We start from the raw sequence: 209517 nt of genomic DNA, 5'->3' as shown, positions 1-209517 counted from the left end.
ACTGCTTTCTCAGCCTCGAGGGGTGCACAGCTCCTAGCCCTGGGCAGAGTAGCTACGGGCAAGTTAAAATAAGAGAGAAACAGATCTATGTTGTTACCTACCATCGAACTGGTAATGCTTTTCAATACAGACGTATTTTGGGGATTAGGGAAAGTTTCTGTGGGAAACTTTTGTGTGGTGTGTGTGTGTGTGTGTGTGTGTGTGTGTGTGATATTTAGTTTTGATGCGCTATGGAGTTCCCATTCCTCCATCTCTCTGGCTGATGGGGCTGAGTGCTGGGCAAGATTCTCCTCTGAGCAACAGAAAGAACAATGTATGCCCACTTCTTTCTGCATACATATGAGATCCCAATCTATAATCTCTAATTGTGCAATATGTAGTTTTTATGTAGTAAAATGGTAATACTAGCATTTTCCAGCCTTCAGTCAATAGAACCCTATTGTTACTACAGACCCCTTCTGAGGAAGAGATCCAACTGTTTTCCTCCAGAGACAATTCCTGAGCTTTTCCAGAATGTCTTCAACCAGTGAGAGAGCAATCCTTCATGCTCTCTGTTGCAAGCCAAAGCATCTTGTGGTTTGTTATATTGATCCCAATCCCTTTGAATTAAAACTTGGAACAGAGTCAAAGTGTTGAGTGAGCAAGAGTGTGCCTTAATTTATTAAAACATGGGAGAGGACATGAGGAATAAAAGAAGAGAAAAGAAGAGAAGAGAAATAGTAGAGAGCAAGAGGGGCTGGGGGAAAAAAAAAAAAAGACAGAAAAGCAAGTCACCACTTGATCTCTTGATGTCCTGAGGGTCAGTCCACCCCCTCATTCTTCTGGGTTGGTCAAGGATGTGGTGGGGCCATGAGCCACCAGCTGTGGGTTTAGCAGTGCCTTCTGATGCCATATGATGATTCCTTCTAATTGGGCCAAAAGCTGTTGCCAGGTGGAGTGCCCGGTATTACGTGTCATGCACATACCATACTGGCTGTTCTTCTCCTCTTGCATGGTGGTTGTGGTTGGCAGGGGGAACACCAGAGGCCACGTTAAGCAAGAGGACTAAATCTTGACTTCCTCTGAGCTTGAGCACAACATGTGTTTGTTTTGCACTACTCCACAAGAATGTTACAGTACAGTTTTTGTTCTGAGGCCTTCACAAGATTGTTACAGTTTGGTTTCACTAGTCACTAACTAGCTGCAAGTCTATCTCTTAACCAGACTGAGAATTCACAATTTTACAGTTCTGTACAGTGTTGGGACAGTGTCTGAGCCATAAAGAAACACATTACTTCATTCCCACACTCTCCCTCCAGGGAGCTGCTAGTTGCCCTACAGGACAGTGTCTAGGGCATATCCATGTTTCAGAGGATACTGAAAAGAAACCTGCTGGTATTTTAATGTTCTTTTGTGAGGAAAAAGAAGAACCTGAACTTGTTCTCTCACTCCTCAGTCCATAGGATGAAACTGGAAAAATCCTTTTGAGCCCTATTGCCTGTTCAGATTCTGATCTACTCTTTAAAAACGTACATGGATTACACAGATCTTATGAAACTGAAGAAATATGAAGTTTAATTTCTTTCTTCATGTATGGCAGACCTTTAAGTATAAAAGCCAATTTTCCAAGTTTAGTTGCATTGACCAGCTGGAGTTCTCACAGATCTTTGGTTATTCCTCTCTGTTTGAAACATTTATCTCCAACAAAATCAAGCAGAATGTTTCAAAACATTAATATCCAACTGTATGCACAGCACCACTGTGGTACTTGTCAATGCAATGAAAGATGAAAGAGACAGAACGATCATATGGTTTTTAATGTGTTTGCATTTTAAATTACTTAATATTATGTTAGAGATATTTTTTTTTAAAGCATGTCCACAGGTAATACGAGCCAGAACACTCAAAACATTTCAGATAATACTGCAGGACAAAAATAATTACAGTTTACTATAAGCTGGAAACTAGTGCATAATACAAACAGTATGGTTGCACCTTGCCCTTCCAGCAGTGTCCAGTAAATTTGTAGCATGACTTCATCAGTTATCAACCAGAAAACATAATGCTAAGTTACAGTACAACTTTTATTGAAAACCTTGTCACTGATTTATTACCATCATGAAGGCCTGTTATGCATCTTGACATAACTGGGTATTAATAAAAAGAGAGCAGTATTAGTTCTGCCTTTATAGATATTTCTGGAATGCATTGGTATTATTTTGGCTTGTTCTTTTAAATTAAAAGCATGCTCTGATGTAGCACAGCTGAATTTTTCTCCATATAAATGACTTGCACTTAAGAGAGCTCACAATAAAGACAGGATGAAGTGGCTTGAGAAGCAGCTGTCAGATACTACAGTTCAAAGTTAGACTCTTTTCTATTCCAGATAAACAGATGAGGATTCAGGTCAGGTTCAGGTTTGATACCAAGAAAAACCTCTTCTTCATAAGAGTGATAAGACATTGGAACAGGCTGCCCAGGAAGGTGGTGAAGTCATTGTCCCTGGAGGTGCTCAAGAAACTTGTGGACATGGCACTCAGGGACTTGGTTCAATGAGTGTGGTGGTGATCTGCTGATGACTGGACCGGATGATCTTAGTGGTCTTTTTCAATCTTAATGATTCTATGACAGTTGTAGTGACCCCTAGTTTTCAGTGGTGTGGTAACTATTAACACTTAACATCATTTGGAAGCTAAAGGCTGTGGATTAAGGCATGGATCACTCTGCTACCTTAAGATGTTCTCAATAGCCACAGCTAGAAAAAATATGGTATGTTCACTGCTGTCTGAGGTGCACAGTAGTTAAGGACTGATTACTTGCACAAGCTGCTAGCTACAAGTGATTAAGAGCAGAGTATTTCGGTTTGTAAAGAAAACAAGCTTTTAAGACACACATGACTAGACACAAGGTATTTATGGTTCAGCAAAGGTACATACGATGCTCCAGTGCCTCAAGATCTCCCATTTATTAAGTTCTGTCTCATCAGTGCTGAGCTTTGCACCTAAGTCCCCAGCCTAACCAGCCATTAGAAAAAATAAGAATCTGCAACCCTGAGCAGAAGCACTTCCAAATCACATGATGCAATTGTTCTAGAGAAATCACTAGTGTCAACTCCCAGAAGCATGCTTTAAGTAAAAACAAGCTGTTAGCAGCAGACTGAACTGGGGACTACAGATTTGATGCTGGTCCCCTGGGAAGCACTATGGGAGTAGAGCTCTTTCATTTATAAGCATTCTCTACAGATTGTCTGTAATTTCTTGAGATATTTCTGTGTAACCGCAAGCTGTAAAGTTTTTATTGACCATTTGTGATTTGTGCAATAAAGTTTCTGTTATTTTTATAAGCCCTGGGGCCTGTGACAGAATAGAAAGTCCATTTGATGTTCCCCCTTGCCAAAAGTTGTTCTTCATGCTTGTTATTATCAGACAAATACACAATACAGTAACTTTGCCACCTGTGTTCTCAGAAGTAGTTGTATTTCACGTTTTTTGCTTATTTTTGTTTTGGTCAGATATATTGAAAGTGAATTCACAACATCAACCTAGTGATAGAAAAATTTACTTTCCTTTGGATTTGATTTTTTTTTCTTACAAAACATACTTTTTCCAAAACCACATTTGCATTGTGGCCATGGAACACAATTCGGATCCTCAACTTATTTTCTGTTTGTAAAAGCACACCTTAAGGCACTATTACTACGTGTGCAAATCTAATACTATGATTCTAATTCTGGGATTCTACGCTGGAATTTGCACAAAGGCTTTGACAACAGACAATTCCCCTTTAGAAAAGAAGCATCATCTTGTTTTCTTATTTCAGGAAAATGGACTTTTGACATCTGTGAATAGGAAAAAGGCTGTGAGATAGATAAATATGTTTTCTGGCTACTTCTTCAATAATTCACATAATGGAATGGTTCTTATTCCTCCAGGATGTTGTTTCTGGTCACCCACAGGTGCATGGCTACATCACTGAGGCAGTTTAAGTGTTATTTACTTGGCTAAAATTTCCTCCAGGCTCCAGGTGGTAGCATACAGACAATGCAGGCTATTGGTGGAAAGAAGTGGGGTTGTGGGAGGCTGCTATCAAACTATAGCAGATGGAACACAAAGAAATGAGGAGAACAGATTCTAGAAAGGCAGAATCTCAGAACTCCCTGGGCTCTCTGTGCAGTACAGCTTTTCACTTCTTCAGTAATTTCCTGAAAATTGTCCAATATGCTTGAGGGTCAATTGTTCATTATCTTGTTCACAAAATATCTCCACTGGAATCATAAAACAACCATCAAAACATACTAGCAAATTGCTTTTGCACTTGAGAGGGGACAGTATCAACAGCTTATATTTAGAAAATTTGTTTGTGCATAACATTGTTTTCTGTAGTTTTACATGGCAACAACCAACAAAATCCAAGTCCCTCAACCTAATACAGTTATCTCATAAGTATGTTAATCTGAAGGACAAGAAAATGAGCTCAACACTTGTCTAAATTCATATATAATATCCCAACACACCAAGAGATGTACTACCCTTGAGAGCTGTTCATCTTAGAGAAGTACCAAATATTTGTCAAATACCTACATAGTTCCATACCTGAGCATGTTTACACATTCAGAAATATAAGCTAGATAGTCAGGACAGAAGACAACAAGGCCCTACTGTTGTAACAGGACAGGACCTCTATCATAGGGTATTCCTGCTGGTGCATCCTCTCCTCCCTGGTTCCAGCATCACTCTGGTCACATTACTCCTAACCATCCCACTGGCCAGCAAAGCACCAATACTGGACTGCCAAGTTCAAAACCTTGTTACAGGCAAAGCCAAACATCGTTCATGAGCTGTACAATACAGAATATATTGGTTTTCTTAAAATTATTTTCTTATTTTACAAAAAATTACAGGCAAACCATTTATAAAAAATAGCATAACGGTGACATACAAAGTGGGCTTCATGGGACAAAGTGACCATAATATTGTTATTGGCCATTAAGGAGGAAGAAATGGTAAACTGTAACACAGAAAACAGGGGAAAAAAAGACTTCAAGCAAAGAAAAACCTTCTCATTCTTTCATGTTCTTCAGAGTAAATAGCAAAACAAGTTAACCTTTTTGCCAATATGTAACATTTAAGGGCAGTTTGTCCAGCAGGAAGAAAAGTAGGCTGGGTGTTTTTCCCAAGTGGGTTTATTTACTGTTTAAGGACAAGGAAGGTAAGGGAAAATACAGGTAAACTTTGTAGGACAGGGATTTTTTTCAATTGTAATGATAAGATATTGGTTTCCTTTCGTAATGTGTGCAATCTGCAGAATCAGAAAGCCTTAGAAGTGACAGCACATTTTGAGACTAAAACCTAAGCTATAATTCTAGGTAGCCAGAAGATGGAGATGGAATTCAATGTTTCCACTAGGCTGTCACATACAAAGGGTTTTTTGTTCTTCTTATGGTCAAGACAGTTGAAGGTTTCATAAATAACAGGCAGAAAATACATGACAAAAAAAACCCTGCTAGATACTATCTTTAATTCTCTTACCTGAATATATATATATAATGGCTACGAGTGGAATTCTTAATTGAATTCTTAGGGGTATATCCTTGTTGATTTTGATAGTTTTCAGGTACATAAAGTCCTTTCAGGATGCAGGTCTTAATCTCAGTCACTCTTTTCTTTCCAAGGATGCCAAGGAAGTTCAGAAATAACTGAAAACTTTTATCTCATCTTCCTCGTATATACACCAGATGGAGCAAAGACTCAAAATAAGATTCTAAGTGGTAACTTTTCATGCATCTAGAATGTATAATCTACAAAAAGAACTAACTTACTTTTAGAAGTCCCTAAACATTGGTAAATGATGGATGAAGATTAGAAAAAAAGTGCCTATGAGATAAAGGGCCAGGAAGCATTAGTAATAGAGACAGCAGTAATGTAACATCCTTGATTTGACCAGAAATTGTTTGAGAAAGGCAGTAGTTTGGCAGTACAGCAAGAATCTCAAGTTCATAAAAACTTCGCTCAGCGCCAGGTGGTGCTATTCTGCTTTAAAAAAGATCTTATGAACTACTAAAATATTAATTAAGCTCTGATTAAATGTAAAGTGGAGAGAAAAGTACCTATTTTCTCAAGCTCTAAGGCATTTCTGGGACTGCTCTTTGCCTTCTGTGTTCATATGTTTAAGAAGTAGATGTTTGTCAGTACACCTCATAAGAAAATTTTAAGTTTTTAGCTTTAAAAATAATTCTACTCAGGTCATGATTGATCCAACTATATACATTGTTTAGTCCAAAATAAAATAAAATAAAATAATAAAATAAAATAAAAAATGCTGCCTATGTCTCTTCAAGCAAGAAAAATCATCTGAATCCAAAAGAACTGGCTGTGAAATAGCACATAAAACATACAAGCAAATTTTGGAATTATGGACTGGGTATTGAACTTGTTTTCTATAATTTTCCTTGTTATATTTTATCAGCCTTTGCGACACATTAATTTTATTTATATTGATTTGATTTATATTAATGTTTAGGTCTTTGCTGAGAGTAAATGATACACTGATGTGAGCTGAGTGATGCCATCCTACACTCCACAGATTATCTGTTATGCTGATTCTGGAATGAAGGCAGCAGAATGCAAAGCTACTTTTTACATGGTCTTGGAGAGTGACTTTTTACACAGACTGATAGCAATAGGACTAGGTGATGTAATCAGACAGTGGTTCAGGATAGGTGTTAGAAGGAAATCTTTTACTCAGAGGGTGGTGAGGCACTGGCACAGCTGCCCAGAGAAGTTGTGGTGCCTCACCCTTGGAGGTGCTCAAGTCCAGATTGGATGGGGCCCTGGGCAGCCTGAGCTGGTGAGTGGCAGCCCTGCCCATGGCAGGGATTGTAATGGGGCAAGCCTTAAGGTACCTTCCAACCCAAGCCATTCTATGAATCTATGATTCATTCTATGATTCAATGAAAACCTACATGTGCCACAGTTCGGTCTTTTAAACACAGTGACAGGCAGTAACAGTCTAAGTACATATCCTGCAAGTGATAACCTATCCTGCCAATCAAAAACAAATATCCACCCAACAAAATTGCCGTCATTATCCAGTAGTAATCAGCAGAAGACCAAACAATACTGGAAATAAGCCAACGTAGGCTTGGAGAAAGTTGCTACACAGAATTGTAGAATTTATGCATATTCGTCTGTTACAGGTCACAGTTCTGAAAAACTACACTTGGAATTATCTGTGGTTTTAATACAATAGAAGAACATCTGGTAAAGAAGCCACTTACCAGAAAAGGCAATAGAACACAACACTGAATTACACAGTGTTAACTGATCGGTTTTTTTATTGGTTTTCATCCTTTGTGGTAATGTGTAGTCCCTGCTTGCCCACTGTATCCAAATATGAGCAATTTTCAATTTATAAGTAAAAGGAAAAATACATATAACCCTGTCAGATGAAAAAAATATGATCTATAGGCTGTCAAATCTCTGTATTTTCAGATGAGCAGAAAATGTGGTCTCTGGTTCATTATTCCTGGATCCCTTCATTTACCATAGCTTAATGAAATAAGAGATGTGAACTTGATACTGAGCTGCCCCATTTAATAGCTTGGCATAACAAAATAAATGGAAATAGACAGGGGCTTAAGTTAATATGCTGGACTATGAATTGCAGCTGGTAGGACACATTCACAGCGCCTGCTCTGCTGTCTGTTACAGGAGTAGTTTCATAAGGAAAAACATGAGGAAGGATGCAATAGCCAGGATGGTAACCTTGTGCTCAATCAGCAATTTGCCACAGCCCTTAGTTTCTGAGCTGAGTACAGTAAAGCACAACACTCATCACTAGGAAGTATGATTGAACTGAAATAATGGTTTTTCCTATGTACGTATGTACCAAGACAAAAAACTCAAAAGGAAAATATAAACCTGGAGAGAGCAATCCTACTTGCTTAGCATTCCTAATTTCAATCAGATCCCTTACAGTCTTGTCACAACTTTTGTTTTAACCAAATGGAGTTACAGCTGACTCACCTTCATGCAAGATTCATACTTATCCCATCCTGGGTCTGCAGCCAACAGCAGCTCTGAAGTATATTGGGCTAAAGAAGTATGTGCTGACTCACAAGGAGTGGAAAAGTAAAATATATGTAGAACTGATTCATAATTATCTAATATTTCATTCTCCAAATTCAGTGGAGTGATTGGATACTTTTCCAAAAGACTTCAGCTATCCACACAGAGCTAACAATTCTTGGCTAACGATATAAGTGTCAAATGATAAGCACAAAGTAATGATAAGCTGATTTTCATCTCACATAGCTAATGAAAGCAGATCAGTGTTTGAACCCTAGGCACACTAAAACTTTACTAGCCAACACAAGGAGGGTGTTGCAATATTGCAAAAGTAGCTTTTTTGTCTTTTCCAAAGAAATGTGATGATCCAAGGACTACTGAGACAGGAAACTGTTTTATAAGCAAGAGACCAACAACTACTTATTTAAGAAAAAAAAAACACATGAAAACACTACAATGTCAGAAAGAGATCTCTGTCATAAGCAAAGCATCACAATACTTTGCTATTTCTTTTACATAAGAAGCACCAGAATAGCTCTTCAACACAGTCAAAGGGCCTTCATAAGGCAGCTCAACTGGCAGTAAAAGTGCACAGACAGAAGGGGAGCACAGGAGTGCCACAATTATTTTGCATGCCACAATGTCTGCTAAAATTCATTTCTTTTGTCACTGCTGTTTTTAAGAGGCTTAATATCCCTAACTCATTTGTTTCTTTGCATTGCAGAACTTTTCAATCTTTCTCCAGTTGCATGAGTTTCACTTGATTCAAAAAAACACCGTAACACCATGTTCTTAATACATAGTTAAATACCACAACTGGCAAACCTCCAATGTAATGATGACCTTACTTTTCTGTGGCATATTGTACACGTGCTAAAATCTTGCTGAAAATACAATAAAACAATACTTTATATTCCAGGGAACCTTCAATCTCTACTAAAATAATTCTTGTAAATGTCAAAGGCTGGGGGATTTGTAGAAGTTGCTTTGAGAATTAACCCTTCCAGCACTGATCTCTTTTAATCTTAGAAGCTGGTGTGCAGCAAAGGTAACATAAACTTATGCAGGGAAGAAAAACATCCAGCTCTGAATGTATTCATTGTATCACTGTTGAATTTCTGCTCCCTTTTCCTTTTTCCAGTTGTTATCTGCAAATATTGAGCTTAGCCACACTAAATGTGATAAAGTTGTAATTAATATCTAGAAAAACACTCTATTTTTCCTGTTTCAGCAACAAGATACTGATGTATCTGTCATTTCATAATCTACGTGACCCCCCCCCACACACACACACTTATTTTTTTCCATTTCAGCTCTCTTTTTTAATGCTTAAATGCTTTTTGGTGAGTTGTAAGCAACTCTACTGCAGGTTTTCACAATCAGTTTTAGGCTTGGGTAAAAATATTAGTACCAGATGATATTATCATGAAGGTCAGCATTAGGTGATTGTAAGTAACACCAGAAAAAAAAATCGGTATCCTGAGAGAAGGATCACAAGGACAAAGGAAAAATGACAAATATCCTGGAAAGGCCTTCTGGCAATGCCATGGGGTTTTGATAGTAATGTTTGGTTTTCTTGTTTTCTACAAGCAAACTCTACATACAAACAAAATGAATATTGCGTTGCCCTAAGCAAACTGGAAAACACAACACTACTGTGTACCAAATCAAACATCACTGCTACTTCAGGCATAAAGACAGTACTAAGAGCAAAATATATATATATACAAAAGAAAATCTCTGCTGCTTACTGCTCTGCTGCAGTTACACAATGCTGTGCTCATAACCACGTATAAAGGACTGATGGAAATCCAGTGCTTCAGATAAGCTGTTCAAGTCCCAGGTCTATGTTAAATTCTAGACTAACCTTTATAAACTCAGTGTGCGCATGCAGGGATTTTTGCTTCCCATTTGCCTGAGACTAATATACACTGCTAGCAGCTCTGGCTCTTAATCATGCTGCTGTTGGATGTTAAGCTGCAGAAGGCTGATTATTTCAAGTTATAAAATATTTTTTTATTAACTGATGCTCCTGTCAGCAGCACCAATTTTGTTTTTCATTTTTCCAGTACAGCCTAAAACAATCTCCATTTTCTCTTTCCTACTTCCACAAGTCTCATTTACCATAGCAGACACACTGTGAGGACACAAAAGTAGCTCTGTCTGTGAACAGAAGGAAAATTTCTAACCCCACCATCTGATCCATACTTCCAAGAACATTTGCAGGTGAAACACTCCACGTTTCACATCACTGGTCCATTCAATGATTTTAATCAACAGGAAAGCAAGTAGGGACAAAAGGTTTTATCACCCCGCGCGGAGGCTCTGGGACAGAGTCCAACGTCTGCCAGTTTGGAAGGATCCCACCGAATCTACGACACGTCCCCGTTTTCTGGGAGCCGCTCCCCGCAGGTGAGGGCACGAGACGGGGCAGGCGTCAGGACGCGCCGGCGTCCCGGCAGCGTCCCGGCCCGACAGCCCCCGCCTCTCGGCCCGGGCCGCGCTTCCCCCGCCCCGCGGCGGGCTCGGGGGCCGGACGGGCGGGGCGGCGGAGGCGGGCGGCTTGAAGGGTTCCCACCTGCCCGCAGCCGCCCGCCCGCAGTCCCCGGTGTCGCGAGGCGGGCGATGAGGGGGCCGCGGGCGGGCGCGATGTTCGGGGCGGGCAGGTACAGCATCCCGCGGCCCGTCACCAGGAACCTGGAGGACCTGGACTCGGTGCAGAGCGTTCTGCTGCACAGGTCAGCGGCGGGACGGGGGCGGGAGGCTGAGGCGGGGAGCGGGCCCCTCGGCGCAGCCCGGATCGGAGCGAGAGGGGCAGGCAGCGGTGGGGCCCGAGCCCCCGGCTCTGCGGCGGGGCTCTTCGCGGCGGCCTTTTGTTGCCGAGGCAGGAAATGAAACGGGCCGATCCCGTGTCTGCCTTCGCCTTCTCCGGGTGCTCGGACTCCCGCGGCCCCTCGGCAGGCAGGTGGGGCAGCGCGCCCAGCGCCCGGCTCTGCCGGTGCTGTGGAAGAGAGCGCGGCGTCCGACGAGGGTTCAGAGATGGAGGTGACAGAAGCTGGGAGCGCTCCTTCAAGGAGAGGAGGAAAAACTGAACTCTTGAGCAGATCTGAGGTGGGCAGTCGTTAATGAATGTGCAGGAGAAGCGGTGCCTGCTTTATCCCTGCCTTCCTCATCCTTAACGTGCAGCGTCCCACGGTATTCCACCACAAAGAAATCGTACCGGTAATATCTAATCCGATCGGCCGTCTGTGGGGCTCTGAGAGCCGCCTCAGTGCCGCCTCCTTTGTACAAGGAAAGCACCATCCCGTTCAGTGGTACTCAACAGAAGCGCATCTGCTCTGTGAAGTGCCTGTTTTCTCAAGCATTTTCTCGGCTGTGTTGATTTATTTCCCACTGTAAAGAAAAAAACGTGCTCTCTCCCAGTGCTGGCTCCAAACTGATATTGCTATGGGAACTGACAACTGATTATTAGCTCAGCTTCCCTCCTGCTGAAAGCACCCAACTGAATGAACAGTTGCTTGGAATGCCTAAGGATGAAAGCAGTGCTTGCAGCAAGCAGGATGCTCTGGAATTGGCCTGTTCCTACACTGCTCTCTGCAGCAGCCCTGTAAGCAGAAAACTTAGCTGTATGCTACCAGGGATCCTCTGGTATCTGAAATGCCATAAATGCATTTGTTAGTGACTCGATAAAGACACATCTTGTTTTTAAGTTGGATTAAATACACTGCTGACTGGTATTGCTTACATCAGTGTAATTTCAGAGCTATCAGGTACTTATTCATACATGAAATATTTGCACGCTGGCAGTGCAAACAATTACTTTGTTGCAGGCACGATGTACCCACTATGTGCAGCAGGTGATGCTGAAAAAGCTTGTAGGTTTCAAGTGAAGTAAAAACAGTAGGAATTATTTGAAATGACAGCTGCTTTCCATGCTAATGGGAACCCTGGGCCATGTAAGGTTTTTCCTCAAAGGAATGAGACAAGGTTGGACTACTGCTCTTGAATTTTATGTCACCGTCCTCAGTTGCTTTTATGTCCTCCTTCTGAAATACTATTTGTGATCCATTTTAGCAACTGCATAGAAGGGGATGCAGGAGCTTTAACAAAGAGCAGTCAATTTCATTTACTCAGTGCTGATTTGTGTTCCTACAAAATTTCAGTTCTTTTGGTCACAAAGGTGGCTTTCATTCTCCATGTAGGCTGCTGAAATGTAAATTCCCCAGTTGAGTTCCAGTGTCCCTATCCAATTCATGCTACTTTGCTGTGGATGGCAGCCATGCAGTAATGTCAGAAAGCTGTGAGCAGCAGATTTTGTAATCACAGTCTTATTTGTGTGATCCTGTGTCAGCCTTGGTGTAATCGCAGAATCTTGTTTAGTAAGAAAAGCCTACGAAAAGTGCCTTTTGCCCCTCTTAAAGAAAGGAAGGACTTAGTGGTGTAGAGGACGGCTGTACTGTTGTCATTAAGCGTGAACAAAAAGGAATTCATTCCTTTCTCTTGTTTTTGCTGATGCTGTGCACAGGAGAAATAAACAAATGAATAGGACTTGATAGCTGAAAGAACTGGGACAGGCTCTGCTTAGCAGCCCACCACACCTTCTGTTTGTTTTCCTTCAGATGTTTGAGTAAAGAAGTGTTAACTTTAGGGAACACGGAGATGAAAATATTTTTTTCTAAGTAGTGATTACTTGTAATGTGTCATGTCTTATCTATAATGTATCATTTTGTGTCTGTCCAGTTTTCAATAGAGTCATGCTAAAAATATTAATGGGTTTGAAAACTAGTAGAAAGGAAAAAAGGAAACCATAATGAGTGAGTTAGGGTTTCTTATTTAGTTGTTGGTAACAAAGAGCTGTAACTTGAAGTAAAAGCAAAGGGATGCTTACAAATGATAACAATGGTGAGTAGATCAAGAACAGATTCAGCTGTAGGCCAGGTGCATCCAATAAGGTCTGTCTCACAGTGGTACTGTGGCCTGTTTATAGTGCCAGCACTGTGGGGAAATGGGGACGGGAAAAAAGAAAAGCCAGCAGGTTGTGAGGTGCAGTCACTAGACACTGCTCCCAGCTTGCAGCACCATTCAGGTAGTGCTGCAGTCAGTTCTACTCTTCACCCACACCAGCACTTAGCAGAAGAAATGACCCTGAAGAGACATGGGAGGTGGCTGAAGGCTCAGTGCCAAACGATCCAATTTAGTTTATGGAAAGTGTATTGGCACTTCATAGACAAAACTGGATGCTCCTAAGTTCCCTCGTGGTGAATGGAGCAGTAATTTGCTCCTGTATACCAACGATCTAACGCTGCCCATTTTCAGCTTTGCGCTGAACAGAGCACAGCCACATCCACCACTGAGGCCCAGCACACCTTCTTGAATGTGAGTCAGTGAAACCAATCTGCCATGCAGCCAGTGAATCACAGGTCCTGGTAAAAATGCTAAAGTTCGGAGTAACTGTGCAAAACCCAACAGGACAAATTAGAGTAGTTATAAACACAAATCCTAACTTTTCCTGTGCTCTTACAGCTAACTGCTAGAAAAGACAGCAACTCCAGCCTCGCTTCTTCATCAGGGCGGAAAAATCAGTTTGTTAATGTGTAACACTGAACAAACGCTAGTAGTTGAAATGTTCAAGTAGATGGATAGGGGTTGGAATAGGAGATAATAAGTGTCCCTTCAGCCAGACCAAAATAGTGCTGTATGCTTTTTTTCCTCCTTCATGAGAAAGGACTGGTATACCTCAGTAGTATGCACTATCCCCTTTTAACTACATCTACTCCTGAACACAAATGTGGATCAAGATAGACTTATTTTTAGAGCATGATATGTTTTGAAGCACGATGTTAAGCCAAAAAGGAACAAGGATCTCTTGTTCTGAAGTGAATTTCCAAACATAGGAGTTAGTTCTTCCAGAAATACCTTCAGGCAAAAGAGTGTTAAAAAGCACTCTTTAATTCTTTACTCCTTTAATTATTCCCTTTTAAACGTCCATTAGCCAGTTGTTCAGTAAGAGTGAGTAGTAGTGGTGTTGCCAGTGATGTCCTGTGGCAAATTTTGGCTGTCTGCTTGTCAATAAGAGCAACCAAGTGCAGAAGGGCTGGGGGTGCTGTAGTGAGAAGCATCAGCCCAACCAATTGGGCTAAGCGTAAAGGATGTACCAGAAGACAAATTGTTTCAAGTCTTTTCCTAATGTTTGTGCACAAGAAATGATGGGAAGGTTTCTTAAGCAGGATTGTGTGGGAAAAAGTTTCTTCACTCCAATAAAATCCTGCTGTGTGAGACGAATCCATTTTTAGTTGTTCCCACAGCACCAAAACCCCACATTCATTTCAGAAGATACTTAAGTGATTCCCAACTATCTCAGTGAACTTCCAGCATCTTTTCCTCCATCATAAGTTTATCTCTGTAAAATAGCAAGTGGTGTAAGACTGCCTCCACTTTTTGGAGAGCCCCTGTCTCTCACTTATTGAGCAAGCAACTGGAAACAATTAACCAACTCTTGAACTTAGTGAAATCTGACATAAGTAAAAAGACCATCTAGCTTAGGCTAGAACTTCTCTACAGAAACACTTCAATGTGCTATTCACTGTATTACAAGTGCTTGCAAATAGCAGTGGAATTAGGGTGGACAGGACTGTGTATCTCATCTAGCTCCTTTAAAATTGTAACTCCTGCAGCATTCCTTCTAGAAAATCAGAGCTCATCAGGCTCTTTGGGAAATGTTGTTTATGCAGATCGTGTTTTTATGCAGTAAATTGTTTGGGAAGTTGGGTATTTCTAAAACATTTTTTCCACCTGTTTTTCTGGAAGCAATAGAAAATACAAAGGTTGGTGCATAGCTTGCATTCTGGCTATTGGAAACAAAGATCTGATTTATTTTAAGAATTGTCTACCATGCATGAATTATATACTCTGCATAAAGTGGTTTTTGCCAGCTCAGTTAATTCTTTCCACTCTTTTTACCATGTTTTGTCCTAACACAAATAAAATCACACTGGAACAAACTTGCCTCTTATTTTTTTCTTTAGGTAGGGAGCGTTTGTCTCTTCCATTGAGCAGTTACATATTCAGAAAATCCACACAACAGTAACATTGCCTTGAAACACGCTTTTCTGCAGGCATTTCAGAATCACCACAACATTTGATGGAGGCATTTCTCACTGCTCTGTTTGAAGCTGAATCACTGGACACAAGTCCAAACCATTCCTGTCTGTTAATTCGCTTGAAATCACATTGATCAACAAATGTTTCCCTAAGTCAGTTTCAAACGCAGGGCTCTCATACCACAATTCTGCAACTCTCACAAAATACTCCAGCACTATAAAACCCGATTGCTGAGGCTGTGCAAGCATCCCACTGAGCAGAGATTAAATCCAAGCATTAAAAATGTTCCAACAATTATTCTCCATCCCTTTCCTTATTCACCATGTGTGTCTTGATAGGTTTACTGACACAACTACACAGCGAGTTGCCTGCAAGGCTGCCATGGATCTTGTTTTTCATGCATGTGAATAATTAAAGCCCTGCAAGCGGAGTCACTTTTTGTTTTTCTATCTCTCTACCGTGCAGTGACTGCTTTCAGGGGCCAAAACACGGAGCTGGTTTGGCTGTGCCTTGTGGCCCTGCCCTTTCTCCCTCACTTACCTGCTGTCCTAAGCTAAGAAGCTGTCTTCATTTCTTGTGCTTCTTTAAATGATGACGGGATGTATTCTGCTGCTAATGGTTTGATGGAGAAAATCAGTTTTTAATTGGAGTTTCTTTCTCCAGATAAGTTTTTGATTATAAGCAATGCTTTGGAGCTCAGCCCGGGACTGTGGTTCCATTGAGTCTCTTTTACGGGCCTGTTGCTGAGGCCTTGGTACCAGACAACCAAACGGTCTATTCTCCATTACGTTCTCAGTGCTGACCCACTAAAAGATGCTCAGAAATCCACTGAGACTCGGATGTTGGTGCTGAGGGAGTAACGGGGGAGGCTGGGCTCTTCCAAGCCTCTTTTACTGCGCGGAGCCCGGAGGAGAAGGGCCGCTCCAGCCTGAGGTGGCACCAACGCTTCCCTCCCGTTGGCGGGGCCCTCACAGGCGGGGCCGCGACCGTTAACTCTCGCGCGCGGCGCTGCCACGAGCTTCCCCCGTTTCCATGGCGCCGGAAGGGACGGCCAATCAGAGGGCGCGACGTCGATCACGTGCGGGCGGGTAGCGAGAGTCATGGCGTCCGAGGGGAACGGCGCGAGCGGAGCGGCAGCGGGTGGGGAACCGCTGCAGGGCGGCAGCGCGGGGTGCGCCGACACCGGCAGCGAGAGCGGCTCGGACGGCACCGCGCTGTCCGCCAGCTCCGAGTAAGGGCGGGACGGGGGGCAGCCCGCGGGGAGCGCGGATGGGATGAGCGTTGGAGGGCGTCGTTTGGAGCGAGAGTGAAGAAACGCGAAGTTCGTGACACATGTTCCTGCCTGCAGCATCCTTGCGCGCCCCTGAGGCCCTGCGGTTCCAGGCAGAGACAACATCTCTATCGGCCTTCTGTGTGCATTTGGTTTCCAGCCAGGCCTTCCTCTGAGCCCCTAAAAGTGTCTTTCGCTGTTCTTTGCTCAGCTGTGTCATTTTTCTGTCTTCTGATTAATGCTCTATCCAAGCTGTGTGCTCCTGATAGTTTTAAACAAAACTTTCTTCCTGTTTAGTCAAATGATCTAGTTCTAGGGGAAGGTTTATGAATGCATGCTAACTTTGCTCAATTATTGGTATGATTACGTATGTTGTTGTTCGTCCTTGTTTGATTGCTATCAGTGCAGTCTCAGGTTGGCAGGAGGAGAGATCTGGCTGCCCCCACGCTGTTCACAAGAATCTTTCATGTAGAATATCTTAGAAGTTCTTCACACAGCCTGCTGATACGGACTTCTATATGCATGAAATCAGAAGCTTTCTAATATTTACCTTAAATGTTTTGATAAATAAAATCACCAATGGCATTCCCTGCTTTTGTGGTTGCTGATCTGCATGCTCCCGAAATAGCACTCTGAGGTTCATCTTGGAGCTGTGGAGTGGACAATTAGGCCTGTTGCCTCCTCAGCTATCTTTTTCTCCAGCCAAAAGAGTGTGATTTCCTTCAGTCTCTTTCCATTTAAGAGATGTTTATAAACTACTTTGTATTTGTCTCTGTGCTCTGGACTTGTTCCAGTTATCACATCTCTTTTAGACTGTACGATCCAAAACTGGACGTGGTTGACACATCACCATTGCCAAACTAGGACAAAAACTTTCTGCCTTGCAGACAGCACTCCTGCTAATCCATCCTGCAGTTGCATTGCCTTTCCTTTGCAGCATCTCGATGCTAGTGACTTAGTGATCCACTTGAGCTGCTGGAACCCTTTCTGTAGCAGTGCTGCCTCTGTACTTTATTGTCTTGTATTTTTGCATGCAAATCTGAATGTGCTATTTTGACATGTGTTAAAAAGCGTTAGGTGAATTTCATTTTGTTTTCTCTTTTTGTTATTTTAAAGTGATTTAAAAATGGTACTCTTATCTTTCAGCGAGGTTGCAGTACAGTCCAACTTTTGAAGGGAAAAATAAGGGAGAGAACAAATAGGATGCCATTTTTTCTCCGAGACAAAGCCCCATCATATCCAGGAATGTAATCACTAATTAAAACTTGGTTATGAAAGAAACTCATTTCTTTGCTTGCTTCCTCACAAGTCAGTAACAGTGCTTTTTGAAATGGTTAGAAGGCATTTACAGAATCTGGTTTAGCGTTTGAAAGGGATGTCTTTCCTTCCCAAAGCTATAATTTGTTTTGGAAGAGTTCCTATTCCCATGACAAACTTAAGGCGTTAAGCTTTTAATATTCAGGAGATTATATACTTTTTTGCCTTGTACTCTCTGTATACCTTCCCTGCTTGAAATAAGTAGATGTCACTTGCAGAGCAGTCCTTCTTATCAGAGCTATCACTGATTGTTGTTCTTTGTTTCCCAGTGACCTTGAGCCTGAATGGTTGGATGGTGTGCAGAAAAATGGGGAGCTATTTTATTTAGAAATGAGTGAAAGTGAAGAAGAAACTTTACTTCAGAACGCCTGTCCGCAAATGCCGTCAGTGAACCATGTCAGATTTCGTGAAAACGAAGCAGAAGTCATTCAAGAGGGATCACGAAAAGAAAGAAAGTATGAACTGAAGAAACTGACCAAAATATTAAAGAAGAAGAATCTTTTACCAAAGCATTCTAGTAAGAAAGGAAGTGGAAGCTGCAATGTGCGCTCCAGTGGTCCAACTTCTATACTGAAACAGCACTCCACTCAGAAAATGGGTGAAATACAGCAGAAGTACAAAGATATCTGTGTTTATGTAAATCCCAGAAAGCTGCTGGACAATGCTGAAGAAGATGAGCAGCACAGACTGCTAGAGGCCTTGGTAGGAATTGTCCATCAGTCTTCATGGAGCAGCAGAAGAGCAGAAAAACGAGGCAAGAAGGATAAGGTCACCAGAGGAATCAGTGAAGAGAAGCTTGTAGTACATGGCTTGGTGCCAGGCAGTTCAGCAATGAAAACAGGCCAGATATTGATTGGTAAGTGAACCAAGTGAACACACTCTTCTTTTAAAATGAATAGTTCTATTTTATTTTATTGTTTGAGAGGCAGCTGCCATGAATATTCCCAAGATGTAAGTAATGCTTACAGCTACTAGTTTGTACATTTCTGAGGTGCTATTTTAAGTAGATGTCAGTGCGTTTGGTGTTTTGTCACCTATTCACAGAGTCAATGTTATTATATTAGTGGTTTTAAGAATATGTTACATAAACTGGAAGGCATTAAGAAGGTGATTGTCCCTTTAGCCTACAAGGAGCAAGCATCTTCAACTTAGGAAAAAGAAGTACTGCCTCACATCTTTAATGGAATGCGGGACTTACTCTGTAGATAACTGGGCCTGTGGAAAAACTTGAGTGTGCCAAATACTGTATTTTGTTTTTATTCCTTTCTACTACTCTTGTTAGAATATGCTTTACATGGATTTTAGGACACATAGACACACAAAAGAGAAAAAAACATGGAGTAAATATACATTTTTTTAGCTTTTGTCTGTGCACAGCCTTGTTTAGTTGTTCTTCTGTCTAGTAATAAGAAGAGCTTCTTCAGCAGTTGTGATCAGCAGACCTCTCAGCTGCAGAATGAGAGCCAGCAGAGCAGCTCTTTTGTGTTGGTTTGGCTCTTTCCAGACCTAAGGCAGTGCAGCTAAGTAACCTGGCAGGAAACAAACCCAGAAGAAAAACTGTTCATCTAGTTTTTTGCTGGTGTGCTGAGTTAAACAGGATCACAGAAGGCCTGACAGGCACCAGAGCTTGAATAACAGAAGAATGAACTTTCCTGGCCAGTAGTGAAGGAGCACGTGCTCTTATTTCCAGTATCAAGAGGCCACTGCAATAAGTGACTTAGTACTCATGAGCTCCCAGCCTTGGAGTCTGTAAATGTGAGACAGCTAGCTTGTGCCTGCAAGGGGTGGAAGACTGTTAAGATGGTTAATTGCCCTTGAAGTTGCTATCTAGTATGGAGCAAGCAAAGATATGATTTTGGTTAAAAGATCATGAAAATCTTAATGCTGTAGTAGCACAAATCCCACAGACTCAGCATGAGTGCTTTTAAAATTCCAGTGTTGTGTGTGTTAAAATGCAAGTCATGTTTTGACTAGCTCATTCTTCTAGAATAGGTTCTCAGTACATTGCTAAAGAATACTCCAGAGGAAAAAATGGATAACTTTCAAATGTTACCAGAAAGAATGGATTAGTCAAGAAGTGAAGGATGAAGAATGGGGGGGAAGAGGAAGAGAGTTTCAGCTTGCTCCACTGTGCTTAATGATATTTAATCTAAGTAGCGTAAAGCCGGTATTTATAACCTGTAAGTTTATTCTGGACACAAATTGGTACATAACTGCCTGTTTGTAAGAGCAGCTGTGAAGTCAGAACAGCACAGGCACATAACAGATCCAGGAGAAAATGCTAACTTTCCAGTGACAGTGGTACATTATCTGCAGCATTCAGTGTTTCCTTGAGCTAATGAACACAATTTTGGTTTTTGTTTTGTCTTGTCTTAAATAGAAAAATGTTTAAGTTAATCTAAAGATTCCAGCAATTTCATGTGTCGTAGGGCTGACAACCAATAGTGCTTTGGTTTGGGATGCTGGAAAGAAGTATTTTCAAGCATATTACAGTTATTCAGTTTTCAGTTGAGAAAATGAGCTGTATTCTGTGCCAACAGTATAAAATATATAATTTGAAAGTATTTTTATATGAAAATTACACATCTACAGTGAACACTGAGTACTCCAAAATTTGTATGTGGTGTCTAGAAGCAGAGCTTTGCATAAATTAGGCGTTTAGATTTCAATGCTGTCAGCATAAAGATATACTGTAAAAATAATTTTGATTCTGTCAGAAAAACTGCTTGGCTTACTGTCTGTGTTGTAATTTGGACAATAAGTGTTACATTATACACCCAGAGCCTGACTTAGAAACAACTGTAGTTCAGTAGAGGGCCTCTTCAGATCCTTACAGGAACTGAAGTTACACAGAAAGTTCAGGAAAAAAGCCAGTAGAACTTTGCTTGCAAGTTTTAGGAATTCTGTTCAGAATTATGGAAGCACACAGGAAAGCGTATTTCTGTGGTCAGTCTAAAATCTGATCAGTATAGCATGATGCCGGCTGACTGGCTTGGGTATGACTTTGTTCATCTCCACTGACCTTTGTGTGTGCAAATGTTAACCTGTTCCTGATTATGTTTTTCTAACATTACTATTTTAATGACCTGCAATAGGAGATGCAGGCCATTTCTGGATCAGTGTTTTTGTTTCTTTGCCCTTTGTTTTTAAGTGAATGCCAAGTATATTTTCCCTCTTAAAAGCCATGCTTTAAAGTGGTATAACGTGGGTTTCCTGGTGACCAGCTTGCAGTGGGTGTTGCAGGCAGTTTGGCTCAGCAGATTGTTACTGAATTTGATCTGTTGGCAATTAACATAAAATTTGAAGTCATTCCAGTATTGAGAAGACAGAAACAGGACAGAAAATTAATAACAATTTAGAAAGTGAGCTCTTGCCCACCTTCTTTGTGCACAAACACCTCTCCTCTTCCTCATCTCAGCTCCTCTGTTCTTACTGTATGGTAACTGCACATCTCCATTCCTTTAGAAATGTAATGTATGGGGAGGGAGGCTAGGACTGTATGTGTGGCATCTTCCTTCTGCCACCCCTTGCTTGTTTTCCTTTGCTGCATCGTAACTCTTCCACAGGCCATAAGCTTTCAAGGAATGAGTCCTCAGTGGGCTCTAGCCCTTCCTGTAGTGACTGCTGCACTCTTATATGCTTGGGCAGAAGTGCCAGTGGCTGCCCTAGCTGGGCCAGGTGTGCTGTGGGTTGCTGCACTGGCTTCAGAGAGCTGTGAGTGTCAGGAGGTGGTTCATGGCCTTCCTCACAGGTCAGTGCTGCAGCACCCAGCTCCCCACATCCTGGCAGGGGTGTCCAGTAGCACAGTCTGCTTCTCCAATCTTAAAATCTGAGCGCCGTAGGTTGTTCGTTTTTTTCCACCTCACCGTTTGTGTTCATGGTAAATAATAATGGAGTTACTGGTTACTTTGTATTTTCCTCAGCAACTCAGTAATTTGTCAGCACAAAGTATGGTCGCCACTGAAGTGGCTGCTAAGGCTGAATCCTGAGAGAGGCTGAAATTTCTTACTTTGAATGGCCAGTTAAAAAGCTGTTATTGCTTTAATATTTTTAATACAAATAACTTCTTTTTTTTTTTTCCAATAAATAATCACTTCTTAAATTGCTTCTGATACGTGTATCCCTTACTGCATCAAAGATTGAAAAGTGACACATCTGTTTACTATTTGTGGCGTGTACTGACATAAAAAAATCCTCATTGCTTTTAGAATTTGTGCTGTCATTTCCATTTGGGTTAAGAAATACAGTAGCCTTTATCTCTTGTACCTTAAGGGTCGTTTGTTGTTTTTGAATAATTTCTCTTACATGAACTTATTATTAACAATATGCAGAGCCCGTTCTACTGTGTAAAACTTTATAGTTAAATCTTTGAATTCATCTTCAAAGACGAAAAGCTCCACCGAATACTCGCTGTTAGATCCACGGAAATAAGGGTTATAATAGGAAATGCCATTATAATTTCATTTCCTCTCCCCTCCAAACTGAAACCTCTCCAATTCACAGCAGGGGATACTTTCTGTAAATGCTGATGATGACCATCTTTACTGTGGTATAAATGGAAAAGTAATTCCAGTGACACTAAAAATGCAGCAAAGTTCTTTGCCTTACCCTCTTTGAAATCATTTTTGATTATTATTGCACTTGTCACTGAGCATCTGAGTGTTGTGCATGAATTCTCACTTCTGATCAGCGGGTTCATTTGTCAGAAAGGTGTAGGAACTGCCAAGGAGGAGGGATTATTTCTGAAAAACATGGACTGTAATAATCAAGTTCTGAGCAACTGTGTAGAAGATGCAGGCTGCTGTTGCAGGCATCAGTCAAAGGGTGCAGATCCCAAACCCCCTTTACTGGCAAAAGGTTTTCTATGGGTTTTTATTAATTCTCTTGGTGTTACATGGGAGGGTCATCGATTCCCTGTGAATGAAGAAATGTCAAAGTAAGTAATCTTTTCTCCTTTCATCTGAATAGAAAAACACAGGTAATCATTGTTGGAGGTCCAAAGTTCAAGTCCTGTGCATAATATCATTATTCAGCAATTGATCTCAGATTGGTAAAACAGGCAGTTGTCACTGGAAAGTGGAGCATAGTATGAACCGATAGTTTTAAACAATAATCCATTTACATAAGCAGCTTGCAGTCATCTTCTGAGAGTTAAGGTAAATAATGTTGGTGGCGGTTGTTGCTTTTTGTCATTTGCTACGAGCTAAGAGTTCTGTCAGAAAAATGTTCTTGAAAGGACCACAATGCTGTAAGAGTTTGAGATTTTCCATGGGAAATTGCCATATATGGTGTATTGTTGAAAAGTCTTTCCAGCGTAGAGATGTTAAGCACACAAGATAGAAATACAGAGCTTGCGTAAGCTTTGCTGTGGAGTTTGGGATGTCGTTTATGTTCTTTTAATCTCCTCTTGAGGCATAACAGCATTGGTTTGGGTCAAAGCAGCCTGCTAACATATAAAACAAGTAATTGATCTGGCTTTCTTCAGTAAAATATGTTCCATGCTTTGCCTTTTTTGGAAGGGAGTATGTGAACGTTTATAAGTACTTTTACTGAGCCATTACTAAGAACAGAGGAAATTACATGAAATTACAAAAAAAAAAAAAAAAGTCTCATTCCTCTCCCATGTGAATGGCATGGCTCTGATTTTTTTTATTCAGATTACAATGTTCATTTGCCATCACAGCATGGGAGTGGCATTCACCCATCAGCCAATACCCCCCGGCCTAATGCAGTGTTCTGCTTTTAGAAATGGTGTGTGCAGGTTTAGCTGTATGGAACCAGTATTTAACAAAACCTGTGCCTTGTGGGACAAAGTGGCCGTCTGTCCTGAGAGAAATATTTTAGGGATGCCAGAAGTCCTGAGACTTTTCTAAACTTCATCTTTAGACGGGAAAAAATTTATCAGTCACTGAAGCGCCACACGTTTGAGATCAATACACGTTCTTAGGTAACAGTGGGTGAGAAGTTTTTTTCTACACTGAAGAAAATAGGAACAAATTCTTGACTGTCTTTTATGTCAGTTCCATCACTTTAGTAAAACTTGGTTCTGTTTGGCACTGTGTGGAGAACGTAGGTGGGTGTCTGTGGACTAGGAGTAAGTTTTTGTAATAGATAATAGAACTCAAAACTTGATTATTCATTCTTACTGAGCACACACGCACACGTGAATATCTTCCTGTATTCCTTTAAGAGAAGAATATGTGTTTTTCTGTATTTTTATTGACTCCAAGTTTGATATCCTGAAGCTGTCAGAAGAAGAAAAAATTATTTCAAGTGCAGTTGCTCAAAATCTCTAAAAATGGAAACGAGACCTTCTTGTAATGTTCTTCATCTTGTGCCTTTCAAACCAGACAGTAGTGAGCTATGGGACTTACAGAATGCAAGCCAATAAGAGCACGTCAAGTGCTATTCTACGTAGTATTTCATTATACAGTATAATTTGTATTTGCAACTGTATTAGCAAAAAAGCTAAAACAAGGTTTGTTTTTCTATAACAAGTTTGAAAAGAACATTTCATAAAATATATTGTATACGTCTACTTCAGCAAAAACAGAAACATTCAACTCGATCTGTGTACTTAAGGAAAGTCAATTGTGTTTTTTAGGTTTTTTGACCTACTTGGTAGAGCATAGAAATGATTGAGAAATGGACTTGCAGTGCCATCCGTACAACTTTTTTTCTCTTCTGGCAAAAAGTCTTTCTTCTTGTCATTCAGCTACATTTTAGTCTGTGGAAATTGACTTGACTCTGCAAACTACCAAGTTTAAGAAAAGCTGCTCTTTGGTTTTTTTAGTTTATTTCATGTAAATGGATAAAATATTTTGTATTTCACATACAGTCTTTTTGATAGATTTAATACCTAAGAACCTGAGTCACTCTCACTTTTAAGTTGTTCACACCTTTAAAGGGAAAGAAACGTTTCTCAAAGAAAATGTTGGAAGCACTATTAACAAAGGGGTATTTGCATACATAAACTTTACTTTTGTTAATTACCACACTGGGTAGACCTTGTGGCTGTGTTCTGCTTTAAGGTGCTCCATGTTCATAATTTTACATACTTGCTATTGTGCTAGTAGTGGATTTCATTCTTAATAGTCCCCGTTCTTTGAATTCTGTTTTGTTTGGTGAAAAGAAAAGGCCACGAGCCCCACCATCCCTGTTCTGGAAAGTTAGTACTGCTGGGTGTAGTTTTTCTTAGTCAGTGTCAATTTACAGTTCTTCCATAGCGATACTGCGTTTTCTGGCAAAATGAAGGTAGCCTTATGGGGCTGCTTTGGCAGTGTCTTCTGGAAAGCTGTTCCATTTATGGTACGTGATTACATTTTTACAAATTGAATGGAATAAATATTTATCTCTCCAATGAAAGTTTTATGGACGTACATTAGATGTCAAATAAATGGAACACTTTGAGTATAAAGCGGGTAAATACCGATGGGTTTTCTTTCAAAGAGTATTTTTGTATTCTACCCCATCAGATGTGGTCCAAAAGCATTCCTTTTAAGTGCTAAGGTGCATATACCTACGCTAAGTATGCACTTGAATGCTGTTAAGGAGCAGAAGATCAGATGCCCACACTTTGTCTGAAAAGAAGAATTAATTATTTCCCTGACAACGAGAAGAATACAAACAATTTTTTGTTTGAGCCATTCTCCAGATTAGTGCAGGAGCAACTTAGGTTTTCTCTTGTATTTGTGAGTGATGGTCTTAAATACGTGGTACTAGGGTGTTCTTCAGCAAAGAAGCTAATAGTTCTGATGATTAATATTGGCATATAATAATGATTATATTTATTGTGTTAGTGCTGCCTGCATGCTCCATTCTTGACTGCTAGCTGTCAAGTCCTAGAACTCTGGTTTGGGCTCCTCTACTTGCTTTTAATTGCTGCTCCAACTTTCAACTACCCTGTCTTTGAGTTGCTCTTGTGGTGACAGTTCACTAGATCAAAACTTTACTGTGCATCTAAAATCACAGATTAGGGAGAGAGCTGCTCATTCTTGAAAAAATAAGTCCTGCAAAGGAGCAATAATAATTTTTTTTTCATTGATTTCTCTCATCTTTCTTGCACAATCCATTGTTAAACCTTCTATCTGTTTGAGGGGGATAAGGCAGAAATTGTTATAAACCATTAATACCTCTCCAATATTTTCTCTTGCTTGAAATAGAAATTCTACTTTGATTTTTGTCCCTTATAGTTGAGTGTGGATTTTAAGTTTGTAAGCTTTAATTCAGTTCTATTTGCTTTTGTTCTGTGCCCTTAATTTTTCAAGCCCTTTCCACCTGCAGTTCAGGACTTTCTATGGGATCCTGGTTTTCAGCTATTTTTTTAGTAATGGGATAAGAGCTTGATTTTAGTAAATGCAAGATGTCATTAGGCAGAAAGAACTGGCAGATAAAAATATGAAGAAGGTTATAGTTAGTAGTTCATATAAAAATAGGAAGAGGGTTAAGAAGCCTCAGAATGGGGCAAGGTGTGGGAAAGAAGGGAGAGTACTAAATTGTGGTGTGGCTTGAGAGACCAAGGTGATGTGGGCGTGAAATGAAGTTGCTGTGATTCTGAAGGAGATCAGTGACTTTTTACAAGATGATCAGCCAAACTAACTGCTCACCAGCACAATGTGACAGTGGCCAAAGTATCCCATACTGCCTATGCAGCCCTTTTTTCCCTTTCTGCTAACTCAAGAGCTCATTTAGAGCATCTAGGATTCAGAAATTATCTACCTGAGGAGTGGATGATTTTCTGCCAGTTTACTGAACTAAGCTGAGTTACTGAGGCTCATGGGAAATGCCAGCAACATTTCAAAGAGAAAGGGGAAAGGGATAGTGAGGTTCTCTCCTTCAGCTGATGTTTGAAACCTCTTCTGTAAATAGTGGCCTGGAACTTGTCAAGTGCACTCAGGAAGAATGAAACAATAGGATGGACTGAAACCTGGATAAAGGGGAAAAGGTTTTGCCAGTTATTTTTGTAAAGCAATACAAGCATGGCAGTATGGACTTGAGAGCATTTGAGTAATAGACTGCTGTTTCTAAGTATAGCAAATGCTGCAAGTAGATGTCATCTACTTAAATGCAGTTAAGTCATTTATAATTGAATGCCGTGTTCATTTTTAAATCACCATTGTTTGGCTTTATACTGTAATAGCCTCTAATTTTTGCTTTTATCTCTTTTATCTCCAGGAGATGCTCTAGTTGCTGTAAATGATGTTGATGTGAATTCTGAAAACATAGAAAGAGTTCTGTCTTGCATTCCAGGTCCTATGCAGGTACAGTTGAACATTTATTCCTAATGTCCTTTGTAAAAAAATAAATAGTATGCGTAGTCATTTTTTTCCTTCAGAAAAGGAACTCAGGTGATCTTTCTCTTAGACGAGGACGTTGTACTTTTTGACTTAATTTGGTGAGATGTGCAATCTGACATGGTATGAAGAATGTATGAAGCAAGCATTGATGTGTAGCTTGCAAATAACTGTCAGCTGGAGTGGCAGTGAATGGGTACAGTGCTATTTTGTTCTCACTCAGGAATAAGTATGATAGAGTCAAAGAACGAAGTGTAAAAGAATGTATGCTTGGCATTTTAAATTTGATTACATTGTTCTTAAAGTAATAATTGCTGTATAAGTACTGAGATAAAATAATTCATCAGTCTAAAAGAATCACAAATCCTGATTTAACATGTACTGCTATTAGAAATACTTAAGAGGATTTAAATGGAGATATTGATAATTTTGGCATTGAAATAGAAAAATAGCATATAAAAGCCTTTAGCTTAAATGTTTTTAAGATCTTTCAGCATTCAGTAGTGATTAAAATGGATATTAAACGAACAAATAATATATTTTCTTACAAAATGTACTGCATATAGCTTGTCTTCCATCTGAACAGTAATTTTGGAACTATAATAAGGAATTAAATAATAAAGAATTACAACAGAGAGTGTAAATTACCTGCAATGTTAGTCCCATAAAATTGTGTTCCACATCGTGGTGGACAGGAGGACAAGGTAAAAGTTGTAACTTGGTACGAGACAGAAGAGGTTAAAATGGTAGTGTATCTTACACGATGTCTGTAGTTCCTGGCAGTTTTTCTTCAGGTAGAATATATGAGGTGAAAATACAAATGTTTTACTGTCCAGAGACAAAAAGAAGTTTTTGGTTTTGTCAAACATGCTTCTGTTCACGGCTTAGTGTAAGTGCCTGTAGAACTGCATCTGCACTTGCAATAAGATTGAGTACTACAATGTCAGTTTAGGAAACTTTCCAAGATACTCAACAGTATGAAGCTTGCCTAAGCTACCAGAGTTGTGGTCAGAGATTGGCAGTGCTCCACTGCAGAAAAACCTTGTCTTGCCTGTCTTGGACCAAATAAGGAGTTGATGTAACTATTATTAAATATAGAATGATTAGAAAAGCAGCGATGATATAGTTTGCATAATTGTATCTTTGCTAGATTAGAGTGTACTTAAATACTTGTTGCTTAAATGCAGTGCAACCCTTTGCATAGTAGTGATTTTTAATGCAACCTTTACGTTTAGATTGTCAGTAAATTTGTCCAGTAGACAGTGATTACTTCAACCATACAACTATTTGTCATGTTGGCTTTCCAAAACCTTTTATTAAAGTGCAATTATTTCTTCTTTACTGTGTAATTTTAGTCAAGCCAAAAGAGTGATTGCTGAAATAGACAAGTGGAGAATTTAAATACGTGGTTCTATTTTTTTGCAGTGTAGAACACTGCGTTCATCCTGCTGAAGAAACAGAGGGTTGTTGTTTCTAGGATGTGGTAATAAAGACAGCTGTAACACAAGCAAAACTGTTAATATCTTCTCATTCATCATACATTGCATAAAATGATTTCTCATTCATTGTACATTGCACGCATTTTTAAAAGGTGCATTTTAAAGCAGTCTTAACATCATTATGAGTTAATTAAATAAAAAGCTGAGTCACTGCTCTTCTGGGCAAAATCTTGCAGTAAAACTTAATGCAAGTAATATAAAAAATGACTTACCTAACTTCTCTCAGATGCAGCAGTTGGCTTAACATCTCTCATTATTGTGTTACCTTTCCCAAATTTTGTTTGTATTATCTGAATTTTGTCAAATTCACTTTTGAGCATGTAGGGGCTAGAACTGGGCACTTACAGAGCAAGAGCAAGCTGCAACAGCAGATTGCTATTTCCTTTTTCCATGCTTCTATGTCAGAACTCTTTCTGTTTGGGTGCTTGCATGTCTCTTAAGTAAGATAAAGCCTCACATCCACTTAACTCATTTCAGTGTTCTTCAGCACTCACTGCATGTGACTGCCCAAAGCATACTCCGCAACCAATGAACTTGATATTACTTCTCATTTTTTAAATGTGTTCAGAAAAGAGAATTAGAACCTGTATTGAGGCAGACTCAAATAAGCTTAGTGATTTATTTATTTTAACCTAGCTCAGTTGGTGGTATTTCTGTGCATCCCATGAAATTACTAAATACACGTAGATGACAATTTGCCTGAGTCACTGAGATAACACAACAACAAAACAAAACAACCCTCCCTTCCCTCCCCCCTTGTTTTGTTCTGTGATCTCTTTTAAGCAAGTAAATTGTAAACATCCAAAAGGTAACGTACCTGACATTTTTTGTGAGCTTTATAGACAAAATTCCTACAGAAGTTGGTAAACTTTAGAGAAGCTAAATGTTGCTCACAATAATGTGGTTATTTTTGTGATTTAAAGACCCTAAAAGGCACTTCTTCAACTTTGTTATTATTGCTCTTTAGTATGCAAGAATTAAAATGATATAGTGTGCTGTCTGTGACAGGTAGCAGTGATGTTAGAGCTCTGCAGCCACTTATTCTTTAAGGATATGCTTGGAAGCAGCAGGACCTCTGAGATGTTTAACAGTGCAAGGCGGAAGAGACTGGATAGGAAGGAGATACACATAGAAGAATACACTTTTCTTTAACCAGATACTTAGAAGTTGCAGTACTTTCTAAACTTTCTAAAAATATTCAGCCTGAGGCAGATAGTCAGAATCAGAAATCTCAGCCTAAATTTTTAAATTATGGTTTGGCAAATCGTAAGCACATGGAAAACAGTGTCTTAAACAGGAAATGGCAGGCAATCTTGAAAGGCAGGCAGTGCCACCAGTTCTGCCTGTAATAAAATCCATATTCTTGGTGTGCAGTGTTTTTACAGATAAACACAAAGCATGCCTTTCTGGGTAAGACCATCAGTGTAACAGGAATATTTTTCAATGAATTGACACTGAAAAATGTTTAGGGAAAAAGTGTTAACAAAAAAAGTCAAGTATAGGATTCTTGCATCATATTTTTCTGGGTTCCAGCAGTCCTAATGACAGCTTAGGGACTTACTGGATTACATATTAGTTTGTAGTTTATTTTAATCTAGTTCTTACGATTCCTTTGACTTCCAAAGCATCCTAGAGCAGTGATTTTACATAACTGGCATATATATCCTGTTCCTTTCTGTTGACTTTCAAACTGCTTCCTAGTAAGTACTTTTAATGCCTGCAAGTTCCAGTGTCAGGAGTAACAGCTGTCTGTATCTAATTCTTCTTATCGTTATGTGATTTTGGAGAGCTCTGTCATGTTTTGCTTCTGTCTCTTCTTTCCTAAGCTGAAAAATCCCCATCTGTGTACCTCATTATTATCACCTTCATCAGTACCTTCTTGCAGTTAGACCCTTTTTTTTTCTTTTTTTTTCTTTTTTGAGCACTCTTATAAGTGTTGAGAATGTGATACATGCTGTGCATTTATGGAGTGGAATATTAATATCTTCTGTGCTTTTTCCAGTTCTCCAATTTGAAATAGTTTTTTTTTCCTGTTTTCTGCTGTGTACTGACTTGATTTTATTTAAGAGAACTGGAGTCAAAGCTGTGAAAGACTTCATACGCAGCATTCACAAAAGAGTTCTTCGGTTGTCACGTATTTAATCAGATTTTGTGCACTGTTCAGGATAGAGCTTCCTTGTAGAAACGTAGTCTCTTGGGCACATTCTGTTACTGCATTTTCTAGCCTACACGATCTTTTTCACAGCAATTTTTAACAGGCTAAATGTAGAATAGAACTTGGATGAGAGTTGCTGTATAGAATGAAGTAAACTTGGAAGGGAACAAGAAGCCAAATTATTGTGAGACCTTTCTCAAAATGTAGTGACTCCTCATCTGAGTGGCGTGGCATTGCGTGCAACGATGTGGGAGCCAGCATGGAGGCTGCAGGAGGAAGGAGAGTTATGGTTTTGTTTGGCCCAATTTATTTGAGCTCTTGCTTGGAGAGCCAGATGGTTATGTCTGAAAGACAAGACAGACAGAGATTTTTTTAGTTTGAGGGGCTAAAAGATAGACTGCAGCAAGAGTTACATCTGTGCATCGTTAGTGTAGGAACTGTAGCCCAAGTGTTGTAAGTTTCCACAGACAAGATGTAGTAGAAGTTAAGAGAAAGAACTCTTGAGTCTTGAGGAAATCTGCAAGAAGTTAAGCAGGGTATGAAGAAAATCCTCTGAAATACATGCATATGGATTGACGTAGAAAGAGAACTGAGTCACAGAATGCTGCAGGAGGAAACACTCTACAACTGTGAACGATCGAGTTACTGGGTCATAAAAAGCTGCTGCTGCTTAGCTGGATGCCAGTACTCCTTGAGTCCTTTTAATACATAGTGCATTGAATTGAAACTGAAATGATGAGGAAAGAGTGCGGGAGGAGTTGCCGTCAGGAAAAAAAGAGGTAGCACATGACGGGAGAGCATGATGGAGTGTAGTGCCATTCCAAAGAATGGGAATAGAAATGAGGGAAAAAAACACAAACTGATAGCAGCCAAAATAGGCGAGGAAAAGATTAATGAGTAGTGTTGGGAGGGAATAGAGTGTGATGGGAAGAAGGCGGAATGTGACACAAGCGGTGTAGCTAGAAGAAATGATGATGGCGCATCTCTCGGATCTAGTTGGACAGGCAGTGAGTGTTTTAAAGCATCGCAGTTTCATGCTGGCACTCCTCTCAAGGCTCGTGTATGCACATACAGGCAATTATGAAAATATAAAAATATCTATATTGAAATGTATGAGTTGCCTCCACTTAGGCTTTTTGGATGTACTGCAACTGAAAAAAAAACAAACTTTAATTGCACTAATGATTATGCTGATCACCACTGACAGAAGTGGGATTTGGTGTGCTACACTGTGTTTCAGATCTGCCAAGTCAACAAACATTTTAAGGTTATTTTAATGCAGACAAACAATCTCATATGAAATGGAGAACTGAGAGTTTGCCTACTTAGTTTTGCTGTCCAGCAAAAACTTATTTTCCTGTTCAGTTGTACCTGTCAGCATGCTCAAAACAGCAATGAAATGTCCATGAAGGAGCCTTGAGGATATATACGTACAGAAGTACTAATATTTAGAAAGAGTCAAATGTAGTGTATGCTTAAAAACAGTGGTAATACATTTTGTGTTCAAAGAAACTCAGAACAGTAAGTGTATTTTTCCATTCTCAAAACCATGAAAATTGAGAATGAAAACACAGCAAACCACATGCTTACTGACATGGCTCACAGAGCATGTAATAGCTGGCTTTGTTGTTAATAATAAATGGTTATGTAACACTGAGTATATAATTGTTTTTCCTCAAACAGCAGTTCTTGAATGCTTTCATCTTGTACAGATGCTTACAAAAATTTTGCACAGTGCCACGTAAGTTTGCCTTTTAAAAAGCCCCGGAAACGTCTCTTAAATGTCTCAAACTGCATCCCTCTTATCTGATGTTAGAACGTAATTGTAAATGCATCATCATTTTCACAATAATTGTTTTAATAGGTAAAACTCACATTTGAGACATCAATATTTGAACCTGAAGGAGCCTCTCAGCAAAGGTGTAAACAGGAACAGTCAAGTATGAACAACCTGGTTCGGCTTTTGTGGGGGGAAGACAGCATGGGCCTTCAACAGGCTGTACAGAGCGTTCCTCATATTGTTATGTTCCTCTCATTGAAACTGGACTCTGAAACATCCAAGGATGAGGTATGTTGCTAAGAAAAGTGAAGAGGAAGGGTAAAAATTGACGGCAACAAATGCTACACCTTTTGATATTAAAAGAAATAAAATCTTGCTGATCGATTTGAGTAACAGGTAGTCTGCCAAATGTCTGTTTTGACAGAAGTTTTTGTTGGGGGGGGAAATGCCAGTATTACTGCAGACAAACTAATCGAGCTTAAAATCACTTCCGCACCACTGGATAGAGAGAACAGACCAGGTGTTAACAGAGAAAGCAGAAGCAAATTGAGAATTTCATTATTGTCTCTCAAATGCTCACTGTGACATTTTCAATACACGACTCAAACTGAATGTATGAAATCTGCCTAATCAAAAAAGCCTTTTCCTCAGCAGGAGCTGTTGGCAGTCCTCACACATAATCTTTCTAAACAGTCCCCTCCTGTTTAGAAATGCTAATAAGCCTTTCCTCGAAGAGTCTTGCATGTTGCTGTTTGCAGTGGACTGTTGATTCTTGCTTGGGCAATGTTGTTTCAGCTACCAAAGTACTCTTTCTTTGTCCCATAAAATTTCACATCTCTTTCCTTTTGTGTTCCTCAGAAAAAAAATTTGCCAGTCTTTGTCTAACCTTTTGTAAGTTTGCATAGATGTTCCTGATGTAGCCATAGCTACAAATGTTCTGCTCCACATGCTCGGCAGATACAGAACAGAGTGGAGGGCTGAGCTTGGCCTCTTGCCTGATCGGAATGACTGGTGGCTGAAGTGCGCTCTTCAGGAGCAGGCATTTGGAAAAAGACCCTTGTCCCCTTATGTAATTCTCCTCACATTTAGCACAGGGCCCTGTGACCTTTATTATCTGTGCTGTGGATATACTGAATGAAGCAGTTTTTTCCAGTCTCCAAGGTCTCATATGGTGAGACAGTGACAGAGTGTGGAGCAGAAAATAAGACAGTTTTGTTTCCCTTCTGGAATGAGGGAAGATCCAGGCAGTGCTCCATCCCTTCTCTGGAATGTCTTTATCTTTTTAATATTTTTTCAACTGATCTGAGCCTGCAATGCTCTGATAATCTACAACAGAGAAAAAAAGTATTGCAATTACACCTAATGGAATTTTGTTTTCCAGAGATGTGACTAGGGAGGAGAACCATAGAAAATTGCATATGATGATACCATTAAAAATGTGTGAAAGCTAGAAAATGACAGATTTGTGGAGACTTGTGCAACTTTAATTGAACCATTTTGTACATATGCAGCATGACATTGTCTTCTCTTTCGAAAGATGCTAGGCTGGCATAGAGCCCAAGATGGGTAGATGAGTGTGTATAATTATGACTTACTAGGCAACTGTAAATTCAGTACTTTGTGACACTGCAGAACTTGGCTTTGCAATATATAAATCACTCCTTTTTAACTGTAATACTATAAGGTACCATATGTTTCATTATGTTTTGTGGCTACATACTAGGCTACATACTAACATTGTAAGCATTGGTTTGCAGCTCTTTCCAATCTCGTTTAAGATACTACATGTTTTCAGAGTAGATACCTTCATTAGAAATTAGTTTATATCAATTTCACTAACAAATTTTTAGTAGCCTTCCGTGTTTTCATCCCCACCATGAGACTGCTTCCATTAAAATATACAGTCCCACATATTTATCTTCTTTGTTATTTCCCCATAATAAGAATTTAAAAAGCTCATTTAACAATTAAATAAATTTAAGATGCTTTATAAAAATTGACTTACAAATTACAAATACCTCTTCTACCTTAAGCACTAAGTTTGTCTTGTGTTGCATGTACTGGACATTCACAGGGCAATTGCTGTAGACTTAGACCAGTGTTTTCTTGGTCACTTACACAACCTCTATGAAATAAAACAAGCAAAGAAACAAAGTAATTCAAGGTCTCTAACTCTGGTGGCTAAATAGATATGCAAATGCCTAACGGCAATTCCTGCACTGCAGAGTAAATGAACAGTGTTTCTTGCCCCATTATTTCTCTACTTTCTCCCAGGAAATGGGATTAAGCCTGAATGTTGAGTGGAGGTAAAAGAAGGATTGTAACGCACTTGTCCTTCTTTCACACCATGGAACTATTGTTTCCTGGTAAGTCTTGGCAGTTATGCAGCCATAAATAGCCACAGATGTGGAGATATGCTTTGCTGGTATAACCAAGCCTTTTTTTAAACACATATTAAAAAAAGAATGCTGACTTTTTCAGAGAATTTTCTTCATTTTCATTTGGTAAACAGTAAGTGACACTTGTGATGTAGAGGTACTATTCCAAATTTAGTTTACATTAGTTCAAATTAGCATTGAATTAATCTTGCACAATGGAAAAATACAATGTTCCTTCACTAAGCTTCTCTACCCATATCCTAAATGAGAATGGTATGCGGAGCCTTTGGCACCCAGAAATAGCTTTAATGATCTCTAAGACTCGTAAGCTTTATCTAACAATCCTGCAGAAAAGCAGTGTTAGACAGTATTTGTAAGAGTGTGTGTGTCACGAGTCTCAGATGATGATGGTTTGATCTTTTATGGTTTTAACTCACAGTTTTGGTCATAGTGTACAGTATATATTCCAACATATGTTATTTGCATCACCAAATATTATATCATCATTATGCATTTGAATTATTTTTTTGATGATACCGTATTTTAAAATGAAGTTCTTATTCCTTCCACACGATAGTTTTACTGTTATAAACTGCTATGTAAGCAGGAAAAGTAGGAATTAAGGTAAGGTATTAAGATATCTTGATTCATACAGACACTTGTGTTTCCTGGGGCATTTCACTCAAGTTTTTATAATTTCTAAATGAATCTTTAGGAGTGCACAATGTTCTTTCCATCTACTGTTTCTCCTTCTTTTTAATATAAGAAGTAACGTAAAGCATCTACTGTCAGTGCACTGTAAAGACTGTAGATTTTTTGCTAGTCAGCATTATTTTGACACAATTCCTGTATCCATTTCATTTGTTGTCGAGGCTGCACTGAATGGAGGGAAAAAAAAGTCTATTAAGATTCACCTTGTGACATAAAATAGTAATTTAAGAGGAGAAAATGATAAGTTAAAGGCTAAGCCTTTAGTCTAGATGCTCTATCTGGGTTTAAGGTGTTTAGTTTGGTGTAGAGTTTACAGTTTTCTTCTAAATGAGCTGCTTCTCATTTAGTAATTCCGTTATCTTTGCCCTATGAATTTTGGGATAAAGTGGTACTTTTCATTTTGCTCTGAGGGCAGCTGATCCTGCGTGGTGATAAGCACTGAACCTTGCTAGTTCATTAATATATATATATGACTCAGCTAAGACCTTTTGTTACAGTTGTCTTTTATATCCCTGGGAAAATGTTCAGATAATTCTCAAATGACTTTTGTGTAAAGGACCCCATTCATACTGAGGAGAGAAAAAGGGAGAATGTTTTCTTTTTAGTCCTTTGTAGTGCTGTAATTAGAAAGTGGTGGTTTTTTTTTTTCCTGCTGAGGGATTGATTTAAGAAAAAAATCCATGTTACTAATGAGTATTTGAAAGTAAAGCTAATTAAATTGGATAAGAATGAGCAGTTTGCCAGGTCTGTCTACAATGAAACATTAATTTAATCGTGATGAAGGAAAATTTTCTAACGGGTATTGGCACCGAGCAATAAAATAGCAAAGTTAATCACATCAGGGTTTCTTTTGTTTGTGTAGAAAAATAATTTAGTGTTCTCATTGAGTTGGATGGGCTGAGGATTACACATCATGATTTGGCAGAAAGCAAAACTGTGGAGAATCACACGTCTGCTTATTAATGTTCTATTGTTATGGTTCCTGAAGTAATTAATATACAATTTTGGAACATCCTTACGTCATTTTTTTGTTTTTAAAGAACCAGTAAGAAAAATACCAATAACTGACACAGACATTCATCCTCACTGATCTTTGGTTTTGACCCGATCTTTCTAAGAGTGTGCCAATAAATACAGTCAGAGCTCTGATAGTTAAATCGTTAATGGTGTGCACGTGATTTGAACATATACCTCAGTTTTATGTTTTGCCCATGTAGAGTGAATAGGTGGGGATACAGGGAGAGATTTGAGTCGTCATGCTCTTCCTTGTTGGTTTTAAAGAGCTGTCTGCTTGATGGGCAGTTTGGCTCTTAAATCGCAGCTTAAATATTGAAACAAACAAATGTTAGCTATCTTTTGGAATTAGGTTTGTTAACAGTGTACATAGAGTTGTAAAATTCAGTGGACAAATTGTTTGTCATTTCTTGTTTCTCCATATGATACTGATTTACTTTTCCATAAAACAGAAGTTAAATTGTCAGAAACATTCAGTCGTGTTTTAGAACTTTCCATCGTGCCTGTGCAGATCACTGCTTCTTCTGATACTATGCAAAAGTATATGATAAAAGCTTCCATGTTTTAAAATAGAAATTGATGCCGTTAAAAATATGTCAGATTGTTTTCTGGTTTTGTTTTTGTTTCTTTGTTTTTTAATTCCCTTATCTAACAGTTAACTTTGTTCACAGCAAGAAATTCTTTATCAGTACCCCATATCAGAAGCATCCCAAAAACTCAAAAATGTGAGGGGAATATTTCTCACCCTGTCTGACATAATGGAAAGTGTTACTGGTGCCCAGATTCTCAGGTAAAAATAGTTGAGATCTTATGTGTTACCTTTTTTATTATTCTATATGCCTATGTACAGAAAAATGCACATGGGTCGTGCATCCAGATCTAGACAGAACAAGAACATGCCTCAAGTTGGACTGCTTGGTTTCACTGTACACTGATTTGGGGTGATGTTTTTGTCATAGCTCTCGGTGATTAGGACTTATAGTTCAGCATAACTGATTTTATTTAATTTTATCAGATCCCTTCTTAGATCTCTTAAAACATCCTTAAATAAACTTTAAACTTCAACTGGTTGGCACGTTGACATACTGGAAATTCATCAATAGCTTCAATCAAATTAATAAACCAGCACGTAAATGTGTAATTCAATTCATGAGCATCTGCACTTTAAAATTCATTTATTTCACGTTTAATTTGCAACACAGGAAATATTTTTGTATCCACAGTCAGGAACTCTAGTTCAAAGACTGATATAAATGGCTTTGAAGTTTTTGGAAGTGGGTGGTGGAGATATGTCAAGAGATGATTATATATTTGAAGACAGACAATTTTATGGTGGAATAATAGGAGTGAGGTGGCAGTTATCTTTTGGATTCACACTTCATTCACTGATAGTTTGTATGTCAGCTCACATTTCCTGGGTGCCTGGATCATGATTCTCTTCTGCACATCTTGCACGTCTTGCACATCACACACACAGCGTGAACAGTTTTGATGGTTTCTTGTTTTGTTCTGTTTTTTTAAAGAGCCAACTGTTAGTGGGTTTTCAAGCCCAAGGATTTTGGTTCAAGAAAGCAGAGGTGCTGTGCAAATAGTGAAAAATATTGCCAAGAATACAGAATTTCTTGAAAGGCAGAAAGCCTCTTTCGTGTGTTGAGGTTGAGTTTTCCACTTGAGATTTTTCTCTTGAAAAGGAGTTCTTAAATGCTTTTGTTTACCAGAAAATGAATACTCACTAATTTGCTATTGTTTACATTTGGTTGTTTGCATTTATTCTTTGTTAGACTTGCTAGTGTCTTGTTATTTTGACTGAGAAGTTTTAGCAACGTGTTCCAGCCATGCTTACAAACTTGTAGTTAGGAAAAGATCATAAAAGTGTGTTACCGATTTAGTGAGCACTACAAATAGAGAATGACTCTTTTAGCATCAGCTACCAAACACAGGCTTTAGACCTGCATGCTAATATTCCAAAGTAATGCTGCGTTAATTAACACAGGGCTGCATTTACCACTTTTCAATACTTGTGTGTTATGATGGAAATTCTCTCCAATAGAAGCATTTTTGACATGCCCATATTTTGTTTTTCACATGTGCTTGAAATCAATCTATTTGTTGATGGTCTATACACATTATCATTAGAAAGACAATACAGAAATACATGTTAGAATCATCTTTCCTGTTAAGATTTTCCATTTCCCACTTTTAGATGAGTTCTAAAATTATAAAAGGACCTCTGCTAGTCTCTTAAGGCTGTCTCTGATTTTCAACAAATATAACAGAAAGTCCACAGCCCTCCCTTGAAGCTCTGTCAGAAGAGAAGGTTATGATAACTGCTCAAGTCTTATGTATCATTTGAGATGCGTGTGTTTGTTGTTAATTGCATTATCAATTATTTGTTTTGCTTGGAAAAGTTACTTGAAAGATAAAAAAAATTTCTGGAGTCCTATAGAAATAGTTAGGATTTTCATAACTAATGAAATGACAGTGCTATGGTTTATATTCAGTTCCATCGACTTCTGCAGTGTGACTGAATCAGTGGAAAAACTTAATCATGGAGTCATTTCTTTAAGCTTAAATTAAAGTTACGTATCTTCTGCTTTACATCAGTGTTACGTTAGTTATTTAAAATTTCTTAGATCATACTAAGAAAAGTCAGGAGAAGAAGTCAGTGCTTTTTAATAACTTTTATGGATGGTCTGTAAAACAGTTAGCTCTAAGATGTAGCACTAAGATGTAAGCTCTAACAGTAAGTCTGTTATTTCAAACTCCCAACATAATAGCTACTAACTAGTACCAGTGCATTTCCTGTTCACTCACGGGAATCCTAGGTGTCAGAGAGAGTATTATAACTTAATTTATAAATGAAGAACTGAGCCACAGAATCTCTGTTCATAGTCAAACAACCCATCTGTAGCAGGGCTAAAAAATGAATTCTAGCTGTAGTCCCAGCTGAGTACATCAACAACTTTTTTTCCTCAGCTTTAGGGCTGCTATAAATTTAGCGTTGGAGATGTTTACAGACCCTGCTTTTAGCAGCAACCAATAAATTAAATTTTATAATCGAATGCATAATGTTTTATTTATTGCTGACTAGAACACCAGGTGTAATTCTGTTTGTGCTCCAATCCAATCCCCTCAGTAGCTCAAATGAGTTTGCTCTAACCTTCTGGGGTTGGTGAGCTTTGTAGGGCAATTTCCTTTATAGGGAGATAGAATGAGAGTTCAAACTTGTCACTCAGTTAATAGGTCCAAATAGCTCTTGGTCTTGCTTTCAAAACCGATGTGAGGGGTCTCTTAAAATGCTTTTGTGAGTAAGCATTAGGATCTCAGTGTGACCTGAAATGGCACTCACTTTCTAAATTAACTGTACTAAAAGCTGGGCAAGGGTATCATAGGATGACCTTAAGAAAGTATCTGAATCAATTCTCTGAGTGTGCTGCTTTGGTAATGGTTATTCCTCCATGCTTGTACTTGAAAATGTTGCTACTACTGGTGTGAACTCTTACTTGGAGTAGAAGTCAAACAGTCTTTTGAGTTTTCTAATAATTAATGCAATTATCTATTTCAGTTGCATTCGTGTCATTTTGCATGAGCATAAGACTTTGTATATACAGTACATATGTTCCAACTTGGAAGATGATTTTTGTTGATTTTATTTTTACAACTTCATAGTGCTAACAGAACTACTTCTGGCTTAATTTTTCTAGCTCCTCCCTTTTCTTATGTGAAAAACTAGTTCAAGTTGTTTACTGGAAAGAATGTGACAAGTTGCTCGTGATTGGCCTTCCTGAAGAAAAGTGAGTTTCAAATGCAATACTTCATTTTCTTTCTAACTTTGTTTTATATTTTTCTCAAATACCATCCTCGAATTGTACTGTTCTGCTATCAAAGAACAAGAAAGGGAGGGCTTGCAATGTACTCTTCTTACTTTAGTTAGATTTTATAGCTGGGTTCCCACTGTTTGGATTGACTTTGCACACATCTTTTAAATACCCCTCGTCACAATTTCTGCTTCAGTCCCTATGAAGGGCATGCAGTCTTAATGGACCTCCAGAAATACATATAAGCTGTCACAGTCACTTTCAGTGTTTTCTGAAGTTGTGTCTTGATTAGGGACTACAGAGTTAACATTAGTAATATTACAATTTTAGATGTTCTAGAAGTCAAGAACTTCTGAATATTTTCTTCCAGCTTTACTACTGTGTCTGTGTGATCATGGGCAAGTTACTGAAAGGAAACTTCTCATTCAGTCCTATGAAGTAATTTTTGTTTGCAAATATATCACTGGTTATGGAGACTCCTGAGAAGATGCCTATGAACATTCACAGGAGTTAAAGACATTATAAACATAAGCAAACATTTTATTTTTATTTGCAGTGTGTCACTTACTCAGCTGAGGAACATGATTGAAGATGTTGTCAAGACCTTAAAATTTATGTACGGCTCTTTGGACAGGTGAGTTATTTCAAAACAACTTTCAGTCACTGGTTTTTAGTTGATGCTTATGGAAAAAGAGCATTAATTGCTAAAATTTACATGGATGTTTTTGCCTGCTCTTTTACCTTTGCGCAAAATCAGGCTTCTGTACTTCTTACTTTTTGTTTTGTCCTTAACACCAGTAAGACTCTTCTGAAATAGTCTTTGTTATTTCAGAAAATGTCCTTGATTAGGTTAAATCATTCACATAACCAAAGTCACTCTGGATGTCAGCAGCACTCTGCAAATGTGTTAAACCACTCTCTGCAAAATGTATATATGAATCACAGTGTTACATTTGTAATAAAATAAACACTCTAGACTTCTCAACTTTATTTGGCAGAGTGAGTGTCTTTCTCTACATTTGGAAATTACCCAGAAAAATTTCAGTCTGACTGTAACCTAAATAAAGTTGCCAAGGTGGGATATTCATATGCTTGCATTCACTTCAGGATTGAAGTGTGTATGGCGTGGAGAAAATCCTAGCGTTTCTATTACTTCTGTGCTGTTCAGCACAGAAAAATGTGTATAGGAGAGCATTTGGAATAACAGGTTTTTTTGTGTCTTCTGAAGAAAATAGTTGTACAGCACAAAGATCTGTAACACATAAAAATAGTTAAATTATTAAAGAAAAAGAACAATCTGATCTTTTTAAAATATGAAGCTGATCATTGTCTCATCTTATGTTGCTCTAATAATACAACACTGCTTTCAGCAAGGCTGCTTCTTCTTTGTATGTATGGACTGTCTGAGTATTAGCATAGCGTTTGCTTAAAATGAATGTTAAAAAATCCAAATGTAGATATCATACTGCAAAGAGGCTTCGACAGCACAGAGGGTTATATAAACAAGCTACAAGTTTCTTGATGATATTTTAACTTGAAGTTCATGTTTGTTCAGTGCTTTTTGCCAGGTGGAACATGTTTCTCGTCTGGATCATTTTTTCAACCTGTTCTTCCAGCGAGCACTTCAGCCTGCAAGACTCAACTCAAATGTCAGCCCCAGCACTCAACACTACACTACCTGCAGTGCATTATTCTTAGACAGCCTCCCAGGCTTGCGCTGGCTAACTTTGCCTCAGGAAATCAAGGTGATTCTGTTTTCAGATCTCTTTAGGACTTGTGTAAGACAAGCCAGGAAACTGACACAGGTCTTGCATTTATCTTTTGCTGACATTATGTAATACAAATGTGGGCTGCCTATTTTCCTACAGGACCCTTCTCTTAAGTTTAGAGCTATGCAGTTGTTTACATTGGAAACAGAATGCTATTACATATGTAGTTCAGTGACTTCAGAGCTGCCTACGAAGAGAACACGATGATAAAGAAATTAAGATTACTTTAAAAACATACGTATCTAACCGTGTATGTCATAGGAAAAGCAGGTCATGGTAAGGAGCTTTATGTTTGATTCTCATCATTTATGTACTTTCAGAAATACATTTAAAAAATACTAGCAGTTAAAATTCTACTTCTAAAGATAAAATAATACTTCAGAAGCTCATGTGTAACTTGTGATTTAGGAGACAATCTTATCTTTTATCAACTTACTGAATTACGCAAAGGGAACTGTATGCAATCATCAAAGAATGTAAGGGAAAACTTGTGAGAAATGACATCTAGGACAAATGCTGATAATTGTGGCTTACGTGCAGAAAGTTCCTCTGAAATGTTCTTTTGCTTTTATGTTTGTTTTTTTTTCTTTTTTCTGTTATCTATCCAGATCATCTCTAACTCAGTCTTTTGTTCTCTATATTTTCTGTTAATTCTGACCTCAAATGCTTCAATAACGTAACTGTGCTTGTATTTGTTTGGAAATGAACCAGAAGACTTCTGGTATCTCCTTCAAAGGGCTTACAGTTTGCAATTTTTTTTTCCCTATTTCTTTGCTACGGTTTGCTATAATGTGATTTAGTATCACTACCTAAGGGTTATGCATTCTGTGAAGAGCATTGTTAGAACATGTTTTGATCTCACTGTAGATTCAGATGCAGATAACAAGGTCTTGTTGGGTGCAGTTGGCTGCCATATTGTCAGATATGCTGCAAGCCCAGAAGTTAATCTGTACTTTGAAAATGTGGAAATCAAGAAATGAGTGCTGCTGTGCTGTCATTTTCTGTTTAAGCAGTGTCTTGTTTTATGCTTCCCCAGACAAAAGCAGAGCCATAAATTACTTTCAGAATAGAGAACCGATAATGAAATCTAAAAGCAATTTTCTTTCTGAACCATGTAGTCAGTATATGAATGCATCTCAGTTTTACCTTTTCCAAGGCACATACAGCAAACCACTGATTAAAGGGGAAGAGACTTACATATTTTGACTGTAGATTAAAAAGCAAACCTATAGATGGTTTTTGGTGTATGCTACTTTTAAAGTGCAGCATATGACTTTCTCATTGTGATTTTATTAACTTTACAAGTGACTTTTGTTATTCTTTCTGTTATTTCAGTCTGTTTTATGCCTACTAGCTGTAAGCACAAAATCTAATGTGAAGAAGAAAAAACAGTTTCTACTTCAGGATATTCATTTCCCAAGACGGTGGTTAAAAGTAGTTTTGGAGATGTTTTATATGTAATCATGTAGAATAATACTAGCTCTGGATTGCTAAGACCTCTGGATTTCTGAATGTCCTACAAGTTGCATTTGTATTATGAAAATTAGGCCTATTAATACTTTGAGAGAGTATTTCAAGAAGTTGAGGATTTTATCTACATCATGTAGTAGCTTCAGTATAACCCCCCTTCTGCTGTTCCTCATGTGCTGTATTTCTTAACTGCTTCCAGAGTTTCTCAGAGTCAGGTTAAATGTTCATATGTCCCATGCAGCTGCTATTTGTTCCATTAGTGTGAAGGCCTGGGGTAACGCCCATCTCACCCTCTGTGAGACCTGTGATATCAGCTACTACAGTTGAAGTGCTAATCTTCAACTCTTCCTGTTATTAGCAGGGAAGAATCTGTCAGTTCAGCTGATCTACTCCAGCTTTTTGCTTTAGTATTAGATGAATAATGTCTTAGGACTCCAGTGTGATGCAGGACTCAGCTGCATCAATTATGAAGCTTGAATTGAAAAAATCTAGCTTAAAAAGGTACTTCTATACTGTAGGTATCATTCAAGGACCTAAACATACGAGTAGACAGCTAGTTACCGTGTAAATCTGTTGATCTTTAACAAGACAGATGCATTTTTTCCACTTTTTCTATTTAGAACAATCATGTTGTCATGTAAACACTCTAAAACCTAGTCAGGTTCCAGCTGAGAAAGTAACTTTCCATACAGTGCACATACTTTAATGGCCTGAAGTGAGTGAAAGAAAGATTCACTGTGTTTTCATTTTCTGTCCTTTAATGGACTGTAGTGAATCTAGGAATCATTTTTGCCTTCATGATTTTTATGTATTTTCAACTCTATAATTAGGAAACTACTTTCTATTTCATGTGAAGAGCAGTTTGCGTATCATATTTATGTGTGAGGGAGAATTTTAGTCTCTGCTTTTGTAGTATATGTTTTACCAACAGAAGTACATGCTTCTTGAGTGCCACAAAACAATTGCTTTCATCTCATTATCCCAGTTATCCCTGCTATCCAAGTCAAAAATCATGAGGTGAGCACATAGCCCTTGTAACACACACCCATCCACTCTTGCAAAATCCATGCTCATATCAAGAAAACAATACTTTTATTTTCTTGTACTTTCTTGTTGGTGGGGAATCTTTTTTTTCCTCTGTGCTTTTTTTCTTCTTTCTCACACTTCCGCTGAGAGAGACTGTAATGCTTCAGTCTCTGTTTTAGCTTGCAGGTTGTTTACCTTCTTATAGGGGATATACAAAGCAACTTATTTTAGTATGTATGATATGAACACAGATTTCCAAAATTCTCAGATCATCCACATCTGCAAGATCCTTCTTTCTAGACAAAGAGGAAATTTCTGGTAGATAAATTTAGTGAAGATGTTTTTTATTTGTGTATTCTTTGGAGAATACAAATGCCAGTTCTTTTGTTGGGCAGAAAGCCATTTACATCTTAAGTGAGGAAAAAGCTGAGATGTTGGTTACTTGTTGACTGCCAACAGCGTAGCTGACGTTTCTGTTTGTGAAACCGGCTGTATTTCAGTTAGAGTCATCTTGTTTAAACAGCCCAGGGAGCTTGTCATGGTGGGTTGTAGCTTCTTTTTATTACTAGCACATTTATGTCACGAACTTCACTGGCTACTAACGTTCTTTAAAGCAATGTAAAACTTGCATTAACCAACAGCTCCTACATTAAGAGAAATGCACCCACAGGAAGCGGTTTCAGTAGAACAAAGATCATGTGTTAGAAAGTTTGGGAAATTTCCTTAGAGGTAAAAACAAATCAATTGTGGAAAAAGATTTTTCTAAAGACTCATTTGGATATAGCAGCTTGGCAGATCTCAGTGTTGTCTCTTGCCTTCAAGGAGTAGTCCCTAGAGCTCATGTTTTAAAACACACTGAAACAAAGTGTGACATCTTTGTATACAGCAGGGTGGGTTCAGGAGGCAGATGAGAAGAGACAGTTTTGAAGAAGAGAGAAACACATAGCAATTGAATATTTTTCTTTGATCTGATGAATGGAGGTGTTCTTGATATTTGATATTGCTGTTAGAAAGTATGTGCATTTTTGTCCATTCAACTTTGTGCTTGTGAATTCTAATCCTCTAAGATTAGTAAGATAAAGTGAATTTTGCTTTTACTGTAAATCAGTGTGTTGAAAGCCTCTATTAAAATGTGCTGCTTAATATTTCAGATGGAAATTGACACAGCACTGAGTGATCTTGAAGCAGCTGATTTTGCTGAACTGGTAAATATTTGCTTTTGTTGTTTGCATTGCACAGTACCTCTTTGCCTTTCTCATATTTGGTAGCTTAAGAAAAGCACCACTTTCTCAGCCTTGCTTTGTAATCAAGTGGGATTCAAAGCAAAGGTACGCTGTGTTATTCCTGTTTTAAGATAGATTGATGTTATCCGTTTCTTTGTCCTGAATTTTTCTCAATGGTTAATGTTATAACCATATAATAATCCTCTAGGATTAGTCACTAGATGAACATGGTGCACTATAACTTAAGTCCATGGATTGCCTACAAGGACACTTCTAATCACAACAAATGTGTTGTTTTTCCTTTGAATAAAACAAAAAGTTTTAGTGGAGCACGAGGACTTTACTTACCAGTTTGAATAAAACAATTACAAGTTAAACATAATCTTAAAGGAGAAGGTAGTAATTTACTTGGGCAAATGCTTTCTACTTGGTGAGCAGGATAGCGAGATGTAAATGTACTGAAATCTTGTTCAGATATTGAATGATGCTTGAAGATAAAAATACAGGTTAGGCAGTCATATGGTCAGTCTTTCAAAACAAATTTTAAAATGGTACCAGACAGACTGGATGAATATTTTCAGAAGAGGATGGTTCTCAGTTGTACTTTACTGCAAATAAATTGATTGCACGCAATAATTTAAAATACTCTGTATCCATATTAAATTAGTCTTACTACTTTGAGAGCTATTGGCATCTAAACTGAAATATTAATGACTAGGCATATTTGGAGTTTAATTTCAAGAAACTATTAAGAGTGCTTTGACTTGGAAATTTTGCTCTATGAGGGCCTCTGGTGTCAGTAGTTATGCTTCAGTTTGCTGTAAGAATTAGCATACCTTGAAAGGTTTGTGGACAGATAAGCACTGGATGGGAAATCTGAGCATCTTGTTTAGAGCTGAAAACTATAGTGACACGAAAATTTATAATATAGGCTAAAACTTTGTATTTCACTTAACTGCTGAGAATATTCTTAATGCCGTTCTGATGCCCGATTGATATAAGTGGTCAAAAATGAAAAGATTAAATAATACTGATTGACTGGAATTAGTTTCTGTGTATTCGCTCTGTAAAATAAAAAGCCTGAACTAAAAATTCTTGCTTTTGTTCACAGTCTGAAGATTACTACAACATGAGAAGATTATATATGATTATGGGCTCTTGTCTCTTCTACAAGGTAGTATTACTGATTAAGGCCTACAGGTTAGGAAAATAAAACATTTAAAAATCCAGTCATGCAGTCACTCTTTTGAGAACCTCACAAATATGATAAATGGATGTTTGATTTAAATACGTAATTCTAGTAAGAGATCAAAAACACTGTAATAAAAACAGCAACAAAAAGATTATAAAGCGGTACATGTTATATGATCAATGAAACCAAAATATTTGTTTGAAGCTGTCATATAGAAATTCTGTTGCACGTGATGAAGAAAGACAGTAATATGAGATGGAAGACTCACTTGAACCGATTCAGTCTGATATTCTAACAGGATTTTTCTTTGCATTGCCGTTATTTGATATAAAGGTGACAACCAGTCATCTATCTTTGATCTGTCTTCAAATCAAAGATTTGACAAGTTGGACTGCCAGCTTTTTCATTTTGGCCTTATTTGTAAATTTACCTATCATATAAATGTAGGTAGTGTATTTGACAATGTAAAGACAGAGCTAGATGACACCCTTTGCTTTAAGGAAACTAACTTACATGCAACTGATCTTTGTACCAGTAGCATTATGAGAGTAAATTTTCAGCACAGTTTAGTTTGGGTTTTTTGTTTTGTTTTGTATTTGTCAACAAGTTTCTTACTGAATACACTTCCTTTTCTGTGTTCAATCAAGGGTTACTTGATTGGCAATCACTTGCCAAAGGAAGATCTCATTGATATAGGTTTATATAGCCAGCACTATTGTCTGTTACCCTTGGCAGCAGAGCAGAAGATTGGTCAGTTAGTGATATGGCGGGAAGTATTTCCACAACATCACATCCAACCCTGTGAAGTGTCAGATTTTACAGGATACACTGAACCCGAAGCAAGATACTTCTTACTGATAGTTGGCTTGGTAAGTAAGCATTTCCCTGTTATGTATACCCCTTTCTGTATGCTCCATTTTATTATTGGGTTTTGTCTGTTGTTCAGCAAGATCATAAATTCCATGTGTTAATTTAGTAATTTTAGAAAATATTCGTCTTTTATCTGTTTCATGGGACATTATTTCTTAGATAGGAAAATTATTTGTTTCTTGTTATTTTTATACATTTCCATTTCAGTTGGAAATGTTTTACTTTAATGATCCTTTATTTTCAGATAACTCACTGAAGAAATGTTTTCTAAAAGCATTGTTTTTTTGTCTATTATCTGATGAGTATGTAAACCATGGCTTTCATTTGCCTGATAACTTAGATAACGTGAAAGGAAAAAGAAAAAATGGCTCTGGGGAGGAAGAAGGGCTCCTGAGTATAGTACTGTTTTTTGTCCAAGCATCTGGTGAGATATAATACAGTGAATAGTATATTTTAAATCAAAGGCTAACGTTGCTACCTCCATGTTTACAGAGACACTTTATGCTGTGTGTTCTGCTAGAGGCAGGAGGCTGTGCATCAAAAGCCATTGGGAATCCAGGACCAGACTGTATATATGTAGACCAGGTCAAAGCTACCATACTTCAACTGGAAGGTATAGATGCCAGCATAGAGGAGAGGATAGATTCTCCTTCCATTCCACCTTTATCTTGTGCTGACTGGTTCCTTCCTACAACACGTGACAAACTGGAGAGCTTAACCACCTCACCTATCCTAAGTAAGATACAAAATGCTTCCAGAACAGAAACTACTCCAGCAAGCAAAAGGACTCTGTTTGGTGACTCTTCCTTAACAACACGTAAGCCAAGTCCTACAAGAAACAGTGGAGGACCTGACCACCATGGTAATGAAGGTCCTGCAGAAGATGAAAGCAATAATCTACAGTCTCAAGCAGATCAGGTCTGAACAGGGAAAAACATACTGCTTAAAGTTTTGGTGGGCTTGGGGAAAGTGGCAGTTCTTATTAAAATTCATGTACTTAAAATAAGCAAACAAGCAAAAATCCCACAGCAGAGCTGAATAAAATGTCAAGAACACCTGAATTCAGTAGGAGATACTTGAGTTGCTTTGGAAAACTTTGAGTCAGCCTCCCAGCTGTCACATTTTTATTTGGATTATTGTTGCTTCTAAATATTTGGTTTTCAGCTGACTAAACTTGGGACAGCTGTGTTGGAATCAGAGTAAATAATTGGAGAATATCTCCAAAATAATAATAGTGTAGACAAAAGCGATAGGGGCAACTTGCTGTACAGCTGTACAACTGCTTCTTATCAATTTTAGCCAAAAATAGACTAAAATACATTATACATTAATTGATGTGACTGGGGCTTCATTGAAAGCAATACATTATTTTTCTTTTAAATTTGTAATTTCTTTCTTTAATTCTGTTCTTTCCATGGCAATATTTTCTGTTAATTCACCCATCTACTTGCTTTTCAGGCTGCTAGAAAAAAACATACCCTACCAAATCCATCTCATTTAGGAAACCTTAAGAAGAACTTGTCAGAGAAGGACATGGAACTTTTTAACACTATCAAGTAAGAAATTGTTTTTTTTTTAAATAAGTGTTTCATACTAAAAGTCATACATTCATGTTTTTCTGAAGATGTACGTATCCTTGCATAATTTTATTGTAACCAAAACTTTGCTATACAAACTCTTAAATAGAAGTCTTTCTCAAGAATATTTCAGTGGAATGTATGTATGTCCAACATTTATGTGAACTTAGAAATTCAAGTAAATGAATTTTTTGCTCACGTACACCTCGTTCCTCCTTGCTTCTTCTAGGTAGGCAAACAAAGGACAATGAAGCTGTGACTCTTCCTAGTTTCCTTAGTCCTTTGGGCAGCACTGTCTGCCCTGGTATTTTGTTGGAGTGCAAAAGAAAGCTTTAGGTGTTGGGTTTTTTTCTCAAACCATTTTTTTTTCTTTTTTTGAGGGAATTTTTGAGAGCACAAGTTCAATAGCTAACTACACTTATGTGCTAAATTTTAATATAAGCAGTCCAAATTAGCAGATGTCCTTGATATAGAAATAAGTACCTTTCTAACATCTCCATTTTAGTACTCCATTGCAGCTACCAGAAAAATGATTATAAGAAAACTGTACATATTGTTTAACTGAAATTTCATTCAGATTTATTTGAATATTAAAATGATCACCCTGTTTTTGAAGGTTGACGTCTGGTCCTGAGAACACCCTGTTCCACTATCTGTCTTTGGAAACAATGCATGGAATCTTTATAACCCCAACTCACAAGGAAGTTGCACGGCTCGGGGGCTCCATCCACCCTCAGTTAATTGAGAATTTCCATCGCTGCTGTCTTTCAATTCGTTCAGTTTTTCAGCAGTGCATGATGAAAGATGTAAGCTTTGTCTTCGGTTTTTCTCTCTACTTACATTCTCAATTTATTATTTCAATATTGTTTTCACTTCTTTGTTTAAAAAGTTCACTAGCAGGCAGTTCTTTGTGTTGTTGTTTAAAAGCACTGGACTCTTTTACTGCTATAGGTAGGTTTTCTCTCTGAACATCCAACCATGTATGTGTATAACTGCAGTTTGACCTGCCATGCCCTCAGAATAAGTACTTGGTGAATTCAGTATGGGATTTTATTTTTCTGTTTGATTTTAGAGCTCTGTAACTCAACACAAAATTCTCACACATTGGGTTGAAGTATAGGAAGTAGCAAGAGAGGGCTGTTGGATTCTTTTAGTCAAATTAATCATATAAGGAAATTTCAGACTGTAGGAAAAAAGAAATGGATGCCCTCTCTTTGCACAGAAAATGGTTGATATGAGCAGTGCCAGTGCTGCCCTTGGTGCCCTGACAGTGTGTCTGAACACTGACCTGAAGAGAGCCTCTCTGAAGCTGAGGGAATGTTTGTTCTCAGTGCCTTTGTTCCCTGTGCTACCTGAGACTGCTTATACATTTGCCACCCACTGATGTCTCTGATAGTTTTCTCACACTGATATCTGTTTAGTACCTGGCTGGTTATAATGGTCAGTTTTTTTTAATTATGCTGCCAAATAATCTCTTGGATTTTAGATTATGTGGGATGGTGCAACAGGTGAGTTTTTTTCTCTTTACAAAAAGTTCAAGCCTTGCTTGAACTCAAGACTTTATACGAGTCGCATTTTCTTAGATCCTCAAGTGACAGTCCAAGTGCATTAAATGAGAAATGCGAAAGAACAGTATCCTGTTGATATTGAAGTAACAAAACTAAAGAAAAGAATCACGTAAGCAAAATAGTTATATCTTCTATCTGGCTTCTTGACAGCAATGTCATTCAGCAACTTCCTGAAGGAAGCATGCTAAAATTACATGTACTAATGTTTACATTAAAAAAAGGTATCTATCTGTACCATAGCTTCCTCAACTGTTTTACAGAAAAAGAAGAAAGCGGGCAGTAAGATCTCAGAATGTAGTAGTACGGATGAAGACTTAGGTCCTGTAAGAGAACATGGAGTTTTGTTTGAGTGCTCTCCCAAGAACTGGAATGATCAGAAGAAACCACCGCCGACACTGAGTTACTGGGTTGTGGGGTAAGTTTAAAGACAGACAAATCTATTTCTCCCCAAACCTTCCATTTTGAGTATGCCGCTATCATATTTAAGATTTATTTATTTATTTTTCAATTGCGAAGATCAAAACCACCTACTGGTCTATCTGAGATGTTCTGGGGAGGGAGCATTCTTTCTTGGATTTGCTTTCTGCTTCCAGCACAAATAATCTATTTACTATGATGTCACATAATTTTAATTTAAACTTATTTGCGTGACAGAATAGTGTGCTGCCCTGGGTATTAAATATTAAAAATCAGAACTCTTACTCTAAGTAATCAAGTGTAATGAGAAAATAGAATGCATCGTCAGTTGGCAATTCAGAACATTACAAATAATTTAATTGTTTAAGACCAGGCCAGCAAGCCACATTCTATAGCCATCACTTCTCACCAACCATGTTTTGTGATGCCTAATATTTAGCTGCAATTAGCAGACAGAATTTGCCAGTCAGCAGGATGACCAAGAACAGTCCATGAATTTTTACAGAGCCATGTGCTATGTTATAATGCTACCTACAGTTATGCAAAGGTATATTAACAGCTTTCCTATTTTAGTTCTTTCCCTCAAAGAGTTTGTTAGAGTGACACATAGGAATATACCTGACAAGTTGTATTAAGGTTGATAATGAGTAAATATGTAAATGCTGGAGTTTGCTTCCATGTAACCCAGTGCAAAAACAACAGTAACATCAAAATACATGCTAAAAACATAAAAAACTTTTTTAATAGGCTTGAGAAAACTGAAGAGATAACTGACCTTAGGAATCTAATATATGAAAACAGTAAAATCATGCAGGAGGACCACAGACATTTGCTAGCTGTATTACACAGCAATTGCAAAAAGCTAACACCTGTTATTTCTTATTTTTGTGGTTTTTTTGTGTGTGTTCTTTTTCTTCAGGAGACTCTTCTTGCACCCAAAACCACAGGAGTTTTACGTTTGTTTCCATGATTCAGTCGCAGAAGTTGCTGTGGAGCTGGCCTTTAAGCTGTCCTTTGGTTTAGCTACATAGATGAACTTCCTGAATATACAGCCTTCCTCATTCTCATCTCTCAAAGCATTTAAGGGTAGTGAGAGATCACCTCACTTGAGGTAACTGTCACTGGCATACCTTTGAGATGCTTTTTAAAAGGTAAATCTACCTTCTGATTTGACACATGTGAAACTTCAGAGATGATTCTAATGATCTAGTCAGTGGAATGCTTATAAAAAATTTCAGAGCACCAAAGTTTTGCATTTATCTATTGTCAAATTTTTTATCCTAATTGTAACTTCATTATGTGAAAACCTCACCTGATTAGTACATTCACTGCTCTTCACTGTCCAGTATTCAATGTAAAATAATACACTGATATCCTCAAAGTGCTCTGTGAATTTTTGGCAGTCACTGATAGGGAAAAGTAGATTTCCCAATGAACGAAAATGTTGTGCCTTGAGGTACGTGAAAAATACAGAAATATTTTCAGTAACATTGTGTTAATCACAACAAAAAGAGACCTTTTAAAAGAATAATGATGTTTAGCCACCCAAAACTGATGGTGTGACATTTTTGCTAGTGCACGCCGTTAGACATTTGAGACCTACAGTGGTGACTGATGTTTTACTTGACTTCTTGACTTTCATCATAAATAACGCTTGCATTTATGAAACAAACAGTTTTGAAGGCACAAGAGAGGTGTGCTGAGGGTGATATTTTTGTTTAAGACCAATGCATGGATAACTACTTTTGTATTATATTCATAATTTCATAATAAAAACAATATATTTTTAAAAGACCAGTACAGTGCTATCCTAATTTATTTTAAGGCTACATATTTTCTCTTTTTGTTCATTTAAGCAGTATTTGTTTAACTAGATCTTCTACAGTCTAATGCTGGATACGGAAAAAAAGTTAGGTTATGTCTGTATGAGGCAAGAGAAGGAATGCTTGCAAAATCAGAAGGCTTCTACAGAATTCAGCTTTCCTACTAATTGCTGAAAGGTTTGTAGTAGACAAATTAGCTGCTCTGATTGTATTTGTTAATTTCTTATACAGTATTACTGAAGATCTAGTTTAAAATGTTTGATTTTCTTGGGTTCTTTTTTTTATTACCCCCAGCCAGCACATTTAGATTTGGTCATTTGCATAGTGACTATCGCATCCTTCATCAATAGTGCAACTTTTCTTTCCTTTCACTGTCTCTACTTGCTAACAATGGGATCAAAAGAAAATATATATATATGTATTTAGGAAAGTAAATTCTGTTCTTTAGGTTCTCATGATCAAATCCTTAGCATGTTTCAACTAGCAAATTGCACTCAGAGTAATTCTAAACTGATCCTTTAAATGCCTTTGACTGCTCACGCTCACTGGGTCATTCACAGCTTGGTTTAAATCATTCTGGAGTTGCTTTCATTTCACGCAGTAGATGTCTTAAGCCTGAAGTTTAAGTGTACAATGGAAGGTTTTGTTAATCAGCCATTTCCAAAATTGATGGCTCGTTCATGACAGCGTATCAGTTTGAGATGTACAGAGCTGAGTTGCATCAGTAATGCTTTTACATTTCTATTCTTCATCTACAAATCAGGTTATCTGAGAGATTTCTGTGTTTGGAAAAAATAAAAAGACATTGAGAAGCAGCTGCAGGCAGAGCCAGTGGTGCAGGGTTACAGTCGACTGCACATCCAGAGAGAAAAAGGTACAGACCCAGCCATTCTGGTTCACCACTATGGTTAGGAAAACAAACATTTTCAAGAACATCTCTGCAGCCACAGTGATGGCAAGCCAATTGCAGGCTGCTGGCGTTCAGAGGAGTGCTGTAAGGTGGGCAGGAGGTAGGGAGAAGGTGCAGTTCCCTTCAGGATTCTCACTGATTTGAAAAACAAACCTGCAGCCCCAGTCAGCACACTTTCATGTGATGAAGCAGCAAAATTATGCTTATTGGTGGTTGTGGACATTTTCCTTCTGATGGTTTCTCAGAAGCAGAAGTTACTCGGCATACCCATGTTGATATGAATGAAAGAGTACTCGTAATAAGAAAGGAATACCTTGGTTTGATTTTTCTTTGCCCTTAAGTTGTCTTTGCGTTCACCCACAAGAGCACAACAGGATATTTAAGTGAAGTGCATGGCTGTGCATTACAAAGTTCAGTCTCACTGCTGCTCACCATTGCTGACCAGCATCAGTGGGAGCCAGGCATGGAGCAGGGGCAACAATGGCAAAAAGCATATGCATTTCTCATGGTTCACATAAGTGTTATGTCCTCAGCACCGTTTAACGTAGTGCATTTACATTAGCATCCAGAGGAATCCTGGTTTTGATCTAGAAAAAGAATATCATCACAAAAGCTCTGCACAGTTTCTGGTGTGTATGAACCATTTAGTCATTGATTTGGTATGGAGTTGGAGCACCCCCTATGGAAGCTAACCTGCATAGGCAGGCTCCTTCCAGAAAAGAACATGGGTTAAAGAGAGTCAGATGTTCTGTGGTTTCTCTTGACAGTTTTTTTTCTGTATCCAGACTGCAGTCGATGCAGGTATCTCTACTCCTAGAGAGGTACAGAAGTTGATGCAAATTTATGGAAGGAAGCTGAAAACGTGCCCCATTCCTCAGCATTTGCATTTATAGTTTCTTGTGCTAACAGTGAACACATACATCTGTTATTGGTACACATCAGAATAAATCCAGATTTCCAGCACCAAATGCCTGAAAAATAAAAGACCTGAAAAGGAATATTTCTAACCATTGTTATACCTCATGTAAGTAGAAACAGTAGAAGGAATGTTGTATAACAAGCTCCACGTAATGCAAACTGTGGATGTTTATTTTAAGAATCCATTTCTTTTTCTGTAGGATTTTTTTGAGTTCTGGCATGGCAATTTGGTAAATGTTATGCACTGTTTTCCAGCAGAGGCTTTAAACTATGCTTTCAAAGACAGGTACAAACAGATTTTAATGCCCAAAGTGGGTAAACTGGTAAATAAATAACCTCTTGGTTCTGCTTCATAAACTCACTACATCTGGCCAAGTACTGTGCAGTTCTTTCTCTCAGCACGATTGGTAATTCATGGTAGTGTGTTGATAACATTTTGTATTTAGCATCTTTAAAAGTGAGCGTGGTTTTCTGCGTAGCTGATTGTTGAAGGTAATGAAGTCTGACTTTTTCACTTCAGTGATTAATAATGTTGTGAGGTTCATGAAACTGCTCATCACTTCAGTCAGAATTTTCAGTTTTGTTCAGAACATGATGATTTTGGTGGTAACCGATGGAATTATTAAGATACATATTGAAAATCTTAGATTCAGGTACCAATGTTTCTATTCTGTATTTAAAAAATCCCAATTAATTACATTTTAGCAATTAAGATGGCACTAGTATGGGTTCTGATCTCAAAAATGTTTGTAGATGATCTCACCAGTGAAATTATGGCTGTTTTTAGTCTAATGCTTGAAGTTCTTGTTGTTATGTCCCTCAAGCAGAAGCCTGTCTTTATCTTGTTACTATTCTCTGCATTATTTGCTTGATAATTGATACTGTGCACTGCTTGGGAGAGCTTCTACATGTTAGAATATGTCTAATGCTATTAGAGTGTGTGCTGTTTGTGTAGCTAAGTAATCACCCCATAAACTTAATTCTTGCTATAAATGTTTCTAGCTTTACATATGAAATAGTTTAAACATTTTGAGGAGTCTAGTTTTGTACAAGCAGAATATGGAAAAGAAATAATTTTAAGTTATAGCTCAAAATGCAAATTATACTTTTGAGCAATGCTGTCTTACCTTGCAAATTTGTTTGCTTCAAGAGGAAAGTTGCTTAACTTGGATGGATTCTCACTGGCAGACAGAGCTCAGCACTCAGGGAATTAATTACGGGGAATCCTGATCCTGAAATATAAAATGTTGATAACGGAATTTGAAAAATTACATCGAATGCATTCGGATCTGAACAGAAAATAAGTGAATATTGTTTTCATGTAGAAATCTGCTTTATTTGTGGTTTTTTTTCTTAGGTTATCTGTTTTACAATTGCTTTGGTTATGTTTTCATAATTTAAACAAAAGTCTGGGTTCTGTACTTTCTCTTGTTGACAGTTTTTTTCTGTGATGCCAAAAAAAGCTGCCACAGGCAATGCTTGTGCCATGAGCTTTCCTGGTGCTGCTTTCCAGGAGGAATGTTGTCAGTCCTTAAGTTTGGACCAATCCCCTTGTATTGCATGCAAATTCCTCAGCTGTCCTTTTTCAGTTGCAATTCCTTCACATGTAAAGAGTTTGAAGTTGCTGTTTTCTTTTTCTTGTTAGAGTAGAAAAAGTAAAACATGCATGAGGTACATAAGTGTTTATAGTTCTTCAAATCTCCTTTCTGCCTTCTAGAAGTATTTCCAGATGGCCTACATGTGTATGTGCGTGTGACTCAGAATTCAGAAACATTCCACAAATAGCATTCAAGATTAATTTCTTCAGAAGGATATTTAACAAAGTAGCATTATGCGTTATTGAAGCTCAGGAACTTGGGATGCTTCCTTACATACCTGGTGCAGCATAGGAAATCCCAAGTATGGTGGTGTGCATGATTTTTGCTTGGCTGGATTATCTTCTGAAAAAGATTACTACAAACTTTAGCTTGTGGGGAAGTGCAAAGGAACTGAAGAAAGCAGGCTTTGTGGACTTGCCAGGCACTGTTGGTACTGACAGTAATACAGGTGCAGTTTGAGCATCTTCAAATTGCATCTGTCCTCTCCTGCTTGCTACACGGACTAGATAAAAAACCTGAATGCTACCCTTTTTCTTTTTCTTAGCATTCTCTTGTTGCTCAAAGACTTAACATTTGTTTTAAACTTATTGGAAAACAGCTGCTTGCTGGACTATTGATTTCTGATCTGAGCTGAAAATGTACACGCTGTAAAAACTGTTTCAGTATTACTAAAGGGAAAAAAATAGCTGTGAAGTTTTAATAGCATTGAAACGTTTCAGAGCTCCCTTGAGACTGGAGTGACCTCGTTTAATTCTTAAGCCTTCTATTTGCCCAGTAAAGAAGCATCAGAAGAAGGATCACAGCCTTTCTAAATTTAGCTGTTGGAAACAGCTAACAAGGCATTACATCAGATAAATATTTGTTGGTTAAAGATCCCTCTTTTGCTGTAGATGAAAGAAGAAGAAAATGTTCCTTAGTGCTCTTTAACAAAGAAGAACACTTTGCTAAGCATCTGAGCTTCCTTCTCAGTGCAATAATGATTTGTTCTGATTACTTGGATGCAGAGCAAGGAGAGGGAACCTATAAAGGTCCCATTGACTGTTGCATGACAATATATCACCAAGATAATGTTTTCTTTCATGGGGTGTTGGGTTCATGGGGGTTCTGATGGACAAAAAGCTGGACATGAGCCAGCAGTGTGCACTTGCAGCCCAGATTACTGACAGTATCCTGGGCTGCATCAGAAGAGGGGTGGCCAGCAGGGGGAGGGAGGTGATTGTCTTCCTCTACAGTACCCTCTACAGAGGTCCCATCTGGAGTACTGCGTCCAAGCCTGGAGCGCCCAGTACAGAAGGGATGCACAACTGTTGGAGCAGGTCCAGGGGAGGGCCACAGAGATCATCGGAGGGCTGGAGAAAGCTTGAGGGAGCTGGGCTTATGTAGCTTGGAGAAGAGAAGGTTCTGGTGAGACCTCATTGTGCCCTTCTGGTACATGAAGGGAGCTTACAAGCAAGAGGGAGACTGAGTTTTTATACAGTCTGATAGTGATAGGGTAAGGGGAATGGCTTTAAACTAAAACAGGAGATTTAGGTTAGACGTTAAGCAGAAATTGCTTACTCAGGGTGGTGAGGCTTTGGCACAGATTGCCCAGATAAACTGTGGTGTATCTTGTTTAATGCATATCTTGTTTGCATGATGTCTGTGGTCATTTGCATAGCATGCTTTTAGCTGAAATACTAGACAAGTAATACCCTTAAGTCATTTGATTGTTTTTATAAATAAACATGTACCAAGTTACATACTTTTAGGAATTAAAGAGCACTGTTTTGATATCATTCAAGTAACTGATCCAAGGAGAGACTTAACCTTTTACATGGAATTATCTGTGTTGCTATTTTTATTACACATCTTGAATTAAAAACCCCCCAAATGTAGCCAAAAACTGACCCAAGCATGTAGGGGCTTTGGGAAAACATCATGGATTCTTTCTCAAGAAAGATTTAAGTAATCCACAACTCTTGTCAGAAGGGAGGATGAATCTTAAGGTATATACGAATCTACCCGTCTTCATTTCATGAGGAGGCTTTCTGTTATTTCTGAGGTAGTCATTTTCACTAAGAGAAGGAAAAAAAATTGCTATGGAATACCGATAACTTACAGACATAAGAAAGCACTGGGGGGGCCTTCATGTGGTTTCTGAGAAATAAAGGCCAGCAGGTTCCGAACATCTCTTTGCAGACTATCTGGCTCCACACAAAGCCCTCAGCTCCTCCAGTTACAACTACAAATACTTCTTAGCCCCTGCAAAATAGATTTAGTGATGTACAGGCCGAGAAGTGGGGTGACTGACATCGCCAGCTCCCAGGACCACAGCAGCAATGGGAGATGACTATGGGGATAGGATCAGGTTGGTGGAGGGAGCAAAACATGGGTGTGACAGGACTCAGGGTTGTGGCTAATCTGATGTGAATGAATTTTGTTCATACTTGCAGATCGAGCACGTGGTGTAACACTAATGCATGCAAGAAAAACTTTTATGAACAAGTTCAGCTTATCCCACTTGCAATCTCATCTCTGACTCATACAGTCATACACCTGGCAAAGTGAATGTAACAGCCAATGGCACTTTCTTGTCACTGTCACTAATGTCTGCACTGTCTACTTTCCCCACTGCAGCAGTCTGTCCTGCTGCTGCAAGTCATGCAGCGCTCCTGCATGGAAGGCTCACCCCCACCGCCAGGCTGCACAGCAGCTTTGAGCCTTGCTTGATAAGGTTGCATTGCTACACAAGAGCATTTGCATGGAGTGGCCTCTCTCGGTTTCCCTCGGTGAGGAGTGAGCATGAGGTGGTGCTGCAGGAGCAGCTGCTGCAATGCCTTGAGTCACAGGGCTGGTTTTGTCCCCAGCAGGGACTGCGTGGGATTTGGTCTCACTGCTGCAGCAGGCGGAGCTGGATCCAGGTGCTGTGCCTACCACCAGCTGCTTGTCCTTAGTGCTCCACCTGTAACCCTGTTTAACAACCAGCTCTTCTCCTTCAGGGGTCCTGCGGGGAGGCACTTCACATCCTCACTGGGGGAACTGAGGAGTCCGCTGGAACGACATCAAACTGAGAAGAGTGGAGAAATAACCAAAGTTCCCAGCAGGGCTGCCGATCCAGTGAGAAGGTCAGCACTGATTTTCGGTCTCTCCAGTGAAACAAAAGGGTGCAATAGTGTCACCCGCTGTGTCAGACTGTGGTCATGGTGCTGTGTTAAATCAAGGTGTTGTTTTCAGAGGGGAGCCTTGTTTTGTAGGGTTTTGATGTTTACGCTGAATGGCACCCATAGAAACCAACATACCTGCAGTGGGGGTAACCATGTTTTAGGGACCTTTTTTCCGAGAAGGCAAAGCCAGGGCCAGCTGTGGTAAGCACGGATGAGCGCTGCTGAGGGCGCCTTTAAGGGGGCGGTGCGGTCTCCGCCGCAGTACTGACGCGCGGCGCGGGGCGGCGCTCTGGTGACACCGCCTCCCCTCGTTTCCAGATCTTTCTGGAATGCGCGTTGCCCGCCGTCTGCGCGGCCCGAGCCCTTCCGGAAAGTGCCGAAGCCGGAGCCGGCGCCCGGCGGACTGCCCGCCGGCCGGCACAGCGCGCCTGCGCAGAGGCGAGGAGTCGCCGGTTGGTGGCTGGTGCTCCGCAGTGGGAGAGAGGCGGCGGCGGCCGGTCCCAGCAGCGCAGCGCGGCGGTCGCAGGCCGGCGGGCGGCACCCAGCGCAGTCATGTCTGTGGTCGGCATCGACCTCGGCTTCCTGAACTGCTACATCGGCGTGGCGCGGAGCGGCGGCATCGAGACCATCGCTAACGAGTACAGCGACCGCTGCACCCCGTGAGTAGCGCCGCTCCCGCGCCGCCTTCTCTCGGGCCGCGGCTGCCGTTCTCCGCCGGCCCGGCGCTCCCCGAGGCGGCTGCGGCGCGGGCCGAGCTGTCCCGCGGGGCCTCTCCCCGGCGCGGCGCCGGCTGCTGCCCTGCCCTCCCCGCCGCGGGCTTCCGGGAGCGGCGCGGTGCCGGTTCCGTGCCGGCAGGAGGGGCTGCGTGCGGGTGGGAGGTTTTCTGAGGGGCGCCGTGCTCCCCATCTCTTGCCGTGACTTCTCCGTGTCCTTGGAGGACCGCGCCGTGCGGCCGTGCGATGCGGCACGGCGGGCACCGCGGGCTTCTGTTTCTTTCCGTTGCGATGGCTCCGCGCTCGCGTGCGTGTGCCCCACCGTTTCGTTCCGAAGCGGCCGTCGGGGCTCGATCGGCCGTGTGGCGGCGGCGGGGGGGCAGCGCGGAGCCGTGCGTGCCTCCCTGCGGGCGCAGCGTGCTGTGCGCGCCCCGCAATGTGTGTGTGCGGGCAGCGGAGATGCGGGGAGATCCCCCGACGGCTCCTACGGCGCCGAGACCGAGAGCCGGCTCTGAAAGTTGTGCCGCTGAACCCCCCGCTGCCCCGTCCTTCCCCTCCGGCTCAAGAGTGCCTCTGGCGCTTCGCTCTGCTTGGCGTGCGTTCTGCGCAAGCAGACCTGGTGTAGGTTTCTGCGTATTGAACGCCTTGTTACTAATTTATGAGTCACTGTACTTGCAAGGCTTGTGCGAGTGAAAGTGAGCTCAGGCACAGCTAGTGAGATAGCACCGAGTGCACACGGACAGACAGGTGGTGGTTGGACACGTCTGGATTTCTTCTCCTTTTTCTCTAAATTATCACACTGATGGGGAGGTGCGTATAGAAAAGAACTTCCTTTCTGATGCTCTTGTCTAAAAGCAAACTTGAAAATAGTGTCAGAATACTTCTATTACAGGAGTGTATTGAGGTAATTGGATCTTATTTCAAGCAGGATTTGAGTAGATATAACGCTTAAAACCATCCAAACTTTTCTGCTTTGCATCTCCTCGAACATAGTGCAGGAACTGAGAGCTTTATCCCTGTGTCCCTGCAGGAGAGCTTACATCACTTAGAGACCTGAGGTTAACCAATAGCTATCATGGGTGAGATGTGTCCCAAATACTTGGCACTTAATGCCAGATTTACCAAGCAACAGCGTTTGTTGTGTTGGTGTAATGCACAGTAAAAATACCTGAACCAGTGCTGGATGAGCTAGGATACTGCTGTTCACAGCGTGTCATTAAGCTCCCTAAAGAGAGGGCAGTCCTGAATGTGCTTGCTGGGGCTCCTTATGCTCTCTGGACAAGGCTAAGGAGCATGGCCGGCACCTGGCTTTGGAGCCCATTCAGGTACCTGTGCAGTGCTGGCTTGGACAATGCGGTGTCAGAGCATGCTTTGTACCTAGATGAAAGCAGTGTATATTTCTGGACTGAGTCCTGTGTCCCAAATTGTTAAAAGGTTCTGGTGATTCTTTACATCAAACCCATTTCCTGTCATCTAAGGCTTAGGGTTGTTGGCATTTATAAAATGTGCATCTTGGAAGCTTTGGGATAAGCACTACAGAAAGGAAAGGTTCTGTTGTGAAGCTATGTCAGAAGAATGTAGAATGCTCCTTGTGGCTCCCGCCCTTGGTGTCTGTTTGGTATTAACTGAGACCTGGCTTTTTCCAGCCAGAGAACTCCAGCAGGTCAGTTGCACACATTTCCAGTGAGCCTTGGCTGCTGAATGCAGGGCACGTGGCTGTATCTCACCGCTATGGTGCTGTGCAGAAAGTTGATTGTTGATAGCTCATAATTTTTAATAACTACTTTTTTCAGGCCACATGCAATTAGCGCAGCCATAAGCTGTCATTAAAACCATTCTTCAGAACAGAGCATGGAAAGGACTGCAGTCTCCCGTTGTGGAGAGCTGCTGCTATTAGAGCAGTCCCTGTCATGCTCAGATCCTTGCTTCGTAGGCAGCCAGTATGCTTCCTGAAGGGCTGTCTTGGACACAGCTGCTGCGTTTGGAGGTGAGGAGGGCACGTTTTGTTTTGGAGCATCTCTGTCTCCCAGCCAAATGGAAAACCATCTGTCTCCATGTGCTGGAGCTAAGGTGAGGGCACTGCAGCAAGGCTTTGGGGCTGAGCAGCTTCCAGCATGGCGCTTCACACTGCATAGAGGTGTCAGCAGGTAGTGCTGCCAGTCAGCACGGTCTCATGGCCACACCAAGATCGCATAATATCGTGGTAACGAGTTGTAATCTCTATCAATAAGCTAGGGTTATTGAAAACCATTTAGCACCACTGAAAAGATAGTATGTGATGTAAAATGTAGGGCAGCTTCCGTTAGCAGCAGTTACATCTGGTGGAGGTTCTGTGTTCAGTGTGGTGGGATATAGAGTAGAAAATTGGCTGATGATGTTATCCAAGTGCACGCAGTGCCCTCATTGTGGTGGAGGTGGGGAGGAGGCAGGAAGTAGTCTGCTGAGCTGACCTTTATGCATTCATCAAACAGTGAAATTTAAACCTTATGGGTCTGCGTTGTAGCTGTTAGTTACTGATGAATGGCCTCGGGCAGATCCATTCCCGAATGGGAATCAAGTCCTATTTCCAATCTATATGAGCAGAGCTGGTGATTGGGGGTGGGAAATAAAAGCAAGGATCATTGACAGTACTTGGAAATACACTGGGGCTCTGAGTGAAGTTATTGCCTTGTTATGTACATTTCTTGCAAGTTTTCTTGCTCTTGAAATTGGAGGGAAGGCAGCTGGGGAGATAGCCAGGTGCTATCTGTGCTCCTGGGGCAGCTCTGGCCAAGGCGTTGGGAGAGGAATGGAGCTCGGGGCTGCTGAGGACCTCCCAGACCCATGACGACTGACAGCTGTAGGGCATCTGCCTTCAGTTGGCAATCGCTGGGAGTGCCTGTGGGTTGTGGGGTTGGGCAGCTTGGCTATCTCAGACCTGGGTGTTATTTTTAATTACTGTCTCGCAATGATTGTTGGAAGTGACTCCTGTGGTGTGAATGTAGTACTGTCAGACTTGAGGGTTTTTGTTTCAAGATAACTTGCCTGGTGAAGTTCAAAGCTTCATTTTCAGTGTTCCAGACTACTTTGGTTCTGAGCTGTCACCCAGAATTAACTATTAATTCCTTGCCTTTATGGTGTAAGCCGTAGAACACATCTGCTTTTAAAGATTTCCCTTAATGCCCTGAAAGCAATTGTGGTTGCTGCACTAATTTGCAGAATGAAATAGCCAGAATTCCACAGCAAGTTCCGGTGTTTCATACAGTAATGCTGTTAATACCACAACCATGTTCTTCCACTGTAGTTTTTGGTGTTTTGTTTAGAGTAATATGAATATAGTTTATAACATTTTGTTATATTTCTTTATGTCTCTTTTTTTACTTAGAGCATGTATATCTCTAGGATCCAAGACACGGGCCATTGGGAATGCAGCGAAGAGCCAGGTAAATGGATGGAGGGGAGCAGGGGGGAGACAACAGCATATTACTTACCTGACTTGATTCCTGTTGAGCTACAGAAAGAGAAGTAGTAAATAAACTTGATACTGCAAATTGAGTTGTCTGTTACAAGCGTGCATTTTGCAATATCACTGCTTCAGTATTCTTTTAGTCTAGTATTTTTTTATCCTATTACAAATTGCCTTGTCATTAAGAGTAGAGAATGGGAAGAAATGGGACATCTTACCCAGTAGGGGCTTTTTTTCCTGACCATTTGTGACAGTGAGAGTACAGTTCCAAATGCAATCTCCATGTGGGGGGTGGGGGCATAACTGTGCTGACAGGTTTTGAGAAGTTGAAACAGCAGTTCAGCAGAAGTTTGATATTGATGCTAGCTCCTGCTGATAAATTAATACATCTGTGCAATTAACTGTTCTAATACAGAACTTAGAAAATAAATTCCTCTAATTGTCAGCAACTTCACTTGCAACTTAGGAGAACAAAGAATTGCTTTGGAAAGAAAATACTTAGAAAGCTTAAAATAGGCAGTGTGAATCTAGAAAGCCAAAGCAGATGAGGTTTGACCCTCATTCTTTATACTCAGACATAATGTTAACAAGCTGAAAGGAGGAGGCTTCCTTTCCCATAGTGGGGTGCAGGTAACTGGAAATGGAACAGCGGCTTTGCTGAGTGGCTGTGGAGGTGACCGAGTCCCTTGGTAGCATTCGGTGCATGGCAGATGCTGTGATACCTTTTGTTCCAAGAAACCTGATGCTGTTGATCTGAGCTTAGCCCCTGAACCTTGCTGGTGGGAAGGTGTCCTGCTGGTAATGTTTTCAGCTATTCAGCTCATTATTTAGGGCAGTAAACTAGACTGGCTGATGCTGAAATAGGTTACCATGGAGTAACTTCTTTTGATAGCTTAATTAAATATTACGTGTGTGTGTTTCTGACTAAAAATCCTTAAAATAATGCAGATGAAATGCTCATAAAACAATAGGTATAGGGAGGCTTTATCTTCTTCCCAAATGGAATCTGCATTAGAGCATAATTTTAAAAGAGGAGTGCGGTGTGTAGACTTATTGGAGCTTCATATGAAGTGAATGTAGGTAATAGATGTATTTGTTGCTTTAGACTGCAATTGCTTTGAGTTGTAATCTATCAAGTCTTGCACCCAGTATCAGAAAGCTTCTTTAAAATAAAGGGTACAGCAAGTTAATGGTTATTGAAAGGGAAAGTAAACTTGGGTTTTATAATGGAGACCATAGATCTAAAGAGAGTGCTTCTTCCTTTACACTCTGTGTTCCAATAAACGTGTAGAAATTGAAGAAGTGTCTTCAGTACATGCATTAAGCCCAACATAACAGGAGTTACCATCTGAATGTGTTTCTGTAGCGTGCGTGTAAGGCGTAACTGAGAATATCTTTCGCAGATCGTTACAAATGTAAAAAATACATTGCATGGCTTCAAAAAGCTGCATGGAAGAGCATTTGAAGATTCTTACATACAAGCTGAAAGGGCCAAACTTCCTTATGAACTTCAGAAGATGCCGAATGGCTCTGTAGGAGTAAAGGTAAGTTAGAACTTTGTGTGGAGCCTCTCTTGCATTAGAGACTGGCACTTCAAGCCTTTGCCACATGGTGCATACTATATAATTATGCCTCTTAGTGTACACAATATAAAGAGGTATTGCATTATCTCCCTTGCAGGTGTCCTATAAATCATTACAGTTGTTAACACCAGAAACATTAAGCTTGGTTTTCATTCATTTTGAATAAAGCTGTGCAATAAACCTGCTCTTTTCAAGAGATGTAGAGCGCCTTTTTCCCCTCAATAACATTTGCTGAAGTATGGTACTTTCTCTGTCTGAGATGTCTGTTACGGTTTCTCTTCATTAGCTTGCTGTAGTCTCATTAATAGTTTAGACCCTACTAGGTTTACCTTAGAACAGGTGTAATTACAGTGTGTGATTATTCATGGTATCTTGGTTTCTGTTATGGCTGTGTGGAGGCCACGTTGCAGAAAACCAGGGAAATTCTGTTTCAACATTTAATCTTGAACAAGTTATTTTTAAATTATTTCCAAAGTAAAAGCTGTTGGAATCAGCTGTTCAACATTCAGACTTTCTGGCTTCAGTCTCTGAATGTAGGTCTTATAGAAGAGGTCGTTATGTCTGAGAAGATACTTGATTTTTTCATAGGACTTCTTTATTTTTCTTGTATTTAAGTCAAATGTGGTTTTCTGACGCTAATTTTTTAGGTAACATTTCAGGCTTTTTCTCTTTTGCTTTGTTTTTAATCTTGGGCAAAGCTCTTTGCATACCTACTTGTCTGGAAAAAATACTTGTTGGTGAAAAATGTCCTCCATTGTTGCTGACAGCATTTAAAGTGGGATGGTTTGTAAGAGCATTGCAATTTTGTCTTTCAGGTGAGATACCTGGATGAAGAGAGGCTGTTTGCAGTGGAACAAATTACAGGAATGTTACTGGCTAAACTTAAAGAGACTTCAGAAAGTGCTCTAAAGAAACCAGTGGCAGACTGTGTTATTTCAGTAAGTTTTCATCCATTTACTGTAATTTTGCTCACGGATAACTTTAGGTAACCTTGTACCATAATGCCATAATGTGACAGTGAGGAGATGCAAGTGGTGAATAGAAATCACATTGTGTAATCACACTGACAAAAACTTGGGTCTTTATTATACGTTTTTCCAATTGATAATGCTCCTGCACACATACATGAGAACATGGAAAACTTGAGTGTGCTTTGAGAAAACATACTGTGTGAGCCGATTGGGGCTGGTTTGCTGGAATGTAACTTGCTTTCTCTAAACGAGAAATATTCTGATGTAAAGGCATTTCTTTCCCAAAGAACTTCTCCAGGCGTACAGTCAATTTCTTTGTTATATAGTTTAGTGCCCTTTGGTTGTGTTGCATTTGAAAGTTGCCTGGAACTTACTGCTTTGAAGATAATGTAGATTTAAGAGAGCTGAATTACCTATGTCTGTTTGAAAAGATCTTTTTTTATTTGGCTCTTCTGCTTGGTGGCTTTTTTTGCTAGGCTGCTCACCCACGGGGGCGAGCAGGGGCAGTGGAACTTAGGCAGGAGGATTTAGAGAGGATTTGTTCCTAATACAGAAATCCTAGATGTCTGCTTTTCACACTGTAAGGAAGTGGTAGCTAACAAAATGGGTTTTGCTTAAGTTGAAATAGTTCTGAACCTAAAAATACTGTAGTGCTTCAGCAGTAACTTCTGGGGCTGTGCATTTATTCAAACTTATTTTAGTAAATCTTGTGACTTTGCTGTATAAATGCTTTGGGCTCATAATGGTTTAAAGATCAGAGATTCATCAGAAGAATATAAACTTCATGGAGGTTTTTTGATGCTTAAATATACATGTTTAAAACAGGTTTGAATTTCACTTGCACTTTTTTGTCATGGTTTGAAATTTTAATTAAAACATGCAGTAAAGTGGATTACTTGGTTCTATTCAGACTGCCTTATTAATCTGAGGTTAGTTTATAACAGTTTCTTGTGGTATTGAAATTTATGGGCTTGTTTAGTGGGTAAATCAGACTTTTTTGACTTAGAAGTCTATATGTCACAGCCTGTGTAATTATTTCTTGGAAACAGGTACCAAGTTTTTTCACTGACACGGAGAGAAGGTCTGTAATGGCAGCTGCTCAGATTGCAGGATTAAATTGTCTGAAGCTAATGAATGAAACTACAGCAGGTAAAGTCCTTGTGTGCGCAGAAATAAAGCAGCAATGCATATAAATGTCTTCTTAACAAATTATTGAATCTGTGAGGGCTGTGGCACGCTACTGTTACTCAACTAAGAGCTTGGGAAAAAGCTATCGAGGCTTGTATTGCCCAATCCAGCTTGGGAGCTGGAAGCACAGTAATCACAGTAATGGTGAAGCTTAGAGGCCATGAGGAGAGTTTGGGTTTGGTAAGTGCAGTACGGTGCCGCTTAAATAGCTCCCCCACTTGTGAAGTGGGTATCTGTGCTTACCCTCTGCTGTACCGTTGTACCGTGGTGCTACAGCAGCTGGTAGATTGGGAAAGCCTGAGCCAGCTTCAGAATCAATCCAGCAGTGTTATGCACCTGACCTAAATCCTCAGCTGTTGTATTAAGTAGCACTGTAACGATGTATTATTGGATGTAACTGCATATTTTTTGTCTGAAAGATTATGATAAATCCATTATTTAACTGAGACGTGTTGTGGAGTCTTATGCTAAGGGTGATGTTTTCCATGGGTTTGCACTGCCGTGTGCATCCAAATGACCTCATCCATATCCCTTCCTAACTTGTGTTAGCTACAGATAAAGTTCTCCTTTCCAATTCTTGATCAAACAATAATGCAGCAGATTTTTCTTTCCAGTTTATTGTCTCTGCTGAAATAAAAGTTAATCTCACAGAAGCGTGAGGAGGAAGTTGGTCCATTTTTTTTCTCATAAGCTTTTTGGTTTTTTTAAAATATATTTAAGGGGGACCTTACAAGGGTGTAATAAAAGACCCTTCAAGTTTAACTTCTCACATGTGTTTTATAAAGGTGCCTCTACACAAACTGTATTTTTATGGAGCTTTATCTTAAGGCTCATTTGCTTGTATGATTTGATGATATTTAGAAACCTAGATTATGGCTTCTCAAAATATTCAAATTGAATAAAGTCTGTGGGAAAGTGACAGTTCAAGCTTGTTGCAAATCTGTCAGTTGTAGCATTGGCACAGCTGTTAATTCTATGAAGTAATTTCTTCACTGGCCTGGTTTTGATGAATTCAATGGCAGAGTATTATAACATGCCGCATGTCATGGGAACTAAAGTTGGAGCGGTTTAAACCAGTCGTGTAATTTTTATTGCTATAAGTTCTATGAAATCTCAACAAGCTTTTTGTATGAATGCTGGTTTTGAGGGCTTAGTTTTTTCCTAAACTAGTTTGAAAGCTTCTTGGTGAACATACCTGAGCTGTGCAGAACTGAGCTAAAATACTGAGAGTAATTTCAAAGGAGAGTTACAGGTGTGACCTTCTTTATATAAGAATAATAACTGCCAGACAAAAGCAAAAAATAACTTTCCTGATCATTTCCTGATCAAATCCTTAACATTTTAAGTCGTGTTGCTAATGTAGTGTTTTGGAAGTATGCAGCATACAGTTGCTGTTGGAAGAGGTGATACGGAGTGGTTGAATGGCAATTATGAATTAACATGAGCTAATAGTAAAACTATAAATCAAGCAAATGACAATACAGAATTAGGCAACTCATACAGCCTGAAAGTCATGTCTCTTTGTGCCCAAATATTCTATCATAGCAGAGTAATGGAAGTATTTAGTTTAAGTATAATTAGCACATTTCTACTTGTAGTGCTTTTAATGCATGCTGTACATTTGTATGCAGCTCTGCCTTGACATCCACGCGTTGTTGTTTTCCAGTTGCACTAGCCTACGGGATATACAAGCAAGATCTGCCAGCCTTGGAAGAGAAGCCGAGGAATGTGGTCTTTGTAGATATGGGGCATTCTGCCTATCAGGTTTCAATCTGTGCTTTTAACAAGGGAAAACTGAAGGTAATCTCTTTAAGTCTTTACAGTAAAATACCATATTCCCAAAGCATTTAATGAAAAATATTGTTCTGTGGAAGAATATTGTTCTTAAGCTTTTTTAACTTAAAAAAAGTCTGTAGCAAATAGTATTGAAATGCAGAATACTGGGATTGCCTCTCCTATTTGGCAGTACTGGCAAAGCAGTTGTCATTTAAATAAAAAGCAGAGATGAAGTAGCCCGAAGGTTGTTTTGGAAAGTGCTTGACAGTTAAGTCTAGGCTTGGCTTTTGTGCCTTGTTTCTCAATGAAGTAGTTGTGTATTCCTGGTATTCTCTGAGAAAGAGTTGTAATGGAGCGACTGACTTACCAATGGGGTATTGTTGAATTACTTTAGTTTTCCTACCATGTGTAATGATGTGAGATCTAAATTCAGTCAAATGTGAAACCAAACAGTATTCACTTTCCTATTCTGAGATTTAAATCTTGGAGGTTTGTTCTACTACTGGCTGAGTGTTTCAGTAAATTGGTCTTCGGTGGTCTTTGGTAGCCTTCATCTGAGGGCATGTGGAAGACAGTGGTGTGAGTTTTCTGTTTTTGGAGAGAGGGAGAGTAAATGACGAGGTCAGTAATAGCATAAGAAAAGAGCTAACCTGCTTTTTCTTTAGCGAGCTACTAAACTGAGTAAAGGCTGCAGCATAGTGAAAAATGGCATGATGAATGTGACTTTTATTTTTAAAATAATAATAGTTGTATTTTATTTGAGGAGGGCAGAGATAAAGTGAAGTGAGTCATTTGTTGTGTTTATTTTTTTAAGTTCAGTTGTTCTGTCAGGCAACTGACAGTAGCTGGTGAGGAATCCACAAAGGGTGTGAACTTTTAAAACTATATGAAACCGATCTTGTATCTATAGAAGTGTTATTAGATAACCTGTTTTCTGGTTTGTTTGTTTTTTCACTTCTATGCAGGTCTTAGCTACTACCTTTGACCCTTTCTTAGGTGGCAGGAATTTTGATGAGGCTTTGGTAGACTACTTCTCTGAGGAATTTAGGACAAAATACAAACTGAATGTAAAAGAGAATCCCCGAGCGCTGCTCAGATTGTATCAGGAATGTGAAAAACTCAAGAAGCTTATGAGTGCAAATGCTTCTGACCTTCCACTGAACATTGAGTGCTTCATGAATGACCTTGATGTCTCCAGTAAGATGAACAGGTACAGTCCATTATTTTCACAAAGTGTGGTCAGACGTGGTATCTCAGCTCTCTTGTAATACGAAACATTTTCCCTGTCCCTGGCAGAGCTCAGTTTGAGCAGTTGTGTGCTGCCCTTCTGTCCCGTGTGGAGCCTCCTCTAAGAGCAGCCATGGAACAAGCTAGTAAGTAGGAGCTGGGTGCTACCTTTGGTTCTAGAAAGTAATCAGTAATGTGGTTATTGTAGATCTCTTTAATGATTATCTTTTTAATGTATTTTTGTATTCATTAGAATTGCAAAGCTAAGTACTGAAAAGTTAAATGTAAGTTCCATTCATATGCTTGCCATGTATGCATGAATCCCCATTCCTGCCTCATTTAGCGCACAAATGCATATGCAACCCTGACTTATTGACCTTCATTCACCCTGTGTAATGGAAAAGGTTGGGCCGTGGAAATATATATGTATTTTTTTAAGGGAAAAAATAAAAAAGAGGGGAGTGATGGGGATGGGGGAAACAGCATTCTGTACTTGGAACACTTAGCAACTGTCTGGCCAGCCTGTTCCATATGTGATACATAAGTCTTCACTGACCTAAGAACTTGGCAGTCTGTTTTCAAAATATTTAAAGCATGTGCAAGTAACAGTTTCTTTTTATTTGTTTGTTTAGTGTGGTGTAAAGGAGAGAAATAGACTTTCTTAGAAAAAGGTTTTTCCCTATTTTTAGCATCTTCAACAAAAAGGAAAATATTCCGCTTCTTTTTTTAGTTGGCTTGATAACTAATGCTGGAAGTAGGAACTCGAATAACTGCTGAGCATAAACATACAAGGACTGACAGCTGTTTGAGATTAAGATCACTTCGTGCTTATATCTTGAATCCAGAATTAAAGTTAACTTGCAAGCGCAGTGAAATATTTATTTTATGGTTTTAGTCAAGGGTTTTGCTTTTCTCATTGGCAACTAAAATTAATCCAAACATATGATGAGGTACATTTGGGCTTTCTTTTATTGTCTGGGAGGGATGAGAAGTGTTGTGCAGTAGTACAGGGCTGCCAAGGGATTGCACAACTGGGGTTATGTCCACTGGAAAGGAGAGGGTGCACATAGACAAGGTGTTTTTGGAGAACAGCTGTCACCATGTGAGCTGTATTTGATGCTTTGCTTCTGCATTTTCCAGGACTGTGCAACCAGAAAACTTTTTAGCCTGCAGGAGGGATAAAGATTTTAAGGTGCTTCACTGCAAATCTGGTTTTAAAGGTTTTGTTGGCAATTTAATCAGTTAATCAGTGCTTGTTATTAATGTGTAGTTGATAAAGAGATCTCAGTCTAGCTTTTGTTGCAAAGACAGCTGTTTTTGGTATCTTGGTGACAAGTAAAGGCAACATGCACTCTTTCTTCTAGAACTTCAGCGTGAAGATATCTACGGTATAGAAATAGTCGGCGGGGCTACTAGAATTCCAGCAGTGAAGGAACAGATCTCTAACTTTTTCTGTAAAGAAATAAGCACCACACTAAATGCTGACGAAGCTGTTGCAAGAGGCTGTGCCTTGCAGGTATGGATATTGAAATTCAGTATTGCTTGCTTCATGTGATGTACTACTGCAATTTAACTAATCAAAATCAAATACCACTGTGGGGTGGAAGAAGATGAGCTCTTGCTTGCTTGTTTGATCAGCTGCTGACAGACCACATCAGAAAAGATTGTATTATATTTGGTAACTTGTCACTGTCATATTAAAGGGAATGACCTGTTGAATTTGATTGTCTAAATTTACTGGTTCACTTCTGTGTGAGTCATTTCTACGATTGAATTGTATCTTTACTGGCAATGACCAGGGAAGCAGTGTTCATTCAATTAATTAAAGTCAGTCCAATTATCTACCCAGTCAGTTCAATTGATTATCTACCAAGACTAAGAAGTATCTGTTTATAAAATGCTGTGGGAAGCTGGACCCTCCATGTGCCCTCTGTGTACTTAGATATTAATTAATTGCTGTATTGCTGTTTATTTTTCTGCATGGATATAATAAAATTCTGATCTTTGTTTTCTAGTGTGCAATTCTTTCCCCAGCTTTTAAAGTGCGGGAATTTTCCATCACTGATGTTGTTCCGTATTCCATAACTTTGAGATGGAAATCATCTTATGAAGAAGGAACAGGGTAAGTTGTATGATACCTACTGAGAAGTATGATGGTGTGTTTGTATAAGGAAAAACATTGAGTTGTGGAGAAGGCCTTTCAGACTTTGAAGTTGTCATCTGCCTCTTTTACTTTTTGATATCCAATTGCTGCTTAATAACTGAAAAAATAGCTAATTTGAGAAACATGTGTGATCTTGTTTAATTTTAGTGATATCATATGCTTAGTCCATCTCGAGACCTAGTGGCCTTTTATGAACAGTACTTGTCAAAAACTTTAAGTAAATGGATTATTTGGTGGCTTACTTAGCATGGCTGCTGAGCCATAACATAGCCTGATGATCCATTACTTTATGCTCAGTGGTTTAAATTTACATAATATTTTAATGCTGTAGGGAATGTGAAGTCTTCAGTAAGAACCATGCTGCTCCATTCTCAAAAGTAATTACCTTTCACAAGAAAGAGCCTTTTGACCTGGAAGCTTTCTACACCCATCCGCATGAAGTGCCTTATCCTGATTCCAGAATAGGTAAGAACATGTAAATAAGAAAAGCAACTTCTGTCGACAAGGAAGAAGAAGTTTTCTCTAAAGATCTTTTCTTCCATGTTTCCTATGTTATAGTAAAGTCTCAGTTCTGTAGAACAGCTCAGAAGAGTCTGCTTGCCTTTGATGCAGTGCTCAGACTGTATCGACGTCAGATGATAGCAGTTGCTAGAAGATTTACTTTCTTTGTTCTTCAGAAACATCACTACAGAGTTTAGTGCTGTGTTGTCTGGTTCTTCCAACTTGTGTAAAACGAGGCAGGATCCACCAGCACAGATTTTTTTGAAGTAACTACATCAAAGGAGCTGTTAGCGCTATTTATCTGTCCAGATACGTATTTGTGTCACTTTCTGCTCGTCTGTGAACGTACAGTGTAGATGTTTCCTGAATGGGTCCAAAGGATCAGAGGGTATGAATTTGTTTCCTGGTAGCTCATATTACTTCAATCATAATTAGTAATCGACTCCTCAGCATCTTTAAAACCAATTTATGCTTTTATTTGCTGACTTGCAAGTCAGGTATAAACTTGGTACTCCCTTTTTGGGTGTCTACAAGATACCCATCTTTAGGACAGAGCGTTGTCATTTGTATGTGCACAGTCTGCATCACTTTCGCTCAACTTGGAGCAATTTTCAAAATACGAATCAAACTTGTTTCCAGAAGTCTTGATGAATGGGCTGTTCAGCCTCCAAATGTCCACAGTATCAGGGTAGCTGAATCCAGAACCTTTCTCTGTTAACGTTTTTCAATGCTTAGTTTGAGTTAAGTGGATGAGATAAACAGTCTGAGGTGAGTTGCAGAATAGTTTCTCTGCTGTGATGGTTAGAAAAGGCAGCAGAGAGGTTTAATGCTTAATACAATGTTAGTGAAATCGTCCTGGGGCTGTACGACTTAATTGTAAGTGACAGACCAGTTGGTAATTTGTCCAGCTTCGGTTTCTGTCATAGAACTGAAAACTAAGTAAAAAGTTTTTAAATAAAATTTATTTAGATGACATTGTGATTTAAATTAACCTTCAAGTTGTGCTTTTGGTGGTCTTTTTTTTTTTTTTAATTTTCTGATGTTTTTTCTTAAGGGCGATTCACTATTCAAAATGTTGGTCCCCAGCATGATGGCGACAACTCCAAAGTGAAGGTTAAAGTGCGTGTCAATATTCATGGCCTTTTCAGCGTGGCTAATGCTTCCATAATAGAAAAGCAGAACGTTGAGGGAGATCACAGTGATGCACCCATGGATACTGAGTCATCAATTAAGAACCAAGGCAGAGAAGATGAGCTGGTATGTAAATGTGTAAATATCTGCAGTCCTTGTAATTTGGATGAGAGATGATAATTGGAGGTGAAATCAGAGCCATTTCCAAAAGCCATATGCTCTTTTTCACCCTTGCATTATTCCTTCAGTTATATAACGTTTGCTTGCTTGTTTGTTGACCAGGTGACCTTGCACTATGAAAACAAGACCATGAAAACAAGTAGATTCCAAGGGGAAATTTTCTTTCTTTTTTTTTTTTTTTTTTTTTTAGCATACCTACACTAGTCTTAGTATTACTATGTTGCTCTCAAATGGCAACACAATTAATGTGTTCTGACCAATGAATCCTAAAGGTGTGGTTTCTTGTTTTGTTTTTTTTTTTTTTTTTGTTTTTTTTTTTTTTTCCAAGTACTACATCTTTGTTGATTAAAGAACGGATGGTGTTTTTTTTTCATATGCCTTCTTTTTCTCAGGGCACTGAATGTACTTCTCTATATGTAGTTCTTATGAGCTGGCTTAAAAGCCTTGAGGGGAAGTTAATGGAAATGTGTGTGATAGTGTTGCCATTGATACTGAGAAATTTCTGTTTCAGTCGTCATTATGTCAGTGCTGCAGTGCTGTAGAAGTGCCTCTGCTCACAGAATTCTGCCTGTTAGTTCTCCCATCCCAGTGTAAGGGGGATTATTTTTCTTGCTGGTGTCTTGCACGCTTGAGGTAGATAGCTGAGAGTTGCAAGGTACAGCTCTTATACTGGTGAGGTAGGGCTGGGTGGCAGGGAGTGCTTTTGTGGCTGGGTATGGTGCACTGGCAGTGGGCTCTGGCAGTACCTAGTGGATAAGTGCTTCACATCTGGCATTTGCATAGAAGTGAATGCCTGGAAGTGACATAGCTGGCATTTTGTGTTAGCAGCATACTGCATGTCAAGGTTATTAATCTTAGTAAGTACACTGTGTTCAGTACGAGGCTAACCACTTCCATCCTCACACTTTGTCGGTTTGTATTACTTCCGTTTATCCTAATACATCTTCTGTTTTACAATGGTGCTTGTCAGCAATTACCTTTCATTATTGAGGATGGTACCCTCGACTCTGAGGATGAGGTTTGTAGTATATGTGTGTACTTCCCACATCCCCTCAACCCCAGCTGTTTTTGTAGGCAAGGTAGTTCCTTCTAGTTATTGCCTTTCCTGTGTGAACAGTAAGAACAGTAAAGAAGGATGTTCTGTTCTGAAATGAGAATGCTTAACTTTGGTAAAAGTAGCCTATTTACTTCTTACTTTCATCACTAAAACTTGGTCATGTTAACTAACACACCTAACCTGCAACACGTGCACCAGTGCTAGAGTCTGAAATGTTCAAATGTTTCTAATATTTCCCCAAACTAACAGTAAAGTGCTTTATGTGCATATGTGGTTTATGTGGTTTATGAATCCATGAGTTTAATTTCTTGTGAGAAGTCAAAGACAACTTCAGTTACATCTTGACTACTCCTCACCATCTCCTCACTATTTATTGATGCCTTGGATTTCCAGATATTTCCAAATAGTCATTCTGAAAATGAGAAGCTTTTTTTTATTAGGATATTATTAAAAGTCTTTGCAGTGACAGCAGGAAATCTGGAAACTTGAACTAAATCAAGTGGTCAGCTCTCATAATTACAGTGATGGCTTTTAAGACTCTCAAATCTAGAATGAGGCGTAGTGAACTAAATTCAAGTGAAACATGGTGTATCCGATAAATACAATTGGTCTCATGCTGTAAAAGGCTACTACAGAAATGAATTTCTGTGGTCCTGTGAGGCAGGTGCAGGCAACAATTACAATTATTAAATTACTTGTGCTTTAGATTATGAGGTTTAAGGGTTGGGGGAAATGTTACGTGTTCAACGTTCTGGCTGTTCCATACAGAGTCTGTAGTTACTTGCCTGTGTTGGTGTTGTGCTTGTAGAATTTTATTTGCATATATTTCATGTGTATTTATTTAGAAATTAAAATGGAGTATTCCTCAGGCTTAGTATAATTCTGTGGATAGCAACATCATAATTATTTAAAGAGGGACAGGCCAAATAGATACAGCTTTATTATCAAAATGGCTGTTTAAGTAATGCTTGATTAACTAAATCAAGAACTTGTTGAGACTGAACTGAGCACATGTGGTCTGTGATGTATTTTGATAGACATCAGTCTTAAATCATACCACAAATCTGCATTGTTATGCAACTCTTTCTCTAGGATAAAATGCAGGTTGACCAAGATGAAGGTGTTCAGAAAAGTCAGGCTGAACAGCAGAGCCAAGCAGATGAGGAAACCGAAAACGCAGGAATTGAAACAAAGGTTTGTACTCGGTATTGACAAGGAAATGCAATATTGCTTCCCTTAAAGGGTTTTTTATTTTTTTTTCTGCCTTGTATTCTCAAATTCCATTCATTAATCTCCTTAGTTGAGATTCGTAAGGACTGTATTTGAAAGAGCAAAGCTACACTGCAGTGGTTAAGATAGAAATTTACCTTAGCACTTGCCTTTTCAGTGTACTAAGCTAAGATTTTTGAAGTAAGTTTCCTTGATTTAACATAAGTTTGAAGTGAAGATGAAATTTAGGGAAGCTTGAGAATCTTGGAGAAGAATATGCAGTGTCTTTAGGTTTTTCCTATGTTTTCCAAACAGCTCTTCACGTTGTTTGAGGAAATTAAATTCCACCAGTTTGGTTCAAAAGTAAAGAAATAGTGATTATGAATAGCAGGTGTATAACTGGTGCTTCATTTGCATACAGTTAATTTGTAGCTCTTACTGTTTGTCTTTTTTGTGCTTAACTGTAGCAATATGTTAATTCTTGGAAGTTCCTTACAATTCCAAACTTTACAGGTTTCTTCTGGAGACAAGCAAGATCATCCAAGCCTGCCAAGGGCTAAAACAAAAGTTAAGAGTATTGACCTACCTATCCAAGCAAGCCTCTATAGGCAACTGGGACAAGATCTTATCAATTGTTATGTAGAAAATGAGGTAAGAAGCATGAACAGGTGATGATTCAAATTAACATTAGTAAGTAATTACTTTGTGTGCACAACCATAAACATTACCTTAAAACTTCTCAAGGCTTTGCCTTCAGTAAGGACTTGGATTTTGCCTACTTTTAGTTGGTGTCTTTTTCTTGGTGTAATAAATCAGTTTTACTCGTAGTGCTTAATTACCCACATCTGAGTGTGATCTATCAGACTGCCTTTACCATGAAGGGTCAATGCCTTTCTCATGCAGAAAATTCCGAGGATTTCCAGTAAAGGCTGCATGGTCTGTTATAGGAATGCTAATTATTAGTGACTAACCTGAATGGGTCAGGATTAGCATTTGCAGACTGTTTTTTGTGCTCTGTGGAGGCTGTGTGCCTGGCTAGATCAGGTTTTTGCCCTTAACTGTGCTTCATCACTAGGAAAGGTATTGGAAAGTATTGTTTCTAGAGCACTTGTTTTCCATAGAATCCTTTCTTTACTACATCTTGACAGGTGTTAGCTGCCATTGCAAGCATCACAGCAATTTTAGGTCCGCTCTGAAAGATGGTCATTGCAAAGACTAAAATGGGAAATAAGTTTTGTCGAGCAGAATGACTCTTAATGACTTCCAAACCAGTCAATACATCTGTTTTTTGTGATGGTCAGACTAATTTCTACCTGATCCGTTTATGTTGAAGCACTTGACAAACAGCTTCTGAATGTGAATAATTCTCACCCCCATCCCCACCCCATTTCAGTTCTTCCTGAAGTGAGAATAAGTTACACAGAGGTGAAAATTAAATAAGTATTGGTCCTTTTTGTGTTACAGTTTGGGAAGAGTAATGCTCAAGTTCGATACCTGAAATTCTTAGTTTTAACTAAGCTTTCATCTACCCTAGGGGAAAATGATGATGCAAGATAAGCTTGAGAAAGAAAGGAATGATGCTAAGAATGCTGTTGAAGAATATGTGTATGACTTCAGAGACAAACTGTGCGGAGTCTTTGAGAAATTCATCACTGAAGAAGTAAGACTCACCTGAGTGTTTCAGCTGTTGCAAAATAATTTCTCTAACAAGAGCTTTGAGTGATCTCTGTGGGGGCTGCAGGAGTCTGTGGAACTTGTCTCAGAGCATGAAATGAATTAACTTCAGAAATAAAGTGAACTATGCATCAGCCTGGTATTTGAATTGCAAATGCAATGAATTCTGTACTGTCTGAGAACTTTCTCAGTGTCAAGAAAGGATTCTGTATGTAGACAAAATGATGACAGATACCGATGAGCATGACTGGGTAGGAAGAAGAAAATAAGCAGAAAGATGAGTGCTTGTAGCCCTGTTTTATTACCTGCATTTTATTTATTGAAAAATATGGTTCCTTCCCCTCTTAAAAGCATAGTGAAGCTGGTGTGTTGCTGAAGCCCAAGTAAAAGAGAAAACCTTACGCTTGGCTTTTGCAAAAGCAGAATTGAAAGAATGCTTCTATAATAGATTCTAACAGCTGTATGTGGAAGTGTCTGGTACACAGGCAACAACTTGCTGAAACAGCCCTTCAGGAGCAGTGGTTTTAAATTCTACTCCATGAATTACCTGGTTGCCCAACAACACATTTTGTTCTTTGCTAATTGACAGCGTCTCTGACTTGTTTCATAGGATACAAACAAGCTGACCTTGATGTTGGAAGACACAGAAAACTGGCTTTATGAAGATGGAGAGGACCAGCCAAAGCAAGTGTACATGGATAAGCTTCAGGAACTAAGAGTAAGGCTTCAAGCTCTTCTTTAGAAAGAGGGGAAGGGTAGTAGTGTATGTGCATGTGACTGGCTTGTGTAAATAAATATCTGCTAATGAGGAATGTGTATGTACCTACCTATGTGTGAACTTGATAAATCCAGTAACTTAAAAGTACAGACATCCAGGTTGTATCTGGATGGTATTTAGTTGTGTGATTGTAATACGTAGAACTAGGAATGCTGTTAACTGTCAGTTGTCCTTCTAATATGAAAATGGTCAGTTGAAGTAGAGAGCGTCTAGTGGTGAACAGTAAAATTAATCACTGTGAGAATTTTTTGTAATTCTTGTTACACACTGAAAGAGGCTTTTAAGTATTCGACTGTTCTCCCAGGTATTAAAAACTCCACCTGAAAACAGATGGCTCTGGTTTGCCTGTTTATAGTGGTCTTCAATAGCTATGTCATGAAACAGAAGTTTTGGTCTAAAACCAAATGGTAAAGGTTAATGAATGCTTTAACAGTAGCTTCCACTGTATTGTTTGATTTGTAGTGACCAAAAAAAACACCTTAAGTACTTTCAAATTGTAATAATCTTGTGGGCAAGTGTAAATTGTGATGAATGGCTATTTGGTTGTTTGAGGCTATGTCTCTAGCTTTAGTTCCAACTGTTTCCTCTCAAGTGATGTTCTCTTTGTGGGAGGGGTGATAGGTAGAAACATTAATAAGGGCAACTGCCTTCATGCCTGGATACCATTATGCAAGAGAAGGGGAAAATCAGACAACATATAAAACAATTAAGAGAAGTTACAGTTTTAAAATTTAAACCATCTCTGCAGATTGTCTCGTTTTTTTTCCAAGTGCTCATTTTGCTAAAAATAACCGCAAAATCCTGAGCTGAGAATGGGCAGAGCACTAATCCTTGATTTAAACTTCTGGGTCATTTTGTTGATGGCGGCACTGTGCTACATCAAGTGCAAAGGTTGAGCTCTTGAATGGGTGTGAGAAGGAGGGAAGAGCCATGCTGCTTATGATTCCGTTTTTATTCCTTGACTAAAGTAAACCAAGCTTGTGTTATGTCAAGATCTTTATTTCTGGGAAAATGAATTAGTTGTGATATCTCACTTGGTTTTATGTTTCCAGAAATTTGGACAGCCTATTCAGGAAAGATACATGGAACATGAGGAGAGACCAAAAGTTTTAAACGAACTGGGGAAGAAGATTCAGCTCCTTATGAAAGCAGTAGAAGCGTACAAAAATAAGGTAGAAATGTATTATTTAGGGGATGATCTGTGGGTGTTTGAATTTGACTATAGGTTATATTTGTGTATATATAAAAGAAAAAAAAATCCCAGGATTTAAGTTTTAAGCCACTTTAAGATGACTCGTGCTTACAGTCCTGAGAACTTTTAAAACTGTTCTTGAAGTTTCTTTGTGTGAATTAAACAGTCGTGCTCTTTATGGTGACTTCTCTGAAATGCCTACCTTGGTGTTATCCTTGTTTCTATAACCCAAAAGGTTGTATGTTGGAGTTATTCAGGTGAGTCCGTTTGTTCTCTTGCAACTTCATTACTCATGTGTGCTTAAGCAGTGTGCATTTAAGAACAAAATTCCAAATACCTTAAAATTTCCTGTATTTTGTTCAATGGCTATTCTTCATACCGAACGCTTGTTTAAAAACACTGATTTCTAGTGGGTTGTAGTAATGTTAATCAGTTGCATCAGACTCATAATTGATCGAGGAGAATGTAGTAATTGATCAAAAACATCTTTCTCCCTAGGATGAAAAATATGATCACCTTGATCCTGCTGAGATGGAAAAAGTTGAAAAATACATTAGTGAGGCTATGAACTGGTTGAACACCAAAATGAATGCGCAGAACAAACTAAGTCTAACTCAAGACCCAGTTGTCAAAGTGGCAGAAATAATGTCAAAATCAAAGGTAAAAAATAAAAGTTGTCATATGTGTTGCAGTCTAGTAAGCTTTTCTTAATAAGATTCTGGCATCTATATTGAGCTAGAATACCATATCTGAAGAAGATGGTAAAGCTCTAAAGGTACCCTAAAGGTATAGGGGCAGCAGCAGCAGTTTTATCAGCATTCAGCCCTAGCTCTTCACTTTACAGGAGTACCTTTGAATAGCTCTTTAAAAGCATCTGGAATTACAGCTCTAGTTTTGCTCTGATTCCTGTAGGACTTCAACAAATCAGAAGCTTCTTTCTTTTAAGCTTCTAGATTTGATAGAAGTCTAGTCCTTGAAAACAGTAGTGTTGATCGTTACAAACCTGAAAGAAATTTGAGATGTTCTAGTTTAATGCAGTTACTGTGCCACCAAATAACTTGTTCTCTCACTTTTAACCAGGAGTTGGATAGCTTCTGTAATCCTATTATATACAAGCCCAAACCGAAGATAGAACCTCCCAATGATGGGCAGTCAAAAGCTAATGGTGAACACAATGGACCAGTGAATGGACAGAGCAGTACTGAAACAGGACCTGATCCAGCGAAGGACAATTCTCAGCAGACCAAACCATCTGGAGAAATGGAAGTGGACTAAATATTGCATTTCTGTTACTTAAATAGTGCACAGGGTCCATTCTTTTGGTACACACCTCAGATGTTCAGTTATTCTTAGCCAACCTTCTGTCATTTGTTGCTGAGTAGTTTTGGAAGTGTTTCCATATTAAGTACACCTCTGATGTTCGTTTCCACTGATGCTGCTTATGTGGAGCTTTAGCCAAATGTAGATTGTATAAGTCAGTTTAAGCTTTCCCAATATATTTTATATCAAAACATACAGAATTGATATATAAATGGCAACAATCTACCTTATTTAAAGCTTTTATTGTGGATAAACCTCAGCTCCTTTATTCAGGAAAGGATACTGTATTGCACTACTGATGCTCAAGTGTAGATCTAATTGCATCTTTATTTTGGAAAAATATTGGAATTGAAGTGGCAACACTTGTCACTTGAAGCACTGACCTTTTCTAGTTATTGTATTGTTATAATTTAAATATTAAAATAGAGGTTAGTTGGCATATACTAGTCCATCTTGTTGATGTACCATGACAATTGTATGGTCTCTTTCATATAAACTAATACAAGCATAAACATTTTTTTAGATTCCCATACCACTAACAATCTTAGTTAGAAAGTACCAGCATAATGGCTCTGCCTTTTGCTGAAATTTAGTGAATGGTCTCATTGCACATTGCTGTACATAATGGACTGTGCTTATAGGATGATGCTAATGATAATAGTATCAAGTGGTAGAATATACAAGGACCTGCATAGCTTTCCCTTGAAAATGTCTTGCTGCACATGTTACCGTTTCCACTTGGTTTGTTTTGAATGAAATCTACATCTTGATTGCATATCATGCTAGGGATGAGAAACAGCAGAAATTGTGCTGTGTGAGCTGGATATTGGCCTAATGTTGAGGTTGCTTAAATGCTGTCTGTTGCAAACTTGAAACAAATACTAAGCGCTTATTTAAGCCATGGTACTTGGCATTTTGATCCTTTTGATCAAGGATCTAAACAGAAGGGTATGCAAACTGGATATTACTACTCTAAGGATAAAAATCTACTTGATGAATTTGCATAGCTTATCAGTTATCCTTGCTCATTTACTTGATCTAATGGAAGTGTCTATTATGTATTATACAGCTGAGTCACTAGTTTCTTTGATCTATCTTGGACATCATCAAGATCCAGTGTACGTTCTTATATACTGAATGTTTCAAGCCAGTCACGGTGGTACTGTAGCACTTGTTAAAACAAGCCAGTTTTCCTTTGCTTGGAACAACTCTATTACCTGAATAGAAATGCGCTACTTTATGGAAAATGGTTTATTAGCCAAGTTAGCATAATTGACTGGGATGAGTTGCAGTGTAACACTTCAGTGACTTGAACTCTGTTGCAGAAACGGATGTAGTTGTTAAGGCATCACATATAAGCTCGCTGCTGCTGTAAGCAAGCAAAGGTAATGCTCTTGCTTGCAGTTTTGGCAGCCGTTTTATTTTCTGCCATGCCCTGATGTTTCACCACTGTTCCTGCTGTGGCCTCTGGTACAGTCTGTGGCTGGTAGAGGTGAACTGTACTTGGCACCATCTACACAGAAAAAGGAAGCATCATATACAGCTACTAAACTAACTCGAGTGCTAGAGTCGTACCTTCATGAGTGACACAAGTGACTGACACATAAGCAGCTCCCCTAACAGCTGTGCGTGGTCTGGCACCTTTTGTTTACGTATTTGAAGCCTCTGAACAAAATTGGAGTGGTGTTGAACTAGAGCTGCTCTGCAATCTCAGTCTTTCCTCAGATTAATTCACATGTGTTTGGCACCAGAGTGGTGACTGTACTTCAGTGCCAGTTGTCCCTAGTGTAAGTCAGTAGGTGACTGGGCAAACTTTGGTCCTGTAGGCTTTAATGTTACGAATATCTTAATGGCTTTTCCACAGTAATGACTAGCATTCTTAAGTACTGGCTTTCTAAAACCCATCTGAAGATTTTTTTTGTCAGTAGACTTACTGATACCTGGCAGGTGAAGAGCTTAGACAGGTGGAATCTTCAGTGCGAGCTCTCCAAGAACTGGAGAGGGAAATGTCATGTGCAAGAAAAAAAATCTTTATTATGCTCTTGATGGTTAGATGTTCAATATCATATTACAGGTGGTGGAAGCCTTCTTTAAACATGAAGGACAGAGTAATTCTACCGCTGCTTAGTGTGTTAGGCTTAAAAGCAGGCATAGTAAAGAGTCTTAGTAAGGTTTTATTAATAAAATAGTGAAGGTTCTTGCCATGTATCTGCTGTCTCTAGATCCCTGTGGGGAGCTGCCTGCACTCAGCAGGTAGTAACTGGTTGCTGGTCACAAAGTATGTGTTACAAATCCCATTTGCAAGGGCAAACTTGTTCTTACTACAGTGAAGGTAAAATTAGCATGTTAACATGTGACTTGTTAATCTGTAATCTGTTATGAAGAGAAAAACTTTTCCAGGACTCAAACATAGGGTTCTCTACTACTAGAACCATACACAACTTGAACAAGAGGTTTTGCATGCTGGACTCAAGTGAGTTACCTTGTGGCCACCCTGGCGGCTCCAGAATGAATATCTTCCAATATAACACAACTGTGGTGATTGACAATAGTGTGTTATCTTGTGTCTTGTAACAGCTATTTGTTGCTTACATCTTTTTTTCACACCCATTAGTCTTTTGAGGAGAAAACATATATCTGATGTTTGAAAATGTTCCCTCCATCTCATAACAAGACAAAAAAGAACCAGGAAGCAACACCATAATGGTAGTAGATTATTTTTTGAGTGGAGAAAAAAAAGTCTACAACTTATATAAAATTCAGTTACTAAAGAGCAGAACTATTTCTTTGTGTTTTTCTAGGATGATCTTTCCCCTTTAACATGCACCAGTTCTATCCCTGCTTGAGCATTAATGTCCTTGCTTAACCAATAGCTTTAACGTTGCTTTAACATGCAAACTTGCTAGTAACTATTTTAAAACTGCTTCATGGCTTTGTTTACATGTGTAGCAGTTTTTTTAACCATCCCTTAAGCTTTTATATCTTCTTTTTTATCTGACAAAGGAGTTTTAATATGGTACACCTGTCTTCCTTGTTTAGTTACTGATTTGGCTGTCGATGTCTGAATTTGAATGAAGAATCCTCTCCCTTAACATTTGGTGGTGCCCTCCTCTTACTATTTAAATGCTGCATTTGGAACACGCTTATCATCAGTAGGCAGTTGGGTCTGAAATCCTGTAAGCCCTTTGGGTGAAACATGTAATGCATGTTGGAGCTGGGGCTTCACAGGCTTGCCCCCTGTCTGGAGGGGCAGCACTGGGGGGCAGCTGCTGTTACTGACCTGTTCCTTCTGAGGTGAACAGGTCTACACTGACACCATGCAGTGTGCCTGGTGGCATTCAGACGGTACCTTTGCTGACCTTGCTTTCAGGGCATAGTACAAAGGTTTTGTTTGTTCTACTTAAAAGTGAAAGCTGTTAAATCTAAGCATACAAACTGTTAGTTGCCTTTATATCTGCAGTGTTTGAAATTATTTCATTTCTTGAAACATCTCAATATGTTGAGCTCCTATTTCTGCTATAGCTTCTTCCTGTTAATAAGTCTTCTCAAATATCCCATATTAACATGTTTATTTTCCTGTGAGAATTATGCTTAAGCATAGGGCACAGGCTAAGAAATAGAGACTTTTTCCCTAGGTCTTTGTTGACGTAGGTATTACCGAGACGTTAACAGCTTTAAAAAAAAAAAAAAAAAAAAGTCTTAAATCTTCTTAGTAGTCTGGTTGTCCATTGAGTGTGATTAACTGACACCAGTTCTCAAAAACACAAAACCATGTTACAGGTACGCTGCATTTTCTGGTTTGGAGTACCTTCCTTGTTACAGGAAGAGAAGCTCAGTGCAGTTCCTGTATAGAAGTTTCAGCATGATCCTCATCCCCCAACAGGGCTTTGATTGTTGCGTTACTACATGGCAATACTTCTGTGGGCTGATGCAGAGGCCCACCGAACTGAACTCTAGATGACCAAACTTGAGGGGTGAGTCAATATAGTAGCTAGAAATACTGAACATGTTTATGTTACTTGCTGCTATCTACAAGTTTTCTTGAAACTGGATGAAAGAATACTATTTTGCTACCATTCTCATTATTCCACGTTATTTTAGCCTTTGGAGCATCAGAAAACAGAGGTAGGAAAAAAATGCATTGCTTAACAAAAGCCATTGACAGCCTTGTAAATTTTCGTTTCAACTCCATTATAGTATTTGGAGTGGAAATAAAAATTACTGGCACACTAGAAATTGCGTGCTCCCTGACTCCTATGTGCACGCTTAGTTCACTGCAACTGACCTTGAGGATATCAACCACCTACCATACATGTAAGCAACAAGTGAACACAACTGAATAGGACTGTTGGTGCTACAGCAGGAATTGGCTCACGTGATTTACATGACAGTTGTTAAACCCCATTTTCTGTCTTCCTCATGAGAGGAAAACACGTGAAACAGTGAAAAGCAGGAATCACTGCAATGTGGTACATGAGGAGTAATTTAAAACGCAGTTCAGAGCTATGCCCACCAGCCACCCTCATCAAGTGCTCAAATGGTTTAATTAAGTTAGTTGAAAAGGAGTTAGTTACTGAATGTTGCATAGTGGGAAAAGTTTGTTTACATATTTGGAACATACTTCCACAGGATGGGGGGGGAGAGATGGGGATGTTAGAATTAAAGGCAGTGTTAAGTATGCAAAATGTTTACTATGTATGTAAATGGGATCCTGATTAGTGACAGATCATGTGCAAATCGACAATACTCAATTTATTTTTGAATGGCAATACAGATTGTCAAGGTTGTGTATAATGATAATAAATATATAAAACGCTACTTGAAACGTAAATGACCACTGAGACCTAATTTTTCCATCAGTGTTCTTAAAAGCAGCTTTGCCTGATTTACTGGATGCATTTAATGCATGTTTGTCCAAAAGACCACAGGTGAAACAACAGGCATTTTTGCCTTGCTCTGGCCAAATCTGCTCAGACAGGCAGGGTTTCTCTTGTGCTTCTCTCAATCCCAGCTGCAGCAGACTCGTGTCTGTGGACATAGTTCCCCAAGTTGGAGCCCAGAGGTACGACTGCTCTGCCTCTGGGAAAATGTGGTCATTTTCACATCTGAAGTCACATTTGTGCACTTGGAAAAGTACAAATTGCCAAATGTCAATTAATTCCTCTTTCACTGAATGACTTACCCTAGCTATTGAAAAAATCCTTTAAACTGCCTGGGAAAGTCAATGTCTTTCAGGCATTGGTGGTTCTCTGAGAAGATCCTGAAGCACAGCCATAAAGCAAGCAGTTAAGTTGTGCAGGAGCTACTTGCTGTATGCCTCAGTGGTGCAGTTCCTTCATGTTCTGCCAGAATGCTGTGACTGTAGGATACCTGCATACCTTGCGTCATTCTATGAAGACACACCGTGATTCAACATCTTTATCATCCTGAATGTGTTTTAATTAAAAACTTAGCCAACTCCCATTTCCTCTGGGTTTTACACACTTGGAGCAGAAGTCAAGAAATAAACTAATAAAATATTTCAATGGTATTGTTCATCTTACCAGCAAGGTTATGGACTTAGGAGTAGACAAATGTGCTTCTTTAGCAACAAATGAAATAAACATATACATTTATGAATGTCAACACACATGCAATAGATGTATAATGAGGGTTTATGAAGTTACAATCTAAAAATTAAATCCATGTGCTTAATGACAAGGGGAGAAAATGTTGTGTTATGTCAGCTGGTTTCTGATAAATCAGTATTTGCCAGAAATTGGTTTTCAATTTAAGAATGTAAAAATCGACCTTAGGACAATCAAGGGAGGACTAGGGTAGGTTTTTTTCTAAAAACTTCCTTACAATTCTAAATCACAGGAAAAAAAATGGTATTTGCATTTGGTTTTGCTTGTAGGGAAATAGAGCACAGTCTAATTTATTTAGTTGTCCTGATAGGTTAAGACAAGCTACCTTAGTTTATACAAGAGAAGATGATTCAGTAAATATGCATCATTGTGGTACTATAACAAACCCTCTGATACCTACTTTGTCTTGCTTTCCTTTGACATTGTGACAGGAAAAAAAAGCCACAGTAATCTGCTTGCCCACAAAAATGTGCTGATAAACGTCATTTGTCTTAATATGCCGACCTAAAGCCTTTGTCAATAACTGGACAAAAGCATAAATTACATCCTTATGCTCAGTGGCATTTTGTTTTTATGGATAATGTCAATAAGCCAATTTTAGAAGCCAAAAGGGCAGATGGTAATGTATGAACTGGGAAAAAAAAAAAAAAAAAAAAGGAAAAAGAACAGGAATTTTTCATACAAGCTAGTATGTTTCATACCACAAGAAGTATGGTAGACCTTATAACCAAGATGTCTGCTCTCTTGGCAAGTCTTAGTAATGGTCTAATTGTTTCCATAATGATACAGGCATGATGTCATCCTGGCTCCAGCATTCAATCAGTGGCTAATCTTGCAGGTGTTATCTACAGGGGCAGGATTTGACTGCACCAGACAAAGTTACTGATACAATAACATCACTGAGAGATGCAAAAGATAAGGAGGAAAAAAGTTTATGCTGGCACAAGTGGTGAAATTCCACTGACTAACATCTTTGTGGTGCCTAGCATAATTGTCCAGCACAATAGGCAGAAACAGAATACCTGCTCAGCTTTGATGGCATTTATATAAGCAACGTGGTAGTTCTGTAAGCTAGGCTGAGGCATGTTGCTCTAAAGCTGGAACTCCATGGAAGGGATCAAAGCTGGAATGCCCATAAGCATGTATTAGGCAGGGAAAAAAAAACAACAACCTTGTGACGTGCCAAGGTTTTATTCAAACCAGAATAGATCTAATAGCTAGTGCTTCAGAAACAATCATTCTCAGCACAAGCTATTTCTTTTAAATTCACATACATTGCAAAATTCCTCCACCCACACTCCTGAGCCAAGGAAAAAACATGTCAGTTTTACAGATGAGTAAACTGAATCATATGGCTGACAAGTTTGACCTGTTTCTTAAAGATAGAGATTTAAACAACACAAATACCTCTTTGAAATAAATGGATTTTCACTAGCATAGAAGTGAAGCTGGATCAGCATGGCTGTGGTGGAGACACAGTTAAGGCATGGAGCTCTCTTGGTTTGAAACAGATGCTGTCCCTGGAGAACTTGCTGTCAGGTGGACACAGGGGAGCTGCAGCCCACGCCTCTGCGAACAAGGCATCAATGCTGACACAGCTCTCAAGAGACCTGTCCAACTCCCAGCCTCACAGCTCATACAGTCTGACATCAGCTTGTGCACATTTCCTCTGAGCATGCTAAAGCAGAAAGCAAAAATTTCTCTAGAGAGAAATGTCATTCTCAGCAGCTGCATGAAATGAAACTGAAGTGATATATATATATATTATATATATAATGTTGTATATACAAATATATATATATATAATAAAATTACAATAAAAAAGCTCAGGCTACTGAAAGAAAAAAGAGAGACTGTACTGCAGCAACGCAATTGTTTCTCAGCCGTAAGAAATAAAATATCATGGGTATAAACATGCTGTGGAAAGTTCTCAAGGAAAACCAGTCTGGTCTCTTGTTGGCAGGACTGAGTATCAGGGAGGAGAACTAATTGCTCAGTAATTAAAGCTCAGCATAGGCATTTATTTAAGGATGGAGTTTCAAAGCAAAACCTGCTGCTCCATGTACCTCAGTCATACTATAAGGATACCCATGGCAATTTCAGCCCTGAAATACAGGCCTACTGTTAGGCCCTGCTAATGCTGGACAGGCACTGATGCACAAGCAGTGGTGCAAATATGAAACTTTTTGGACAAATTATTCCTGAGTCTGGAACGTGCAGAAAAATACAACCTGACAGGATGTGAATTTTACTGGGAAACAAACTCACCAAGATTATTCTTGTTCTCCTTGCTGTTCACTATGAGTAAGGCTGTGTACTGCCAAGCTGGTAATGTCACAGAAGAAATGTAACTGATTTTTGAGAATCTTGGTCCCCAGTGTAGGAATCAAATGTAACCTTTGCACAAAGCAATGCCCATTTTCTAATTTCAGTGGAATTACATTTGTTTATGTTTAGAGCTGAATGTAATCCATTACAGTTCGTGCCCTTGGAAAGGGATGTCTTATGTTTTACTTCTGAAGCTCCATGGTTTAAGCAGGGACATTCAACAAGTTCTCAGCCAAGATTGTGGACAAAACCTACATGCATTATGTTACTGACCTGCTCTATTGCTAAAACCCACAGAAATCTTACTCATTTTGCTGCTAAACTCTCTTACTGTAGAGGAAGCTGGGGAGGTTATAGCTGGGTACACCTATGCAGTTACACAGATGCTGATGGTTGTTTCATCGCCTGGGATTACAGATGGCCACTGCAGATCATTAACTCACTTGGGAATCTTCTGTGCTTCATGTGATGGTAGGTAACATTTGATGCCTCAGTGGAAAATGCTGATAGCACAAAAAAACGTGCTTCATAGTACTATCCTGTATGTACCAGGTACATAGGTTTCCTCCTAAAATTTAGGTAGCTTTACTGCTGAGAAGTGCAAACCTCAGAGTAAATCCATTTGTTCTCTTTTGATAAACCAAACCAATCAGAACATTCCATAAGGCAGTTTAATTCACTTTTCCCTTTCCTTTCCCTTCTCCTTCCCCTTTGTTCCCTTTCCCTTCTCCTCCATTCCCTTCTCTTTTCCCCTTCTTTTTTCCTTCCCTTCTTTTTCATCCAGGAAGTCTTAAAATAAAAGGTTATCTATACTCAATAGGTTGCATTTTTGCTAATTTGGAAAGACTGTTCAGATAGGAAAGATCCATTTGTCATCAAAAGCATTGCTTACAATGCTCATGTCTTCTCGCATGGAGGTATTACAGTGCAGTTGAAAATCCAGTTGTTTTCTATTCAGTGGTCTTACTGCATCCTATGAAACATGCAAAACCTGCTCACAGAAAGCTCAGTGCACAGGTAAAAGCAATGAGCTGACTTCTGAAAACATATACAAGGACACATGCTAATTAGAAAAAGAATTTAAAATGGCATAAGACAGTATTTACTCTCATGACTGTTGTGTAATTCTATATAGCTTGGAAACATCACTAACAAAGGAATTGTGCCTCAGGGAGCAGTCTACATTTGCAAACAGAACTAGCTGTCAACCCTGGAGCTTACATCCTCTGCTGGCAACTGAATATTCAAAAAGATAGACCAAAGAAACCTCGAGTGAGCATCTAAATAAACTAATATGTAAGGCAGCATATCTGGAGGGGGGGAAACACTGCATCATGCAAGGATAAAAAACAACAGACTAATGAATCCTCATGTACTAGACCACATTCAGCATGTGCTTCAGCCAATATATGTATCTGTGGACTCACACCTCCAGTGTAATGAGTTGCTCATCTGCCAAAAGAAAAGATCAAGAAACACAAGAGGAAAAGGTTTGCAGACCTGAAGCCAAGCAGCTGAAGTTCCACCTGTGTCTCAGCTGTAGGCTAGTGGGTATTGGTATGCTCAAGACAAAGAAACTGGAGACTGAAGTCTTAACGTGGAAAAAAACAAACATCTACAATGAAGTAATGCTGCAGTGTTCTTCTCAAGGCATTTTGGCATGCAGAATTAAACACAGATGAAGTCCAAGGTAGAATGAGGTGATGAGCATATTCTTGCATAAGCCAGCACTTAGAAAGTTGAGGTTCTAGTTTCTTTGTGTGGAGTTTTGGTTGGCTTTGCTTTTGTGTTTTTTTTTCATATTCTCTTCTGAGTCACCAGTGAAACTTTACATTTGTCCATTTACATGGACAGTTTATGTTATCATTTCTATGTTATCATAGAAAACAAATTTACATACACTGAAGGAATGGGTAATAATCATAAGTAATGGATCATATGCTCCAAATCACACAAAGCCAAAAGCAAAATTTTCTTTCTTGTACTGTGGACCCCAGATCTGAACGCAGTACTCCAGATGGGGCTTCACAAGGGCAGAGTAGAGAAGGACAATCACCTCCCTATCCCTGCTGGCCACCCCTCTTCCAATGGAGCCCAGGGATACCATTTGCTTTCCAAGCTGCAGGAGCACACTGCTGGCTCATGTTAAGCTTTTCATCCACCAGGACCCCAGGTTCTTCTTTGCAGGGCTAAGTGCCTCTAAATATGTCTCTAAATACCCTCTCTAAAAATGCCTCTAAATACCTTCAGTAAAGTTCTGTGATTGTATAATTACAAACTTCAGTTTTAAAAACTAAGTCCCTCTTCTTGCTTTGGTTCCCAGTGATGAAGACTCACAGAATTGTGTAGAATTTATCAGGCTGCTAATGCACACAGACAGAGTTGCAGCACAAGCCATGGTGCCTGCACTGCCTTGCCTGCCCTTCTTTGCCTCAACAGCTTGCTGCTGCTGAAATAGACTCCTGCACAAGCAGGCTGCTGACAAGCTCACACCCTAGCAGGCCACAGCAATCTCTTGTGCATATGCTGCAAAGCTAAGGTGTAATTCATTCTAACATTCAGAATATAAAGTTAACACATCAAAGCAGAACCTGATAGGGATGCTTTCAGCACCTTCCTGTGCCACACCTTCACAGTCTTGAGAAAGTGAACGATACATTATATGATTTATTTCCCTTCCTTTTTCCTTTCACCCAAGCTGAACATGTTATTTCTAGCATTCTCACACACTAAAGCAGTTCTATGCAAGAGAAGTTAAGCAAACTTAAAAAAAATAGACCTGAAGTTAACAAAGAACTTATCAAACCTTGTCATGTTTTCTAAAGCTTTCTTCAAAAGCACAGCCATCTCCCCTGTTCATGAAGAGGTGAGGGATGATGCACCTGAGTCATCCTCCGTGTGATGTGGCCATTTTTTGCTGAGTGTCATCGCTAGCGGAATACTGTGAAGAGCCAGCAGATGTCCTCTAAATGCAGTAGGTCAGCTTGACCGTGCCTGTATTACACAAGAAAAACTAAGCCTTTAAAAGCAATCTTATTCTGAACCACCACTAAATAAATACTGGAGTATCAGAAAGGAACAGTTTCAACAAAGAACTACTGTAGAGTACAAAGTTTATAGGGAAAAAAGCAGATCTTATGCAGTTTCTGATGAGATTCTGATGATTTTACTGATGAATTCTTCTCAGTCTGAGAAAACAACCTAAAACAAAAGCCAACTGTACATATTCATATAAAAAAGGACAGTTTTCAGGCTAACTAATCACAATCCCAACTGAAAAGAAGCGCCCTTTCTACAAATTTCAAGCAGTGTATGTGTCTGACTGGGGAAACATCTGTCTAGAAGGCCATACAGTTTTCATTTGTTACTGAAACTGAGCATCTATGCTGGCTCTAAACTTAAGGCAAAACAAAATAAAGAATAAAGGATGGCACTCTTCTGAGATAACAAAACGGAGGGGCAAAAAATCTGACACTACTATCTGCATTCAAGGCCAGACTGGATGTGGCTCTGAGCAGCCTGGTCCAGCGGTTGGCAACCCTACCCATGGCAGGGGGGTTGAAACTGGATGATCTTTGAGATCCTTTTCAACCCAGGTCTTTCTATGATTCTATGATAAATGACTCCATCTCTCCAGTCTTTCAAATACAGGTAACACTGGAGAAGTTATCTGAGCTGCTGAAATGTAGGGAAATTTCAGATAATAATAAAAAAATAATGTTGCAGTAGTATTTTTAAGAGACAGAGGAATGACCTGAGATACAGATGGATGAATAAGACATCAATGCAGACCCAAGGAGAAGAAGATGTAGGGTACCAGCACAACAAATAGCAGTCACACAGGGCCACAGAAACTGCCCCAGACACACCAGAAGTGCTCAATCAGAAGTTCTATTACAAAGCAAATATATCACCATATTCTTAAACTTCAGAAAGGCACTTAATTTTTTGTTAAAACGCAATCATGGTGGTGATTTTTATTGTAGCAGAAAAGAACTAAATGGCATGAAGCCAAAGCTAGGTATACTTGCTTCAGCATAAAAGTGAACACTCAAAGTGGGAGTAATTAACAACTAAGACAACCTAGCTAAAGGCAAGACACAGTCATTGTCACTTGACATGTTTAACATGGAAATGAGATCTCCAGAGACCGGATTGCAGTGCTGTGGGCCTTCCAGGCAAATACACTATCACTGCTCTTCCTTCTGTGTAGAAAACGATGTCATTTCAGTAGTTCTATACACAGCAACTGCAGCAAAGTACCATAGGGAGGTTTCCCCCTTAAGCAAATTGGTTCAGACGTATTTTGCCATAATATACATCTGGCATAGGCTGGTAAAAGATTTGGAATTCAAAGCACAAATACCATTTAATAATGAATCCAGAAATCCTAACCCAGTTTCTTGTTGTTGTTAAGTTTGTGTTGAGTTGCAGTATAATGATAATGTAAGAGACCATATAAACCAGAAAAAACAGAGATAATATAAGGTCAAATCAGTGAGGAAACTCAAAACTGAGATTTAGATATGTCATCGGTAGGACAAAATGTCCTCCAGAGAAGAACTGGATTTCTGTAAGATTCAGGAGTTCTTGTATGACTGGAAGGAGAAATATTACAGAGTGTCAGTGTGAAAGATTTCAGCAAATGAAAGGAAATTGAAGATGAACTGAAGTCTTTGCTGTATGTTGGCTGAGCCAGAGTGGGGTGTCTGGAACTAGTAGAACTGCCATAAAAAGCTGTTTACAGAGAATAATCGGAGAACTATTGCTCATGCCTTAGTTCTGCAAGAATACAGTTCTCTGATATGAAGATTTTGGAGCCTAAATATGGAGAGCAATTAGAATTACCTTTCATCAATGGTACAAAATACTGAAAATTGAAATGGCCATCAATGGCTCCGTCATGAAAACATGAAAAGTGCAATCAAGGTTTAGTGGGATACATTTGCTGAAGCACTGTGCTGTACAAAATGATGTACCAAATTCAATTTGAAAACAGCAAATTGGGCAAACTTCTGTCATAAAAGAAAAAATCCCTTAAAGAAACCATGTTTTGTGCTGATCGATTCTCAGTTTAATGTCACTGAAAAAGTGTAAAACAAAGGTGTTTTGTTTTGTTTTGTTTTTTACATAGTCCTGATTGGAAAATAAAAGCCACTGCTGATGGATCATTACATGCTTACAGTTTATCATTTACTCAGGATATACAATAATGTTGTTGAAAACACTGTTAGCTGCTACACTAGCAGATAGATCTGAAAACTCCTCCCTGCATCTGTCAAAAGCAGCAGTGTGAAATAAATATTTATGTATCAAATCTGTGAAACTATCAGTGTCATGAACCTGCTTGCCAAGACACAAGCAAAGCTGCAGAACAACTAACAATGACAGATGATCATTTGCAGACTATAACTTTATGCCTTCTGGTCAAGCACTCTGAGAGTATTCCCAGTGTGGATGAATAAACACATTCATTTAATTCTTACCTATATGGATTCCACAAGCATATCTGTATATCCTTTAACACACCTTTACAAATGCACTGTCTGCTTCCAGACTGGAAGTAATTACTTCCTATATAAATAGCTTGCTAAAATCAAACCAAAAATCAAATTTTAATCAAGAAAGTTAACATGAAAAAAGCCTGCTAAAAGGTTTGTTCATGGTCCAGTCCAGCAAAATCTTATATATTCCTAATGTCAGAAATAAACACAGAAATAGGCAGTTTCATCACCTTCACGCTCTGACTATGAAATTCACCACAGTAAAGTATCTAATTGTTGACTACTTACAATCTAAACTAGCACACAGAAATATGACTACATCATGTACACAGTATTAGTTATGGATCAGTACTGGAACCAGTGGTGAGAACAAGATAAATAGCCCTGAACAAAGTTGCCTTCAATCATGTCATGCTGTTTGCATGATGTATGACACTGCTTGAATACACCTGATTACAGTGTAAAACAGAAGAGGCCTGAGCCACAGAGCCCTTTGTCTTTTTTTTCATTCTTTTTTTCATGACAGCACATAGATAGCACATACTAACTCATCTAAATTACAAGACAGTACTGAGAATTAATTATTCAAACCACTGATGATGTTTAATGGTGCACAGCCACACAGTTTCCTTTTTACATGTAAGGCCTGTCAGCAGCCGGAACATAACACTTACCCACAGTTATCAGGGATGCATTTTACAGCCATCAAGCAGGGAACGGCTCCATACAGCTTGCAGTTCTCTCAGCAGGGTTATGTTTACCTCAGCGCCTCCTAACGGCCACAACGGAACGGGTGTACGGGGGTCTGCGCATGCGCAACACTCCTCTCCCCCCCACACCCCCAATCGAACGCTGGCGCCGCGGACGGTCCGTGGCGACGCGGTTGCGTCAGACGCAGGGTCGGCGCGGGGCGGGGCCGGGGCGGTAACGGCGCGAGTTTTCAAAATGGAGGCGCAGGGGGAGGGGGGCGGCCGCCGGGCCCGCGAGCGAGCAGGCCTGGCTCAAGGCGGGCGGCGGAGGGCGCCCTGATGGCGAGCCGCGGCCGAGGTCCCGAGGAGAACCCCTAGCGAGACCCGAGGAGAGCGGCCGGCGCTATGGCGACCTGCATCGGCGAGACAATAGAGGTGGGACGCGGGGGCCTGGCTCGGGCCGCCCCGCCATTTGCCGTGGGCGAGGTCGAGCGGGGCGCGATAGTCCCCTTCCCGGGCGGGAGGCGGTCGCCGGGGCCGGCGCGGCAGTTAGGGCGGCCGGGGGCTGCCCTGAGGCGGGGCGCGGTCCGAGCCCGGCCCCCGCGGGTCCCCGGGCGGCTCGAGGCGCTGTGTGTGGCGCTGCCATGGCAGCGGCGTCGCGGCGGGCTCCCCCGGGAGCGGCGGGCCGGGCGGCGGGAAGGCGGCTGCTCCGCAACGCCACGGGAAGCGACGGGCGCAGTGTGAAGCGTGCGAGGCGCGGGGAGGATGATGCCGGGTACGGCGCTGAGCGGCTCTGCCGCCGTCTGCTTGCGCGGCCCTGAGGGCTCCGTGCAGGTACTGACCGCGTCGCTCCGGCGGCTGTGGGCTGCCGGCCTCTTCGGGGGCGCGCTGTCCGTCGCGCTGGGGGCTGACGGCGGTTATGTGTTCGCGTTGCAGGACTTCAAGGTGGGGAACCTCCTGGGAAAGGGCTCCTTTGCCGGGGTCTACAGAGCGGTATCCCTGAAAACCGGCCTGGAAGTGGCTATCAAAATGGTAAGGCAGCCGGCTGGAGGAATCTGTAACTTCTGGGATGCCCCCAGCAGGGACAGCAGCAAGTCAGGGTGACTGTGCCCGGACCCCTTGTTTCTGGATAACGGATGCTGAGAGCACAATTTGGTCCTGGAATGTGCAGCACAATCAAAAAGCCTGTATTGGTAACTAGTGAAAGCGTTAGCGTTACTATTAAAGTGACTTGAGCTGAGATACTCGGTCGTGGTTGTACAGTCATCTCTGTAATTGTAGTTCAGAAAATGGAGCCTACAAAAACATTGTTTAGACTCTGTTCAGCTGGAGAGGTCCTTAGCACAGGAGGAGCTTGCAGCTCTTTAACTTGTGATAGCCTTTAAACATTTCCCTTGCTGTAAGGGCAGAACTCTATAAAAGGAACTCCATAGAAATAGCAAAGCATATTTTTTTTTCAAATGTGTTTTTCTAGTTTTAATTACAACTAATAATAATTGCATTTATCCACATTTTTAATATTAGCATGTGTGCTTTGCAAACTCAGCATTGGATTTCTCTCAACATTTTGCTACTGTTTATTCACTATTTGAACAATTGTGACTTCCTCTCTTTCCCTAAGGTATTTGCTCATGAGAAGCATCTAGTAGGCAAAGCTCAAGCCTTGCTTATATGTCAGGGTTTTCAGGCAAAACATGCACTGAACAGTTAAAATTTTGAGTTCAGTTAACTAAACATATGTAATGCAGGGGGGTTGGAACTACATGATCCTTGAGGTCCCTTCCAACCCGGGTCATTCTGTGATTCTGTGTGATTCTGTGTAATCAATGCTGTACTACTTGATAAATAATGTGATCTATTTTCAGATAGACAAAAAAGCCATGCACAAAGTGGGAATGGTACAGAGGGTTCAGAATGAGGTAAAAATACATTGTCAGCTAAAGCATCCATCTATTCTTGAGGTAAGATTCATGTATTTTTAGCTGTATCTGCAGCATATGTGATTTGCTGTGTAGTCTGCAGTATTCTTATTTCCTTGTTTTGTTTTGTTTTTTAGCTTTATAACTATTTTGAAGATAGCAACTATGTGTACTTGATACTTGAAATGTGTCACAATGGTGAAATGAGTAGATACATAAAGAATAGAAAGAAACCCTTTTCAGAAGATGAAGGTGAGAATTTTCTTTGAAGCTTTCTTTGTATTTACATCTTGACTTATTCAGGAAGTTTCTTTCTAGTGAAAGAACATTTAAAACAGCTATCAATCTGAAACTGTATAGCTTAAAAGCTTATGAGGAATGTTAACCTGGAGGTAAGGTATGATAAACATTTTCACTTGAATATTTCTGTGCGTTTATTTCTCTTTATATCCTTTGACAGTAGCTTGTGCTATTTGGGGTTTCAGAAAAGATGTCAGTGTCTACCAAAAGGTAGAGCTTACCTTTATACACCACATCTCTGTAATAGCCTTCCAGTTTCTAGCTCATCTTGTGTAGGTTCATTGGAAATCTTTAGTGTGTTCCACATGTGTGTGTAAATGAAGATAAAGCTGTTAACTCTGTACGAGTGATGTAAGGGCAAGTTAGGAAGAAGTCCAGTACAAGGAAGAAATATCCAATTTGATGCTTGGTCTAGGATTGTTTGAAAGACTGGCAGCTGAGGAGAAGTCCTGTCACAGTTTCACTTCTGTTTCTTATGAAAGTCAGCAGACTAAAACAAAAATCCTATCTTATATTTAGAGTTCACTGTCAGTAATTGTAAAACTTTGAATTGGCCATTACTTAGTGAACCATGTTTGCAGAAGAATATTAAAAAAGAGATTAACTGCACTTGCAAATTTACTACATTTTTTTGTACAATTGAGTGTGAGAATTTCAGGTGTAGCATGGATCCACTGAAAGGCAAGGCAAAACAATGCAGTTCCAGAAGAAATAACAGTTAAGTAAGCTGGTGTGAGCAGTGATTTCGGGCTCAAGCAGACACCCTGTTCTGGTTTCACCCTACTTGGATTCATTGTTTGTTGCCTCTGCCATTCCCAGAATTCCTGTGTTGGTCACTCTCTGCACAGCTGTTTTAGTTTACCTGCCTCTGTCAATTTCTAATCTTTTTCTGTCAAACTACTGTAATTAGAGACTTTTTTGGAAGCTATCATAGGTCTGGATTAAGAAAGCTATGATAGGGCTGGGTTATAGGGGGTACTGTTACACAAACATCTGTTTAATCCTAGTCTGCTCCAACAGAAGTAGTCCATCTAACCTTAGTTCTGAAAGCTGATAAAACTGCTGACTTACATTTAGAAGGAAAAAAAAGGCTTGTTTGTTGATAAGTGATTTCTGCAAATGTTTGTTCACCTGCAGTTGTTGCCATCTGCAAAGAGAGAAAGGGACTGTAAATTGTTTGCTTTAAGAAGAATGATTCTTAAAGTTGCTGTAATTGAAACATCACAACAAATGATGCTGTCTGAGCCTGGATGAGCTGTAAGCTACAGCTTGAATATTTCCTGAATTTCTAATGGAAGAGAACAGAAATATTCTGCCAATATTACAAACATAGAAGGTTATGAGAAGCTGGAATACTTCTAGCTTTGCCGGTTTGCTGATGATAAAACAAATATCCAAATTGTCTCCTGTATTTTATAACCTGCACATAGTGAAGATGTGTGGCTGCATGTATTTGTTTCTGACAAGAGCAATTTAAAAATTCAAGTTCTCAGAAGCCTAATTTAAGGAAGCTTCGGAAATGTTTTCTGTTGGCCTATGGTAATTATATGTTCCTGTTATCATGGAAACAAATTGGACTGCTGCATTACAGAATGTTATTTCATGGACTGTTGTAGAAGACAGTAATGCTGTGCTGCTTCAAGCAAAGAAAGTGGAAAGTGTTGTTCCTATCTCATTAGTGTGACACTTAAATGCCCTTTTAACATCCTCACTAGTTAAGAAAAGATAAAGGAGAGACAAGCAGCAGACTTCAAAGGGTTGTTATTTTTAGAGCTATGATTGCAGTTATTGCACTAAAGCATTTGTTCTTTTGCTTTTGACAGCCCGGCACTTCTTGCATCAAATTATCACGGGTATGCTGTATCTTCATTCTCATGGAATACTGCATCGGGACCTCACCCTTTCCAATCTCTTACTCACCAGTAATATGAACGTCAAGATTGCTGATTTCGGACTAGCAACTCAGTTGAAAATGCCTCATGAAAAGCATTATACCATGTGTGGAACTCCTAATTACATTTCGCCAGAGATAGCCACAAGGAGTCCACATGGACTTGAGTCTGATGTATGGTCTTTGGGCTGTATGTTTTACACTCTTCTTATTGGAAAGCCACCTTTTGACACTGACACGGTGAAGAACACACTGAATAAAGTAGTATTAGCAGATTACGAAATGCCAGCCTTTTTGTCCAGAGAGGCACAAGACCTTATACATAAATTACTTCGCAAAAATCCAGCAGATCGTTTGAGCCTTTCCTCTGTGTTGGATCATCCTTTTATGTCCAGGTGTAGCTCTGCACGGAGCAAAGATTCAGGAACTTCAGAAGATTCCATGGACAGTGGAAATGCTACCATTTCTACCACTTTTACAGGCTCTTCCAGCATCAGTACCAGTGGCTGCTTGAAGGAAAAGAAGAAGCTGTTAGTGGGACAGCCTCTCCCAAATAAAATTACTTTTTTTCCTAAAAACAAGAATCCCAGCAACGCTTCATCTGTAGATGGGAGCGGTTCTTTTCATCAGTGGGGAATTCAAGGAAAGGAAATTGGCACAAGTGGCAGGGGAAGAGTCATGCAGCTTGCCGAAGAGAGACCACATTCCCGCTACCTCCGAAGAGCCCACTCCTCAGATAGGTCTGGCACATCCCACAGTCAGACTCAAGGAATATCTAATATCATTGAGAGGTGTCACTCCCTGGAACTGCTTTCCAAGCCTAGAGGAGGAACAAGGGAAAACACAGAATGCTTTTCGCCTGCAAACAGCTATACTGATATGGGAGAAATATTTAAGGAAAAGACTTCTGGTAGTTCTGGCTCTTTTGAAGGGCAGATATCTCCACCTGTGAAAGATCAACCACAGTAAGAATATGCTCTTATTACGATGAAATTTAGAGTTATCTTATGCTAAAAGCATTTTTTTTTCTTCTTGGAACTAGACTGCATTAAGTACCAAAAGCCTTTATGCCTGTAGCTTCAATACAGCATGTAAAGGGTAATACTTCAGTGCTCTTGGTATGGAGAGGTTCACCTTCTCCCTGCCCCCTGTCTTACAGTTCTTAGATGTGGTAGGTATACCAACTGGATTGTAGCTTTTACTTATCCTAGTAGAGCTATATTGATTGTTTACTTCCTTGTATTAACAAGCTGAGTACTTCATTCTCCAGTGATTGTAGTAGAGACCCTTGCTGACTTCTCTTTGTAGAAGAGACACAGGTGAGGGGAGAAGTCATTTCATGTATGACTGCCAACATATGTACTTGCTGCTCTGGGGTATTTCAGCTCATCTTTAGCAGTGCCTTATACCAAGACAAGATTTAAAAAAAAAAAAAAGTACAAGTTAAGGATTATAAAATGAGCAACACTTTCTGTCCCAGAAAGGAGGAAACAAATAAACATCAAGATATTGACCTGAAACAGTTCTGTGTTTATATTTCCTGCATGAGAATTCTGGCTTCTTTCTCTCATTTGACAAATCTCTTCAGCATATACAAACCAGCCCGGCTGTCAAATGTGCGAGGGTTGCTAGGGTGTTTGGTGTTAGATGGAAGCCTGATCTTTGTTTTCTTTGCACTACTGTGCAGTACGAACCTTTCTTTCTGATAAATTTAATCCGTGAATTCTCAGAAGTAACCTTCCTATTGCAACGTAAGATGTATTTTGTGTTGTTGTTCTTCAACTGTAACATTGTAACATTTGTGCAAAGCGTTGATGAAATCTTGATTATACATGTAATTTCTATTTTGCAGCTCAAATTTTCTCTATCCAATGAAGCCCCCCCTTGGTTTGTTAGAGCAGAAGTCCCAGGCTGAAACCATGCAGCAATGGCTTGGAAGCATGCAGACAAATGGTGAGTTACTAATCCAGTTATGTATCTTTGTACTCAAAGTAGAATTGCAACCTGTAACTATTACTGTTGTTTTTCCAAATTTTGTTTGAACTTAGAATGAAAGGGATTGCCCATGTAACTGTGATGCTGAAGTGTAATACTAGCATCCTATATATTGGTGACTGGATTTTAGAAGGCATTTTAGATAGTACTCTTCCCAAGCTGTTGGACTGATATAATGAGCTATATGCAGCTGCCTTCAGAAGAGTGGAAAAAAACCTGATATCTGAATGTTTAGCTTCCCAAAATGTAGTTCTGGTTTTTGTTTTTTTTTTTGTTTGTTTTTGTTTTTTTTCATCATTTCAGCAAAAACAGACAAAGGCACAAAGAAGAAAACTATTTATTTAGAACCTACCCCAGTTATTCAGCTCTTACCTGAACTTGTAAATAAAATGACAAGATTGGCAGGTGATTCAAAAGCTCTGCTAGTTTAGATGGGCTGATAAATAAGCCTTGAAAGAAAATATGACCTCAGTGAAAGAGAGAAAGGTAATGAGGCTGCAGAAGGAGGGGTGGAGGAAGGGACAAAAGGCACAGAAGGGAAGGAGGTGTTCTTGACACATATTATGTTGCATCATTTTCCAATAATGAAATTTGATCATAAAACTAAATCATAAATCCATTCACACCTTTTTTGTTGTTCTGGTATTACTGGACTCCTTACCTTCCTATCTATAGGAAACTGGAATCATGTGACACATGGTCCAAATAATCCTATTTAATTTTTGGTCGCTTCTCAGCTGCTCTACAACAAGGCAGGAGTAGGTTGCTTATTTGAGTGAGGCACCTTTGTTATTTAAGCCCTTAATCACAGGCTTAAATATCAGCAGTAGAGAAGCAGTTATAGGAAGCTTAAGTATAAAAATATAGTCTGTTTGTTTTTTTCTTTTAAACAAGTAGCTGGAAGGCTTCTTGCATGCACATTTAATATTTGGAATACTAAAAACCCAGTTGATGTTAAATGCTATGTTTCAGATTAGCTAAGAATATGTGAATCTTATGGTTATCTGGATGGCAACTGATTAATTATCTTCCAACAGACTGATTATTGAAATCTTAACATTTTGTTTCACAGTGCTTTTGTGAGATGATTTGACATAGGTTAAGGTTGTCATAACAGATATGCTTATGACAGCCTTAATTTCAAATCAACTTTATTTAAAATAACCACTGAAATTTGGTGAGGACTAGTATCGTTTGGACTGAGTATTAAAGAAATCACATTGCCTGCTTAAATAAGCTCCCTAACATTTTTAAGAGTTTTTCAAAATATAGTTGCTTTTTTTTTTTCTTTGCTTACAAAGACTCTTTAAATCTCCAATGTTCTTCTATGATGCTTTCAGCTCAGCTGAGACCACCTGAAGACCTGACTGGTAATAGTAACGCACATGGAGGCTTTCGGTATCATCTGGATGTGCAGCAAGATGCATCGAGAAATGGATGGAACACCTTAAAAGATATACAGAATCGTGATGCTTCCCATGATTGCTCACATTCTTTAAATCAGAGAAACCCAAACAAATATATTTCTGAAGTTCTCTGCCAATCTGAAAAAGTTCAGTCATCTTCGTGTGGCCTTTGGCCAGCTTCAGAACAAAAACAAGCCTGGGGCAAAGAACCACCAGCACGTCAGAAACCTACACTGCGAAGTATAGTATCACCTCTCAGTGCTTACAGGCTAAAACCAATCAGGCAAAAAACAAAAAATGCAGTGGTATGTATCCATTTTTAAATGTGAAGTTGAAAATATGTGAATGTCTTTTCTGATTTCCCTGGTGATTTTTTTTAAACGTTTTTCCTAAAAATGTACAGGTAAAGTTAAATTATATGAATTTGTACTAATAATTCAAAACTATCAATAAAATTCATTGTAGTTTTTCTGAATATGGAATACCGCAACCTTGTGGCCACTCCTAGCAAATACTTTTGCTGCATTGCTTTTAGATTACAAAGAAACTACAAGAAGACATAAGAACTCCTGACCACATTTATATTCCCTACTGTCTCAAATATCTGTACTGCTTATCTTTGCAAGTTGCATTTAAACTTTTTGCTGTGGTTAAAGCACAAACACTTTTACAGATCAGGTAAATAAGTGGGTTAGGTATGAAAATAATCTTACTCTCCAGTACTTGAACATTTTTTAAGTGCTGCTTTTTTCCTTCCTTCTAAACGAGGGAGAAAACAAATCAAGTTCCATTAATCCCTGCTGATGGTGCAAGTGTTCTGGTTGGTTTGTTCTTCCTGCTATCACTTTTCTGCCATTTGTTCTGTTTCCTACAGTCTTGCTCATCTCTTCTCCCTCCTCCATTTCTTATTATTTTAAGAGCATAATAGAGCTGACCTGTCTTGGTTTGCTTTGTCAGTTAGTAAGTCACATCCTCCCTGAGCATGTGTGTGCCACCAGGAAGCATTCTGTATTAACAGCACTAAGAGTAGAAGTTAATGTGAGAAGCATGTATCAGTTTGCGGTATATTCTAGAAATACTCTATTGCTTATGTTTCTAGAATAAAGCTGTGTTTATAAGACGTCTGTGGAAAAAATGGTAACTCAGCCTGCTAGAAAGTAAATTTCTTTGAGTTTTACTGCTGGTTTTGTTTCAAATTTTCTAGGTGAGCATTCTGGATACTGGGGAGGTGTGTATGGAGTTTATAAAAGAACACCATTCACAAGAATTTGTGAAAGAAGTTCTCAGAATATCTTGTGATGGAAATACGGTGAGAATTTGTAGTTTATTTAATGTTACTCCAATTGTTTACTGCATCCTGTTTTTTTTTTAATTAATTTTCATTTAAGCAGTTATGTGCTTGGAAATGATTTGTCAGTGTATGTACAGACGTAAGTTCTCCCTTGCACCCATGCATTGCCATAGCGTAGCCATATGGATTTGGACTTAAAGAACAGTGAAGCATTGTTGAAAGCTGTTGCTGTTAAATAATCTCTTAGGGGAGTAGAGCAGTTAATTGTAAATTACATTAAACTGTTCCTTACTTCCATGGGAGTTGCAATTGTAAATACATTTTTTCCCTCTTTTGTAGATTGCAGTTTATCACCCGAATGAAGGAAGAGGCTTCCTTCTTGACGACAGGCCGCCCATTCCTCCTGAAGACAGCTGTATGTATAATTTTGACAACTTGCCAGGTAATGTGACATTTTTAAATGACGATGATTCATGCGATGCTTATATGAATCTGGAGATTAGCTTTTACCCTCTGCTTCTCAGATTAATCAGGAGGATGAAACTCCCTTCAGAATAAGAGTCAAAGTAGTTTCTCTGGAAACTTAAGAAATTTGCTGAGAATGTAAACAAATGTTTTCAGTGATTTTTATGGAAATGATGAGGGACTGCTTACCCGCTTTACAATGCAGTGTACTAAGCTTGAGATTCCTATATTTTTTATTATTCACATTGGAAACTGTTTAAATATGATTTGAAGAAATATGAAGTAAACTTCAAAAAGTTTTATCTCTAATTTGCACTTCCTAATACTTACGTAATGTCGGGTGAGAAGGGGAAAAAGAGATTTGAAAGTGTTTGGTCTGACAAACAATAAATACTTTAAAATAGTGTTCTTCTGTTTTAGAAAAGTACTGGAAAAAGTACCAGTATGCAGCCAAGTTTGTGCAGTTAGTGAGAACAAAAACCCCCAAAGTTACGTTCTACACAAGATATGCCAAGTGCATGTTGATGGAAAACTCACCTCCTGCAGATGTTGAAGTATGTTTTTATGATGGTATGTATTTGTTTTTGCAATTATGCAAAGTGATATTTAAACACTGAAATACTGTTAAACAGTGGATGCTTCTGGTTGAATAAATGGAAGATCTGTATTGTTCCGTCTTCATTCTAGCACTCAAAGATCAGTTTATTCATTAGTTTGCTTCTGGTATCTAATTCAGTGAGTGCATTACGAAGGTATTATTGACCTACATGTTTTCTTCTATGAGATCACCTTTGGGAGTTAACCTGCTTACTGAAAGGTGTGTCCCTGCTCCTCCAAGCTTGCCTTTGTTTTCCACTGTTAACTTCAGAAAGCAGATGGCCATCTCCAGCTTTACATTCGATAAACCAGACTGTGCTGACTGTTGTTTTCTTACCGTGGACTTTGATGAACTAGTTGGATTTGCCACATCTAGATAAACCTAAGTGAAAGTTACCATTAAAAAATTATTTAGTAACAGTTCTGTGACTCTAAGGAGCTGCCATTTGAAAGAATGGCATCAAATACTAATAGATCATGCTCAACCAATTTTTGGCAATGCTGTTAGGTACGCTCGTTTTATCTCAGATGACTGTTTCGAAAGGCAGTTCTTAAAACATAATAAATGCATGATTCAGGCTACTTAAGTACTGATCTCTGAGCATAGAAGGTATTCCACTAATGTCACAGTCCCAATTTAAGTAATGTTTGATTTCTTAGACCTCATCCAGAGGTGGTTTTATTTTTGAAGTAATTTCTAGGTCGATGAATTGTGTTTCAATTCAGTGGCATGTAATGGCAGGGATGTGTATTTCATAGATACTGGCATTGCGTGCAAATCATGCTAGAAAATACTTTTTGCAGGAGCAAAGATACACAAGACAGCTGGTATAACTCGTGTGATTGAGAAATCAGGGAAATCCTTCACTTTGAAAGGAGAAAATGAAACAGGTTTGAAGAAGGAAATGCAAGTATATATGGATCATGCAAATGAGGTAAATGGCTTGATGTTGCTTTTTCAAATGTTAAGCAGCCTTAAGAAATTAGATATTCTCTCAGAAATGTGCTTCTAATGTCACTTTGCTTATCTTGCATTGCAGTGATGGGAGGTGGGAAAGGGCTTGCTTGTGGTAGCTGTTGAATTTTGTTTGTTTTGTTAAAGAGCAAATATTGATGTAGGGATAACATCAATTACACTTGCCACACCATGAAGACTTGGAGGAAACTCTTACTGGAGTGTTTCTCTGCTTAATGAAGGGGTTAAACAGAACATGTAAAGCTGCTTTACATAGTTCTTAGGGAGACAACAGAACTGCTAGTGCTTAACTGGGTTGCCTGCTTTCCCTTCTTGTGTTTCATGTCACCCAATTAGCAGTCACAAATGTGGTTATTTTGTCTTTGAACTTGAGAAGTGGTAAAAATGTTAAAAAAAAAATTCCAATTCAGCCTGCCTTCTGTGCTGTGACTTTCTGAATGGAATGTTATTCTGTTATTCCTTTCTCTAGTCCTTCTGAAAGTGGAGGAGATGTGGATTAAGAGCATAATGCCAAATGTGCTGAAGTTACCAGAGAGTCTTGTGGTACTACTTCTATATGAAAGCATTTCTTTACATAGGCTCACCTGCCACAGTAAACGTGTGAAACAATTAGACTGTTCTCAGTTAAACTTGAACAATCTCTACCTCATTCCAGGGACATCGCATATGCCTTGCACTGGAATCTGCTATTTTGGAAGAAGAAAAAAGGAGCGAAAGTGTTCCATTTTTTCCAATAATTGTTGGAAGGTAACATCTTTACCATTACACGTTTATGCATTTGAGTATTTCTACTAAGCAGCGTTCTGCAGCTAACATAAGCAGAAGCCAGGGTTGTTTCACAAAGGTTCAGAGTCATTAGCAAGATAATCATTAACATTATGGCACATATAAAAATGCTGCTTTGGTCCTGCACACCTTTCTTTGAGACTAGGACTGAAAAACCTTCTAAATTTAGACTTAACCAAACTAACAACTAGACTAAAAAGTCTGGGGAAGACTGGTGCCATCAAGTGTAGTCTGTGCTCTATGGAATGAAAAGCTAGTTCTCCTCACTTGTTTCTTTAGTCCCTTTTGAAAAGGTAATTTTCATCCTTGTCTCATTATTTTTCCAGAAAACCTGGCAATGCTGAATCTCCAAGGGCTCTACTGCCTCTGCTGCTGGACAACACCAACTGTTCAAAAGAAGTTACGGCACTGGATAGAAATACAGCTGCCAGTTCTACTCCAGTTCAAACTGCAAACTGTACTCCTGTAAGTACATGAACATGTTCAGTAGGAACTGAAAAACTGCAAGTCTGTTTGAAGTAATGTAATTATTATGGATGCATGCCTTTACTAACCATCTGTGAGCACCTTGACTAGAGACTTTTGCTTTCAATTAACTTGTCATGTCTGGATTTGAAATGGACTTCTCAAATGATGTGAGAAAGCTTTGGAGGACAAGTGTTTCCTGGGAACGTAGTTTAAAAATTGCTTTCTCACACTACACAGAGCTGTCCTGAATTTGTTTTGGAGGACTCTGATTTGCTGTCAGGCCTGTGTAGCAAATAGCAGTCACCAAGGATGTTAGTAATTGAGGCTAACATTCCTAAAGGGTGCCACATTTTTAATTTTTTTTTTTTTTAAGTGTGAGTGTAAATATTTGTCTCTAACAGACTCTATTTTAGAGATTCAATATTCTAGTCCTCAAGTAACAGCAGTATCTTTATTTCTGTAAAAAATACTGCCCCAACTGGCCAGCTGAATGAAGGCATTTTTGTAGCCTAATGTGTGCTGAACAGTTTTCCTAAAGATGGATGAAACTTCCTGACAATCAAACGCTGGAAGAATGAATTTTATGTCAGAATTCTGCTTAGGGTGAAGTTTTTCCTCTGTGAAAATAGGGAATCAATGAAAAAACTGTTCTAATACTGAGCCTTAGTGTAGAAAAAGTCCTCTGAAATCTCATGGGCTTTTACAATGTAATGCTGTTAAATGAAGCATATAGGCTAAATCTCTCTGGACATAGGAAAAGATTAAAGAAACAAGGGTGGTATTTAGCCACTATAGTTGGTGTATAATCTATTGGTCTTAACAGTCAGACTGCTAATGCTGTTATTTCTGGATTTTAGGTGGTGTCATATGAAAAGTCTACATTTATGGCCAACGCTGCTGAAAGTCCATGCTCCTCTGTTCATCAGACAGAATGCAGCCCAAATTCAGCTCAGCTTTTAAAATCAGTCTTTGTGAAAAATGTTGGTTGGGCTTCGCAGGTGAGAAATAAGAGTCTATTCTGTGTTCTTTCTTTTGAAATAATGAACTTTTCAAACATGATTTGTGAAGTGGAGAGAGAGAAAGAGAGAGAGAGAGAGAGAGAGAGAGAGAGTTGTGCTCTGCTACAGAGACTGTAGAATTGTGGAAAGATCCTGTCAAGTAAGCATGTTAGATAAATACTCTGCTGAACTACATAAACTGAAAAACCAAAGTAATTACAGTTGAGTATTTCAGTAGCAGCTGTCACTGATTTCTTATGACTACTATTGCCTATTAGAGTGCCTTCTATCATTCATATTTCCCTCTAGGTAAAAGCTGAAGTTGTTAAAATTGTTTGCTTATGTAGAAGTAAAGGTGCAATGACAAAGCATTTCATCTTCATTTGACAGAGTAATTCTAAATGTGTGATCTTTGACTTTTATCTTTCCAAATGATACTGTGCTCTTATTAGCTGACCAGTGGAGCAGTATGGGTTCAGTTTAACGATGGATCCCAACTGGTAGCCCAAGCAGGTGTTTCTTCTATCACTTACACCTCTCCAGAAGGCCAGACTACTAGGTGAGTCTCACTACAGCTTGAAATAAGTAAACTTCATAACTGCTACTTTTTGTTGCTGTTAAAAAACAAAAGCTTAGAATTTAGGATAACACATTAAAAAAAAAGAAAAACAAACAAAAAACAATACCTGGCAATGAAGTCTACTGCTTGGTCTCAGGAAACAGCTGCTGTTTGTGTACAGTATTTAAAAGAGGAAGGGGAAAACAATCCTTTATCCTTAATCCTTTTCTTTGTTGTTGGTTTTTTCCCTCTTAAGATACTTCTAGTTTAGGGAAAATGTCCTATCAATGTTGATGCATAGACTAAAAGTGCTCAGATGAAGTTTTGGACATAGTTTGGATGCAGGGCACTTGTCTTACTCGTACAGCTATTCAGTAATATGTTTCCTCTGTGTGAAGTTCAAGATGGTAACATGTGATCAGGATATAATTGTAGCTTACCAGCATTTTTTAGATGAAATGTTCTTATCTGGAAATACTTTTTCAGTTAAATACATATAGGGATTGCAGGCAAACAGGACTTAAGCCATTAAGCTCCAGTTAATTTGTTTATCTATTTACATACACATATCTGATTTAGAGGTTTGCATTTCAAATTTGATGTTCTTATTTGCCTTTGCAGGTATGGAGAAAATGATAAGTTGCCAGAATACATCAAAGAGAAGTTGCACTGTCTGTCTTCTATTCTTGTGATGTTTACCAATCCAACCGGTCCCCACTGATAAAAGCAAAGCAGGTCTTCGGGCACAAGAGCTTAATAAACACACTCACTGACATGAAAGTGACTGATTTTACTAAGCTTATCCCGAAATTCTTCAAAATACTGGTTAAAAAAAAATAGGAAGGGAAGGGTTGTTCTACAATTTTTTTTGTAAGATACTTTTCAAGCACATTTTTCCTTAAAATGATGGATAAACTTGCTCAAGCAAAACATTGAGCAATTTCGTTCTAAATGACCTCACTTTTCTGAAGTAATCTCTTTTCTATTTTTTTTTCCCCACTGGTTACTCAGTGATGATGATCGAGGAAAACATACCTGTGCTGTTGAAGTGTTTGTGTTTGTATATAACTTGTATTTTTATCTCTTACAAGTAATATATGTAAATATGTACATGTTTTATACCTTTTTGTTTTTATTTTTGTAGCAGCAGCTTTTGAATTCCCTGCACAAGCATTTTATACCCCCAAAAAATAAATGCAGTGGTAAGCGTCCAGCTCTCTTTGTTTCATATTCAAGTTCAGAGACCCCTTCCCCATAAGTTGGAAAGTTCAACTGTACCAGAAGCGGGTGTGTTATTTTAGAACATCATATGTTGGTGTATGGATGGGTGAAGCTTGGGGTAAATAACTATAAAATGATTGTACAAAGCTTTCTCTCACTTGCTGAACTGAACATTTGCACAATGGTTTGTATATTTACTGCTCTAGCCTTGGGCTACAGGTAACTGAAATCCGTACAGATGAAATTTGATAGGAAAGCAAATTACACATGCTGCAGCTAATCGATTCAACTTGTTATAAAATCATCAGTTTTTATTAACTTCAGATACTTTTACCTATCTTACATTTTATGGATCACACATACATGAACAAGTAACAAACTGAACCAATGCTATGAGTAGCTGTTTGAAAGCATTTCCTTATGTGCCAGTATTCCCATTTATATTATTAACGCTCATGGATACACTGTGAGCATTCTTTCTTTGATAAACCAAGTAGGTTACAAGACAGGGCTTTTTAAACACTGCAATCTTTTAATTACAGTATGCCTGCTGTTTATAGTACCAATTCACCCTTGATGAGGTGTGGGCCATCACTGTGTGTTTAAAAGTTTGTAATACTTCTCACACTGAAAATCTTCAGGTATAATCCACTTTGGAAGTGCCAATGGTGTACATGCACAGTTGAGGAAAGCCTAAGAAGTCAATACCAGGAAGTGAAATGGCATAAATGCTTAGGAAATGGTTCAACTAATTTATAAAGAAATGTGACAGGGAGGTAAGTGCACTCAAATTACAGTATAGACCAGAAAACCTTTCAATAACAAGAATAGTTTACAAGATGCTAAGGCTGAGAACCTGTAACAATCCTGAAGAAGCTTAAACAACAGCAGAATTGGTGAAAATACAACTCTTGTGTCCAAAGGCATTAAAAATCTTGCAATCAACACATGGTTGAGGAACAGTTAATGAGGTAAGATTGCTTTATTATGTTTAATATATTCAGATATTCAGGAAACATCAAATAGTAGGTATGTTAAACAGCAGCTACAACTTGTATTTACTGGAGTTATTTCAGCTTTTTTCCCTCTGTAGGACTGAAACATCAACTGAACACATACAGGTTAACTTAGGCCCCATTATGAAGGAAAAATATTTTACTTTTTAAAGTAAAAATAAAAGATTCAAAGGTAAACCCGTTTCTTATCAGAAAGTAAGTGTATAGATAATAGTCAGCATGTAAGGAGCCATCAGTTTCTTCCTTTTTATTTAATTAGCATTAGTTAAGTCCAATCAGGCAGCACAGTGCATTCAGTTTCACTACTGACAATGGAAGTGTACACTATTATGCTTAGTAATTCCTTCTTATAGTAAGGTTATGAGAAGCTATACATACTTTGCTCTGTGCAGTTTAACCTTGCTATAAAGAGGCATTCAACACAACAGTACCAAAAAAGTGCTGTAATTACTGTAGTTCAAGTAAGTCACCAAGACTGATTTTCAATGGATCTTGACCAACTTAAGTAGCTAAATCCCACCTAAACTATTTTTAAGTAGGCACCTGCTTTCCTCTACAGTTCTGTCACACTTCAAGTCTTTGCATTGCTAACGTAGAGTTCCAAGTAAGACGTTCCGTATGAACCAGTGCTCAGAAGCTAGCAAACTAGCAGCCAGCGGTTCATTTTATGTAGTCATTTTTCTGTACAAAGTGCTTGCAGCTCAACTAATCTCGTAGTCAGAAGAGTCATTAATCCTGATTCATTCATAGAATCAAGATATACTTCTTCCTGAAAGGGACACTCTTAACCTGTGACCTTCACTGTTGCACTCAATGCACACGTGTATGTGAGCATTTCAAATGTGCCATTGTATTGATTCAACTCTCACATCCTGCCTCTGCTGCTAGAAAGGTGGAATACAAAAGCTCTATTGCAGCAGGTGTAACCATATATTAGGATATGATCAATTTATGTGTCCTGTCAACGTGTAAGTACACATCTACAGTTCCTATCACACATCCAACAAGGTCAGTGGTCAGGCACTCCGCATTTAAAAAGTAGCAATGAACTGTTATTTTTGAATTATTTTGATCTTCTCATTGCTTGTGTATTTAACAACTTTCTTCTTGCATCCTTCCATATCTGACAGAAAATGCAATAAGTCTCTTGTATACTATCTCCAGCACTAACAGAGACACTACAACCACTCCACATATTAAGCTAAATGCCCAGCGTGGTCCCAGGTGAGTGTATATTTGGCTCACAAATACCGGTCCAAGTATGCGCGCTCCACTTCCAGAAGCAGTTAACCATCCCATGTAGACACCCTAAAACAGAGTTACACAGGATTTAGCAAGCCAGGAATTGCCACCAATTGTCTGAATTAAAAAATAGAGAAGTGTTTAAGCCCTGGTTGACATGTGCTAATATTTTGCTAATGACATAAGAGAAGAATATTAGTTAAATCATAGAATGGCATAGGTTGAAAAAGACCATAATGATCACCTGCTTTCAACCCCCCTGCTATGTTCAGGGTCACCAACCACCAGACCAGGCTGCCCCGCGCCACATCCAGCCTGGCCTGATGATGGGGCATCCACAACCTCTCTGGGCAACCTGTTCCAGTGCGTCACCACCCTCTGTGTGGAAAACTTCCTCCTAATCTCTAACCTAAACCTCCCCTGTCTCAGTTTAAGACCATTCCCCATTATCCTATCACTATCCACCCTTGTAAGCAGCCACTCCCTCTCCTGTTTATACACCGATTAGGCTTACCTGAGGTTTTGGGCCTAGAATTTTCGAGTATAAAGTGTAAGACATAACATTACAAACTGGATAGCCTAATCCTATTAGTATGTCAGAGCTGATGTACTGAGCCAGATAGATCATGGGTGTATTCAGGCACCAAGACTGTGTGATGGGGCAGCCTGCAGGTTCTGAGTGATTGGATGGAAGCTGCATTGCTTGCAAACTCCAGAAAGGCACCACCATTTCACTGGGAGTTGTTTGGGGAATGGAACTATTCTTTATCTCTGTAAAAACAAGTAAAATGTACCATTAAGAAGAGATACATTAAAGAAGTTTCAATAAAACATTACGACTATAGTTTAGCATAACTTGGAACTATACCTTGCCACTGGATATTTGGTAGTTTTTTCCCCCAAGGCAGTAAGATAAAGAATCCAATTAAGACAATCAGTAAGCCTCCATGGAGTATGGCACGTTCACCTGTCCTATCAAACAACGACATTAGAATTACATGTATTATTTAAAGTACTACTTGGGAAGGTGTTCATGATACAGCCCACTCACTAACGTGTGGAAAAGATGCCCAACAAAACATCAGCAAGAACAGCAAAATCACAGTAACCTAAAACTTGTTTTTCCTGTGATTCTAGGGTAAGAGAGAGACAAGAGGGTTGTGTTACCAGAACAAGAAAATAACTCTAGTATCGTGGTTCTGTCCAAATCAGAAATATGTTGTCATATCATGCCCAAATTCACTGACAAGGAGGAGACTTCCAGAATACAGACTGGGACACGGTATAAAACCTTTCAGACTTCAGTAATGTAAGTAATAACATTCCAAGAAGATCTAAGAACTTACTTTTTAGACAGCGTTTTCACCACCATGAAAACAGTAACTGATTCAACGCCAATCGCACTAAGGATTATTCCATTATAAAAAACAGCTTTCTCCCTGGTCCAGGAATACATGTCCATCGTCAGTGGAGTAGCTATGCTAAATTGACAATGCAAAATGCCATTATTATTATTATTATTATTTATTAAACAACAAATAAACAAAAATCCAACTATCTTCTCCACAGGCTTTTCTGTATGTAGAGATAAACTGTCCTTAACATCAAACAGTGCTGTAGAAGCATTTTCTCCCAACAGGCACATCAGCGAACAAAGACTGATTATAAACTAAGTCTGCCATTTATAAAATAATAAATCCACTAAACCAAATTCAATACTGCAGTGCAACAGCCAGCTCTTGAGGCATAAACAATATATTTCAGGTAGCTTATGAAAAAATGATAGAGTTATTTTCTCACACAAAGAAAATATGAGAGAATAGATCACCACTTCAAACGTATTTAAAAACAGGCAGTGTATTTTAAAATATAATTGCATAAACAATATAACAACACTGCAAACATAACTACACTACCAATTGTTTCAGTCATTACTGAAATAAGCTTCACTGGAGCTTTTAGAGTTAAGAAGTTCAAGATATGTATGTGCATCCATTCCAAACCTTTGACACGAATGTACTATGTACCACACTATGCTACATATTCTCACCTATTACTGCACTTTAATTCATTACCATCTATCAGGACACAGCAATTTAATTGCACATAGTTTGGAACTTAGAAACATTTCTATTTACAATGAGTAAGATTAAGAAAATGAGTACAAGAGGAAAACTCTGACATGAATACTCTGCTAACCTACGGTACATGTCACAGTATTTTGAGAGAACATAGACACACTTACGTTTCAAAGACTGCAAACACAAACAAGATGACAAAGAAGAGAAAATTGACTGCTACAACAGCAACGTGGTCAATGTTTCCTTCTGCGTCCTGATCCAGAACACCATGTTCTGAAACAAAAGAATAATCAAACCGGCAAACTAAGCTGTTTTACATAATGATTACAGACAGCATTATTGTTTTTTTACTTCGCTAAGTATTTAACGTGCAGTTTGGTGGGCAGGTAGACAATTGCTTTAAATTGCTTTGACAGTTTAAGTAAAACCTTTTTCAGATCCAAATGGAATCGCTAGAACTCCAGTTCCTCTGAGAGAAAATGATTTCAAACAGTTTATGCCATCTGCCGTCCCACTGTCATGCTGAGACTGACAAGTCCTGAGCAGCAGCAAAATAAGCAAACTGCTCTACACATCTTTACAGGGGAAAGCAGAACACCCGCAGTTCCTCTGACAAGGTCAGAAGAACACAGCCAGGAAATTCCCTGCAGGGCAGCAGAGACTTTGTTTCTCTGACCCCTGCAAAGCATTTTCCTAGGCAAAACCTTGAGCTGCAAAGGAATTCTTCCAAATTACCGTCGTAGAGTAAACTTCAAAGAAAACACAGATACCTTCTCCTTCAAAATTGATACTGTTGCATTGCCGTCCCATGTCGTCCACTCGATGCTCTCTGGAAACGTAGAACTGTTTTCAATAATATACATATTCACTTGATCTATTACTAAGTATATTTCTAAATGGCATCATCTCTTATTCTAGTTACTCCCAGCTCCTTTTATTTAGTACCACCTGTGCAGCCTACATTTAACTGCAGTGACCAGCACTGCATTTGAAAACCAAAATACTCTGGTGGGAGAATATGAAACATCTGTGTACTGCCACTGCCACCAATGGGATAACTGCATAAAAATCCCCTCCCAACATGCTTAAAAGAAAGCCATAGAACCCTGTAAGTGAGCTACCTTTATTTCTCTTTAGAGAAAAAAAATACGTGCAGAAGCCAATGTAATATAAAAGATCTGTAGTACAGAAAATAGAAAGTCTGAAGTAATAAGAAATAAAGATTTATACTTTTAGCACTCCAGATTTCAGGCTCACTATTCCTTCTACGCAATGCAAGGTTCATTCTGATCCACTCACTAATGAAGAATATTTTGTTATTTTTCAATTTGATTACCTGAATATAGCAAAGATGAGAATAATATTAATAATTCCTAAAAGAGCCCCAAATAAAACTGGTGCTGTGTACATGTTCAGCTGAAGATGAATTGATTTCCATGTTATTCCTTCTTCTCCAATAAGTGTAAAACAAGTCTGAAAAACTAAAAACAATCACAGTGAGAAAACCTTGAGAATCATGAAGAACATATTACAACACATGGAATAAACATACAGCAACTTTGCTTACCTAGTTTTACAACTGCCAAATAAAACATTTCACCTGTCAATCTTCTGACGTTTTGAGAGTCCTGTTCTAAATAAACTCATGGATACCAGGGGAACCTCAACTAGCCAGAGAAGTTCTTTGTAACATTTAAGTAATGTGTATATAATATATATATTGTACGCCTAATTCGATTACATTTAAATGACTCAGTTTTCAACTCTGAAAGTATCAATGGTTAATCTTCTTTGCCACGTGCAGATGGCAGATTTACTCTTTTCACTATTCCTTCTATACGGAAACCCTCGGCCCTGGGAATGAAGTATTCCTAAAGGAGAGCTGGAGAGAATAATATTATTTTCAATGAAGTTTAGATCACTGCAGAGCAGAAGAGTGTAAGACTGTGTCATTTACAAAGAAGGAAACAAACTCCCTATCAAATTAGGAAAAGGAATTAGCTGAATTTATGCCCTGTGCTAATTGCAGGAAGAATGCAGATTGTCTGCTGCTTGTAGACCCTTTAATACTGTATCAACAGCACTTCACAGCAACTAGACAGCAGTTGTAACAGCAGTTATAACTAACTCAAGAAAACGCTCTGCCCTAAACTTCTCCTCGTTGTATCACCATACACAGAGAACTTCAGGCCTAATGACTGATAATCTTCATCTCCAACTGTAAGAGACAACTGAAGAGTAGAGGCTGCTTCGGATAACATTGCTGGTCACTCTTCACCACACGAGCCAAGTCTAACCCATTTCTCCCACTAAGTTGATAAAGGTATGTCAGGAGCTACATAATACCTGACCCAACAAACACCACTTGAGCTCTTAATTCCCTGAGCTCTCTGTAACATTTGTTACTTCTTTGTATTTTTTGTCAATATGAAGACTTCCTGATGCTCACTACAAGATCAGACAGATCTCTTGGGTGTTATTTTCTATGACATGTGAAGCAAAGTAGATTTTCAGTCATTTCTGAAAGGTGGTAGGGTAACCCTGAACTCCCTTCTCCATGAATAAGCAGCCAGTAGAACAGCATCTTGGGAATTGTTTTTCCCACAGTCAGTAGCACAGAAGTACTAGTTTTTAAACTACAATTAGGATTTCTTTGGAACAGAATATTTTGTTTATATTGACATATACAAGCGCATACAAGTGAATCCCATTTATTTATGACTTTATTTTGATACCACTGGCAAACTGTGCTTTGAAATCATCCCACAGACAGCTGCTAAAAATTCCTGCTTCATGTGCCCAACTTCATCCTACAGAACATCAGGGAAAAGCTGGCTCCAGAGATGTGAGAAAGTAAGAAATGCTCTACCTGGTCCTAATATGAAGCCCACTGCTTGGCAGGCACTGGTATTGGCCATGGCACTTGTTCTTTCTGTAAGAGAAGTGGCACCTGCAATATACGACCGAACTACAGCCACGTTTCCTTAAAAAAAAAAAGAAAGAAACAAATAACAAGGAAGTGTTCAGGTAAATTTTAAGTTGTATTCTTAAATCCTCCACCTGTATTTTCTTACTCGGCAAGGAAATAATACCCATATGAATATGTATACTCATTTACAACTGCACAATTACATAACATTATAATAAACTAGTTTGTGCTGACAAACTCATTACCTTGCTTATTTATAAATTATCATTCACATAATGATAAATTAGGTACTAAAATACCACGTTAACGATCTTACACTAGACACAATATCTATTAATTTTCAGAAATATAAGCTCAGCCGTGATTACCTGCTCCAAATCCCACAAGAGCACGTGCAGTAAGCATGTAGTATTTGTTGTGTGAAGGAGGTATGTGAACATAGGCATAAAGACAATTAGCAGCTACTGAAATTGCAGTTGAAATGACAAGAGGTTCTCTCCTCGGCCTGTAATTGGACCATAAACCAAACAGGGGAGAGGCAACCATTTGGCCAATGCTGTATGAAGCTATAATCCAGCCCAAGAAACTCGCATCTGCTGTCGGATCAATCTGCAAAAACAAATGAAGCAGCTGCATAGGTAAAGTATTAAAGCTTTTTATAACATCAGCAAAACCATTTTAGATTTAGTACTTGAAATACCTGACTGCACTGTAATTCTGAGTGTATATGCAGTATTACTGTGCAGTAACACGGTGTCCAACATGAGCTACCACTGAACGCGTTAGCATGTTGGCATGGTATCATGCAGCACTACATAAATACACTACGCTTGGCCTCAGAAGCAGTTGCTTTTGCATCGTACTTTGTATGGGTAATAAACCTTAGCTAATCGCCTCAGTGCACCAAACTGACAGCAAGGACTCTCCTTCTGAGACTGGAAATGGCTCATCTGCAGCAAATTCAACTATTTCTCATACAGCACCACTAATGTTACAGGCTACAGACCTAATTCAGCAATAAGGTAAAGTTTACAGGCTAGGAGCAACGAACCACTTAAGTCACCTCTGCACATGCCTGAATCTGTCCTGATTTACAAGGCTGATGATGCATTTTCTTTTCTTCTCCAACACAGCACCAGCCTCAATTTTAACAGTATCTCTTAACACTCTGCCCAGGATATGCTCTTCCAAATTTGCATCTGGAACAGTCTTCTACGATTGCATGAGATGTGCAATCCTAACATAAATTAAAATAAAGTTTTAGAGACCTTTTACATTGCTTTTGACAAGAATGCAACAACGATATAAATCAAAGCACTCTCTAGGAGCACAAGCAATTCCCCATTACTGATATCAAGGTCTACTTGTAACAGTCCAAAACACAAGAGTCTCTAGACTCAGCTTCCTTTTGTTCAGAATGCAAACAAACATTACGTATTACGCTTTAGCAAATACAAATGTATTCAGATAAAGAGATTTCAATTGACTCATTGTTCAACAGTGAGATAATTTTGGAAAACCCAGCGTTTTGGATCATGATGTACCTTCCTCAGTTCAGTCCACTGACAGGTTTTATGGAACAATATAAGCAATCTGTAGATGGCAAAACAAAAGTCTCCGTATAACCACACATTTCCCCTTGCTGCACCTCTGCATAACACTGCATAACTTCTGAGCAGAAGTTCTGTCCTCTTATTAATTCAAAAACATTAATATTTACAAACCTTTTGGAGATATGGCCATACAGACATAATTACAATTGAGAAACCTGCAATGCAGTAAAAACACAACTGAGGTTACTTTGTTTGCCATGCCTATTAGTCATTCAGTTTACTGAAACAACTATGGTGGGTTCATTCTTCTGTTCCTATGTCTGCTATGCATTAAAACTCAGTCTGCCACCTCAAAATACTACACGTTATGTGTAATTCTTCTTGAAAAGAAGACCGGTTTTTAAACAGGACATAATACAGTTGCATGCATACTAAGGAAAACACTCCTATGAAAAGAATATTGGTGCACAAGCAAACTGAATGGATTTTTTTCCTCTCAATGGAAAGACAATGAGGTCTCTGAGTAAAAAGAATGTCTTGATACACAGACATATTCATATTAAATAATTTTTAATACATCAGATGGAACAACAGCAAAAAAAACAACACTGAAATATCCCATAATACTCCCAGTTTTTTTTTCTAGGCCCATAGAAAGTTGCTGGAAGGCAAAAATCAACAGAACTCTCACTTGAAGGGGCAGCTGTTTAGGACTGAAACAGGAACTTTTGCTGCAGCAGAGATGCAAAATCCCTTAAGGGAAAACAAGCTCTGATGTGTACTTTGAAACAGATAACACACATTCTCACAAAGATAGTATCTCTAAAGAGCTAAGCTTCTACTTTCATTTCCTAAAAGTTTTTCTTTGGATTATAAAAGTGTGACCTCTCTTTGGGTCGTTTCCATGTCATGACCACTACCTTCTACCATTACCCCAGACTACCACAAAACCCAATGAAGCAAAGACTTAGATAAAAGCTCATTTATTCTCAAAACACAGCCTTATTTATTTTATTAAAAGTAAACTTCTGTTGCAAGCCCTATCTTCCTCTTTGAAGAAAAAAAAAAAAAAACAATGAACCTTTTTATGGGCATAAAAGTGCAGTAGCGTTAAAGGAGTTAAGTAGTTAAAATCTGGAAAACGCTGTAATTTTCACATCTAAATGTACCCACTAAGCAAAGAGCACCGAAATCCATCCGTGTTTACTCACCTACGCTACTAAGAAACATAGTCAGATACATGATCCAGATAGACCTCCACCTGCTCTTGTAATGCTCCTGCGTTTCCACGGCATCTCTGGTTTTTGAGGGCAAAAGAGAAAGAAATGACAGTCACGTTCTCTCAGGACACTGTAAACACTTTCCATGGACATGGCACAGTACAACTGCATAAACTGCTTAACTCCCATGCGGCAACGGACTTCTGCACAGGAGAGAACACTACGCAGGCTCAAAAATACTACACAGAAAGATGTAAAAATTAATAGATATGGGATAAGAAAGTATTATAACACATGTGACTGTATTGTATTATAATTAAAGGAAGAAGAAGAAGGAAAAAAAAGGAAATAGGTGCCACCAGGTACCACTGCGTTCACAAGCGTTGCACGAGAAGAACCTCATCGAGACTTCGATTCAATCTCTGCCTCTGAAGCATCACAGATTTCACATAAACGCTTCGACAGCCACAAATGAAGCCACAAAACCCCAGGCACCTCCCAGAGATGTGACTTAAGCAAACAACCCCAAACCTCTGACCAACCACTGCCTACGCTCGGCGTTGCAGCAAGTCTAGTTTTACTACCACCGAAAGAAAAGAACGACAGCAGCTGCCCACACAGCAGGGGCGCCGTGAAGGGAACGCCGCAGGGCTGGACTGCCGGGAGAAACCTCACGGCCGTTCGGTCGCTCGAGGCCCGACCCTGACCGGGCGGCAGCGCTTCCGCGCATCGCCTCTATCCCGCGGGACGGAGGGCCGCGCCGCGCCAACGAGGACAGCTGCCGGCTCCTAGGAGCCGGGAGCGATGCCGGCCGCCTGTTGCCGCAGCCCCTTCCGTCCGGCCCGAGGAGCCCGTACCTGCCCTCCTGCTGCTGCTGCTCCTGCTCTTCCTCTCCGGCCCGCAGCAAAGGCTCCCGCCCCTCAGCGGCCGCCATACCGAGCTCCGGCCGCTTCCGAGCCCCGCGCCGCCGGGATCCGTCAGGATCCGCCTCCCGCCCCGCCCGGCCCGCCGCCAGAGGGCGCACGCCGCCCCCGCTCCCCACGGCCCCAACGGCGGGCGGCGGGGCGGGGAGAGCCGCCTCACTCTGGGTGCCCGCCGGGCGCCTGCGCGCTCCGCCGACCCCGCCTCGCTCCAACCCTCCTCATGCGGCGCCCCAACGGCAGCGGGAGGAGCGCGGGCAGCGCTGTCGGGTGAGTGACCTTCGTGGGAAGGGGACGGGCAGAGGGAAGTTGGCGGTTTCCACGCGGCGGGTGTCCCCGCCGTGTCTCAGGGCGAGGTGCCTCCTCGCCGCGCTGAACGCCGCTCCCGCACGGCGCTCGGGGTCTTTGAGCCGCCGGGCGGAGGTGGGCGCCTGTGGGCCGCCCTCTGCGGGGCTCCACGCGTGGACTGGGCGAAGCGGCACGGGCAGCGGCCGGCAGCCGGAGCGCTCCTGGCTTAGGCCGCTATGTTTATCTCGCGCCGCTCTGCATCTAGTGAGGTGAGGTGAGGTGAGGTGAGGACTCTGTGCGGTTCGTTTGGGAGTCGTCGCTGTGAGGCGTTTTTCTGCTGTTTGGGGGGAGCGCGATGTCAGTTGGAAGAGAGATTTTTGTTTGTTTATTGAATAATGCGGCCGGGAGAAGTTCAGGGCTCGCAGCAAGTCAGAAATGAATCCAGCCTGTAGTTTTATAGATGCAGTATATCTAGGTTTTCTTGTTGCTTTCTTTGAAAGATAATTTATTAAAATGAAAGGATATTCTAGCAGGCCACTTATTAACGTGCCCGTATCTGTGTTACAATTTCAGTTTCGAAATACAGTTATGTGAAGTTTCCTGGGTAAGCACTGCACTGACTGTATGTTCAGAGCGCAGCTGCTGGCTCTTGGCCTGCAGAACTGTGCAGCATCTTCCTCAGGTCGTGATTTCCAACTGCCCTGACTTTCAAAGGGATCCTGCTGCCCCCTCCCTGGAAGCATCCAAGGCCAGGCTGGATGGGGCTGTGAGCATCCTGCTCTATGGGAGGTGTCCCTGCCTATAGCAGGGGGTTGGAACCACATGGTCTTAAAGGTCCCTTCTAACCCTATGATTGCAATCCTATGATTCTATGATTGTTTCTTCCGGCTTAAACTCTCTAGTATTAAATCTTTAGCCCCATCAACAGCATTTGCCACTTATGACAGTAGAGGTATCTGTATTCTTCTTTCCTTGTAGACGTTGATGGGCAGTGGCTGAAGTTTTGCCCCACCCATTGGTTACTGCCATAAACGAATATGGGATGTCCTATTTTATTTCAGTGGTATTTCTGAGAGATTCTGTACAACGTTCTTTACACCCTCTGAATTGTTCTTTTAGTGTTTTCTGCACTCTTTCCAGTAGTAGTTTAATCTTGCAGCGTTCTTATTGAAATATCCTGAATTACTTACATGACTTCATTTAATCAATGAAGTAGAATAAAGAATGAGATGACCTGTTAGTCTCAGCCAATGTTCCATTTGAATATAATGTATTTGTCTAAGAACCTTGGCATCCCTTGTTGTAACAGAGAGCTCGTGCCAGCCTCTGAACTCATGGCTAAATCCTCCTCGTCATTTTTTCCTCTCTCGTTTGGCAAAGAATTTTGGAAAGAATTTAAAAATCTCCAGGCTGCCTTGCCAGGCTTCAAAGCATTCATTCAAACTTCTTTCACCGTTGCTGGTGAGCAGTGCAGGGATGTAAGTGCTATTCTAGGGTTAGCACATCTCACAGATTGTTCTGCGTGTATTTTCTCAGGCCTGTCCCTCCCAGCCCCCAGGACACCCTCTCAGGCCATCAGTCCCTCGCTGCCCCCTGTTTTCCCCCAGCATCAGGAACATCCCTAGCTGTCTCCCTGCTCCAAGCAGCAGAGGTGCCCTGTGGGGGCTGGAAGAGGTGCTGTCTCGCATCCCTACAGCATGTGGGAGGTTGGTGGATGTTTCCAGTGTCATAGAATCATAGAATGGCTTGGGTTGGAAGGGATGGCAAAGATCATTAAGTTCCAACCCCTCTATGACAGTATATCAATACAGTGTATTGCTGATTACCTCTAAAACTAAGCTATAGCTTCCCATTTTCCACAGTATTTGTGATAGCAGGTTTGCTGTGCTTTAGTAGATTCAGGAGCAAGATGGTGATCTTTGGGGTCTTCTCCCAGGAAAACTTGAATAAGTACAAGAGTACACAAGGTTGTAGAATGCTGGTTTGCCTTTGGTTTTCTGGTACCAGAAAATGTTTACTCTGTGAATGAAAACATTGCCTGGTCTTCCTGCTCTTTTTACTTCATTACAATCAAAAGGTAGCTAGAATTTTAAGAACCAGTTTTCAGTGGTTTCTTTGAGTTGATAAGAAAATAGGTGTATGTAGATCTCTTTGTAAAAAGCTTGGTTTTGGTGGAGTGTCCATGGCAGAAGTTTCCTCCCTGTCCTTTCCCTCCTATCTGTTTTAATACCAAAAGTCCCTCTAGGCTGATACCAGCTACAAACACTTGTGTTGTATTTATGTTGGTTCATATCTTATACTGCATAATTTAATATTGTTTGGGAATTTCATGTGTGCATATTTCAATATCAAAGTAATTTATTCTTCTAGAGCAGGCAGATACGAAGCAGCAATTTGAGACAGGCTGGTGGAGTAACGTCTAGTGTTTTCTGTAGCGTTAAAATAAAAGTTTCTGGCGATAACATGTTTTTATTTCTGTCATGTAATGACTGAAGATGATTTTCTAGGATGCTTGTTTTAGCATTGAAGTACCCTGTCTATAATTCCTGTTCTGTTAGTACCTTTGATGAGCATTAAACCTTTTTTGCTCATTTTTGGTATCTTGAGTCTTAATGATGTATTAAGTATTGGTTATTTGTTTTTAGAAGTGCAAAGGAAAGTATTAATCTAACAACGCTTTCAACTTGCTACTTTCAGACAAGTTCAGAATTACTGTATTAAGATACAGTTGAATAAATTTAGTTGGAATTAGCATGAAAATATGTGAATTCAGTCACATTTTTTGGGGGTATTATGAAGTTATTCAGGCCTTTTGCTATAGAGGCATCTGGAAAAAACAGAAGGTAGATGAAGGTGACTTATTAACCAAGTCTTTGATTATTATATTTTGTTTGTTGTCTTAGGTGTAGGGCAGACCGTGGACCTCATTTTTGTTGAATAACCTGCGTCCTGCTGGCCAAGAAACCAGATAGTTCTCGTTTGTTTGTTTTCCTTCCTTATTGGAAGAGCACAGTAGTGGCTCCAAACTCACATCGGTAAGTATTGCTTTGAAAGTAAGGCTGAGTTGCCCTAAAACCTTGTTGGCTTTAGTTGTACTTGAGCTCATGTAGTTCCTGGGTAAAAAAAATGATACAGGGGTGGTGTGGTTTTGGTGGTGTGGTTTCTTTTCTTATTTTTTTTCTCTGAAGGTAGTGAGAGCTTTGCTTTCAAAATCGTATGAAATGAGTTGGGGAAAATTGGAAAGGAAGGGCTGAAGGAAGAGTTAGGTTTCCATTCTGAGATGCACTGATGGAAACTCATTTAGGTTGAAAAGTTTTTACCATTGTCACTGCATTGACAGGATAGAGATCAACACTGCTCTTCTTATTGGTCTGAGTAAAATACACTTAGAACTGACTGGAGAACTGGTACTATGAACTCATGTGCTTCTTCTGTTATCTTTTCATGGATAATGTGATAACTTTCTGCTTATTTAGGCATGTCAAAGTCCTACTGCTACATTCCACTTAAAAATATATATATTATTTTTTAAAGCAGAGGCAATATTTGTGTTAACTGCCTTTATGCTTTGTTTAAAAGGAAAAGAATTGACCTAAGTATCAAGGTTAACTTCCCTGTAATAGAGTGGTAGGGCTTTTCATTGGTACAGGTACCAGAATAAGAATGAACTTAGAATAATAAGCAGTGAACTTGCCCCTCAAGTTAACCCATTAACTGCCTTGTTTTTACCTGTTCTTTTTCCTAGATGTCAGTTTGCTGCTAATGGGTGTAAGTAAATTAGATGTCTTGTACAGAAAGCTTCTCCTCACTAAACTCTTCATCAGAGGATGGGGAAAGCCAGAGGATCTGAAGAGGTAACTTATTTAAAAGAAATAATAATAATAGCACAATCTGTCCTTTGTACTAAAAGGAAGCAAAACAAAATGTTAGTGCTTTTCTGTATTCTTTTTAAAGTTATGCTGAAGTTTGTTTTGGTCAGGATATCGTGTATTTCCATACTGAGGGAGTAACCGGATTTAGAAGCCTTGAAGGGATCTCTTAAATGCTTTTCTGTTTAGATGATTTTCTTGAGAGAATGTGTGTGTCCAATCACATTTTTCACTTATGTATGTAAAATAACCGATTTTAAGTAGTGGCTCTTGAATGTCTCAACCAACAAGAAAAGTAGACAAATCTTTCCAAAGAAATTGTTCTGTTTAACATGAAGATGATCTTGCTGACTTCCTGTAGTTGCAGAATAACTGCATTTTAGAAGGGTAAGCTGTATTCAGAAATCTTTCTCATCCCCATAACAGTAAACTCATTTTCTAAGAGGAGATCTTATCGGTACTTGGAAGTATCTTATGGGCAATTGTCAAGAGCATGAGGTCGGGCACTTTTAGGTCATTAGGCCATTCTATGATTCTGCAAAATAAGAGAATTATTGTTTAATTTTTAAACATTTGCAGTTTTTTGTTGGTTTTTTTTTTGTTGGTTTGTTTGTTTGTTTTTCAAATTGTGAATAATGTCTGGAAATTAAACACTTGCATATTTTAATTGTTATTTTTATTTTAACCTTTAAATGACTGAATATATTCTGTATGTGTAGTATACAAACAGGAAATAATAAATCTCTGTTTCAGAAGTTAATTTGCACTTATTTGCAAATCAATGAAGGAAACCTGTAACAAAAACTTGGTTTGCAGTGGATAGTGGTAGAGTCATGCAGGCTGTTTTTTTAAATCTCATTCCTTAGTTGTTTTATCTCAAGTAGCAGTTTCCTGCAAAACAAAAGTGCTGAATTTTTAAAACATTGAATGCAGTTTACTTCAGTTAGAATAAGCAGAAATGTGTACGTCACTTGGTTGTGACTGTGGCATTTCTGTATTGTATGTTGTGCATGTTTTTCAGGAATAGGATTTTTATCAAACCCCTTACATGAAAACTTTTAGGTTGGAGGGCTCGATTCTGTTTTACTAGCCCTTCTCCCAGTCTATTTCCTCCACTTACTGTGCGGGGTAACTTCTGACTAGCTCTGTTAGCTGTAAGGGGTCTGTAATGGTAATCACTAATTGCAAACAGCAGTAAAGCAGCTTTGCTGTTACGGTCCTATCAGCTACAGCTCTTCCTTTTCATGAGCTGGAGGAATTGCATGAAATAGAAAGCTGTGAGCAATACATAGGACAGGCTCACTGGGCCTGCTGATTTGAAAAGAGGAAGAACAAATTTTTCTGTGTGCTGTCCCTGGGTGGAAAGATGAGCTGCTCCCAGGCAGTTTGGCTTCACCCAGATGAAGAAGAAAGAACACTGACTCCTCACTGCAGCCAGTGGGAGGAGGGAGTACCACTCCCTAGCATGCAGATCGTGCTGGAAACAGCATTAGTGTTTGTTTGTTTTTAAACTGATCACTATGAAAACCCATTTGAATAATTCATGAGCTTTCTTAGCGTTAGCTGAGATTGACTGATGTCACTATCTTACTTAGATGAACACACCTTTGGTGCGATGACCTGTACCCTAATTCTTTATCCTCAGCTCATTAACAAGAGTTACAATTCCTCAACATGTACAAGGTTTTCCTTTCAGTAGGCTTAGTATTCTCCAGGCTACAGAGGAACTTAATCTTAGAAATATTTAGTGTTATGTTCTGCATAAGTAAAACAGGGTATACAGTACAGGTGTTTTTGTTGTGGTGATAAATTGCTTTGTGTGGTGGCTTTCTTTGCTTTTAGGAAGGTGAATGAGTTGTTCTTGTTGTACCATTCTTCTCTACTCTTCATCCAAATTTGCTCTTTTAGTTCAATCAGGTATTTAGAGACATAAGAACTAACTGGTGGCTCCGAGCATAGAGTACTTAAGGTTGTGAGATACATATCGAGGTCATCTTGTCCCAAACCCTGCTCAAAACCAAGCTACCTTGTAGTTCTTCTGAGTCACGCAGCACCTCCTGGTGTTGAGTGTGAAGTCCCTTGAGAATAGAGATTTCACTTTTCCTGGGTATTAGGTTTTCAAGTGCTTAAACACTACGGTTGTGAAAAAATATTTCATTGTTTCAACAGCATTTTTTAATGTTGCAACTCAAAACCATTGCTTCTTGCCCTCTTACCCTCTACCTCCGTGATGGGTTTTGTTTCATCTTCTGCAATACTTTGTAGCCCATGTAAGTAGCAGAGGGAAGCAGCTCTATTTGCCCCTAAGCCTTCCCCAGGCAATGCATACTCATACAGTTTCTTCAGTATTTTTTTTTCCACACTTAACGTGTTCCAGGTAACCTGGCAACACTCTGCTCAACTCTGAGGTGAGTCAGCATGTCCTAAGGACAGTGGTCCCAAAACTGGGTTCAGTATTCCAGATGTGATTTCATGAGTCTCTGAGTAGGTCTCTTTCTTTGACTCTCTGCCTGTTTGCTGAATGCTGAGGGGGTACCAGTGGTCTGCAGAACTGCAAAGCCATGCTACAAACTTGTACCAGAAGCTGTATGCTCTTTCCTGCAGAGCTGCTGCCTAGCTGGGTGGTTCCTGGCTTATATTATTGCATAGGACTAGGTGCAAGACTTGGCAGTTGGACAGTTGAGCTTTAGGGTGTTTGTTGATTTGTTCTTCCAGCTTATCCAGGTGGCTTTGATAAGTATCCAGCTATCAACCTCACACTCCAGTTTGTGTCATTTGTGAAATTCACTGAATATGGCTGGTGACTTGTGGCAATTACATCTTGAGCCATCAACAATTTGATGTGGGCAGTTTTACTTTTTATCCTTTCTGTCCATATTTCCCTAAGGATATGTAAGAGTAGGAGGTTCCAGTGTCTTAATTTAGCTCTAAAAAATGACATCAGTTTTTTACATATCATGCTTAAAATACTATTTAAAAGCTGTGTAAGCTCTAGCAATATATGTGAACGTTTTCTTTCTTTTCTTTTTTTAACTTAAAAATGTTCTTACAGACCAATGCCATTGTACTGTGACTGACTGATCTGTAAATGCAGTTTAGTATTTTTTTCTATATACGTATATATGTATATAAATGCAGACTAAAAATTGAATCTTTTCTTTACTTGTTTCTGTTCAACAGAATATTTGAATTCAGAAAGATTATTGGAAACAGGGAAAAATGCCAGACATTGGTTTCAAAAGATTACCCAGTTTTTATTGACAAGGTATGTAAATGCAAGGGGATACAGTTTAACTAAACTTATTTACCTAATGGTATATAAGCATGAGGTAAACTTAGTCCTTTCCAGGCTGATTTTAAAGAGTAGAAGTATTGAATTTTGATACATATGAATCTGTATTTTCGTGATGTTTTTATGGGATGTTTTGCTGCAGGGACTGGCATCTGGGAACTTGATTTAGGGACTATACGTATGTAGGATGATAAACACACCCTGCTAATACTCACTTTCCATTTGCTCATCAATGGTTTTCTAGCTGGTGGCATTAAGTAACTTCACATGTGGTCCCTGTCATGGGTTACCCTAAAATCTATCAGCACCCATGACAGGGGGCAGTCGGCCCGCAGGCCGCTGGCCCAGAAGGAAAAGAAAAACAGGGAAAAGGAAAATAAATACAGTGGCAACGATCTAAGGAGGCACACTTATTTACTAAATACTATATCGGAATACAGAATAACACAATATAATACAATATAATTGGAATTAAGGCTAACGAATCAAGTAAAATAAGAGAGAGTGAGTCCCAAAACCGAGAGGCCTACTGTAACTCTAGGTGAAACGGCTGGAACGCTCCCACACGGCTCCCCCCTGGCTGGCAAGGTCCAAGAGAGTGAGTTCAGCACCGAAGTGAGATTATATAGAGTCCTTGTCATATGACTGACCGTGGTGTTCCCTGGGACATTCAGTCTTCTTTTGTGAGCAGCAGATTCATTGCTCCCTTATCAAGAAAACGATACTAGAATTTTTCTGTGAAGGATATAATAATATGCAGTGGCAAAACAAATGTAGTGTGAATTTTTAGGCTGGTTAGAGAAAGTAGGCTCTATGCTTTCAAGCAAAATACAGGTGTAAGTAATCCTTGCTCTGAGGACTTCTCAATTGAGGAAGTGTGAAGAAGGGGGTCAGAAAAAGCCAATAGTTGTAAAGTCAAATAAATACACTAGTGATCAGTTCTGTGGCAAGCTAAATGCTTTCACCATTAAAGTGAGATTAATAAACTTTTAAAGCCACTGTGAATAGAATTAGGAGGCAATAGCAGAAAGGTAAAGCTTGGTAGGAAGGGACAGGAGACTGGATGGTCACATTTGTTACTAATAGAATTGATGTAAGCTGGAAGATTCAAGTATTCATTGTGCAGATAAATTTTCATTTTTTTCTCAGTCATTCAATAATTGGGAGTGGGGAGCATCAGATTTTAATTGCTGAAGCTCAAAACATGGTATACTATTATTGAAGTACATTCTATTACAATGGCACAGCTTAAGCTTATTGCTTGGTTCTTTAATAGGTCATTTATGAGGAAAAATGAACATATTTGGCTGTGTTGATAGATATGTGTCATTCCCTCTGCAGGTTGAGGAGCAATCAGACTGTAAAATCCTTGAGGGGCACTTCATTTCCCCTTTAGCTCATTACGTTCCGGGTATCCTGCCTGTTGAGTCTCTTGTAGCCAGGTACGAGAAATCAAGTGGTATTGCCTTTCTGAAGCTAGTGCTGGAGAGAAATGATACACCAGTAGTTTTGCTGTGAAGCCGATATTATCACTATACCAATTACCTGCAAAATAAACTGCCTTTTTTTTCAGCTAACTTGTCAGAATGTGTTTTGACCTCAAAGTTGCAAATAACCTTGTTTGATGGTAGTTTAATCTGTGTGGATAACTTACTTTGGTAGGGTGCTTTATTCCAAAGTGTACAGTCATATTTGAGTAAGATTGATTGATTATGTTCTGAAGCCAGGAAAAAAGTGAGCATTACAAGAGATGGAAGTTTTGGTGTAATTATTTATTTATCTATGACTGGAAGAGAGCTTCTGTTATTACTAGTAATAAAGTGAAAAACTCTTATGTCTGATTTTAGCTGAAAGTGAATGACATAGCTCTTTATAAAAAGCTTAAGCCACAGTAAGAAAAGTTAAAACCTTTGATTGCCTGGCTCTGCTTTGATTCTGAAGTCTTGTGGAGTTGCTTGGTTGGTTTTTGAGTGTAGAAATCAATAGCCCTAAGTGATGGAATGTGTTTGTTTTCCAAACAAAGATGATGGAAATCAAGGTTACTAGAGCTTAGACAAGAGCTGTTTGTTTTATATAGAGCAAGATTAAAACTGTTTATATAAAATAAACTCCCTATATTGTATTTGAAGGAACCATTCAAATTCCATTAAAAAATAGTCTGTGTACAGAAATAAGTGCATTTAATTGCAGCAAGAAAATCTGTCACACTTCTTCTCTTGCTAAGCCAAAAAAAACCAAACCAAAACAAAAACAAGGAAGTACCCATTCAGAAAACTTTATGATCTGTAATAGTAAACAGATTGTATTTTTGCTATTTTGACACTAACGCTGCTTTGGAGTTGAGAAAGGGAGAGTGTGATTTTTAGTTCAGAGTGAACACTTTCGTGACAGTTTTTTCTTTTGTTTTTTTTTTTTCACCAAGCTTTGTTTACTATCTTAAAGGCTGAACATACAAGTTCAGGCCTCCAGGATTAGTTCCATAGCTGAAAATCTGGTATGCTGCCTGCTTTCTTATGTGTTCTTTTACACAGTGAGGTTCTGTTACGCTATTGCATTGAGCAGTACTGTTAGAGTTTTGAAATTTCCCTTAGGATTGTCATGCATTACTTTTTGTTGTTGTTGTTTGTTATTTTTTTTTCTTCTCCTGTGTGTAATTCTGTTGTAGGTTTGTACTCCACCTTGTGGAGAAAATATTAGTGCCTTAGAAATGAGTTTTTGTTTTTTCTCCCAATACCCTTAATGTAACTAACTTGTGTAGCAGCAGAAGACATTAAATGTTGGGTGTATAAAATTATTTCATGTTTGTGGGTTTTTAAAACTATTTCTATTTCATTTTAACATAAATGGTTTGCTCATCGTATCCTTCAATTTCAGCTGTTGTGCCCTCAGGAGAAAAATAGCAATATTGCCTAGGAGAGCTAGGCGTACGTGTTCAGGCAGCTCTTTATCTGAAGTTCCACTTCTCCACTCTGCAAAATTTGAATTGTGACGATGAGGTAGTGGTCTGTTTTAGGAGCATGATCTTTCCGCTTGACTCCTTTTTGGTGTCTGGAATTTATACTGTCATACTTTTGGATTCCTTTCTTTGCTGGATGTGTTTATGAAAAATGATACAGCCATATCAACAATTTGCCCGAGTGTGTCGCAGAGCGTGTTGGTTTTTGTTTGTTTGCTTTTTAAGCTTACTTATATGAAGCAACAGATGCTCTTACTTCACTGTAATGCTCGTTTCTCATAGGTTTCAGTTCATAACACCCAGAAGATGGAAAAGCAAGCACAGACCTGTATGCATTCATTTAGCAGGCACTGGGGATCACGTAAGTAAAATGTAAAATGAATTAGTGAGAAAATAAATATTTGGATTTTATCTTATTATGCTTATGCATCTTATCTTCAGCACTTCTGGAGGAGACGCACATTAATGGCTCGTCCAATGATTAAAGAAGCCTGTATGGCTTCCCTATTGCTTGAAAATCCCTATTATATCCTTTTGTGGAAAACAGGCTTCTCAGGCAGTTCTCAGTGTTTTCTCCACAGGGTAGGAGCCCACTGAATGGGACACAAGGTGGAACACAGTAAAACATGCTACTGTTACATGTTCTGATTTCTCTGAAGATGTCTCCCACATCTTAGAGTTTTCATCAGAGCAAAAGTTCTGGTGTTAATCTATTTTCACATTCATCATCAAGGTTACTAATGTGATTGATTAGTGTAGTCATGGCAGAGTGAAAACTACGTGTTCATTCTGCATCATACTGCCTGACTTCTGGGTGTATTAACAATGGAAAAGAAGATTATTTCCTTTGCTTTCCATTTTCAGATGCCATTTTAGAGCGTCACACACTTTTGAAAAACTTAATCTTGGCATTTGAGATCTGTTTTTAGAATAAAAAGGTTTTCATCGACTCATCAGCAACTTTTGTAACAATGCTACCTCCTTTCATTAAATAGAATCTCAGCTTATACTTTTCTTTACACCCACATACTTAATAGAAGTAAAACCTAATGTTATAAATTACATAATTAAATCGCATGTAATGTGATTTAGTTCCAGTGAAACATTTGGAATTTAATTTCCAAATTTTACATAGTTGATATGCTATTTACGTATGTGATTTGCTTTTTATTTTAATTGCCAATTTTTATGTAGACAATTCTTACTTTCTTTAACTTGAGACTTCTACATGGCTGCAGAAAACCTAAGGATCAGATGTGAGTATTACAAAATACAGTCTTTTCAAAATACAGCTTTTTCCTCTCCCCACCCCCTTCTCAGAAGGCTCAAATTAATATAAACTTTGTGAGCTTATTGAGAAAAATAAAACCCAAACATCCCGTTAACTTAAAATCATCAGCCTTTGCTGGGCTGCTTTGCTTCTGTTTATGTTGAGAGATCACTGTGACTGGGAATGTTTGCACAAGATGGCTTTGCAGTGTAAGAATGAGATGAGTGTGAATGCAAGCAATAACAGTTTGTTTTCCTGACCGGCTGCTGTATGTGTCTGCATGCTGCAATTATTCCAGTCAAATATGAGTTATCTTTGTTCAGACAGCTCATCTTGGTATTTTTGTAGCTCTTTTTTTTTTTTTTTTACCTAGATATTTCAAAAGAACCACAGTAAGACACAAAGAATCTTGATGTTGCTTGTTTGTTACTGTTCAAAGTATGCAATAGTCAGTACTGAGACAATTTTAATTCCAGGAGTGGTTTTTAAGTTTTTAAAAGCGAAAGCAAAACACAAAATTGCCAGCTGATTGTCCTAAAACTACTTTTTTAATAGGAAAAACACTTATTTTTCAAAATATATATATTATTGTGTTTAGACTTACAAGATTATAGGGAAGGGATGAGAGTGTGTGTGCTGGAATAGGTCAAGGCTTGTTGTTTGGTTTTTTTTTTCCTTGTAGTTAAGTAATTGATGCAGAAAAGTAATTTGGTGAGGATATTTCTAACTCCTTTTTCTATTGTCCTAGCTTGACAGCTTAGTATATGAATGATGTAGACAAGGATTCTCTGAAAGGCAAGTGCTCAGTCAAATACCCCAAGCAATAACTGTCAATCTTTGATACAAGTTTACGAAGCAGCAGCAGTGTTTTTAGTTAATGCAGTAGTGACAGTGCTTAGTAAATACAGCAGCTATGGAGGGCTGATGAATCTTTTGTAACAAAGCTGTCAGAAAGAATGATGTTAGCCTGCAAATACTGGTCTGCAGCAACTATGCGTGTTTCTCCTGTGACTAGCACAGTATATTTCTCCTCATTAGAGGTATGTTAATTGCTCTGTAAAATACTTTTGCTTTTTGAGAGTTCCTTTGATGGTTCAGCTGAACAGCTTTCTCCTTTTTGTTTCCTCTATTTTGACGCTTTAGAGTGCGCTACACGAAATTCTCAGTACTGTGACAAACTTCCCACTTAATATTTCAGTCTTGCAATGACAGTGCTGAGTTCTCCCAAAGCTGGCATACTGATTGCTCTTCAAATGTTGTGTGCAATTTTTCAGTGATATGAAACAGGTAAATAAGAGGAGGAAAAGGGAAAAAAATAAAAAAAGGATTTTTTTTTTTTCTGCATTTAAGATAGTATATGTCTAGGATTGAACTGCTCTATTTCCAAAATACCCATGATAACTTGGCAGCACAGAAGATTACTGCTAATGAGATTCTGATGTTGCTAATACTCGTTTCTAAATGACCAGGTGGTGGTGAGTGATGTTAGAAGCTTAACAGGTGTCTGTTCCTAGTCCTTGTTTAGAAAAAGTGCCAGAGCTTGCTTCTTCTGTTGAATCAACAGGAGTTAAGATCCAAAATTCTCCGGGAATGTGATGAGGCTTTGTATAAAAGTGTGTATAGAATGATGACAGTTGTCAAAATCTAATCTTGGAAAATAAATCCTGTCTTTTCCTTTTCTGGGAGAAAAGGCGGTCATGTTTAAAAAATGTCTCGGACCTGTTTGTGATGGGAGGAGCTCTTGTTCTAGAATCGGCAGCTCTTTTGCACTGGCTAGAAAGAGAAGGCTATGGACCACTAGGGATGACTGGAATATCCATGGGAGGACATGTAAGCTTTTATATTTCCTGTTTAGTAATTTTTTTTTTAAACTTGTCATTTGATCATTCAGCACGTGGAAATAATTTGTTTTATAGCATTCCTCTCTGAAGTGCTTTAAAATGAACATTTGGAGTCATGAGAAAAATTGTCAGCAATTCTCATGCTCAATAATGCTGACTTAGTACAATCCTTGATGAATACTGACAAATCATAGGGGCCTTCGTCAGCCATCTCCTCTGAGGCTTCATATGAATATCTTCACTTGTAGTTGTTTTTATTTTTCCCAATGGGGGAAAAATCTTTTTCGAAAGAAGATCCATATTGATCAGTTGCTTGTTTAATCTCCTTTCCTCCATTCTTCTTAAACTTTTTCTTGAATGCATCGAGTGAAATGCATTCTGTCTACAGAGTTACCATAACTTACGTGACTTTTGGTGTTGGGTCTGTTCTCCACTTTTTTCCTCATCTCTGATATTAATTAGAGAGGATCTGCAGAGTGCAGTGGGTAATGTTTTATGTGTGACTGTGCGTTTTCCAGCTCAAATGACAGTGTATTCGTAGGAAGGTGCTAGAAATCCTAACACATGGTATTACTGCTCTTGTCTCCACAGATGCATGTTGCTCTGAGATACATATATAAAAAGCCACATAAAACAACACGCTTCCATTTTGCTGATCCTTTTCTGTTTATTTCTTGTCAAGAACTAAGTAGATAATGGTAACGATAGTGTCTACTGACAGAAAAATAAATTTCCTTCTAAGCACGATTTTATGACTGTAAATGTCATGTGTGTATAAAATACCTTATGTTCACATAAACATTGACCTGATGAGACAACTTTTGTGTTAAACGTGCCTCCCCTGCCTTATTTATAAGCTGGTTTGTAACTGTTTAACTAATGTGTCCACCACTAACTGCAGGCCACTTCGTAGGCTTCTATGTGAATACTATAGGAGTGATGGAATGCTGTACCAGTTGTCATATGCAGCATGAGTATAGCAAGTGACAAGATTGGAGAAAGTAAGCTCAGAAACTCTTTTGGAGTATTTTTCATTAGTCCAGAAAGATACATTTTTGACTCATCCTAACTTAAATTTAAAACAGTCTTTAGAATGTATTTTGTAACTTGTAACTTTGTGTTTTGAATGGAAGTAGCATTAATTCAGTTCTAGTTATGGGGAGAGCTGAAACTAAGGACAAAGACATCTGGCTTTCTGACTGTTGTAACATATCTATGTGATGTTTCTGTCCCTTTTTATTATTAAAAATAATTTGAATAAAATGATATCTCGTTTGTCCTAGACATTCTAGTAAGTAGACTTATACAACCATGGGATGTTTTGTAGGAGGGATTTTACACTGTTTAGGGCAGTAAGATAAAGTTGGCTAGAACACGCAACATAAGAAAGCATTCGCTTGTTGTTTTTGAATGTTGAGCTTCTTTTCTCCAATATTTCTGGTGTAATGAGAATAGTTACCAAAATGTGTCCTGAGAATTTAAAAATAATAATTTCATTTTTGGAGGACAGGAAAACAGTTCTCTTAATATACTGAATTACTTCTCATCTATGTTTTGTTGCTAGAATACAAATTCATAAGTGTAACATTTTTTTATAGTTCTTGTAGATTGCTTTTATTTTGCCTTGAAATTAAAGCTTGCATGAGCCTGCTGACAGGCTGTATGAAGTTTGTCATTGTTTGAAATAACTAAACTGTAAGAACAAATATCCCATTCAGAATTCTTGTAGTTATAAACCCCTTTATCTGTGAAGTTAGGCCTATCCACAACAATATTTGTTACTGGGAAAATCACTGAAGAGCAGACTGAACCTTCTGAATTCTAAAGAGGTAGAAGGATATCCAATTACCACAGTCCTTACCTGCTTTGGTACTTCTCAATTAATACTGTATAAACAAATAAATCAGAGAGGAGAGAGTTCTTAAAATACCTTCAAAAATATTATGAATTTAGTATTAAAAGATATAATAACTGTGTTTGATTCTAGATGGCTTCCCTGGCAGTGACGAATTGGCCTAAACCATTGCCATTGATTCCCTGTCTTTCATGGTCAACTGCTTCTGCAGTCTTTACTACGGTAATTGACCGATCTTTTTATATTAATATACTGATATGTAATCAAATGCATGAGGTAAAATGTTTGGGTTGGCTACGTTCGCCTTTTCAGTTAGGCATTTCATCACCCTTTATTAGTAACTAATGGCAAAAAACTTAGGATACACAAAGTGATGAGAAGGTAGCATTGAGCTTCTTCACCGGGTCATGTCCTAAATGAAAGGCAAGGGCTGATTTGTGACATAGTGATTGGAGTCCTTATTTGAATGTGGGGGGATAAGGAAGGAAATGGAAAATGTGCCTGGCTTAAATAGCTGGATGATAATGTTGTAACTGTTTTTGCTATTTCTGCCAGGGTAATTGATTTAAAGATCAACATTCACAGTGATCTCTGGCTTAGTTCAGTCTAAATGTGTGTTTTTTGTTTTTTATTTTTATTTTTTTAAGGATAAATGTATTTCCATGTCCTGTGTGTTTGCTTACTATGCATGCTTCAATGCTTCCAGTAATTCCAAGGGTTGTCTGAAAACTTAAGCCAGAACTGCACTGGAAAAAATCAAACCCCAGGAGCAAATGAATTTTCTCTGCATGTCATTACTTTAGAATAGTCTTCGTCTCTTGCTTGTGTACTAGACACTTGTGTTTATAACTTCAGGGTGTGTTGAGTAAGGCAGTGAACTGGAGAGAGCTTGAGAAACAATATTATACACAAACTGTTTACGAAGAAGAAATCATTCAAATGCTTGAATACTGTGGAGTAAGTATAGTTTATTTTCGCTATTTGCAAACGTTTACATGTACCTAATATTTTAGTTGAATAATACATGTTAAGTATATCCTTTACTACAAAGTTAATGCAATCCACGGCATTAAATGTATTTAGTCAAAATATGGAAAACATGGACAATTCGTCCCAGTAAATGGCTTTGTAATCTGGAAAGCTGGTAGCCTGAAACATCTTGCTATTGCCTGTTTTCCTTCCCATCTGTGAAAAAAAATATCGTTAACTTTTGGTTTCTTTTTCAAAAAGACATTACTGCTATTTTGAGAGACACGGATCTGAAAAAAAGCAATAGCTTTTATGATTTATTTGCTGAGAAATGTAAGCTTGCTGATCTGCAGTCATGAATTCAGAGTTTAATGTGGAATTAAAAGGGGACAAATGTTTGCATTATGTATTACTACATGTAAGTACTTTCTTGAGCTAACAAATAAAATACCAAAGGCTATGGTGATTGGGATTTAATTCACGGTGTGACATGTAGACTGAAAATAACAAGTACTGCAAGCATTGCTCTCTGCCTCCTTTTTACTGAATACTGTGTTGATTTGAAGAGTAGCATTAACAAGCTGATGTAAAGAAGTCCCTTAATAAATGACTTGTCTTTGTTCAGACAGATTCTTTCAAGATGGGACAAGATTTTGTTAAAAACTTTCCTGACAATGTGGATAGTTTGGAGGACATAGATGTGACTTCCAGAATGTTCAGCTTCGATCCATCAAACAAGACTGAGTCTAAAGAAGCCGTCCACAGCTTTACCACGAGTAGAAGTACTCTAAGTGCCTCATCGGAAAGACTCTTAATGCAAGATGCTCCTAAAATTCAGTGCATAAATCAAACGTTTTCAACCAGTAGCAATAAAAATTTAACCATCCAACAGGGACATAGGATAAATAATAGAACAAAGAGTGACACTTTACAGAGAGAATCGTTAAGGTTCATGAAAGGAGTGATGGATGAATGTACTCATGTAGCTAACTTCTCAGGTATGTATTTATTTGTTTCAATGCGGAGTTGGGAAAACTGAATTAGAATAATATGCAAGGAAAGCTATTCTCTAATTGGGCAAACCTGCAGTCATTTTGGATGGAATATAAAAGCATTCTGAGTGTTCTGTAAAATCTATCTAACACTCAATTTGCTGGTGATTGGTTTGTTTCTTAACCAACTGATGATAAAGCCAGCTGAAAATATGCCTTTCTGTATCTGTGCTTATTTTTTCTGTGCCATGCTGTGGCTATTTTCAGATATGAGATAGTGCACATTGATATTATTTAAAAGACCAAAGTGTCTGTGTGATATGACTAATATCTAGATCTGATTGATCTGCTGTGTCTTGATAGTAAGGTTTTTCATGCAGATTAAACTAGATTTAATTGGGCAGAAACTTTGTATTGACTTCAGGCAGAAAGTAGCCTATGTAGATGAGAACTTGAATGATACCTAAAGACAAATAAGACCAGTAAGAACAACCCCTGGTCCTTCTGGGGGATGATGGAGCTTGGTGAATATAACATTTCCCAAGACAAGCACAACATATGGAGGGAACTGTAGCCCAGTGAGTCTTAAATCTGATGAAGCTGAATTTCTTGGTGTCTAGAAAAAATGATTTTTGATGGTCTGCTTGCAGGCAGTGCAGACAAGTGATTTCTTCCTAGTACTGATTGAGGGAGTTCAGTTGAGATGAAGATTTTAAATAGCTTTTGTAGACAGTCTGTTAAGACAAAATGGTTCTACTTTGCATATGCCAAGTACTCAAACACATCCCAGAAAGTGCTGTGACTTCAGACTGGTTTCTGACAGAGCTATCTTGATTCTGAGACCCTGTGCCATCTCCATTTTTAATTCTGGTATTATGTGCCTCTCTGCCAAAAGTACATAGTTTTAAAAATAAATAAATATATATATTATTTTTACTCTAGAATAGAAGCTTTGACCTGGAAAATGTCCCAGATCACTGCTGTGTTTTGTGACACGTGGCACATAGTTTTTTTTCTCTAAAACTTCAGAAGCTACTCCTGTAGACTAAAAAAAAGAAGAAAAAAAGAAAAATTAAAAGTTTATTCTAATTACAGATGTTATTTTATATCTAATCACTTATCCAGGTGTCACTTAGCTAAAACACTGACCTTTCTTGAAACTTAAGAGGATCTGTGATCTCAGGGAGCTTGTTAGGGTGATGTAGTCATTTGCCCCATTTGTCTCTCAGGTTTTTTGCTGCTCTGGGAGATATTGCATCCCTTGCCAGGGTGTGCTTGAGATGTATCTGTAGAGGAGCTTCAGGAAATCCACCTAATGTTCAGTTTTCATGGAAAATTGAAGGAAAAGATGGGATCTACCTTAACACTGTATCCTCTATTCATGATTTACTGTATACGAAAGGAAAGGGTCTAAAATTTTTGTGATCCTCTACCAATGATGCCTTAGTTTGTCACTATCTATCATACCACATGTATTCTTGTGAAGAGAGTGGTGGTCTGTGCTCTACCCCGTTTTGGTGTTATTTTTCTAAAGAGCATTTTAGTGTTATTCCTGTTGATAATCAGATTGTGCAATTGTGGTGATAAGTAATAAGTCTCTACAACAATATATTAGGATTTTCATGCTATAGACAAAGGGAAAGAAGAAGTAGGAAACAGGAAAGCAAGTGAGCATGCTGCACTTGCTGTCTGACTTGTAATATCAAAAGTTGTTTTTCTCTCTGAGGAAAAAATAATACAAAGCATCTACTCTACTGAATTTCAGATATCTTCTAGTTCTTTTCCCTGCAGGGGAACCTCTTAGAACTGACCTGCATAGAGTTTTGTCATTAAGGAGAAAGACAATTTTCTATTACTGTAGCATCCAAAATGAGATATTGCTGGAGACATTTAAAAATATCATTAGACTAGAGATCACTTTTATTTTTTTAGTGATTGGGAGCATATTGTAGCAGAAATCTTCAGCTAAAGTATTTCTATCGTTTTCTAACCTTAGATGAATTCCATTTTGAGTTGTTTTTCTTTAGTTCCAGTTGACCCCAGTTTAATCATAGTTGTGCAAGCTAAGGAGGATGCCTATATTCCTCGAACTGGAGTGCGCAGTCTTCAAGAAATCTGGCCCGGATGTGAAATCAGGTATCTGAATGGAGGTCATGTCAGTGCCTACCTCTTCAAACAAGGACTCTTTAGGTAAGATAGACAGGAAGTAATAAAAGTATTTGAGAGTTTAAAATCATACTTGTGAGACATATCACTTCTAACAAATGAGTCTGTAATTAAAGCAACAAATACCAAATACTGCTTGTGAGATCAAATGATTGGATCCTAGAGAATGTCACTATTTTATTCTGTGAGTGAAGATGATGTGTAACGTATCTCAAATCACTCACTAAGCCTTTGGCAGTAGGGTCATCATTACCACTCTTGCTTTCCTCTAGTTCATCATTTGTTCCCTGGACACCTGAAAGTACCTTCTGAGCAATGACCTCTTACATTGTATTGCACAGCTGTTGCCTTTTTGCAGGTGTTGTCTTCTGTGAGTAAATAGTTGAAGACCAGAATTAAAACGATAGTACTACTCATCTGCAATCAAGCTCACATGAAGTCTTGCCTTAATAGTATTGGTGTTGACTTTTTAGAGTCAGTTACAGAAATCAGTTATAAAAATGCATTTATATACCCACAGTTCCTTAGTTTTTAAATGGTAAATAGTTGTGGTGTTAATTTTAAAATATAACAAATTAACAGGCATGTACATCCCATTTAGGACGTGTAAGCAACATCAGAAAGGAATAGCAATATACCAGGTCAGCATATGTGAACTCCCAGCTTACTGCTATTGTAAAGCATCACCCTCAAAAATAGTTAGTGTTGCACATCTGACATACTTCCTGACACATTTAGTACAAAAATCCTCATCAACTAAAGCTTGCATTCCTGTGAAAGGTGGTAAATAGTCTGGCTAACTCCTGAGACATATTACTAGATGGAAGTATTCTTTTTACTTCATTTATATCTCAACATATTTTTACTGAATGCTATTTTCAAGTTGTGATGATATGTTTAATTTTGAAATAAATGGAAATAAGTAATTTTTGTCGATCCTTTCCTAAGTTATACAAGTGATCTACAATTAACTTGTTTCTTTCTGCTTTAGGCAAGCGATTTACGATGCGTTTGACCGCTTTCTTCAGAAATATGCTGTTTAACAGTCTTCATTGTGGATTAAAACTGATGTCATTCGTATTTCTGGTTATTGGAACTCATCATTGGAAAACAAGTCTCTTGCAGTGTTAAGTAGTAGATGGTTGGTTACTTTGAATGTTGTAGGTAATGAATATAAAAAATGGTCAAGTCCCAACATTACTTTCCTTTCAACCAAGCACCATTCTGACATGCTTCAGCTTTACCTGTGAAGAGCAACAGTAGCCTTTGTTAGTGCATGAATGGTTCATGTACTCCATACTTTATTGCATTATGCATCAATTCTGAGTAAATTCTTAACTGCATACTGTTGAAAACAGAACATATTGATATAAAATTTGCCATAGGGCTAAGATATTGTCTTATGTTTTGTGTGTTTACAGTTTGTTCCAGCTACCGTGTTTTCCTCTTGCTTCCTTGTCACTTGCTATTCCTACTGCATTTTAACATGCCTTGGCCAGCATTCTGCCTCTTGTGTTTGTCACCGATTTTTCTTATTATGAATTGAAAATGAACTACAATGGATGAGGCAGAATTAAATCTTGGCAAAAAGCTTTTAAAAACTGAATGAAGGGTGAGAGAGACATTTTAATTCACTGCATCCTTTAGATTTTTCTGCTGTTAAACGGTGCCATTCCGGAAGACTCATGTTTTTACAGAGCCGGAATAACTCTACATGGAGTGTCCAGTAATTGATTTTTTTACATGCATTCAATTGGATACTGAAGTTTTTCTAGTAGATTTTTTTTTTAAAATTGCTAAAGGGAATAACGGTGTGATAACTTTTCTTGATAAACAGTGGCAGAAAGAATCTGATTCTAAGCAGTTAAATAACAGATCATATGGTGCTATCAATGTCTCCTTAAAAGCAGGGGTCCTTTTTAAAATGCACTCGGTGCTGATACGCAAAAACATATTATAATATTGAAGAGTGCTAAGAGCATTTGTGAGATGAAGGGTTATCAAAACAGTCACATTAGCTCATTGTTTTGCAGATGTTTTTTTAACTGACATAGGGTTAGGAACACATTTAAGTAAATCCCATCTGTTGCTGCTTCTTTTGGGATCAAAAATGCCAAAAAATTAAAGTAAAATTACAGGTCATCATGAATCAGCTATATGTGGTAGCTGTCCATATCTTTGTATAGTGGTAATGTTCTTTTAAAGCAAATTTGTGGGGAAGTGGAAAGCCAAACACTTCAATATTAATTTTAGTACTGTAATGGCTGAAGTTACACAGAAAGGAACAGAAAAATCCGGGTATTTCTTGAGATACATCACGTACGTACCTTTCAAATCATACACTTTATTGATTTCCATGGTTACCATGATGGTTTTTAATAGTGCATGAAGTAATCAAAGCTCTATTTGTTCCAGCGTATTATCTTGAATTTCAGTCTGGCAGACAGAACTGATAAAACTGGTAGTATTGCTGGTCAGATAAGTTGAGATAAAACTAATGCAACAATTTGTGAAAACCAAAGGCAATTAACATGGAAGTGCACTGAAAACTGAAAGCAAGTGATATTCTATTGGAAGTTAAATTGTTTGTTGCAAGTGTTTTATCATCATTTCTATTAGGTTTTTATGTGTGTTGGGGGCAAGTGTAAAGTGACCAGCATGTTTCAAAACCTTTAAATTCTGAACTTTGGAAGACTGGGAATGATATATGTAAGCTCTGAATTTTAAAATTAAATACTTGAATACTAAACTGAGAGTTTTACGGGTTTTACATTGATACTAACTCACCTGTCAACTAAGGGTGTTTTATAAGTAGGCTGACAGCTGTTCACCAGATCTTTTACATCTCCGTGGATGGCCACATTTAAATGCATTTATGTGCTTTGTCCTGCTTCTGTTGCAGCTGTGAAAGAAAGAGAGGTAACTGGTGGCAAGGGACAGGGCATGGATAAACGGAAGAGAAAAAACATTATTTTATAAGGCCAGGACTAAGCATAAAAAAGTCAAGCTCTCTACACTACAAATGTAACGTGCCAGCATAAATATTTCTGAAGTGCCCGTTACTAGGAATTACACCACTGATGGGAACTTGACATCCTGAGGTTAGTGTTCTGATGATGTTATTAATGAGTTGAACTTTCCAAAAGGGCATACTATGCAGTGAGGCAGAGATGTATGAATGTAAATCCTGTTTCTGAGAAAGACTTTTGAAAGTAGTCAAGGGCTGGTCTCCAACAATTGAGAATCACACTTTGCTATGTAACTAAAGCAGTGTTGCCAAATAACAGAGTACAGTAAGAAACATGTAAATAATTTCTCAGGTTAATAAGAAAAAAAGGGGGGGGGAAGAGAAATTATGCCTGTGGTTCGCGTCTACAGGTTAGCAGACACAGGAGGCCATTAGTTGCTCTGTGAAGGAGGGAATATTGCTGTATCAGTGTTTTAATTTTAGGAAAATTGGCTTTTAAAAGTAAACTCTGTAAGTCCTGAGGAAGTATTATTAGCAAACCATTTCTGATGTTAAGTGAGAATGTGATTTTTAATCCAGAAATTGCTTGAGAAAAATACTGGAATAAGGTTCCTGCAATAAATCCCAGTGGCAGGTAAGCTATTCTGCACATCTTAAGCTCCCTGTAAAATTGACCTCAATCATTTTTCCATGTTATGTTTTTCAATAAAAATCCTCCAGAACAGTTGTGTGGTGTTCTTTTCCTTTGTCAACACCAATTCAGTGGCTCTCACTGTCACCCTGTAATTCCTGAATATTCCCTCTAGCACTGTAGCATAAGAAGAGTAGTTAATCTACAGTACAAGATAAAGGCTTAACATAATAAACAATGTAACTGCTTCCATGTTGTTCTACATTCAGCTCCTATCAGCTAATTAAGATACCATTGTGAGTCTAATTTTAGGCTTCTCCATGGCTTCACTGAACTTTTTCTTGCTTGTTCCTGTGCTCCAAATAAGGGTATAGTGTGCTGTAACACGCTCAGGATGTATTGTAGAATTGTGCAGAAATGATTGTTGATGGTTGCTCTCCCATGTGTTTGGGGGCAGGCAGTGTTGGGCTGGTGGAGTCTTGTTCAAGGAGGGAAAGGAGGAGGTTTCATCACATATTCTCCAACAGATGAGAATATCACCCACAAGCTGAAAGGCTGCTTTGAACAGATAGCTGTGCGTGTTACTGGCCTTGCATCCCTGAGGCTTGCTGATGTTTATATACAAAGAAAAATAAAACACTGGAAAACTGTTGTGGCTCGTTCTATGGAACTGGAGCGGTCACAATCCAACTGCGGTCTGCCAGCTGTACCCAGCAACCAAGAAACAATTGTGTTGCAGCATTCAGCTACACTGGCTAAAAAGTGAAGGCTTTGGTAACACCTCAGCGTGCTAAGATTGACAAAATGTCAGGGGGACAAATGGAGTGGGAAGTAGGCTTTGCAAGTGGAAGGAAAAGCTCTGAAATGTGTCTAAGCAGTGTCAAATGGAGCCTTCTGTAGTTTTTCTTCTGAAGTCCAAAAAACATGCTCTGAAAAGTGACCATTCAGCTTGTGTTTGTAGCAAGGATAAATCATTTTGTTGTGTTACTCTTGTAAGTCAACAACACCCTTAAGTGGCAAAAAGACACTTTGGCTCCCAAAATTGGAGCCTAGTCTTACTAGAATGCTATCTAAATGGATTCTCTTTAAATAGTAGCTTTTATTATAAAGTGAAGATTTTCAGCGTGGTATTTTTGCTTGGGCACCACTAACATTTGGGGCCACTACATGTTTTTATTAATATTTTCAATTTGTCTTGTGTCAGTTATATATATTTCTATATATATGTTGATTGTAATTACAGTTGGTGGGGCAGGGAACTTTCTTTATCTTAAGTTGTCAGGTTCTGTGTCAGCTCGGCTGTAATGATAAGTTACACAGTGTTGAAGGAAAGTTTGTATAGGCTTGTCATTCCCCATGCAAAACCATGACATGAGTAAAATGCTATTCTGTAATGCTACCATGTTACTGCTCCCTGGCCCAGCTTTCCTCTGCCTCTTAACCAGTTTACTGCTTTTCCACAGCCTTCCGGTGCCAGTACTGCAGTGTTCCTAATGTCCTGGCTGCCCTACAGACCTGCTGCCTTGTCCCTAGAACAAGGAAAAGGAAGAGGTAGGGGAATGCTGTTCTACCAGTGATTAGGTAGGACTCCTCATGTTTTCAGATTAAATTTGCAGCGACAGCATTGCATGCTGAGTTTGGCACAGGGTTTGTCACCACATAACCTCAGTAGAGCAGCGGTGTCTCAAATGAAAGATGTTCCTGCCGAGGCAAAACTCGAGAAATTTGGTTATTTGTAACGTTACTTTGAAAAACACTTAACTAGCTTCTAAGGGAGCTGTTTGCAGACCTTCATCCTGTTGTACAGTATGTGGGAAAGGCCTGTAATTAACACCAACGTGCCCCCCTCGCTACACTCGAGAGCTGCCCCCGGTGCCAGATGAGTACCGCCGCCTCTCAGGGTGCGCGCCTCGCGCTCTGGTGCAGTAGCTCAGCCAGCCGCCCGGCCAGCCGCTTTTAAGCAGAGCAGATAGGCGCGTCCCATCTAACGCAGTTCTCGACGCGGTTTGCTAAGCGGGCCCCCGTCCCCGAGTAAAAGGAAGCACGCCCGGCCTCCTTTCCTCCCGTTGCGCGCAGCGACGGGCCGCGCGGCGCGTGCCCCCCACCGAGCCCGGGGCGCGGCGCGGCCCTTGTGAGCTCACCGCGCCGCCGGGGTGGCCGCCGCCCTCCGAGCCGGCGGCTGGCAGCGAGCGGCCTCTCTCGCTCCTCCCTCCTGCCCCCGCCGCGGTCGCCGGCGGAGGGGCCGCCGGAGCTGACAGGGGAGCCCCGGGAGACGGGGCGGAGCGGCGGCGGCGGCCGGAGGAGGAGAGACGGCCGCCCCGCCTCGGCGCCCCGCCGCCTTCCCTCGAGGGCCGCTCGCGGCGGCCGGCAGGGCATGTCCGCCGCGCAGGTGTCCGCCGCGCCCGCCGAGCGCCCGGCCTGGGGCGCCGAGGGCCGAGACGGGCCGACGGAAGGGGCCCGGCGGAGAGAGCCCGCTTCTCCCGGCGGGAAGGAGGCCTCGGAAAGCGGCGGCCGGCGAGAGCCCGAGCCCGAGGAGCGACGACGGCAGGCGGCGGCCGAAGCCCCTCCGCCCAAGGAGAACCCGTGGACGAAGCGCAGAGCCGCGCGGGACGACGCGGCCGACGGGCAGCTCGTGCTGCGGGAGCCAGGTGCGGGGCGAGGCGCCGGGCCGGGCGGGCGGGCGGGGTGCTGGCCGGCGCCGGGCGTTGCTTTCGGTTCTGCGGCAACACCGCGTGTGCCGGGGACAGCGCGCCCATAACCTCCTCCCCCGGCTCCGCTTTCCGCCGCGCCGCACGCGGCCGGCCCTGAGAGCCCGTGCTTCTACATACATGGGCAGCGCGGCGGCGGCGGGAGGCTCGAGGGGCGGCTGCGGCCGCTGCAGGCCCGGCACCGCGAGCGGAACGCTGAGCCGCCCGTGCGGTGCTGCTGACATGTAGGAGCTTTGCTGAATCCCCGCTGCTTTCCTGTAGGTCAGCTCTTTGTTTCTGTTTTGCTTTGGTTAGTTGGTGTTTTTTTTTGTTTTTTTCTTTGTCGTTTTTTACCTATTTATGTTCAGTTCACTCCTGAGCTTTGCTTTTCAGAAGGTTGGGCTCGTGAAGGCCTTAGTGTTAACAGCTGTAGTTCGCTCACTCGTGCTGACGGTCAGTTCAGGCTGCTTCTGTGGGAAGAGATGGGGCCAGGGCAGCTTGGTGCAATTTGCTGGCCTTTAATTACCACAGATGTGAAATAAAGGTGTGTGAGAGCTCCATACGGACTGCAGACCCGGCTGAAATTGCCCGGCGTTAGCCCTGGGCCCCTGAGAAGTTCTTCGAAGTCAGCACTTCTTGGAGTACTGCTGTCGGCTGGAAGCAGCTGCCAGCCCCACATAAGGTGCCTGCGTGTGCTCCCTGTGCTCTGTGCTGTGCTCCCGAGGGTTCCTGACAGCCCTGCTTGTGTTCTCGTGGCCACTTTTATCCTGGAAGTAATTGAGTGCCTCCCTCACAAAGAGAAATATATCCCTTGACAGTTCCAAGCGTGCGTATCGTGCAGGCAAGCAGAAATGCTCTCCAGACCGCAGAACCTTTATTTAACTGAAGATGAAACCTTTTGGCAGCACGTGTGTCTATCTGTACCATTGGGCCTTGCTGTCTGTGTGTACTGATGCACTCGTAAATGCCAACTTAGAGTTGCTGTGCTGCAGCTGCAGTCCTGCCCGTGCATGACAGGGAGCTCGTCACCTGCCCGGGCTGCTGGGGCAGTCCCAATAGTAGTACGGAGGGAGCTGATTTGGTGCAGTATTGCCTTGTGGGCCTAGTGGGGGCCTGTGCTGGAGGTGCTGCTCTTTGCTGAGGTTTTGCTTCCCACTTAAGGCAAAACACAAAAATAGTTGTAGGGGGAAGAGAGAATGGAAGTGTGGAGTTCATGCACCACATACGTTATGTGCACAGTGTGATTATTTCAGAGAGCTTTAAACTGTTATTCATCTGTACAGAAGTTATTATTTATGCAATGACTGCCTAACCGAGCTGTTGCACTGGAGTACCTATTTCAGTGGCAAGTGCAGAATTCAGCAAGTAGAGAAGTTGCTGGTGGCAGTGGTACCAGTAAAAGGCACATGAGGAGGGATGTGCTGTGGTGAGGCTGCCATGGGGAGCTTTGGGGTGAGTCACCGCTTACTGCTTGTGGAGCGTGGAGTGGCTGATCCAGTGGAGCTGAGAGAGGGAGTGATTGTGTGTGTGTGCCCCTGTCTGCAGGAGATGCGTTCTGAGGCACTGGATTGACAAAGCAGCGTCAGTCGCACCAGGCCCTTATAAGTGTGGTAGTATGGAAACTACGCATGTGAAATAGTAAGTAGGTGGGCAGATGCACTGCTGGGATGGAATGTAAAACCGTCCATGCAGGGGATAATAAAACTGAAAAGAATCTCGCATCAAAGTAGCAGCTGAATCCTGTTCAACTCGTTGATCTTGGCCTAATTTGCTGAAAGTTTCCTGACACAAGCATGTGTGGCGGCGTGCTCAGTGATAGTTACACGCGGAGAAAGCTGCTTCCAGGCAGTCACCTCTGGCCATCCATGTGCTGTAGTGTTACTCATCTGTACCAGAGGCAGAACCAGCTCCTTCTTTTGAAGGCAACTGCTAAATCACTGGACAGACAATAGAAGGAAAAAGTAATGGGAAAAGCTTAAAAGTCTTTCCTTGTGAAAGAATTCTGTCCAAGCATTGTTACCTTTTAATTTTGGGTGTCGGATATGTCAGTAGGTTTTAATAACACGGCGGTAAACCAAACACCTCACATAAACTTACTGGATGTTTTTATGGTGTGTTTGTTACTACAGATGGGTGTTTTGGAGTAAGCCTTTTATTAAACTCCTAAGTAGAAGAATTTCAGAATGATACAACTGCTGCTAATCTGCAGTTAGTTTGTGGAGAAAGACATGTAGCAATATGAAACTGCCAGTGAAGTCCATGGGTTCCTATCTAAGCCCAGGATCCATGGAATGGGAAGGCAGCTTTGGCAGGGGCTGCCCTTGGTTAAAGGCAGTTCTTGCAGCATGCACGTTCTTCCCTGCTTCTCCTGTACTGCTGAGCTTTCAATGCATCTTCATTGCTTCAAGTTGAAACTCAGTGATTAAGAGAGGAACGCTGCGAGGAGGAAGTGCTGTGTAATCATGTTGATAACCATTTTTTACCAGGTAACGAGATAAGTTTTGTTTTAAATGGAGCCAAGGAGATGTGTCGCTACTGAAGCCGTGTAGCAACCCGGCATTATTCCTGTTTTCCTTGTCTTTCCTTTGAGTCTTGTTTTATCTTAGCCTGCCCTTGGAGCCAGGCTCTCCCAAAAGAGGTTGGTTACTCTCCCTGCACTTAAATAATTCCCAGCGTGGAGTTGTTGAACTGATTTTATTCAAAAGTTTTTCCACCTCTTTGATAAAATACTGTGTTATTTATTTATTTATTTTTAAAATAAGCTTCTAAAAGGGAACCCAAACAACAAGATCTGTGGTCTGTACAGCTGATCCTGGTCTCTAACGAGTTATTAGATAATTATTCAAGAACAGTCCATGAAATCTATGGAAGTATTCTCTAAAGCAAAATATCTATGGTAAGTGAGTTTGCTTCCTAGTGTTCTTTGATATTGTAGTTGATCAAAGTAACTGCATGCTTTGGTCTTTCGTATTTTGCTCAATTTGTCATTCTTTAGTCCATTGACTTTTGGACACTGAGGACACCCTTCATCTGCTTGATGTTTCAGTGGCAGAAACTGATTCACGTGTGCTGTTGATTAGCTGTGGTCTGTAAGTAAGCAGGTGTTGCAGGTACACCTTAGTAAAGGTGTGCTGTGTTATTAAGGATAACAGACTTTACAGTTTTGATGAGAAAATGGGCAAATGATCTGATTATCGAACCCTTTGGTGTATCTTGTGCAAATGCTGTCATTATTTCTCATGAATTCACTGTAAGTTTGAATAGCAGCTTTTTTATTTTAAGAATTATCAAGTGTTACAACATCAGCAGTTATCCCACCTCTGAAGGGAATAGAAGCATTCTCAAATCTGCTGCCTATGTTTTCCAGACCTGTGACAGTGCATGGAACACAACATACATAAATTTGCATGGTGGGGTTTTTCTTTGGTTACTAAACTGGAGACTTGTTATAAGAGAGTAATGCATCCTGCTGCACAGAGCTTCCATACAGACTTGGCTGGCTGTGCTCTGCCTCAGCATGAAAGCTTTTTGTAGAAACTGAGCCACAGGTTGCAGCTTTCTATGAAGCAGCTAAGGGCCAAATAATAGTAGAAATGAAGCGGAGGATAAGTAAGAGGTGTAATGATTTACTCATCATATGTTGGGGACTTTCATTCCTATTGATTGTTCAGCACTTCTTACATCAGAAAGCTGCTTCTGTCTATAAACACGTGGAAGGATGCTGGTGACATAATGCAGTGCCTTGGTTTGTTCAAGTGGCATGAGGAAGTTGGTCCAACTAATGCTGTTTTGCTATGAAGTGCTTGAACTACTGTAGAAAACGATGTTGGCATAAATGACTGTTTTATAATTTCCCAGAATCTTGGATCATAAATCCATGCTCTAAATTTAAACTGTCGTATGTTCCAAGGGATTATTTTGTCACATTTGCAAGACCTATATATGTATTTGTTTAAAATAAATAAAAGGTTTATAAAATAAATAGGTGAAAATAAACCTAATTTGCCTTGCAGTTGATGATGCTTTGGTGATGCATCTATATATGTAAACTTTGCTCCTCTGCCTCTGTACAGCATCTGATTTCACCTTCCTTTTTCTGCTGCTTGAGGATAGCTGCTGTTTTGGCACTTTGTCTTTTGTTTTTTGTAACTGTTGTCACGTACCTTGAAATACTGCACTTGACATATTGGCACATCCATGTCTTTCTGCAGAAGATACCATGTGTTAGGATGTGGTGTATAGGAAGACTCAAATGAGCTGATTTTAAAATGTCTTTGAAAGGTTATTTTGGTTTTCACGTGGATGGAATCTTCACTGGAGTTCAGTGATTGAATTCTGATCGTTAGCAATTAAACTTGCTCATCCTTGATTGATTTTTTTTCTTTCTGCCTCCTTCAAAGTTCAGCTAAAACCCACCTAAAGTAAAGTAATTGCAGACAGCTGTGTATTTTGAGGGGCTGCTGGCTTCTGCTGTGGCTGTAAACTGAAGATACCATTTCTGGTATTCAGCACTGTTTCATGATTCTGAAACCAAAGGCTGGTTTAACATTCAGCACGGAGCTTTTATTTAGAGGTACAGTAGACTGTGTCCGGACAGTGGCTGTACTCCTGTTTATGAGAATATGACAGAGTTGATTGAGGTAAAACTTCTAAGGGAGCCCATGTTTTGTTCTTTTACTCTCACCCTCCTCCCCCCACCCCTTATCTTTTCTTTCATGCTTCTCACCAAAATCCAGCTCCCAGATGATAAGCTGGCTGGCCAGGAGAGGTCAGCTGCATCTGGGTCTGAATGAGACTCTGGAAAGCTGGAGGAGCACTTGCTGGGGAGCATGGCTGAGCTCACTGTCCTTTCTGCTCGGAATGGGCACTGTCAGCTAGACGATGTTGTTGCCTGTGGTAATTTTCTTTTCACTTAGCGTGCAAATGTATCTTTTAGGTCTTGGATTACTACATGTTAGATTTATAAACAGATAAGAAAGGTTACTTACAAAGCAAGTCGGATCTCATTTGACTTGATTCGGGTGGCCTGTGTTGCTGCCTTGAATAATATCTCATGACTAAGGTACTGCGGTGACGCCGAGTTGGCTTTTTTTCCTGTTTAATTGCCTGCTTTGCCAAGGATGCACTGAGAGAAGCTGTGACAGAGCAGTCCTTGGGTAGCAATTTAACTAAAAGTGCTGTGAGGTGGAAAAAGGGCTTCGGTAGGGTAACCAAACAGCTAAAAGGAGAGCTCTGTTTGGGAAGCAAACACTATGGCTGGTCAGTTTGCCGTGGCAGGCAATTGGCAGCTTTCTTGTTGGCACAAATTAACTTGTTGCTCTATGACTATGACTGCAACCTTTTTTTGCCTTACTTCATAGAGGGAGGTAGTTTCATATTGAATGGTAAGTAAAAATTAAGATCATACAGTCAATTATGTGCACTGGGCATAAGGGTGGGGTTCAAAGGGTGAAGCTGCAATGAGGAAGATTAGCGAAGTCAGTGGATGCCAGAGAGATAAGGGCTAAGGAGGTGATGTTATCCTCAAGGAAGTAACAATCCTCTTGTGATTTCAGCTGTGCTCAATGGTTTGAGCTTGGCTTTTAGTGAGAGGCTGAAAAAAACTTCCATTAAAGATTGTAGCTGCTTCTCTATGGGGAAAAAAAAAAAAAAAACAAAACAAAAAACCAACAAAAAACAAAATACATAGTGATACTAAGGCAGATGGAATAGTGTAATTAAATAATATGCATAGTGAGAACTGAATGAAAGTAGGAGAAACTAGAGGTGGTTTTATCTGTCTGGATCTACTCTCCCAAGAGAAGTTATCTGGTAATAGTTCTGTTCCTATTGAGTTGTTCCACACCCCCCTGTGTCTCCCCCCAATACTCAACAAAAAAGCTAGAGCACAATTAAATGGGAGGAAAATGAGAAAATGGCATTTGTGCACAGAATGGAAATTGCATATATATTAAAAGGCATAATGAATTCCAATGGACGCTGTTGCTCAGGAGGAGTGTTGTTATTGTGAAGATTAGGTCTTAGGAAGGCTCTGAAAATGTATAAGGATCAGCTTTCTGACAATTAGTGACGTTTATTGTAAACAGTTTTTGTAACCTGTGGGATCTGAACGTGAAAATGCATCAGCCTTGCAGTTATTTTGTCTTTGCATCGTTCCTTTTATTTCTTCTCCTGTTGCTCTGATTTGTTTCTGAGCAGTATGACTCAATTCTTTAGCAGTTGTGTGATTACTTATAAACCAAACTTACTAGGAACTTGTCAGTATGTAGCAGCTCTTTTTGTCATGCTCACGTAATGGTAAATTTCTTGAATGAATCACGTGCTTTAAATATACCTTCTAATATTTGGGTATTTGTTTGGGGTTTCATTTTTGCTGGTACCTGAATTAAAATTCCAGTGTTTAGAGATAGTCCTGGCATTGTAGCTCATCAAATGCTTACATGCTGTTATGTAATATTCTGTTCACCTGTTTTTTCGAGGCTATTTACACTGGTTGTCAGTTTGAGTTTTTCAATGTCATATGCTTTAGTTGTCTTAGGGAAATACTCTTGTAGTAATTGTGTCTACGAATGTTCATTGGCTTCAATACCAAGGCCACTAAAAAAACATTGGTGTAATATGCTAGATAGTAGAAAAATTGTTAAAGAATTCTTTATGCTTCTTCAGCACAACTTATTACATCGCCTGAAAGTATTTTTTTGCTGTTGTTCTTTTTCAGAACTAGAGAATTCCACTAAACATGTAAAAGCAGTGAAAGCCAGGACAAAGAAATGCAGCAAGGTTTGTATTTGCCAGAAGAACATTTAGTTTGGAGTTAGTGCGCTGCTTGTATTAGAAGCCCCAGTTAATGTAACCTGCTTATCTAAACTGGCATTTAGCTCTGCCGATAATACGGTAGGAAAATGAAATCATTTCAAGGAAATGTTTCTGGTCGTAAATATTCACAGTGGCAAACAACTGCTGCTGTTAAAAAAGGAAAAAAAAAAATAGTTATTTTGAAGTTAAGAAGAAAAACTTGTACTTCGTTTTCTTCTACTCTGATGATGGTTAATTTTGAAGCCAGAGAAAGGTTTAAAAAAAAAACCAACAAAAAACACAAGAAAATTGAAATTAGAAAACGAAAGTGGTGTGTGTACAAGGGGGGTTTGAGGAGTCTTGAGATGATGTAAAATGGGAAGGGGCTATAATGAAACAATGTAATTTGAGGATGTGGGATGATAGGTTGGCTTTGGAAATGCTATTTCTGTATTATGTCAGCAATGAGTGTAATTTCATGTTCTGTTGTAAAATGATGATGACAGGAGAGGCACTGAACCCTCTTACTGAACAGTTAAATTTCTAAAATGTTGTTCAGCCGTGCCTTCTTAGATTGAGTAAAACCAGTGCTCAAGGGTCTTCCAAATGCTAAAGGGTGTTTAGAGAGGTAGATACCTTTAAAGCAAGTAGGGAGCCGTCTACAAGACAACAATTAGCCTTGAACATCGTTCTTTGTGTACTTCAGGCTGAACTCATCAGTCTGTTTTAACAACAGAATGTAGAAAATTTTGCTTGTTTATCATCTTTATTTGGCTGTATCCACTTACGTATTCTGAGTGAAGACATTCTTTAGACAGTTGCTATCGCATGGTAGGTACCTCATTTTGGATGTAATTGCAAAGATTGGTTACTTCTGCTGTTGATCTATTCTGTTTAAAAAAGCTGCTTGTTTATTTTCTTTTGTATTTCTCAGCTTTAAAGAATTGCTAATTCTAGCAGCTTTGTTCAAATGGGGATAGTCTTGTCAGGACAGTCATCTTCCATGTTTTAACAGGGACTGAATCTAGAAAGTAACACAAACTGTGACTGTCTTTGCAGGCTGGTGATTTCGTTGATATCGGAGACTGGCCGACACCAAGTGAAACAGCAAACACTGAAGTAAGTATTTATTGTTATCTGCAATATTATTTCACTAGGAATCACGTGGCCTTCTGTGATTCATGCGGTTGCCTCAGAACGTACTTTCCATGTTCTAGAGTTTCAGCAGAAATGTTGTAAATAATTCCAAATGCCAGTCTTAATTGTCTAACCTAATACGAGACTGTCTGAACCCTTCACAAGCATACACACACTTTATAGCTTGGCCTGTGTGAACATGTAGAGTAAAAAAGCACTGTATTTAATCCACCATATATTTCTTTTATTTTCTTTTCTGTTCTTCCAAGAGGTTTATGAACACTGCAGATCTGTAACTGTTGGGACTGAGAGCATGCTGCACTCTCTTGTGCTCAAATTGTTCTACACATAGGTGTCCTGGGAATTATCAGAGGAATGTGGATGGATAAAAGATATATTTTCCTATTGCCAATGTCATCAAATTCTTTGTTTTGCAATATCTCAAGTGATATGTGCATGATTTATCTCAGACCTTTTTTATGTTACATTATTTAAGTCAACAAAGCATAGACAATTCCCATATATTTGGTGCTGTTTCACTCTGTACTTTAGTCCTAGCAAAGCATCTCTGATTTTTATGCTCTTTTCATGGTGAGGGAAACCAGAAGATTTGGGTTCAGCACTGTGTGTTCTGTGAAAGCTTCCAAATAGAAGCTGAAAAAGAGCAGATTAAGGTAGTTCGATGTGAGTCATTTGTCCTGTGGGCTCAGATTCAAACACCTTCCCTTTCCCCCAATTAAGTCCTATCTTTTTTGTTTATATCAGCAACTACACATCCTCAGGTTTCTCACCAGGACTTTCACGTTGCAGGTCAAACTTCTAGATGTCTGTACATTTGACACAGCACTATGTTTTCTTCTGGGTAGAATTTGCTTCTTCTAGTAGCTTTTTATACAGGATCTCAGAGAAAATGTTTGATGTTTCTAGGAATATCTTTAAAATCTGAGCAGATTATATGCAGATAAATTAGTGGTCATTCAGTCGCTGAAAAACCAGTGGGAATATTTTAGTGTAGATGTCATGGTTTTGTAGATGTACAATGTACATGCCACTAAGGTGTGGGATTTATATAAGATCCTTGATTTAACTTCTCTTCAGTATTGATAAGTTCTGTCACTGCCATTCCCACCGGTTGTTGAGATGGTGCTGTTCCACTACTGTTCACAGGGGAACAGTGGTGATACATTTAACAATACCATGAGGGACGCATGTTGATAGAGTCATGCTATGAGGCTGTTGACTTACTGGATAACGTTAGGAAATGTGTTACTTTGCTGGGCAGCAAACTCCTGTTTGATTATTCAGTAAACTAGAAACAGTTCCATCTGTGCATTTTATACCTTTGATGTAAAATGCACATCCTCTTCATTTGGCACAGTCTAATGTCTCAAAAATGCCATTTCTGAAGATTATGCTGTCAGTTTCACTATGGAATGTTTCTCATTTGTAATTTTTTGGATGCACCTTTCGTAATACGTGAGATGTAGGAGGCCGCTATGGTGCAGAGAATTCTGTAACAATGCCTATAAAAATAAATTCCATACCATAAGTGTTCTGATTCTCAGAAAAGGAGTGTTTACTGATCTTAGTTCAGACAGATTGAATAGCATTGAAAGACTTACAATTTATATCTTTTAATAATACTCTCAAATGTTAATGCTGATCTATAACTAAGTCTAGAATATGCTTATTTTACAGCTTCCTTTTTATTTTTTTGGGTGTGTGGAAAACATGTACCCATATGTTTTGTGTTCTGTAACAGCACAGTGCTTTAACATCTATTGGTTGCATGAAGTTCAGTGTGATTAATAATTTCTGTACAGTACTAATCAGAGTGGCTGAGACGATTGTTGTATGTTCTGTAGCTTTACATCTTCATGTTAAAAACTAAACCAGAGCCTGTTCCTTTTAAAGTGTTGTTTTCATAGTCTTGCCAGACTAACAGAAAATAGTTATATTTTTAAAAAGACTTCACAAAGCAACACGGTTGTTAACACTCACCATCCTGAAGATTTCAAGAACAGCTAATAGTAAAGGAATTTTAATAGGTGGAAGAAATTTATCTTTCGCTATCAGCAGCTGCGCTGTCAGAAATAATTACCAGTATCTTTTTCAGTGCAAGACTGTAAGTCACAGTAAGAAACCCACGAACAGAAAAGAAAAGGAGGAGAAATTTGATCAGAAGGGCAATAATGGAACCAAGGACAACCTGGAGGCTAACCCAAATGGTCCAGGAGATAACATTAGTGAAGATGAAGGTCAAACTAACAACCAAAGGAAAAAAGGTTTGTCTGGGTACTGTGTGTAATGCAGTAATTAATTGTTGATACATTGATGTTAATTCCAGTCGAATGACTTGATGGAACATTTTGTTTTGCATTTTTTAGGTAATAACAGGATATATTGTGTTAGGAAGGTTAAAACGGGCCTCCTTTCTCAGGTTTTGAAGTGTCTTATTTAGTCAAGTAGGAATTTTGGAGAAAAAGCAGCTCATGTCCTCCTGATGGTGTGTGGAGCTCTGACAGAAGATTTTATTATCATCTCTCAGGTTTCTATCCATTGACTAGGTAGAACTCTGTTCATTTAATTTCATATACATATATACATACATAACACTATAGGTGTTATCTCTTTAATATTCATATTTTGCTAGTATCTTACATCCTGAAGTGATCACTTGAGAACTAAACCAGGTTTGTTGTTTCCTCTTGATCCAATCTGTTACATTAAAAATAGGAAGCAATCATCTGTTTTTCGTGGTCAATAAACTTGAGTGAGATGAAGACAGGATTGAGGTAGCTTTTTTAATATTGCTGCAATCAACTGTTTCTTGGTTCCTTGCTGATAACTCTTCAGATCCTAAAGACCTTTGTTGTTTAGATTTGTTAATCTTGCTGTGTGTATATTAAAAAATAAGACCCTGTAGTGCTTTTAACTTTTTTTAAAAATCTAAGTTAAAGTACAAAGCAAAGCATGCCACAGGAACAAACTTGTTTTTTTTTTCTCCCCGCTAGTGTGGATTATGAGTGTTATGTGTTACAAAGTTCACAATATCAATCAAGCGTAGAACAGTGAATATTATCACTAAGTAAATGGCCAAGTAGATGTTTAGGCCAGCCTACAGCAAGGTACAGGTTTGCGTACCGTTTTTGATGCACAGAAATGAATTTAATCTGAACGTCTTGATGTCAAACTGCTGTACCACAGCAAAATTCTCAGGAAGTTTTGTATGGATAGTAATTAAAATCTTTATTTCAGTAATTAACCTGACATGCTACATTTTACATAATGTTTCATGTGCAAATTGTGAAATTATTTAATAATGAATTCAGTGTATGTATTTAACTGTGTATTTATGGAGTGTGCATACATCTAAAAATTAATTAAAAGCTCACCTTCCTTTACTTCATGTAAGGTTACCTTTCATCTTGAAACGTTCTTGTTTACTGCATCTGTTGTTCAGTCATTTATTATATCTTAATACAATGTTAAACTGCTTCTCCTAGTTTTTTAACATGGAAATTTACTGTTATTCGTAATTTTAAAAGCAGTATTGAATAGAATCTTAAATGGGATTTCAAACCTCAAGCAGTACTATAATTAAGATAAAAATGTTAACTTCTTAAGGTAACAAGCAAAAATGGGTTCCACTTCACTTGGATGATGTAAGGTCGGATAGTCAAGAAAGATCAAGCTCTCGAAGTAGCTCGAGATCTCAGCTGGAAACAAACAAGTTAACACTTCATAACAACAGGCGGAATGAGACAAGGAGTAAGTGGTTTTCAATCTTCTTGGGTCTTCCACTTTGTTGCAAATGAAATGTGACTTAAAACTCATTGGCTGTTAGCGTAAGTCCAGTCAAATTGAACCAGACCCATTGGAAGTGCTGTGGTGCTCTTTTTTTCTTTTTTTTTCCCCTCTGATGGTTGATAACACAATGGTAGGCATTAGATTGGCAGTTGATGTTGAAACTTGACCTGCCAGTACTAAAATCCAAACCGAACCAAAAAAAGTAGTGTTAATATTTGCCAGTAATTCATAAAAATAAATAAATTGTACCACAGTGTAATATTGAAGTTTTAAATTGGAAAGTTGTTTTTAAAACTTTATATTAGATTATTACTATTTTTTAATTCTTTACGTATTCATCAGAGTTGTAACATATCAGTCAATGACTCTTCTGAGTAAAAGAGCTTGAAAACAGTCTATTTTTTACAGTCTCTGCTGGTTCAGAACTATATGTTCTCCTGACGGCTAACAAGTATGCCTTTGGCTACGGTTTCACAGTGCAGAAAGTCTGATAATATTCTTTTAATAAGATTGCTCTGTCCTGCTCTACTCCTGTTCCGGCAGTTTGTTGCTGCCAGAGCAGTTGCTTGTGGGACCATTCTTTGAATTCTGCATTGGCAGTTCTTCTGGTACTGTTCTCTTCTTTTAAGTTCACTTTCCCATTAGGTTTCTCACCACGGCCATGCAAAAAGCTGTACTAGCACAACAGAGTGGACAGTGCACCATAGCTGGTACTGCCTTTGGTCCTTAGGTATTCTACATACAGCTTTGTCAGAAAGCAGAACTCGCAGGCTGACTCTAACTCTATGGTTTGTACGTTTGCATTTAAGTTTCAGAACTGTAATATGCATTAACAATTCATGTGTTTGCTCCCTATAGTAATAAGTGGTGTTGGACACCACTGAGGTGAGTTTTGTTTTTGAAGTCATTTTAGAAACACTGATACAAGGGTTTTATCTGGATGTCTGAGGAGCAGAAAAGGGCAGGGCAAGAATTTTTACTAGTGCTTCACTTTACTCTAGCAATTATTCCTCAGGAGCCCCATGATCAAACAACCACAAACTTCTAGTGTAAACTTTACATCAAGGCTGTGGTCATTTGAGATGAATTTCAGGGTGAGGGAACATAAAACCTCTTCTGTTCTTTGGAAATATTGGTTATTTGAATTCAAACAAACCAAACCTCTGTCAGGCTTAAATGTAACAGTTACTCTTGAACGTGTCATTTGCAGGGCTTTTGCATGTGTCTTAGAGCTGTATGTACCCTCAGTGCAAAAATGAAACTGGCTAGGGGAAATACTTCAAGTAATGCCACATTTTGTATCTGTAAGGGGCTGAGGTCCAAATTCCCATAGAGAAAGACACATACTGACTAGGACATTTGTCAATTGCAATTTGACCAATAATAAAATATAGAAACTTGAATGTACAAGCATACTGATTTTGTTGCAGGGTTTCTTAAAGATAATTACTAGTAAAGCAGGATTTCTAATAGGAACAAAAAAAATGCATCGTTAGTCGGTCCTACGTTGAAGTTAGCGGCTCTCAATGACATCAGATGAAGTTTGTATACCCAGCCATTCTTCTGACAAAGGGGTTCCCTGGTATATGGGGATGATTTTACAGAGCTGTCCTAGATTTACCTGTGCCAACAAAATGGGATTCTTCTCCATTTAGGGGAAGATCAGTAGAGAATAAAATAGTGCTGTTTAAAAGGCTGAGTCAAGGGAGCTGGCTGCTTCTGGGAACAAAAGGGAGGTTCCGGAGAGTCTTGGAAATCTTCCCCAGAGCAGAGTTATCAAGAGCTAGCAGCCCTGTGTAGCTCTCTAACTACTGGGAGTTGTCCACATAAGCAGAGAATATTACCATGCCTCGAAGGAGAATGGCATTATGGTGCATTCCTATCCTATACTCGTTGCATATATTGTGATCCCTGTGCTTCAGAAGCATTTGAGATTGCCAGTCAGCTCATTTACTCCTTATTTCTAGAAGCCCCTACCCGCTCACCCTTAGGCACTGCTATGCAAACCTTTCTGTTTGACCCTTCCAGCTCCAGATCTGGCCTTATGCATCAGCTAGTGCAGCAGAGTTTTGGTGGGTTCCTTGAGTGCAAGCTGACAGCTGTGTTAGAAAGGATGTTCAGCAGTTGTGTGTGCAGCAGTTTCATTTCTTCAATGTTTCAGATTATCCAAAAAGTAGAGAGTGCTTTTCTGTTCTGTCTTTTAAGGTTAATATCTAGGGATGAATCAGCGGCTAATTAATTGCACTGTGATGTTTAATTATGATTGTGTTATACTTTTTTCTTTTAAAGATTGGCATCGTGATAGAGAAAAGAGAGACGATCACGATGAGGTGTGCAGTGTGAGAAGTGAGGGTGGCAGTGTTCGAGAATTCTCCAGAGGCAGAGGAAGAGGTAGAGGCAAAGGAAGAGGACGAAGCAGAGGAAACCCTAGAAGTATGCAAAGAAATAGATCTGTGACATCTGTTTTTTAAACTATGTTTATAATGTTTATGTTTTTGTACGAAATCAGAGTTATCTCAAGATACATATCCTGTAGCTCGAGATTTTCAAGTAGTTTGTGGGTTTTTGTTTGTTTTAAATCAGATGTTGAAAGCCAATCATGAAGTAGCATGTGTATCGTGTTTATGTCTTAAAATGTGTGCATACCAGACTTAATTAACCTAATTTTCATTTTCACCTGCATTTTGAAGGGAACTTTGACTATTCAGTTGGTTATCAAGAACTGTATGGTGAAATAACTGACCAAGCATTTCAACCTGAGCTTAACTCTAGTATGATGTATTACTACGATGATGGAACAGGAGTGCAGATGTATTCTGTGGATGAAGTTCTTCTGAAAGAATATATAAAACGTCAAATGTAAGTAGGTTGTTTAGTATGCAAATTGACTGAGAGATCATTTAAGAAAGGGATTAAACACAATTTGGACTGAGTTATCACCCGTAAAATGGTGGGGATGGAGACATTTCAATTTGTTTTTGATTTGACCTTTACCAGTGTCTGCTTGAACTTACTCACAAATGGGGTGAAAAAACATGAGTGATGGGGAAGAATTGTAAGGCAGCCGTTCTGTATCTTGTGCTGTAGTGTGGCTCTAACTCATATACCTTCTTTATTTATGGTACATAGCCCTTTTTTATGTTGTCATGTAATTGAGATATGGATGTCTCTGAGCTTGTGTTTTTGAGTGCCATCGGTCTGTTTGCTTATAAAGCTCTTCTTGGGTGGTGCAGCTAGAGATTTCCCTTTTTTGCTCTCGATTTTGCTTTGAGTGTTCTTGTTAGTTTTATGTTTTCAGAGTGTTTCACTTGAAACATTCAACTGAAAGAGTAGTTTTGCAATGATGCTTGATTTGCTAGTAATCTGAAATGTTTACTTTCTCATATATACCATTAGGAATGAGAAACCATCTGGAAGACTGATTATCACCAGGAGACATGTCAAAAGGGCCTGGAAACCACTAGTTCATTTTAAAGAGACAGTTTCCACCACTGGCAGATATTTCATCGTCTCTGTACTTGTAATGGCATTTCCCCACGATGCCTGTGTGGTGGTTTTTTATTGCCCTTGTATTCCATAAAGCAACTTGCTTATTTTATTCTTGCTTCTTTTGTTACAGTTGACGAAAAAAAGGAAGAAAAAAGCCTGTTTAAGGGCAGAAAGTATCTGGCATGTGGCTATCAACTTCAAAACTTCTATTGCAATCTTTTTTGTTACTCTTGCTACCAGGCCCCTATGACACCTGACAGTGGACATGTACCCCCATGTCAGGATAATCGGCCTGCACTGTCCTCAGACAAGTGAGGGAGGAGCACAGACACTCCACTGTTGGCCAGATTTCTGGGCATGCAGTGTAGAATCCAGACCTTCTAAGGTAGGACATGATGATGTCCCCCTCTGGTGAGAAAAATGTCAGTTGCAGTCACATCTGACTTCTGGTTATATTTGTGTTTTATTTTAGCGAAAAGAGGTTGGCAGGTGTCTGTCAAAGGCGTCATAGCTGGCTAACCAGTGCCATTGGTTGCTTGTCTGATATAATCTCCTCAGGCACTTGGATTATGGAGTTTTCTTTTCAAGAGAGAGATTCTTGAGTAGGTTTAGAATATAACTTCACCATTTTTTGTGCTCCTTTAAAAAAAAGAGAAAAAAAAAAAGGAAAAAAGTGATTTTATTATACATTTCTTATATAAAAATGATGGGAAACCAACTTTATTCATCAGTTACATGTCATTAATTCATAAATGGAGATGGTTTGGTCTTCCTTTTGTAATTGAGTTCTAAAGTATTAAAGTGATTGTGCCAAAGTTGGAAGCATGTACAAAAGCAAGCTGAACAGCATTGTTGGATGTCGGAGTTCCTTATGGAGTCTAAGATCAGTGAGGATGTATTAGAGAAGGGAAATTATTTTATGTATTGTATTGATGAATTTTAGAACTGTTTACCTGCTTAATAAGGAAAAATGTTAGATGCTGTGTCCAACTGAGTTGATTTGTAATCACAGTAAGAAGTACACTGCTGTCAGGCAGTTTATGCTTGTCCCAAGAAACAGCTTGATGTGCAAGAGGAATATTTGTATTACTCACAAAAATGTAATTATCACTTATTGTTATGGGCTGAAATAATTAGCCTGGAAAGTTTCAGTGCCTTGAAACTCCTCAGTGTGCAATATACAGTGGAACTCCAAGCTCTCTTAAAAACAGATAAATAAAAGCTCAGATGGGCATCCAAGCCTGTATCGATTCAAGAATAAATAAAAGGATTCGGAGGAAAGTAAGAAAAGGGAAGCTGGAGGGTGTGTGTTTGTGTTCAGATTTGTCCCTCTGCTTAAACAAACTTGTGCATTGTCTCTGTTTCTCATTAATGTTCTTTCAAATTCCTTTTTCTAGAATGATGGACATCAAATGAGGCAGTTTGAGTCAAGTTCAGTCACTGTCCATTTCTGCTTGTGGAATTTTTAACTAGGTGAATGATTACAAGATTTTTACCTTTACTGTATGACTGTAAAGGTACCATTACAAAAATACTGACATGGCTTCTGTACTTGTCTATCTTCTAGACTTTTAGGGGAAAAGGATTACATTGGTTCAGCACAGTAAATAGAATATTCTTGAGAGAAACCTTTGTGCACAATTGCTTTGCTGGTCAATTTACTTAGATCTGAGTAAGAGCTTAATTCTCTGAGAGCTGTGTTTGTTCTCTTTGCTGTTTATTTCAATTTAACGGTAGCGTGTTCATTTGTTACATGTCTTACTGTCCAACTTTGAGGCTTGTGTTTTCATTCTGTTTTGGAGCTGAGTGTTTCATATAGATGGCTTTTGCTTTAAAAGATTTTTAGCTACCAGAAGTTTTAGAAAGAAATGGTATCAAGCTTCTCTTTGGTTCACTGATGGCATTGCATTCCGCTCAGTTTGGTAACTTTAGCCTTGAGCCAGCTTCAGTGGAGACGTGTAGCATTTTATTCATTGTTGGATTTAGACTTTATATTGGCATGTGTGTTTTTTCCTCAGCGTTTTAATGCTTTTTTGTTTTATTTTGCAGTACCTCTAAGTCACAGAATAAACATTTCACTGCTTATTTTTTCCTGAACCTGAGGAGTAGTAGCATTCCTTGGATGTAGTTTGCTAAAATATGGAATGATGTGCAAACCCTGTTTAAGGCTTAGATTTTAGTCCCAACTTTTTATTCCATTCTCTTCCATAAGTTGTTTTCTTATTTCCATGCTTTGTATGTCCAGTCACGATTTGGATTCTCTGCTTTTTCTCATCACGAAGTATAAAACATCTTGACATCCTTATCATTTCATACAACTTCATTGTTTTAGATGTTGTCTTTCTACAACTTCATTATTTGTCTCTCTGGTTCTGTAGCATTGTCAGATTCATGAAATGGTCCTTGTCCCTCTTCTCCTTATTAACTAAGTATCATTTATTCATTTAGCCTCTACCTTTCTCCATGATCTGTTGTGCGGTTTCATAAAAAAATACACGATTACCAGTTTGGTTCTCTCATCTTCCCACAAGCGTGGTTCAGAGTGCATGTATGTGCTCAGATAGGACACTTAAACCTTCTAATGTACTGGAAACTGGGAAAGGATTCAGTTCAGGATGAGGTTACACTGGCACTGCTGAACAGGAAATGAGATGTGAGCAGCAATTGTCCTTCATCTTATATGGAGGCTAAGGGAATGTTATTTCTGTCTGTTCATGTAAGTAATAAGGAGGGATGGGTGAAAGAAAAACTGAGCAGAATCTTTCCACGTGCAGTGTATATATGCAAAGGTTGTAACAAGGCTTTGGTATATGTTCCTGTGTGCTGTACTGAATCATAAGTCATTAATAAGATTTTGAGCATGCATGCGTGCTTGCTGTTCGGAAAGTTTTGTTTGTAACAATATTCCTGCTGAAAGAACAACGTTGTTGATTACAAACTGCGCTCTATTTTTTAATGGAAGACTTTACCAAGGAATATTTTGGCTACTGTTTCAGGATTTACTTTAAGTTTTAATAGGCTCATATGTGTATCTTTTCTGTTTCTCTGTCCAGTGAGTATTATTTCAGCACAGAAAACTTGGAAAGAGATTTCTTTATGAGGAGAAAGATGGACCAACAAGGATTTCTGCCTATTTCATTGATTGCTAGCTTCCACAGGGTGCAAGCTCTGACTACAAATGCTACGCTCATTTTGGAGGTAAAATAATTCAGAAGCATGTGTGTAGATAGTTTTGGTGCTTTTTTCCTATTATTTATTTATTTATTTATTTATTTTGGTATGGATTTTTGTTCAGTCCCATTAGAACGGGGAGTAGAATGCTGCAGAAAATGTTTTCTTCTGCTGTTTGTAAACATTCTGAGAGTGAGGCTACAGAGAAGGGAGATGATGAAGGGCAGCAATTAGATTAAAGGAAGAGACACCTCTACGTCTGTAGACAAACTGAAGGATTATATCCAAAACGTTTACAGGGTCAGTAATTTAGTGCATTACATGTAGCTTATTTTGTTTCTCTTGTCAGAATCCTACTCACTTCTGAACTTTCAGTATCCTGTTTTGAGTCAGAAGTTGAGAGAAACGTGGTCTTTAACACCCACACAAGGTGTTCTCATGTGCATATAATAGAGGAACTCCTTGCTGTGGAATACAGCAGAGTGCTTGTACATAGCAAAAAAAAAGTAGAATCCTTCCAAGGTCTTTCTTTTAAGAAAAGAAAAAAAAAAAAAGTGTTATCTGATGCTGAAAAGTTGTAATATAGCAAAAACATATTAAGCCTATTAAAGGATATTCTTGCAAGACTCTCTTTTGCAGAGTCTGTCATCTTCTGTTATTTCTTTGAGGATTCTGTATTTTGAGGGGTTGAAACATAGAAAATAGGTGTTCTTAGTGTAGGCACATACTTTGAAGAAACTTTTGATAATTCCTTTGCAAGCTAATCATCATGTATTTAGAGTGTGAGCTGGATAGTTGCAGAATTATCCTGCCAGGTGTTTTAAAACCAATAAAGACAAGTATAAGTGTTATGAAGGTTCTACATCACAAACCTTCATGTGAGCACTGTCAAGAGAACCACATCTGTCTGTGCGGAGTGAGAGTGGAGAACATGTTTTGCTTGTTTTGTTGTGTTTCCTTTTTTAGAGCAAAAAGAGTTGCAGAGTTTATTCAAGTAGTCAATTCAAGTAGTCCAGATCAGGTTTTTACTGAGTCTACCACTGCTGTAATTAAGGGCAACTATTAGATTCACAAAATCTTGAGGATGTTAGCACAAATTCCATTGTTTGGTCAGTGCCTTTTGCCAAGGTTTGTGAGATATTTCTAATAGTTCATGAGATTTTTAGGGAGAATGGTTCTTATGCCTTCTGTGTGAGCAGGAAAACTGGGCTGCCAAGATGATTTTCTACTAAAATAAGAACACTTTGCATTAAGATTTCTGAAAGAGAACGGATCTTTGTGCCATTCTCTTCCAGGTGAAACTTTTTTAGAAGGCTAAAGTAAGTATCTGTCTAAATTACGGCATAACACGCTTGGCAAAGCTGAAGTGATCTTAACAGTGTTCCTGAGTTATGTTGAATTCTTCTGTGGCAGTAATTTTCCTCAGGTCCAGCGATACTTTTCCCATAGCAGGGTTGCCTAAATTGTAAGCCCCACCAGCAAGCAAGGAAATGGAAATTGTTGTGCGGAATCTATTTGCTGTTTGGCTCCTGTTTTATTTCCATTGACTCTGATAAGGTGAATGTCAGCTCTCTGCTGACCTTGTCATTAAATGTATTGGCCAGTCCTTAAGCTGGCAGTCATTGTGCTGCTGCTGCAGGGAGATGCTTTTCTGCCTCTAGCACAGAAACCTGTTGCAGTATATTGCTGATCTGATCAGAGGCAGTGATACTGTGCATATCTGAGATGTTGTCCTTCTCGTGAAGCTCTGAGGCTGTCTGGTACTTCAGTAGCTTACTGATACGTAGGCCTCATAGGTCCAAAACAGTTGGTGATAGTAGTAGAGGATCTCTAGGACTACAGGTTATTCACTGACCAGCACTGCAGTACCTTGCTGTTTCACAGCTCTCTGTCTATGGTCTCTCCAAATTCTTTAGTGCTAGTTTTCTAGTTAGTGTCTGCAGACAAAATAGGGTCTCAATGTGATATGTTTTGGATGCTACTGAGGATGTCTGGGGGGAGCCTTTTTAATGTGTTGCTAGTCTAAGGAGTGCTTTGCTGTTACATAGTTACCTTAAATCATATTTAAATAAGATAGCCTAAGGGAAACTGGAAGTGATATTTGATCAAATTTAAAAAGATGATAAATGGTTATCCTTGAAAATGAGAAGATTGTTTGTGCCAGTAGAAGAAAGAACAGACAGTCACTATGAAGAACGAGCATAAAAAGCTTGAAATTCCCTTTTTAGTTACTGTATAAAGAGTTGACTGTCTTCCGTGGGCATAAGAAGGTGCTGGATATGTCATGTTTTCTGCAGTTGTAATGTGCTTATCCAACAGGCCCTAAAGGACAGTACAGAAGTTGAAACTGTGGATCAGAGGATAAGAAAAAGGGTTGATCCAGAAAAGTGGCCAATTCCAGGTCCACCTCCCTGTAATCTATCAAGGACTGACTTTTCTCAGCTCATCAACTGTCCAGAATTCATACCAGGCCAAGTTTACGGCTCACATACTGGTAAATAATTTCTTTAATAGAAACTTAAGTTTAGGGCTGTCTGTCTGTCTGAGGAAATTTGCCTCTTGATACTGTTTTCATAATAGAAATTGTGTATTTGGTTTATTCAGCTGATATCCCTGCCAGCTGTACAGTTGTGGCTGGTATGGTTAATATTAAGTAGATAAAAATATAATGTGCGCTATAGTTGTGACCATTCTCCAGAAGAGAAGGTATAATGGCCTAGAGTCCTTTTTTATTACCAATAGCAGAAGCAGTAGTAGTCTTAAGTCTATAAAATCTTCTTCATTTTGTTGTTAGCTGAAAGTTAACTGTATTTTGCGTACCCTAGTTTTGGACGGGAATTTCATTCACACGATTAATGTGGAGATTGCTTTGTTTACAAAAAATATGTTTGGCAAATAAATCATTTACTAAAATGCTGGCTCAAAGTAAATGGGAAGAATGAAGTCTGAGTTAGGCACCCATCCAGAGAGTTGGTGCCTGGTGTAGGGAAAACATAACCCTGATAAATGAATTCTTGTTTTCTGAATAACAGATGACTTCTCTAAGTCTGATATATGTTTTTAACTTAAATAAGCTGATAAATTGGTCTTTTCCTAAAATGTTGACTATGAAAAGTGATCTCCTAAAAAGAAAAGAAGTTCTGCTAATCAATGCTAACTTGAACCACAGAAGTAGGAAGTAGTGGCTGAGGTTAAAGGAAGGACCAATGTGTGAAAAAAACCAACCAACCCAATACAAAAGAACAGTAACTGAACTACTGTTTTCCATTGCTAGAGTCTGCACCAAGTTCTCCAGGAATGGGAAGCCTGCTGAGTCTGAAGGAAAACACTGAAACAAGTAATTTTCAGACAATATCTAGAGGGTTGTCTACAAGTTTGCCTGATTTGGACTCTGAGCTCTGGATAGAAGTGAAGAACAGGCATCATGCATCCACTGTCAGAGTAAAGGTAAAACAAAAAAGAACTTTATTTAAATAAACGAATGCAAAACCTTCCCACTTTCAAGTTCCAGTATGAAACAGCTTTCTGTTTGTTTTTTCCAGACTTCAATATCTGTGATAGTTGATTACGTAAAACTGTTAGTGTGGGCACTGCTCACTCTATCCAGACTTAGAATAACCAAGTGCATTTCAAATCCTGGTCCAAATCTCACTATAATGAAATGTGATTTATTTTTTTTTCTGTTGATGGACAGTCATACATGTGCATTATTGAGAAGCTGTTGTGCTATGAGAATAATTCTAAAAATTCATGATGCTGAATTACTTAGAAGAGTAATTTACTTGTGAGCTTGATAAATATCTTAAATTGGCCCTATTGTTTCTAATTCTATATGTTCATTACTGAAAGTATTCACACTCTATTTGTCTTCCATGTGGATGATTATTGTCTATTTCAAGTATAAAATGCATCACCTTTTCTCATTTAGGAGTGTGTTCCTATACCTGATCAAGTGTCAGGTCAACAACAGCCACCCCCACCTCCAGAGGAACAAGAACAAGAAGAACTTGACTTTTTGTTTGATGAAGAGATGGAACAAATTCAGGGTCATAAGAATAAATTCACTGATTGGTCAGACAGCAGTTCAGATTATGAAATTGATGATCAGGATGTAAACAAGATTTTGATTGTAACACAGACGCCACCGTATATGAGAAAACATCCTGCTGAAGGTCGTGCTGGCAACCATGTGTGTCATGGAAAAATAACATCGGAACTTGCTAAAGTTATTAATGATGGCTTATACTATTATGAGCAGGATTTGTGGACAGCGTGGAGTGAAAATGACACTACAGCAATGGTAATTCTTTTTTTTTCTTTTCTTTCTTCTTTGTTAGTTTTAAAACATTGCCTGTGCAAACAATGCCAAAATCATTTTGTCTATCTGCTACTCAACTAAACTATTGGCCTTCCAATATTTGAAGGGAGCATATGGGGAATGGCTGAGAGTGGATAGTGATAGGACAAGGGTGAATGGTTTTAAACTGACATAGGGGAGGTTTAGGTTAGATACTAGGAGGAAGTTTTTCACCCAGAGGGTGGTGACACACTGGAACAGGTTGTGCAAGGAGGCTGTGGATGCCCCATCCCTGGAGGCATTCAAGGCCAAGCTCAGTGTGGCTCTGGGCAGCCTGGTCTGGTGGTTGGTGACCCTGCACATAGCAGGGTTGTAACTGGATGATCATTGTGGTCCTTTTCAACCCAGGCCATTCTATGATTCTATGATATGATAAACATTTTTGAAAGCTAGTTGACGGTTGAATTCAGTAGACATGTAAATTATGTTTATTTTTATGATGATTTATACAGTTGAAAGCAGAATTTTCTTGTCAGAGATTTAACCAAAAGCACAGAATGGATATTTTGTAGAACAATTGTTAATGTTTTGGAGACGGTTCTACTTTTCCAGTGTTTTCTTGTTCTATAAATAGCTTGTTTCTTAAAAAGCACTTGCAAACCCCTAGTATAGAGGTAGTATAAGAACATTTATTTTAATGTAAGTTGGAAAGGAGGATATTAGGATCATTTTTAAGTAGTTTATTTAGAGCTGTGTTTATCGTGCAGCTGTGTGAGCGAATTGCAGTTAGGTTTGCACACCTTGTTTTATTGTAGCAACCCCTTTATTTCCTAGCTTGTATTTGAGGCCCCTATCATTTAAGGCTTTCAAAACTTCAGAAGAAGCTTGTCAGTTTTGTGATTTTTCTATTCATTTATTTTCATACACTAAACAGCTGTAAAATTACGGGTGTGTTGAACTCCAGCACTTCATAGGCTGAGGTCAGCTGGGAACACCACTGTGCTGTCACTTACTGCTTTTGGTTTATTAAGAATCCACTTTTTGTGAAAGTGAGCCCAGTGAGTGGCTTATCTGTAGGCAGTGACGCTGTATCAATAGCAGATACTGTGCACATAGAAAAAAAGTTACCCAAAGACTTAAAATGGTGAGATAAAGGAGTTTTACCTGTTTGCAATATTGACAGCACAAAACCATGACAGATGTGTGTAATATGGGAAGGAGGACAAGGGTGAAAATAACTTAAGGGGAAAATGAAGCATCTGGGTACAAAAGGGAGTTGATGGAGTTAGAAACAAATGTTGAGAATAAAAGCAGGAAATAAAGGTGGGATTTGGATTCAGAACATAGAATTTTTATTATGAAGGAAGTGTGCCAAGAAAATCAGCAGACTGGAACAAGACAGTGAGAAATGGCACACAGGAAGAGACAATATTTTCTTGTTGCTGTGATATTCTTGACCATAGCCTAAATGAGTTTTGTTTTTTTTTTTTCTTATGCTCCATGTATGCATGCCACACTACCTTCAGCTGAGTAGGAGCGTGAGTGCTTTGAGGTGCTGCCGTTTCATTTACAACACTGGCATTTGTTTATACATAGCCTGAGGAAGGGAGTAGGTCATCTCCTACCCCCCTAAGTTGCTTTCCTTGTCAGACTTAATGCAGAAGACGGACTGCTTTGGTTTCAGCAAGGGATAGGATCACAGTCATTTCTGTTTCTTACTCTGTTAAAAAATGCTGAGTATGGCCCCATTGGCCCCTGTGCGCCCGTTTGGTGGCCTGTTTTTTGCAGAAAGTACAGTGTCAGTTGTGTTGTTCATGTCAGCTACGAACTCCCATTTGCATTTAACCAGATCTGTACTGGCTTGCGTGAGTTTAGCTGTGTGTGAATCCTGGGTTGCTGATTTTTCTCTTGGGATATTCAGCCTTTCCTCAAGATGATGGTCATTGCAGTTTGTGGTCACACCTTTTTGTTTTCCCTGATTCAGCAAGAGGTTGAGAACTTCAGGAAGTTGAATCTTGTTAGTAAGGAAGAATTTGATAATCTTGCACCAGAACTGATAACTGATCAAGCCCAAGAAATTCCTCCAGGTTCTTCAGAGTTACAGGAAGGTAAGTAATGTAACACACTTATTTCTATCTTAGAATCTCTATAATGAAGCATGAACTTTAACTTTCTCTGCTTATGTAGTGTTTTATTTTTGGCTCAGTCAGCAGACTGAGAGGATTTTTCTTCACCAATATTTCCAATTGTCAGCTCTTCATCAGTATTGGAAGTTTCCGTTGTGTTTGAAGAAGCTGATACCAGTAGTACTTCTCAGGAAATGTGTGATCATCTATAGTAGCATTCTATTCTGATGTTATGCAAAAAGCACCCAGTGGTGTTGCATGCTAACTTGCCATCTAGAGAAGATGTTTGAAATATTTGTCATTGCTTTGAGCAGTCAGTTAGTACTGCTTCTGCACCAAGTGCTTTTTGTTAGTTCAGTTATCCTTTTGGGGATGATATAGTTCACTTGAAGAGAATCCTGCCTTTAAGATGTTAGGTATTTAGCGGAGCTTAAGATTTCAAAGCTTAAGTTTCTTTTGAAAATAAAGTGCTTTTTTCCTCTTTGCTGATTTAACAGAGGAACTGGCTTGTAATTGGTTCCGTACTGAAGCGCTTCCAGCAGCAACGGTAGCTCGGTCACTGCCAACTGTAGTTCCAGAATCTCCCCGAGTTCACCCTGGTTTCACCCCGCGAACACCTCGTACCCCAAGGCTACAGGATCCCAACAAAACACCCAGGTTCTACCCTGTCGTTAAAGAAGCTCAGTCCATTGATGTGAAGGTAAATGGAAAAGCTTAATATCTATGGAAAGCCTATAAAATTCATGCGTGTAATGTAATTTGTAAGAATGGCAGGGCAAAACTGAAACAATTGTACTTGATAATTGTTTTTCTTCAAAAATCTCACCATATTCATCCTTTTTTATTTCTGCAAAATGGTTCCTGATTTTTCTCTGTAACATTTCTTAAGAATCCATGATGAAGAAGTGTAACATCTAAAGATTCTAAATTTGTTACATAAGATTAAGCTTCAGGTTATGGAGCTGGAGCATCGTGACTTTATATTTGGTTAGATACAACGTAAAATGAGCAGTGTGCTGTTTTGGGAGGATAGAAGTGAGTAAAATCAAATTGTGAAAATAAATGCTTCATTTACTTCCTAGGCTCCAAGAAAAAGAAAAACACGGCACAGTTCAAATCCTCCCTTAGAATGCCATGTTGGTTGGGTGATGGATTCCAGAGACCATAGGCCGAGAACTTCCTCTGTGAGGTAAGAGTTGGTTTAAGCGGTCATTTAAAACCATGCATTATATTAATGCTTAGTTAGCATCATCAAAAACTTCTTAAAGATAATAGCACAGAAGTAGAAGCGCACCCGAAAACAGGGATGACTGGGAACCCAAGTACACATCACAGTGCTTGTCAAGTGATCACACTGTACTGACAGTGCTTGTATACAGCAAAAAGGTTGAAAGCTGATTCTGTGGAAACACACTGTCTGTAGAACAAAACGTTTCTTTTACAGCAGTTCCAATGCTTCACCTTCAGAAGGAGCTCCACTTGCAGGAGGCTATGGTTGTACTCCAAATTCTCTTCCAAAATTTCAGCATCCTTCTCATGAACTGTTAAAGGAAAATGGCTTTACGCAACAGGTGTACCATAAGTATCATCGAAGGTGTCTAACAGGTAAGGAAGGCACTGAGTGCATTTCCTAACTTTTTAGCAAGAAGTAACCAGTTGTCACTTGATAGTGGTTTTCTCCATATTGTTCTTCATCAGTCATTTTTCTCAGGGAGAAACAATGCTTGTATGTTATGATACTTCCTTTCTATTTAACTTCAAATTTCCTCACAAAACAAACAAACAAAAAAAAACCCTTGAAGTCCCTGACATTTTCCAGCAACTTTTTCTGTATTAATATTCATTGCTAAAAGAAATATGAGTCCTTGAGAGAAGATAATTAGCTGACTTTAACTTTGAGACTTGACAAATAATGTAAATGAAAGTTCACAATTACAATTCTTGAAGATCTTAGTGTTACCAATGAAAAAGCACTCGAAAATAGTTTGTTGTAGAAGTAAGAAGTTGTGGCTGTGCTTTTGTTTCCTTTTCAGAGAGGAAACGGTTGGGAATCGGCCAGTCCCAGGAGATGAACACACTTTTTCGTTTCTGGTCCTTTTTCCTGAGGGATCACTTCAACAGGAAAATGTATGAAGAATTCAGACAACTTGCTCTAGACGATGCAAAAGAACACTACAGGTATGAAGTTTTTCTTGAAACTGAAATTAAAAAAAAGAAATCAGGAAAAAAAAAATAGTTTGAGGTCTTTACCAGCCATTGGAATTACAGTGAATTGTTTTTTACATATATATATGTATTTTTACATGCATATTTTTTACATACATCTTAAGTGACCATTTCTGTTGTTAGCTTTGTCTTTTTGTGAATCTTCAAAATAGCAGCAGTCTTTGCAAGTTGTTTTAACACCACAGATGTGTTTGTATGTATTTGTACTTTGTGGAGAAACAGCTATACGTATGGCATTTCCTGACCTGTAGTTGGTCCTGAATTCTCCAGCACCGTGCAATTTGTTGACTCTGAAAAGTCAGCTCTATTCTTAGGAAAGCTTCTGCTATTTTTCTCATCCATTCTTGACCTCAAACTGCGTGTTTTCCTACAATAGTAGAAAAAATTACCACTGCCACATTAGCTCTTCGATTCAGCATTCCCTCTCTTCTTCCCACACACTTCTTCCTTTTCCCTCCCCCAGCTGCTGTTTCTCTTAAAGACACAAGGCAGCCCAACATATTGAATGCCAAGTGAGGAAGTTTATAAAATTACAAAGCATGGGTATGTTGTCACACTAGAGTGTTAAGTCCGTAGGATGCAAAGGTGGTTTCAATCATCATTTGCATATCTGTTGAGAGCTTTCTTTATGCTTTTGTGATTATCCAAGTATGTATTTTCCAAGAGAAAAAAGCTTCAGAAGGCTCTTAAGGGATAGCACATAAATGCTGGACAGAAGGAGGTCCCATGTGGCCCCTTTCTACCCAGGCAGCTTATTATCCATCATTATGAATGAATTTATACTGTCCTTTATGTCTTTGCCAAATGTAACATATTGTGGTATCATAAAGAGAAGTTGATCCAGATTCTTCCAGAAAAAGTAGCTTCTGTGTATTTATCCTTAAAAATTACTTCAGGTAAGTGCATGAATATTTCCCTATGTAAGTGTTCCTTGAAGTTGTACTGATTACCTAGATGCAGCTTCGACTTTAGGAGCTCTCACCATTGCATAATTTCATGTATTCATAGTGCAATTCTGTAGTCATCTGATGACTGAATTCAGCACTCAAAAGGTGTGTGTCTGCATGGTGAGAGTTCAGTGTTACACAGGAACACAATAGCTAATACTGGGAGCTGGATTAAAGCGTCCGTTGGCCTGTGTAGAAATGTGAGCAATTTATTTTGACCTCTGCTTGGCTGCCCAAGGCAGCCTTGACACACACACACTAAGAATCGAGGTAGGTCCACAAAACATTTAACTTGGAAGGAAACCAGTAATCACTGTAGTAACTTCTAGCGGTAGGGCTTTTTTTGTAGCTTTCCCACTTTCTCAGCTACTACGGATTAGGAAAAAGCTGAGTGTGACAGCCAAGTTAATGCTTCCAAGTAAGGCAAAATGAAGGTAGGTACCTTCCTTCAGCTCAGAGCAAATGATTAAGAAGCTTATGATTGAGCTGAATAAAGGAGTGGCAGGTAAATTGGTGTCAGTTGTTTATTCCCTCTAATAGAAAAAAAAGGAGGGGCATGGAAGGAAGCTGGAGTGAAAAATAAAAGAAGTTGTAGGCCTTTTATCATGAAGCGTGGGAGCTGTGGGTCTCAACATCTTGAAAATGTAAAAGCATTTGTTTTTACATTACATGCATCGAGTCTGTAGTTCATAAATTGAAGCCATGTGACAAAACTGATATTCCTAAGTTAGTTTTGTCTATTTGTGAAGGTGTTTCAGAAGAACCGTTTAAATAAAACTGAACATCGAAGGAAGCATTTTTTGTGGGACAGAAAAATGAGACAATGCTATTTACATGAATGGAGGGAGAGATTAAAAACCTGCCTGCTTTTAAGCAATTATAGTGTATTCCTAAGATTCCCATACCTGTTTCTTCTCTTCCAGGTACGGGTTGGAATGCTTGTTTCGATTTTACAGCTATGGCCTAGAAAAGAAATTCAGGCGAGACATATTCAAGGACTTCCAGGAAGAAACAAAGAGGGACTATGAAGCTGGTAATTATCATAGGCCAGTCACTGCTTACAGCACAGTGACTTTAACTGGGAGATAATCCCTGTTCCTTGGCACTCACTTGTTTTGTAAGCTCAGTTTTAGTTTGTAAGAGCGCCTTTGGGTTATCTTTCAGTTCTCTTACATACGTAGATACTGATGAACGATTAGGTTTTTAATTAAGTCTAGCCTTTGTAAATTGGTAATATTATCTTCTCTTGTGATTAGGTCAGCTTTATGGACTGGAAAAGTTTTGGGCTTACCTAAAATATTCTCAGCACAAGACACCAGCCATTGACCCCAAGCTGCAAGAATACCTCAGTAAATTTAGGAGACTGGAGGACTTCAGAGTGGATGTAAGTTTCAACACCTATTTTAAGTAACTTGGCATATGTGTATTTTAATGCAAGTTAAAACTGTTTCAAAACTGTACTTCAGTTCATGAAGTTCACAAATCTCATCAAGTCTCTACAAGGCACAATTAGAAAAAGTGAAATGGAAATGAGAAATGTGTTGTTCTGTTCCAGACATTGTTTTTCAAACAGAAATAGGCAAATAAACAGTGCTGAATTTCCCTTTTTATTGTGTAATGTAAATAACAAGAATACGTAAAAGGACGTTTTACTGATCTAATAATATGAAGTACTGAGAAAGGAAGACTTGACTCAGTACATAGTTTGTCATCTGCTAAGACAGATTGCTGCTGTACTCTTCAGGAATGTGGCAAATTAATTAACACCTAGCAGTTCCTTAATGAATTGTGACAGGCATTGTCCTTTGCACGCCAAATTCAGCATAACCTTCTTATAGGCAGCTGATTTCTTAAGCTGCACGATTCCAGACTGCAGTGCTGCTGTGTTTGTTGTAATGGGGCTGTGATGTGCTGCTCCAGTGCCATCATCTTCTTCACCCCTCCTATCTGGGAGTTGTGGCAAATAAAGGGCATTGGCTATAATGTGATGTTCCAAGACTATGAAGTCCTAAACTTGTCATGTTTTTACACTTGTAGCTTAACGGACAGGAAGATTTTAAGATTATCAGTGATGAGTTGTGAATAACTATTAAGATTACCATGCCTAACTAAAGGCTCAATTACAGAATGCTCCTTTCTGCTCCCCTACCTATCGGAAAGGGCTGATACCTGGCCTTACAGAACAACTCTTAATAGGGTACTGCTTTTAACTTTCAGCCTCCCTTTAGTGAAGAATGTGGCAGGAGGCAGTTTGCTGCAGCAGGTGAGGATTTGGGTCATCGCAGACATCCGGCTCGTTCCTGTAGAACATTTCCTGTGGCTCAGCCTACAGTGCTGCTGGAGCACGTTACCAGTGGGAGCACTGTGCAAGCACCCAGAGCAGGCCATCCCAATGCTGCCACAAAATCAATAGAAAGTGATGTACCGGAAAAATAGACTAAGCCTCGCACCCTTGAGAATCAGCTTTTTTCATCGCTCTTCTTAGTTGGAGATCTCCAAGGTGAGCCCATCTAGTACGTGATTAAAAGTGTATGGGAAGACAAAGGACTGCATTCTTTTTCATGGGATTATGTTCCAAAACACCCTAGGAGAGCCGTTCTTGGTTTTGCAATCATCAGAAAGGTCCTAGGGAAGATTCTTTGGCTTCAGTATTGCTTTCCTCAAGCTTTTGTTTACAAAAAACTGCATTCCTTGCATATGCATAGAAATACTTTGGGGATGCCTTACATTTCAGCTCATGTTTCTGAAAGAAGAAAAGGTATGGTATATCCATCTTACTGACTGCGCTTTCTTTGTCCCTTTGTATTTTACCAAAGCAAAAAAAAGATTACAGCATACATATATGCTTTTAAATGTAAAGAAGGATCTATGTGATTGGTTTGCTTTTGAATCTGTAACTATAAAAAGTATGCTTTGTGTGAAAGTGCACTCGGATGTGCAGCTATATATGATACAGCACTGCTGGATTCTATTTAAAAACATAGTTTCTATTTTTTTCGGGGTCTCCATAGTTAGTATTAAGTATGGAGCTGAGTGGACATAACTGGGATAGTTTTGCAGATGCTTCTTTCAGTACTGGTTCTTAAAAAGCCACAGTAAAATACAGGGAAAAATGGATCTGTTGATTCAGTGTCTTAAATTAACACCTGGCATCTGTGGTTGGTGCAGGTTGTTCAGGTAGCTTCAGCTGGATTCTCATATGCTGATAAAGCACTCTTTTTTTTTTTTTTTTTTTTTAAATTTTTTTTTTCCCTCTGTATTTCAAGGAATAAAAATTAGTTTGGAAGGAAACAAAGCATTCCTTTTTTGCTTAATTTTACAGTATTTGAATGAAGGTCTGCTTAAGTTGTGCTAGCTAACATTGGATAATTTCACACAGGGCTAAGCACAATTTCACTGAATGTAAGTTATTGAAATACACGTTCATTTCTGTAGCTAAAAAATGAGGGTGTTGATATCATGCGATTCCTTTTAATTTCATTATTTTGATTTAAAAAAAAAACAACAAAACCACCTGCACAAACTGAGTGGGTCACTTCCTTATCCTGAGAGTAAATGACAAGAATTTTGTTACCGGTTTGCTGCAAAAGAGCCCTCTGTTGAGAACTGCATCTAGCACAAATGCCTTAACCCACGAAGGTGTCCAAACAGAACAGACATCCGAAGACAGAGTGTCAAACTGCTGTCAGCTCTCACAAGTTGTCACAGTAAGTCCGTTATTATTTTTTTCAGTCATTGCCTTGTGAAACTCAGTGAATTATGAATGTCTGCATTATAAATGAGTACACGAGCAGTGGCCTTCCCTGCAGTTAAAAGAATCACAGTTCAAAATAGAGCCTTTTACAGGGGCCTGTTCTAAGTGAAATTGAAGCAACTTTCCTTCCATAAGCTGAAGTGACACATCTCACTCAACCCTGTGTTTGATCCGTGACTCTTTGCTACCCAGGAAAATGATGCAAAAATGTAAATTTGAATTGAATTTGTATATACAAGTAAAAGATTTAAAATATTTCACTCTTTTCATTGGGAAATGTGCAGACTAAGCTTTTGGTGTGTGATTTTTGTGATACCTTGACAAATTTTATAAAAACAAACCAGAAAACCCTCCAATAATGTTGTATTACAAACTTTGTTGTTATTGTTTGAAAAGCATGAAGAAAACACTTGTACAGAGTCTAAGGATGTAGGTTTGCCTCTGGTGGGTTCTTAAAATGCAAGCTGGCTTTTTTTCAAGTTTTGTGATGATTTTTCATACACCCAAGTGGTTGGTTGGTTGTTTTTTTTCAAAGAAAAAGTGCCTTCAGTTACATTTTCTACTCACCTGTCAAAGGGAATGGATTACTTTACCTCTTACAGGCTTTGGTTAGTATGGCCCTTTATTTTGGTGGATGCAAGGGACAAAGGTCTGGCTTATAGTTCTGCCTACCTTCAGGAACGCCCACTTTGTTTTCTCATGGACTTGAACCTTCCTTCCCTCCTTGATGCCCTGCCAGAGAGGTAGAAAGAATGACAGCTCCACTGCTGCTGTTTGTATGCTGAGATAAGAACACAAACATCCAAGTTTAGAACAAAGCCCCAGGACTACTGGTCAAGGAGTTTGTTCTCTGTAAGGTTCAATGTTGTTAATTACCTTTCCATAACTGGGATTCTTGTTGTGGAGCCATGGATTTGTCTTTGAACAGCAATATATACATCCAGCATCCTTTCTACTGCTATTTGCATCCATTTAAGGTAACCTTCAATTCATCTGTCTTAAGACCTATGGTATTCTAACAGGTTTTGCTGAATATTCAGCAAGTTGTTCACTGTTCACATGTATAAAAACTCTTATTTTCATTTGATGGAATGCCTTTTTACTAAGAAATGTCTCCACAAGTACTTCAAAACTATTACTATGCTGAAAGCTCAGTAAGGTTTTTTTCAGCCTTGCTCAAAAGGCTTTTCAGGAAAGAATCATAGAAAGGCCTGGGTTGAAAAGGACCACAGTGATCATCCAGTTACAACCCCCTGCTATGTGCAGGGTTGCCAGCCACCAGACCAGGCTGCCCAGAGCCACATCCAGCCTGGCCTTGAATGCCGCCAGGGATGGGGCATCCACAGCCTCCTTGGGCAACCTGTTCCAGTGTGCTGCCACCCTCTGTGTGCAAAGCTTCCTTCTAATATCTAACCCTACACCTCCCCCTTGTCCTATTGCTATCCACCCTTGTAAATAGTTGTTCTCCCTTCTGTTTATACGCTCCTTTCAAAGAGTGGAAGGCCACAATGAGGTCTCCCTGGAGCCTTCTCATCTCCAAGCTAAACAAGCTGTTCCTTATGGAGAGCAGATAATATTTTCCTACAGTGAGAAGCAGCAGCCTGTCTGTGTGACTGATTCTTCTGGAGATTTGTGGGGATTTGGGTGTCTGTGGGAGATAAAGCACTCAAGTGAGCAGAAAGCAGCTCGTGCTCACAGCGGCCTCTGCTCTGTGTCCCCTGGAATCAGGCATCCCTCTGTGCTGAGGTGACAAACCACCCTTCTGCGACTTCTGAGGCTTAATTGTTGGCTGGTGTTCTTTTGCTGAGAAGTCTCACAGCTATTGCTAGGCTATGCCTGTCATCTTAAAGCTCTCTGCTTTCCTCTTTCCTCTCTGCTTTCTTTGTCTTAAGAGTTTTGGAGGGAAAAAGGCAGCACCCTTTGCTTCAGCTTTTGCAAACTCCACTAGAAATGCTGTAAACCAACCCCCCCCCCCCCCCCAAATTCTAACCTGGTGCTGGGATCTATGTAGAAAGCCAGCTTTTAACTTGTCTGAGGTGGCATTATTATATGACCCAAGTGACATGAGACTTCAGCATGCAGCTACGATGGCACTACGTTAGAAATTTCTGAAGGAATTTAAGCATGTGGGTTAGCTGTTTTAAGGCAGCGCTCTGGAGTAATACCTTCAAAGCTCATCACTTGTGCTTTCTTTCCAGTAAGAAGTTGTGCCTTTAACTACATAAAATGAAATGACAGCCTTCACGCTCCCATGAAATCAGGGCCCAAGTCAGGCAGCAAAAATGTGTTTCTAGTCCAGAATGCTTGTGGCCAATGACAAATCCAGACCTGCCACCACAACTTATCACCTCCAAAGAGCTTTATTCTTGGGTGCCCACATAGTACGCTTATGGGCTTTACCCAGTTACCTAGAAATGGTGACAGCTCGGTGAAATATTGTCACAGAAAACAGGTCATAACCAGAATGGGGACAATTAAGTGTTTTTCATTCATTTTGCAAGAAGGCCGTTCTGCCAGACTGGAACTGCAAAACACAGCAAAGTTGCAGGCTTCTGGTTCAGCAAAGTGCACAGAAACACAGCAAACTCCACAGAGGAGGGGAGCGCTGCTGGCTTGGATGGGTTTTGGTTTTCTCATGAAGAGTACTTTGCTTGCCTTTGAATTAACCAGGGTGGATATATCTGTTCATATTTAATTAAGTTTTCCATATTTAAGCCCTTGAGGTCAGAGTGATGTGATTACTAGGACTAAATCACCAAACTGACAACTGCAAATGCATTATTCCAACCATAGCTGAGAGAGCAGTCACTGGTAGAGCTTTCTTTCCCCCCATGATCTATTCTTTAAACCACAATGTGAAAATTAGAGGGAGCTATGACTGCAAGCAGCAAGCTAAGGAGTTCATCACAAACATACTCTAAGCTTAGGAAGGCAACTTCAGGAACACTTGGTTGCTATATTAGACAGTCAGTTAAGCTTTGTGAAAAACTACACAGCTTGATCCTAAAACACCAACCAAAACAATCAACAGCCACTAAGCAGCAATAAAACAAAGGAAGACTATTGTATTCAAAGCTCTACTTTTTGAACAGTATTCTGTTATACAACAATACATGTTTCAGGGTATGGGGGAAGCTACCAACATGCTTACTGTAGTGCAGACAATGTTAAAGTGACTGTAAGGATAAGTCCAGTTTGTTTCTTGACTATTTCACTAAAGAGGCTGAAACTGATCTGATTCTGGGGGGGGGGGGGGGAAGCAAAAACAGGAACAGAAAAATAGCTTAGATTATGATGGCTTATAATAGCTGCTTAAAGCAAAGCAAAACAAGAACCAACTTACTTAGCACTGAGCTGCTACCATGTATGCTGAAAAGATGGAAAATGCAAATCTTAACCAAAGAAAAGCAGATTTGTCTCAGTAAAAATCTCATCCTCTAATCACCAGTGACGTTTAAGGCAGAATGAATGAGCCAAATTCAGATCCACTGGGCATCAAAATATAGGGTTATATCTATGCAACATTACAGCCAAAAGATGACTGTTTTGTCATCTTCAGTTACTGCTAAGTTGCTGGAAAGCAAGAATCAGCCTTCTACCCATCTCTGATGACTTTTTATTTAACCAACCTGAAATCCTACGTACTGGGGTTTTGCTTATTTAAACATTTTTAACAGTTAAAAAAAAATCTTCATGTAATTTTGATCTGATTAAGCTTCACTGCAGTTCTTTGAGCATAGGGGGAAAAAAAAGGCTGCACTGGGTTAGGAATGCACAGCTTATGTAAACTACTGCTCTTTCCCTGGTAAGAAGTTTCTACATCAAACAGGCACAACCAAGATAAACAGCTCAAGCTACAGCTATAGCAGATGTAGCAATAGTGATAGCTGTAATGAGTAAATAACAGGGTAACTCATGTCAGGTGATAGGAATCTCTACAGTAGGAGCTGTAACACAGTCAACTGTAAAAGTACTTTTGTGTAGAAGCTTGAAAAAACCCTCAATCTGGTTGTCCCATTTGATAGGGACACAAGCCTTTTATTCCTGATCCACAGCTACATGCACCATGATGCTGTAATGAGGTGCAAGAGCTGGAGCAAGAGCTACAATGTGACACAATACTCAAACTACAGTGTAAACCTTTTAGATTTAGTTCAAATGAAGTGGCAGGGTGTCTGGGTAGCAAACTAGCACTCAAGTACCTTCAGCTGCTGTCCCATATGAGAAAGCTTTTCTTCATTTGTTGGCAGCTTCTGCTCTTCCATCTAAGCCGTATCCCTGCAGTTAGTTATAGTAGCCTGCCCAGCAATGCAGCAGTGTTTTTGATGATTAGCAGATACTTATTATAGCAATAATGTGCAAACAGATGATTGGACACTGCATCCACACTCAGTTAAACAAGGATGTGACATAAACAGAAACCAGCACCTTAATGAATGACATACACTAACTAGCCAGCCACATACCTAACTGCATTGTTCAGCTCATGTGAGAACCAGCAAGTGGAGTCTGACTTGAAATGGCTTCAGTTCTGTTATTTCTTCTGCTGCAATAAAACGATTATGTTTCAGGCTTGCATATACAAGAATTTAATCTGCATTCTAACACATGTGAATTACAAGCAATTCAGTGGAGGATTTTTGTTTGTTTCACTTATATTGACACAAAAGCCTTGCAGTCAAACCATAATAAAAATACATTAGTGCCTGACATTTCAGGGTTAACAGTTCAACAGAATGGATATATAGAAATCTGTTACTGTAAACATACCACAGATAAGATCTGCAAGCACAGGTGCAGATGTAACCCATAGAGCTGTAAGCCATGAACTTAATGGTGTCACAGTTAGAAATTCGGTAAAGCAGGCAGTGAAGTTTCTGCAAGACGTCAATTGATCCACATGTGTTGATCTCCAGCATCTTGTCCTGCAAGCACCATGAAACACACTGCCTTTACTGTGCATTTTATTATTTCCTAGAACACTTATATATGATCACTTGATTTTTTCCACCACAAATACACTGGCATAGGTTTATTCCTTTAACTACAGCTTACCTGAGTGATTCTTCCAGGTTCTTCAAAAGATGGGACTTGAAAAGAAAATCAACATCCCTGGAGCTAGGAACATTAATAACAGCAAATGTTTCATATCCAAGACTTCTTCCCTTTACTTTGTATTCCATCCTATTCCAGCTCTGCTTGACAGCTTCTACACAGAGTCTGACAGCCCATTTGGTATTGTACATGCTTTATTAAAATGGTACTCGTATTTACAATATCCGCAGAAACAATCCTTCTCAAGTCTTGCATTCAGACAGACACGCACACAGACACACGCGCACGCCCCTTGGCTCTGCAGGGCTGTGAAGGCTGTGCTCCCAGAAGTTTGGCAGCTTCTGGAAGAGGACGAAGGGTGACTTTTTTTTTATTATTTTTTTTTTAAATTACTTAAAAAGAAGCTCGGGAGTATGCATTTGGCCATCACAATGCTAATTTCAGTATATGTAGTATTAACATATGGCAGTAACACTGAGTATTCCTCTTTTACATTCTATACACAGAATGACATCAAGGTTTTCCAGTCAACAGAACATTCTAACTTCAGTCTCAATGTTGCTATGTAGTGACTATGAAAAGAGGGCTTTCCCTTAAAACAATTCAAGTCTACGCAAGCGAAATAAGGCACAATTAATATTTGATTCGATTCAGACGATGGGAAAAAGGAGTGGGAGAGAGGCAGGCTTCAGATAAGAGTTGTTGAAGAGGAAATAGTTTTACCCAATCCTTTTGAGAAAAGGATGAACGTTACCCCCATCCTGATCTACGTGGATTTCTCTTCGAGAACTGAAGTATTCTGCCAGGGCTACTAAGGCCCACGTACAAAACAAAACTGGAAATTCACATTATACCACCGGTGTCAGTAGTCTAACCTACTGATATGGATGTACATGAGCACATCTCTGTTTAATGCTGAAGGAGAAGACAAACATGAAACAAGTTTCAAACCTTTCACTGAGCTTAAAGACTCACATCTTTAGAGAGTTGTAATATACGCTATTTGAAAAGGCTTCAGCTTACTGATAAAAAGGAATAGCATTTTTACCTTTAAGTCCCTGGCCCCTCTTCACTAAGCCTTACCAGACATTACAAATAAACCGCAACAAAAGGTTTGGCAGCACGAATAATGTCTAGTATTCAAATCTTCAGTTGTGACTTTATTATTTTCCTTGTACAAAACCTGTTGAATGTTTTTCGCAGCAGATGAACTGTACCCAAAGATGCAGGACATTCTGTGATGGGGAATAAGAGGTTGCAGTTCCGAAGGCCCCTGACTTTGGTTGTTTACAAAGTTCATTCCTGTTTAGTGTGATCCTTGGTATCTTCCTCGTCTGTGTATTCTGATGGTTCTTCCCCTGGTTTTAGGAGTCTACCTACGTAGTCGTATTTTTCTGAAAGAGATTCATGGTTCCATTACAGTCAAGAACAGCCGCATTTGCAAGTTAGCCTGCATTGCTGCTAATTCACTTTTCCCCCCACGCACATTAGGGTTCTGAATGTGAATCACTGACACTGATGGCAATTTATCAGTGAGCTCAGCTGCTAAAACAGTCTCGGTAGTGTTGCTGCTCACTACCTGTTCTGCTCTCGGTACTTTGGTTTCAGTTCTAATCAGCCCGGCTTTATCACATAAAGGCTGAAAATAGTGCTATTAAAACCAGCACAAATTCCCTCAGCCTGTTTCAATTTCAATTAATGTGAAAAAATCGTTTCCCTCCAAAGGCATTCCTTCCTTCCATACCTTTTAGAAACAACTGCAAGACAAACTTCTTCAACCCTTCGTGCCAAAAACTCTTAGTCCTAGTCATAATTCAATGGGATCCAAAGCAAACAACCTGAGAGCAGGAATTCCGTTGGCTAAGCTACTCTACACTAAATAGCTGACAGGAGAATACCTTTCTTGTATAAAACTATCAGGGTAAAAAAAGTCCAAGTCAGTCATCATTTTATATTAAAAGCATTTGCTTTAGCTAAAGATGTTTTAATTTGAACAGTTACCTTTAAATTGCATTTCCCACTCTCTTACACTTTCCATCTGTACAGCATTTAAGTCCGATAGGTCATCGAATTCATCTCTGAGTGCATCTTTATCTAGACAGAAAGTTGCTAGTCCCCTGGAGGCATCTCTGCCAGCAAATATTCCATATGGACCCTCTGAAAACAAAAAGACAAAACCAATACTTTCAGGTCTTTGCATGTGGTAACTGATGGCAGTTCTTCAGTCTGCCAAAGCCATACGTGGAAAGTCCCACGCTTTTGCAGCACTGACACTGTGGCTGTCCCATGTTCAACAACACCGCAATTCAATCTTAAGTATCGTTAGGAAAAAAGTCTGCCAAGAGAAGCAGAGTCGAGAAGACAGTTTTGAAGGGGTACCTGGACAAACCCCTGACCCTTGATGCAAGTCAAGAGATGTAAATTCCCAAGGGAATGGAGGCCAGAATTCAAAAGAAATCTACTTCCATTAAGCAAAATACTGGGCAACTAAAAGTCAGGCATGAACACAACCAAATCATATGGACACCTTAGTAAGAAATTCATTAGAGCACCAATCAATTACTTCACTTACACAACCACCATGACTTAACAATCAGTGGATCTTTTGACACATTTCTGACTGCTGTGAATGTTACACTGCAAAACACAATATAGAAACTGAAATCAATCCTGTGCCATGATATTTAATTTACTCATTGATCACACACAGCCACTTTTCAATAAGCTGTAGGAGGCAGTAATGGCTGCCAATGGTAACGTAATGCAGCGCTTCTTCAAGCAAGAAGTCTTGCTGTACACCAAACCGGCTGCCATTCAAGCGAACTTGCTGTTGATGTTCTGAATGAGGAACACAGGCCCACAACATTAGAAACAGCTTTTACAAAGATCACACACAATCGGTAAATCCTTAAGAGCGATTATAAATGGCAATTTAAGCTCCCTGCCAACAGTATTTTGTCCTGGATTTTTTCGTTACCCCAAAGCATTTAAAACAAAGTTTCCATAAACTCTATTTATATAACATTCTCAGAATTCTGACTAACTGTTGTTAAAGGAGCACGCTGCCCCTCCCTGAAGCTCTGCGTCTGGGGTTTTACACAGCTCTACAGACACTGCTGAGATGCTACCTCTAGATCCACCAGCTTGATGCCAATTGCTTCTGCTGGAGAATTACATTATATTACTCAGTTCCAAGCCCTGAACATCCTTCCATCTCAACAGCACGCTTAGTGAAAGCGTTTGTGCCTTTAGAACATACGTATGTGTTAAGACTGTTCTTGTCTCCTATTCACTTTTCTCCTGGTCTTGCAGGAGAAGTGTTCCATCCCTTAGATACAGTGGTCCTAAAAAGGTATTTTGCACATCAGGTCCCGGGAAATCATTCAGGAAGGTGCAAGCATAGACAACTCTGAGTAAAACACAGGCTGTGTGAGTATTAGCTTGTGGCAGCGACATCGGTGCAATCCCTGAAGTACTCCCACAGAGTTCTTTCATGACCAGATGCAGTTCACTCTGCAAGTCCTACCTACAGCTCTTCTTTTATTTCCCTTTGTCTGCCTGTCTATTTAGACTGGCTCCTGCTCTAAATAATTCATTGTGCCACTGGTTTACATACTGAAGAGATTGTAAATAGAGATGCTAGTAGCATATGCGTGTAGACTAAATCAATTTTTCAAGACTACCACAGGCTCTTGTTTTCTTTCTCCATACCCCCACAAAATTAGCTACATCCTAGTCAAGTACTTCACAATTTCTCCTCCCACGCCTATTTGACACCTAACAACAACAAGAGGAAAAGTCATGTAAGTATTAAAAAGATAATAAAAATAAATAAATCACTGAAACACCTCCACATTATTTGGCTACACACAGTCACGAGCCTTACATTAAGGAAGCTTTGCTCCTTGAAGAACATTTTCCTTCCTATCTCTGCTTCCACCTGTTACAACACTCGGTTACCTAGTATTTGTTCTAGTGTTAGTGCAGCTCTGAGACCAAACTGTTACCAAAACTATGTATTTGCCTGCCTATCTCTACCTCTGTAATACCACATTTATACACTGCCCTTTTCCCTGTACGAAGTCCTCATTTACCTTACAACCCTACCTTATATAAAATATGCCCTTCTTTAATCTAAGCACATGCAAATGCTGCTACCCACTGCCTGGTACCATTCCCAGGAAACAAGGATTCTCCCTTCCTCGTAAAATCCAAATAAAATGTACCCTTCCTGGCAGATGTGTTCCAGCTTGACATTCACCTTTTCCTACAAATGAACTGGGCAGGCCTGGGACTTGGCAAAACTCAAGTCTCTTCAGTCAACAAAAAAACCTCGCCAACTATTGCACTCAGGAACAGGATTTCAGCATCTCCTAGCCCTGTTTTGGACCTTAAATGAAGATTTAATTTCTCTTTGCTTGCATATGTTAAGCAACAGCAGACAAGGAAAAACAACATTAACACACAGTGTTTGGACACTTGAGAGATATGAAGCTATCCAAGCCAAAGGTTTTATTTGGAAGCATTTTTTCCAGTCACTTGGTCCAAAACAGGCTAAACTGGATCTTGGAACACAGCCCACGTTTGAATTTTGCAATGATTTCACCAGTAATTCCCCCAAACCTACACTGGTGCTCAGATTTGGAGTAGATATTCTCAGCGTACCAAAAGGACCGTTTCAGTTATCTAATGATTTTGCAGAAGATCCCACCCTGCTGCTCCAGGACCAGTAATAAAAGTAAATGCTGCGCACTGAACTCCAGATTGCTCTGGCTGTCAGTACAGGGACCTGCATGCGGACTTGGTATCTAACCCAGCGATACCATCAGCTATCCAATTGTGTTTGATCTCACAAGATTAACGCACATTCCATGTGGGCTAACAAGCTTCAATTTAAACCAGTTTCCATTTCTGAAAGCAGACAAAAAACGCTTCTGAGAAATGGCCATGCTATGCCGACCATAGCAGGTGTTCTTAGCATCTGTGCACCCCACGCAGCCACTGGAATACAGCCCTGTTCCACCTGCAGCCTCGAAATTCAGGGACAACATTTCTTAACCTGCGGAAAAGAATAAAGGCAAATCTCTCTTTTCATGTAAGTTAAAGGAGCAAATGGAGAAAGACCAAGAAATGGCTGACAGCTGCACTAACTTAACAGTTTGTTTATCTTCTCTGCTAAAAATCAAAGCAAAATCTCCCCTGTTTCCATTCTAATCCTGAGATGTTTGTTCAGTGTTGTTTTTTTTAATAAGACTAAAAAGCTACAAGTTCAACAAAGCTATCTTGAGATGCAGCTTGAAAACAGAAGCTTTCTAATAACATGGATCATTTCAACTTTAAACCCACTCCAGACTTACAGGAATGGAAAGAATCGGATCAGTTTGAACTTACAACTTGCATGGAAAGGAAACATTCTTAGGAAAGCAACCTACAAAGCCTACATGCTGAAATAGGAACTGCTTGGGTCTAAATCAGACTTGTTAGACACAGGCCTCACTGCCTTCTGCCAGCTTTCTCTCTAACTCTGCAGGAGAAGTGCAGGAAACAGTGCCCTAACTTGAACTGGAGAGGCTGACAGTGAGCACTGCTCAGACAGCCTGCAGCTCAGCAGTCAGGAGGCTCTGGCACTGAGCTCCACACTTGGAGAGGACACAGATCCCAAACTCCGCCTCAGGGAGAAGTACACTGCCCATAGTCTGGTCTATAATAAAGCAAGCAACACTATCCAGGCTCTTGATTATGTGAAAGAGAGATGTACCACCGTGTGCTGGATTTAACATCTATGTGTTATTAACAACAATGACACCATCGTGTTGTGTACATCATGCTTGGCCAAGTCCCCAGATCCCGTTTAAATGATTTAAAACATCACTAGGGATTTTCAGCCAGCTTTTATCAAGCAGTTGTTCAGGTGTTGAGGAATATATTCAGCTAATCAGCAAAGGCAGAGAGCAGCTGTTGGTCAGAGTAGAAGCTGCAAAGGGCTGCATCTTCCTGCATACTCCGCACTGCTTCCTGGACCCCTTTGTCCCATTCCCTTGCAGCAGAAGCATGGAGACAATCTCTTCTCAGAAGGCCTTTTCAGTTTACTCATCCTGGTAGCACCTTACTTTTCCCAGAAACACTGGTTTCTTTGAGAAGACACCTCCTTTACACAGCACCAAAGAGCAGAGAAGCATCAAAACGAACTGCAGAAGACCCACACCTCACAGGAAGCACTGCTCCCCCATCTTATCCTCTGTACTTGCCTCTAAACACAGCCTGTTGTGTTCTGCAGATAAGGCCGCCCTTAACAGACCTCTCCAGACACAGCACACGTGCTCCTCCTGCAGCATTTCACTCCAGCCCTACCCTTGTACATGAAGTACAAAAGCATCAGTACTATCCAGAATCACTTTTAAATGCAAACACAATCAAGCTCACGGCACTAAATTCTCAGGGAATTCAGGCAGCATCATTTTATTCTACATAAACGATGGAAGAAATGTCAATGTTTACTCCAGATTTTTTTCAAAAGATTTTATGTCTGATATTGTAGTTGTTAATTGCATTTGCACCACAAAACAAAGCCAATCCTCCCCAGCGAAAAATGAACTACAACAGAGATATTTATGGAAGGAAGTACTACTGCAGCCCCATCTATTCCTCTTGGAAAGTTGGAATCTTTGTAACACTTTGACAGACCGAAGCAGGATGAGAAATGAGCTGACAGCGACAATGTATTAGAGGGAAAGAAAAGCATCATTGACTGTTGTGCATAACGAGAAATTAAGACCCAAGAAGTGATGTGGAACAGTTGCGCATACTGGATTACGTACAACCTTGCTTTGTCATGCTCAAAACCGAGTATTTTTCATAACTATACAAAGCATTTTTCAGTTGATCTAAACCTCTTTACGGCATTATACTACCATGCCAATTTAAACTCTAAATATTAAGATTACTTTATCTCTTACTATGCCTTTCTATTGACCAATATTCCTCCAGGAATCTTAAGGTAAACAAACATGAAAGTTAATGTTACAATAAACAAAACAGTAAAAACTGTCTTCTGCGATAAAGATACAAAGCACACACTGAAGGTATCAACCGTGGGGCTCTCAGTGATGAGATGTGGCTGCGGATGGGGAGATCACCCCACCACAATTTATTTGATATTCTGGCTCCGTAATTTTTGAAGCGAATCGTTAATTGTTTGCTTGATTACTTGCAGAGTTTGCAGATGATAAAGGAAAAGGTAATTAAGATTAATTATCAAACAAAGCATTCTAGAACTCAAACGGGGACAAACAGAAGCGATATTTATTTAATACAACTAAAAGTGAAACACTGAAACAAAGGGTATGCTGGCAGGACAGAAGACTACCTTAGCCCTCTAAGCAACGCATTTAGAGTGCAATTTAAGAGAACCGATTCTCACCTGAAATGCACCAGACGTGCTGGAGACTAATCACCACCAGGACAAATTCTGGGAAGCTTAAGAGAGTCAACGTTGAAAAAAAATAAATAAATAGGAAAATATTTTGATTAAATGTTCAAGAAACTGAGACTTGCAACCATGGCTGTTTGAAAGGATGAGGTAAACAGCCTATCCACTTCAGTCAGATCTTAACTGTAGGTCCTCAATGGGCTCTTCACTGAAACAGCAAAGTATGCCAGGATTCAGTGGACAGAAACTTGAAAAGAGCAGAGCTTCTAATAAAGTCAAGAGCTTTACAAGACTTTCAATGGAATCTTACCCGTTGGACAAAAATGTGGGCTAGATGACCATTCTGCGTCATTAGCCTCATGCGAGAAGTACAAAGGTAAGGAAAACATTTGCATCTGTACTATTGTGAAGAAAAAAAGAAGAGACTTTCCAGACAAGATGTGAGAAGCCTTCTGAGACAGCCACATTATTCAGCAGTCAAGAGCCTAAGAAATGATAGCAAGCCTTCAGCCAATGCAGTTTTCCAGCTTCAAAGCTAGGGCACCACTTTGCATCAGTGTCTCAACAGAACACAAGTAGCTCCCAGACCAAGCTCGTGCTGTCAGCAAAGCCAGCGCTCTCAACTGCTTCTTCTATTTAACAAAACTTCACCATCATTTGGTCAGTAAGTTTTGCCCTTCTGCTATACCCTACATATACTCTTTACTGCTATACTCCAGCTAAGAAGCATAAAATCACAAAAGAAAACTTCTGCAGACATCTGGTTGCTGTGACAGAAGTCCTTGTGGAGAGATGCAGCTCTAGAAGCTGAAGACTTTTCCACCTAACTCTTCTCAGATCTTTTAAGACCTCCAACCACTCATTAGTTTTTTTTCTTTTCGGTTAGAAAACAATTGCAAGAAAATACTACTCGACATGCATCACACAGACTGACCGCATCGGCATGATGTGATAGAAAGCACAGAACTGGTGCATAGGTTGAGCACAGATTTCCTAACGTGCACACGTAACAAAGATCTGACAGAGGAAAATAATACCGAGTAAGTCTGTTATTAAAAGGACATCTTTCAGAACAGGGCAAAAAAAAACAACCCAAAAACCAACCCCAAAAACTAATGTACAACACACGTCCCTCGCCACAAGAGCAGGACACGCTGCTTTAGGGAAACCAGCTGCTGGCACTAATCAAAGAAGCAGGCTGATGTCCTTAAACACAAAGCTTTAGTTTCTTCACAGCAGTGGGCCTCCAGAGGCAGAGGATGCAAACCAGTGATAGTATCTATCCAGAAACTGACTGATACACAAAACAGCTAAAATTAACGTTTAGACTGTGGTTCAATGTAATCTCACAGGGGGTAATTTTTGAAGAAATCTATCTACTCTGATGCTATAAATTTCATGTGCACACGTGTTGTTAATCTATGTATTAGAAATGCAGAAACGCTTGTGTTGGAAGGCACCCTTAAAGGTAATGTAGTCCAATTTCCCTGCAGTGGTCAGGGGCACCTACAGCTACATCAGGCTGTTCAAGGCCTGACTGAGCCTGACCTTGAGTGTCTGCAAGGATGGGGCATCCACCAGCTCTCCAGGCAACCTGTTCCACTGCCTTACTACCCTTACTGTAAAAATAAAAAATGTCTCCCTCATATCCAATTTAAATCTCCCCTCTTTTAGTTTGAAACCGTTTCTCCTTGTCTTATCACAACAGACTCTGCTAACCAGTGTCCCTTTACTTCTTATAGCCTCTCTTTACATACTGAAAGGCTGCCATCAGGTCTCCCCGGAGCCTTCTATTCTCCAGGCTGAACAGCCCCATCTCTCTCAGCCTGATCTTGCAGCAGTGTTCCATCCCTTGGATCATTTTTGTGGCCCTCCTCCAGGCATACTCCAGCAGGTCTATGTCTCTTCTGTTCTGAGGACTCCACATCTGCACACACAATTCCAGGTGAGGTCTCACCAGCACAGAACAGAGGGACAGCATCACCTCCCTCCACCTGCAGGCCATGCATCTTTCAATGCGGCCCATGATACAGTTGGCTCTCTGGGCTGTGAGGGCACATGCCGTTCACCAGCACCCTCAAGTTTCAGCAGAGCTCTATTCTCACATCCCCAGCTTGTACTGATAGTGCGGGCTGCCATAACCCTGGTGCAAGATCTTGTGCTTGGATTTGTTGAACCTCATGGGGTTCACTTTACCTGTATTTTCTATCAGAACAGAGGTGTCAGTTTAAACATCCCTAGAGCATGTGAGACAAAAGAACTTGCCTGAGTAACTCTTTGGAAGCTGCAGCGCACCAGGCTGTATCTTCTCAGCTTTACCCAATAATAGGCATAATCCAGGCACAGTGAGGTAGCTCAGAGCCCAGCACTAGCTTTTCCAGTACCCAACCAGAAAGCATTCTGATTCACTTATGGCAGCTTCCGTTGATTGGCAGTAGGGTTGGCATCAGATCCTCTGAGGGTGACAAGCCTGGTTCAGCTGTACGGCTGCTTGTCACTGCTTGGGACCAAACACCTGCAAACACTGCACTTTGATGCTTTTATTTTTGTAAACTAAGATTTAAGAACAAAACCAGACAAAAAAGCCATCTAACTCGAACTATTTCCTGGAAAAAAAACAGCAACCTCTCTTCTCTGCCCCTCATACAAAGACACTTGTAACACCTACTACAAAAAAGTCCTGTGTAATTTGATTAGATCCGGTTTTCCAAACCACCATTGTTTCAGGAAGAAAATGAGCAGCAGCCACAACTCTCACTTCCTTTGGCACTGGCTTAACACACAGCTCAGCAAACTTGCCCAGCTCATTACGTGAAACCGCTGCGTATTTATTCCTCATAAATGATCCACACGGTGAACATAGAAACCTAACATCACCTAACATTGGCTTTGACGCACGCGTCTTTATGTGTGAATTAAACATTTCAGCGCTGAAGGAGCCTATTGTCTCCCTTCCTGCTCGAGAGCAGGCTGCTTTCGGCACACACCTAACTGGTATCGGCACCGTCAGCCCACCAGCTCCCCCTGCTCGCCTCCATCCTGATCACAACTCACACTGTAATGTCACCTGCAGCTTTAGGTAAGCAACCAGCTGTCTTTACTCTTCCCTGAGCCATAACAGCTAGAAGGCAGGAAGCACTGCTCGGCTGCACGTGGCAAACCTACCAGTAGAGACAGAGAAAAACGATTAAAGCGCCGCAGCCCCGCACCCGTCAGGCAGCTGCAAAGCCACCCGTGAGGCGGCGTGGCTCAGCAGGACACCCCCCCGGCCCGAGACCCGTTCCGCAGCGCCGGGCCCGGCGAGGCCCTCCCGCGGCGCCCGGACCGCCGTCCCCTCGAGTTCCCCCGGGCCCGGCCGGACCGTCCCCGCCTTCCCCCCCGCTCGCCGCGACGCTCACCGGGCCCGTAGAACTTGCTGCCTTTGGTCACGTCGAAGACTTTGCCGTTGACCGCCAGGAGGATGCGGGGGTTGCGGATCCCGTCGAACTCGCGCAGCTGCTCCAGCGAGAAATCTCGCCGCTTCATCCGCGGCAGCGGGTCGGCCTGGCTCTGTTGGGCCGCGCCCCCCGGCCCGCTCCGCTTCCTCCAGCGTAAGTACAGCCGGTAGGCGGCCAGCAGCACCAGCGCCAGCAGCCCCACGTGCAGCAGCATCCCGCCGCCCGCCGACTCCCCCGCGCCGCCGTCGCCGCCGCTCCCCGCGGTCCTTAGCCGCCCATCCCCGCCGTCCGCCATCACCGCCAGGCCCGCGCCCGCCCGCCCGCCGCCCCGCCCCTCTCGGCTCCGGCCCCGCCCCCCCTCGCCTCTCTCCGCCTCTCATTGGTCCTCGGTCCGCGGGCACCGCCCCCGCCGGCCTCGCGCCCCGCGGGCGACGCGGCGGCGGACGCGCCCCGCTTCTCGGCTCGCGAGAGGCGCGGCCGCCGTTACCGCGCCTGCGCGGCGGCGCCGTCTGCGCTCCGAGTGGCGGTGCGGGGTGGGGGTGGGTGGCGCGGGCGGCACTTTGCGGCGCGGGGGTCCCGCGCGGCGTAACGGCCGCGGCGCGCGCTCAACGGTCGAGGGAGGCGGCGCGCGCACGGCCTGCCCCTTCGGGACGGGAGCTTCGGGTCGGGGGCGGGCGGCCCCGCGTGCTGCAGCTGGGAGCCCGCACCTCGGAAGGCGGCTGGCAGCGCCGCTTGGGAGCCGGGGGGGTTAGTTGCGGCTGGGCGCACGGCTGCGCGTGGCGCCGGGGAAGAGGTCGAAGGGCGTCCGTGCTGGACACCGTGGTAACCGCCACGTCGCGTGGCGCCCTTTAGGCGATCGTTGAGAAAGTGACACGTCTGCTCCGGCTCCGGTGCAGAGGTCCCTGCCGGCTGCGCTCCCGAAAGCGGTCCGGGCGAGCGGGCGTGCCCTGCGGTGACGCGGCAGCAGCCCGGCGGGGAAGCCCTTGAAGGGGATGCTCGCTGTATTTCGCTGCCCGTCAATGCGGGTAAACAGCGCCGTCCATTTTGGGCCGTCAGGAGATGAGAGGGCTGCTAACGGGCCGATTGCCGCGTTGTAAAATGCGGCAGCGGCAGCGCGTACGTGTCGTTTGTCTTACTGATGTGACACGTGAGCAAGGAGGAGATTACGTGGGGAAAGACTTTATTAATATTTTCAAGGAGAGACTCGGTCATCTCTATAGGAGTATCCTTACCCGTAGCATACATACTGTCAGGGTTTAGCCCTTCCTCGTCTTGCCAATATACTCCCGGGCAAAGCAGCGTCGCGTTGGTGCTACAGGTGCGCACCTGGGCCTGGGGAATGTCAGCCGGGCTCAGCCACTCTGCCTGGCGCTGGAATGTGAGACAGCAGCTCTTTGGACCTGCTCGACTTTGTTACTGCATGCGGCTGTGGGGTGCAAAGCATCCCTTCCTACTAACATCTGCCGTGAGAGACAATTGCCATTTCGTAACTCCGTGACAAAAGCTGGAGAGCTCAAATATGTTCACGCAGGCAGGTAAACAGTGCAAGAACCCGGCAGAAAATAACACTTAGTGTTAGTTAGTGTTTTCATAGAGCTCTGCGTTGTCAACACCTCCTGTACTGGTCAGGTGTTTCATCTTCTGCCCCCTGAGCCTGTTTAGTAATGACAGTCTTTGTGAGGAAACAGGAAGTTCTCACCAATTAAAGACCAGCAATTAAAACGAATAGGATTGCTCTGAAAGTAATGCCTCCTATTTATTTCCACGGATGCTCAAACAGATAGAAAGAGCAAAATAACAGAGTACATTCTCAGCTACAGATAACTATATTTCAGCAGTCACTACCATTAGCTATTTGTTTTTCACCAGCAATGAACAAGAGCCTGCATGCCACACACGTAACAATCTGTACCAGTGCAGGTGACCCACTGTCCCCACTGCTGAAACTCACCACCCACAGCCTCCCTGCACTCACATCCACTGTGTGGTCTCCATAAACATTCTGCCAGCATCAATGAATGTGCATTATTTATTTTTTTTGCTTGCATGGAGTAGTTCAACTACAGACCTTCAGTTGTATCATGGGCCAACATAGTAAAATAGGAGGTGTTACTTTTGGAGCAGCTCTCCTACTTCTCTTCCTCCTAATCTGAATAGGTTATAGTTAATATACGTACAATTAAGCTCTATTAAGAAGAGTATTTTTATCTCAGCAAATTACATCTTGACTGTATTTAAGAACAGTTTCTTATCATGGAAGAGTAAAATGCTTTTATTGTGTGGGCACAGCTATGGCGTAGGTCAGGAAAAGATGGAGATGTACCTATGGATCTGTTTCCTTCAGGAGTTTAAGTTAGAATTTCTTTAACTTTTTACAGTGTTCTTCTAATTACCTCTGCATTTTAAAGATGGTTTTAGAAAACACCAAGCACTAAGAAATCTGAAGTACTTTTAGCCATCTTCCTACTGACTTACTGTCTCCAAATTTGTACTGACCAATGTGTGCATCTCTGAAAGTAAGTGGCTTCCCACTGGATGAATGTGGTGTTCTGCTGTCTTCTGGGAGGAATTGCTTCACAAACCTGTGGTTACTAGAGGCCTTGTGGGCTTCATTTGTCTGTTCCAACCATCCTCTTACAAGTGTATTACTACGTCAGTCTACTTCTGTGAGCTTTGGATCTAGTGCAGGAAAATGGTGGCTGTTCATCCCAGGACGAGAGCTGGAAATGAAGAGGAAGTGAAATTGTGGAAAGGTCAAGTTTAAAAGAATTTTGGTCGATGTGATTTAAACACTAGAAAATTACAAAACAAAATAGAAGTAATGCAATACAACATTACAACACCCTGCTCCTAGCTTTAACTGCCAGGAAAGTGTGCTGGTTCTCCACTGTGACTGTCTGCAGCGTTTCTGCTTTGACTACATTTGGTTTGCCAAGACAGAAAGCCTCTACCTGTAAAGGGTAAAAATGAACTTATATAAACCTATGACCAATTAAAGGTCCACAGAAGTCTCTTACTGCAGTTTTGCTTCTACTGTTCTTTATATGTATTTCATTGTTCATTGAGGAGCCCAAGTGTTGCTAACCTATATAGTTGTGTGTGTCAATGGAGTAATTACAGCAACATGATTAGGAGACTGAAAAGAACATCAGGCGTTCTGGATTACCTGTTACAAAATGAATACTTTGCCAAGGTCTGAAATTAAAGTAGCAATTCTTTCATGCCATTTTCCCAGAAGGAGCCTTGTCAGCCCTGGAAATATATGTAAGAAAGAATGTCATAAAGTTTCTGATTTCATGTTATCGCTCTGTAGCTTTAGTTCTTGAATTAGTGCTTTTTCCTAACAAATTTTGAGGAGCACCTAGAAAATGAGTAATTTAAGTTATATTCCTGTGTAATCTAATCTGTTGTTACTCGTTTCTCTTTTAGTTCTTGAAGGATAACAGCCATTAACTTCCATAGCAGTCTCTCTGTCCTATCTGACATAACTTGTTTTAGCAATAAGGGAAAAACAGTGCAGTAGTATCTTTTAAAGTTACTGCTCTTTGGTGTGAGAAGTTCAGTCTTTTCCTACATTAGTGTACATTTGCTACTTCAAAATAGCTCCTGCATGTTAAAACACGTTAGATAGATTATGATCTCCTATTGCATCTTTGTCCTCAGATTCACTACTTCCTTTGAAGAACTTTAAAAATAAACCAGTTGCTACCAACCTTGTTTGCTCCACGTATGAAATAATTCTGTTACATTATTTTAGGGAGAGGCCAGTAGGACATCTGAATGACTTTTAAAGTAGGAAGTGAATACCTCAACCCAGAGCTATGTTCATCAATTTGTCTTTTCAAACACTGCTTATTGCAGTCTCTGGAAATCAAATGGAATTCAGTGAAAGGTACAACGAGACCTCAATGTTACAGGCTGAAACTGAACTCTCATACAATCCAGTATCGTGGCTAATGTTTTCTATCCACTGATTTTGAAGTCTTACTCCCCTATGGCTACATGCAAGACCGATGAGGAGGTGGACCATGTGTGAAGGCATATGGAGATGTTCCAGTGAATTTGGAATAATAACCAGCTCCATTGACTGGGATATTTTTAAACCCAAGTTAATGTATGGGACACATTGATTGATTTTGTTTTAAGCTGTTACAGCATGGAAATGTTTACTGTTGAGGTCAATGCAATGCTTGATGTCTTATTTCAAAATAGTATCTGCTTACATTTGTAAGTAAGCTTTACATACTTAAACCTATCTCATGTGTATCATAGATAATCCTATCTGTGTTTTCTTAATGTCACATAGCAGGGTCTTTTAATGAAGTGATTCTGAGCCCATACAAATTATTTGGAAATTTCTTTCAAAATGTTGAAAGTGTAATACAAATAGCCTTATAGTGAAATTCATATCAGCAGGTCAAGTTTTCTCAAAAGCTATTTCCTAGTCTTGGTGAATGGTGTGATACAAAGTATCCAGTGATAATATTGCAGTAGCAAAGTTAATCTCCAACAAAACAGCCTTTGTTCATCTGTTGGAAACTACTCTGCTGTTGTGCATCACAGAAAGGTCTCTGTAGTTCAGACCGGGACCAGCAGAGACCTGTGGGTACCACTGTAGTGCTGACCAGCTGGCTGACTAGTAGTGCCTTCCCTCAGAACCAGGGATGCACGTGCTGAACCTCTGCTCTGCTTTGGGCATAGCCACCTGGAAGCAAGAGGTTTTGGTATAGATGAGACATACGCCTTCACTAAGTAACTGCTTTTTCCTATTTGACTGTTGATAGTGTAGGAGAAATTCTAAATGCCCAAGCCTATCATTTGATTGTATTAACTCAGAGTATTGTGGGGTATAATTGCAGAAAACGGAGGCACTGTGTGAGACCTGAATAAGAGTATTCTTCATCAGGTCTCCAAGAAGGAACACAAAACAAAAAAATAAAAGCATATTACACAGATAGAAGAAAGGAAACCAGGGTAAGACTTGTGTGGAGGGCTGGGAAGTAGAATATTTGCAGGTACATTGCAATTCAGGAGCTTAGGAACAGATATTCTTGCCATCTCTCAACTGCAGTGCCTCCTAGGTAAGGTGATGAAATAATGAAACATCATGTGGGCAATGTAGAGCTGAGGTCAGAAAATCAGTTGAACAGCTTAGTGCAGCTGCAAATAACCTCAGTGTTTCCCTTCTCCCAACTCAGTTTGCACCCATGCAGGTGTGACCTTTAGCATACTGGGCAGAATTGCACCTTGTGTATTTTACCACAACACTGGCATGCCGAGCTCTTAAGTAACCAGGTAATGTTTATTTGCACAATGATACAGTTTAAATCCTGTGAAGTCAATGACAGTTTTCCCACTGACTTTAATTTCACAAACTTAAAAATATTGAAATCTTATTTGAATTGAAACTTCAATTGAAATATTGAAGTCAAGAAATCTTGACTTGGTTTTAATGAGCTGAGGATTTTTTTTTTTTTCAGTTGATTGGTTGTTATTGTTATTTTCCTCTCTGGGAAACACTGTTAATGTGGACACTTTTAAAACTAATACTGAATTAGCCTACCCAAAATAGGACCTCTTCATTGGACAAATTGTATCAGGGTTAAAAGTCTCCAAAAGTCTGTCCTTGTAAGTCCTGAGTTGTTGTTTTGTCTGTTTGTTTGTTTCTGTGGTAGATGTGCACAAATGCAGCTCCAGTTCATGGGCTAGCATCCATAGTGAGGGGTAAGTTGCCGTAGCTCTCTGTTGTCAAAGTCCGTATTTTTCAGTTTTTGCCTTTTTCTCTTTTTCATTGAGAGAAGGTGAGGAAGGTGTGGAATACTGTCAGATTATGCATATCAGGTGATATGTACATCAGCAGGTCACCAGAAGCATTTGCCCTTATCTAATAGATAGTACTGAACATTTATGCAGCTGAAATTTTGCTTGTTTTGTTTAATTAATAAGGCAAATTTTGCAGAGTCACTTCTGTTTGTGACACTCAACGTTCAGTGATGTAGAATTATCACCAGGGTTTACAAAATCTTCTTTGCATTGGCTGAGGAAATTTCTCTACTGGAAGAAGTTACCACCTCCTTGTTTAGGAAAGCAGCATAGCTATTGTGTTAAGCTTTTTACATTGGAGCTTTTAGCACAAACAAGCTAGGTAACAATTCTCTTTTGTATTTCGCCTTAAATAAATCATCACTTTGTTTAAACCAAGGATATTCAAAATCATGTATACTGATGTACTGAAAGAAACATTAATACTGTGTGGAGATCATGTTTATCCTTACTTGAAGGACCATTATACTATAATAGGGTCACTTCACACAAGTATTTGGTTGGGAGATTTCAAACAAACTTGTACTCTTTATTCATGCTCATCATAAAGTAGGTAAAAGCACACAGAAACCATGAAGCAATATATGTCTGGTTCTGTATCAAGTAATATCAAGTCTGTGCATGCTGGATTTTCTGGCAGTAAAATTTTGATCGGTGTTGGTGTGCATACATGACTGCATTTTTATCGTATCAGCCAGAGCATATGCTACAGTGTTCTTTCGGATTTTATGCCAGCTTTCTGTTGGATGAGCAGGAGATACGCCTGATTACTGTGCATAATAGCAGAGTAGTACAGACAGTACCTCATCTGATATGAACTCACCTGGGATGAAGTTATTTCTTCAAGGTATTTGCTATCTCACAGGATACCTACCATACTAATATGCAGTAAACCCTAACAAGTCCTTCGACAAATCTTTCTCAAGTCTGTGCATGTCTACATCTGATTAACTGCAGAAAGACTGACATTTCTTTTCCTCAGAGCAAAAGAATGGAAGAGTCGCAAATCCAAACACTATTTTATGCCTTAGGCAGATACAGAAATATTTTGGAATATGATGTACATATGATGTGCATAGAAATCCCAGGTGTACTTATGTATTAATGTAAACAGTGAGATGGAAAACTGATTCATAATAGTAATTAGAAATATAATTCTTGAAATTAAAGGTTTAGGCTTATATTATAAAAGAGGAAGATTTTATTTTGTGCATCCCTCCATGTTTCTTCTTTTAAATATGCAGCTGCTGTGTTATATTATGTATCTTTGGCATTTCATCTTGAAGATGAATTGTCATGACAGTAGTTACTGGAGGTAAAGATAGTAAGCAAGAATATTAGGGTGAAATGGATAATTTTTGAGTTTTCCGAAATCTAAGGGTTGAACCTACTAGTGCATACAAATATTATTGTCTTTGATATAAAATTGGCTGAGATTGTTCAAGGCTTCATTGGAGTTTTGTTAGTTGCCATTGTTTCCATTAGAATTCATGAATTTACTGTCACTGAAGTATTGTCTGTCTTTGGCCAGGGCTGTCATTGACTGCAATTCAACATTCAGTGTCAGTACTGCTGACAGGTTAAACAACCTTGACTACTTATTTTTATACCTGCAATTCAGTTTTTACTGGGCAAGCACAATAATTTTGGAGGGATGTTTACTGGACTAGTCCAGGAAACAGATTTAACTGAAGAATAACATAGGTTATGAAAACTGGTACCGTCTCTGATTTCATTTTATTATTTATTTATTTATTTATTTATTTCTCCTTCAAACTGTCTAGTTTATGGAAACAAATGGAGCTGGAAGTTTACGGCAAGCCTGGTGAAAGTGAGCAGTGGTGTAGGATCAGCTGAAAGAAATAACTGTTCCTGGCAAACTCAAGGTAAGGGCCTACCTGTGCCTCCATCCCAGGGAATAGTTTGGAAAAGATATTGTGAGGTAGATGAAATTATACAAATGCAGAAATACTTTTGTGAGGTACTGTATGTACTGTAGGCTGTAAGTCAGCTTTGTTCTAGTGCAACTGCATCTGTACTAACTGTGCTGGTATACATCAATGAAAATGTTCTCTTAACTGACAGAATTATGGTAATCAAACTTTTACAGTTACAGGACTTCTAAAAACTGGAATTATAATAAGTAACGTGCCTGTCTTGTGAGAACAGCACTCTAAATTTAGCAACAATTCCTATTATACAGATCTTAGTTAAGAGTTTGTAGAGCTGTAGATAAGATAGTGCTAAGATAGCACTGTTGGAGTATTCAAAAATTAGAAATTAAGGAGTCATTCAATTTCTCTTGAAAAATTTTAGTGAACTTTGCAAAATCATTCCTGACAGGGCTGAAATTAGCAGTCTTTAGCAGTCTCCTACTATTTCTGCTACCAATATCACCTCTTAAATGTTTATACTTATTCTCAGAATGACAACAGATTATACTGGGAGATTGGTATTTTTAATACAGTTTCCTGTGGAGAAATAGCATAGACTCTTGACTGCATACCACTATTCCATTCTTATAAAGCATTCACGTAAGGTACTCAAGACACATGTTTGGGCTCATGACCATTTAGATGCAATATGTACTACTAGTGCTATTTTACTGCAATCATACTACATTATATGCAAGTGCTAAGTATGTAGAAGAAGATAATGTAAAACGTGCTGCAGCACTGAATTTTCTGGAAGGTGATGCTTTGTTAAAGCATTAATAGAAAAACCTTCCAAGAGAAATTTGATGAAATACACAAAGTTTTGATGTCACATAGCTATTTGCTATGTATGTAGATAGTCAGTAATGGGATTTGCCTATTTGACTTTACCTGCAGAAGAAACAACAGCTATCCAACAGTGCCCCTGGGACTGAGAGGGTACAGCTACTGAGCCACAGATGCTATGGACACATTTTTCTAAATAGCTTTGGATGCTAAAAGACTCAGGGGAAATCACAAATCCTAAAGACTGTAAAATGCCGAGTATATTTGATGCAGATGAGTCTTATTCCTTTAAATGATCAGGCTTGTTAAATTGCTGGATTTTCAACAGAATAAAAACAAAACTGGATATTTTAAAAAGGCATTTACAGCTTAATCTTCCATTATGGACAGTGTGGATAAGGTTAGCTAGTGTGATGTGACTGAAGAATGCTTGAATAACCAGGTATCCAAGAGATCTTTGGTACACAGAGACCTGATCCCTCAAATGCAGATGCAGTTGTGTATTCCTCCTCCTTCCTGCTTACCTTCTCAGTATCTGCCCTGGGCAGTCTGGTCTAGTATTAGATACAGAGGTTGGCAGGTTGGAGCCTGATGATCTTTGAGATCCCTTCCAACCCAAGCCATTCTTTGATTTGATCATTCTATGATTTTGATTGCCAGCCAGTCTTCCATCAGTGATGAGTCTTGGCATTAAGCTACACAGAGTCTATTAAGAACCATTGCCTTTAACATAATTAGTTTCTTTCCAGCAAGCTGGCCACTGTTTTCTATGCTCCCATGCCAATCATGCCAGCCTCCAGAGAACACGCTTTCATCAAAATGTGTCTGAGTAAGAGCATCTTGATGACAAAAGAAATCATTCATCACTAAACAGCAATATCTATGAAACCTTACTAATGCATTTTTTTAATGTCAAAAACCTTTCTAAACATTTTTTTTTTATATACATTTCTTTTAAAACAAATTGTATTATAGCAGTAAGGCACAACACACAGAAATGTTTTACACAAGATAGCTTATAATTATTATGTAATTATTATAATTGTTATTCTGTTAACTCCCAACGTACTTAAATCTCATTGCAAAGCAATGGCAAATGGCACACCAACTTAGGATTTTCTCACAGACGATAGGAAAAGAAGTCCCCCAAAATAAAAAATATGCTTAGAAAGGCTCTCATACTGTAAGGCAAAACCATCTTCTGAAAACAAGCATTTTAAAATCTTTTTTTTTTTTTTTTTTTTTTTTTAGTTTTGTTTTTTATTAACATACATCAAGGCCTTACACCTATACTAAAGTTTTAGCCCTCAGAATGATTTCTGAATTGCACACAGTTATGGCTTTGTCTTCCCTGTCTCAGGCTTCCAGTTGGTTTTGGAATGTTACAAGCAATATCAAGAGTGAGAACACATGTAGTGTGGAAAACTAGCCCCCATTTCCTTCATTATCAATATTAGCAGTATCAGGTCTACATTTTCAAATTTAAAAGAAGAGGTAGAAAAGGTACAGGATCTCCACTGTCTGGAAGGAGACTCAAAAACCCAAATCAATGCCTTCTCCTTTGGTACCATAAAAACTGAAAGTTTAGAAGGGACTCTTCACCTTTCAGGATTTTGCTTCTAGGCATTGAGCTCCTCAAAGCCACCGGTGTTATCTATTGCTTACATAAGGAAACTTATAAGGGGGGATTAAATGTAACAAAAAGGGAAGTTGCTCTGAATATCTCCAAGGGTAGTGAGTCAATAGGCTCTTGGACAACTTGCACTAGTGTACAGCTATCTTGTTAAAATGTTTTTTCCACAATATCTGTTCTACAGTATGTCTATCCTAATATCTGATCAGTGAGCAGGACCACAGAAGGAAGAAATTTTCCCTCTTCTAGTCTTGGACTCTGAGGTTAGGGGGACACAAAGAGCAGGAAATTGAGAGTCAGAACACAAGTTATTTGGGGAAATTTTACAGCTCTTACACCCTGGGTGAATTTTGTGAAGTGCTTTAGATATGTCTTGGCATAGCTGACACTGAAGTACTTGGATGGGGAGTATCTTAGTGATACTATTCAGAAGGATCGAGGTTTATGCCTGTACTTCAGTGGAACCCAAATTAGACATGGTTTTCTTTTGTTTTCCCATAAGCTCGTAAATTGCAGTCATGTTCTAAGAGCATTCAGTTGTTCATCCAGTTCCCAGTCTCCTCCCAGAAGGGAAGAAGAGTTTCATCAAAAAGACTGGTAGAAGATTACTGGTGCCTCATATAATGGCAGTAAATAAAGTCATGGGCTCTGGCTCTGGAAGTGGCAAACACGTGTGGGTATTCTGTGCCAAGACGGATACAGTAAATGTATTGTTTCATGTGCTGTTTCCTCAGCAGCAGCCTGTTCTAAGGCGTTCCCAAGTCTCACCTCAACTGACAGCTGCTTGTTCTTGACATCCTTTCAGCTGTGCCAACACAGCTGTTTATGTGGATGATTGTGAACTGAATCAGGAGACTAATTCAGTTAAAACTGCCCATCAACATCTTCTTGTAGTGTTGTTCTTTAATACCTATCTAGTGCCCTGGGCCTGATTCACAATGCAGCCTAAAAACCAGTTTTGTTGATAATGTAACGTGTTGTCAAGGGAACAGGACAGGCTGGAAGGAGGGAAAAGTTGTTTGAAGTAACTTAAGTCAGTATTGTTGCCAGAGGCAACGTGTCTTCTTGTGTAGCTTTGTGGTGTTGCTGCTGACAGCTGAGCTGAGCTATTACTGTTGCTCAGAGTCCAGTGTCTACCTCAAAGTCAGCCTCAACAATGCTGACATATCTGTGGGTATGTATGTATCAGTTTGCTCATCAGCACTGATAAGCTAAGGATTAAATTAAAAGAACTTAGTTGCCAACTCTGCACAATGGATGTCTACTAACTTGAAGGCTAATAATTTTGCAACATCTTCTGCCAATTCTTTCGTTCTTTACAGTTCAGTGGAAAGTAGTTTCCAGAATGGTTTTGAAAGGGTTGCAGTTTTACCACTCACCTAATTCAGTGTAACAGAGGGCGGCCACTGTATGTGGCCAGTTCTACTCTTCCCTCAGACTCTCATGCTTCGTGCTATGCAAGAAGTCAGTTCCCTTTAAGACTGATGAAAAACTTCTTTTCTCTGTGAAAATACTGGTCTAAATTGAAGGGGTTAACAAAAGCAGAAGTTAAGGGCTAAACCTTCAGTGAGGACTTAACCACTTAGAAAAGAATCCTTCATAACCTTCACAAGGTTTTAAAAAGGAATTCCCCGTTCTCTGTAAACACAATAGTGTTTGGTGGAATTGTGGAACAAAATCTGAATTAACAGTGTATTTGAAGCTGAAGTTCTGTTTTAATTTTTATGTTAATTTTAGTTTTCCACATGTGTATGGCCAAAATCTATTTACTGGTTGTTGTCCTTCACTGCTGTCCCTGTGTGTCCCCTCTGAGGTTACTTGTACCTGAGTAAAATACGCATGAAATATTGTCAACTTGTAGCATTTTATACACACTCAACACTCACACTGCAGCAAAATTACTGCAATATGTGAAGCATCAATGAGTAAAAGTCATTGTGTTAGAATCTGTGTTTTTACTATTGTTTTAATGGAACATGGCAAAACTGAAAAATCATTAGTAGTCCTGCCTATGCTTTAACATTTAGAAGGCCTTATTTTCCATTTCCCCGTAGCCTCTTTACTCTACTGCATTAGTTTTAAAAGGCCATAAAGAGAGCAGATTTAGCCACTCAGTAGTATTTTCATTTCTGTGTTGCTCTTGCCTTTGGAATACTAGATATGTGTTAGGTTGTGGCTGAGGAGAAAGGGTCTCGGCTGGCCCGACTCTCTTTTCCAGCTATTCTTGGTTGCTGGAACAGTTCCTAGGGGCCTCAGGCTGCCAATTGTACTGAAATTGCCGGTAGTCTTAAGACTATTCAAGGATTAATTAGCTACAAAATGTGGGTAATTGTGACAGAGTAGCTAATATTGCTTGTGTCTGAACACTCTAATTAAAGGCTGCACACATGAGAAGAAAAGAAAAAAACTCTTAAGGAAAGGAATTATTAAATAAGAAAATTTGGTCTAGTGTTTTTAAAAAGTTGTGTTCCTTCAAGTAGAATCCTAGTATTTATTGATTTAAAACTAGTGTTTTTAAATTATTTCCTCTATGGGAGCTTCATATTCTGCTCTTTGTTTCATAAAAGCTTCTTTATATTTCTTAGAAGATGGCTGTTCACTGCAAGCACATTTTTAGAATCGTTCTTGCCTATGAAAAACCAGGAGGTACGCTGAAATACACAAATATACAGCAGAATGGTATTCGGCTTGTTATGTATTTATGACCATGATCAGCGATCAAGTGTAGAGTCCCAAGCTCTTCATTCCTAAAGAATAGTAAGTAGGAAAGCTGTGTTTTTTCCAGTTTATAAACATGAGGGAAATCAACTCTTTACACAGGTAGATAGTGATAGGACAAGGGGGAATGGTTTTATACTAAAGAAAGGGAGACTTAGATAAATGTCAGCAGAAAGTTTTTTACTGAGAATGGTGAGGTGCTGGAACAGGCTGCCCCGAGAGGCTGTGGATGCCCCATCCTTGGGGGTTTTCAAGGTCAGCGTGGATGGGGCCCTGGGCAGCCTGATCCAGTACTTGAGGCTGGCAACCCAAGCCATTCTATGTTTGTAAGATTCTGTGATTCTATGATTCTATGATTCAGTTCCTTTTATAAATGCAAAAAGGAACTCACTATGGTGTCTTGATCTGCCCAGAGAATAGAGAACTGCGAACTTACACAGGTACACAAACTACTAAGTTCGAATCTGATTAAATTCCAGACATTTTACAGCCAGGAATACAAGTGTTACCTTTTTATGACACCTGCAATTCCTTTTTTATTGGCTTCCAAAAAGATTTGACATAACCTAGTCTCCTTGATTAAATATATTCTTACCCTTTGTTGTGAAAGTGAATTAGAAATAACATATTGGAACTAATTTACGTATGTTCTCCAAAATAAAAATAAACAAGTGTCTGTTACTCAATGCACTTTTTATCTAGAGCAGGCAGTTTTTATTCTTGTCTTTGAAGTACTAATCTGGTGATCAGCAGAGACTGTAGCTAAAACTTCTACTTTCCTTTTGTATCCTTTCTATTGATTTGCACTTGGGAATTCAATTAAGCGAGATGGTCTGTGTTGATGTAAGGACTATGGAAATGTAAGGACATGGTAGCTGATTCTGTTGCTCTTTGAAATGAGAGTTTGGATGACCTGACTGGCAACTCATGAAAACATTCCTAGGTAAAGAGCAGCTGTTGTACTGGTCTAGCAGGACAGTCCAATCTGAAGTAGTCTTCAGATTGCTTTAACTTGTTTGAAGGCTGAGGATCAAAGTTCTGTGAATGATATAGAAAATTGCTGTATAGTCTCATCACTCATTTATACTATCAAAGAAAGAAGACTCCAAAAGTAAGAATGATGAAATGTCTGTACTTTTTCAAAAAAAGTCTGATGGATGTTGCTGCAGTATGCGTCTTCACTACTTATTC

General features: G+C 39.5%; 7 protein-coding genes and 1 long non-coding RNA gene across 14 annotated transcripts; 5 read left to right on the top strand and 3 right to left on the bottom strand.

Annotated features, from left to right (window-relative positions):
- Positions 1-10568: 10568 nt before the first annotated feature.
- INTU (inturned planar cell polarity protein) lies at positions 10569-53291 on the top strand. 3 transcript variants are annotated; one of them, XM_072335307.1, is made up of 16 exons: positions 10569-10783; positions 18003-18589; positions 26908-26993; positions 32545-32748; positions 37235-37353; positions 40268-40357; positions 40938-41015; positions 41937-42126; positions 45798-45851; positions 46981-47043; positions 47709-47930; positions 48424-48849; positions 49390-49487; positions 50125-50314; positions 51337-51491; positions 52413-53291. In XM_072335307.1, the coding sequence occupies exons 1-16, from the start codon at positions 10671-10673 to the stop codon at positions 52522-52524; spliced, it is 2787 nt and encodes a 928-aa protein (XP_072191408.1). In that variant the 5' UTR covers positions 10569-10670; the 3' UTR covers positions 52525-53291. The 3 variants fall into 3 exon arrangements, with proteins under 3 accessions (XP_072191408.1, XP_072191406.1, XP_072191409.1); XM_072335305.1 differs by lacking the exon at positions 10569-10783 and adding an exon at positions 16238-16377; XM_072335308.1 differs by lacking the exons at positions 10569-10783; positions 32545-32748 and adding an exon at positions 16238-16377.
- Positions 53292-60195: 6904 nt separating this feature from the next.
- Positions 60196-86822, top strand: HSPA4L (heat shock protein family A (Hsp70) member 4 like). The gene is made up of 19 exons (XM_072336409.1): positions 60196-60544; positions 63963-64020; positions 65447-65587; positions 66442-66564; positions 67647-67746; positions 69452-69585; positions 70527-70771; positions 70858-70934; positions 72153-72304; positions 72804-72910; positions 73284-73417; positions 74508-74710; positions 76914-77015; positions 77544-77681; positions 78565-78690; positions 79315-79422; positions 80535-80654; positions 81173-81334; positions 81755-86822. The coding sequence occupies exons 1-19, from the start codon at positions 60438-60440 to the stop codon at positions 81947-81949; spliced, it is 2532 nt and encodes an 843-aa protein (XP_072192510.1). The 5' UTR covers positions 60196-60437; the 3' UTR covers positions 81950-86822.
- Positions 86823-92598: 5776 nt separating this feature from the next.
- On the bottom strand, positions 92599-96283 carry LOC140252090 (uncharacterized). Its single transcript, XR_011903535.1, has 2 exons — positions 96128-96283; positions 92599-92943 (listed from the first exon to the last, which is right to left on the bottom strand). It is a non-coding gene; the product is annotated as an uncharacterized lncRNA (long non-coding RNA).
- Positions 96284-96411: 128 nt separating this feature from the next.
- On the top strand, positions 96412-111005 carry PLK4 (polo like kinase 4). 2 transcript variants are annotated; one of them, XM_072335468.1, is made up of 16 exons: positions 96412-96577; positions 97079-97174; positions 98008-98103; positions 98199-98313; positions 100185-101217; positions 102105-102205; positions 103588-103958; positions 104858-104962; positions 105284-105386; positions 105830-105979; positions 106811-106941; positions 107638-107729; positions 108095-108233; positions 109094-109234; positions 109687-109793; positions 110415-110901. In XM_072335468.1, the coding sequence occupies exons 1-16, from the start codon at positions 96548-96550 to the stop codon at positions 110512-110514; spliced, it is 2910 nt and encodes a 969-aa protein (XP_072191569.1). In that variant the 5' UTR covers positions 96412-96547; the 3' UTR covers positions 110515-110901. The 2 variants fall into 2 exon arrangements, with proteins under 2 accessions (XP_072191569.1, XP_072191567.1); XM_072335466.1 differs by lacking the exon at positions 96412-96577 and adding an exon at positions 96878-96976 and having other exon boundaries at positions 110415-111005.
- Positions 111006-111295: 290 nt separating this feature from the next.
- MFSD8 (major facilitator superfamily domain containing 8) lies at positions 111296-122121 on the bottom strand. The gene is made up of 12 exons (XM_072336847.1): positions 121913-122121; positions 121047-121132; positions 120007-120050; positions 118651-118891; positions 118223-118336; positions 116690-116834; positions 116124-116182; positions 115518-115626; positions 114619-114753; positions 114141-114244; positions 113787-114043; positions 111296-113338 (listed from the first exon to the last, which is right to left on the bottom strand). Exons 1-12 carry the CDS (start codon positions 121987-121989, stop codon positions 113123-113125), a joined length of 1587 nt encoding a protein of 528 aa, XP_072192948.1. The 5' UTR covers positions 121990-122121; the 3' UTR covers positions 111296-113122.
- On the top strand, positions 122114-145147 carry ABHD18 (abhydrolase domain containing 18). Its single transcript, XM_072336848.1, has 14 exons — positions 122114-122245; positions 125167-125298; positions 126009-126117; positions 129313-129397; positions 130766-130866; positions 132663-132741; positions 132822-132908; positions 133611-133636; positions 135342-135480; positions 137479-137568; positions 138202-138303; positions 138941-139313; positions 141335-141497; positions 142465-145147. Exons 3-14 carry the CDS (start codon positions 126026-126028, stop codon positions 142514-142516), a joined length of 1389 nt encoding a protein of 462 aa, XP_072192949.1. The 5' UTR covers positions 122114-122245; positions 125167-125298; positions 126009-126025; the 3' UTR covers positions 142517-145147.
- Positions 145148-147236: 2089 nt separating this feature from the next.
- Positions 147237-179865, top strand: LARP1B (La ribonucleoprotein 1B). Of its 4 annotated transcripts, none has more exons than XM_072336842.1 (19): positions 147237-147720; positions 154478-154539; positions 155614-155673; positions 157808-157976; positions 159319-159462; positions 161791-161934; positions 162192-162360; positions 166044-166188; positions 168481-168655; positions 169436-169608; positions 170090-170461; positions 172443-172566; positions 173082-173284; positions 173667-173773; positions 174029-174189; positions 174618-174762; positions 176681-176790; positions 177014-177141; positions 177975-179859. In XM_072336842.1, exons 1-19 carry the CDS (start codon positions 147447-147449, stop codon positions 178191-178193), a joined length of 3084 nt encoding a protein of 1027 aa, XP_072192943.1. In that variant the 5' UTR covers positions 147237-147446; the 3' UTR covers positions 178194-179859. The 4 variants fall into 4 exon arrangements, with proteins under 4 accessions (XP_072192943.1, XP_072192942.1, XP_072192945.1 ...); XM_072336841.1 differs by having other exon boundaries at positions 147298-147720; positions 174032-174189; XM_072336843.1 differs by lacking the exons at positions 147237-147720; positions 154478-154539; positions 155614-155673; ... (2 more) ...; positions 161791-161934; positions 162192-162360 and adding exons at positions 163315-163375; positions 164388-164463.
- Positions 179866-184745: 4880 nt separating this feature from the next.
- PGRMC2 (progesterone receptor membrane component 2) lies at positions 184746-195754 on the bottom strand. The gene is made up of 3 exons (XM_072336423.1): positions 195394-195754; positions 186568-186723; positions 184746-185960 (listed from the first exon to the last, which is right to left on the bottom strand). Exons 1-3 carry the CDS (start codon positions 195725-195727, stop codon positions 185863-185865), a joined length of 588 nt encoding a protein of 195 aa, XP_072192524.1. The 5' UTR covers positions 195728-195754; the 3' UTR covers positions 184746-185862.
- Positions 195755-209517: the final 13763 nt, after the last annotated feature.

This window comes from Excalfactoria chinensis, chromosome 4 (genome assembly GCF_039878825.1).
Source record: "Excalfactoria chinensis isolate bCotChi1 chromosome 4, bCotChi1.hap2, whole genome shotgun sequence".
In the NCBI taxonomy this organism is placed as follows: Eukaryota; Metazoa; Chordata; class Aves; order Galliformes; family Phasianidae; genus Excalfactoria; species Excalfactoria chinensis.
This window is presented reverse-complemented; position numbering and strand designations above follow the sequence as displayed.

What these genes read in the sequence shown, in the direction of transcription:
- MFSD8 (XM_072336847.1), bottom strand. Translation starts at nt 121,989, where the DNA reads ATGGCGGCCGCTGAGGGGCGGGAGCCTTTGCTGCGGGCCGGAGAGGAA. An exon ending in CTCATCTTTGCTATATTCAG is followed by an intron (nt 116,183 to 116,689) that starts GTAATCAAATTG and finishes CTACGTTTCCAG; the next exon opens with AGAGCATCGAGTGGACGACA. An exon ending in TATCAATTTTGAAGGAGAAG is followed by an intron (nt 115,627 to 116,123) that starts GTATCTGTGTTT and finishes CTTTTGTTTCAG; the next exon opens with AACATGGTGTTCTGGATCAG.
- LARP1B (XM_072336842.1), top strand. Translation starts at nt 147,447, where the DNA reads ATGTCCGCCGCGCAGGTGTCCGCCGCGCCCGCCGAGCGCCCGGCCTGG. An exon ending in TAACAACCAAAGGAAAAAAG is followed by an intron (nt 157,977 to 159,318) that starts GTTTGTCTGGGT and finishes TAACTTCTTAAG; the next exon opens with GTAACAAGCAAAAATGGGTT. An exon ending in AGTTTACGGCTCACATACTG is followed by an intron (nt 168,656 to 169,435) that starts GTAAATAATTTC and finishes TTCCATTGCTAG; the next exon opens with AGTCTGCACCAAGTTCTCCA.
- ABHD18 (XM_072336848.1), top strand. Translation starts at nt 126,026, where the DNA reads ATGGGTGTAAGTAAATTAGATGTCTTGTACAGAAAGCTTCTCCTCACT. An exon ending in ACCCAGTTTTTATTGACAAG is followed by an intron (nt 129,398 to 130,765) that starts GTATGTAAATGC and finishes TTCCCTCTGCAG; the next exon opens with GTTGAGGAGCAATCAGACTG. An exon ending in CTTCTGCAGTCTTTACTACG is followed by an intron (nt 137,569 to 138,201) that starts GTAATTGACCGA and finishes TTATAACTTCAG; the next exon opens with GGTGTGTTGAGTAAGGCAGT.
- PGRMC2 (XM_072336423.1), bottom strand. Translation starts at nt 195,727, where the DNA reads ATGGCGGACGGCGGGGATGGGCGGCTAAGGACCGCGGGGAGCGGCGGC. An exon ending in CAGCAAGTTCTACGGGCCCG is followed by an intron (nt 186,724 to 195,393) that starts GTGAGCGTCGCG and finishes TTTTGTTTTCAG; the next exon opens with AGGGTCCATATGGAATATTT. An exon ending in GTGGGAAATGCAATTTAAAG is followed by an intron (nt 185,961 to 186,567) that starts GTAACTGTTCAA and finishes AATCTCTTTCAG; the next exon opens with AAAAATACGACTACGTAGGT.
- HSPA4L (XM_072336409.1), top strand. Translation starts at nt 60,438, where the DNA reads ATGTCTGTGGTCGGCATCGACCTCGGCTTCCTGAACTGCTACATCGGC. An exon ending in CAAGAGGCTGTGCCTTGCAG is followed by an intron (nt 72,305 to 72,803) that starts GTATGGATATTG and finishes TTTGTTTTCTAG; the next exon opens with TGTGCAATTCTTTCCCCAGC. An exon ending in ATTGTTATGTAGAAAATGAG is followed by an intron (nt 77,682 to 78,564) that starts GTAAGAAGCATG and finishes CATCTACCCTAG; the next exon opens with GGGAAAATGATGATGCAAGA.
- PLK4 (XM_072335466.1), top strand. Translation starts at nt 96,908, where the DNA reads ATGATGCCGGGTACGGCGCTGAGCGGCTCTGCCGCCGTCTGCTTGCGC. An exon ending in TGGAAGCATGCAGACAAATG is followed by an intron (nt 102,206 to 103,587) that starts GTGAGTTACTAA and finishes TGATGCTTTCAG; the next exon opens with CTCAGCTGAGACCACCTGAA. An exon ending in CCAGAAGGCCAGACTACTAG is followed by an intron (nt 109,794 to 110,414) that starts GTGAGTCTCACT and finishes TTGCCTTTGCAG; the next exon opens with GTATGGAGAAAATGATAAGT.
- INTU (XM_072335305.1), top strand. Translation starts at nt 16,247, where the DNA reads ATGGCGTCCGAGGGGAACGGCGCGAGCGGAGCGGCAGCGGGTGGGGAA. An exon ending in ACTGGTGCCCAGATTCTCAG is followed by an intron (nt 37,354 to 40,267) that starts GTAAAAATAGTT and finishes TAATTTTTCTAG; the next exon opens with CTCCTCCCTTTTCTTATGTG. An exon ending in ATTGGCCTTCCTGAAGAAAA is followed by an intron (nt 40,358 to 40,937) that starts GTGAGTTTCAAA and finishes TTTTATTTGCAG; the next exon opens with TGTGTCACTTACTCAGCTGA.